Genomic DNA, 251,240 nt, shown 5'->3' on the forward strand with positions numbered 1-251,240 from the left:
AACTTATTCACAAAATGTTATTGGTCATGTTTAAATGTATTTAACACAATACAAGTGTCAAACACAATTGGATATAGTCTCAAGCATTTATGCTCTTCGTTCTTTCAACAAAAGTTCCTATATTATGGTCATCCATGTCTTCGTAAGAGTTTAACAATTGATTTTCGGCTTCAGAAACAGTTGTCTTTCCCATAAGTAGTCTGAAACATAAATACCTTAATTTTTAAAGTTATATTTATAAAAAGTATAAAATATCTAAGATTAAACTCAAAAATTTATGCATGAATTATCTGTTATGCATTTAATGCTATATATCAAGTTATATGATATGTACTTAGATATTGTCGAAGACGTTGATGCTCTTATCATAATTGATGGTTCTATATCATCCAATCCTCTATGTAAGGAAATTGTATCAAGTTCAGTTTGAGATCTTGACAAATATTCTGGGGTAGTTAAAGTGGCTGAAGTTGGTTTTTTATAGCTATAAATAATTAAAATTATTATAATATATAATTTTACAAAAATTCTATAGCAAAAATAGTAAATACAGACATCTTAAGTAAAAGCGAAGATCCAACAACAGATACTGAACTTAATGCCATTGCAGCTGCTGCCATCCATGGCTGAAATGGTAACACAGATTTAGTTATACATAACGTATGTTTTTTAAGTTCATAATTATGTAATTAAATTACTTGTAATGTGATGCCTAAAGGACTAAACACACCCGCAGCAATTGGAATACCAATTAAATTATACATACTAGCAAATAAAAAGTTAAGTCGAATTCGTCGGACTGTTTTATTGGACAAGTCAAAACAACTGACAACGTCAAGAAGATCATTCTGCCGAAGGTTAATGATGTTAACATAAAATATAATTGTATAAATTATAAAATTATAATATAATATTTATGACCAACTTACTCTCATTAGGACTACATCTGCTGCTTCAACAGCCACGTCTGTACCTGAAGAAATAGCAATACCAACATTTGCTTGTGCTAGGGCTGGAGAGTCATTAACTCCATCACCAACCATCGCAACTCGTATACCCTTTTCTTGTAGAGCTCTGATTTTGGCTACTTTATGTGATGGTAATACTTCAGCAAACACCTTTTGTATTCCTACTTGTTTTGCTACTGCACTGGCTGTTTTCCTATTGTCTCCAGTCAATAACATTACTTGATAGCCACGCTTCATCAATGTATAAACAGCTAGATGAGCTTCAGGTTTAACCATATCTGATACACTGATTGCTGCTACCAATAAACCTGATGAAATTAATTCAATTAGTATCAAGTTCTTATTTATATATTTAATAACGGTTATAATAATTGATACCATTAATGGCACACAAGATTGCTGTATGGCCTAGGGTTTCTTCACTGATCATTTTAAAATTAACTTCTTTTGATAAATTAACACCATTTCTAAACATCCATTCACGATTACCAATTAATACCTAAAATTTAAAATGTGTTAGTTTATTTGTAGGTATATATTCCTTGAATAATTAATATATTTTTATAAATTTTACTTCATATTTGGTTTCATTTGGTTTTTTTTCTTCATTAATATCTAACAATTTATGTAATTGTATTGATTGAACTTGAGTAGTTGATTTTCCTATAACCAGTTCAACAATTACGTTGTTAAATTCAAATGATGATTCATTCACTCCACTTCTATAAATGGTGATATAAAAAGGATTAATAAAAAAGTACTTGAGTTAACACTGTGTAATTACAACCTTATATGGTTTTGGTAATTCATAATGAAATCTGATTTAGTTCCATTTTTAAATAAATCATCAATATGGGACACAACACATTTAATACCACATCCAGCAACAGATTGAAAACGTTCACATTTTCCAGATATCTCAGATTTAAACATTTCTTTTATGAATTTCACCAGTGCTAAAGAGTTTAATGAAAATTTTTAGTACAAAAATAATAAATATGTTAAAATAATTACCAGAAGCTAAAGGATGTTCACTACTAACTTCGGCGTTAGCAACTATGGATAATAATAGACTAAGTGAACAAATCATGTCGTCTACAAACAGACAAATCCTCGATACGGTGGGTTTTCCATATGTTATAGTACCAGTTTTATCAAATACTACGTACTTGACCTAAAACCGTTATTATTCATAGTATGGAAAAACAATTTTATATCTAAGTTCAAAGCTTTGAATGTTACCTTATGAGCATTTTCTAAAGCGTCAGCACCTTTAATCAGTATACCATTAAGAGCACCAATACCAGTTCCAACCATAACAGCAGTTGGAGTCGCTAAGCCAAGAGCACACGGACAAGCAATGGCAAGAACACTCAATGCACATCTAAATGAGTATTGAATAGCATTTTCCCATCCATCTGGACCATATTTTTCATCATCCTTAATAAAAATAAAAATTAATATGGGCTAAAATAAAATCCACAACAAAATATTTCATTTTACCGAAATAGGTAGATATTTAGTATAATAACGACCAATGAAAAGCCACGACACAAGTGTGATAGTGGATATTGCTACTACAGCAGGAACAAAATAACCAGCAATACGATCAGCAAATTGCTGTATTGGAGCTTTAGATGTTTGAGCTTGCTCAACTAGTCGTACAATTTGAGCTAACATGGTTGCTTCTCCTGTGTGTGTAGCAACCATCAGTAGAGGAGCTGTCTGATTTAATGAACCTCCTATTATTAAGCTACCTATGAAATATAAATTGTATTTAGTATGTTTTAATATCATTCTTTATTTTTATTTACTTGGCTTTTTGTTCACTGGCATAGACTCTCCAGTAATCAAAGATTCATCACAAGCTGATCGCCCATGAATAACTTTTCCATCAACTGGAACTTTTGTACTGGGTAATACCTAATTGAATAATAATTAAATATAAACTATAAATATAATACAGAGTGATTCAAAATTTATGTTGCAACAATTTTATCATATAAATATTCATAAGACACATGTCACATGTTTAATACAAAAGTTTTTTTATTTAGTAATATCTAAAATGATTAGTAATTTTTATATTTTTTAGAATATTTTATGTGGGGTTTTTGGGGTCAACTTTAAAAATTGAAAAGAGAACCTATACAAAAAAATCATAATGGTGAAGAATTTTTTTTCAGAATTTTTTATTACAAAAAAATTGAAATTCAGATAAGTAGTTCAAAGTGAGTTATAACTTAAGTATTTAAAGTTTAAAAGAGCAGAATGGAATAGTATGGAGATCTACCGTCTCCCTGCAAAATGGTACTCTATTATTTTACTCACTTAAGGTATAAATACTTTTAACTCATATACTACTACTCTAAATTTTGATTTTTATGTATCAAAATACTTCGAGAAAAATTCTTCACATTATGTTTGCAAAAAAAAAGTAGAAGTTTCCATTTGAAAGACTAAATTTTACTCTCAAGACTTCCCTTAAATTATTGTAAAATTTTTTTAAAAATTATTCATTTTAGATATAAGTAAAAAAACTTTTGTATTCAATATTTTTCTCTAGTATGAATATTTTATATTTATAAGAAAAATGCTTATGACATAAATTTTGAATCATCTTCTATGAATGATTAAACCATTTTAATTTTTAAATATATAATACCTTAAGAATATCTCCTCGTTTAACTAGATCAACATTAATTTCTTTTTCACTTAATATTTTAAAGTCATCAGTAATGGTCACCAACAGAGCATCGGTAGCTTTTAAGGATAACAATTTGGAAAGAGCCTCAGATGTTTTTCCCTAAAAATATTTAGGATTATAACTTCTATTTTTATATTCAATTATAAAGTATTACCTTTGCAATATGTTCCATCCATCGACCAAGTGATATAAACACAAATAACATGGGCGGTGTATCAAAGAAAGTCATTGGACTAGTGTGTTTAGCTGGTGTTTCAGTGATCGCAATAAGTACAACAATGACTGAGTATACATAAGAAATGGTGGTGGCTACTGATACAAGAACATCCATATTGGTAGTATAATGGCGTATAGCTTTCCAAGCTTGTACATGAAAATGCCAACCTCCAATAAACTGTATTATATTTTACAATAATTTTAATATATTTTCATCATCATTATGCGCATATCTGTTCTAACAAATACCTGAACTGGAGTAGATAACAGAAACATTATCAAATTTTCAAGAGAAAGCCCAGGAATTATACAGCACATAGAAGAATGATCAATAAAGTTAAATGTCATACCCATCATGAAATAAGTCATAGCAATCATGCATGGACCACCAAACAATAAAGATACAAAAAATGAATTTCGCCATTTTTTTATTTCTTCGCTAAAAAAAAAAAAAAATCATAATATTACAATATTACATATCATAAATATAATATTAGTCTAAATTAGTCATATAAAAAGTATACCTATGATTCAAATAACTGCGATCCCCCCTATCTTTATTGTTAACTAGGTCAGCAGTAAATCCTAGGCTAACAATATGGTCAGCAATATCTCGTGGACTAATTAGATCACAATCGTAAGTAATTACCCCTTTTTGAGTTGTGAGTGCAACTATAGCTTTTTGTACTCCTTTCAGTTTCATTAAATTTGATTCAATTTTATTGACGCAAGATGAACATGTCATACCACCAATCTAATAAAATAAGTTTATTAACTTTATAAAATACAAATTAATTAATTCAAGGATGAACGAGATAAATTAAAATTTTATCTTAAACTATCAACAAATTGTGCATTCAACTTAAAAAATATTTTATAATGAAATAATGTTTTTTTTTTTAATAAAATAGTAGGTATGTAATAATTTATCAGTCAAAATAAATAAATAATTACTCTAAATTCAGTCTGAGTAATACGTGAGTTTGTGTCAGCTAAAACATTACAAGGAAAGCCTAAATCAGTAATAGAATTAGCCACATCTTCAGGTTGTACTAAAGTAGAATCATACTGTACTTCGGCTTTTGCAGCCATTAGTGCAACTAACACACTTTTAACACCTATAAAAAGAAAATCAAATGTCAAAACAAAAAATTATAAATTTCACTATAAAATAATACCTTTAATTTTAAGACAGTGTTTTTCAATAGCAATCACACAAGATGCACATGTCATGCCTTTGATGTTTAGATATGTTTTACTGTACTCATCTTCAGGAACAAACATACTAAACACATTACTAGGTGCTTCAACTTTTTGATCGTTTAAAGAAACCTTAAATTTTGTAGACAAATTTGATATAGCTGATGCTAATTGTGAAGCATTTATGTCCCCAGGCCGATGGACAATAGTTGCTTCTTTTTGTTCCAAGCTAACAGATACTGATACAACTCCATTCAACGCACCAATTTTACCTAATGAATTATTCATTCAATTAAGCGGACAATTTTTAAAATATAATTCTAAGATAGTGAATTACTTTCAATATTTCGCACACAATTCTTGCAAGACATTCCATCAATTTTTATTACAGTAGTAGTTTGGTGAATTGGTACAGTGAAACCCAATTCTGCTATTAATGATTGGAGTTCAAAAACTGATATTGCATTTGAATCGTATACGATGTTAGCACATTTTTGTTCAAGATTCACCTATACATGGAAATAAATTCACAGTAATTAAGAATTTACAATGGGAACACAAATTGATAAATATTACTTGAACGTTAAATATGCCATTTTTTTCTTTAAGATTGCCTTCAATTTTTTTTACACATGAATTACATTTCATGCCTTCCACTTGTATGGTGACTTCAGTTTGTGTTTCTGGCTCAAAAGATACAAGAAAGCCCATTTTTTTTAATACTTCAACAAATATTGAGAAATTTGTTTGGTTTATATCATATATAACACGTATATAGTTTTGGCCAATTGTTACAACCTAAAAGTCATTTAATTAATTTATAATAATGTATAGGGAGTTAAAATATCCTTAAATTAATTTTAATATAATATTTTAAATTTTCAGATACATTTATGTCCAAGGTTTGAAATCTGATATTTTAAAATCAATTGAAAGATTTATATCAATTTTTAACTCCACATACTTAGAAGTGTCAAAAAAAAACAACACTAATATAAAGTTATGATATTGAGCATCAATTATTTTAGAAATTATTTTTATTCACCTGGATTATACCAGTTTGGTCAAGTATCACACTGGCTGCTTCAGCGGCTCGTGAAACCACAGTTAATATTATAGTTTTGTGTCTTTCAAATGTCTCTGAGTCAATTAATTCATCTGATATGTTACTAGCTGGTAAACTATAATAAAATATGTATACAATTTAATATATTAAGTATAAATTTATCAATATTTGTACTTTTTTAATTAATTTTTGACATAATTATAGACATATATTCTAAAACTATCTTACCAGCCATAATCATCATTAATCAATAAAGAATATGCCATTTTTTTTTTTTGTGAACACTATGAATTAAATAAGTACACTAAATCGAAAGTTGGATTACGCATCAGTATTACTGTTCAGATTGATAGAAAATGTATCAATGAGGTGAAGCTTGGACTATGGAATAATAATAAAAGATAACCTAAGTGGCCCAAAAGAAGATAAAAACTTATTTTAAAACATTAACATAATTAATATATTAAATACATATATGTTTCACGTATACCAATAATTGTTTGGTATTTAATAAACAAAATGTCATACTATAATAATCAATTATTATTGGAGATATGTAGGTAATTAATATTAAAGGGCCCTATCATAAACTAGTCTTGGAGAAAGAATAAATAAAATTAGAACAACTGTATTCTATAATTACTAGTTTTATAAAAATTATATATAAAATATAATATGATGTATAAAGTGTGATAATATGATAAATATTTACAACATACAAAAAAGTAAACAATAATTGATTAAGATTAAGTTCAAGCTTTATGTAAATGTAATAATGATGATGATATATGATTTGGTATATTTATTACAATCATAAACAAGGTAAGATGATTTTATGTAATATAGGTGTTATGATTATTTTTAGATTACAAAAAATGTGTACCTATTACATAAAAACATATTTGTAATAAAACACAATTTTTATGAAATCAGAAGTTTATTAAACTGTTTATTTAAACTTTCTAATTTATATGAAATATATGAGTTTAATTTGATTGAGAAATTTAATACAAAGTATCTACATTATACATGATACATGTTAAATAAATACAATTTTTTAAATTTTTGTTTTGTATTAATTACAATATAAAACATAGGTATTTTATGAGATTTGTATAACGAACCTTGTGAATAAAATATAATTATATTTATTTTATATATATATGATAAGATTATGATGATCATTTTAGTTTAGAAATAAAAATACTTACGAAGCGAGTTAGTTTTATACAGAGTATTACTCTATAAGTATATAAGTGATACCTGTAGATCAATCAAAGTTAAAAAGCAATAAAGCCATTTTTCTTAATACAACAATTAAAATTGTTATAAAATTGGTAGAAAAATTATGAATTTAATAAATAAAATGTTAAAATTAATATTATATCAATATAATAAATAATTGTTAATTAGTTTTAATGAATTTGATATAAATTTTCAATGACAATACAACATTTTTTTTTTATATTTATTTGCTCAGAAAGTCAGAAATATGTGTAAATTAATAAAGATAAGAAGAAATTGTATACATACACATGAATTGTTACATTTTACTTCAATGTATAATACAGACCTTGGGAAGTGGCAAGAGCAAAAACTAGAATAAACCACTTTCACCAGTAGGTACTAAAATTCTTACACGTTTTAAATCCCCTCTCTATTAAATTTACAATAGGTTAATTATGATTTTATTTTTGATGATAAAAATATTATATTGGTAGACATAATTATCTATTTTAAGTAATTAGTAGTAGTTATATAGGTAGAATAGGCAATTTTCATAACTTAATAACCTGTCAATTTAATATAATGTCTAATGAATATTTAGTAATTGACTTAACAGTATGAAATACTTGAATGATACAGCTTTGCACTGTTTAAGCTAAAGATTATAACTAGGTATATATTTTAAAAATAGGTACTCAAAATATTAAGATTAATTGAATTGATTTTACAGTACCTAGTTTAAAAGTTTATCAAATGTCATCATATACAAGAATAAGTACCAATTTCTTACTATCTAGTAAGTACTCAATTTATTATTTGTACATAATATAACATATGTAATTTATGAAACAGTTTTATAATGTAAGTATATATTATATTAAATATATGTAATATAATACAATTTTATATTAATCTTATTTAGGATACATACGAATGTTACACATACAAGAATGGCAATATATTATATACAAATTATTTTTAATAACATTTTTTGAGGAATTTATTAATAATATGTATTCTAAAGAAATGTGTCAAAATACTAATTTTATTTAGTTTTTGAATATATTTTAAATTTAAAATATTGGTTTTGCTTCATTTGCTATGTTTACAAACATGTTATGATAAAAGAAATATTGTAACACACTAACACTTTAATTATTAAATTGTTTTTTTTCTTCTTTTATTTTTACTACATACAAATTGTATTCTGTATATTTTGAAAGAGTACATAGGTGTTTCAATAAATAAAATAAATAAATAAACACATAATATAACAATATAATAATATTATGATTTAATAATAAGTATGGGTATATTTGCGGCAAAGTAATGTTAATACTGTTCTTTGTCATGTGGCAGTTCAAAAAGTAAGATAAAAAAAGAATAAAGTTATATAATATAATTATTGAAATAGATATTTAATTTTAATTGCCAAAATCAAATAGGTACATTTTTAAATATTCTTTATCAATAGGTAAAATTAGAAACAATTTTTGCAATTATACTTTTAAATTTATACATTTGCTATTCTTACATTTGACAATTATTATGTAATGTATAATGGTTTTATAAATTAATTATTTATTTAAAGCTAGTTTTTTATTTAAGTCAAAGGCCAGATAAAAATTAAGAGGCAATCAGGAGTTAATTATAGGGTCTGTTGAACTGTGATTAACAATTTATCCCCATACCCCTCAAAAATTATTGTCAAGTGGTATCTATGAGAAATGTATTGTTATTCTATTTATATAATTTGGTTTAAAATGTATATACTAAATTAGAATTAACTACAAATGATTATTGATTACCATTACATAATAGTTAATAATATTAATGATTATTATGTAATATACATAATAATACAGTAATACATAATATAAGCATTCCTAAATAGATAGTATAAACTAGTAATCACCTAAGAATCCAATAGATGAGCAATAATCTTGCTTTGAAGCTCAGCTAAGGGGTTATATTTTAAATTATTCGTAACATTTTCAAATGTCTATGTTTATACATATAATACCTAATCATTTATACATCATGTCATCATGAAATTAGTTAATTAGTTCCCTCAATCAATAGTTAAAGAGGAATTGAATTTAGAATAGAGAATTAACAAATAAATATTTGTTTGGGAAAATATTTTTACCATAAACATTAAACATGTTAGGTATGATGAATGAAGGTTATAAATTTATTTATGATTTCTAAAATGAATTACTTTTTCTTAAAATTAGTATACATAAGAAACATTGAATTTGTTAATGGAAAAAAAATAAATCACGAGATTGAAAAGGTAAGGCTACATATAATTTTTTGCATTATTTTTATAAGTATATTGAATTATCATAAAAACAGAATACAAATTGTTTTGTAAAAATTAAATTTTGTGGTTTTTCTAAAATAAATATACCATTTAATACAATCATATTTAACACCATTCAATCAAAAATCATTTATAGGTAACTTTTAAATTTAATACTCTATTGAATAACAATAATAATAAATTACCTCATTCTACTACTATTTTATTTATAAGGCTAGAATTCATTAAATCTCAGTCTGTGATTGTATCATATTGTTTTACTTAGAATGGTAATTCATAATATCTCTACTGAAATTGCAATACTATAAGTATTATATTAAGATTAACAACTAAATTGATTTCCATTTTTAGTATGTACTCAACCCACGAGATACTTGATTCTATTTAAATTTAATCTTATCTCAAGTGTATTTGATAATTTATCAATAGTTTGTTATTTTATAAGTTGTATTTTTCTCAATAAATGCATAGTCCGAATAACAATTTTCTAAGATAAAATTATGATGGACAATGGTAGTTTTTAACCATAATAATATAAATCAATAAACATATTCAAAATATTAAAATGAAACAAAATCTTATACCAATCCCATATTAAAAAAAAATATTTTAACAATTATTAGTTATTACAAGGCTATAATGTTATAATATATAATAAATAATTAAAATGATAAGCCTCTAACTAGGTTAGGTGGTATAATTTTTATATCTAAGTCATCTGAAAGCCAGATTCATAAGTTATAATTTATTGCAGAAGAAAATTTAATAATTATGTTAATTTGTTTGGTTCTATTAAAATAATGAAATATTCTGAACTTTTTTACACTCTCAAGGAAATTAATCAAAATTAATAAATAAAAGTTAAATGAATTAGTTAATATTTTAAATGTTTATGTTAATTATTATGTTGGTTGATTAACACAATTAAAAAATAAAAATATATACATATTGTTGGAAAAATATCTGTTGATAAATTAAATTTTTTTTAAAAATATTATGTGAATAATTATTAAAAAATACCATTTAATTATTTAAATAATTTATGGTTTTTACTGTTACCTATAATAGTTAACTTATTTTAAATTTGTTATAATATAAACATTATAATATTCTATAAAACAAATGATTACGTACAAAATAATTATTTTGTCATATCACTTACGGTTGTTTCTCATTGGCTTGTTTTAGTGGACTGTAGAGTTCAAAAATGTCTTCGGACGGCATAGTTACAGGTTGAGTGTCAATACTAAAAGTACAATTTGCAAAGTGAAAATAAAAATGGTTTTACCCAATGACCAAGTATTGTTGTTGTAATATATCAGATGATTTAATGGAAAGCTAAATCTATCTGTAAATCATTAATAAATTGTAGAAACATGATCAGCATCAGTGTTGTTGTCAACATCCGATTATTGCAGGGGTCAGTCTAGAGTAGAAGGCAGGCGGATTAAAAAATATCGAAGAATCTAATAATATTGGTACCTACTCAGTGCCAAAAAAAAAACCGTTTATATTCACGCGTCTGAATAGTGTTCGATTTAGATAAAAACACAAAACATGTACATGGTTCAACGATCTGAAAAGGTCGTTGGTCGTCTGGTCAAAATTTGTATACGAAATACCAAATACTTAATACACAATGTCGTTTACGCCGCACTCACAGATGATAACGGAGACAAGGACCGCGGTACGACTTGCTGAGATTCAATATTATTTAATCTGCGTTGACCGACCACATAAATTTATAGTTGCAGAATAGATGATTTCATCTGTTCCGCGATAGTTATTGATTAATGATTATCGATATTGTCTATTATTTTTTAATTGTACGCGACGAAGGTATGATGCCTCAATAATAATATTATGATATACGGGGTTACCTATATAGGTATACTACACATCTTACAGGCGAGCAATATTACTATTATCACCTCCTGTTGTTATTGTTATGTTTATGCAAGACTATAGATAAGATATTATCTACAATTTTGTATTTATAATTTATATCACGAAATATAAACGGATCGCAAAATCCGCATTACTTACCTATATATTTTTTGATTTTTTTTTTTTTTGTTTTCACAAACTGAAATTTTCTGATGTTTAATTATTTTACTTATAATAATATTTTTTATTGTTTAAATTAATGCAGTCCAGTGGCAGACTGCTGGTGGTGGGGTACGGGATTCGGGACAACTTTTCCCGTGGTCCACAGCTGGTAGTGACCAGCGCCCAGTGGGCTATTCATCCAAATAATTATAGACATTTCCACTTAATGCTATAGAGAAAAATATATTAAATAATATCGGTAGAAAAAATTATTGACATTGTTAAAAATAAAGTTAGTTATTTAGTTTAAAAAAAATGATAAAAATTAGGTACATTCATTTATTTTGTATATTATTTTCTGTTTTATCAGCTATAATAAAGTATGCTATTTTGTTTGGCAAATATTAATTTTAAAACATTTCATATTCTATAAAACTTAATAGGTATACATTTATAGCTTTAAAAAAAAATAAAAAAATCATTGAAACAAGGATGAAACAAAATCGAGGGCTGGGAAAAATAGTTTTACCTTGCTCGATTTTTTCATAGTCTACCACTAAGGGGGGTTAAGTGTAGGTAAGCAGAACTAATTATAGTTTGGTAAGTTTGGTTTACAAATAAAATGTCTCATGTTAATTTAAGTTATTTATTTTATAATTGAATTACAAGTTATTTTATTTTCCAATTGAAATTGCTTTCTTGTTATATAGAAATACAATTATTAGGTACTTATTGTTACAACTGTTAATATTGTAATAAAATTTTTATTAGTAGTATTACTAGTATTTAATATGTCATTTACGGACTTATGTCTTATGGTATAATAACGAATAATTATTAACTGTTATGAAATAATTTAAATAATTAAAAAAAGAATGTATGAACAGATCGACGCAAAATTGTTCGAACGATAATGGTTGTCTTTTTGTCGCCTTGTCGGTTGATGAATTAAAATAATTAAAATTTAAAACTTGTGTGTTTATAGGTACACCTTATTAAACCGTGGTGTTTACACACAGACATCTGTGTGTTTACAAAACGTTATCACTTATCACGTCAAGTTATCAATTACGGGCGGCGCGTCAGTACTGGGATGAAGTTGTTGGCGCGGTCGGTGCGCAACCTAGGCGTAAGATCCGCCGCGGCCAGTGCAATACCTTAACGGGGCAAAGTTCATCCAAAGCGGGGCGGGGACGCGTTGCCAGCTTCATCATCAATTCATCACCACGAGCACGATTGAGCCGAGTCTGGGCGCACACCAGTGGGCACTGGGCAGCGCGGGACGTCGAGCGGTCGACCGTAGGCGATTCAACGAGCCATCCGAGTCCGCATCGGCCTAACGCCTAAGCGACTTGCCGTGACGCCGTAACGGCACATCAGACCCGCGACTCGACTCCCCCATCTGTCCCGGGTCCCGACGATTCTATAGCTTTTACCCGGTGGTGGTAGTGGTGCGGCGGCGGCGGTGTGCGCGCGTTTCGCTGGTCGACTCCCGAAAGCCGTTTCCGCGTCGTTGTCTCGACGTGGTGCCGTCTCGGCTGTCAGTGGACAACGGTCACAGACGTTAGAGACGTGTCCGCGCGCGCATGTGGTGTGTCCCCCAGTCGGGCAGTGGCGTCCTATTACTCATCGTTGACAATATTATAATGTTATTGTTGCGGTGAATTATTATTGTATCGTCGTTGCGCCACGTCCTACTCCCCTCGACCGTACCGCACTCGACTCGTTGGCATTCCGCATAGCGTTTCTCTGTATGTTCGCTTCGTCGTCGTAATGACCGGTGTCGAGTAGAGACGGAAGTTTTCTGTGTCGTGTACACTTTTCCGTAGTGCCCGTCTGGCGATCGTAACCATGGCTGACGAGGAAGTGCTTTTCGACGATGTCTACGAACTGCTCGAGACCATCGGAAAGTGAGTGTCCTTATACCTAAATAATATGCTATGCATATATTATTGCGATTGAATTGGGTCATGTACTCATGTCACATGTACCTCAAGCCAGTTGCCCTCAAAATAACCATTTTTTTTTTATGTTCTCCCCAAATTACCCAGAACAAAACGCAAGATTTGCACTTAACATTTTATTATATACATATATGGTAGGTACCAGATTACAACACTATACAGGGTTTGGAATAGAGGAGGTGACTGAGTAAATAAATAAAAATATAATAAAAGATTAAGTACGATATTTATAATAATAAGTGGAATATAATGGTATTATAAAAATTATAAAACAATTTAGAGTATTGGTACTATTTTTAAGATACAATTTGTTTTATATTCTAATTATTATTTAACACTTGATATATACATTTTTTTAATTCTCAATTTAAAACAGTCCATTTCACTTTTCATTTTGTACTCGATATTGTGTTGTATATTGTTTGTATTCCTTATAGATTTTCTGTATATCTATAAAGAATCAATCTTAATAAATTAATTTTAGTCATTCAGTGATTTAATAAATAACATACATAATGGATAATTATTACTAATTTGTATAGTACTGTATTGAAATTTATGATTTAAAGAACTTAACATTATATTCAATAATAGCTCATCCATTGTTTATAGATCATTAAGTTAAACATTTAATATGTTTAAGGGATGAGCTATAGGTATTATATTAATGAACTTAAATCATAAAAATTCAATACAACATGTTTAGCAACTTCTGGTAGTTCTTTTGCTTGGAATTTATATACAGTATTATACAAATTATCCATTATACAATTTTGAAATAAATCAACGACTGTAGGGATTATTTGTTGAGTTTGATTATTTACAAATATTGATTTGACAATTTTTGGAATATTAATATCGCCTATCTGATTTTTGCTGTCCATGTATAATTTAAAATTTTTTAATAAAAACCATGTCATAATATCTTGGTCAAAAATGAATTCTTCATAAGATAAATCTGGAGATATTTCAGATGGATAAATTATTTCATTATCGACTGTATTCAAATATTCTATATCATTTTCTGATTCTTCGTATTTGTAAACTGATTGTTTTGTATGCTGAGTTTTCAAATCAAATGGATTCCAGCCAAAAATTAAGCTAAATGATTTCCCTAAACCAATCCATGGTTTTTCATCTTTGCAAAATGCTAAAAGCATAGTGCTATAATTAAGTCCATCTTGGACTTCATACATATCATATAATAACCATTTAGCATCATTGTATTGATTTGATTCATTTTCAAACCATAATCTTGTGGCTTCATAACTTTCTATTGTAATTGTCTCATTGCCTATGTCATAATCTTGGAATAATTTTCGATAAAACAATAGTTGTTCAATAGTAGGATAAGGAAGTTGCATACATTGTACTACAAAGTCTCTCCAATCTATAGTTGTTACATTACTACCAAATAGTTCTTTATAAAACTGGTTGTAAAATTTATCATCTTTTGGCCATTGTTTTGGATATAATATATGTTTTATTTTACAAAGTTTATTCAATATATCAATAAAATTGACAATTTCCATTTTGAACGTAGGAGCTTGATCTAAAAGTTTATTTACAATAGATCTTAACTGTTTCATTTTAAATGTATTCTTTGAATGGAATGCTTGTTGGCTAATTATTACAAAAACACTCAACTTATTTATAAAAAATTGTCCAGAAATGTATTCAATACAAACTTCAGTATTTTTTCCTACACATTCTAATAATTCACATAATTTATTTATATCATTTATTTTAAATTGATATATAGTATGTAATTTTTCTAAATGATGATCTATGCTTGTTAAATCTTTAAGATATGTTGTATCTTGAAGTGAACTAGCTTTAATTCTATGTACTTGATTTATAAGTCTGTTTGCTTCTGTTTGTACACTTATAGTCCAGGTCTCTTGATCTATTCTTTCTACTACTTCATAATTATCATACACATATGTTTCAAAGTTGCTTATTGTGTCTAAGCAATGTATTTGAAAAGTATCAATGTCTTTATTGTTATCAATGATGGCAGTATGAAATTCAAATTCTTTTATTTTAGTTTCATTAATATCAACATAATACCTATTTAAGAAGTTTAAGGTAATAATTGCACGATTCATTTCAGTTTCCAATAATTTGTTATAGGTACTAATTAATGTATTATTCTTAAGCATCCATTGTTCATAGATGGTATTTTTAAGAAATGTTGTTACTTGTTCTAACTCACTATCCACTTCATCCCATAAATTGGTTTGTAGTTCAAAAATGTAGTGTTTTAAGTTATTATAGTTGTCTCTTAATAGATTTTTAGTTTTATTTTCATATTTATTTATTAAGTTCATTATGCAAGAATTTTGAAGTTGTATTGTCTGATATATTGTCTTTATACTTAAATCTTTGCTTGTTCTTACTTCTTTGAAAAAGTTATCTTTATTATTTAATAATTTCCTTATTTTGAGTGTATAATTGTGTTCCATAGTTTTCCAAATATCACATAAATATAATACTGTAAATGTATAATTGGTTAAATTACCTTCATTCCTTCCCAAATCTGTACTCAGTATTTGAAATTTATTTGTTATTTCATAATTTGTTATTTCAGTTTTATCAGCAGATGTTGTGGAAGGTAATGTACTAATTTGTTTTTCATAATTTTCAGATTTTATGCTATCATCATCCTCGTTATTATCAATATTATCGATATTTATAGGCTTAAAAAATATACTCGGGGACTTAACTTTTTCTTCGTTTAAAATCAGTCCAACTATGTTATCCGCAGCTTTTTTAGGTTCTTTTATTATATTATCTATATCGCTTATGTGTATTTGAATACTATTTTGTTGTTTATAAAATTGTAAAAAATCATATAATCTTTCACTGTAAATTTCATCTGTATATTGTATAATTTTAATACAATTTGTGAAATAAGTATTTGTAACAGTGTACATATTTTCACTATCTTGATACTCAGGAACTATACTAGAATTTTTCTTAGACTTCTCACATATTTCTTTTCCAAAATATGGCATTTTACCACTTAACATAAATTCAAGTAAAGCCATTTCTAAAGGCTGAACAGGAAATTGTAAAAGTATCCAACCATTTATATCCTGATTTAATTTTATGTATTCTCCTATGCAATTTATTTCATCTCCAATTTGTAAATCATGATTTTTTTTTTGTTTTTCATCAATTATTTTTCCTAAATTGGCCATTGAACTTAAAATAGGATTATTGTAATCAGGTTCTGGAATATTTTCTGGCGTTTGAATAAGTTTATTTATAGGTTGTTTGTTTGTTGTATAAATTGATTCTTCACTAACGTTTGATCCACTTGTAATTATAACTGACATACTGTTTATTGAACCATTCTTTGTTCTTTTTTTAACTTCTATAAACATTTTAAGGTAAATATTTATATTAATTGTTTACAAATTACTTATTTATTACTTATAGACTCTTTCTGTATACGCATCATTTTTAACGTGTAATGTAGACTATAAAGCGAGTATAAAGGCTATTCTTACTACATTGCATATGGGTATGACTTGTTTTTGTACGAGTAGATAATAAATTCGGTAGTATATTATCATCAGTGTACTATTCAATGATAACCCATATCAGATGATATGTACACGGAATTTGAGTAATAAATTCAAATATTCAAAACAGATTTATGAACTTAAAATAGTTTTACCCCTGACAAAAAATTAAGTTATTCTAGTAAATACAATAGTTAGTAGTAAGTACAATAGTTTTATTTTATAAAATGCATTTAAAATTATATCAATATAATATATAGAGCAAACAGTATTTAGTAGAAAATATTAATTTTGAGTTGTATGAAAAATCACTAAACATTTAATGAATCAATAGTTCCTTAAACATCGCTTAAACATGATTATGATTTAGTTGCTCATGATTGGTCAATTAAATTAATTAATTTTCATGTAACCCGCATGAACCCGTATTCTATATAAGAATACTTTTTATGATTTCTCCCATTTTTTTTGAAATAGGAACGTATGTACCTAAACATAAATAGTTTGTAATTTTAAAATATTTACCATTTTTACTATAATCTGAATCTTTTTGTAGTTTTTTATTTTCACTGTTTTCTAATGTAATATTTGAATTTTCTAAATGATCTTCATACTCTTCCACAACTTGGTATAGTTTACTTTTATTTTCTGAAATCTTCATTTCCTCATTATATGCATTAAGACACGCAGATAATGCATCTTCAGCAGTAAAACCTAATATTCCTTTATTTCGTAAGTTGTCTTTTATTAATTTTACCACTTTTGTGTTTTGTATTACATCAATCACTCCAGCTACATTTGCATTTTTTATTTTAATGAATTTGATTTCACTTATACCATATTCAAAATTTAAAACTTCTTTTATTATGGTTGATAGAATGTTTTGTTTGAATTTAAACGAATCTACTTTCAAATATTCAGAAGACCAAGGTCCAGTATGTTGTAAATATGCATCAAGAATATCATGTTTCACAGAATGTGTGCTTTTAAATTCATCTAATTCTTGAGTAATTATTATAGATTCTTCTATTTTCAAATTATTAAATGTTGAGCTTTTGTCTTTTAAGTCTTCTTGTGATTCTAAGTCAATATTTTGAATGGTATTCTCATAATATTGTTTTGTGACCGTAAAGTTTTTATTATCATTTGTTATGTTATTATTTTCTTTTATATTAAGAATATTAAGAAGCATACTTCTACATAAGATTTCATTAGATTTTTCTATCAAATCGTTTTGGAAGAATTTACTGCTATTTAAATTCATCATAAACAATATATAAAAGCTGTTCATATTATGTTCTAATATCTTTAAAGCATTGCCTTTACACATATTGATACAATTCATCGATTTTAAAACATCAATACCAGTATATGAATTACCGTTTGAATTAAAAAATAACTTTGAAATGTAACAAAATTTTTCATGGTTTTCATTTGGTCTTTTTTTTTCTTTTTTTTCTTTCTGATGTAACAAAAGACTACTATCATTTTTACATAAATTGACTAAGATATTTTTATTAAATTTTTGATTTTCCTCAACATTGATATTATTCATTATTTGGTATTCTTTTGACATTTCAAATTTAAAGTATAGTTTGTATAAAAGTTTTGTAACTGCAAGTGATTGACCATGAGCAATTTCATGAATAGTACTATCTTCAATAATAATTTCCATAAATTGTAGCCATAAGTTTATACTTTTCATATTGCTTAAACATGCATCATAATGATTAGTTTTTTTAAATGTATGCACATACTTTTCAGGCATCACTTGGTATTTTTGAAATAAAACAGCAAACAGAAAACCATCTCTGAACCTTTCACCTACATTATTAAAGTTTAAATTCAAAAAATAATGTGTTCCTAGTTTAGATGTTAACCATTCTTGTAATATGTTAAACATTTTGTTCAAAAATAACTTTAATATAATTTAGAAAATAATTATCCAAGTAACTTAGTTATTATTTGTGTATATTAAAAATAAAAACTAATTATCACTATAGTAATCATTATTTTTTATTATATTTTAGAGGACCATTTAGTTTGGTTAAAAGATGTGTTCATCGTCAAACTGGACAGCAATTTGCTGTTAAAATCGTTGATGTAGCAAGTTTTACATCAAGTCCTGGTTTAAGCACTTCAGGTATTTAATCTTAAATTTACATTAAGTCAAATAAATTATATTAAAAATTATATTTTGATCATAGACTTAAAACGAGAAGCAACAATATGCCATATGTTAAAACATCCTCATATTGTGGAACTACTGGAAACATATAGTTCTGAAGGAATGCTGTATATGGTTTTCGAATAGTAAGTTTTAATATAAATTATTTTTAGTTTAGGCAGTGGGACCAGTATTTCTTATTTATTTTTTTCATTTGAGAGTGTTTAAATTACAATTGTACTTAATTGGAAGAGGTGTTTATTTTTTGTAAATTCTTGTATCTAGTAGGGTTATTTAAATATACGATTATATAGGGTCCAGCAACGAAACGGGATAATTTAAATATTCTTCAAAACATGAATTTATTTTCTATAAATTATACTTAAAAATATGACTTTCATTGAAATGTATACATCACTGTAGCTGTAACTGGAAGTTATATTTTTTTGCAGCACATTAATGGGTATTGCTTCAATCTTGTTCCAAATGCATTGTTTGAGGGCTTGGATAGTTCTTAGTGGATTGTTCTCAAACATTTTTGATTTAAGGTATCCTTAAAAAAAAAAATCACAAACCAAATTAGAAGAGCGAGGTGGTTATGGAATAACCAAATTTAACCATTTTGATAATACACGTGAACTTCTAAGCTGTGTTGGGCACCTGTATAAAAATCTATTCTTACCCAAAATGTAGGTTGTGATGATAATGGCCATTGTCTCTACTATCACCTTATTAAGAGCTGCCAATCCCACCACTAATCATCCGGTTTCATTATCTATATATTAAATAATTTAAAAACTGTTGGACCCTGTGTACTACATTTTAAGCTTAAACATTTTCTAGAAATAGACATTTACAAACTTACATTGTAAAATAAGTATGTTATTTAATTTAGAGAATTTTAAACTTTAATTTTATTCACTTTCAGTATGGATGGATCAGACATATGTTTTGAAATTGTCCGTAGAGCTACAGCTGGTTTTGTTTACAGTGAAGCAGTAGCAAGGTAATATTATGTTTGATTGAGTAGATTAAATGTTTATAATCTTAATCAACAATTGTATTTAAATTAATTATTTTGTAGCCATTATATGAGACAAATACTTGAAGCAATCAGATATTGTCATGGAAATGACATTATTCATAGAGATATTAAACCACATTGTGTCCTATTAGCCACTAAAGAGAATTCAGCTCCAGTTAAACTTGGAGGATTTGGTGTAGCAATACAGTTGCATGATGGAAGCTCTATTAATGGAGGTATTCATAATCTCAAAATACGTTAAACATTAATTGTTTTTGTTTTTATTTCTGTTTTTTTTTATTTTTATTTTTTTTTGTTTTTATTTTTTTTTTTAAGCAAAAAGTTTTGATGATTTGTCCCGACCTAATTTGAGTGCTAACGGCCAAGTTTATTTACAATCAGACAGACAGGGTAAGAGCACTTAAATGGGTTATAAATTGTTATGATATTGGTGTTGGTACACTATTTTTTTTTTATACTTGATATTAAAAAATAAAAATTATAAAATTATTATTTTTTTCTGTTATGGAATAAAAAATATTTTGTTAAAATAATAATAATAATTAGTAAATAACTATTTGAGGACTTGGTTGTTTCAAAAATACATCTCTGTTCACTTAAAAATAATGTATAATATTATGTTTTACTTCATTAATGATAGTTTATGTACCAAGAATATTCAAATCAGAAAATATCTAATATACATTAACATTGCATTTTTATAATTATTCCAATTTAAAAATTATAATGCATATTTAATTTCCAGATTATATTGAACAATCAAAGAATATTAAAATAAACTTTTAGAATGACAAGATAAAACATTTAAACCAGTTAATACCTTTTACTTTTACTGTTAAAAATATACTTTGAAAAAAACAAGATAGTTTCATTAGTTATCATTCATAATAGTTTTTCAGTTACTGATTGTATACATTTTATTTTTGTTTGCACGGCTTTGTGAATAATATTTTATATTAATTAGTTAAATTTCTTTTTAAAAAAATGTAAGATTTATTTCTGAAATTTCTTTTTACTATATGCGATTTTGCACCTTCATGTTTTTAGCACACATCCTTATGCTCTATGATAATTTACCGGATTTGGAAAAATTGGAAGTTGCTGAGTATCAAAATGGTATTAATATAAATTAATTTCAAAAATGTATTAGTTGGTTGTTGAACTAATTATTGGAATTTTGTTTGAACTTTGTAAATTAGAATTATTTTTATTTTAAACCAATTTTTTATTTATTATTTATAATTTTATTTAAATATATTAAAAATCAATTAACATCTTTATTAGGTAATTAATAATTATAATATTATTCTTTTTAATAAGATAATGCTTTAGAATGAAATATACAGTTTTAGTTATTTTATAAGGATTTAAATGATAAATAATCATAATAACATTAACAAAGAGCATGGTTTGAAATATTTTGGTGCTAAGTGTATATATTTTTAGAAATTATAAAAATATATTATCTTAAGTATTAATGCTATAATCATAATTAATTTAACCAAACATGAGATCTGTTTTTCTTATTTTAAGCTCAATATTATTGTTTTTATAACATATCATTTTTAAAATATATTATGATTTATTATTGATATAATTTAATACATAATATATTATCTAATTTCTTTATACTTTTTAAAGTATTAAAAACAATCATTAATAACATTTTAATTACCTAGATTGAATAGTTGAAGAATGTGATAATAAGATCAAAAAATAGAATCTATATTACATATAATATATTATAATTGTAAAATCAAATAAAAAGTGTTGATACGAGTTGATATAATAATTGTTAAGAGGACACCATAGATACATGTGTTGTCTCTGTCTTACTAACGTACATCATAATACATTTTCGTTCAGCAGAATACATTTTGTGATGTTAGCTTTGATATTAGAGTAAATTTACCTATTATCAAATTTAAAGGTAAGATTATTATCTAGATTCTAGACAATGACTTATGCTTTTTATGACATTATCATTTTAAAGTGAGTTATGAACATTTTAATGTTGTTATATTAAACATAGCTGTAACTCACTTTAAAATAATAACATCATTAAAAGCATATGTCATTGTCTAGATAATATTCTTACCTTTAAATTTGATAATAGATTTACTCTAATATTAAAGCTAACATCACAAAATGTATTCTGCTGAACGAAAATTTGTTATGATGTACGTTAGTAAGACAGAGGCAACACATGCAGGTATGGCGTCCTCTTAATTTTAAAATATATGTGATATATTTTTATAATTATTTAACCTGATAAATAGTAACATTTTATAATAAATCCTTTATTTATTTAATGTGTATTCAGCTTTAGTTGAAAGTTATATATTAAAATATAATATATATTTTTATTTTAAACAAATTGAGTCAACTTGTAATATTATCTGATATGAAGTAATAGGAAAAGGAAATATGTTGAGAATAAGTATCTCTAAAATTATAAAGCTAATATAGATTTATGGTTTCTCTTATTTATATCATTGATTTATTCCATTTTTCCAAAGTGTTATTAAGTTTTACAGCTTAGCATAGTTCATATTATACCTAATATTATGTTTATGAGTTACAAAATTATTTACTTCAACGTTAGGTTTCTTTTAAAATAAGTATATATATATATATATATAATAATAATAATAATATTGGTTATAGTTAGTTCTCTGATATAAATATATACAGGAAATGTATAATGTACCATTAATTAGTTTTTAATTTTATATTAGTTAATAAAATAATTTTGATTTTAGCCATATTAAATTAAAATTAGTTGTTGCAACCAATTGGTACTGCCAAATTTTGATTAAAAATCATAGTTTGTTCTTTCAATTCTCTTCTAGGTATTTTTTACTTAGGAATGGATTTATGATTGTTTTATTATTGAACTGTATTTTATATGCACTGCTAAAATATAAAAATAATAAATTCATTTATTTACTCGTGAACTTACATAAAAATCAATATAAAAGCTATATTCATGAGAAAATACAAAATTTTACTTAAGTTTAAACCTAAAAATGTACAACCAAAAGTTATTCAAACCAATTTTTAAAGTACATAGTTAATATTATAATATTATAATATTATAATTAAATCTATTATAAGAATGACTGGTTTTAGAATCTATATTATTATTTTGTACAATTAATGTACTCACTAAAATAAGTTGTTAGAAATTTAAAGTTACTTATTATACTATCTTCTAAATTATAAAAAATTGATTTTGTTTAAATGGACGTGCCTCAATTGTATATGGTTTGCATTTATTGTTAATTTAAAAAAATCTTATCTGTATTAGCTCTAAATTCACATTTTGAATACACTATATAGTATATGTTTAAAAATGCTCAGAATTTAAAATTTAGCTTAAAAGTGTTCTATAATATATTTATATTTAATATTAGTTAAATAATTATCAAAACTTAACAACAAATTAATTTTAAGGGTTGTGGTAGTATATTTTTTCCACACTATTTAATTATAAATACTTATTGAGTTTAAGGTATTTGTAATCGTCTAATGATTTCTTAATAATAATATTTTATCTAAAATAATATATCTTATAAAATGCTAAATTGTTATAAAAACCCATTATCCATTTTACAATATACCCCAAACTCAAATAGTATTAAGTTGTTATTATAGTTGTATGGAATGTGCATTCACGGTGTATTACATTAGTGAAAGATAAAAAAAAAATCAGGGCTTCTTAATGATGTTCAGTATCAGTTTAATTATTATTATTTTATCACTTAATTTTATATTTTGTGTGTGATAAATTGTAATAAAAATATTATTATTATTATGTTATAAGGACGCATAGGAACTCCTCATTTTATGGCTCCAGAAGTTGTGGAGCGACAACAATATGGTAAACCTGGAGATGTATGGTCAGCTGGAGTTATATTACATATATTATTATCTGGTCTGACTCCATTCTTAGGTACTGGTGATCGTCTTTACCATAATATATGTGATGCTAGGTTGAATGTATGTTATTTATTTATTTATTATTGGTAAATGATGACTAAAGTATGGTTAATTATAATTCTTATTTATTTTTAAAGTTTAATAGACCACAATGGGAACATATAAGTGAAGGTGCTAAAGATCTTATATGCAAGATGCTATGTTTAGATCCTAAAAAACGTCTGACAATTCAGGAAGTTTTAAATCACAGATGGCTAAGGGTATGTATTCTGAAAATATATTTAATCTCCTGTTTAAAATTTTAAATATTATAATATCTTATTTATCTTATATTAGGAAAGAGATAAGAACGCATCTAAAATTCATTTAGTAGATACAGTGGAACAACTGAAAGTATATAATAGTCGTAGACGTTTACGTGGAGCAGTTATGGCAGCAGTGTCATCACCACGCTGGACTTACCAGTCTTCTCTAGATTCTAACTCCAACGCCATTGAACAGTTTTCTGATTTTGGCGATGATGACATTAGTAATTCAGGTAAATATATTTTAACAGACAATTATTTAAATAATTGTGTAGTTAGTATAATAATATTATTGTCTACAATTTATTTTAAACTTGATATTAAGCTGTTGGCGTTATTCTGAGTTCATTGGATGATATTCAATGTATACAGGAAGCACTCCCTGATAATCCACAAACTGTTTTACCATTACTAGATGATGATCAATTGTGTAAACTATTGGAGGTGTGTATTTATATAACTTAAACAGTACTTTATAATACATTTTTATTATAATAAATTTAAACCAAATATAACTTATCCTAAAATTTTAAAATTTTTAATTGATTGAAAAATTAAAATATTAAAGTTTTAGTTAATTGTAACGAATAATGATAAGAATAAATAAAAATAAAATTGTATTCATTTTTTTGTTTTTTAGCTGTACCATTTCATAAATTCTAGCAGAACTGATTCGGAAAAGAAACCACCTTCACCTATTTCTGAAGACTTAATTAGTTTAGTTCACGATGTCTTGGATATACTAACTACCTTACCAAATCACTCTCAGACAGCTTATGATGGTGTCCAGCTTAGAGATTTATTAACTAGGCCATTTTTAAAGGTAAGGTTTTTGTAAGATTTATTTATAAATAGGCTATTTTACCTATTCAGTTGGTTACAAAGTAGAAACTATAGTATATTATTTAATACTAATATAAATTTGTAAATTGATGATTTGCCGTTTTAGTTGTGTCTTGAAAATATTTACACAATTTTCGCACTTAATAATTTTTGGATAAAATATGTGTTATAATCATAAAACAATGTATTTTAAAATATTATAACATAACAATAATAATTAAATTATTATAATATGTTACACATTTTGTTTAAATATACATTTATGTATATATTATATATGCAAAGTGCAATTTTTATGAGTCAGATATTTTATACTTTATACACTACATTGAGTGTTCGTATTTAGGGACCATAATTGAACTAGAACTTGATAAGTAAATTTAGTTAGATTTAGTGACAATTGTTTTAAGTTCATTAATTGATTTAATTCATATTGTTAAATACCTACCTATTACATTTAGTAATTAATTTAAGGTGTTAGATATAATAACCTTTTATGCATTTACTTATAGATATTATATTTATAATCTATCTGACAGGAGTTTTTATTATAGGCGATGATGTTTTTTTTCAATTTTTTCCCCTGAAATATATTGAGTAATAATTTAGTGTAATTATATACGCTTTTAAAATTAATTTTATATGGTGTTTAAAATAGATAATATATATTATACATATAATTATAATATTGAATTATATTTCACACGTGTTCATATTAAAAAATAATGTAAAATTAAATGGTCAGAAAAATTGAATTGCTCTATATTAAACTGTTTTCATTAAATAGAAAGTCTATGAGTGTCAAGCTTAATGAGTTATATAATGTGTAACATAAGCACCTAAATAAGAAATAAGGTATTATATTACATTATTATTTTATAGTTAGTAAGAAACAAAGATATAGTACGACTTATTTTATTTCTCTCTCGTGAATATCAAGATATTTGATAACCACATTTTAACAAAAATTATAGAACTGACAAATTCTTAATCGCCTGTCCATACGATGGAATAACTTTTAAAAGGCATAAATATAATAAGAAATATTTGAGTTTAAGATTTTAGGAGTTCTACAAATTAGAGCTAAAATGATTAACATTCTAAAGTTTCGGTCATATATAGATATGTAGACCTCTAGCAACAACTAAAACAAGGAGATTAAAAGGGAGAACGTTTTAACATAAGGAAGAATAGGTTTAAAATATAAAATGTTTTTGTATCTTATAAGCTCTTGTAAGATATGCACCATTAAAGGTGTTTCATGGTGTTTTATTCTTAAATTAAATGCACATTATGAGTACTATGATTATTACATATTCAAAATAGCTAGTTAACTATAGTTAGGTTTAAAATCTTTATTATGTACTATATCGTTTGTGTTTTAATTTTGAAACAAGTTATGAGTATTTTAAAATTTTAAATTAAAAAAAAAAGATGAAAACTCAAGACATGCAAATACAGCAAATATGTTAAAAATCTTAATATATGAATAAATGCAGTTTAAAACATACTAAAAAATCGTATTTTATAGTAAAATTATGATTTTTGTTTAAATTGGGTAACAAACATGAATTTGTAAGGTATTGTAAATATTAAAATAGGTATCCAACTAATAATTTATTCCTCTATTTCTGATTTACAATTATAAATTATATTTATGAGGTCTAGTACTATATTATCAATACGGCACGGTCATCGGGTCACATACCTGTCTACCAACCCTTTTTTATGTTCGAGTAGAACTTTGGTCTAATTAAAACAAATCAATTTGGTACAATTTCTAAATATTTAGACTAATTAATATTACCACAATTGTAAACATTTAAATAATAAAAACTTAAAAATATTATTATAAAAATTATAATATTTTTAATATTATAAATTATAATCAATGGATAACATCTTATTGCTTTGGAAATTGGAATATACATTATAATATTTCAGAAACTTTAATTGGACTTAAGTAGTTACCTAAAATTCTAAGCCATTTTTTGATTTTTTTAATTAGCTTATAATAATTAATAATATGTTATATGTAGGTATTTAATATTTATATACGTTACAATATAAGTAGTTATATAGTACTACAATAGAAAGTATAATAGTATATACATTGTACATCTATATGATGACAGGAACACCAGAATATACGTATACTTATTCACACATATTATAAATAGTTTAGTAAGTACAAATATATATATTTTTAACGCAGTGCGTTGTTATTGGATGGTTCAGGGTATGTGCCTTTCTGGCGGACATATTTGTATAATAATCATGCCTTTACATCCTTGGATGTTCGTTGAAATTCTAACCACAATTCAATTGGTTGCTTCGTCAATCAAATGATACACCACATATAACAGGGGCGGCCAAACCTTTTTTGGCCGCGATCTACTAAAAATATACTTCACCTTTGAGGATTGACTTCCAAATTTATCGATAATGTTGTTAACTACTACCATGATTAATTTTCGTATGCGTAGCCTAAAAATAAATTCTTACACGATCGAATTTGTAATCGTTTGCGATCGATCGTTTGGCCGCCCCTGACATATAATATCGGATTGGCGTTTTACTGCAGTTACATATACCAAAATTTATATTTATTATTTTTTTTTTTAGCTTATTATCGAACCAACGATAATGCACGGTAATGTTTTTTTATTAAAATGCCATATAATGTTACACAAAAAATCGTATTAAAACGCGTTACGCGATTATTTTACCAAGGTACCTATGTATATTATAATTTATATAAACAATAAATTCCAAAATAACGGCCGTGCAGAGGCGTATGAAATTGTCAATTCTTACAATCTTACAAGACACCTGTGAATAATATTCTTACACTTAATGTATCTTACCGTGGTGATCGCGCGCAATATTCAGGATATGGGCGGTGGGTGTCGTCGAGCCGGATGTAATTAAGACTCGTTTCGCCACTACACGACACTATTAAGTAGGCAGGTACCTATATAACGACGCGCTCTTGCGAATTGACGACGTGAAAACGTTTAGTAATTGATCGAAATTCGTGGTTGGAATTTAATCACACTGCATAATACAATACGCAAATACGCGCACTCGCGGACGTGAAAAACGAAAATAACTACGAAAATGATTCGATTGAGTATTGAACGATTTAAACAAATTCGGAAAAAACATTCATAAGACTTAAAAACTAAAAATAAAAAAAAAAACTAAAAATATTGCGGATCAATTATTGTACAATTTTTCAATGTGATTATTTCCAACTTGTCTGAACGCATAATGGATTTGCTAAAAGTAAAGCCGTTTTTTCATATAAGTTATGTTAATTATCTAGCTCATTTGTATTGGTTCATCTGACGACAAGATAACTGAAGTTCTTGTCCACAGATTCTTCCACCATCAAGACATTATCAGTTCGATTTAACTTTTTGAACTTAAAAGATTAAATTAGTAGGTACGTTTCTAGTTTCTTCTTAGGACCTTTACTTATACCAAAATTTAATATTATTCACCATGCATCTTGTTGAAGTTTTGGATAGGTAATGTTAACATTATAGCCTGCAGCTAGTGTTTTCTAAATAATCTCATAACAACTATTTTAATAAAGCCCACTGACACAATTTATTTTTATTTTTACAACGCATTTTTTTTTAGAATTAGTCTTAACGAGTAGTTTGCATAAATTACTCGTACCAAATACCAATAGATATGAACCTCGACCTCAGGGTATAAGTGTAACCAAAATAATAAATAATAACTAATAGTAATTAATAAATGTAACAATCAGAATGAAGGGTATTAATTGTTATTTAGTACACGACGAGAATAAAATAGTGACTATAGTGAGGAGCATACCGGAGCACTGTGTCCAATCCGTCATAGGTGGATTATACCCACCTACATCCGACCGACTATACTATACTGAAAGAGAATTGATAACTATACAGTATAAACGTTTAGCTTATATCTACTATTTTACTTAAGTAATGAAAAAAAAAACATAAGTCATGCAACTGATGATTTGCATCTTAAGACATTTATCCAGCACTCACAATAAGGTGCTATACCAGTGGTATATAATATTTAAAAAATCATATCCTATGTCTGTTCATCTGACTCACATATATATGATGTATCTGAGAATACATCAGCCATTATCTAACATAAAACTTATTATTTTTTTTATCGTACATTTATTTTGTACTAACGTGTGTAATTTTATGTTAGCATAAGTGGTTTAATTAGCTAGTGACTAGTTCAGTTTACACAGTGGCGTAGCCAGGATTTTTTTTGGAGAGGGCTGATCAATTTTTGTAAAGTACAATTTAAGATTTTTGTAACGATTTTCATAGACCATTAAAAATTTAAATAATTAATAAATTTTCTTGATATTTCTGGGGGGCTGCATCCCCCTCAGCCCTCTCCCTGGCTATGCCACTGAGTTTAGACATAAAAGGTAATAGAAACGTAAGCAGTTGAACATTTTAATATAACCCATGATTCACTTTGGCTAATGTTAACATTAGATGGATAATATTAAAACTAATAATCTACATTATCCTATTAGCCAAAGTGCAATGCAATCAATTTCCTCATTGAACATTTTGCTTAAGAAATGTATTATTTATTTTATTATTGCTGTTTAATTTTGGTTTAAACTTTAATTGTTAAAGGTGTTTATTGGAAGTTTCTTCGTTGTCTTTCATTTAAAGTTTACCGTAGGTAATGGCGAATCCTTGTACTAATGGTTTGTCCTAATTAATATGATAAATTTACTAGCAATAAACAAGTAAGAGGCCATCGTTATGTCGAAATTCCATTCTAGGTCACCATATCGGTAGACCCTTTTGAAAACTAATTAATAAAGCAAACATGTAACATACGATGAAGCTAATCAGGCATTCATGAGGTTTGTCGGTCATATCTGCTGACTGCCCTTGCTCCTCTGCTTGCGCGTTTTAATGAAAACTGCGATTACGTGTGTACTAACACGGGGGTGGGGGGCTATATAGTTCTAACCGTCAGTGACACATTACAAGCTACCGCTGGGGACCTGACGTCAATTATCATGGGAAATCTACCAGGACTTTATCTCTTACATCTAAAATGCATGAATCATTTTTCTCTCATTTTGTTAGTATTTTTTGAGGGGAAAACAAATGTTAGTATGATTAAAATTTTTGGGATTTACTTTGTAGCAACATTGTAAAAATATTAAATTACATATACTTAAAAACTATTATACTTAAACATTATTTATAATTTATAATTAATATAAATAATTTTCAATCCATTATTTATATTTTTTAATATGTATAAATATTCTTATAAAATATTCAACTTTTTCATTTTTACGCCATTTCGAATAAATATATTTTTTTAAAGTTTTTTTTATCTTATTAGATTATATCTATTATACAAATTATTTTAAGTAATATAAAAAATATTTATATTTACAATAATATACATAGCTATAATTTCGAATAAATACATAATATCTAATATTTTTATTTTGTACTCGCATAATATTTTTGGCTTTTAGCTTTATCTTGAGTCATTGAATTGTATAATACTTTATAAATAGTATAATATCATGTTTCAATATTTCTCTTTAAAAACATTTTTATTAAAATGTATTCAGAGTATTTTTATTATTATTATTGAAGATTATTCTATACCGATTCGAACAAACAAATTAATGTAAATTCTTCATACCTCGTTTATAAATGCATAATTTGAGTATCTATGAGGGTTTTTCTATTATTAAATATATTTGTATATTATAAACGTAGATGCGCGGATGTGCCAAAGAAAAAGTTTTTAGATAGCTGTTCCAGACACGAAAGAGTTATTGTGGCTATCCTTACTTTTAAACGATAGACGAGGAGAAAGCTTACAGCTTTCAGAATTAGGTCAACCTTAGTTTTTTTTTTTACATATTTTTATCTTTTTTGTTTGTAAGTTGATTTTGTTATTTTGTCTTTTTATTTATACTTCGCCTTATATGCACTTAAAACTATTTATGTTTTATTCATCATTTGTCAAGTGTTAATTAATAATTAGAATTATGAAATTCTTAATTTGTGGATAATCGATAAACAAGATAAAATGGTAGTACAAATTTTTCTAAAAATTATAAAAAACGTTGTTATTAAAGCTTACAGTCTAAAAACTTAGAGACTGAGATTGTTCATTAAATTCACAAATATAATATTCTAACCTAACTTCAGTAAAACTTAAGACATATGTACAACTATAACTATCATATAGGCATATAACTTTATATATTATTAATGTTTGTGTTATCTAAGACGTTTTGTCAAACGAAGTTCATCTCGTAGACTTAACTTTTCTCTGACAGATATTTAATTACCTAACGCATGGCGTGTTAAAATCAATATATACTCAAGGATATTAAATTAATATAATTGTCTTATAAGTTAATTATTGAGGTAAAATATTGTTCCAAATTATATTAAATTAAAATAATCTTAGAATAGTTTCATAGTAATATTCCTAGTGACTAGTAAGACTTATTTCTGCTATTCAGATAAATCAATAATTTAATATAAATTGTAGTAGGTATATATAATGAATATGTATTGAGTAGGTATTTATTTACAAAAGTATTGTATTAGTTATTTTAATTTATAAGACATTTATAAACCGTGTATAAAATAAATTTTTAATGTACTACATTTTTAATTTATATTCGAAAGCGTAGGTACTTAAAATATTTAATTTCATGCTTTACTTAATATTTCTGTGTACTTCTCATAGATTTTTATTTTAGATATTATTTTAATAATGCTTTTATTCTGAGATAGGTAATATGACTTGTCTCGTTAAAAATTATAAGAATAATTTATTAACTATTGGTGACGATCGCGAAAACACTGCTTCACTATGATTACTACTTATATTTGTATAAGTACATTTAACAAAAATATCAAATTAAATACATTCTGGTTTTTTTTTATGAACTAATTTATTAGGTATGTAGGTATAATTAATAAATATTATATGAAATTATTTTTATAAAACTGTAAGTTATCACCATTTAAAGTTTTTTTATTATTTTCTACAAATGGATTTTTATATTTAGAGGGGGTTGACAATTTAACGCTTGACCAAAATCGGAACACTATATATTGATTTCTACACAATGGTTGCATTGCCAAGTTTCCGTATCACCTTGAGATATCACAATTTGTACACGATGTATATATGTTAAAAAAGTTTATAACTACTGAATATAAAATGTATTACCTACTGTAGATTTTTATATATTTATCATTAGGTATTATGACAACGTTAATTAATTAAAAAAATTCAATATATATCGTTAAAAAATCAGTTAAGCCATCTGCTTCTATAATGAAATTTCTATTTTATAATATATTAATATTCATTGTTTTCATTATGATAGTCATTAAAATAAAAAAATTGAATGATTTTTACATGATAAATTTATGTTATTAAATCTTGTTCATTATTAATATTGATATATTTTTTAATTAAGCATTTATTATTTATGGATAATTATTTTTGTAAGCACTGAACTAATATAATGAAAAACAATTATATTTGAAAGATGTTAGATATTCTTATATGTACCCATTAATTTATGCACGTTTGTATTTTTGTTTACGAAGTTTAATAGATTAGTTTTAATTGTGTAACAATTAAAAATATCTTGTTTTAAAAAATAAATATGATTAAATTCTAAACTTAGTGATATCCTACTTCATGCAATAAATTGACAAATAGGAATACAAAGTAATCGTTTAATTTTATTCATAAGCATGAAATAAGAATACTATTTTCTTTATATTATAATGTAAAACAATATGCGTGTACAATCGGGAATGTAACAGATGTTGGGAATAGTGTTTTACTACCTACGGCAAACTGGCCTAAAAACCTCTCTTTTATGCAGTAAATTCGGATCGATACCCATCTGATAAATATTTTTGAGGCGGACTGAACACAACCACCGTAGCAAATAGACCCTTCTGAAAAGGTTTGGAAAAATTAAATGTGATTTATAGTCGTAAAATTTGCAGAATGTTTATTATAAATAGTATGTATATATTTTTTATCATTTTAGTCAATAATTATCACATTATTTTGGAATAATTAAATTATTTGCTGTAAATAAATGCAATTTCAGAATAAAAATAAATAATTAATCATTATTTAAAAAAGGAAATATTGTGCGTATGTTGATTAAAATATAATGGAGTTTTATTATTTCTGGTAAAATTATTAATTCTATAATAATAATAATAATCCTGTGTATATGATATTTAAATTTAATTCTGTATTTATAATTTTGAAATACTAAATATTTATTTAAATGTTTGCCTATGTAAGTAAAAAAAAAAAAAAAATGCGTACATAAAATGAAACACAATAGGGCTTGTAAAATTATTTAAGAGAGAATATAAAACGACCCACATATGTAACAGGGAAATTTATAGCGACATTGGTAGAAAAGAAATAAGGTTGACAAAAAGCCCAAATAATATGGATATATATGTTAAAGTTCTGATCCTTTTTGTGTGTGGTAAATCGATGTTTTAGTTTGTCTCTCTTGAAGGCGCCAAAATGAAATGTTTATACTTTTCCATTGTGCTCCAAAGTTCTCTAGCAAAGCAATCAATAAAAGGCTGTAACTGTTTAAACGATTCATCAACAAATACATCAATTAGATTAAAAATAATTTGACATAAACCATTTTAAATAGTTAAACCATTTAATATAACACGCCATTTGAATGCATGTACCTACATTGCATACTATAAAAGTGCAATATTATTATACAATTTGATTTTCTGAAACTTCAAATTAAAGTGTAAAAAAAATGTATGTAACAATGTAATTAAAGACATACTGAATAAGTTTTATAAATTATATTTTGTTTACTAAAATGTTTTAAACATATTAATTTAATTTATACATACCTGTAGTACATTATTTTATCTATTACTTATAATTAATGTAGATTATAATGATACTTGAAAACAGCTTGTGTATGAGATAGTCTTTACATATAGGTATCTAAAATTTGTATTTCATAGGATTATGAGTTATGGAAATTTTTAAATTGTTGTACTATAAACTCTTATAACTCGCTTTAAAATAAAAATATTGAAAAACTCCAATAAATCACTTTCTCGTGACACAGAAAATATATATACAATTAGTTGCTATGATTTGCGACCATATATTAATCATAATGTTAAACCTAAGTGTATGATCAAAGGGTTCGATATCATTGGCATTCTGCATGGAAAACATTTGTTAATAATTTATCTTTATGTTATTTATTACTTTTTTTTTTATCTTTGATTAATTTTATTATATAGAACTGTATAATATAATACATAATTTTATATGTATATATTAAAATTAATCTTTGAATCATTTCGATCAAAAATATCTTTTGTATAACGATGTTCTCAGAATAACAGTTATGATTGGTTTTTTTACATTGTACTAAGAAACGTCCATTTTATGTTTCAAATATATTATGATATTTTTCGATTAACTCTGGGATGTCAGGGGGTTGTCAATTTTAGAATAGACTAATCTGATCCTGTCAAATAGTTTGCAATCTAGATACTTTAAACGTATGTTGATCGTGATAAATAATGATAATAATAATAAAAATAATTGTGATATTTTATACTAGCATAAAATTAAAAATAAATATCTTACCATTATAGGGTTAAGTGTAAATATATATTTAGTGAATAAATTTCCTCCTACAATACATAGGTAGAAATGATATGTGATTTTTATGTTAAGAATTAAATTAATTATAAATTGTTAATTATTCCTTCATAAATATTAATATAAATATATATTATATGTATTATATTTATATTAATATTTTTTTGGCTATAAATTATATTGCATTTAAAATAGAATATAACAAATATTTAACTATTAACTATAAAATAAAATTATTGGAATTTTAAAAGTAGTTACGACTGAAATTTAATATTTTTTTAGAAAAAGAGAAAGAAATAAAGATACTAAATATTTTTGGCGATTTTTAAAGTGGTGCAAAACCTTGGTACGTGTTTAGTAAAATTTATCAGACTGGATGGCGTGACCTTTCGTCTGGGTTTTCGTTTCTGGCTTCTGCACATAATAATAATTATGAAAACACGTTTTACCTTGTCCTTAGGCGATAAGACAAATAAATTCTTGTTTGTTTATGTGCTTAGTTTTTCTTTTGCTCATATAACCATACTTGATATTGCTTTTTTCAGTTATGTATTGTAAAAACGTAACTAAGATGTTTTAGTATAACACAGAGTTTTTCATCATATTTTAATAGTTATACTATGTTAACATTTTGATTGATTAGTGATAGATACCTAGTCATCAAGTTTCGTTTAGTCAACTGTAGAATATTTTATATTTCACATTTAAATATATTATTTTAAAGTGAAATATTCGTAAGTACATTGTTGAAGTTTTTACGATGATGTAAATATAATATGCGTATTATAGTATATAAATATATTTAATATTAAAAATTTAAAATAAATGTATAACTTTTTACAAAATACTTTTATAATGAGCCTAACCTAAAAAAAAAAATCAGTATATATTTAAAGTATTTCGGCGATCTGCCAAAATGTTGTTTCAGTAACTTTTAGAATTCACTTTCTCTGGAGGGTTGATAATTAATACGTGCAATGTATCAATTGGTTTTGATAAAAAGGTGAAAAAAATATAAAGGTTTATTTGCTCGTTTATATATATATATTGATGCTTTTAACTCAATAAAGGTTTAATGATGGCCTTTGTCGTTAGAAAAGAAAAAAAGCTTCGCGATGTCTTTAGAACTCAGTAGTTGCTGATTTCAAATAATATAATAAGCGTTATGAAAATCGCATTTACTTGTTGAAGAGACTATATTTACATTAACTTGTTTTTGTTTTAATCTGTTATTTATCATCGAAATGATATTATTACCAATTAATTTAATAAATAATAATTTAGAAATTAGTTAAAATTATTTGATTTCTTACATAAAAAATAATCATAATTGGTATGTACATAAGTCTAAGTTTTTCCTTATTTAATTGTTTGCATTTATTTTATGCCACTCTTAACATTTATATTTTAGATTCTGAGCAGAGCGACGAATGTATTGATTTTGTCATAATTTGTTTTTTTTTGTATGATTACACGATAAGTTTTCCATAAAATGCTTTGATTTTCAAAAACAGGGGTTGTTTTGAATATCAAATTAGATCTAGTTTGAACTTTAGAGAGGTCAAACATTTAAAATAAAAATTAAGGATAAATGGGAATTTTTACGCAAAAACCAATTTTCGACAAAATAGATTTTGTTTTTTTGATGTAACTCGAAAATGAATAACTATAAATACTTGAAATGTTCACCAAATTTTTATACTATCGTTCTATATTTTTAATACAATAAATTTGCAATATATTTTGACTATTTTTGAGGTTTTAGGCATTTGGCATAAGAAATTTTCAAATTTTTTTTTTATAAAATTCGATTAAAATTATTTATTGGGTAGAAATGCATGAAAATATAATATAAAATTTTTTAAAAAATATTAAAAAAACAATTTTATTTTTATATCAAATTAAAATTATAATTTTAACAAAATTAGTCAAAATCACAAATTTGTGTTTAAGTTTTGAAAATTGAATACAAGATTCTTAATAAGTAGTGCATACTATAACTATGAAATCTAAATAATGTATAAAGACAATTATTTTTTTAGATATTTGAGTTCCAATTTGGGCATTTAAACAACGAATAACAACAATCTAATAATTTTTTTATTATAATTTAAAAACATTATTTATGGGAACTTAAAATTTTTATATATTTTATATTATTATGAATTTCACTATACGCAATTACATATTTGATTTATTTTATAATATTATCTATTCATAGGTACTGTTAATCTATTTGTATCGTTTAACAGTATTTACAGAAATATGTTTTGTATGTATCAACCTACTATAATTATAAAAGTAGAATAAATGACTAATAATAACTTATATCGAAAAAAAACATATCACTTAGTGATATAAGCTGATAGATCCTTTCCGCTTAGAATCGTTTTTCGTATTCAATGATATGTCATTTTAACACAGTTATAATAGTCACCCACTCGTTACTCAATGTACAGAAGAGCGGCTTCCATTTAACTACATTTTTATAAATTAAATTTCTAGTAATAATCATTTTTACTGAATCGAATGGTGTACAACTTTAATGTAAGAGTTCTAAGTTGAAGTTATTTTAATTGCATAGAAAGTAAACTGTAAATTTTTATAATTTATAAAAATATTAAACATTTTTTGATCGTTTATGTTTTCTTCATTTATTTTGTTGGTAAAGGCATCACTTATTTTTGGTAATTATGGATATTTCTGTTCTTACATTTTTGTAAAATTGTATAATATTGAAATTTATTTTCGTAAAATGTTTGGTATCAATAATTATTAATTTGTATATGTTATATTGTTGTTACTTTTCAAAATAATACTTAATATTTAAAAACTTTTTTATTACATAAAACATTTTAAAGATAAAAGTATGTAAAATATTGAAATTTAAAATGCTTACAATTTGTTTTAAATTCATAAATTGTAAAAATACAGTAAAAATGTTATCTAAGTTTTATGACAGATCAGTTCACACTTACATTAAAACTAACTAAGGTTGCAGTGTCCTCTTAATAATGCTTTTATTTTTAGGTTTTTCGCGACGAAAGATTATTATTTATAAATATATAACTTTCGGTAATAATTATTGTTTATAGCTATTAAAACATCAAACCACGGTAGATTATAGTAGATTATAATCTACCGTGCATCAAACTATTTACGCGAAAGAGGTTAATATTCTATTGAACCACCTTGATTTTTATTGAATATTGTGTAATACAATTTTAATTAGTTAAAATAATATTTTTAATATTCAAAATGAAATAAACTCCCATTCAAAACTGTTAATATCGACGTTTTCAAAACTTACAATGGTACAATTGAAGTAATGAGGTATCAATTAAATGAGTTACTGCAGTGTTGAATAATTTGACCGTAGTGATAATATTATCCATTAACTGTGCTTTTAACACTTGAGAAAATTAATTAACTGATTACCCACACGGCCGTACTAGCCAAACTATATATTTGTTTTAATCGTGTTTAATTCTCTTAGGTATTAGATGTTTTTGGGTCACTAGGTTAACGCGGTTTTTACTTAAAAGTTCTAGAAAATATATTTCTTAAGTCTCTTATTGTCGACATTTAGTTAAATAAATTGTGGTTACTCACTACTCTTTTTATTTTCAAATGAAGGAAGGTGTATAGAATTTCGTTATGATTAAATGTCACAGAAGTGGTAGGTGATTTTTTTTTCTTTTCAATTACATGCATTTCGTTTTATTTTATTTTTTTTTATAAAATTACGAAGAAAGTTTTTTGTACATTTGTTAAAAAACCGTTGACGTTTTAATGGGATTTTTACATTCTTCTGTTTTACAAACTTTGTTCCAAACGTATCTTGTCAAATATATATATATATATATATGCACGTATTCCAAAAATATGAGATATAGTTTTTATTAAATACTTAATAAATACATTTATGGACTATAGTTTGATGTTTAAATTTATAGTTAATTATGTAGGTTATTTATAATTGTTGCTAATATTATCTTGTGTACATAGTGGTTGATACTTTTATAATATTAGATTTCTTATTATTTTATTAACATAATAACGTTTTCAAAATATTTATTAAATTTTTTTTTTTAACTAAATTGTATTTATAGTAACATACCATGGAACCTACTTACACTGTCGGTCTACTATACTTCGGTATTGACTTATAAGTAATATTAAAATAATATAACATGATATTTAGTATAATTTTATAGTTACTATTATATAATATATTTAATGTATTAGTTCACCTGCCGTATTACTAATAATAATACAAATAATATATCATAAAATATCCTTAATAAATTCACGAGCTGATAGCTGAAACATCGTTTCCGCTCGGAATTTTTTTTTCGTATGGAATGATTTATCATTGAATTTAAATTCAACACATCTATTACATTGACCTACTCAATTACGAGATACACTTGAATAACTTACTTTATATAAGATGAACTCTACTACACAATAATGCGACTTCTCTTATTTTTTTTTAAACATTTATTAGTTATTTAATGTGTTGATTATATTTATTAATTAAGACATTTTTTCATATGAATATGTCTAGCTTAACTATTTATCAAGTATCATGATTATAATAGTTTAATTCATAAGATTCTCAAAAAATATTATCTATTAACAAGAAAAAATTCTTTATATTTCGTATTTGTTATTTTTTTTAAAAGCTAGTTGTGATTTTCTTTTAGGATTACGGCAACGCACGTGCGACCCATTACTTTTGAAATTCCAACCACGGGCTGACCCGTGTTAATGGTGCATTTTCGGCGTTAAGTGCCGCTATTTTCTCTTCTTTGAAAATTACATGGGAACACTTGGCACGTGTGTGTTAGGGTCGAGGGTTGCTTCAGTCAAGAATAATTTAACCGAAGAGATTTTCAAAGATATCTTCTATAGATTTTTCACTTCTTAAATGGATGGTATACTTTACTGTCTAAAAAACAATGATGAATTTCCGCAGTAGTATAAGCACTAACCATTTTAGTTGTCATTGTAGGAAAATGAACATTCTGTAAGTAATTTGTCGGAATACCTTTGTTATTTAGGTAGGTTCATTATTTTTTTTCAAATATCAACTTTTCATAATATTAATCTGAAATAATATATTGTTAGTATTTTATAGTGAATCGTAACGATTATGATTTTATTTTGGTTATTTTGTTGTGATAAGTATGAATTATCTTATATTAGTATAGTAAAAAATTTACGCTTATATTCGATTATTTATTATTAGTGATAAGCAATTCCCCTAGGAAATTATTCAAAATTTATGAGAATGTATTATAATGTACGCATCTTAAGGATAAATAATAGTTTATTTCATTTAAAAATTCTAGATTTTTGTAATTTTCATTTTAAAAAGTTCTTATAGGTACTGCTTAAGTATACAGAAATCGAAAAATTATGTAATATATTATATGGTGAAAAACAATTTTATGATTTTTTTTTTATCACGCCATATATCATAGACACGCAAATAACATTTTTGTTGATATAAATTGTTCGAAATAACTAAGGCATACGCTTTGTTTTGCGACCAAAAGACGATTGAATTGTTATTACGGTTCTTGCCTTCTTGGTATGACAAATCATTTATTTACAAATTAAACAGTGTCAACATGAAAACAAAAATTCCATCAGAAAGTATAAAAAAAAAAAAACATTTCATGTTTAAAATAATATAATTGTGTGATATTCTTAAGTGCTCGAATATAAGAGTAGGCGTAATGAATTAGTCTTATCTCTAGTCTCGTTTAATACGATTAAAAATAGTACTGTATTGTCAGTAATGTCCGGTTTTGAACGTTTTTTTATTACTACTGGAGCAGTAATTGGCAGTTATATACTGTAGAATCTAATAATCTAAATAACAATTTATTCCAACAAATCTTTTATAACTAATAATAGTAAATATTCTTAATTGAATACAAATTAAAATAAATTAGCCATATTTTTATTTCTTTAATTTTTTAAACAATTTAAAATACTCAAAATCTCACTATTAAATAATTATAAGTATGATGGGAGATACTGCAAAAAGGTATAATATAAATTATAAAATATTCAATACGAATTTATAATAATGAACTTTATTCTCGGGTATATCGAAATCCTGATAAAGATTATTGGAACTCATTCCAGTCTGTTGTACATCGTAAACCCTTGTCTATATGTTAATAAACTGGGAGCTATATGCTAGATATATAATATATCATATGAATATTTTGTTGGTGTTCCTAGCATTATTATAAAAATGAACAATCAACAAGACATTTGTGTGGTATTTTTAAATTCTAAATGGAGCGATAAATTTATTGATTTTACAAACATGTGTTTTATTTTTTATTTTTGTTATGTTTGTGTACACTATAAGTAGTCAACAAAAGATTTGGCTTTCTACTTTGAGGGTGGTTTTGGATAGTAAACTGTATCTAGTTTGTAATCTATTTATAATCGGAAAAAAAGAAACAAAAATTTAAGTTTAAACGGGAATTTTAATGCAAATCCTATATTATTATTAAAATAATTGTTTTGTAACTATGGTTACCTTTTTACGTATTTTGTACGAAACGAAATTATATAAATATAAAAAAAATCTTTTATTTCGTTCAGCTTATCCCAATTTATCTAAATAATATTTAATATTATCAATAATTCATTCCAATTGTTTTATAAAAAGACACTTTTTTCACGTACTACAGATTGAGAAACGCTGCCCTAAAAGAACAACGAGATCATTCCGGAAATTTCTGGGAGTGATAACTCTATTTATTAAAATTTAACCCACTGAGTACTTTTATTGAAGTGAAATAATTTTCCAAAAACATTAAATATTATATATCTATTGTTTTTTGTTCACTTAAATAACATTTTCAATTTTATTAATTATTTTGAAAATAAATAATAATAATAATTATACAATATACATAATTTATATTATACATGAAATTGATTACTATTTCTATCGAATAAATTGTTTACAATTTTGATTCAAAATGCATTAGCCTTAGGGTATAATATTATTCTAGTTAAATTTTAAAATGTTATTTTTATCGATATACCTAACTATTCTATTTTCATAGTTTTGTTTCGTATAGCTGAAAAAAATATGTATTATTACATATCACAATTATTATTAATATTAACGTACAATTATTAAACCATTTTTCAACGTTAAATTTCCCATAAAATATTTTTACGCTCGTTATTTCGTAGGAAAACGCCGTAGTCGATATCCAAGTATCATGATAATAATAATAATGTTTTAATCGGATGGTGGCGACGTGGTGGTAATCGTGTAGTACTGCGGCAAAACCCACCCTCGTAACGTCGTGAACGTGACGACGTGGCATGCGTGTTTCCGAGTCGCACAATGCTCACCAACTCGTATACAGGGTTATTCACTAAGCATGTTTACTCCTCATATTTTTCTTTTAATAATCAATTTATTCTTATTCTGATTTTTGGAATTTTTAAGTATACTTAATGAAAAATTTTCAAATGCGTTTATTTTTCATACCATTAAAGTAGTGTTTTGTAGCAAGCATACCAAATAAAAACCATCTTTTTTTCTTAAAAAAATTGATTGCTTATTTTCGTTGATGTTTTAAAATCAAAATTAGTATAGCTTAAGAGTTATGTTGTTTTGTATACTAAGCATGATATATTCTATGACTATGAGCTCGAAAAATGTGAAAAAAAATTGATAGTTTAATGTGTCTATATATATTTTGATAACTTAGTAATCGTTTGAATTTAAAATTAAAATACATCAAAATATTTAAAAATAATTATTTATTTAACAATAAAAGCTGTTGCATGGTTTTTATTGTAAAAAATAGATGTTTGTAGTTTGTATTGCCATGAGAAACTTCTTAAACGGTATAAAAAATTTAAATAATGGAAAATATGGTCGTTTAACTTGTGTGTTCTTTAAAATACTAAAAATCAGAGTTTGAATAAATTCATTACTTATATAATAAAGGAAAAATGGGGGGGGGGTTAGTATGCTCTATGAATCATTCTGTATGTGTAAACGCTCACCGCCGACGGGGTGTGCTATTATTATTATTATTAAACGGATTCGAGAGAGGTTTTTTTTATCTATTGTCCTCGGCGACTGCCCCACCGTGCGGTTGTCTCGAAAACAAGTGATTATTCGGTCTTCGGTGTGTATTATTATCACTATATATCACACATTTTTTTTCATAGGATTTTTTAGTTCCGTACTTACCTATTTACCACATTATTATTTACTCAGATCGAGACTTAGGAATGGCAATATTCAACTCGTCGCCGTCGAGCTATTTATTTTATTATTTTTTATAATAGTATTATACTTATATAATAACATAACAACCTTGACTTGCGCTCGTCAAATAATATGTAATTCGGTGGCGGCGGCGAACGTACGACGGGCTGTTGGAGAAAAAGAAGAAGAAGTAGATCGGTAGGTCGGCGGGTTGGGCGGAGGTGACACGTGGCGGGCGATTCGCACGGAGCGGCGGACCGGGTCGGATCGGCGGAAAAAAATACAACACTTTTCCGATGCGTTTGCGCCGCGCGCGCGTGTACGTCGGCGGCTGCGGCGGTAGCGGGCCGGTCGACGAGAGAGTGAGCGGCGGCAGCAGCAGCATCAGCATCAGCAGCCGTCGGCGGCGGCGGTAGTAGCAATCGTCGTCGTCGTCAGTCGAGCGCGCGCCGCCACCGTGGAGTTCGACGAGTACATCGACGACGAGCCGTGGCGCGCCGCCGCCGCGACCACGGCCGTCGCTGCCGCCGCCGCCGCCACCGCCACACGGCAACGCACGCCGCCCCAACACTGGCCGCGTCCACTGTGCCCTGTGCACAGCCCGTACAGCCGTGTTCCGCCGCCGCTGTCGGCGTCCGCGGTGGACGTCATGGCGACGGGCAGCGGGTCCGCGGCCGCTTCGTCTTATTACAACAGTGACGACCATCATCAGCACAGCAGCCACCACCTGCAGCACCATCACCAATACCACCTGCACCATGGCCAGCAGCAGCAACAGCAACCGCACCACCTCCATCAGCAGCGTTACCAGCACAGCTACAGTCACAACTTCGAACCGCCGCCACCGTCGGTCCGGCACCGCACGACCACGCCGCCGCCGAACGCGGTACACCGACACCCTTATTGGGACACCGTCGTGCCGCCCCTGCCGCCCTCGCTGTACCAAAGAAACGCCGGGGGATTTAACTCCGCCCCCTACCATCATCGGTCCTACCACGTCAGTATTATATTATGTTATAAAATATTGCCCATTTGATAATACGCGTGCTGGGCCCAATACTTTGGTTGCCCACAGCTACTTACCGGCAGACCTTAAGACTCTAAGTCGACCGCCCGTGTGGTCTCTGGGCATTATGGCAATTAAATCGTAACAAATTCTCTATTGGTCGACTCTGTTACTCGTCTCGCGACTGTCGTGATAGATGTGAAAATCTCACAAAAATATAATTAAAACCAAGAAATACGCTTAAAATTCATATGTACTTAAAACTCAAATATATGCATTAAAATTTCTTCTTAGCTGTTTAATTAATGAGTAAACAAATAAAATAGAAATACTTAATTGACTCGTGACTATTGCGGCTGCTGTGTATATAGTATTTCAAACAATAAAATCGTTTTTTATTTTGCCAAACGTTATTTAAATATTGCAATGTGCAAAAAAAATATATACATATATATATACTTTAAAAATTCAAAAAATAAACCTAAATATGTCTCGAAAAGCAAAAAGTACCTAAATATGCTAAAATATGCATATAAAATCACAGATTTGGCTTTGTCGTTAAATGAAAAAGAATTATTTTTATCTGCCTTTTTTACATAAAACAAATATGCAAACACTGTAGAACTAGAAGTCCTTTGCCCTAAATTAATTATTATTATATTAAAATATTATGTTCTACTATATTACGTCGTACATCCTTTACTGTGGGTACTTTTCTTTATCTCGTTTCCGTCGTCCGGCAAACGCCTACGTTTTATTTTCGTGTTAACCGACCCCGCCAGGTAAACACGGGCAGACCACGTTGCTGGTTTACACGATCCCATCATCGACGCGATTACTCCTCCCAGTCTAATGTAAATAATATTATCGTTATCGTTATCGCTATTCCCGCTATATCTCCGTATTTATATTCCAATTTCGAGGCACGTAACACAAATAAATATTTCAGGAGAGAGTAAAAGTGTGTCTAGAGGGTGTGGGTGAAGTCATGACGAGTTAGAGGAGAGGGGTTTTAAACAATATCACTATATAATATTATGTCGCGTTAGTACGCGTCTTGTACTCTGGCGTGTGTAATAAATACATTTGAAAAAAATTTTCAACGGGTGCCAAGTCCTCCCCAGCGTAATAATAATAATATATATTATATACGTGCTTGGTTTACGTCCTTCGATCTCGTGCCGAGTATAATATTATTCCCGATATTATATACTACCACCATCGATACACGATGACATTGCGCATTATTATAATACTGGTCGTCGTTTTTCGCGCTAATCAATATCAATTAAAACGGTACCCACTACCGGTCCCGTTTCGCTGAAAATATAATATATCACTACCACCCGCGGTAGGTATACTATTTCAACGAGAACATGATGTATTATAATGTCTGTATAAATAATTCTATAACTCATTAATATACCTATGCCTACTAATATTCACTTGATAACGAGGGTGATGACGTTTTTACCTTAAGTTACACAGCTGATTGTGAGTAAAATTCGGTGTAAATCGCTGTGCGTGAGTATATTATATTTTTTGCAAATTTAATATTTAATTATTAAAACTAAAATAAATAATAATAATAGTAAAACGCCTCCGTGCGTCATAATATGTATAATGCCCCGCGATAAATTACGTGTTAGTTTAAAAAAAAAATTCGTTGTATAGTCTTTTAATCATTAACCATATAATAATAATGATTTAGATTTTGCTTAAAAGGAGTTAAAAATGATAGGGATGTCATGAAAAACTTTCTTTTAACCGAGGAGGTGAACTACGGAGTGACGAAACTTTTTAAACTAAATTTGTATATTCTATGTAGGAAACTTCTTTGGTCTGCATTTCGTACAGAAGAAAATCTCTCGTTGCTGGATAACGGTTGCTTGATCAACTTTTTTTTACACGGCGAAGAAAATTGATTTCTTTTTTTTTATATCGTATTCCAACGCATGTCGTTCGTGTATTAGTTTTGCATATCTGGAGTGCCATCTTACGATAAAAACTAAAACTTTCTTGTTTATAATATATTGTATATACTGCAGTCTACAGTTCTTATACCATCGTGAAATAGCGCAATGCTATGATGAATTGGACCGTAACGGCCTAAGGGATATAAAAGAAAACGCAGTAAAAGTGAGGTGTAATTGAAAACTGATGGTCGGCGTGGAAAATATATATCGATTTCAAACTAAACAAAAGTTATATCATAATATAATAAATAAAAATGAAAAAAAACTTCTAAATTAAGTCAAAATAAATTAATTGTAGTGTATTATTTTTGTAGTATATATTTATAGTAATGTGTAATGGAATGTAGGAAACAATAAAGCAAATAAATGGAAAAAATGTATTAGTGAAATAATGTTTCGACATTGGATGAAAAATTTCAAAACTTTTTTTCTATTATTTGTCGTATTTACTTCATTTTTCAACAACTCGTATTTGTTTTCAAATACGATATGTGTTTAGAATTTTAAATATTTTACCAAAAGTTGTGTTGACAACCAGACTTAGTTAATTAATCAACGTGTTTTATGGTTTTAGTATTAATTATTTAAATTCCTCTTGACTATAATGCAGTTGTTTTTTGTTTTTACGCATTTTATTTTTATGAATCGTACTCGTGATGAATTCTTCCATGTCTGATGTTATGGTGTGTTTTTATTTATTATTTTTTTTTATTATTATTACTATTATTATTATTATTTTTTTTTATCAAATGGATAAAAGGTTTTTTAAACGTGCCAAGAAAATAAAATCTTTCTCGTTTGGACTATTTAAATGTAATTACACCGTCGACGAAAAAATAAAAATAAAATTGCCCTATTTCAGATTTACGTGATCTGAATATCATTCAAGGTTTTCGCTTATATTCAATACATAGCATTAATGCATCATTAAGTATTTTATTATTATATTTAGATTCGTAGTATTGCTCTCAAAGTTTAATATCGACCGTCTTATAATCCTCTAAACGGGCTTAAGCCTAAGTAAATATACTATATAACCTTATCAAAGTTAAATGGAAATAACTATAACTATTAGTTGTTGAAGTTTTTAAAAAAATAATTTATATTTCGCTTAGAGTACCTAACTGCAACCACAAGTAACTTAAAAATGTATTTTTTTAAATTTTAAAGAAGGCCAATTTATTTATTTATAATTATAGATAGGTACACTATACATAACAATATTATAGCTTATACATATAAAATCAATCGTCGATGGATCGGATGAAATTGCCGCAACCAGGTCACCATATATTATGAATTATTCATTTATTGAATAAGAACCACGAGATTAAACCCTTGCAGTGGGTTAGTTTTAAGAAAATCTACTTAAAATAAATACTTAATGAGTTCACTAGAAAATCGTTAATCTTCCAGATTTTAGCGATGACTTAAATTGTTGTGTAGGTACTTATATAGTTTATTATTCTGGTGCTTAATTTTTATCCATTTATCATTATGGTTTGTTTATTAGAAATAAGACATTTAATGATTGTAATATCAGTTTCAGAGAATCTATGTTCTGTACACGACATTGTCGTGAATCTCCCTGAAAATTACAGTTCGTCTGAGTTCATTGTTCTTAGTACATTCGGCATTGCTTTATCATTATTGCAGTACCTACTGTTTTGAACAGTGCACCTACCTACCGTTTACGTTTCAGGAATGAACGTAGTGCTGTTATATTAATGTCATGTTATACAATAGTTTGGAAAATCTACATTTATCTACCTACCTTAAAACACGACGCTTTCGAGTTTTGTTTAATTTAATATTGTATTTTTACTAAAACAATACAGACAATAAGTTGAAAAATCCTGAAGCATACTTGCCAATTCAATGTTCATGAATATATCTCAAAAGTGTGCTCGATTTATCTTTGTTATACAGTTAATCCTAAAAAGTTGAACATTTCCGTCAATTTTGCTATTCTTTAATCATTTTAGATTTATTATTATAACTGCTTGCTCCTGGTGGACATAAAAATCATTTGCTTATATTTGTTGTTAGCTATACTATTGTAAACATTTCTATATCGAGCGAGATTTTCAAAACAGTATGCTGATTTTAAAGTTAACACACGTTTATTACTCTTTTGTCTTAACCCTCAAATACGGTGTGCAAGAATGAATATTTTATTTTGTAGCCTTTATCTTAGACAGAAAATTAAATATAAACACAAACTGGTACACTTTATTATACTCAATTAAAACTTGGAAAATTGACTTTGGAAACTAAAATATAAAATGTTTAGATATTTTTTCAAACTTATTTTTTACATGTATTATTTTACATGTAAATTTGAATTAATAAAATCTTATAAGAAATAAGAATGTTTTTAAGTTTTTCATTGACTAGATTTGTATTTATTATTTTGACAACTAACGTAATATAAATAGTACATACGTAGATATTTTTTGGTTGATTATAAAACTTTCCATTTATTATAAACAATCATTTATAAAGTAGTAGGTATAGAGAATGTATATATTTTAATTTTAATTACCTCCATATTTACAAACACGTTTATGTTTATATGTTTACTTTTTAAAAAGCATTTAATACAATTTAAAATAGTTATTATTAATTAAATTTTTAACGATACACTCGTATGTATATGCACATGGTAATTTATTATAAGCGTGTATGGCTTTTTTATGTTAGCATAATAGAAACCCCATTTCCCCTTTTCCATAAAAAAAAAAAAAAAAAATAGTGAGCATATTTAGTGAATCGCCTTATTTTTGTACATTCATGTATGCATAAGTTTTTAATGTATATTATGTTAAACTTTTTAATATTTTTAATTTAGTTAACTACCTAGTCCAAAAATATTAAATGTGTTATACTGTTATAGTATTAGTCTGGCTTAAATAATTCAAATTTGTTTTGTAGAATATGCAGTAAGAAGTATTATTTTTTTGTTTAATGTGCAAACTATATCTTATAGTATCTTTTGTATACACAGGTACCTAAAAAAAATGAATTACAAATCCTAATTCAATTATTAGAATTTATTGCACTTTTGATTTATATCAGTACAGTTGTATTTGATTATCTTTTTTAAATTGAAATGTATTTTTGTTTGAAATTTAAATGTTTATATAATGCGTATAATATGAACGTTAATATTTATGTGAGACGTGAGTAATAGGTTTTAACTATAATAATACGTTGGTATTGATTTTCGTTCAACGTTAGTGTGTGTTATAGGTGTGCACTGTTGTGTGTAGGTTTCATAAATCATGATATTAAACGAAATTACATTATGCTTGATAAGATTTTCAACTCGATTCAAAAACAGTTATAGTATTATAATTATTTATTAAAAACAAAATAATTATAATCATTGAAAGTATTTTGGTTTAAATTTACCTACTACTTTTTGAATCACTATTATCTTTAACTTAATTTTATTGGTGAATAAACAAATTGACACGTTTCACAAAATCTGTAGTGTCTATGTATATATTACGCATAATATATATACATAAATTGTATATAATACGTTTTAGTTGCACGTAATGTTGACGACCGTATATCTAGCAACGGAATTCGACTCGACATTAAACGCAATATTATACCATAATAGTTTGTGACGTAAATAACAAAATTACATTATGAGATACCACATTAAACGCAAATATATACAACTGTTGTATTGATTTGTCTATGTGGACGGTTTGAATAAAAGAATAAGGAATACATCTCGGGTAGAAAAATGCGATTTTTTTCGCTATAAATCATAGCTTGTTCTCGCTTTTTTTCCTAATATAATATGTAATGATAGAAATAATTTAATTTGATTTCTGACACGTGTCGGTTGACGATTCTATTCTTTATCGGGCGAAAGGCTATTAAATAATTTTTTCCTTACATATTAGTATATTAAATTTCAGACGATCCGGCATCTATAGTAATTTATTTGCCCTTTAACCGGCATGATATAATCGTGTGCCATTACATTATAATATCCAATATAGTCCGAGTGTTTGTGTGGATATGCGCATACACGTGGCTGTTTGGGCGTCGAGTGCCCCCTTCCCCATAACGTATTATTTATGGGGTGGACCGAAAGAAATTTGTCATCGAAATAATTCGTAATCATCGCTCGCTGTATACGCACTACTATATTCTCGTGCAGTCGCCGGCCACATATACATGTATGGCTTTCCCCCCATAGTCGTTTTGCATAGCAAACACCACACACGCGGTCCTCGTCGTATATAACTCATTATATATATAATATGTGAAATGTGAAAACAGGGATGGTAACCGCCCCTCAAGCCTAACCCACGACTACGTTCCGCCTTGCCCTTACGCTGACGACCTATGGTTTTTGGTTGTGTATATATTTGGACAGATGAGAAATCGGTGAATTAATAACGTGCACGGAGTGCGTTTAACACAATTACCGAGAATTTTGAGCGTTTTGTGTTACCGAACTGGGTCAATTGACGTCAATTCTTGTGTATATACGTAAACGCATATAATAACACATATACAAACACTTATATAAATGTGTGTATATTATTAAATATATTATACACACAAACATAGGTACATTTATATATTATCATGGGTGTATAATGTATAATATATTATATATATAGTATGTGTAAAAGAGTGTACTGCGTGTTAGTTGTATAACGTTTTGACCCTTTGATGTATGTTTTGTATTTCGTACACGTGTTTTTGTCCTCTTTGTTTTTCGATCGATTTTTCTGTTACTATACTGGTCGTATTACTGTAAAACTGACTTCTATCGAAATTGTTTCTGTCGTCTATGCCAAATGAAAAAAAAAAAAGGTTTTTCCTCAACCGCTATTATTTCGGATGGCAGTATGGCACCGAAATCCAGCTGGGAGTTGTGATTGTGTAATCTAGAAACGACATTGTTTTGTCCTGTGTTAAACATAACTATATGAGCGTATATCTAAAATAAAATGTGGACATTACGCTTCTAAGTCTTAGACGGTGTTAACTAATAGGTAACAGTTTATTTACTCCTATATTTATTTTTTTTATTTATGTAGGTACATAATTGATTAATGAATAAAGTAGGTACTTTATTTAAATCAGCAAATGTTTAAACTGTCAAACCTGTATTTGCATTTAATATCCAATGCCTTTGTTTAAATTTATAACTTTTTTTACCTTTTTATGGTAACGATTACATTTTTGTTGTTCAGTATTATATTTTTTAAAAGTCTCATTAAAAATATTTAATAATGGTTAAATATTAGTTTTAATAATTATATAATAAATAATTCAAATAATTGATTTTTTGTTGTTGTACATTCGGTTATTTTATAGGCATAAACCCCGTTAAACCTTTTAATCAAATAAAATGTATTTATTCTAATTTCTCGTTTATTAAAGTAGTTTAAAATTTGATTATAATATTACATTTTAACTTCTAAAGAGAGATCAACAATACTCTTACTGTAAAATTACGAATTATTTACGAGAAAACACCTATATAATTAATTTTTATTATAATTATTATCTCGTAGTGGTTGGTGTCCATAGTCTCTAAATTTGTTTTTGTAATTTAAATCGAAAACATAAAATAAAGTAATTAGAATAATTTGTTTAGTGAAAAAGTTTAGTATGTATAATTAAAATTATTTAATTTTTTGTCATAAATTTTATTAATCTAATAATTCTAATATTACAAATATTTATTTTATTATTATTTTTTAATATAATATTTTTAAATTAAGATAAAGCCACACCAAATGCTGAGATTATAAATTATATGTCAAGTGAAATATTAGCAAAAACAATCTTCTAATTATGCATACAGACTTAAATGTTTGGCTTTATAGTATGTTTATTTATATTAATTCTCTTTGTTGCTGTAATTATAATACATACTAACATTTCAAAGCCACTTTATGTTCACATAAGTTTGGTTATTATATTGTAAAATATGATAAAGTATATAGATATGTCCCAATAATATGTACTAAATTAATAAATTCTGTTTATCTGAATATTATAATTAATATAATTGAACCCGACTATTTATCGGCATTTCATAATAGGTAAGTATTTATTGCCAAGCCATTATATTATAATTAAATTGGTATTATATAAATTGTGTTTTAATAATTAATGTATTTTTTTTTAAGAACAAATTTTGATCTTTCAAAATTGTTAATTTTTTCTGTCTCACTGTTAACAATGTTCTCGTTTTATTTAAAAATATATAAGATCTTTAAATGTTTCAATTGGCGTTTTATCACTAATAAATCATAGTTGATATTAACACCTAATTTATATTAAATTCATAAATACATATTTAACTATTTGATTATGCTAAACCATTTTATCGTTTTAATATTGTAGCATACGATCAAGAATATAAAATTACTGTTTTGATAATTGCGATTGACTTATCTAAACTAAATTAATTATTAGTTACGATGTGGTCTAAGTATAAGTTAAGGAAGGTTCCGTTGTATTTTCTACCAATTAAATATGAGCACTGGTATCTGCCAGGTCCCTTGGGTTTATTTTTTCCTTTACCTTCCTTATTTAGGGTTGTTCTATTGCCTTCACCATTCCATTCTAATACCCTTAGGTTGAACATTTCACAAACCTGATATAAAGGAAAGGGTACGACAATATAATACAGAGCATCAACGATTCCCAAAACGCTTCACTGTCGTGCCTTATTATATGTATACGAAGAATGACTATCACCCCCTTAAAAAAAAAAAAAATAGTACGATATATTTGACCTGAAAGATTGCGATGTCTATTACAATAATGCCATGTTTATTTTTGTATTCAATGAAATGACTATATAATATATATTATACACCAAATTTAAACTAATTTTTACCTGAAAACTACATATTGTTAAACTTATTGATTTTCCGTCGATATCTCCACGTTGACCATGTTACAAAACGTGACAGTACAATGGTAGCTACATGTTAAATGTGCTGTGTAAATGATAATGCAATACGCGTCATCAGTAAAGTTTCTTTTATCAGATTCGAATTCAAATCTAGTACAAAAAATAATATTTTAAAAGTATATATATTTATACTCATACATACATACATAATAATATATAATATCTCTTTGTATGTCTCTATAATGAATAGTGCTTTTAAACAAAATCCTTTTTTTAATTCAATTATTTAATAGATCGTTTAATTTCAAATTATTAAGAGTATACTTTTTTATAATTGAAATATTCAAAGATAAAATGTTGTTTACGCCCAATTGTAGATAATTTATCGTTAATCCATTAGTAAAAGTTCGGAATCTATAGAGTTGTGCATTTAATATCGTTCTAAAATTGTGTTCCGCTTTACCGTGTTGCATTAAATTTATTAAATATATATATTTTTATGTATATACTAGCCAATAGTTTCCATAAAGAGAGGGACGGAGAGGAACTAATTATTCGCCCTTTATTTTAATATCTATAAAGCCCTTGGTCGCATTCCAGCGATGGATGTGCTACTGCTGCATGGACATTTTGTTTTTACTATAATGTATCAAACCTCTCAATTTATGTTATGGACACAATATTGTTAAATCATTTTATATCGGTTCACGACGATAATTGTTTATAGAAATTATTGCAATGATCCGTAGTATATAAATCAGTGTTAACTAATAATAAAAAAAAAAAATTATAAGCACCATTGGTATTTTATCGAAATTGATGATGCACGAATTTGATGTGTAAACGTTTTTTTTTTTAAACACCCTATTAATTTATTATATTGTTTCTTAAGATATATCTATACAGATAATGTTGTTAATTATTTATTAAATCAAGCTTTAACTACTGTTATGATAAAAAAAAAAAATTACAAATTATTTTGTTTATTCGACATTGAGTGGTAATATTTTTATAGAGATATATTTTTCTCGTTTGGAATAAACCCTAGTAATATTTTTTCGTGCTCCAATCTCAAATTACTCTGTTTTACAACCATTCTTTCCGGGTCGTTAACTAATTGGTTATAGACTACCTACTACTATTATATAGGTGTAGTGTTCAAATGAAATAAAACATATTTTATTACAAATATTGTTGACATTTTTCAACGTCGTTCTTTTGTTTATTTTTACCATTTTACATTTGATACACCACACAGTATCTTAACTAATCCATACTAGGTTTTTGCCCATTTGAATATTATGTTGTTATGATTAAGTATAACTTAATCCTCGCATAACAAACAAAATCTACGTTCAAAGTTTCTATTGTTATATGTTAGGACTAAGGGATCGCAAAAAGATTAACTTTTGCCCAAATGAGTTAGGTGAATTCTTTTTGTTTGTACCTACCTATCTATCTTTACGTCTGTCGTTATATCTACGTTTTAAATCTGTGTTTGTTACTATGTACGCTATATTTATATAATATACATTTTATACTTTATGTATTTATTTAAAAATCATTATTTCCGTACGTGCGTAGGAACTGTTTTTAATTTTACTATTAATGTTTATTATAATTTTAAAAATAAATTTAAAAAAAGTTTTCATTCGTCATATTTAATGAAGCATGCGTAAATTAGTACCTAATTTATATTATTATTTTGTTATTACTTCCTTTATTATTTTATCTAATACGTGTGTGTAGAGGACAAAATTAATGTGAAAATATAGCTTTAAGTATAGCACAGTAAGCAGGTAGAAAGTATCTTTATATGTAACACTGGTAGACAAAAAGTGACAGGTGAAATATATAGGCTTTTGTTTTATTACAAAAGAAATTTGTTGAGAATAAAGAAAACACAAACTGAAGCAATCACAAGAGTTTGTTATGAGGATTTTTTTAAAATTATGATTGAAGAATGCAATATGTTATAATATATGTTCTATATTTTATATAGTCCGGAGAGGTTTTCTTGTTAAATTAAAAAAAAAAGTAGTAATGCAAAAAAAGTTTTGTTCAAAATGATTTACAAATAAAAAATAAATATAATTTATTTCTGTAAAAAAATTCCTCTACTGCTAGTTTTTATTTTTATTATATCGCTGCATATGTATAGTCTTTACCATTGTATTCACCTTCTTTGTATTAACTAAGTGCCAGTCGTTTATATATGTATATATTGTCGTTGGTGAGTGAATTACGGAAAAGAGCTGAAAAATGATGTCTTCCTATAAACATTCAAAGTACACTGTTAGATTAGGTACCTATATATACAATATACAGTATACACATATCAGGTATGCTGTCGGAACTAAAAGCATTTCGAGGGAAATGTCTTAGGGTTAAAAGAAACCACTCTAGATTGAAATATGATCAAGAGCCAGATTGGTAGAAAGCATATACAGCTTTCATAGATTATCCGATATGAAGGTACTTAAATGTATAAGCCTTTATTAATTAACCTTACAGAAAAATCGAACTTTTAAATATACGAAAGAGACATGTGATCAAATAAAAACTTATATAATTTTAATTCCAATTTTAATAAAATACGTGTAACTATATTCTAATAAATCAATATTTTATTTTTATATACTTAAAGTTATATTATATAGAATACGTTTAAAATAATCTCAAAATCATGTTTATGTGTTAATAAACAACGAACAATAAAATAATTCTTCGTTAACAATTTAATTTCAATTAATACATAAAATAATAATTAATACTGTAATATACATAATTTCTTGATAAATATAAATTTATATATTGAATATATTGAACTAGCAAAATTAAACCTATAGTTGCTAACTTTGTTTTACACGATTTAATAACTACGTTTTATCAAATATCAACTTATTATTATTTTCGTAATATTCGTATACTATAGATGCACAGCAAGATGTTTTAATTTATTTCTACTTTATTAAGTTGTAAATTTATTTATATTTCTTATTACAAAAGAAAAAAAACGCCGAGATCATATTTTATATATACAAATTTAGTACTTAGTAAAACCTATAAAACACTTATTATTCGCAAAAAAGAATTATCATAACTTTGTGTATTTTAGTAGTTACTCAACAAACCAATTAATTTAATTACTCATGGTATATAATTGCTGTTTCTAGATTTTATATTGAAAATATCAAAAATAATTTATTTATCTTAGTTCATTATATTATTGCGTATAGTTGATATGCTTGCGAACTCATTACGGAATAAATCATATACATGTAAAATGCATAATATATATGACGTATAGGCACGCATAAAATTACTTTAATGTTATGGTGAAAATGTATGGATTATGGAAATGTTATATTATTGCTTTCATACCATTTACTCATAATTCATTTGAAATGGGAAGGGGATATTAATTATTTTCATATAAAAGCAAATAATTTTCAAAATATTTACTACAATTTTATCACAAAATACCGTAAATTCCGTACATTTACCTAGGTTATTAGCTTAACAGACAATCACAACATTTTTTTCCTTATTAAATTTTGGGCTTTTATATGAATGTACAGCTATTATTTCACAATAATCCACATTTGTTGTGATTTAGAAAACTATATGTAATATTTTTAAAGTTTATCGAATGCTTATTGTTGTTGATATAAATCCTACGAAGTAACCTAACTATATTGACTTGTATACATATTGTTAAACTCACAGAATTATTCTTGAATATTCGTATAAATCTTTTATATAGACATAATAAATTATTCAATAAATATTATTTACTACCTGCTTACGTTTAGTAATTATTAGCATTTAGGATATTGGTTGAATCACGTCAAAGTGATAAATCACCTTGTATACAAATATAATACACCAACTCCTATAGAATCAAAGTTCATACTCTGATGACTCGAATTTCCTATGCCTGAGTAGAAAACTTTGCTATTGTATATGCGTTAGGCATCAACAAATCTCAGAAATGTTATTATCGATGACGGTTTCCATTGGGGTTTTAATTTTTAACTTGAAACAAAGTTTCGTAAAACGTTTGAGCTCATCATATTTTCATCGAAAGAACAGGCTCTTCATATTTACTGTAAAGTTTTTAAGCATTACAGACTGTGCACGAGAAAGTTATTAATAATTACCAAACAATAAGAAAATTACTACTTTGCATTTAACTAATTGAAATGAATAATATATAGTAAACATAAAATATATAAAAATTTCACAATTTGTGTGCCCTTTCTCAAAACTGTTTCTTCTTTAGGATATGAAATATTTCAGTATTAGGAAATCATTATATATATATCATTATATTCCAAAGAATAAATATTGTTAATCCTCGCTATGCCCATATTTTTCAACAATACTTATAATAATCAATATCTTACTAACGAATAGCGTTATGTATGGTAAACAGGTAATTAATCATTTTTCATGGTTGAAGTCTACATGAGGTTTTTTGTGTTCAAATTTTTTCACCTTTATTCATTCTACTGTTTCTAAGGCAATCAATTTCCAATATCTTTAATTTAGATTTTCGCAATGCAGTATTTTAATTTTATCGTCACTTTACTATCGGGTGTATTTTTAATTAAAACTACCAACGGAGTTCTACTTAAATTATACATGTATACTTTCTCGAAACATGTATAAAAACTCCTTGAAGCAAAAGTTAAGACGAAACCCTCTCTCGACTATATTTCTCGGGAAAAGGACGGTTTTGATTAAAACTATCCTAAACTACGAGGCATCTTTCGTTATACATTTTTTGTTTTCATTTTTTCGGCCTGATTAACGTTTATTATATTTTGTATTTCTCTATTTGTTTTGAAAATTTAGAATTTCTGAATCAAAAATCTTTTAAGCAAATGATTTTTTTGTACGCATTTTGATATTGTATTTATAATATACTTCTTAGTATGTTTATTCAGTAGTATTTTTTTTATATATTTCTATTGTTATTTTTAATTTTATTTTTTTTAATCATATATTAGGATAAACAATTATATCTTTATCAATATTTCTTCTTCAGCTTAATTTATTTTGTATTAATAATTTGTCATACAAATTATTATAGTTTTGTTTGGTTGAGCTAGAAAAAAAAAATACCAATAAGTTAATGCGTATGCAAATTGATTAAATATATATAAAAATTAGATTTTTAAAATTTTTACACTTCCATTTACTGAATTCCATTAATAAAAAAATATAAATTATTTTATACATATTATCATAACATAATATTTAATGGTAATGAGTTTTCAGAAGTAGGGCTACTCGTGCATTCCTTAAAAGGATTGTCGCGTTTGCTTCTGTATACAGCTATAAATATATGTATCCTAACATTCCAAACTGTCAGCGAGGATTCCAAAATAACATTTAGCTTATTTTTTTTTCAGGTTTTAAAATACGTCCCGAATTCATATAAGTATTGTATAAAAATAATAATTTTATTTAAGTTAAAATTAGAGGAATTGCTTAATAAAATCATATTTAAATAGCTCAGGGTTTAATCATTTTATAATGCATTATATAATTATATATATATATATATATATATATATTATTTTAAATATGTGTGTTTGTTGTAATTTTTTTTGTAATAACTTTATTTTAAAATCAAAAATCAATTATCTACAGTTTAATGTTGAAAATAAATGCAAAAATAATTATTATCCAAAAGAAAGCTATTGATTATTAAAACACAATTTATAATCATAATATTACTCCGACTATTCTTACTTGTCTTTTTTTTATTAATGAAATATAAATATTTTTAATGTTTGAAGTCGTAGGTACAACTGCTATTTAATGAACATTTTAGTTTAATTCCTTTTTTATTCATAAAAATAAGTTACTGTAATGTTATTCTAATAAAAAAATAATTTATTTCAATTTTTGATTTTTATTTGCTAAATTATAAAATTAGGTTAGATTAAAACAATTATTTTATTTTTTTATTTTTAAAGTAAGAAAAACAATTTTAAATACAACGTTAAACAACTAGCTAATGTATAGCATGAAACTTATAAAATGTATATCGTAACGTGTCAAAAATGCATAGATCTATCATAATCAGTTAAGCTTCAGAACACTTCATTGGTTCTTAATAGTTCAAATTCAAGTTTATAAATCATAAACTAATTTTGTAACTCCTAAACCAACTATCAATTTAATAAAAATGTTTATTGTAAACGAATATAATATAAATGTAGCAAATTCATGTTGTATTTAATATTAGAGTAATTTATCAAAACATTTCGGTTGGATTCTTATTTATTTCCTAGAAAGAACGATAAATCATCAAATACCGTAAAATAAATTCCACGTAATTGACATATTTGACTTATCAATTTCCATGTAACAAATACGAACAGTGGTAAAAACTGCGTTTAGTGCTATAGAAAAATATTAAACATAATATATTATTGATAGCTATTTAAAAAGAAAAAATAATAATTAACATACTAAATTGATCTATATCCAGTGATAATCCACTCAAAAGTATATATAATGTCTATATTATGCATATATATGTATAATAAGTTGGTATATATTTTTCCTTATACTGGGGTCAATAGTATTTTAAGGCATAAATTCTGGAGTTACATTTCAACAAAACCGGAAGACTGACTACACCATGCGTATAAATCGTATGGTTTTCGAAAAACTTTGTAGAATAAATTTTATAAGTATTCAGAATATAATATATCCAAATACTTTATGACTGTAGTATACACGAACAGGTAATTCAATCACTCAAGAAAGAACCTTCCTTTTTGTTTAATTAATTGTGAAATACTTTCTTTAGTTTCGTATATTATTGATCGTCGTTACTAATGTAACTACTGTCGTAATAGTGTACTGGTTAATTAACCAACCTAGCTCACCCCCATTTTTTTGTCTTGTAATAAATTTCCTAAAATTGTTTTGTGGTATTTTAAAACATATCTAAGGTCTGTATTTTGCAACAACATAAACTACTATTTTTCAAATGAGAAAATTTATGTCTAAATCAGAATTTGAATAAGTAATTTCTGAGTTATTATAATAAAATATTATACTCTAGACCAGCGATCTTGCAATCGGCGGTACGCTTTAAATTCTAGAACGACGAAATTTAAATATTTTAAAAAAAAATATGAAATAGATGTGGATAATTATGAACCTAGTATATTTTATTATAAATTATAATTTAACTGTTTTTACGTATTGTAAAATTTCTATGGATTAGTTAATACATTTTTATAATAACCCTAGACCTTGTATGTATTCGTCATATCATGGACGTGTTATTCCAAGTGCACTAATCTTAATAATTAAAAAACAATTCATTTGATTTTCGATTTGTAAACCATCAGCATTTTTTTTAAAAAAGTTCTGCTTAACAAATTTCTAGAAAAGACGATTTTCTGATTCTTAAGAAAATGAATTAGTAAAAACGTATTAATTTTCTAAAGGACACTCCTTAAATGGTATGATAAAACTCAGTAGGTATTTGAAAGTGTGACCCTCAGGTATATTTAAAAGTTCCAAAAATCGTAGTTTGAATAAATTAATTATTAAAGGAAAAAATGAATCACCCAGTTTTTTATGGGTATATTTAAACATATAAAAACAAAATACAGCTACTCGAGTTTTAATTTTTAATTATTTTAAAAATCACATAACCGCTTTCCCTCCGTTTTGCGTTTGTAATTATTATTAGGAGTCGTGAAACGCTACATGCGAATATCAAAGTACCTATATCTTTATACCACTCATTACCGCTCACTATTACAAAAATACTCGAGATCGGTTCACCCTTTACCGAAGTAGTGTGGGAGGTGTATAATATGCGCGTATTTACACAATATTATATGTATGCGCAATTATTTTATTTTTATAATTTGTCATAAACCGCAAGAATAACAGCTACTCTGCTCCATTATTGTAATAGCTGTCCCGTCGACTCGCTGTCGTCATCGTTGTCGTCGCCTTTTGGTTGACAAATCCATGACGCAACCGACATCGTAGTCGTCCGGCGAATTGTGTTCGTATATTAATATATTTTATTGTTATTATATAAAATACGAGTATTACGACCTCGCCGTAGACCACCCTTTTCAACATTGTATTAAGCCCGTGGAAGCGCAACACACCGAAACAGCTTTCCGGTCTTTTGTCATCATCATTATCATGAGTATATCGCGCTATAAGCGTTAGTAAATATTGAGGCCATATTATCTAAATGACCTCGGATGAATTCATCGATATCCATTTTAAACTCTGTTCCAAATGTTTATCGCTACAGCCGTTATGATAGTAGTATTATCGATACCGATCAATGATTTTCCGTACTCTTTTAGTAAGTTGTTCATGCCACACCGTAAAATATTTGAAAAATATATCGTATCACTATATCATTATTATAAACACCCAACAGGTTAAAAGTACATATAGTTAACACTTTTAAATTATTAAATTGCAGAGTTGCTAATAGCTATAGAACTGATATTGATATGAATATAAAGTTATGATACAAATATGCAATACATTAAAAATATATTATTTTATTAATAATACTTGATGTGTAATGACTGTAAAGGATCATTACAAAAATTGAAGTTTTTAACTTTGTTTTAGGAATTCAATATTGAATTATTTAATATATAATTCGGAATGTTTAAACTCTGATGGGAGGTAACAGAATTTATGGCATTAAATAACGGGACTTTCTACTTAATTTTTTCTAATATAAATAAATTACTGGATATTATTATCATTATTTACTTTATAAACAATTTACTAAATAAAAAATGTTTTAAAACAAACTTATAATACCTATAGGTGTATTATTTAATTTAAATATGTAATAATCTCCTCTTAGGTGTTCTCTGGGTGCAATTTGCTACACAGAAATACACTTATTATACGTATATCGGACATGATTTATAATCTAAGTTTGTCGAAAGGAATTTACGTTTGACCCGCTCGTGGGATATTTGCGACTTGTGAGTTTATACGCCATATCGGAATATAATGGCGAAATTGGCACGCTTATTGATTAATAAATGCCCGAGGATTCTGTTCCCAAGTCCCCCGGGGTCGTTTTGATGATATCGCCGATCGTTCGTGTGAATTTCACTTTTCTTGTGATTTAATTTAGACATAGCAAACCATCAGTGCGGATGTGAACCGTTTCCGAAACATGACGTATGGTTTTTTTTTGTGGTACCTTTTACAATAAAAAATAAATACATTCAACCCGTTTTCCCTGCGGAAAAACAACAATTATTATTACCGTACACGCATTTACAGAACGTTATAAAAATTCCCCTGGTAACAGGAACACCATTTTAACTGTGTAAGAATTCGGAAATGTAACTAGATGTGTAAAACAAAATGTAAATCGTACTTGATAAAATCCCGATGAAACAATATGCATTTACCTACGTGTCTTAGTCAAATATTCAACACGTATTGTATTACATTCAAAATATATTTCCGAGTTACCTCTACAATAATCAACTTAACCTGTTATTTTTATTATTGTAAATATATATATTGATTTTGTTTCACAATTACACTATTTTATTATCATATTATTTTACAGTTTCATGAATAACAATTAAATTCATTAAAGCGTTCGTTAAAACAATATGCTTATCGGTAATTAAATATATTTTTTGTTTATTAATATTTTTTGATTTGCATATTTTTTTTTATTTCACGTGTTATTTTTAATTCAATTTAGTATTCAAAACACTATTTGGAGGAAATTTATTTTGAAAAATCTTTTTTTTATAAACCTATTGAATATTAGATTAGTTTACCAATGCATTACTTTTGAATTTCGATTTATTCTGTATCAGCGCTCGCCTTTAGAACCACTCTAAGCTTTTTGTACTTTTTATAATATATATGTAAACTGACCTAACCATACATAGTGGTTTTAAATATGAAATTTTCATTTCGTACCGTTTTATATTAATATATACTGCATGTTGGGTCAACAATTTCAAATTAAATTTTACAATATCGCAAGGTATATACAGAATTGTATTATTATGTGTATGTCTCAAAATTAAATAATCACAAAACAGTTTTTTTTCTCTTGTTTTTCTGGCCAAAGCTCACTGCAATATTTAATAGTGAACAGTTTATGCCCATTCGTAAACTAGGATCAGTCATTTAAGGTTAAAGGTTGCGGCTACACATTGCTTGGAAACCATTTTAACGATTATTTTCCTCTCTTATTTTATTTCTTGGTAGGATAACCCACGTTTATAGTTTTTTTAAAATTGCATTTAAAAACAAATACGTTAAAAAAAAATTAACTGTAAAAAGAATTTTAATGGAAAATGCTAGTTTGATTTTATGTAAATAAATCTTATCAATTCCAATTTAATTGCTTAATTTTTTTTTAAGATTATTTATTTAAAATACAGTTGATGAACTGTTTAAGCCATTAAAAATTCATCACGAGCCGATCACTTAGTACACCGCACTAGATTAAAATATATTAAATTATATTTTAGAGTGATTTTTTAAAATGTTAATATTTCATAACAATACAATTACTTTCAAGTTCTGTATCAGAAGCCTATATGCACATGTACTTAAAAATAGATCTTTTAATCTTTATACATTCTACGTAGCTTACTTATATCGGATCGCATTATAATTATATTTTAGATTCATAAATGACTTTGGTTACCGGTTAAGTTTCACCCATTTGGTTTCTCCTCCAGTCGCTCTGAACTTTAAACATTGTACTTTTGCTCGCGATTTTCATAACAATACGTGTCGGTGACAAATATATGAAGACAGTGGAGTTGTTCCACTTGATATCGTTTAAGTCAGTATAAACAACCTAAGGGCACTGGGAGTGTGGAAAACAAATGACATCGTATTTATTTTGGCCTTTGTGACACCATCTCTTTTAGTATACCCGTTTATGTGAGGGATATGAAACCTTTGTACTTAATCGTTGCCCATTAGACGGCCTTTTCTTATCAACCTCTTCCCATGTAGGTTAAGGACTTGGGTAAACATTAAGCTTACCGTGTATGAATTATGAAAGGTGCACCTTTTGACCCGCAAACAATTTCCACCTTTCTAATGACCCAAATTATTATTTTATACACCTATTTATGTATATATATATATAAAAGTATGTGTGTTTATGTATATAAATTATACTTGTTGATAAACCTTTCATCCGAGAAAAATAGCCGCTATTGCGTGATAAACTATGATTTTGTAAACCGGCGTTTTATACAGGCAATTTCACTACATTTTTGCATGCGCATCACTAGTTCAGTATTTAGCCCCTTCATTTATTTTCGTTTAAACATTATTCTCCGAACCTTCTCCTATTCCCCTTTAAGCTTACAAAAAAAAAAAAAAAATATAGCTTTATAAAAGGGTTTTGAGTGATGGCGCATGAACAAAATAATGTCCTCATTGTTGTATTCAAATCGAATTTTTTGCCTCTAGTTTTCACGAAAAAAGCTTTTAGGCTGCATCGAAAGGTTTAAAAAAAAAAAAAAAAATCATTCCTAACTAGAAATAATCGACGTGACAAACTTATTTTGATTGCACGGATAAGATTAATCTTTCCGAACCAAATAACTCGCAACTTATGGATTGATTGATTCGTTTATTCGTTATAGATGCTAATGAGCGTCGTAATTTCGATCTCGGTGAAAAAAAGGTATTTTTATTTGTTTTATGTACCAATATCCAATATAAAGTTTTGATCGCGTATTGTTCTAAGCCACTTAAATAAATTATTAGTATTATTATATTATTTTTCGTGGAAAAAATATACTGGAAGATAATGTTTTTAAACATAAATATTGTACGACGTGGGAGGTCTTTAAATTGTTAACAATTTTAAACCTTAAAGTTAATTTAGTAATTTGTTTTGTTATGGCTTAATAAAATGTTTTCACTGTAAAACAATATTTTTTACTTATATACTTACTTAAATAATTAAAATGGACACACAGCATATTCATTCTTTCTCTTTAAATTATTTTTAGTGTTGAATTATTGTAGTCCGCAGAGTTATTAAAAATGATTTGACAAACATCCGATATAAAAATAAAATATTATTTTAGATATTTGAAATAATAGCATGACATCCTAGTAATTTCTGAATTTACCTTTAAATTATTTTTGTGATTATTATTTTTAAATTTTTAATATTTAAATCTTATAGTTTTCAAGCACTGGGGATCTTTTAGTAATTGACCAAATACGTATTTTTTAATCTTCCATAATCCATTGCTTATTATGAATATTGTTAATATAAAACATCGTATCATAATATTTGTTTAGAATTAACGTACTATACACAACTAAAACAATTTATTCTTCTGTGACTAACTTTCTACGCTGATAAATATCTCAAATATGAAAGATATACTGACAATATCATTTTATTTTATGTATAAAAAAATCTGGGTGATTTATTAATGATGATATCAATCGTAAATATTATTTAAACAATACAAATTATGTTACTATTTATATCTAGGTATAATCATAATAGTAAATAGTTTGTATATAGAGAAATAATATGCTTATATATATTAAAAGTAGATACCGAATAGTTTATAGATTTCATTCACATTTCATATTAAATTTCCGCGTAGAATTAAGTAAAATAATACATATTTAGTCAGTTATTTGTTTTTATTAAATAATTTATTTTATACACGTTATATTAATTAAAACTTCAAGAATGAGCTTCAAATCTGAATAGTATAATTAATTTAATTCCACCATTACAATATTGAAGAGAATATTTTTCAGATAGTTTCGATCGTATTTTATTATAAAATGTTAAATGTTATATTATGATCCTTTTTGTAAGCTATTGTTGTATAACAATGCATACCTAATACATTACTTATTTGCTTTGAGTATAAATTGTAAAAATTAATAATTATTATTGTTCGAGGTATTCATTCCAGTGATATTGATATTGTTATTGTTGATTCTTTGTAAAGCAATTTCTATATTATTATTTTATTGTTTGTATTCCTTATTAAAGAAGCTTCAATAGTGAAAGTTCTTTAAAAGTTTTATAAAGCTTTTTTTATCGGAATGTAGCCGCAGATGACACCTACTCTAAACATTTATTATTTTTCATACTATAATTACCTAGGTTATTAAAAATTGAAAAAAAAATTATGGTATATTTTTAATAAAATTGTATTTATATTGTGTTCGAATGCTGAGTTTGAGAACAAGTTGCACAGTTATTTGAAAATTGGAATTTAATTGTTCAAAGTCCAAATCATATGAAAGCCTAACATTTAAACGAAAATTATTAGTTAAAAACTTATTTTTATCACATTGAAATGTTATCATTTTAATTTTAGATTTTTTTTAATTAACATTTAAAAAAATGAAAATAATTGAAAATGATAATTTTAAGAACATTTTGTAAACACGGCTTATCGTAAACTTATTCATTGTATCAAAAACAACTAAAAATTGTTTCATTTGTCTACTTTTTAGAGATCGTAAATATGAAGTATAACAAAATGTATACATTAATTTCATAACGATATTGCTTTTAAATGTATTTGCTTATTTGTTATATTGAATAGCAGAATTTAAATATGTATTCAAGTTTATGCATAGGGATCACGTGCATAGAATGATCAATCATAAACTTCCAATTTTTATTTATTTTTTTTTTTTTTTTAATTATTAATACTTATTTATTAAACAATAATTGTTTGTGTACCTATAGATGAATTTTATCTCATAAATTTATAAACACAAACAAATAAAAAAATAATTCATAATATGATCATGCAATAACTAGTTATATTGTACCATTTTTAATGTTATCTGATATAATAAGAATGTGGTATAGTTGGATATTTTGAATTAATTAATTGTTTAGTATACATATATTTATAAGAACATTTATCTGCCATATATATAATATTATACCTTAATTATCAATGTGCAGACATATTTTTGTCTCTTGGCCGTATAATGAAAACGAATGTTGGAGTTAAGATGTTTTATTCAATGACGTTTACGCCGAATGAATAACGCAAATCTCTGGATAACGCTATCGGCTGGGCGCGCATATTGAGCAATGGCGAAATGACAACAAAATACTAATAGTGTGTATTTATGTATATGTATATATATATATATATATATTTATATACAGTGGCAACAAAGCGGCAGCAGATGGCATGTTTGTCGATTCACAATATGTACGCTTTCTGTCACCATGGAAATGGCACTTGAGCGATAGGGTATATCTTATACATATACTACGCGTACACACATAAATGCAACTGAAAAAAAAAGGAAATCGCCTCATTCTTGTCGCTGTGTCATAATCGGCTCGAGATCCGTCGCCACGCTACTGCTGCGTACTCGTTTCAATAAAAACGAGACGAATAAGACACAAAAGACAATATAAGTAATGACAGCGATAAAAATAAAAATAATAATAATAATACGAATTTGGGAATATGGGTGAAAAAAGAGAGAGAAAATGAATATGAATATATATAGCGCCAGCAGAAGATAGTATATATTATATAGGAGGATACGTTTCGCTCATTTTTACGGTCCGATGTCACTTGACGCTCGTAATGTGAACAAGTATTTATTGCTCCCGGGAAAACCCACAAATTGGACGAAAATTTTATCGGATCATAAATTTTTATATAATATACTCATACGTATATCAGCTCATTTTTAACCGCAAAAACTTGACGGTGACATCACGGCGACGGTACGATTATAGTTATGTGTATGCATCACATCAAAAAACCATCATGTTATTATATTATAGGTATTCACATTAATTTATACGTGTGTTGGGATAGCGTAACATATGTATTTCTTATCCGCTTTTTTCTTTCATAACATTTCACTGATTCAAAATTTGATTTTTAAATTAGAGCTTATTTTCGAATATCCGAGGTATTTGTACCATTTAAAAAATATCCTGTGACGATACAACTTCACTTTGTTTTTAAACGAGATCTACAATTGTATCACTTTAAATGATTCAACAGATGATTTTTTTTTATGTTGGTGTATTAAAATAAATGTTTTAATCAATAACTTATATTTACTAAAAATTTTAGATAAATATATTCAATAAAATATGAAGGATAGGTATGTATTGTTTGCTTATTAATTGATTCAAAAATTGTATTAGGTAAGTTAAATTAAGCTATTAGGATTTTTTTAAGTTGTTATAATTATTTAGAAAAACATAATATTAAATTATATTTGTTTTAATTCTAATTCTGTGTATAATTAGTAATTATCATAGCGCTTAAATAAAAGATTCTATTGATTAATGGTTTCCCCACTCGCGCTCATCATGCCAAAAATAATTAAAAATCTACTTTTATCCCATAAATTTATTGTGCTTTTTGTATAGATTATAAATACGTTTTTTTTTTAAATAAAAAACATCATATCCATTTGCACGAGTTGTTATCCTTATTATAAGTACGTAAAGTTTAATAATTTGATTAATATAACAGTACAAATTTTTATATAGAAATAAAAATCGTCGTTCTAATTTGAAAAATAGAAGTTTGTTCCATAAGAAAACACTGTTTAAATAATATTAAAAATCTTTAGTATTCGAATTTATTGTCTTTTAGTATATTTAAATATTCCAAAAATTAGATTTTGAGTAATTACGTTGTTAGAGAAAAAATAGAAAGTTGAGAATGCGCATAGTGAATCGCCCTGTATATTATACTTATACACTATAATGAACACAGCTCGTCATAACTCTAAATTAAAACGCATTTTTATAGTTAGTGGTATTTTTTACACACACACACACACACACACACATATATATATATAAATGTATCCATACCTATATTTCTGTGTATATGTATGCGAGACGCGAGAGAAATAAACACCAAAGCTGCTTGTATCGCGCTCGCTATGGAGTAATTTCGAAATATGTTTTTCCGTCTACGAGTCGTATAAACAAAAGGAAATAATTATTATACTTTCATATTTCCGCTGGGTTTTCATTGGGTCTATCCCGTTATTTGTCTCTTGTTGGTTATTTTTGGCAAATCCCGTGCTATAATACCGTCGACAGTCCCCTTTACATTATTGCGCTCAACTCGCCGTACAATATTATGTAGGTATAAATATAAATACCAAAAAAATAAATAAATAATAAAAAAAATTTAAAGTCTACTGTAATATAGTGCTTACAACAAGTGTATGGTATTATGTTTTTGTAGTAGGTATATCGCTGTCGACAAGTAATTGCGAGAATGACGCGAGGAATAAATTGATCGTGTTCGCCTTTTCCAAAACACGCGGAGTATTATTTCGCTGCTATATAGTTACAACGTATACAAAGATCTCAAAAACTTAATACTACGCATTATAAATAATATTATTATTCCGATAAAAAAAAATATAACGATACGCTTTGAAACCGTAAAACCCACCTTGTGTTATGTACACTTATGTATAAGAGTGCTGTTTACACGCAGCGCAGTGTGTATGTGTGTAGGTCTGCAGGCAAATGCCGGAATGACAGAAACATAGGTGAATTTATTTTTATTTATTTTTTTATTTTTTGTTATTACGATGTTATAATTTGATATATTACGTACATGTGTGTTGCACATTTTTTTCATACTTCACTTTCGGTTTAAAGTGTGCGTGTGTATGTGATGGGTTGCAGAAGAATGCGATATATTAATTTAACGGTTTCCGCCTCCGCCATATACTGTATAACATATAATATATGACATTGCAGTGTATATAAAATATATACTTATATGCATTATACATATATTAATATATTATAATATTGTTGTAGGTAGGTACCGAAGTAAAACCTACGACGAGTTTTTCTTTCCGTTTGGACTTTTTTTTAATATCCGGCAACAAAAGTTTTAGTTTAAACAATAAACAAATAAATTGCAGTATACACTATACACATGCGGTCACAAATCGGTACAGACACATACACATTTACATGCGATATAAGTATATTACGTAATACATTGTTTCACCGACTTCTTGATATAAGCTAGAAGAACGCTAAAACCATTCAGAAACTAATTTGCATTTGTAATTTTACTTGTTTCATTTTATTAGAAAAATATCCATAAATCTACAATATATAATATTTACAAACAACAGGAAAATATTTCAACTTTGCTATGTCACTTATTTTTTTTATATTATTATATACGTGGTTTATTTTTGAAACATTAAATTCATTCATCCACATAGGTCTATTTTTAAATATAATTTTGATTCAAAATATGATGTTAACAATGAAAACCTTCAAATTATAGTTCCGACATAATAAAAATAACGACTTTATTCTTTAAATTAAAATATACTTTGCGCATAAAATCCTTTTTTTTAGTTCACTTATTTTTTTTTTTCGTTTCTGACAGCTATAAATATATTGAATTAATGGTTAAAAGTTATAAAAGTTATTTTTTGACATAATATATTGTACTTTTAATTTCATTAATTTACAATTTTAGTACATTTTTTATGACTTTCATTTTATACATTACTGAGCTACAATACTATATTATATATAATACAATAATAATCTATAATTTACATAATTTTTACCATAAATTATTGCATAATTCAAATTCAATAAGTTTCGTTTATAAGGTGAAACATGTACGATTTTATTAGGTAATTTTTAAATTTTGATCGAGAGGTTTTTTTTTATCTTTCTCATTTTTTGCGTAGATTTTTGCTCTGGATTATAAACATTCAAATAACTTATTTTATTAAGTTTTGGGTATAAATAAATGAAAATACATTTTAATTTCGTAATTCTACTATTGATTGTAATAGTAAATATTATCTTTTGGAAGTAATTTAATTTTTACATGACGATTATTATAATGCAACTGATTATTTGGGTGGAATGCTGGTGTTTGAAAAATTTGACTTTTCCATCAATTTCATTTATTTTTCATGAGCTCTCTACAGGAAGATATATTGTATGTTGGCTGTCAAAAATACTAGGGTAGACAGTATGGTTGAAAAAAGTGTATATTAGCGAGGGACGTGTTGCGGCAATAGCGCGTTTGAAGATTATTGCTGTCCCGCGTCGAAATGTAGAATTTTCTCAAAAAAGACCTTGACATTATTACTTGAAAAGTTAATGGGCTGAAATATCCGCCGCCGCCACCGCTTTCATTTTTCTCTCTCCCTTACCCCACTTTTTCTCGCACACTCTCTTATCCGTATCTTTCCGGAATTTTGGCTTTTAACGATTTGCCACAGACCAGCTAAAACTTAGAGTTTAATGATAATACTTTTGAATCCCTTAATTGAATACGCTGATAGCGTTTTATTTTAAATAAGCAAAAACTGTTGTATTTTTGTTTAATTTTTTTTTTTTTTAATGCACCACACTTAGACGAGACTCTATACTACAGCGCCCTCGGTGTTCTCAGAATATTTATAAATCGCATCCATATATCCGTGAGCGTATAGGCCGTGTGTTTTTGAAGGAAATTGAACCCTAAGACATTTCCCGAAGCGTATTTTTGCCGTTGAGTTAATGCCTTAATTTTTACTGCTTTAGCTATGCCGATGCAATGAACCACGATGTCGGAAATTAGTGAGCATCCTTTCTCATTTTCTATCTTTCTGTCTTGGCTAAGTATATAACGTTTATTTCGCAGCCTATCATTATATTCTTGCTATATATACACAAACATTCATCGAGCTTAGTACGGATCACTAGATTTGTTATACCATGAAATTGGATGGTAATGTTACTTACGGATGGCAAGGTCTTCAATACGTACGCGCAGTGTAATATTCATACTATCTTATTACATGTGCGTTACCTACAACCAATGCATAATAACTACAACATTTTTTAATATCCCAAACTAAGGAGAATACTTAAAAAGATGAGTAGGTGCCCAAACAAAAATATTAAATATAATATTATTTTAAACTTTGATTGTATATTTTTAATACGTTTTAGTTTTCTCACTATCCAATATTATTTGTAATAGGTATACTATACTTGGTGTACATATACCTACTATACTGCAATTAAAAAAAAAATTGTATTCTATTAAAATGTTAATGGATTTCTCAGGGATGATAACAGAACAGTGTAACAAATACTTAATACCGTCTATCGATTATAATGCCCGTCATTTTCTCCTTTTCTGTTTATCTGTTTTTCGATTTAAACCATAATTTACAGATTGTTGGCAAAAAGTAGACAGTTATATCCTTTACCTTCTCCTACCACCGCACCACAGCTACTACCACTACCACCAACTAATGCTCCCTTTCGCCGAGTTGCATTAACCCTAAAGCACGATAAACTACAATACAAAAGTTTTACGTATCCGACGACGGTTATAAAATCGATTTTTCCCGGGGGGACAATAAAAACCTGAGTTCGATTGCTACTTTTTCCTTTTCAAATGTAAACAACGTTAAAAATTAATTCATATTGTTCAGATGATCTTGTAAGATATTCAAAGTCCTTATAATATATCTCGTTATGAAAACCTGTGCCTGTTAAATTAAAATGTGTAACATTATTGTATGATGAAAAAAAAACCTAATGATTATTATTGACATTAGCATGTATTACATTTTATCATCAGGTAAATAATCATCAATTTTTGATGAAAAAAAAATCCAAACCATCATTAAATATTCGTATTGTTACTTTTATATTTTTTTTATTATTTTGATAATTTATTTATTTATTTATTTTAAAATATTTTACTCGCATAGTTTATGATTTATTTTTTTTTTATTTGTCGTATAAGACATTAATCGAATTATATGTATAAGTATAAACGGAGAAGAATATAGTTTGTTTTTACTTTCGTATACTTTCTCTGTAACGAATATCGATTAGGAGGTATATATAACAAAAGAAAAAAAATCACATTTTGAAGGAATTTTTTAATATAATACATGTAGAATGTAAACCGTTTTATCGATATTGTAAACTTAAAAAAAAATATGCTATTAAGTGTACCGCGTTTAAACGCATTATTAAATATATATATAAAAACAACCAATATACATGGTATATTATACTTACTTCTTTTATACTTGACATTAATAAATGTTTGTTGTAATTAAATTCGTAAAACCCTTTAAAACAATTTACTTCAACAGCTCATTCGTATAGGCGTATAAGTGTGTTAACATAATACTGGATGCCGTAGAAAACACTCTTGATGGTCTTGTATAAAATTAACAACAACATTATAATATAAAACGACATCGATTCACATTAAAACCATGCCGTAATTTCTCAGTCAATTTTGGGTTTTAAAATATGAAATAGATTTAAGTGCTTATAAAATTAAAAAGTTTTTTTTTTAGTGATTTTTTAGTAATAACCCATTAATGACGATCATTATTTTTAATTTTATATTTTAAAGCAGAATGTTTTCTGAGAAATGTGCTATTCAAATAACAACCAATATTTTATTATTTATACATATCAAAACTTTAAATATTAGTTAAGTAAAGTCGCTGGGTGGGAATACTGCCCATTCATCTTTAATCTATATACTTTAAATGCTTATAAAGTTGTAAATAATAAATTACTTTTTCAACGTTTGATATTTATTCACAAAAATTATTTAGAATAATATTTCGCTTTAAAGTATGAAATAAAAAATGTGGCATGCCATTAGAAAAAATAAACGTTAGATATGATACAGTTGGGGACTAATGTTGGGGACTTGTCTGGCTTCGCTCCTCTCCGGTGTTCGGAGATCGGAGACGCTAATATTATTTACTGTGAATTAAAAAAAAAATCATTACACGCGTAAAATTATTGAGACTGAATTTTTGTTAAATATTAACATACTTTTAGTTTATTTTAAACATTTTAAGTTTATCATCATAAATAATCTAATGTCTAATGAGTTAACATTTTCGAGAGTTTTTGTTTAATATTAATACAGTAATGAATATGATATGAATTCCTTTACCAGCTTGTAATATATGCATTCAAATGTCTGGTAATTAAAATTAAAAATAAATAAAAGTACAAGAAAACCAGCTCGTGAGTGCGTACTTTAAAAATAATATATAAACATTTCATCCACATCCCTTCCAGTAACAAATTCGAAAATTCTACCAAAGAAAAAAACAGTGTCTTATTTATACAAAACAATCACTCCGTAAAATATACAAAGCAGTTTATGGTATTTTGTTATCATATCCGTTTAACGTCCACTCGCGCCGACACCTATCTGCCTATTGACACCGGAAATGTATATATGTACGGCCCTAGCCGTATTTGAGGGGACGGTATAACTATATATTATATGTATATACGTCGCTAACTACAATTTATACACGACCGGTCTGTATATAATAGTGGTGCCCTTAATACGTTTCAACGACTAATTTCCTCTCTCCGATGTATATATATATATATGACAGGGATGCTTCGCGCTTGCCACTATATATATCCATAACACCCTTCGAATTCCTCTCTCGATTCTGCATCGCCACTACACGTATCGTATACAGTTATATGGGCATTGGCCGACTGACCGGCACGACCAATTCCACGTTATTTATATGTTACGGATTAAATGTCATTGCGGGTTTTTTCTATTTTTTTTCCACACCCCCATTTCCTTCACTCGGCCCTTTCGTAGTTAAGTACAGCAATTCGTTATAGTGTGTTGAGCTACTATTACGTGTCGGCCGAAATGTGACTATTATATTATGCTTACGTCGTTACAACTACCTATATGTATTGATTATACGCTCGCGTAATATGCTGCGTAACGATCTGGATCTTTTCAATGTTATAATACATGTATAAATATAATTTAATAATACGATATATTATTGTTAGTATTATTATTACCAGTGTTATTGTTTTTTGTGGTATAAATCAAAAAAATTACTTACCTTAAAACTATAAACGTATAACTATACTATGTATTATGTAACTTCTTATAACTACCATAATATGTGAATCATCGAGCATGCTGACCCATTTTTTTCATTTAATAATACATTTTTTCATCTTCTAATTTTTGTAATTTTTAAAGACGTTTTTGGATCATATTTTTAAAGTCTTGAGATTGTTGTATGTATAACATAAAAAGTATCTAGTAGTAATACATATTTTTGTTTTTCATATAAGAACCCCTTTATTTTACTATATAAATTATTTGGTGGTTAATTTTTATGAACACATTATTAAAAAATAATTTTAAGTTTACACAATTAAAAATATTAATTAGTAGTTTTGCAGTTAATAAAATGTATATATTATGAATAAAAATCCCTAAAAATGGTCTTAGAAAAATATAAAATAAATATAATATTGAATATAGTATTTAATTATATACTTGGATCTCTTTTACAAATAATAAATGTTGATAGATTAATTTATTTCAACTAATAAAATTGGTCCAGTTATGACATAAAGGTCAGTTAAAGTCTGTACCTGGTAATTATTAAGATAATAATCAAAATTAAGATTTTTATTTTATTTGAATGCGTTAAAATATAGTGCTAGGCGTTATGCACTAAAGTTTAGTCACTAAACTTATGTTGTCAACAATTACATAGACGTATGTGAAATAATATGATTCCTCTTATATCTATAAATTAATAATTATGATTGATTCATGTTTTTTTTCACAGTGATTATGTATTGGTTGATAATTTTTAAATGGGAAAAATATGTTAAATTTAAACTCGTTTTACGTTTGACTATCATTAATTATTATACTGCATGCCCATGTGGCCATGTATCAGTCATTATTTTACTTTATGCGGATACTGCCTGTCAGTGTTGTCAATAATAAAACATTTAATATAAAGTACCGTGTACTTGAATATTTTTTTATATATTATACCAATGATGTTCAGAGAATGGAACCAATAAAATTATTTTTTCGACTCAAAAACATGGCCATAATAATGGATGATTAGAAAAACGATGCCGTTATATTTTTTTAAAATCTTATATGTATATTAATCTCTAAAAATAATTAAATGTGAGAGAGATATAAAATATACGATAAATAAGCTAAATATTAACAATTATTTTAAAATATCCTTTTATTTTTTCATAGGTAATTTATACACCTATACAGTGTATTATGTATTAGTCATTTGACTCATCCATTATATATATATTATTTTCTCCAATAGAAAAAAAATGCATTACTGATAAACATATTATTATACCAGTACACAAGTATATTAACAATTTTGTGTATGTTAGTATATTTACAGTTGTAAAAAAAAATTATGTTTATAAGTTATGTTTAACCATTAAACGTACATAATATTATAATATTTACGGGCACGTAGATATAGCACAGTTTATATTATAATGCTTATTTAGTGAGATCTACGTGCTCATCTTTCCATTGCTATTCGTAGGAAATATTTTATGTTGCATTTTATCGTTTTATAAATTTTCCATTAATGTTTTCATTAATGAGGTTTCTAAACCCCATATAGTTTTTATCAAAAATAAATACGTGGATCAAGTTATTTTCGTATTGCAATGCTTGCACTATACACAAAAAATAATGCGAAATACAATTTTTTATCCGCTTCGATTATATATATATCTCAATTATACACATTCAAAACATAGGTTATATGTAAGCTATGTTTAATTAAAAATGTATAAACGTGTAGGTACCTCCTTCAAAATAATATTAATCTTTCGATTATTAAAATTATTATTCCAATGGTATACTTAATCACAATAAAAGAAAAATTTAAATTTAAAATTTTCTTCGTTTAATTTATTTTCCTATAGTGACTAATATTATTATTTAGTGTATTTTTTACCTGCTACTTTTTTATTATTAATTTTTATGTTAAAATTAATGAGTACACCTTAAGTCCTCCATCATAAAAAAAAAAAAATATATAATACTCGTTTATAATAAGTGTATATTGCTAATGTTGTTATTTTATATAACATGAGTACATGCCGTTTGCTTTTATACATTTTTTGTTATTCGCATAGGTCATAATAATATGGTGAATTTATATAGTATTATAATGTTCTATTATTTTATAAAACAGCTCCATTTTTGAGATAAGTCTTAATGTGTCCTGAACATTTTAAATGTAAACATTTTTATTAAATTTTGCTTAATAAAAACAAAAAAAAACACTAGACCCATTTATTTAATAACTATTTACTATTTAGGGACGATTATCTATATTATTTATTTCATGTATCAGTGTCTCACAACTTAAGGGAGTGTTCACATTGCTTGGGAGGTGCAAGCTATCATCACGAAGTTATATTAGTATTTATTTAATTATTGTTATTTTACAATACAGGGGAAAAATGAAATATGAATAACGACTGGTTATCAGATATCGATAAATATTACGAGTGTTTAGCCGCTAAACACTCATAATCTTCAACAGGGTACTTAATCGTTTCATGTATTGCCAGCATTGATTAATTATTCAATTATATTATTTACTAATATTTATATTTTATAATTATCATTAATAAAAAAGTACTCATTCCTCATTGTATAGTTTATTCGTTAAGTATACTAAAAAAAGGTGTTTTTTTAATTTATAGAAGGGGGTTGTGAAACTTTTGAAAATCTTCAAATGGGGCTTAGAATAGAGTGGTTGGGAACCACTGCGATACATTATATTTTACGTAAAACATGCCCTGTTGTGCTTATATTTGAGTTTTATATTTGGTTAAGGTCGTTTGTTTGGGTATTGCTCTACTACTTTTTATTATAAATGCTCATGTTTTCTTTTCAATGTAAAATATTTATTTTTGATACACCATTTTCAAATCATATCTGTAAATTTAATGATAAAATATTTTTTAATTTATTAGGATTTTGTTTAATTTTAATCTAACTCTCAATATTAACTAAAGTCCTATTTTTATAATCATATATTTTTGTATACATAATAGTTTTATTGCTTTTAGTTAAAAAATAAAATTATGAAATTATAAACGTTTAAATGTAAGTATATTTATATATGGGGATAAAAAAAAAGTCGTTTTTATTTACAGTTCAGACAGTTAACCATAATATTTTTCGTGTGTCATTTTTATATGTTTGTTAAATAAACAGTTATTATATAGCTATATAATATTTATGAATACGGTTTTTCTTTTTTTTTAACATTTCTCTTCTAAACAACTTCCTCATAAAACCAAAAAAAAAAAAATGATATGTAAAAATAAAAATGGAAAAGCTTTTTTGAAGTATAAAATAAAAACTAAGTAAATCACACTTTACATACTTTACATACTTGTCTATGCATAACTTCCTGATTATTTTACGGTACGAATTTGATAAATATAAAATTAAATATATAAAAATAATTGTTAAAATATGTAATTTAAATAATTTTATTAATACCAATGTTACTGTTATATTAAGTAGTGTAGGCCAAAATTATAATTTATAAAATCATCAACGTCGTTACCAAAGAACGAAATTTGGGTCGGATTGACATGGCGGGCATATAAAGTATATTCTATGCGTAGGTAGTACCTATTTAAAACTTGTGGAACGTTTTTAAAAAAAAATAACAAATTTACATTGTTCGCTGCTGTATATATAGCAAAGTAAAAAAGAAAATGCATACAATTACCCTTGTTAAAATAAAGTGGTTTTTTTCATATACCTTGGGAAAAATTAATTTCACAATAAACATTTTCAAAATATGTGTGACTTGGTATGATAGGCGAAAACGACAAAATTGTACACCGGCGACTCTGAGCAGTAGTAATAAAAATTAAAATAATAACAAAATAAAATAAGGGAAAATATATGTTTGTAATTTTGTTTTTAAATATAAAGCGATGTTGTTGCTTGGTTAATTTGAAAGTTGGTGCATAGCATGTGTTATTATAATATTATAATATATAAAGTTCTATAAGTTCCATCTTGTATCATTATGTAGTTACATTAGCTGAATATATACTTATTTCCAACGTTTTTATTAATATCATTATATTTTATTACCGTTAAAACAATAATATAAGTATGATTTTCTATAAACTTTTTTGTCGAATAATAATACACTTTACGTAATAATAGGTACCTACATCTTGTATAGGCCATAGGGCCAATAGCCAATCAGTCATGTTATTATATTATACTTATAACTGAAACTATTTTACAAATATCGGTATCATCGTTATGAGAAAAATAAATATTCGATATTATTTATGATACGATGTTCTCAAACGTGTCCAGAAAAGTAGAAAAGTGTCCAATTTGATCCCCCTTCATATCACACAAAACGCAACACGTTGACATGTGTTAAAAAAAAATCATCTATATAGATACAAGATACCTACTATATTGATAAGAATAAAAAATGTCAACGATACATGATGAACAAGTACATATATGATGGGGGACATATAATATCTAAGATTACATCCCCGGACTCTTGTGTCGTGTCGTATATGGTTAGTCGTTCGCGGTTCTTACGAGAAAAAAAATCGTTTTCCGACCGGCTTTTTCCACCACGTCGAACCGAAAACGCTTTCGGGCGGTGCCACTCCACACATACTCGCGCGCTCCACACACACATACACACACACGTTATATTCACCGGCAACGAAGTGATGTGATTGATGATATTATGGTGTGTTTTGGGTCTATATATAATACATATTATAACGGCGCAAAGGAAATCTAATTGAATCGCCGTCGTCGCTGAGGCAGTGTAGAAGCAGACTTTATGATATTTTCTCGGCGCATCGGCCGCCGTCGTCATTCTTTCGACATTTCCCCTTGTCGTTATCCGAACGAAAAAGTGCGACGAAAACTAGCGAGATATCTTTCGCGTGGACCGCTATAGTAAAATAATATCATACATTTTATTATTAGATATACAGGGTGATTCAACAAGCGTGCTTCCGCCTTTTTTTACTTTAATGATGCTAATAACTCATAAATTGCTCGTTCAAATTGTAAATTATGTGTATTAGAGTTTTCAAAAAAAAATATTCACTAAAAAATTTCAATAATAAGGGGAGTTCTTGTTTGAAAAACAAAAAGTATACATTACCACAGAACACTCCTTAAGAAGGTTGTATCCGTATGTGTTAAACTTAAATATTAGAATTAAATGACCTATTATCAAAATTAAAGATAAAAACATTATTTGTATTTTCTCGTTGGTTTATTTTACGGTGTTTCATTTTTAAGCGAGTTATGAGTTTATAAAATATTAATATTTAAAAATACTTATAATTCACTTAAAAATTGAAATACTGTAATAAAAACTACGAGGGAACACGAATAATATTTTTACTTTTAATTTTAATAATAGGTCATTTAAGAATATTTAAGTTGAACACACAAATTAGAGCTGCTGAACGTATATTTTGATATATGGTATATATTAGTAAGACGTAGATGACACATATGGATATAACGTCTTCTTATAAGTAGTAATATATGTTTTAAAGTATGTTTCAAAATTTCAAAAATCAGAATTTGAATAAATTCATTATAATGAAAAAAAATGAGTGTGAACATACTCGGTGAATCATTCTGTATAATTCACGAAATCGGAGCAATTCTCTATAAATAGACAATGGCTAACCTATTTTTATTTTTCTGTAAATTATTTTATATTCCACGGTTTACAACATTATAATATTAAAATATCCCATTCTTACGATTGAACTTTCTTTTTACATATATAATAAATATAGTTTATATTCAGTTAATACCGTCTCGTTGTCGGGAAAACTTTTTTGACGTTCAGCGATCGGCGAGAAATTTGTTTGAGTGTTTTAATTTATATATTGTTTGGAAAAGTCCATGTTCGTCTATATAGGAATGGTCTGCAGAATTGTCGCTCGCAAAGTTATTGACGGTAATGGTATGAGAATATTATATATAAATATTTCTGATTATTAGTAAATGCAAACAATTATGGACATTATATTTTATAAAAACTTTATATCACAAATGGCCGAGACTTAATTCAAATTATTTTAATTAAATTTATTTATAATCCAGACGGAAGGATTAAAGTTATTATGCATTAAAAATAAAAAAACGAATTTATTATAACTGTATGACGTTAACTATAGGATCTTTTTACTTTTTTTTAATACCACATTTTATGCGTATAGTGAAATATGGTTTTTTTATGAAAACTGAAACAGGTGAAAAGTACATTTTACTAAACATGGAAAAGTATACATGAAAAATATGAGAGTTAGAAATAGGAAAATAGGTTGCTGGAAAACATGTTTGAAATAAAAAGTTGTAAACTTACACTCTAAAATTCTTTTGTATAAAATTGTTTTTGCATTCTTAAAAATGCACAGACAAGTTACAGTCACGCTTCGTTCACCACGGCACAAGTCAGTACCGCATTATATCAGCACTTGACGCAATAATAGTTCTAAAAAGACAACTGTATATTCCTATTATCTTTTAAATATGCTCTAAAAAAAATATCAAGACATGCAAAAAGAAATAAATAAAAACATAATACTCGTACAGTTGTACTTATAAAAACCGTTGAGAATAATGTTTTAACAAATATTTTAAGTTTAACTCGTTATCTCGAAATAATAAAAATTGTTCTTTTATTCATTTTAAAAATTATATCTCATAATGATCCTTCATTTTTCAAACTAAAGTGTAATCTAATTACTTTAACTGAATTAAATGTTATAAATGTCTAATACAGTAAAAATAATCATTCGATGTCATCCACAGCTGTTGTCTTGCAATCATCAGTTGACATGTGCAAAGATTTTATGTTTATATTGAAATCTGATAAATGATCACAATAATATGTTTAACGTTTTTGAAGTTGTGCATTTAGGTAATGAACATAATTTTTATTTAATTATATATATATGTTATAAAAAAATATAAACACCGGCTATGGTAATTATACATGAATAGCTAATTAAAGTAATAACATAGATGTATTTATGTAATTCAAAAATATTTTCCATTATACTGATTAAGGTTTATTTCTCTTCTCATATTTTCAAGTGGTAGTAGTGGTAATAAGCTGTGAAATTTCTAATTAAACAAGAGTGTTATGTTTCTTTATTATATACTTAGCTTATATATTACTAAACTAAAATTAAAATACCATGTATATTGTATATTGTTATATATGTATAAATATGTGCATATGTATTATGTGAATATATTTTTTTACGTAGTTATATTACTTGTATCTGCATTTATTTATCCGTGAGCTAAAAACTATCAGAACATTGTATATTAAGGAATCATGCGACTAATACAGCAATAACATATCAAAATTTTAATAACATTATAACTTAATTTTACCACATTTCCATCGTATAGTTATAATTATTAATTACCAAATAATAGTTAGATGAGAGAAAAACTTTACTTTACACAATTTTCGTAATTTAATAGAAAACTTATGTAGGTATATGTACCTATATCATTATTTATGATATTCTAACTAAATCCTTGATATATAATATCAAATAATAATGCACTAAACATTAATAATTCATACTTAGCCAAGATGTAATTTATAATGCGCAGTATAATTCAAAGAAAGTCTCAAGGGATGGGGGTTGACGGGGGTTGTTTTAAAACACTCCTCCGGGCATTGATTATATATGAGTTGTTGTGTTCTATAAATGTCCGAGCAAGACAATAATTTTAGGAATTGTTCTCAAGAATTTGTATAGTTTTAAACTCGATTACATATAAAGTTGTTAACGTGGCATAGGTCCAATTAAATGAACCTTAATTCCCTAGTAATGTGTCCTGTGCATTGTGTTGTCTTTGTGGAGTAATGTAAATGCATTGAGATTTATCGTTATTAGTTATTACATAGTTTTATTTTGTTTAAGTGTTTTATGCGGTAGGTATCCAGTTCTAGAATACACATGACTTCACAAAAATAGTACCTAAACTTAAACAAAAAATTACGTGAAACGTAATAATGTATGTTTTATTACTATTATGTTACAGTCGTTGATGCAAACACATGACGTAGCGGCTCATGAGATTTTCGGTGAAGAAGCTGTTCGCGTGACGCCGCCGTTGGTGTTGCCGTATCTGAACGGCAATGGCATCGATGACGGCGAGAATGGTCTGGATGACGACATCGAACCCGAGAACGTTACGCGAGTCAGACTAGTACAGTTTCAAAAAAACACCGACGAGCCAATGGTACGTTATTAATTTGTATTCATGTGCACAATATATTATAGCTGTGACTTTATACAAGAAGGGCCAATGTAAAGTAAGAACACTGTTAGGAAATTTAATTGTGAAATACGCCAATATATGTGTATATATATTTTTAAATTATGGATTTTACATTTGAGTTTTGGAATTTTAAATTTGTTTTGATGAAACATTTGTATTTTTCAAAACCAAAAACATCATTAATCGTATTTTGCATTGATCCAAAACTAAAATATAAAATAAACTTTTTTTTTTAATAATTAAACAACTTAACTTTTTTATTAAAACCTAATAATAATATTGAATTGTAGATAATTTTAACGACTTTTATTCATAAGCTTTATTAATTGATTTTGAAATAACCAATGTCGAGATAGGACTGTGGTACATAAAATTATATACCGTCAAAATTACCTATTTATGTATCAAGTTATAGTTATTCTGCAACAGGGATATTAGTTATTATTTTAACACAAAGAACATAATCAAATATAAGTAGCATAATTGATCAAATAATCTTAAGTTTTTCTAAATTTGACCCTTTTGTATCAATTTATTTCAAATTATTTTAATATATTACAATATTACATAATTTTGTATAATAATAACCAGTAGGTAGTTAATTATATTATAGTATTTTATAAATAAATATTTAACAATATTTATCAAAAAAAAAAATTGAAATTGAAATTTTGTGTTTAGGGTATAACGTTAAAGATGAACGAAGATGGTAAATGTGTGGTAGCCCGGATAATGCACGGCGGTATGATTCATCGTCAAGCCACTTTGCACGTTGGAGATGAAATCCGAGAAATTAACGGTATATCTGTGGCTAATCAGTCCGTGGGAGCGCTTCAAAAACTTTTGGTCAGTAAAATTCTCCGTATTTCCTTAATCTATATAAAATACCGCGCGTCACTGCGCGACTGGAAACTTAGCTTCCGAAGTATTCTCCCTCTCCTCGTGAAAAAATTTCACTCAACGCGATAATGATGTATAGGTACCTAAATATATTATTTTCGAGTATTATTATTCACTGAGACCCAAACCGCATTGTTTCGCGAGGGTATAGTGCGTAACAGGACAATTTAATGCGACTTGCGTGCACCCATATATAGGAAAAAATTAACCGAATTTCGGTTAGCGTACATACAACAGGGGTAGTATCGTAATATTTAATTAATTATAAAAGTGTACCTATGGATCGTGAAAAGTGACTCATTGTAAGTATTAAGGCCGTTGTTTGTATACTCTAATAGAGGGAGAGGTGACCTTTCATCGCGATGCAGCGTACTTAAGCAACAACGCGTATATAAAACGCTGAATAACCTTCCCGCCGACGACATATTATATCCGCTACGCAGGTATCAGCTAAAAGCCTAATTGTTTTTTTTTTATTTTCTCGTAAAGTTTTCATTGAATTAAAAAACAAAAAAAAAAATCACAATGTAGCCCCCAGACCCCACGCGCATTCCGTATCCCTTCTATACTGATAATATTAATATTGTACTAGCAACATTGTAATATATTATATTGTATTCAAGCGTTGTTATTTCGTTTCGTTTATTTAGAGAGAAGCTAGAGGATCTGTCACTTTTAAGATAGTGCCGTCCTACAGAAGTGCACCACCACCGTGCGAGGTACAAGTAAGCCCAAGTGTACTCTATCCGGTGTTGGCCAAATTAAAAAATCATCCATCCATCGATTAATGTCATCTATGTACAGAAGACATTCAATCGATTTATATTTATATACATATATATGATATACATTTTACTACATTTTATACCTTATTATTATTATTATTTATTAACTACTTATTATATGTCTTATAAATTAAAAAACTTCTAATATTATTTATAATATATTCATTAATATGTTATTTCTTTTAAAATTTGGCCTACGTCAGAAATAGAAATACTAAACGTACTGTGTTTACAGTTTGTGTAGTTTATTAAAATTAACCTTTTTCCGTGTATTTTGATATTATTATGTGTGTTTTTTTAACCATTTCTCATACGTAGTTGTTCAGGATAAAGCCATTACCTGTCATTGTAAGTACTTAAGAATTTGATAATTTTATTAACATTTATGAGAATGCGATGTAGTTGAGTATTGCTTATACTTTCTATTAGTTTCGTTGCGTTATAGTATTCAATATATTATGTAGTTTTATTTATTTGAAAACTAAACTTTATTTTATGAAAATCGTACGTATTGATATCCGATTTTCTTATATTCGATCACTTAATTTTTGATATTGTTTTTCTTTTTATTTCTCCCAGTACATATTTCATCAATTAATGCTCTTGATACAGAAATTTACAGAAGCTGAATTAGGTACTTCCTAGAGGGTTTTAATTTAAATCACGCATATTATACGTGTATTAAGACTTTAAGTAATTGCTTTCATTAATTGTAGTATATGTATGTACACAACTATATAATCACAGATTCAGCTTACAGTGCAGTATGAGTATAATACAAATATTTAAAAAAAAAAAAAAAAAACCATCTGTTTATTTAATATAAAGCAAATTAAAGTTATCGTTGTACTCTAAAATAATTATAAATGTATTATGATTACTATTTAAAATATGTCTTTTTCTATTATCTATTATTATAGTTATATATTTAGAATAAAGCCTACTTTTTTTTTTATTTAATTGATAATTCATTATTATTTATTCATTTATCCAATTACCCTTTCCATATCGATGTGTGTTCCGTAGATATTCGTCCGTGCTCAGTTCAGTTATGACCCGCTTCAAGACGACTTAATACCATGCGCACAGGCTGGCATAACGTTCAATATCGGTGACATATTGCAGGTATGTTTGTCGTTAGTTTTACGCTGATCGATGAACCGAAAAAATTACATTATTTCTATTTGACATTTTTTTTTCTCTAGATAATCAGTAAAGACGACCACCATTGGTGGCAAGCCCGAAAAGACAATTCAGCCGGTTCAGCTGGCCTAATACCATCGCCAGAACTCCAAGAGTGGCGTATCACCTGTAAAGCTCTAGAAAATTCCAAACACGAACAAGGTAAATGATTACAATACAAGTTGTTATTCATGGATTTTATGGTTTTTCGTATGACTTGGTTTTTTTTTGTGCGTTCCTAAAATATGTGTTGCTTGTGTGTTTCTATTTTATAACTTTGCCGTATCAAAAGAATCCAGTTGCTCGTCGCACGAAGGGTGTGACGGTACCACCGGTAAGGTTTTTGCTTATGTAATTGCTTTTTAGATAATATGCCATAATGTCTGGCATATTTTAAAGCTGATTTTTATTTATTATAATAGTTATTATTGTTAACGCATATAATTAAAATTATAATTATAATTGTTATAATAGATATTATTAAAGGTACCTATCTATTTATTTTTCGTGTACCTATTATTGATTATTTAACCTCTGAAGAAGAGGGTTAGACGTAACCTGGAAATCTTTTAAAAATTATTTGATTTTTGTTATAGTTAATTGCTCAATATTCGGTCGTAAGAAAAAATTAAAAGAAAAATATCTCGCCAAACACAACGCGGTGTTTGATCACATCGACTTGGCTACCTACGAAGAAGTAGTCAAATTACCATGTGAGTGTATTATTCAAGTTTCATACTTGGGCAACGCAATAGCACTTAAGCATAATTTATTTTTGTATTTCAGCATTCCAACGCAAAACGTTAGTTCTTCTGGGCGCGCATGGTGTCGGACGAAGACATATAAAAAACACAATTATTCAAAAACATCCAGACAAATATGCTTATCCAATGGCTCGTAAGTCAACGAGATAAATCATAGGAGGGGAGGGGAGGGTACAAATAGCAAAAACATGGATTGCTCATATTATAAAATCACGCTATTTAATATGTTTAATAATTCATTATGATTTAGATACGACAAGACCGCTGAAACCCGGCGAAGAAAACGGTTTAGCCTACTATTTCGTTACATATGACGAAATGATGACAGACATAAATGCGCACGAGTACTTGGAATATGGTAAGCCAGACATATATATATACTTATTATTAGGGCCCGAATTTCAAAGTGCTTTATTTTTTAGTTGTTAGAAAAATAAAATAAATTCTAAGTACATAATTCGTTTTATGTAAAAGATACTTACAATTTGGAATTTTTACTTTGCATTATTTTTAAAATTGATTTTATTATTTTTAGTACATATTATATTAATCCATTAAACAAGCTTTTAGTGTAAACTAGGAAATTTAAAATTGTGTATTAAGAAATATTATTTTCATAATATTTGCTTTTATAGTTTTACAAATTTTTCATCCGTACCAAATGTCAGTTCTAAACATAAATATATCTCAATAGAGATTTTTTAATGATTATCAAATATGATGTTTTACCGAGACTCAAACAAATTAGTAAATGGTCAGTTGGAGATACATCGCAATCGCATTTATCTCCGGTTAACTGTTAATTTATTGTGGGTGTCTGTCAACGTTTGATGTTTTGTTTTGGTATTTTTGTTAGCTTAAAACATAAAGAAGTGTTAAAAATACCGAAAGTTAAACCGTCGTTTTCTTATCGCTTGCATTGTAGCTTACAAAAACAATTTTAGACATCTTTTAATAGGTATTTTTATTATTTTTTGATAGTTTTTAGTGCATTTAAATTCGGGCCCTTCTTATGATATTATACGTATATTATGTATGCACGTATTAGCTCCTGGACAATGTGTAAAAGTATACGATATGAATACGCGCGGTAGTGATGTATTTGAAGATTTTGAAATTTGATAACTTAGACTAGTATTATTGTATTATACAATCCTTGAAACATACCCTGGAACATGACGTATTTTACCTAAAATATTATTTACGCCGTAGTATATACTCGTATAATGTAATCGTACATTATTTACGCGTTCTCGCGCAAACTATTGTCCAGAGTTATTTTGTTCATCGATAATATTTTGCTTTTCCTACGAGTGGATAACATGAACTGTTAAGTAGGCACCCACGACGATGCCATGTACGGCACGAAGCTAGACACAATAAGGAAGATCCATCATGAAGGAAAAATCGCCATACTGGACGTCGAGCCGCAGGCGCTGAAAATATTACGGACTGCCGAATTCGCGCCGCTGGTCGTGTTCATCGCAGCTCCCCCGCACCGATCGCTTACCGACGTAAGTGTTGAAAGAAATTATTATTATGAGCCATTTACTACTCGTGGAGCCACGACGAGTCATTTAGTGTGGCGTCCTAGTAAAATTATTGTCCACGCGCGCTCCGCCCAACGATTATATTGTCTGTTGGGTTAGGTTTACCTACCTACTGACAATAATAAGAATAGGTTGTGAAATAGTTGGTTCGAAATGACATAAATTACTGATAAAAGTGTTCATCTATAAATAAGGAAACGCCCTCATAATTTTACCAAACTAGCCTTTCTCGGTCCTCTTACCTCCTCGACACGTGGTACTGAGAATTTATTATAGTCAGAAACATAATAATAATATTACTATCGACGTTCCATTGAATCAATATGGCTTTTGTAGGTATATTGTTTTGGGATGGGTTGCACTTCAATTTTCTACAAAGTCAAACTTTTTTCGAACATTTTAAACTTTTGAACTTTAAATTTAATATTTAATTTAGTAATTCATTTTAAATTTAAACCGATAAGGCCCATCCATACGGCAAATTAAGGAATGAATAATAGTATTCTAGGGTAAAGTTATTTTATATTTTGTAATAATATGTTATAATATATTGACCTTGATTTTATTAAACTATTCGAAATATTTGAGTTTTAATTATTCGAGTATTAATCTCCAACTAACTTCAAACTGTTTTAATTCCTTGAAATTTGAGAGTACGGGAACTTCGAGAACTCGTGTCTATTATGTTCGCATGTCACATATTACAATGTATAAAATAATACGTATAAAAATTACATAAATACTTGTTTCAGTTCGACGGAAGTTTGGAAAAACTCGCCAACGAATCTGAACTGCTACAGCGGGCGTATGAACATTTGTTCGACATCACTATCGTTAACGAAGACATCGAAGAAACCATTGACGAGTTGGAAAGGGTAATGGAACGAGTGCACACAACTCCGCAATGGGTCCCCGTAGCGTGGGTATATTAGAATTTAAGTGTGAGTATGCACATCGACCGATCATTTGATTATTTTTTTTAAAAAACCACTCAAAAATCAAAAAATATGTATACTTTATACGATTTTTTAAAGCGTCGAGTGATATAAAGAAAATATCTTAAAACTATCTTGGTGGTTTCTTTATTACTCTCCCTATCGATGAAAGAATATATGCATGCCTTATATAGTTATATCGTATTTCTCATACGAGTCAAACGTATGTAAGATGTAACATTACCGAAAACTCCGCCTATTCGTTAAAACCGTATAAAGTACTACAGTATAGTGTAATATATAGACAGACATTAAAATACCAGTGACAAAACAATTTAGTGTGCCCGGCGCAAAAAGTTATTGTCCCATTTGTATGGCGGTATGTTAAGTTATTGTACTACTCCTTCGCCCGAACAAAATATTATAGTGCGCAGACACCAAAAACGATTTAATCTCCGCTGTGACATCGCACATTTCTCCAGGATCGGTAGCTCTTCCGACTATAATATCAAAAATTATGCGCCGTTCAGGTAATATCAATGGCATAAAACAGTTGTGTAGGATAGTCATTTAAATGTTTATCAATATATGTGTACTGATTTAAAAATATAATAAACCAATCGATATATATGTAAAGTATGTTTTCAAGTTTTAATTGTTAAAATGTAATTTTTGTTGAATATTTTTTCTAAACTAAACTTACAAAAAATAATTAATTATAATAAGAATTTACAAATAAGAAAATAATACACAAATTATATTTGTATTCGTATAATATTTTTATTTTATCCTCACTATATCAAATTGTTGTCCTTTACATAACAATTAATATTTTTGATTTATTTTTTTCTTTAATTGATTAAAAAAAACAAACTATTGTTACTCATTAATACAAACAAATATATGTACAGTTTAGTGTGTACATTGTGCATTCCAAATATCTTAGGAAAAAGTTTTACTGTTTAGTTTCATGATAGCATATCGTTTAAATAACTTGAATCGGCCAATATTTCGTTATTTAACTAAGTATTAAATTTATGATTTTTATATTTTATATTTATTATGACTACAACACTTATAACAAACTTTTAGGATGTTTAGGACACGGTGTATACCCCGTCCCATTTATCCTAACTCTCCTCACCACTTTCCGACTTGGTTTACGCCCCCTTATTAAAAAAAAAAAATGTATGTGGCGTTTTTAGTAAAACTGGGCATGGAGTAGTAATTCGATTATACTCTTGTTATACGTTTAAATTATTCAAATTTTTTTTAATTTTAACCAAAAAAACATACAATAATTAATTGATTTTACAGATATTCTATATTTTGCATATTTTGCAAACGAATTCAAAAAAAAATAATGTAATTGAGTTTCTTGGAATGTGGATATACTGAATACATATATTTGAGGCTTATCTATAATATACTGCAACCCATTTTATACACAAAACTGAAATTTGCTATAAATATAAATGTATAACCTTTTAAAAATCATTAACGACAATAAAATGCAAACTTCAAAAATGTATATTTTAACGCTTTCGGTATATTTTTATTTTTATGATCCCTAGTTGTGTTATTGTTCCGGTCCCAAGTGATATTATGCCATTGTTACGTCACTGGTAAAGTAAGGTTTAATGTTTTAAAAAATAAACAAACTAAGTCTTATTAATTTTTTTTTCAGGCTACCAATAATAATAAACTAACATATGATCTTGAGTGCCACCAACATGAAATCGGTTCAACATTTTGTACATTGAAAAAAATCTGACTCACACTTAACACATAGATCTGCAAATTTCTGTACCTAATTTGGTTTATTAAATTTATTTGTTTTTCTTTTGTAATATTAGCGTTAAGTGGTAACTAATCACAGATCTCATTAATTTATATTAATATTGTTTTTATTAGAAACTAAAGGCGAGTGTTTATTACGTTAATTTATTTTCTCCAAATTGTTAGGTCTATGTTTTGGGTCCAATAATATTATTATGTTAACGCAACTAATACACACGCCTAACACCAACATTCCCTAATAATCATTTGTTATTACTATAGCAATATTTTGACAACTCATTAACATTTATTATTTTAAACCTTACTATAAACTACAAAATTAATTTATTTTGGTACCTATTAAGTTGATCCCAAAAAAATCAAAATATTATTAATAATATTATACTTGTTGACTTATTTAGTCGCTATTTTGTTGTTATAATTGTATTGCTCGTAAGAGTATTTTCTTTATAATTAAATATGGATTATACATAGTTACTCATTTTGTTAGTGACTCGTTGTAGCTTCTATTGAAGCTTTTTTTGACTTAAATAACAATGTACAGGATACCTTGGCTAATTTTATTTTTGTCTTAATTATTCCTATTCTATTTCCGATTATTTTACAGTTGCTCAAACATTCGGAGTCGACACTACCCATTATATCGACTTACTGTTTTCCATTGCCATTTAAACACAGCAATGATGTATGTACATTGTATAGTCTCAACTGCCAAGGCACTATTTCTGTAAGAGTGTACAAATGTGCAGCACCAATTCGTATGTACATGAAACTGGTGTAATAATAATATACACATAACTGTATTTAAACTGTAAATTGTAATAAAATAATTATATTATTTATGTTTCTTGAAAAAATAGAGCTCCGTGATCTATTATACAAATGTGTTCAACCATAAAATAATTTAGAATTTATAAGTACCTAGTGGTTAGTTGATTAAATATGACAAGTAAGTAATGTCAAATAAGTTTATATTGATTTAATAAATGCATCAAACATTCAGAAACCAACGTTTTATATAAATGTATCTACGAGTATCTCGTGTTTTATAGATCGATCATGGAAATTAAATAGATATAAGTAGATGTAAACTCATTATATACACATTAAATAGATGAACACTATTGGTTATAGTAATAATTAGAAACAAAATTGAAAATAATAACTCAGTTCTACCACCTTTATATATAATGTAATCTACTTAATGTAAATTACATTTCATTTTAACTTATTTTGAAAAAATGTATTTGTATTGACATTTTTAAAAACAAAACTCATAATATTATTAAAAACAACATAGTTTGACTCTTTATTTTCATACGGTATATTAAAAATATGTATGTACCTACAGGGAACAAAATAATCATTTCTGCGTCGGTAAAAGTTATTCAACATGTCAAAATGTATGATATTTGGAATGTTATTTTTTTGTTTTATAAAAATATTATACCTGCCAGTACATACGATTATTAATATATTTGTTGGTACAGCATATTATACTAATAACTAATATACCATAGGTAATGACAGTAATGACATTCGTTAGGCAAAGCTATGGATAATACCATTCAAAAATATGTTTTTGCTTGATGAGGTAGACGAGGTTAGTCTATGTAAAATATAATAATATTAAAATATGTGATCGTGACAGTTAGATAAATTCACACAGTGATACCATCGTAAAACTGTAGTACGGCCAATGATGGCCATTCCAAAGGTGAATCGAAAATGTAATTCAATTTGGAAATTAGTATAACTAACTAATGACTATAGGGTTTGAATTTGTATGCATTTGCATATTTCAATTGTACTATATGCTGAGTAACCAAAGATATTTTAATGCATATTTCAACATTTTAAAATAGCTTTAAAGTCACGTTTGGTATTTGTATGCAGTAGATATAAGCAGCTTAAATAAAAACCATGGATTCAATTTCGAAAAAATAAAATAAAGAGATTTTTAGTAAAATAATTAAAGTTATTATAGTAAAATTAAAATCTATATAAGCAATTATAAACTAATAAAATAAGTATTGTTTAAACTTGTTTTATGTTAATTATAATTTTATCGCATAGATACTTCGTCATTTTGGTAGGTACATATACGTTTATTTTCAAGAATGTATTTTTTTGCATATACCTACCTAAAACTAAATCTCGCAATTATAACATTATTTCTAATATGCAATTAAAAAATAATAATTATAAAGAATTTATTCTTGCTATATTTTACTAGCATATCTACGTGATATATGTAGTAGAAAAATGATGAAGACTAAGAAAAAAAATACTAGTTACAAATTGTATTCACACTATTCACAGTTACATTTTTATGTTGTTAAAAAAACTTCGATTTACAAACTTTTTATTTTTATTTTTAATATAATAGTTAGGTACTTTTTAAATAATGATCAATAAATGAGTGATAGGTATCTGTGATAACCACCAACTTTTGAAGTTTATACCGGTAAAGTACTAAAGTGCCACTTAGATATCAATGTATCATATTTTATCTTGCTGCTGCTTCCCCATAATAAAATAATTAGTCGCCAATCACAACCGCAAAAGGACACTCGGTTTCCTCTTTCAAACGTCAAAGTCAACAGTGAATGAAGCCACCGGACTCCTATTATTTATTTTTACTTACTATAATAATTATAGTTTATTCAGAAGTTCAATGAGTTTAGACTTAGAATATATCAGGGATAGGTCTCAGTGGTGGGAAACTTGAAACTTAATAGAAACACTGCAGCCTGTCTCACTATCACGAAGTTAACGTGAACATTAAAGTAAAGTACCTTTTTTCGATCACCACGACCTATACTTATTCAGTTATACATATTATATTACATACAGCTTGTAGGATACTGGTTGGACTGCTAGAGGTTTTAATGATTAGCCGAAAACCTGTTGTACACCAAACCTATCTGACCACTCACTTGGAGATGAATTTTTCGCCAAAACGATGACTCCGGTTGTGCGTTGTACCTTTACTGATGATGTGACGAAAAATGAACCTATTAGTCGATGTATCAAACTCTCCATAATGTAATTTTGTTTTGGTTATTAAATTTATATCCACTTCCATTTTTCTTTTTCCGATCGATGGAGGGTATTTCGGTGAAATTCTTATATAGATTGGTCGGTGACAAATATAAGCCGTGTAATTGTGAGTGGAGTGTGTGTGTGTGACAGAAACAACGACTGCACTCCGCGGGCTTCAACACGCTCCTTCTGTAACAGTTCTATTTAAAAATATGTAAGACACCAATTGATGTAAAAATAGCATCCAACGAACAATTTTAGTGAATGGTGGAATAGTTTGTTTAAAAAATTTGATGAACAAACAGTCCAATTTTTAGGAAAATTTTGCGGGCGATACAATTGGACGAATGAGGCAAAAAACTATAAGAAATAATAGTCTAAGGCCGATGATAAACCAATTATGAAAAAAACAATTTTCAAAGCGCTGTCCAATTTGTGGCGGTACGAATCGGAAATGCGCGTATTTGCAAAGATCGCCGTATTGACGACGTCAAATTGTCCACTGTCCGACTGGTAAGTGGTTTATATAACGTCTCGGCCGTCTCGCCTGGAACAGCGTCTTCGTCGTCGTCACTGCGTCCACTGCTGTGCTATGACGTCGCTTGTTGGCGGCTGTCACATATACACACATATATATAATACACCAACCGTTTTTCTTGATTTTAAACCAGCCCTATGTATTCGGCGTCACCGTCGTTTGGTTATACTGATGATGCTCGAGGGCGCCCATCTATCAAAACCTAGGGAGGTGCCAATCATAATCATTAGTACATTTTCGTAATATTATCATTAGAAAAATTAATTGATTATTCATAACAATCATAACTAATTCTCGAAATCGTGATATACTTTGTCGCATGCAATACAATTTTTATCGTGTGAAAATAAATATTTTGTATTCTTGAATTATGAATTATGATATGAATTAAGAATTTAGTCAAACAAAAACCATTCGACTATATTAGTCGAGTGGATTATGAACCAGTGACAAAATTATATCGAAGACTATAGGAAATAATTATGATAAAAGATAACGATACCTTAATAACCTTACCCTTTAACAGTACCTACCTTGTACGTATTTTGTAGTATTACCACAAATTAAAATATACTTTTATTTTGTTATTTATGAGTACCTATTACCTTAATAAATAATTGATTAACTATATATTTTCTCATTAATAAACATATTATTTACTCTTTAATTTCATTGTTTTAGTTTAAATTCGTTAATATGGGAAACTTCGACGAAACGGCAAATTTGTTTGCAATTCAAAATATAGAAGTGCAAGAAAACGTAGGGTTATATGGAAGACTATTAACAAAAGAAAATCGTGTGGATCCTTTTGGCTTTTGCATTATCCGGTCGATTGTTTGTAAAAAAAATTTAGATTAACTTAAGGATCTTACTCAAGTTTCAAAAGGAGTAAAGATTGTTGAAAACAAATACTGTTTAATTTTTTGGAAATGCAATATAATAAGACATGTCAACATAAAAGAAATAAGCTTACCTATGTCCTATTGGTAATTGGTTTGAAAATAGTCGTTTGTCTTTTTTAACAATACTTCGTTTTATATATTGCTGGAGTGCAGAAATTACCTCCATTAAATTTTGCAGCATTTGAATATGAAATCATGGACCATGGCATTATATTAATTATATAAATGACAAATTCATGTTGGTCGAGATAATGGAATTGAGAAAATTATAAAACGTTTATATACTATATAATATATACATATATATTAATATATTATAAATTATCAATTTGAACAAAACATGTAAATTTCATTAATGGTGATAAAAATCAAAAGATATAAATATTTTCCCAAACTCTATAGATGCTTGGATGTAATATAATTTACTAATGTAGTTAGTGCCGCAACTACCGGTGTGCGGAGGTGCTAGGGGTGCAAAAAACCCCCGGTCCCCAAATTAATTCATAACAATAAGCCTGTGGCCGAACTATTTGGAATATTTTCTAAATATTTTTTTTTCATATTATATATCATTATAATCTATAATGTTTTGAAGCTCTGGCTTAAACTTAACTAACGATTCACATTATGGCAAAATGTTAAAGAGTGTAAAGCACTGAGGACTGAGCCACTGACGAGTAAGGACTGATAAGTATAATATTATAGAACGATAAAATTATTAAAAAAGGTGAGCGACACGTGACACGTCACGTGTCAACAAACAAGACTATCGTTAGTCTATTCACCAATATAAATAACCACACTTTAACCCTATATATACCATCAACACCACTGCAGTTGATTTAATTGTATTGAAAAATGTAATGCATGAGATATCACTAAATTAAATGATTCCAGTTCCAGACGTTCCGGCCATTCATCAATCCGTTTATTGCGAACGCGAAGACGTTTCCAAATTAATTAAAGCAATAGTGGCTCAATGACTGAACCCGCCGTTAAAATCTAAAAGCCTTTATAATCCGTACAACCCGAAGAATGGTCTCGGCTGTGACGTCTACTCAGATAAAATATCAGTTAAGACTTAATAGGATCTTACACACCTAACCTAGGTAAACAGTAGACATAAATTGGGAATGCTTATAGCCTACAAAAACTCCTCAAACCCTGTCTAAAAGAATAACGAAAAATAATGAATAATTATTAATTACACATATAGCGTATTATTAAGTAATAAAATATATTATTCAATAATAATGCATCGATATTTAATAATAAGCAGTAAATCAGTTAAGTATAATAAAAAATAATAGCATAAAAAAATAACCGGCAAGGCGAGTATTATACGTAGCGTATCATATAAGTTTATTCACAAATGAAATTTATATTTGTGTATTTTTATACAGATTTTAGGCAACAACTTTTTAATATATAAATGTCGAATGATACTGCGCGTTCTTTGTTTGTGTGTACCCATATAGTTACCGTTTTTCTACATTTTATTATTATTATTATCTAAATTATATTATACCTACTGATGGGCTTTGTTCTAATTATTGTTGATCAATAAGCCCTAAGGTTCATGTATGTTGAATATTAAACTTATTATATTTAATTTGTGAATAATATTAATTGTTAGTCTATTATACCATTATAATGTTGTACGGAAACATTGCAACAAATTCCTATTTTTAATTTCATCACATTATGAGGCAACGTCCTATATTTATATAATGTGACTATAATATATATTATAGACATGCACGATGCACACAATTATTCATGACGCTTTATTATTGATCAGGTCGATTCGAATACTACTGTTGATTGAGTTCAGGACTACTCACACTCACTGTAATTACATTGCAAATAATGTATTTAATGCAGTGCTGTCGGTATGTTTACGCACACAGCACAAGCATGCAGATTTTCGGTCAATGAATATTCACAAAGTAATAAATCTACAAACTATATGCATACAATGTAAGTGATGCAAATGCAGTTATGTAATTGTTATAATTATTTTATTATATTTTTTAGTAAGCTTCCTGCCAATAAACTTGCGGATGTCCGCTTCCCGATGTAAATGTCTGCGGAGCAAAGCCCCCCACATCACCTTCAGCCACCCATAATCCCCAAAAATCATTACATTTATTATATAAAAAATTTTTAAAATAAAGAAACATTTTTTTATTTTTTACACATCATCCAATGACATTATAATTTAAATTACGATTTATAAAGATAAATAACATGTTATTATAATAACTCCATCAATACACCTACAAAAAACTTATCATGTAATATTACCTACATATATACACCAATACACCCATGTATACAGTCTATACAGACATACAGTATTGTGCGACACAAACGTCGTCGAGAAACGATTTTATGGTATACAGCACAACCCGTGGTTGAAGTCGTTGAAGATATAAATATGACGTAAAAATTTAGCTACCGAAAACAACACAAATAATATAAATATATAATGCAATTTATTGAATAAAAAAAAAAAACAGTATTGTACATCGACAAATGGGCTTTGAACCAAACGTACCTATATTATATACGTGTACATTAAAGCAATAACAATAGAATAAATATCACGTACATCGATCGGCGTCCGCGATCCTATGAGCGAAAATAAAAAGAATGAAGAAAAACGTCCGGGGGACTTGTCGGCGGTCGTACGGCGAAAAAATCGTATATACGCACGGCTTTCAAAAGACGCAAACTAGGTACGCGAATACGAAAAGAACGTGTTGGAAAAAACTCTGGAAAAGTCTTAAGATCCCGTGAAAAGTTTGTACATAATAAATAATTGTTTAATATTTTAACTTTTAATTTTTTGTCTGAGAGGGGGGATTTTTCTGTAAGGTGTGGGGGAGATGCACGGATAAGGTATTAAATTCTTCTTTCCCTTTTTATTATTATTATTTTTATTATTCTTATTCCTAATCTTATTATTATTATTAATATTACTATTTTTATTATTATTATAATTATTTTATTCTCATAATAATTTTTATTTAAATTGTGCGTTTATCGGCGATTGCACTATTGGGGTTTCTACGGTTTCTTGTTATCTGTCACAGAACACCGGACCGGTCCTGTGTTATCGCTAATGAACCAAGTATAAAAGGCCCTGTGAAACGACCAGCATTGACATTCACTGTCTTTCCTCCGTCGTAGCAAGACCCACCCGGGCAGACTTGCGCGATTGAGGAAGGCCAGATGCCTTCTTTTTTTTTTCTTTTTTTATCCTATAAAAGCTGAGCAATTAACTCAACCGTGGCCAATCGCTGTTACAAAGTGAATTGTACTGGACCGGTCCTGTGTTATCGCTAATGAACTAGGTATAAAAGGCCCTGTGAATCGACCAGCATTGACATTCACTGTCTTTCCTCCGTCGTAGCAAGACCCACCCGGGCAGACTTGCGCGATTAAGGAAGGCATCTGATGTCTATATTTTTTGTCAGAAACTTTTTGATTTTTTGCATATATTATGTTGCCTGCGCATTATATCGCTTTTACTCAAATTATTAAATAGTGATTTTATTCATAACTAATTCGTAGCTCTAACATTTCCTTAGCTCAACCTCTGGCATGCACAAACAAAATTCGACCTTGGCTTTGTTCCGTGGCTTATATAAGTCTGGCACATTTCGGGCGCAAGACTGCCAGTGCTTGATGAGTTGCGGTTGCGGGAACACTGATCGTCACGTCTGTCTTAAATATTTGTGTATTTTATTTTTTTTTTATATTCCCGTATCACGCGATAAACAGTCATTTGTAGGAATACATTATTCGTGAGTGTTCAAGTAAGTTTCCCAAACAGAACGTATATTCGTAAAAACCCCCGTTTCCCTGTGCGTTATCGACATTGTCGACACGCGCAGAGCTACGGCAGGTTACGTTCCGCAGAAATGACGATTCGCGCGTACGTCGGATCTAGTGAGCAGATGGCACAGTTCCAGTGACTCGTCAGAGTTCCGCGTTACGGGTGTATCGCTTTCGTTTGAGCTGCCCGTCTCGTGTGCCACTGTAATGATCTGACAACGCGTGCGATTCGATTCTGATCCGATTATTCGGTGGCTGCGACGTCGTTGAATGACATACGAATCTGTTCGAAACATTGTACACATTACGAAAACGTTAATTTATTTTTTTGGTGTTTGTGAAATTTTAACCTTTATTAAATATTCATTATACACATTTTTTTTTTTTTAGATTTCCTATAAAAAAGTAGCAATTATAAGAGCATGTCATAAATACTAAGATGAACGACCATAAAACAATAGTTGTATTAAATTGGAACGTTAACGGATTAAGAAATAAAACAGATGAATTAAACAAAATTCTAAGAGAGCACAACGTAGATGTTGCATCAATAACTGAAACTCATTTAAAGAATACCCACAATATTGATATACCCGATTACAAAATATATCGCGTAAATCGAGAGACAACATATTCCGTAGACGGTTTTGTCGACGAAATACATCGTGGTGTGGGTGGCGTAGCCTTACTAGTTCGCGAGAATATTATTTCGCAGACGCAAATACCTTTAGACGATCTTTGTTTAGAGTGTCTGGATGTCGTAGCGGTTTCGATTATCATTAATAATAAACCAACATTGATGGTAAGCGCTTATCGACCGCCCAAAAAAATGAATATCGATGACTTCGTTAAACTAATGGGTCGAAACGAATCAGTTATCATTGCCGGAGACCTAAACTCTAAACACCATAATTGGGGCTGTCGTGTCGACAACCCAAGTGGACGCAAACTTAATACTTGGATTGCCGAAAACCGTTACACAATACTTGGACCAACAGATCCTACTCATATTCCTACGGATAGAAATAGACGACCAGATATCTTAGACGTTGTAGTGACAAAATCGTTTCCGTTTAGTAGAACCAAGCAAGAAACACTTGCAGGGCACAGTTCTGACCACAAGCCAGTAAAAATAACATTTTATTGGTAATTACAATTTACAATCACATGGGCATTTTACCTCAACATATATTATGTTCCTTAATTCAAAACAAACACGATGCTAGACGCATTTGACAAAACCAAAGAAAATCGGAAAAAAAAAAAATTAGTTAAATTCATTAAAGACGTAAAAACGACATAACAAAACTTCTGGAAATAAATTGAATGACAAGATCTTGAATATAAAATATTATGTCAATATCTTGAACATTATTATTTTTTTTTTTTTTTTGTGTATGTACTTGTGCATACACGATATATTAAGTAGTCAATAATATGGTTTTCAATTTTTTTTAGTTTTTTTTTTCTTTTTATAAATGTCAATAAAAATTATTTTTGTTAATAACTATAATTAAGAGGACTGTGATGAATTAAAAATAAGCCCGTACGTTGCTTATTGATAAAACTTCACCTTATAATAATATATTAACTGAGCTGGTATAGTTAGCTATTTTAATGAATAATAATTAAAGGGATTCTGAACGTCGACTTTCTTTATCCTATCTCTTATTATAGATTAAAGCATATAATTATTACGATTGATTGGGATCGTGAGTACATATTTATAAACTAAGGATATAATGATTGGTGATGCACCTGAGTCTGCATGTCTCAATTGACTTGTCGTTGATGAGGATTTTACCTTTGTAATTTGTGTAAATATATATTAATATAATTTCTTACCTTGTTGATGTTTTTGAACAGTTGTAGAATTTGTGAAGAGAATATTAATAATGTTAATTTTCTTGAAATAATTGCAAATATAATCTTAAGTTTTGAATAGAAAACTCTTTAATAATTCACAACAAGATATTATAAGATTTGAAATAGAACAGAGTTAATTTAATAAGCGGTTATTTATGAGTGTGGTGAATTGAGACGGTGCGTATGAAAATGGCTAAAGTAAGCAGACTGGCTTGAATATTAAAAAGGGGGCTCTACTTATAGTATTGATCTTTGATACCTTGTTGTTCCAAATTAAATTGTTGTTGTTTATTTTGTATAAATACATCAAAATATGTTTTTGTAATATAATGGCATTTTTACATGTATATATATGTATAGTTATTATTTATTAATGGTTTTGTACATTTTGAATAATATCAGGGTACATGGGTTCAGATATTTGTTAAGTGGTTTTTTTAGTAATAACATATTTAATAGTATTATGATGATATCAAAACATGAAGCTGTGTGGCGCAATGATGTAGATATCATTACAGGACGTTCTACCCGTACGTGTTGTCTCTGTCATCACATTTTTTGATGTTAGCTTTGATACTAAAGTACATTTGTCTATTAGAAAATAGACAAATAAGAGATATATTTATATATACATGTAAAATTCACCACACTCATAAATAACCGCTTATTAAATTAACTCTGTTCTATTTCAAATCTTATAATATCTTGTTGTGAATTATTAAAGAGTTTTCTATTCAAAACTTAAGATTATATTTGCAATTATTTCAAGAAAATTAACATTATTAATATTCTCTTCACAAATTCTACAACTGTTCAAAAACATCAACAAGGTAAGAAATTATATTAATATATATTTACACAAATTACAAAGGTAAAATCCTCATCAACGACAAGTCAATTGAGACATGCAGACTCAGGTGCATCACCAATCATTATATCCTTAGTTTATAAATATGTACTCACGATCCCAATCAATCGTAATAATTATATGCTTTAATCTATAATAAGAGATAGGATAAAGAAAGTCGACGTTCAGAATCCCTTTAATTATTATTCATTAAAATAGCTAACTATACCAGCTCAGTTAATATATTATTATAAGGTGAAGTTTTATCAATAAGCAACGTACGGGCTTATTTTTAATTCATCACAGTCCTCTTAATTATAGTTATTAACAAAAATAATTTTTATTGACATTTATAAAAAGAAAAAAAAAACTAAAAAAAATTGAAAACCATATTATTGACTACTTAATATATCGTGTATGCACAAGTACATACACAAAAAAAAAAAAAAAATAATAATGTTCAAGATATTGACATAATATTTTATATTCAAGATCTTGTCATTCAATTTATTTCCAGAAGTTTTGTTATGTCGTTTTTACGTCTTTAATGAATTTAACTAATTTTTTTTTTTTTCCGATTTTCTTTGGTTTTGTCAAATGCGTCTAGCATCGTGTTTGTTTTGAATTAAGGAACATAATATATGTTGAGGTAAAATGCCCATGTGATTGTAAATTGTAATTACCAATAAAATGTTATTTTTTACTGGCTTGTGGTCAGAACTGTGCCCTGCAAGTGTTTCTTGCTTGGTTCTACTAAACGGAAACGATTTTGTCACTACAACGTCTAAGATATCTGGTCGTCTATTTCTATCCGTAGGAATATGAGTAGGATCTGTTGGTCCAAGTATTGTGTAACGGTTTTCGGCAATCCAAGTATTAAGTTTGCGTCCACTTGGGTTGTCGACACGACAGCCCCAATTATGGTGTTTAGAGTTTAGGTCTCCGGCAATGATAACTGATTCGTTTCGACCCATTAGTTTAACGAAGTCATCGATATTCATTTTTTTTGGGCGGTCGATAAGCGCTTACCATCAATGTTGGTTTATTATTAATGATAATCGAAACCGCTACGACATCCAGACACTCTAAACAAAGATCGTCTAAAGGTATTTGCGTCTGCGAAATAATATTCTCGCGAACTAGTAAGGCTACGCCACCCACACCACGATGTATTTCGTCGACAAAACCGTCTACGGAATATGTTGTCTCTCGATTTACGCGATATATTTTGTAATCGGGTATATCAATATTGTGGGTATTCTTTAAATGAGTTTCAGTTATTGATGCAACATCTACGTTGTGCTCTCTTAGAATTTTGTTTAATTCATCTGTTTTATTTCTTAATCCGTTAACGTTCCAATTTAATACAACTATTGTTTTATGGTCGTTCATCTTAGTATTTATGACATGCTCTTATAATTGCTACTTTTTTTATAGGAAATCTAAAAAAAAAAAAATGTGTATAATGAATATTTAATAAAGGTTAAAATTTCACAAACACCAAAAAAATAAATTAACGTTTTCGTAATGTGTACAATGTTTCGAACAGATTCGTATGTCATTCAACGACGTCGCAGCCACCGAATAATCGGATCAGAATCGAATCGCACGCGTTGTCAGATCATTACAGTGGCACACGAGACGGGCAGCTCAAACGAAAGCGATACACCCGTAACGCGGAACTCTGACGAGTCACTGGAACTGTGCCATCTGCTCACTAGATCCGACGTACGCGCGAATCGTCATTTCTGCGGAACGTAACCTGCCGTAGCTCTGCGCGTGTCGACAATGTCGATAACGCACAGGGAAACGGGGTTTTTACGAATATACGTTCTGTTTGGGAAACTTACTTGAACACTCACGAATAATGTATTCCTACAAATGACTGTTTATCGCGTGATACGGGAATATAAAAAAAAAATAAAATACACAAATATTTAAGACAGACGTGACGATCAGTGTTCCCGCAACCGCAACTCATCAAGCACTGGCAGTCTTGCGCCCGAAATGTGCCAGACTTATATAAGCCACGGAACAAAGCCAAGGTCGAATTTTGTTTGTGCATGCCAGAGGTTGAGCTAAGGAAATGTTAGAGCTACGAATTAGTTATGAATAAAATCACTATTTAATAATTTGAGTAAAAGCGATATAATGCGCAGGCAACATAATATATGCAAAAAATCAAAAAGTTTCTGACAAAAAATATAGACATCAGATGCCTTCCTTAATCGCGCAAGTCTGCCCGGGTGGGTCTTGCTACGACGGAGGAAAGACAGTGAATGTCAATGCTGGTCGATTCACAGGGCCTTTTATACCTAGTTCATTAGCGATAACACAGGACCGGTCCAGTACAATTCACTTTGTAACAGCGATTGGCCACGGTTGAGTTAATTGCTCAGCTTTTATAGGATAAAAAAAGAAAAAAAAAAGAAGGCATCTGGCCTTCCTCAATCGCGCAAGTCTGCCCGGGTGGGTCTTGCTACGACGGAGGAAAGACAGTGAATGTCAATGCTGGTCGTTTCACAGGGCCTTTTATACTTGGTTCATTAGCGATAACACAGGACCGGTCCGGTGTTCTGTGACAGATAACAAGAAACCGTAGAAACCCCAATAGTGCAATCGCCGATAAACGCACAATTTAAATAAAAATTATTATGAGAATAAAATAATTATAATAATAATAAAAATAGTAATATTAATAATAATAATAAGATTAGGAATAAGAATAATAAAAATAATAATAATAAAAAGGGAAAGAAGAATTTAATACCTTATCCGTGCATCTCCCCCACACCTTACAGAAAAATCCCCCCTCTCAGACAAAAAATTAAAAGTTAAAATATTAAACAATTATTTATTATGTACAAACTTTTCACGGGATCTTAAGACTTTTCCAGAGTTTTTTCCAACACGTTCTTTTCGTATTCGCGTACCTAGTTTGCGTCTTTTGAAAGCCGTGCGTATATACGATTTTTTCGCCGTACGACCGCCGACAAGTCCCCCGGACGTTTTTCTTCATTCTTTTTATTTTCGCTCATAGGATCGCGGACGCCGATCGATGTACGTGATATTTATTCTATTGTTATTGCTTTAATGTACACGTATATAATATAGGTACGTTTGGTTCAAAGCCCATTTGTCGATGTACAATACTGTTTTTTTTTTTTATTCAATAAATTGCATTATATATTTATATTATTTGTGTTGTTTTCGGTAGCTAAATTTTTACGTCATATTTATATCTTCAACGACTTCAACCACGGGTTGTGCTGTATACCATAAAATCGTTTCTCGACGACGTTTGTGTCGCACAATACTGTATGTCTGTATAGACTGTATACATGGGTGTATTGGTGTATATATGTAGGTAATATTACATGATAAGTTTTTTGTAGGTGTATTGATGGAGTTATTATAATAACATGTTATTTATCTTTATAAATCGTAATTTAAATTATAATGTCATTGGATGATGTGTAAAAAATAAAAAAATGTTTCTTTATTTTAAAAATTTTTTATATAATAAATGTAATGATTTTTGGGGATTATGGGTGGCTGAAGGTGATGTGGGGGGCTTTGCTCCGCAGACATTTACATCGGGAAGCGGACATCCGCAAGTTTATTGGCAGGAAGCTTACTAAAAAATATAATAAAATAATTATAACAATTACATAACTGCATTTGCATCACTTACATTGTATGCATATAGTTTGTAGATTTATTACTTTGTGAATATTCATTGACCGAAAATCTGCATGCTTGTGCTGTGTGCGTAAACATACCGACAGCACTGCATTAAATACATTATTTGCAATGTAATTACAGTGAGTGTGAGTAGTCCTGAACTCAATCAACAGTAGTATTCGAATCGACCTGATCAATAATAAAGCGTCATGAATAATTGTGTGCATCGTGCATGTCTATAATATATATTATAGTCACATTATATAAATATAGGACGTTGCCTCATAATGTGATGAAATTAAAAATAGGAATTTGTTGCAATGTTTCCGTACAACATTATAATGGTATAATAGACTAACAATTAATATTATTCACAAATTAAATATAATAAGTTTAATATTCAACATACATGAACCTTAGGGCTTATTGATCAACAATAATTAGAACAAAGCCCATCAGTAGGTATAATATAATTTAGATAATAATAATAATAAAATGTAGAAAAACGGTAACTATATGGGTACACACAAACAAAGAACGCGCAGTATCATTCGACATTTATATATTAAAAAGTTGTTGCCTAAAATCTGTATAAAAATACACAAATATAAATTTCATTTGTGAATAAACTTATATGATACGCTACGTATAATACTCGCCTTGCCGGTTATTTTTTTATGCTATTATTTTTTATTATACTTAACTGATTTACTGCTTATTATTAAATATCGATGCATTATTATTGAATAATATATTTTATTACTTAATAATACGCTATATGTGTAATTAATAATTATTCATTATTTTTCGTTATTCTTTTAGACAGGGTTTGAGGAGTTTTTGTAGGCTATAAGCATTCCCAATTTATGTCTACTGTTTACCTAGGTTAGGTGTGTAAGATCCTATTAAGTCTTAACTGATATTTTATCTGAGTAGACGTCACAGCCGAGACCATTCTTCGGGTTGTACGGATTATAAAGGCTTTTAGATTTTAACGGCGGGTTCAGTCATTGAGCCACTATTGCTTTAATTAATTTGGAAACGTCTTCGCGTTCGCAATAAACGGATTGATGAATGGCCGGAACGTCTGGAACTGGAATCATTTAATTTAGTGATATCTCATGCATTACATTTTTCAATACAATTAAATCAACTGCAGTGGTGTTGATGGTATATATAGGGTTAAAGTGTGGTTATTTATATTGGTGAATAGACTAACGATAGTCTTGTTTGTTGACACGTGACGTGTCACGTGTCGCTCACCTTTTTTAATAATTTTATCGTTCTATAATATTATACTTATCAGTCCTTACTCGTCAGTGGCTCAGTCCTCAGTGCTTTACACTCTTTAACATTTTGCCATAATGTGAATCGTTAGTTAAGTTTAAGCCAGAGCTTCAAAACATTATAGATTATAATGATATATAATATGAAAAAAAAATATTTAGAAAATATTCCAAATAGTTCGGCCACAGGCTTATTGTTATGAATTAATTTGGGGACCGGGGGTTTTTTGCACCCCTAGCACCTCCGCACACCGGTAGTTGCGGCACTAACTACATTAGTAAATTATATTACATCCAAGCATCTATAGAGTTTGGGAAAATATTTATATCTTTTGATTTTTATCACCATTAATGAAATTTACATGTTTTGTTCAAATTGATAATTTATAATATATTAATATATATGTATATATTATATAGTATATAAACGTTTTATAATTTTCTCAATTCCATTATCTCGACCAACATGAATTTGTCATTTATATAATTAATATAATGCCATGGTCCATGATTTCATATTCAAATGCTGCAAAATTTAATGGAGGTAATTTCTGCACTCCAGCAATATATAAAACGAAGTATTGTTAAAAAAGACAAACGACTATTTTCAAACCAATTACCAATAGGACATAGGTAAGCTTATTTCTTTTATGTTGACATGTCTTATTATATTGCATTTCCAAAAAATTTCATTTTTCCTGATGCATAATTTTTTTTTATGACCTTATTTATATTGACTGTGTCTCGGAAGTAAACACTTCTCTTGAAATAATTCAACGGCATCTTTTTCACTATTCGGTAAATTCCAAATATTCATAAATACTAAATTATAACTAAAACAATAAATTTGAACGTCAAATACGTTTTTATACGATTAATATTATCGTTTAACAGTGGTGATGACGGAGATTGTCTGAAGATGGCGGTTGTCAACAATCAACATGTATATAGTCTAGAATCTAGAGGATTTCGGAGTGTTTTATTGATATTTTAAACATAAAGTAAGTTATGTTAATTTAAAAATCAATAAAAAGATTATAAATTTAAAATACTAACTTTCTTTAAAATTTAAATATCAATAAATCTTTCCAATATGCCCGGATAATAATTTTATCTTTAAATTTTACAATATATAAATTTACTCTAGTTTTACAATAACATAATTAAATAGATTATTCTAATTATTGAATTATTCTGAATGCAACACTTTCTATGTTACTTGTGTGTGAGATAGTTGACAGATATAATACTTGCAGATTTTTGTTTTAGATTTTAAAATCTAGTCGGAAAATTCATATATTTATAGCCTCCCCCTCTATCAAAATTTGCTAGCGCCGGCCCTGGTGTGACCATTTTATATATATTCCAACATTATATTTCATTGCATGTTAGTGTGTATAAACAAAGAAATATATTTATACATCCTGAGGATCAGTGTAGGTACTCATCATTACATAAGATTCCTTTAGGTATTTACTAAAATATATATAAAGTATAGCAACGACAAGAACTTAATAACATATCTTATGTTTTCATTAATATTTTAAATTCAAATACTTTTTTTAGAATTTACTGATATTGTTTGATTAAATTCAAAAAAATGTGTTACAAAATTGAAACTAAAATTAATAAATATTAATTAATTATATGTTTATTTCATATAAATATAATTTTAAAAAAATTCTACAAACAAATTACAGTAATAGGTTTCATAGGCTAAAATCTTAATTTTAACAACAGTCTAAATGGATTCAACAAGTTTAAATCGATTGTGTTGTGGCTTTGGTATAATATTAAAGAATTTTTTGTAAATTGTCTGTCCTTTGCGGTGGCTGTAAAATCTTTGAACCCAAGTATGATTCCAATTTGGATCCATCTTTTCACATGAAACAACTACTTTACCTTGTTCCAAAGCAAACAATGTGCCGTTGCGCCCAAAACCAACCTTTACGTATAAAAAATTATTAATACAATATTTCAAAAATTAAATAAGCTAGTAGCAACTTACATGAAGGCCTGGATGAAATCTTAGTTCCCTCTGCAATACTAACATGGTGCCAGCTTGGACTTCAAGGCCATCGTTGTACCTGATACCTCTATGTTTAGGACGAACTCGGCCACCGACATTAGCTGTACTTGTACCAGATTTTTTGGATGCATATCGAACACTGTTACGAACTAAATAAATAATTTAAGCACACAGTTAATTGTAATCTATTGATAAGTTTAGATCATTTTAAATTTAACCTATTAAAATGTTAACAATAATTCCTTTTACTTACATAATAATGTCCCTACTGTTGAAACGAGATTAGGAAATGACAAATTACTTAGCATCATGTAAACCAATAAAGAAATATTATAGCACCTTTGAATTTATTTTCAAAAATCTATTTTACAAAATAATAAATAATCTGAAACGAAATTTTGAATCTAACAAAGTATGAAAGTAATAAACTAAAACTTTATTCAATAATAATTAATAGGTATTAGCTACAATCACGCTTGTAGATAATAATATCAATCCGGCTCATAGTATTATCAAATATTTTGAAAAATCTGGTAATATTGTTTATTCTTCCATGGAAGACCTACAGAAATAAGTGATAGGTATAGAATGATTAAATTAAATCGCTTACAAAAAAATTTCAATAGAGTATAGAGATAGGGTCTAGGGAACTTTTCTCCAGTTTCCCCTTTCGGTCTTTTGGTATCATAGTAATTTTCATATTAAAAATGGTTTCAGTTTTGAATTTAGTGAAAAGAAATAACTTGGGCCACCTATCGAAGTATTTGGCCGCAAATGACCGAATCTATCAGTAAGTAAACATTAAATAATGTATACTACATAATGCTCACAACTATTAATTACTTACAGACACGTTAGGAGTGCATCAAAATGGTACCCGGGCGTCGAAGAAATGAAAAAATTCGAACGACCTGTAATGTTTGTACCCGAAGAAGCAGGTGATTGGAAGGTGGAAGCATGGAATTCTAATCCGCAGCCTGTTGAACGAGAAGTGAAAAACATGACCATCAATTTTGGACCACAACATCCAGCTGCCCACGGTGTACTTAGATTAGTACTTGAACTGGCAGGAGAGGTAAAACTCATGAATAACAAATAAATCATAATTTTATTACATGGTTATTAAATTGTAGGTTGTTATACGAGCTGATCCTCATATTGGACTTTTACACCGTGGTACAGAAAAATTAATTGAATACAAGACATATACTCAAGCATTGCCATATTTTGATCGTCTTGATTATGTATCTATGATGTGTAATGAACAGTGTTATTCGTTGGCTGTGGAAAAGTTGTTGAACATTGATATACCATTGAGGGCAAAGTATATCAGAAGTAAGAATTTTAATTACCTTTTTAAAATTCTTTATTGATATTAATAATGAGGTTTTTTTTAAGCTTTGTTTGCGGAAATTACTCGTTTGTTAAATCATATTATGGCTATTGGTACACATGCGTTAGATATTGGTGCTATGACACCATTCTTTTGGTTATTTGAAGAACGAGAAAAAATGATGGAATTCTATGAAAGAGTATCTGGAGCTAGGATGCATGCTGCATACATTCGTCCCGGAGGTGTATCTCAGGTATGTAAATATGATACATAACACTATGAATATATTATATTTACATCAAAATGTATTTATTTAGGATATACCACTTGGATTAATGGATGATATTTATCAGTTTATATCAAAGTTTGGAGAACGTATTGATGAAACTGAAGATATGCTTACAAATAATGGTATTTGGATTGCTAGGACACGTGATATAGGTGTTGTGAGCGCCGAAGACGCTCTAAATTTAGGTTTTAGGTTAGTTTCGTGCTGATTTATTTAAACTTTAATGAATATAAAATAATGTTGTTTTTTTAGTGGTGTTATGTTACGTGGTTCTGGTATCAAATGGGATTTACGTCAAACACAGCCTTATGATGCATACCATCTTGTTGATTTTGACATACCTATTGGTGCTCGTGGTGACTGTTATGACAGGTTAGTTATGAGTAGAGTTAAACACTTAAGATTGATATGCTCTAAAAATCTATGAAATATGCTCTTAAAATTTAAAAATATCATAATGTGCTCCAAAATGTTACATTATGCATCTATACTATAAAATACTGTACTGAAAATATACAATTATATTTAAAAAAAAAAAGCTTTTAAAGAATTATGTTAAGAACTTCATATTAATAATTTTCTTTGTTTACTGAAAAAAACTAATTTAATTTATCAATTAAATGTTTTTGTCTACCACAGACCACAAGTGTATAAAATATGACTGCAATAGTTGATAATACGCATATGTACTTAACATTAAATGTTTGTTTAATGATAACTTCAGTGAACTTTATTAATTTTTAAAATTTCTAATTACATAATATTTATTTGTATATATATTTGTCAGTATATTATTTAAAATTGCCTATTAAAATATATATACAACTGAGAATAACAATTTAATTTATATAAATTGACAACTTTGGGACCAAAATAGGTACTATCAGATTAATAAAAATGTTATGATATTGAAAAAAAATGTAATAATTCGCTCAAAAGTTATGTTTAATATAAAATAAAAATGTTCCAAAATAACCTTATTTTATTATAAATGCAATGTAATGTGTTTTCGCGGAAGTATCAATTTATAGTTAGTTTTAAATTTGTTGAAGTCATCTAATCATTCGCTTGTTTTGAATTTTCATAACTATCATGGATATAACTTTTTCTAAATTGATTGTAAAAGAATTCCATGGTATATGAATTATCTATTGCATCTATTATAATAAAGAACTATTTCATGATTATATACATTTATTGTTATTATATGTATATATTCATATATGTTTATTGGCTATTGTATTTTATGTGATGTTATGTGTTTTGTATATTTTAATGTATTTGTTTGTATTTGCAGATACTTATGTAGAGTTGCAGAAATGAGACAATCACTCAGAATTATTGAACAGTGTTTGAATCAAATGCCAGCTGGAGAAATTAAAACTGATGACATGAAAGTATCAACACCATCTAGATCAGAAATGAAAGTAATAAATCAATATTCAATATATTTAGCACTAAAAATGTTTATTGTATAACTTATTTATACTTTTAGAACTCCATGGAAGCCTTAATTCATCATTTCAAATTGTTTACACAAGGTTATCAAGTACCTCCAGGTGCTACATATACTGCAATTGAAGCACCCAAGGGTAACTAAAACACATTTCTATTTTTTTTTTATAGTTCTTGATAATTATTAATTATTTTTTATAGGTGAATTTGGTGTTTATTTAGTTTCTGATGGTACTTCTAAACCATATAGATGTAAAATCAAAGCACCTGGATTTGCACATCTTGCTGCATTAGAGAAGATAGGAAAAAAACACTTCCTTGCTGATATTGTTGCTATTATTGGTAATTACTAACTTATTTCAATAACTTTTAATTATTACTTAGCATTAAATAGTGACTCATTTATATTCAACATTTTTTTTTTTTTAGGAACTCTTGACGTTGTCTTTGGTGAAATTGATCGTTAAGTTTTTGTGTTTATTGGTAAGTATTTGTTCTTGTTTCAAAGCTAAGTAACTTAATATAATGTCATTTGTTATTCAATGATTTAAAATAAATTATTTTTTAGCTTACACGCATTTTATTGATTCTAAAGTTATTGTATTTACCAGATTATCTAGTGTATTATAATTAATAATGTGTTATATGGCATTCGTATATAACTAAATTTATCTGTTATGAAATATTATTTGCAAAGATAAAATATTTTCTGTGTACGTTAGTTTTTATTTAACCATAAAATGTTTAAAAACATTTGATATGTTAGTATTTTTAGCCTAGAAATATAGATTATTTTAAAATATAATTGAATTATATAAATACTAAATAGCATTCTTTACTCATTATGTACATATAATATTTGATAGAATGTAATAAAATTATTTCTTGTAACTATTTAATAAATTATAGTTATATATTATATTCCAATAAATGTATTTGTTATTCTAACAAATATTCTCAGTAGGTGACAAAAACTTTTATAAATAAATATTCTTTTTAATATAATAAGTAATATAATTTGATTTTTTAAAACCCTCAGATGCATATTGATAATTAAATCTAAAAGTATATAAATTATATATTTTTTTTTCAGACACAAGTGCAGTATTGTTCCTGTGCATTATATAATATATTAAATCATGAAGTAAAGTGTTTTTATAGAGATAAAGCTGTATAAATATTGAAATTATATTAATTTTATCTAAGTATACTACAGTAGTGCAAAACTACTGGTTGATTAACTGTATATATTTATTTTTAATTAATAAGCCCTAGTTGTTTTAGATTCAATCTTGTTTATGACACTTTCTTCAAGTCATATTAATACAAACAACTATAATAATATACGTTATGTAAAATTATGTTGTGTGTTATCTTAAGTACCGGATCTAGGGGAAGGGGGGAATCCGGGGCCCATGTCACGGGCGCTAAACATTATAAGAGAGCAAATTTCAAATTTTAAACTCATACTTTTTTTATTACATTTTAATTTTTTTAATACAATTGGAATCGTTTATAGTCAGATTATTATTACATTAGTATTTACAAATTAAATAGTTTTAATTCGATAATTCAACATAGTTATGTTAGCAATGATCACGGAACGAGAGTACATAAGTATAACTGTGGTATAATAGAGGAAGCTGGATTATGGGAGGGGGAGCTAATTTTAAACTTTGTCCCAGGTAAAAAAATATACTAGATCCGGCACTGGTTATCTTACAAACATAAAACATTATATTAATTTTTATTTTTTAAAGACAACATGAAGTTATTATTCAAGATTAAAAATAACAGTACCAAAAATAAATTCATTATGAGAGTACCTAATTTATTTATTAAAAATTGTTGATGCTAATTTGCTTTATAAGGCTTCCAAAGACACTTTTTACACACATGTTTTTGTTAGACTATTACTAATCAGCTACAAAATCATAAGTGATGCTGGAGTTACTATCAAGTGCACAACTGCTATAGCAGTGATGTCCGCACAGACTTCTATACTTGTATAGAAGTCTGTGGATGTCCGTCAACATGTTAAGATATAATAACATAAATTTAATAACTATTATTTTTATATAAAAAAAAAGTTATGCATGATGAAAATAAACAGAAACTTAAAATAAATATAGGTAAATGTGGTTAACATACTATTAAGAAGTATTGTTGTCTTACGTTATTTTTGTAAAAGATATACTTTTTTTTGAAAAGTTGGTTTGTCCTGGTTAGGTAAAAAATAAAATTGTAACCTGATGTTATTTGGCACCCGGATTTTGAATCATTTTAAAAGATAGATGTGTGCATCTATATGACCAATTTATTGCTTGTACCATAAAGTGTGTATTTAGAATATGTCTTTCCTTTAAAAAACCTTTTCTTTGAACTTGTAAATCAGGTAATCAGGTTTATAATCATAAGGATGGTATTTATATAATATATTTTAGTAGAAGTACAAAATAGCAATATAAAATTGCTATGACAAACCTATAACAGTTTTTTATTACTCCATTTTATAATAAATTATATCGTAAGATAACCGACAGCCGACAGGTAAGTACACTACCACAGTACTACGTAGTACGTAATATTCTTATATTAGTATTTAGTAAATTACGTTTTAAGAATTTATTCTTTATATGTATATCTATAATTAGTTGAAAAAATAAATCCATTATCAATACTGTTATCATCGAATTCCTATTAGCTGGTGTATCATACTATCTGACTATCATTTTATTCAGTGACCTGTGGAGTGTGGTACTGGTGGTAGACTGGTAGTACCTACTACCTACTAACTGTGTAACTAAGGAAACGACATTTCAGCAAACTCCATGCATTTTATAACGTTTAAAAACTGATTGATCGATGGATGATGACCAATATCCTTTATTTATTGATCAAACACTATAGCGAGCACTGAACAGTGTGAAATTTTAGTTATAATTAATAGTCAATATTAATATTTTCAGTGTGTGCTTAAAGTAGAATCTCAATACCTACGTTACTTAATGTGAGTATCTATAATTTGTATTATTTTTTTTTATTTGTTATAAATTATTATGCACAATCTGTATTCTGTACCAGTAAGTATAATGAATGAGCTATATGAAAAAAAATAAAAAAAATATGAACGATTTGAATGAAGAAGCCATCCATTGATGACAATTCTATAATATAAAAATTATTTTAATTTGACATAAAATTTACAAAAACAAGCAAACCAGAAATTAAATAATATTGAATAATCAAGTATTGATATAACTGAGTAACATAAATTATATTATTAAGGATTTTGTTCATTTTTTATATTTTGGCATTTTTTACACTAGTATAAATGCTAAATTCTATTCGTTTAGAATGTTTTTAATACACACAAATTAAGCAGTAGATAGTAAGTCTAGTAAGTAGTAATTTAGAATTTACCACAATTTCTAATCAACTCATTTAAAAAATATATTAAATTAACTGTGTACTTCCTTCTTTTCAGAACTTAATTTTCCAATGTCAAGTTTGATGCATTGAAAATATTTTATTCTACTTTTTTATATACCTACTTAATTATGTTTCAGTTTTAAAAATGGGTCGCTTAGCTACTGTAGCCGTAAGCTGCTTGAATCAGTGGTCATTAGATTTTGACGGTAATAAACGTCGTATATTGGAAAGCATTGAAATTGCAAAGCAATTCAATGCAACATATCGTAGTGGGCCTGAACTTGAAATATGTGGCTACAGTTGTGAAGATCACTTCCTTGAGAGTGATACACTTTTACACTCTTGGCAAGTTCTGATTGAAATAATGGTTCATCAATCTTCATCAGATATTTTGGTTTGTTACAGAAATTATTTTATCATACTATATCATTATTTGTTTTTTAAATACATTAATAATATTTAAAAAAAAACACATATTTAGATTGATGTCGGCATGCCAGTGATGCACAAGAATTCCACCTACAATTGCCGAGTTGTATTTCTTAACAAGCGTATATTATTGATTAGACCTAAGTTACAAATGTGTGATTCTGGTAATTATAGAGAATCTCGTTGGTTTACTCCTTGGAGGAAATTACGCACAGTTGAAGATTTTTATCTACCTCGAATTGTGCAAAAGCATACAGGCCAAACTATTGTACCTTTTGGAGATGCTGTTATTGCCACCTCTGATACATGCATTGGATATGAAATATGTGAAGAATTGTGGACTCCAAACAGTACACATATCCCATTATGTACGGACGGCGTTGAAATAATTGTTAATAGTTCTGGCTCATATATGGAATTGCGTAAATCTTTAATTGTTTTAGATCTGATTAAATCTGCCACTTTTAAAAATGGTGGATGTTATTTGTATAGTAATCTCAGAGGATGTGATGGCCAACGTGTATACTTCAACGGTTGTTCAAATATTGTGATGAATGGTTCTTTAATAAAAGTTGGTACTCAATTTAATCTAAAAGAAGTAGAAGTTACATGTGCTACTATTGACTTAGAAGATATTCGCAGTTACAGAAATGCTATAAGGTCTAGATCTAGCTCTAATTCAGAGTCGTACTACAGAGTTAATGTACACGACTTTAGTTTATCAAGAAAAACACGAAAAATACCAGATCCCATTTTGACAGACTTTAAATGTTTATCCCCTGAAGAAGAGATTGCCTTAGGACCAGCATGTTGGCTTTGGGATTATTTGAGACGTTCTAAGCAAGGTGGATACTTTTTACCATTGAGTGGTGGTATTGATTCATCAAGTACAGCATGCATAGTATTTTCGATGTGCAATTTAATATATCAAGCGTGTAAAGACGGCGACACACAAGTTTTGAATGAAGTACGTACAATAGTTGGTCAACAAAATTATTTCCCTCCAAATGCAAAAGAGTTATGCAATCAATTGTTTACAACTTGTTATATGGCCACTGAGAATTCGTCTACTCAAACAAGAAAACGAGCAGAAGAATTATCTTCTCAGATATCTAGTTATCATTTGAGTGTTGTAATTGATAAGGTTGTTTCTTCTGTGATTTCTGTTTTTGTTGGTCTAACTGGTAAAACACCACAATTTGCAGTGTATGGTGGATCTCCACGTGAATCTCTTGCTCTACAAAATGTACAGGCTCGATTGAGAATGGTACTGACATATTTATTTGCTCAATTAATGCTTTGGGTCCGTGGTAGACAAGGAGGACTATTGGTCTTAGGTTCGGCTAATGTTGATGAAGCTCTTAGAGGATATATGACAAAATATGACTGTTCTAGTGCTGATATAAATCCAATTGGTGGCATATCAAAATGTGATCTCAGATTGTTTCTTAGATATTTTAAATCTAAGTATTCATTGTCATCAATTGATGATATAATAAATGCCACTCCTACAGCAGAATTAGAGCCCTTGATAGCAGGACGCATTGCACAGTCAGATGAAGTGGATATGGGCATGACTTATGACGAGCTATGTGTTTATGGAAAGTTAAGAAAGCAAAATTATTGTGGCCCATACAGTATGTTTTGTAAATTGTTGTTATTGTGGGGTGATAAGTATACGGCTGAACAAATTGCAGAAAAAGTAAAACATTTTTTTAGATGTTATGCTATAAACAGACATAAAATGACAATCTTGACTCCTAGTTATCATGCTGAAGCATATAGTCCTGATGACAACCGGTTTGACCATCGTCCATTTCTATACAATGTTATGTGGCCATGGCAGTTCAGGTGCATCGATCATAAAGTTGAAGAATTTAATAATAAAAAAAATGAAATTTCTAGGTACCCCTTATCCTTAGAATCAAACAGAAGTGAAAAATATGCAGTAAATGTTTAATAGAATTATTGTTTGATTGTTATTTTTCTAGTTATATTTTAAATACTATCAGAAGACTAATTATATTTTTATTACCTAGATAAATCAAAAGTAGCTTATATTCATGTTATTTTAATCACGTGCTAATTATTGTAAAAAGAGTAATAAATTAATAACATTTATTTTTAGTATAGATTTATTCCATTACAATTTTTAATGGTTAAAATATTGAAAATACTTAAATACTTACATTTAATTTGTCATTTTTTTTTTATTTATTCAAACTCAAAGAGTGACAAAATAAAAATGTTCATACATTGTTATGTAGCCAAGTTTTAATATACCAGTCTATGAGTTGATGAATTTAAGCCAATTCATATGCTTTAAAAATGTATGATATAGAAAATTTATATTAAGCTGTACCAATTTTTTGAAATAAAATTTAATTCATTAATAACAGAGTGAATTTTAAGAATATAATCTGCACTTTAACATAAGTTTTTTTACAAGATTTAAATTTTTTACAATAATATTATAAATTATAATACATTTAGAGATTTGGGTTTTAATGAAGTTACAAGTTATCAGTTGACAGTTTATCACCTGCTGTATTAGTATCATCATTAATATTATATACAAATTGTATTACTAATTAAGTATGTTGCCACTTTACGGGACACTCTTCTATTATTTTTATTTTACAATGTGTTTTAATTTTCTTTTGTTTATAGACTTTTATTGAAGAAAACATGGGATTTTCAACTTAATATCTTTTCTTGTAAAGTTGTAAAATAGATAGATAGTTAGTAGTTGTTACTTTGGTAGTAAAAAATTTCCAGTACTTTTCTTAATAATTGAGAGAAATGGAAATTTTTATGTAAAATTAGTTTTCGACAATTATTTTGTCGTAATTCAAAAACTTACTAATTTTCCATAAATGTTTAAGTAGGTACATTAACATTTTTTATTAATGTGTATAAACAGTTTTTCTATCAGTCGAAAAACTTAAAAAGAATATGTAATATAACTAATACAAAATTCTTCATAAATTGTTATTATAGCTATTTAAAAATTTTAAAGTTACATAGGAATTAGGAATGATTCTTGTTATAAGCATTATTTGCTTCAAATTGCAAAATTTATCAAAAGCATTAATTGCAAATTTTATTTTGTAGTTAAAAATGTATTTAATATTTACGTATACCGGTATACCTGTAATATAATTAATTAATTAATTTTCTATGGAAAAATATATTTTCACATGATTTAGATTAGATTATACTATTGCCTACTTATACCATGAAATTAAGCATGCCATTCTACAGTACCTAAATCGGTATTGACTCAAAAGTTAATAAATATAATACATAGGTATTATTATAATTTATAATTAAATATTAATAATATAATAAATGAAATGTTTTCTGGTAAAATTTATTCAGCTTACTATTTTATAAACAGTAAAATAAATTATTATTGTAGCAATTTAGATATATATATATATATATCATAAAATATACTGTTCATTAAAAATGTATAAACTACAATTGGTTTTTATTTAAAAATAATACTTACCTATGTATAAATAAAAAAACATTTTTGCTTATTATTTGTAATTTCCTATAGTAGGTAACTGGACCCATTCTCATTAGTAAAATATCATCTAATATTGCTGGTCAATATACAGCATATTAAATTTATATTTATTTATAATTAGCAATAATTTAAGGTACAAATATCGCACAAATTATTTTAATCCTAAAAAATATATTAGAAAGTAAAAAACTGATTATTTTTTGTAAAGTAAATTGGGTGTTCGATTAGTAAAATATATTTAGATTTTATTGAATTATTTTAAAATATAAATACAATCAAGGGCGTATTTAGGGGGGGTGATATGGGCGTTAGAACACCCCCATCGGCCGTATTTTGTTTTATTTGATCAAACTCCAAACTTGCTCACAAAGTGCAAGAAATAATCATTCATAATTGTAGTTCTATTATTTTTCCCGGGGTCTATATTCTAATGGTTTTCGTAAAAATTTTGAATGCATTAAATTTCCTCTACCTACTGAGGTAACTGAGTTCACAAATCACAATTATAACTCTTATCTAAATGTGAAAATATTTATTAGATAATATAGATATTTTATATTAATTTTATTCCCAATAACTTTTTTTTGATATTATGAAAATAAATTAATTTTTACACATCATCTACCTAAACTACTTAAATACTTAAAACTAATTACATAATAATGTTTAAATATAATTTTAAAATAAATAATATTATTACTTTTCAACAGATTCTGAGATAATATAATATAATTATATACATAATAATGTATTTCCAACAGCACAACAATTTTCTCAGCATCGCAAACAATGCTCAACAGCGCCTTGCGGCTTACATTATACCCCGATTTTTCCCACAATTCACTGGCTGTTGGTCATGTTGACAACGATCCTTGTCACTGCATCTAAGAGTGGATAACACTCCTTTTCAATTCTCTGCAGAGGCGTAGACATAAAAGTTATTTAAGAAATACCGTTGAAGAAAACAGGCTGAATGGCTAAGAATTAATGAATATCCATAGAGATATACCTATATCTACAGCAGAGGTTTTTGACGAATTTGCTCTCCAATGCCGTCGCTTATAATTCGAATAGGCAAGTAATCATAATATTTGTATCATTATATTCATTCTATTCAATTTCATGTTTTTTTTTAATACTATAGGTTATAGTTGTTGGTTTAGTGTTATATTTATTTTATGTGATTTATAATATAACAGTTAATATTTTAGTTATAGTACCTATAAATACTATAAAAGTTTTATACAATTTGTAGATCTTACACATACTGTCTATATATAATAATTTATATTAATACATGGTATTTATTACCTAATGTAAATAAGGGGTGTGGGGGTGGAGCACCTGCCTACCATAAGTCTATTAAATTTTAAAACCCCCCCGTAAAATAAATCCGGGATACGCCACTGAATACAATTACAAAAATAAAGTGATTTTAAGATTTAATTATAGCTATTATATAAAGACGATAGTGGCGTCATTTGGGGGAGGGGGCAACTTGGGCATTTTCCCTAGTCTAACATTTACACCAACCTTAAGTCGGCACATTTAAAAATTATAAGAAGTCTTATTTTTAACTACTAAAGGCCATTGTTATAAATCATAATATTGAATATTGATAATTTATAAGTAAAGATTTATCGTTAATTTTTTTCTTGTATTTTTTAAAGAAGTATTTTATATTTTTATATTATTAATCAAGATGTTTAGTATTTACATTATGTGACTGTAAATACTGCTAACTATTTGTAAATCTGCAGTATTAAAAGGTACCTATTACCTATTTATTATTTACACATTGCTCAATTATTCTATATTTGACTTTCTAATTCTAATAAATATTTGAAAAAATTGTTTGTATTTAATACTTCAAAATATTGTGTGTGACGTTCATATACTTGAAAATTTACCCCTCCCCCTCACCAACAATAGGTACGATATGAATAACTCTTCCAGAGGAACATTAGTACATTAGGTGGTAGGTACCATTTAGTTAAACTAAATAGGTACTAAATAAATTCCTCATCACTATTTCACTAAGAACTTAAAGAATTATGTATATTATGTATTTGAAACATTTTATTTAAGTAGGATCATTCGAAGATCGTAGGACACTCGTTTCCTAGTTGCTCATCTCATTTCGATACAGAATATTGGTGCATTTCAATATATACCTACTGTATTTTTAAAGCAACGATAAATCGAATGTTTATGCATGATAATGATTCTAAAGATGAATTTAGTTGAAAAATGCATTAGCTGGCATTTCTTCAAAAATGTCCGTTTGTTGGTATTGTAGGATATATCTAATAGTTTTTCTGTATCTGTACGCAATGGTATTACAGTGAAACCATAATAAGTTTTCTAAAATGCGGTTCACACGCATGATCAAAGTTTTGATGGGCCATTTCCAGTAAATTTAAATTTAAATTTACGATTTTTTAAGACACGTTCAAACAAGCAACCGCGGCCTGTCCGATGGCAGCTTGGAGCATTTTTCTTTCGCTCCCGAATAAAATAGTTGTAATAATACGCATTTGACTCGTCGTCTTATTTTTTAAACAGTTTAAACGTTTGCGTTGATATGGCGCGTGCGCCGAGTTAAGTAAAAAAAAAAAAAAAAAAATGCATACAGAATGAATCGTCAGACGCGTGCAGTTATTTATAGACATGTGCTCTGCACCGGAGTTAAGTGATGTTTGTACGTTTTACTCTTGTTACACACGACGCGCGTACAGCGGTATTGCCACAACTTAACATACAGTGTGATCACAATAAGCATAACTTAATGGTAAATATGGTTGTTGCGACCGAAACCCTCTTATAGCACCTTTGCCGTTTTTTATTATTATTTTGATTGTTTTTCGTCCAAAATTAATTTCTTATAATATATCATGACAAATTAACAAAATCGTTGAATGATTTTTAATCGACATACAATTTATGTAAATTTTGAGCAACTTCGGTTGGCTTTGTACCGCAGTCACTCTGTATTTACTTCGCTGAAGGAGTATATATATATATCAACACACACACACACACAGTTATATATATATATTAATGTATATATAAACATACATATATTTAATTGTACATAATACATAATATAATAGGTAGGTATACACTATGTACTGGCATATATTAATATTATTATACGACTACGATGATGTCGACGACTAGCTAGTTGTGCTAGCTCGCAGTCACTCGGCGCTCGGCTTTTCGCGGTCCGCCCTCGTCGTCCGGCGACTACTTTGTATAAACCGTACGTAATTAAAATAAACTATATTATTTTACAATAGTTCATGCGATATTTTATAATATTTAACGGATGCGAATTGCCTGCGTGTTTAGGCGATTTTAACATTTTTCAAGTTTTTCTTGTAATATTAAAATTATTGTCGTTTTCTACACGACGACTGCCGGCCCTTACTCATATGTGATAAATATCAAATACCGGTGAAAACGTTTTCGATACTAATCGCGCGCGACGATAACCGAACATTAATTATCAAACAATTTTTTTAGTTTCTAAACCTTATGCTATTCAGGTACGAGAAGTAGTAAACCATTACACAAAAGTAGTTGTCGGGCGAAGGCGGCGCGAAGGATAAGAATTATGAATACCAATAACAGTCAGGGTAACAACAACAGCAGCGGTGGCGGAAATAATAATAGTTTCCGGAAGTACAAACGAGTTACAGCAAGTAATCCGTCGAATCCAAAAACCAAAAAACAACTGGAAAATGAGTTGAATCGTCAGAGGAGCTTTTTCGTCGCCTGCAGCCCGCAAAATCCGTCTGCTACACGTCATAGTAACACGCAAGAGGTAACTGTGCGTATATAATAATATACTTAATATATACTTGACTTACGTATCATATTGTAATAATATTATGTTCCGAGCGAACGATACCGAAAACGTTTGATAAAACTGTACTTAACTCGAGGACATAATAATATAACTATAACGATCTCTGTGTATTATTATTAATATTTATATAATTTGTATGCGCATATATCATTAATAAAATACTACCTATTCATTTAATCGTTTATATACTATATAATTATGTATTTATAATATATTAATATTTATGTATAAGGATCAAACACAGCACAGAGTACCTATGTTGCAATGTTAATAATCAATCGTATAATATTTTTAATGTTTATGCGAACAATTTATTATTATTATCTTAATACTTGTCTTCTGTGTTGGTCAGGGAGGCTATCTGAATAGGAGTAATAGCAGTGTTTTAGGACAAAAGAAACATCCCACGCTTGCAATCTATCGTCCACCGAGTATGTATAGACGTACAGTTTATAATATTATAGTACAATAATATATAGATGTCTAATAAATTGTGTTTGTCGTACTAATAAGCGTACTGCAGCATTGCAGAATAAAATATGTAGTGAACAGTTTGAACGAATTAATAAATGAGTTTAGAAGTTTTAATTTATGCCGTGTGACATTAAATTTGTATTTTGTTCTACCATATAATAATTATGACGTGCGTATTGTTATGACTAACAAATTGATCCATTTAATTGGAATGGTTTCTATTGTCGTGTTTGTTTCAATATAACGTGCTGGCCGTGCTCCGTTAAGACCATATTATAAAACTTTTGTTCTCTTTAAATCACACTCACCAAATCTACTTTTTATTTTACACGCGTAATCAATATAGTAGGTAGGTATTAATTATTTTATACACCCACTCCCGTATAAACGATGTAACAATGAAACCGGAGTAATTATTTTAAAATTTAACGCTCAGTTTATCACTAATTAATTTCTTTATATATTATATTTAAATAATTTAAAATTATTAAAGAAATATTGATAGAAATAACTACTACATTTATAACATTTCACAAATTATTCAGTCAGGATTCATGTATTTTTTTTTCAATTGAAATAGGAGAAACTAATTATTTTAATATTAATATACTATTCTGTTAAATGTATTCTTTAGATTATAATCAAATCTGTACAGTTGCATGTATAATTTGTTAACGAGTTGTATATGTTTTTATCATAACGTTTTAAGCTATTTTATCTTAAAGATAGGTACTTTTAGTGATTTACGATTATCAAAAATATCTCTGTAAGTGTGTAATTTATAGCAACACTACCAGTTTTTAATAAAAAATACAATTTCTATTTCACATGAATTTATGCATGGTAATTATTATCAAAACAAATTAATGAGATAGGTATAATGGTATTCATTAAAATTTCAAACCGGTTTTAAATTTTACTTATGGTTTATAGAAATTCATTAGTCACACGCGCTTCATCACAGATTTTAAACTTCTGTGTTCACACGAATATCAAATTAAAAAAGTCATGTTTATTACAAAAAAATATTAACCAAAAACGAATAAATAACATAAAAAAAGTATATTTTTGATGTAGCTGCACACTTGAAAAATTACTATTCAATTTTGTTTGATCAATTAGGTAAATATAGGAAATTAAAAAAAAAAATTACTTTCAAGCATTTAGACAAGTAGCCTATCATCTGCTTTAACATAATAATATATTTAATGTTTACTCATACATTATATACTATTTTTTATAAAATTGGTTTTTAGGACCTTAATATTAACTGCTTATCTACCTAATGTGTTTGGGTGTTTAGCATGAAGTTCATTTTATTAAAGGCGTGAATTTGGCATGACGTAGGTGTTCGAGGTGACATAAATAATAACAGTGATAATGTATATGTAGCCAACGGATCGCAGAAATCGAAAAACATTCAAGATGCATCAGACATATTTGAAGATTGCAGTAAGCTGAACGTGCACGCTAAAGAGTTTTCCTTAGAACGTTCCAATACAGCTCCTCAGTCCATTGCGAACGGTGTGAAACAAGAGTGAGTTTTGTTCTTTTATTTATGTAATAAATTTAATCATCAGAATATAAGATACATATACATTTATATATATATACCTATGTATATAAGTATAATATATAGATAACGATAATTAAGTAGAAATGTATTCAAATTACTAATAATTATAAGAATATTGTATATTATATATTATTTAATAATTATAATTCATAATCTATTTATCTATTTACTCAACATCATTTTATTTTCGTTCCAGCATATTTGGAAAGAGGTGATAAATTAATTGATAAATGATAATTTCTGGCATTTTTACACACTCTTATTTTAAGATATTTATATTTTTTCAAATTAAATAAACGAATATAATATTGCCTGAAATATTGATTATAAATATAAATATATATATATATATATCCACCCATCATATACACAATAAGTGTATTAGGTACATTATAAAAACACTTATAAATGTATTAAAATTATTACATCTTATAAGAGGTATAAACATTCTTATTCAGTACCTATTAGAAATAATTTAATATTCGAGGAGCATTTTAATATTATTTTGATCACAATAATAATATTGTGATAATCTTTTCAGGGGAACTCGACACAATGCAAATGCGGTATTATCAAGATCGAGGACATTTTATACAAACGATATTAAGCCAAATAGTCAAAAGAAAAGTTACGATTATAAAAATAATTTTGCATACAAGAATAACTGTCAACAAATGAAATACAATGCACAACAAAAAGACACTCAGGTAATTATTAACAAGTTGAATGGCTATATGGCTACTGCTGTGGATATTTTGATTAGTGATTGTGAGAACATGTGTAATTTAAGAACGATTTTAGGGTCCAAAAGTACAATTCAAAGAGTCTAAGCAAAAATCAAAACCTATATTGAACGACCAACTAAATAAATGTGCGATGGATCCAAAAAATGACTTCAGTCTCAGAAGATCAAAAACATATAACGGTCCAGACAGTAAATACTACCAAAATACTTCCGAAGAAACACGTGCTTCATGGAAATGTCAACCTAACGAATTTTATGTCAAAGACTTAAATTGTTTTCCTGAAGATATAAATGATATGGCCAAACGTATAGTTAAAGGTATGGTCGTATGGAGTTAACAATTTTTAACCTGTACCATTTCTTTTCAATAATGTAAAATGCACCATCTTGATCTTAAGATTTTATTTATATTTTGAAATAGTTTTACAAAATAATTATTTCTATTCCGTATAATATTATGAGAATCTTTTTAGCCTACAATATTCAAGCTTCGACATAGATCATACACGAATATCATTAATTGTATTTCTTATTATATTTTCTATTGTAGATACGAAAAATTCACCAACAAAAGATTTAATGCTTTTGGCATTGAAAATAATTGAACACGTGGTTAACAATCAAGATACCATGAAGCCTTCGGTTAATTTATCCCTTTACATAATTGAGGTGATTTTTTTTATAACGTCGTCCTGAAAAATATTAACAATTTTTATTAATTTTAAGAATTTAACATTGTAATAGAGAGATACAAGAGACACTTACGTGAATATGATCATCAACACCATACAATTGTGGTTCGTAAAACGAGAGAAACTCTTACAACCACCCAGATTTTTTTCGTACGCGACATTCGTACTTCAAATGTATAAAGGAGTGAGTAAAATTTAAAAATTTAAAAATACTCGTATTATTATTGATTGATAAAAAAATTAACATTTCTTTGTCGCGTTTGCATATTATTTGTTTATCATGAAAATAGCGAAATGTTAAAATTTATATGTTACGGGCAAAGTATACAATTTGGGCGTTTTCTACAATGCCCGGGCATTATATAAAATGGCCTTCGTATATTGTAAAATATAGATAATATAATATTTAATAGTTAAGTATTGCCAAAATGTAATGAATAATATTTTTTTATTATTAGAAAATATAATATTTGTATGTTATTTTTTTATAATTTATTTTTCCATGTACTGCTTCTGTGGCATTTTGATGTGCATATAGTCGCTCAGCTTCTTTGCACATGCACTTCCGTGTTTGGAACCTAACCGTCAATCACATGTAACTCTTTAAGTTTTTCATTGTACATTTTTATACAGTAAATAGACGAACAGTAAGACGACAGATCACAGATATTAAGCAAGCACGAATATAAGGTTGTCGTTAAACTGATTAAACATATTTTTTGACAGTCGACACAATATCGTCAATATCAAACAGTAATTTCCCAACGTCCATAATTATTCATCATATTTTGACAATACTTTACTATTAAATATTATAATATTCTCTATATTTCTCAATATACAAAGGCCATTTTATATAATGCCCGGGCACTGTAGAAACGTCCAAATTGCATACTTTGGCTGTAGTCCGTAACATATATAGGTATATATTATATAGTATGTACATTGTACATGCACTATGTGATGTGCCTACTATGTTTAACTTAGTCTAAGTGATCGTAATGATTATTATTTATGTGATAAATATAATTTGTTAATATTTGTATAGCGTGATATAGGTATATGGAACTATAGTTAAATTAATATTATTGTTTTTGTTTGTTTGTTTCAACAAAACAACGTTTGTCTAAAAAACAAATAGCTTCTATGACAATCATAATTTCATAATTACTATTATTTTTTCACCGTATTCATTTATAAAGGAAAATAACCGTTATTTGAGTGTAAATATTATCAAATAAATATAAATCAATATAATATAATAATATACTCATTATAATACTCGTATATATAAAAATATAAATATGTATGCTGTACTTTGACTTATTGACTGTAACTATTAAAACAATAACTAATTTTCTTGTGTTTTAATGTGTTTGCAGATGAAACAAAATAAAGTGTTGTTAAACAGGATGGAGAAAGAGGCATACTCTCGTAAACAAGCTCTGCTTATGTTACTGTTTAAAATTTGCGAACACTGCTTAACGCCCAGCAAGGAGAAAAACACGATTGAAGAAGTAATAAAAAACTACATGATAAGAGTTTCGAAAACGTAATTAACCAAATAATTGTTAACACCATGTTAAACAAATAATACATAATAGGTATTCACTATTTAATGAAAACAAATTTGTACTATACTTACCTGAAAATTGAGGCAAAATAAAAATGCTGCTTTTATTGTAAAAAATGTAATATTATAATAGTTTTAGTACTACTTAACAATATTATAACATATTAGAAAGAAATTAATTAAAATGTAGGTATTTAAAAATAATTGAATACTTGTGGATATTGATAATATTCTGAATTATTAACAAATATTAACTACCTAGATAGTTAGTCCAGGGACCAGGATATCGAGTAATAAATTTTGTTGTTCGTTTCAGATCGAATGCCTATTTAACATCGTGAACGGCATTGGACGAGATCTGGAACAAGAGGTTCCGGACACATTGAAACAACTGTACGTGTCCATTCGGGACGTGATGCTGATAGGTGACTGTTCGGCATCGGTGAAAAAGACCCTACTGCATTTGATCGAATTGAGAGCGTCTCAATGGGTCCTTCCGCCTTCCACGGTACATTACTACAACTCGAAAACCAACATTTAGCGTCTTTTTTTTTTATCATCTAGACCATGCGGTCGATATTATTATTATTATTATAATATATAATACATACAATTGTGATAGTTCTGGAAAAAACATTTTGTACATTATTTAGTGTGTCATTTATACTACATTTGTGATGTTATCTATATTTTTAAAAAAATGGATTATTTATTCAAATTAATATCATTCTTACGAAATACAATTACTTTTTTTCATGACTAAGTATACCTATAATATGGCATTAAAATTAAGTATACTACAGTAATATTCAATTAAATATTTTGATAAATAAAAATAAATATACAATATAATTTGTTGTATACTATACCATAGTCATGAAAATTATTCAGCTTAATTAAAATGAGAATATCTGAACGATTTATGAACTACAATATCTGTGCTTAACTTACATATTATTTTATATAATTGGTAGTAAAACAAATTTACGCATTTGTTAATATGTACGTATTATTTGAAAACTTTTTAATAATTTTACACAAAACGGTGTTTTAAACTTTCTTTAGGAGAAAGATTTTTTTAGTTAATAGAACTGTACGTAAGTCGTATGCATCTATTATTGTTACTTCATTCCTAGTCATATTATATAAATAAGATCGTGGTTTTTTTTTATTTTTTTTTTGTACCATTTTTCTAACAGAATTTTTTTTTATGAAACCTGCCTGTTTACATTTTAATAAAATGGGTATTCTTAACAACTGCCTATCAAATTAAATATTATACAGGATAAAAAATATTTTTATACAACGTGGTATTATATATAGATATATTATATTCATTTATATTTTATAATGTAAAAATATAAAATATATATTGTTATGTAACATAAAAGCTAATGAGCAAATTTAACGCTTGTAAAACTGAATAAGTTGTAATAATAATATATTACCCATGATATATATAGATTACCATACGTATAGTGTATTGTATTAAAATTATTGAAACAAATAGATAATTCAAAATTATTGTTTGAAAAAGTTTTTTTTTTTTTAGTACAAATATTTTGATTAAATGATAATATATTTATAAATTATAAGTATAAAATAAATCAATAACATGCGTCCTATAATATTATATTGGGAATTACTAAGAAGGTTAGCTAATGGTTTTCTTAATTATTGAACCAGTTGAATTAAAAACGCCACACTTTAAGTAAGTTAGGCAACACACTTTTTTTAAGTTAAGATATCCAAAACTCACACATAATGGATTTTTAGGGTTTAACGCCTTTTTTTAATGGAAATATTGAGGAATTTTAAGGATTTTTAAGTTTTTAGAACATAATTTTCAAGGATTTTTGACTCTTACACTCTAATTTATTAAATAGTTATTAAAACATTATTAAAACGGTATTTACACATTATTAAAATGTTATTATTTGGGTTTGTGCCAAGTACTTGGAGTTATTGGAGTTTTTGGCTATTTATTGAATTATGGAGGAATTTTAAGTATTTTTTATGTGGTTTATGGATTTTTAGGATTATAACGGCTCTTTTTAAGGAAATATATGGAAAATTAAGGATTATTAAAGAGTTTTATGGATTTTTAATGAGCCTTCGAGGTGGTTGAGTAAAAATCGGTTCACCGGATATTCGATAGGGTATGGTAGTCGAGTGTCTAGAAAATTGTTATGACGCTTGCCCGGTGCTAGTTTGAATTCATAAAGAATAAATCTGATCTAATATCACGTCCCGCCGCCTGCCCGGTTCTTTTTTGAATGTTAAAAAATAAATAACTAACCGAAAATGGAAAATAAGTGTCTAGCTATCAGTCCTCGACCAATGCAAATTGATACCTGGCTGGGCAATCATCCATCAACGGTTAGGTTATAGTCATACTATTTTTCACTGATTTTAAAATTAATCGATAGATTCTAATTTATATGCTCAGATAGTTTGCGATACTAATATATGTAATACATGCATTTATATATGCTATTATGCTGTGTATATTATATCCTATAGGTGTATTGTTAAAATATTTTGAAAATTATAATGTATTGTGTACTAAATGCAAACATTAATAATTGGTCAAGTTTTCAAATAACTACAGTGATTTGTTTTTGAATTATTACAAAAAACAAAAATCGGTTGAAGAGAATAAATTAATAGTTATTATAGAAATGTAAAATGAATATCCAACGTCATAAAAATTCAAAATTCAAACAATTATAGAACATTAAAGTGACTTTTCAGAATACTTTATTTTTGTTAAGGATAAGGGTATTGTCAATCAGTAGCCGATATAATATTAATATAATGTGTCTCGTCTTGGTTATCGCGATAGAGGCCATCGACATTCGACAGTTTTGTTTTCGGCGGTTGCTACCCACGACCTTTAATTCGTTTTTATGCTACCGAACGCGGGCGGATGCGGTCGTTATAATAAGCCGTATGTTCGCGATGCATGAGAGAGATGAGTGAGCCTTGTGCCGACAATGGTTTATATAAAATCACCACGGATGTAGTCCGATATTAGTCCATATTTCCGCTTGTATGTTGTCGGAACCCATTCGTATGGGAGTGAAATAAGTGCGCCGTTACCCGGATATCGTCGTAATTGCAAAACCGCGTGTGTATAAACATGCAATTTAACGGTCACTCCGTGTAAGCTGCAGTTGTTGATACGCATTTGATCCCGATATTCACTATCTTTAGTGGTATTCTAACGGGGAAGGCGGTAAGCTTACATTCACGTGTTAAATAACATATTTGTATGTTGCTTCACCACAATATTATTTACTTCTCGGACCCTATTTATGTTAATCATTTACCAACTAAAATATTAAAATATTGTATTCCTTCGCTAAATATATATACATATTAAATTATAAAGTTTATATCCGTTTATACTATTTTTTTTTATACGCTTAATATTTTAAAAGTTTAAGACAGTATTTTTTTCATAGTAAATAATTTAAGAATATACAATTTTTATTTTTGTGTAGCCTGCGAATTCTTTTTAATTTGTGAATGTGACCAGAGGGCAGAGAGTCCAAAAATATTACTGATCACTGGTATATAGTTATAGTATACGGCTTTAATATTATTTGCACGTTGTACGTATATTTATATATAATTTATTTTTCTATATATAGATAGATAGATAGTCTATATATATATATATATAATATATACTATATAGTCATTCTCCATGATTCGATGGCGATTGGGCTTTATCTTAACGATGTAACTTCTATAATAATTATATAATAACCTAGGTCTAACGCATGAAATAACTAGTTGGAGTTTAGTTTTCTAATCTTAAAATATTATGTGCTATTATATTTGGTAATTATTATTATGTATAAAATATTTACTAAACTTCTATATATTAGGTACAATTTTATACAGTATTCGAATACATAAATACACATTTTCAATAATTTTTCTAAGTATTAACTACTTTATAATATATGTCCATAAAATAGATTTTTCATATATTTTTCTAAATAGAATACATTTTTATTCAAAACTATAAATTATAATAATTGATACGTTTTAAGATAACATATTTTTTAATAAAATGAGAACAAAATAGTAATTTATATAAAATTAAAAAAAAAATATATTGACAATTAAATTTTATAATAATATTAATTGTTCATATAAATATGTTGTATACCTATATTAATAAATTATAATCTGTGTTTAAATTAAAAAAAAAATTAACCATATGAATCTTATTATATGTTATGCTGTATATTATTATTTATAAGTAACATAGGTGATAGGTAAACATTTATTTGCAAAAAAAAAAATGTTAAATTAATAATACATATATCATTTGTAAAAGTAAGTTCTACTATTATATAAATTTCATACTCCTCTACATTTTTGTGTATTTATATATAGATACACTATATATGAATTGAATAAGTTATAGCAATAAATAAATACATTTTTTTAAATTGAATATCATAAATATATTTAATTTTAGAAATTATTTAGAAAATGAAGCCATTTTTAACAATATCCTTAATGGAAATTGAAAAACCACTAAAAAATTGGATGGCACAATCATCTAATTGCATAAAAAAATCCATAAAAAAATTATTGATATTAATACAAATTACTTTTAAAATTATATATATTTTTAATTTGTATTTTTACTATTTAAACTTTTTACTTATATAATTTTTGTTAAATATTTTTCAAAAGAATTTATTTTTTATTTTTACTCAGCAGGCACAGTTAGTACCTACATCAATAAATATTAAATTCACTTTTATATTATTCAAAATACGAGGAGTAATATTTTTTTATTAATTTATCCAAATACATTTTAAAACGTTAATAATAAAATATTATGAGTTAGAGGTTTCTTAAAATGTGTTTGAAATATGCATGGTATAATATATTGTAGCAAACGCATATTAACAATATGATGACCACATTTATGATCAATTATTATCATAAAGAATACATTAAAATGTATTTAAAACATATTTGTTATAATATTGTGGCAAAAAAATACTGACAATATAATAACCATACTAAAAATAACAAACATTCTCACAAACAATATCATATAAAATATGTTGAAAATAAATACTATGATACCTAATAATTAATATTGTTATTATGTGAAAATGTTGACAATATTCAAAAATATTCTGGACACAATCTTAACATATTATATTATATTATATTAATATTTAAATTTTTCTCGCAACATGTAAATATTGCTGTGTGGGTAAGAATTAATATCTTTAACAAACATAATTGCTCAGTTATAAAACGTTTACTAATCTATAAATATTATTAAATTATAAATTATTCAATATTAAAAATATAATCATCTACGTGTAATCCGTTAGGTATTAATATTCTGTGATAACCTATTGATGGCGTGTTTTAGTCGTAATACTATTTTGAAAACGACGATGGTCTATCTTTGTCTAACAAACGTGCAACGTAGGAACTTATATAGGTATTATGTTATATTTCCAACTTAACAAATGATCTGGACTAGCAATTATAAGAACTCTGAACAAGGTTATTAAGCAAATTATATAGAAATGAAATATTTAAGAAAAACTCATGTAAATCGAATAATTTCAATCAGTAGACTACCATAGGTGCATTTCTGAATCGGTGTCATTTAGAGAAAATTTTCAGGGGGGATTGAGGGGAATGATGTTGTAAAACAAAAATCTAGTAGGAAAAAAGAAACTATTGCCCCCCTCCCCCCATTAAAATAAAAGAGGAGAGTGCATTTCCACTCTTAATAGTTGTTTCCTTCAAATTATGCCTATTCCCTTCATTGTGACAGACACACATAGAATCCTTGTTCCTGATCCACTTAACATTAGTTTTAGTACTTTCCACCAGTTATTTTTTTCTTCTAATGTTCGTCGGTGAGATCCATTATAGTCATAATTACAAATACAATTGCCAAATATTGAAATATATTATCCAAACATTGAAGCGATTATTGTTGTTGATAACTGTATGGACATCATTGCGCTACTTAGCATAGATTTAACAGATATTCGTATTCTATTGTAGGTATAATTTTTAACTCCATAAAGTATCCACATTGTTACCACATAACCAAATCAAAATCATGTAATTGCTATTATTGGCTATGCATTTGAAAAAAACATATTCTTAAATAAAGTTTAAATTGTTTTAAATGTAAAATGTATTATCTATTATAATATTATATTACAATCAGTGAAAGATATAATTTGTATTCGTCGTTTTCAATAACATTTTATATTACAAAAATAAAATTATAATAAAAACAAATACGTGTTTGTATTTGTTAAACAATAATTAATAACGATTCAGTATAAATACATTCACAGTAACACAATTATGAGTACACATAGGAACGCATTTTCCATTAAAAAAAAATATATATATAATAAATAAGGTCAATATAACCCATTTACACATGGTACCTATAAGGTAATCAAATTTGAAATATTTACTTTTGAATATTTGTAAAGATTTATCAAAAAACGATTATTGTTGGTGAGCAAGACGATTGTTTCAACTCTAAAAGAATTAAAGTAAATATTATTTAAGTACAATATACACAACTCTGTATCAGAATGTAGACCATTCGTTTTACCTTTAAAGTTGTACTATTTGAAGCTTAACATTGTTGAATTGATTCAATGTCATCTGGTTCACAGCAATTTCTATCAAAACACTCGATATTATTGCATTGAACCAAACACTGTCCCATACCATACTCTGGAACCATTTGTATATTCTGATCGTCTTTGAAAAACTCTGGTTGAATAGTCACTTCTAAAATGCCATTCTCGTGGAAAAAGTTAACGACCGCTTTATTTATTCGCAAATAATCCTTGAAATAAAATAAAAGTTACAATTCAAATGTATTTGATGAATCCGAAAGAAATAATCTATACAATCATAAATTAATGCTAAACGTATAGGCACTATATAAAATACCATTATATTTCCATCTTACTTGAGGATTAAGAAACATTATATGTGCAGTGGATATTATTTTATCTTCAGTCAATTGCCATATATGCAGTTCATGTACGTTTACTATGTCTGGAAATGTTTTCATCAAGTTTTTGCAAATTACATCAATATTCATATGGTCGGGCATAGTTTGTAGAAGAATCAGACACGATTCTTTCACTAAAATATTAAAGCGCATAAATGAAACATTGCGTCATGTTAAACTTTAGAACAACTGATGTAAATAATTGGGAACAGAAAATCACTTTTTAAACTTATCAAATGTCACTTACTATTTGGATATTTAAGATAGAGCAATATTGCCGCCGATATGATTGAAATTCCAGGATCAACAAACTTTGCTATACTAGGGTCTGTGAATAATACGACGATAGAACATATCATCACCATTGCACAACCTATAGAAATATTTTATTTATTTTATTGTAAATTTACTGCTTTCCTTTATCTTTTACAAAATTATTCTACCAACTACATCTCGACATATTTCTCTTGAACAGCAGTTTTTAATTTGTATTTTTTTTTTCAGTAATTGACCGGAATTTAAAAGAGCATTGGCGCTTTCTTCATCGGGAACTCTTGCGTTTTGTACTACTGGGCCTGTATTGAAAATGTTAACCATTTAGTAAAACATAAATATGATATTAAATATAATAATAAGATATTTTTTATTTTTAGAACTATGCTTATAATATTATTTTAAGCAAATTAAAATTAAGTGTTATACACCTAAATGTATTACATTCTTAAAAGATATAAAAAATGAAAAAATCAGTTATATTTCTCGAAATAATAAATTTTACCCTGCATATTTTTTTTTTTAGTATAGAGTAGATACCATTGGCGCACTAAGTCTAAAATATTGGTGTATAGGTTTATTACAAGGCTACAAAAAAATATAACTTAAAAATATGAAAAATATTTTGGGGCTAAAATACATTTTGAGGAGGCTAAGTTCCGCTTAGTTGCACCAACGGTATAGCAATAATACGACTATACACGTGCAATTTATTAGTTTATATATATAGACATATAGTTACTACTAACCTCCTAGTAATAAACAACATAGCCCGTGGATAAGTATACCAACAAGACCGATAATGAACACTGATATCGGTTGATGCATTGGATCTTGATGGTCGATGTGTATGAGGGTTTGAATGGCTTCGACCACCAGGGAGAAACTAAGTGACGCCAAAAACACGCAACCGCCGAGCATTAAGACTACTTCGATCCTTGCCCATCCGAATGTGTTCTTTAACTTCTTCTCGGGATGACGATGTACGCACTGTAGAAGTTGAAAAAATAATGGCGATAAAAATTTTACGAATCCCCGATGAATAATGGGCAATATTCACACTGGAAGACGATAATTGGCCGGATTTGGATACTGTCAAGTTCGTCTCTGGTGAATTTTCCTCCACCTTGATGATTTTTTCCGTGCAACCTTCGTTTGAACACTCCTCTTCATAATCGTTTTTCTACAATACCACGTACAAAATAATTTGTTAATTGTAATTTATTATTTAATATATCCATTTTATAATATTATTAATCATTAACAGCAAAACCATCAGTAAAATGTATACGTATATAATTACCTTAATACACAGCACAGATCCAAAAAAGTATATAAGTTTGCATAGCACGTGGTACGAATCAACGAGCAAAGTGAGTGAATGCGATATATGACTGAAAACTAGTTGCACTAAGAAATAACCTAATGTCAGTAAAATGACCGTGTGGACTGCGTGAGGATTAAAAATTCGGAGCACTTTTTTGACTGACATTTTAAAGCCGCTGAAACAAAAAATTTCAAATTTTAAACATCAGATGATTGTATTATATACGAATGTAATATAACAAAATATAGGAATACATTATAATTTTAAGTATCGATTTTAAAAAATGTGTATTTTAAGTGATAAACAATAAATATTTTTCTCCATTAAAACAGTATGAACATTTTTAAATATGTATGTTTGCCCGGAATAGATTAAATTGATAAAATATGTATTAAGAAAACATTAAAAAAAAATAAACTACCAAAATACTATGTTTGGATAGAATACAATCAACATTAAACAACACAGATAAGTACGACATTTTATGGATATCGAAAATTACCGAAGGAAGTATATAAAAAATTGTTGATAATTGTAATTGAAAGTTCAATTTTATGTGAAGTTCTGTTAACCTAAACAATACATTAAAATGAGTGCATGCTTCAACATCTTAATTTTTATTATTTTTATTATTTCATTAACTTATTGTTTATAAGTAAATAGTAACATATTTACGTATTTGCCGTTTTTATATTAAGCTACTAGAAAATTTTTAAAATTATTATTAAATTTATAATTTAGTATTTAATATAGAGGTGGTACTGCATAATGAAACAACAATAAATCTTATTACTGCTACAAAATATGTTTCCAAGAAACCCCATTAAAAAATTCCAGATCATTATGTACAATAAACTCGGTTGCTCTGCTCAAAATCTAAAAATGATTATTATAACTAAGGATTTAGTTATAAGAGTAGTTAAAATTAATATACATTTTTGTTCAATAAAAGAGTTTAACAATAATAACAAATGCATAAATCTGTCAAAAATAATACAATTTGGGCATTTCAAATTAGATAAATTTTGCAGGCGAGGTTTGATACACATTATATTTACAGTCGTAATTCTAGCTGACCATCAACACTAATAATAGCTTTAAGGACACTAAATATAATACTCTACACAAAGCGACAAGATTATCGTAGGCTTTTAGGAAAACATCTATTGAAAGTACTTCTTGCTAAAAAATATTCGATGTGTTGAAAAACTTGACTATTATAGCAAAACTGGTGGTAAATTGGAAATATATAACGTACCTTAACATATCTAATATTAATAAATAATACACGACAATGTATTTTAATTGGATATATATTACAGACAGTTCTTATGAGTTGAGCAGTTGAATATTATCAATAGGTATTCGAAGTGTTTGATGTGCAAATATGATGAGTGTAGTAAATTATCATTTATTTAGTGCTTGTATGACAATCGCTAAATAATAATGCTTAGGTACACTCCTGCACGTTGCACACACGTTTAAATCATAACATTTCGACGATTGGGTGTTATAATTTATCGCCAAAATTATGTAATTGTGTATATTATACCATACTATAAAGTACATAGACTTTTCCATTATTTTCCGATATCGTATAAAATTCCCCACTAAAATTTTAATTTTTTAAGAACCAAGTGAATATTAATATTTGTATAAACGCATAAGTCTGTTGACCGAAGTAACCCCATGATAAAAATTAAAATTTATTTACAGAAGTTTAATCGCATAATTTGCAGACAATAAATGGATATGCTTTAGTAAAAATTCAAATAGTCAGTATAGTATAGGTTGATAGTATAATTTCAGAGTCAGAAATCGCGACACATGCATCTTATGATTGATTAGAAAACTATAATATTATAACCATTCACTGTTGCACCAGTATACACATTTAAAAATACATAAATATTGAATAGGTGTAGCTGAAACATTTATTAAGTGAATTAATTTATCAATCTAACGATAACACTCCGACTTCTGACCTATATATACGTTAATACTATTCAATACAGATTTTGTATACTACCTATATAATAATCCTCTAATTATATTTTAGTCTTAACTTGTTTAAAATATCGTATAACATACTCCAAAATCATTCATAAACTAATCATTATAAAATGTTCTCATAATAAGAAGTTTGTTTAGTTTTAAAATTCTATATAATAGTTATTAATTATAAGCTTTTTAATTGTGAGCGTTGATAGTTGATTCTTTAACTTAAAAAAAAAAATAGGTAACAGACATAATACGGAGACTTAATTCAACCCATATTATTATTTTGCATTTGCACGAAAGTGGTGATAAATCATTGTATTCATATAGCTATTTCGAGTAGAGCCCTAAATTGCTTACAATATAAAACCGGTTAAGATTTTGTTATCACAAACTGCATATGTGTCATACACTCATACGCCCGTGAAAGTTATTAAAATTCGTATTTCAAACCAATGGAAAAATGAAAAATATATAGGTATATATAATATTTATTAGTATAGTAGTATTTTTAAACCAGCTATAGACAACCACTGAATAATAATTATTATAAAAATCGAAAAATCATCCGTTGTACTCAACTAGCATTTTTCAACGGATATAAGCAATTATTTTACAACCCCACAAATCGTTTTTCCCAAAACCAAACAGCAAATGCATGTCATAAAATAACTTCTTAACTCCGATCAAAAAATAACAGGTTCGAGTATTTGCTTACATGTATTAATTTAAAATGTAAGTAAAATGAGAAAATTCACACATTCAAGTGTAAAATAAGAATACAAGTGTATGTTTTAGTACTGATAATAATATTTATTATAAACGATTGTATATTAATGTATTATTTGTTCAGTTTAATTTTATATTTTAAAAAGATACTTTTTAGTACCTATACATTTTTAAACCAAACACATTATTTAATTACTCAAAAGTACCTTTAATACCTACTGTAGTGATTTGTTTTTTTAAACAATATTATTGATGTAGGTTTATATTATTATTATATACACTCATACGTGATAGATTATGTCATATTTTAAACGAGATAAAATAAATTAATATACAGTTATATTTTACCTACGTATTTTTTACTCGTATTAAATAGTATAAATATTATTTCATTAAAAATAGTAACAATAAAAAAAAACGATTAGGCGTAGGTAGGTATAACGAAATAGTGAAATATTAAAAATATTAATAATATTCAATCATATTCTAGGCAAATGATGACCTTCAAAGTTTAAATATGTTGAATTAGTTGATGACAAGAATACTACGATAATATAACTTATTATTACAATCGGATTTTTAACATATTGATTTTAAAGAGGTACTCAATACTCATGTATATCATAATATATATGAATTTCGACGACTAATGGGTAATTTATAAGCACATATCATTTGCTTATCTAACGAAAATTATCTTTTTGTTGTTATATTATAATATATGTGATGAAGCCATGAAAGTAAAGTAATTATTAGTTAGTATTTAGTATATTAAAATATAATAATGTACAACTAAAACAATTCGTTTAGTTAATTTCCATCGGTTTTCATAAAAACCCGTACAAGCGACATAATTAGTACCTATCATCTATAGTATAGATTAAATACTACATTGTACTTAAATGGTTCAATACATTGTTTTATATATTTTAATGTTCATAATAATTGTTATCATAAATTTTACTGTATAAAATAATGACTAGTCGATATTTATCACGAACAATATGCATATTAACTTGTGTTATAATAAAATATAAATACATACTATATTATTGTAACTTATAAATATACATTTTTTTCAAGCAAGCTTAATTTGTGTCACAGTATTTGGTGAAATCAGGTTTTAGTTTAATAATTTTAATTCTTACTTAATTTATTGTACCAACAATTATATTAATCAAATGTGCACAGGATGTTGAAAGCGTTCGATCGATTAACTCTTAACTGAACACTGCATTAATATTAATTGGCCATAATTAAAATTTCATTTAATAACTATAGAAATTAAAAAATTGACTACAAAAATTACCAATTTGCTGATTTACGTGACAAAATACTTTATTTCGCTTTCAGCATTTATTTTTTTATCATTGATTTTTTCCCTCTTCAAAGAAATAACAATTGTACCTAATCATTTTTTATCGACACACATTAACGATTAGTTATTATAATATATATATATATATATATATATATATGCATATACTCTAGTCTATATTCCCCTTCCTAATCATTATTATACATTTATGTTTTAAAATTAATAATGTTCGTTTGTTTTTTTTTATTATTATTTGAACAAATTAATTTTTATGAGTGGGTATATCATTTTAACGAATGCCTACTCGACAACTTGTTCATATAATATATATTATGTATATTTTTAAGTTAGTTTTTATTTTGTACACATACGACATACCGAATATTTTCGAACAAATAAAAGGAATACCCACCAATGTAGTGAGCCCCTGTGCTATGTAAAATGTAAATCTATACTTGCACCTGCCGTGTGAATTGTCTAAGACGATTCAGTTGATGTATGAAATTAAAGTAATATAGCTAATGGGTAATGGTACAATCAAGAATAATTTGTTTGAATACATTTACATATTATAATACCTATATATTTTATTAAATTTCTTCTAACGAGAATAACGAGAAATACAAAGAAATATAACCATGTATTATACGAGTACCTTATACTATTAAGTATGTGATGGTTCACTTAAACTTAATGTGATAGAAATGTAAGGAATTTTAAGCGTTATACATTTGCCTTATACGATACCGGATAACCAATAACCGGCCAATACCTATAGGGCATATTTTAGAAGTCATCTATAATATCCAGATCCTTACTTCTCAATACTATACATAATACAGCACACCTCCTATATAATACATTGAGCCTTAATAATTAAAGTAATATTTTTCAAATACAGTAAAAACAATATCTAAAACATTTAATAAAAAAAAACTACCCAAGAAGATACGAGACGTATTATAGTATATGTCTAATTTATAATATTCTAGACAATTATATTTTTAACTCTAATGATAAATTATACTTATCTATCTTATGTGATAACTTGTATAATTTTTATATTCTGTATATTATTAATTATATTTTTAAATATATTATTATTATCATCTTGGTTAGGTAGGTGAAATTGTTTTTATGGTATCATATTATATAAATAATATAAATAATTGTATTATACTACTTATCAATTAAAAGTAATAAAATATTTTTTCTAAAACAATAATTTTACAACAATTACGACAATTAAATTAATGCGAAACTATGTGAAAAACACCTATAAAGTTATTTTATACTTATCGTTATTTTTAGGTGTAAATAATAAATGTAAAATATAGTCGCGTATTATTTATTATTTTAAAATAATACATTAGGTACCTACTACCAGTAAATCTCTAAACAAGTAAAATGTATTTTGATTTTAATTTAATGTCATTTTCGTTTGGATGTTTTTAAAATCACAATAATTTAAATTATGATGAATACCACTATATTTATTGTGCTGACATATTAATGTATTATTGATGTTTGGTAGGTAGTAGGTAATAGATATAATAGGTATATAACTCATCCATTATATATATAAAAAAAAACATTTTTACATAAACTACAGCCTATTTTTAATTGTTTGTCAAGTGTCTAGATTTTAGACTTAGTTGTCTAGTACAATACGAGTAATATATAAGAGACATTTATTGAACGTTTTTCCTGAACAAATAAATCATTAATTGAGATGAGGTTTGTAAGTAAGACAGGTAAGAACTATAAGGACATAAAGTAGTACGTAAATTACCGTTCAAGTGTATCTCTTATACATATAATATACAGTGTATAAATATAAAATGCAAATATGGTTTCCAAAATATATAGTATGTTATTATTATTATTATTATTATGTGTAGAATGACATATTATTATAATATTGTGGACAAAAATAAAATGATTAAAGTGCGACGAACAAACGCTTGCCGTACTTACTCGAATAAAAACATCAAATTTGTTTCAATAATATCTCATTGTAACTTAAATCGTGTACGAATATAACTACAATTCGCGATGAAATGGATAGTATGACCAAAAAATATAACACTTGTATACCACAAGTACTTATAATTTGATGAAATTAGTCGAGATTACATTCTACATGTATATTATGCATTAATACTATAATAATGAGCTTAGTCAATACTTATTATATTATTTAGGTATAAAATATCAATGAAGAATTGATAATACCTAATATACGATAGTACGATACTGCTTTATGTCTTATTTTATTTTTGTACAACAGACAGGGTAGGTACCTCTACGCTTTGTGCATAGACTATAGAGTGCCTTATATTTTCAGGCTACAGGTTAAATGTACATATTTTTTGAAATGCTTAAATTTAAATAAATAAGAACTGTTAATAATTATGTGATTATTTTCATTGTTATCATACGGCTGCCTCCGCCTTGTATTCGAAGGCCATAACGGGTTTTTAATTTATTTTCCTTTATTAAACATTCCAAAACTATAATATTATCTAGACAATCCCTACAAAATATATTCAGTGTATAGTTTGTTTATAACACTTCAGTCCAAACAACGTGGTTTTTAGAAATGTATATTATGAAATATACAAATATAATATATCGTATACGATATGTACAAAAACAAAACTAAAATGCAAAATAAGGTAAATCTATTCATATATATGACAAGTATAAAAAATAGATATAAACAATTTAAAAAACAAGCCAACCATCTCATTATATTATATTATTAAAAATATTATAATATAGTGATGACGCTTCAACTAGATCATGCGGCACGTGGAAACGTATAAGGTATATTAAATAGGTAACTTGCATAGGTATTATTATATTATATTATACAAAAATAATGTAAAATATTATGAAACATAAGCAGTATACTATCGGCAGATAATTATACATGTTGTTGTGCCTAATTTTGTGAAATCGCGCTGAAGATATAGAATATTTATCCTTATTAATTAAAAACGATAGAGTAATTCAAATAAAGCTATAATATACATAATATAATATATATTATTTAGTAATTTAGATGAAGGTATAATTTATACTAGGAAATTATATTAATAATTGTATACCAAAAGTTACAATTTAAATAATTTTACAGTTTTTAAAGAGCCACAGAAAAATTGTGTTTCAATATTTTAGTATTTGCTTATATATAAATATATACTTAGTTAATTTTTGATTTAAAATAAACGAATTTATACACGAAATAATATTTATGTAAAAACATACAAATATTTTTTAGCACAAAACATATTAAAGTATTTTATCAATAATAATAAATAGTACAGTTATTGAATAATAGATAGTTATAATATAGTTACATCAATGGGAGCATTAGCTTTGCATATATTTGGAAAGTTTTTAATTGGAACACACTTTTAATTTTAGTTGATTGTGATGGTCTGTGTAGGTATTTCATATTATTAAAAGCAACAAAAATATAATGTAGAACAATATATATATTTTTTTATGTAATAAAATATTTTTTTTTAAATACCTAATAAAATAATTATTTTTGTATATGGAACTAAAGAGCTGGAACTTAAGATCGAAAGAACCACAGGTTGCCGACCTCTGCCTTATGATAATACATTTTTACGGTGGTTAAAACATTTAATTATAATAGCTTATAATAGGTAATAGGTAAAGATACCCTCGAACGGTTATTTTTTTCAATACAAGAATATTATATACTCTTCGGTCATATTGTGCTTACTTATATGTATAATATGACGATTATCATATCTGATTAGGTATCACTACAATACATACATTTTATAAATACTACTAACTAACTACTAAATTTCCAAACACCAGTGTTCACTCGTAAAAAAAAAAAAATCAAAAAAAAAATCTTGTAATTATTAAAACGTCTATCAAATAATAGGTACATTGAAATACATGTGTGTCTATCTTAATGTGATGATGCTATATAATCTAGCGGGGGAATTATTTAAATGCTTCGGTATAACCGTAACATTAAAATGCAATGTGTGTCCATCCATCCACCCCACTAGTCATAAACAAATAGAAAAAACACCAGGGACATCCGGAAGGGTATTTACAAAAACTTCAAGTTAAAAAGTTCAATAGTGTCGTCAGAAATATAAAAAAAAAATCCTGTTATTTTATATAGATGATAATATGAATATATGTATAATTTACAAAACTAATATATATATATGTATATAGTATATCTGTATTAAGTATTATTTTATATATTTATGCGTTGGTGCTATACACACATAATTATTTTATAAAAATATATGAACTATGAAGGTACATCACCAAAGTAGCTTTGTATATATATAATAATAATGTTATATCGTCATATGATATAATATTAAAAAGACGCGCAAAGTGAAAGTTTCTAAAATGCATATATTATTTATTAATTATTATGGTACAATGTACCTAAAAACTACTTTTATATTACTCTGAATAATTCTGAAATACTTTTATTGTATATGTATTTATGACATCCTATATAATATTGTAGTTACTTATTATTTATTTATTTATTCTAAGTAGTTCAAAATGACTATATTCTGTACTTCTGTGACAATCGTTGTATTAACGTTAATATTTAGTTAATATCATTAGTATACATTACAGGTAGGTACACGTTATTTAATAAAATAATAATAATCAAGAATTTTAGAGAATTATAGGTGATTTGTCCATACAGTTATTTTAACATTAATTAATGATTTTTTATTGTAATCCAACCTTAATTGACAGGCTATGAGTACTAATTAATTACAGTATTAATATAAACATAACATAAATATAGTAATTATATACATATTCGTTTATATATATATACTTATTACCTACTCTTGTATTTTGAATATTAATTTACTATCAGTATAATTGTAAAATGTAGTGATTCCCTTCGTTTAAACCTATATTATAATAATTGTTATAATGATAATACATATTTTGTTTATAATTAAAAATTAGACAAATCTAATCGTTCGATTACTCCTTACACAATATAATAGGACATTGATACAATGATACACATAACTAAATAAATTACATATATAATATACAATAATAATAAATCAAAATTCATGGGCATTGCAATAAAGATAAAAAAAGGAAGCACTGTAAATTTAAATATATTATGGTGCCCATCATAAATAACGATGTTTTAATTGCAATAGTTATGAAAAGTTTTAATGTTTAAAAAATATTTTCAATTACTTTATTTGTCTTTCATACTAAACAAAAAAAAAATAATAATAAAAACTGCAAGTAAAAACGTTAAAAACATTTGAAACATTTTTCACTTATCTATTTGTTAATTGATAAATAACTATTTTATATGTTTTACATTTTAATTAAAATGCGTAATAATTTAAAAAAATATATCTAATTGAATTATAAAAAAATTTCGAATATACAATTAAAAATTACTTTAAACGTAATTACAATAATATTATCTATTATATATAAATTGAAAAATGTAAAACTACATAGGTAGATACACACAAAATAAAAAATGTAGATTATTTTGGTTATCGTATTATAGCTATTAACTACTGTAATTAAATTTAACAAAATGCCACGAATAATTTTATTTTGTATTTTAAATTAAAAATATTATATCCATGATTAATACTAATCTCTTTTAAGTATTAGATAAAACATAATAATATAATCCATAAAGCAACAATTCACTAATTTTAAAGTGCATAATATAAGATAATATAAACATTTTACCTATATTTACATTTGCTTAATATTAGGTACCTGTCTACGTATTACATACATTTTTCGTTGGGTATTTAACAATAAAATTAAAATCAAAGTCCTTTATATTCAAGATACAATCATTTCTACAAAATTACTTAGAAATATTGTAATACTCTGGGTGTTGAATAACTAAAATATTGTAGGTATATTATTACTGTAAGCTGTAAGTCTTCATAAATTTGTATTATTCATGTAGATCACCTTATAAAATGTAATATAATATCTAACTGTAATTGAATTTATACCTCCGAATATTTTTTAATGGTTGGTTGCATCACTATTATGTTTATATTAAATAGGAAATTATTAAGAATTGCCTTTTAATAATAATGTAAAACACGATTTACCATAAAAATTAAATTAACATATTGCAGAATATTCTATATATTGTAAACTTCTATATTTACTTATTTCCACGAATTTTGGTCATACATAATATTTTATGCAGACTATCAATTATAAAGGAATAATAGGAGAGTGATATTTACATTAATTATTCAGAGTAGTAGTATGGCGAAGATGCCCATCCATCATCTATTAGTGGATTTTCGAGATTAATATATTTAATTAAATTAGAATCAAATATATGATGAATATACTTTTTATATTTTAGTGAAATATAATTTTTAGTTCCACGTATTATTCACTAAGTTATCATGAACCCAGAACCATAATTTAGTATGGATAATAATTTTAATTGTGATATTTACATTTTGTCTATAGATTATATAAGTACCTATATATTATAAAATTCAATCTACATTAACTTTGTTGTTTTGTTCCATTGTACCTATAAGTTATTGAGATATAAAAACTATGTTGTTAAATAATATCCAAATATATTATTACTAATATTTACATATGTATACGTTAATAAAATTATATACAATTACGTAATAATTTATACAATCAATATAAATCATAAATAATAATCAATCATAAGTCCAATATTTTATTAAAAATGTATTAATACAATAGAGTAAAGGCATCATGTTAAAATAAAAATAATATTCGTATTGTTCAATATCTAATATGTATACATTATAAATTATAAGGTGCTTAGTTTCTTTCTTGTGTATTTTAAGATAATACGTGTTATAATATATTATACGTATTTATAGTATTTACAGACCTTAGTTCCAAAATATGCAAAACTATATTATTATAATAATATTTTCAAATGATTGTGGACAAAAATAGATCAGACTATTTATTATAATCCTCCAAAAGCTAGAACTGTGGGAGTTACAGTGTCCGACCAATTAAGTTTCGTTTATTTCTACGAATCTGTTAACCCACTATACATACAAAACTTTAATACGCGTTAGGTATAAAATTTTATTAATATGTCCTTCAGTATAAGTCGTCAAAAAATGGTAGGTACCTAATAATGTAATAATGTCTATTATAAAAGCAAAGTTTAACACAAGAAAGATTAAATATATAATCTCGATATAAAATATTCTTATTACTAAAAGTACTTTTAAGTTGAATAAAAAAATCATTTATAAATACAATAAATAGATACATAAAATGGGCGATATAAACCCATAGTAGAAATTTTAACCAACAAAATATATGATAGGTTAAATAATTAAATAATATTTTTTAAACGATTATAACTTTAAAATTACATTTGAAAATATTTAGAAAACACTAATTGGAAAAATTTTTGTGAATTTGTGGATGGATCTTATTGGTTAATATTACTTAGTTTTTAATTTATAAAGTTGTTTATTCCAATAAGCTTAATATAATACACATTATATACAAATTAAGTTATAAGTATGATTATATTTAAAAAATAAATAATTTAATTTTAATTATTTATTTATGTACCTTTCTAATTGTGTATAATATATGAACATTATGAACTATATAATAATCTTTTGAATTTACATTCATACAATTCTGATTCGTTATCTTATTTTGCTGATACAAAATTCACTACCTAACTATATTTATATAAGTGATTATAAAAATACATGGTTCATTACGAAATATGAAGTAATAGTTAATTGATAGACTAAACAAATAAAAAACGAAAGAATAGTTGGGTATATTATATTATTATTTTCATACTGGTAAAATAGGTATTAAATATTATCCAACTCGCAAACATAATATTAGCAATTTCAATTTTAAACATAAAAAAAGAAAGAATAGGTGGCACATTTTTTTTATAGTATCTAATAAAAAAAAAGTAATCATCTACTCGTATGTGCGGGTGGGTGCAATATGTATATATAACATTAAGCAATTATTCTTGTCGTAACTACAAATTTATAACTTAACGTCTTAATCATTAATCAATATGGTACAGGCGTACATTGTATACATAGTACATATTATTTTTTGATAAAATCTATACGAATTCCCACATAACACAAAACAAATAAACGGTCGCTCTAAATATTATTCTTAAATAAAATAAAATCTAAAAAAACTTATTGTCGTTTTAAGATATTGGTGATGAACATTTAAGTACAATAGACAACAAATGTGTACATCATGATATAACCGATAACCAAATGTTTAATTTTATGTAATGTATTCGATTAATATTAAAATACAGTCCACGCTACGTGCATGTTATTTGAATATTACGATATACTATATAGGATATAGGCACATATTATAACACGATTGTCAGCCGATCACATTATATTTGACCATTTCATAATTATACACAGATAGACGACATACGAATTATATTATATATTTACACATCGTTTGCGTATAGTAGTTATTATATAATACGCGAGCATAATAAAAATGCTTAAATAATAATAATAATATAAATCATAAGTAATAACAATGTGCGTAGTAGCTCCAAATTCAAACCAAAACTCACGTAACTGTATTATAATAAAGCTATTTAGTCGTAATATTATTAGTTATGTTCGAATCGTTCGGGACCGATGAATACGGACGAATCGCTGTGAATATATTATAACACGGGTAATAATGGCCATTGCCCATTTGGTATATAAGTATTATACGGCACACATTGTAAATACAAAACGGTATTAATGTATTATATTAATATAGTTATAATATATAAAGTAATACATGATAATATGGTCGAAAACTCACTTCTTGTATAACAATAATGTATTAATGAATTACTGCAGCATTAGACGATGGATTTCACTTGTACAACGGACATCGAACATTACACAGGCACATGCTAACGAGGTGATGGCAATCCGAGTGTACGCACGTGTGTGGCCGAAAGTATTTACTAAAGTAGTGATACTGAATACTGAATACTGAATAGTGATTTCGTGTTACAACTCACAACTCGTACACGCGTGTATGCATTTGCCACTCCTCCTTTTACTAACGTGTACCACAACCTGTTCTCCCCACCCGACGAACGAGAAATTCAAAAACATTCGGAGATAAACAACAATTATTTACACCGAGCTGAAATGCAACGGCCGCGGCGCCGGTGGTTTTTTTTTTATAACAAATTCGAAAACGGAACCGGATCGTTGTTTTTATAGTTTAAATTATAGAACATTTTTTATGCACTACTATTATATTATAATATTATAATTCATATACTATAATGATAATATTAAAATAGCAATGTCCATCCGCGACGACGACAATGAGAGTAAAAGAAAGAAATAAAAAGTCGCACAGGTGATCGAAAAACGAATTGAATATGTTTTATTATTTATGTTTTTATTGCGCAAGATGATATCGTACGCGTGTACCGTGGGTTTTCTACTGCGTAAATCTACACATCTGTTCAAAAATACAATTGGTGCTCCGAAGGGATTTTTCTTATGTCGGTCGGGCGGAGGCTGCAGTCGGGGACAAACGAATACTGGCAACGTTCGGAGCGATCGTACATTTTTAAATAGACACCAGAGGCGAGTCGAATAAAAGAAAACAATATTATGCTCGACAACACTGCTATACGGTGGTGCGTGGACACTATAGTTGCTGTTATGTAGCCGTAACCTCGTCTCAAGTTCGTTTACATAAAACATAAATATAATGAAGTCATAATGTTAATAAATCATAAGAAGTATATATATATAAGTACCTACTACACACGCGCGCGTTCAAAATAGTCGTAGGTAGGTACGCGTTGTTATTGTTTTCAATAGGTACCTATTTGATATTCGATACCTCTTTGTTTGTCTTATTTTTTTTCCTCTTAAATTTCTTAGAACATATCGAGAGATTCGACTCCGTATCAATAAATATTGATTTAAATTTTAAACAAAACAATAAAATTGCGATTGATTGCAGTAGGAAAGTATACCACCGATTCAGAGGTCGGCAGCAGTGTATATTATTATAATGTTTATATGTACCTATAGGCATAAGATATAATATTATTGTTATACCACATTGTTCTCACCGCTATACCTTATGTCGGTATAATAAAAAGATTTTAGCAGCTCGGCGATTTCAAAATTTCAAATACAATATTATGCAAATGTATTGCGTCCGAAATGTTTTAACGAAACCAAATGTTATTTATGTATTCCACATAAAAACGCATTAAGTCAACCGCACTAAACATATTTGTTTGATTGCTGTAATTTGTATAGGTATACATATCGATACTTACTTCTATTTCTATAGGTATAGTTCATGAAGTCTTGACATAACGTGACTGAATGTTAGATAAGTATGTAGGTATAAAGGTGTAGGTACATGCATTTTTGTTGATCATTGTTCTCGAGTACAATTATTAACTAAATATAATATTAATCAATATCCACATATCATACATAATATAGGCATAGACATAAATTTAGTTTCTACGATTTTAAAATAGAAAATATGTATTACCTAATTGAATAAATATAGTAGGTACGTATTGATGGTATGTATAATGTATTGTGTAGGATTAATCTATTTTACTGTTCATTAGGTACCTACCCAAAAGCGGCAAAAGCTATATCATTATTATCTACAAATAACGCAGTATATAATATACATATTATGTACCGCGGTATGCCAATTAATTGTCGGTATATCGTTTATACAAGCACCGCCGTTATTCAAAGTGTTCATTGGAATTTTGAAAAGAATTTAAATTTTTAATCTTCAATATTTTTTAATATTAATTCAAAATGCTTTAAAAATGGTCTCGAGATTATGGTGCCCACGGGCAACTATACATTTTGGCGTCCCTGACTGTGCTCGTAATTAATTTTATAACAACTTGGTTAGTATCTAATACTAACCATAGTTAGGGATTTGTGGTATCCAATTTAATATTTAGATTTAAAAACAAATAAAAAACGGTACTTGTTTGTTATCGCCTCGCCAATACGCTGTATAAAATGTATCACCGCGCTATATAGTTGTATACAATTTATCGCACCCCATAAATAAAATAAACAATATAAAAACTAAATAAATAATTTATTATTTATTAGAAAATGTATTATAATTATAAATTTTAAAAATATATATAAATGCATATTGCATAGGTAGGTATTAAGGTATATATACCTAGGTATACCTAGGTATATTATACCTTTATATTATTATCATTAAAATTCATTTTATCACATTAAATTTAATTTTTCATTTTTGTATTGGTTTGAACGAAGTAGGTAATAAAATAACGGAAACCTACAACAATAGGCAACAACGTAGTAATATATTATAAAACAAAATGTAGTTTTCTCATTTCCTAAAATAGCTCATCTATCACAAGCTTAACAGTTTAACACGATAATTGTAGCAACAATAATGGCACAGTAATACAACTATATGGCGGAGCGATAACAAATAAGTACCTAAAAAACAAGTAAATCCCGTGTATGGTACTAGGGTGAATAACAGGGCTTATTCTAAGAATTTTTATCAACTCTAGTTTAAATAAGCCTATCAAAATAGAACTATTATGATCTCGAAATATAATATCAAATTATAGTTAAAACTTATAACATTTTTAGCTTTTAGGTGTAATAATTTAAAATTAACCTAGCTATTTTAAGAAGAAATAAAATAATAAACATTTATGTTTAAAATATTTAATTTAATTAAGGGGCCGCTACACCAGCATTTGTTTTCTGTCTATCTCTCACATAGTCACATAATATAGGAACAAAGATACTCCGTATTTCCACGATTACGACTCTCTGGTTCAGTTTAGGGCAAAAGCACCTATTATATATATTTTATAAAGAAGAGTATTTCCTGTGCATTGACTGGATAGATTTTTAATATTTACATTTTTTATAAATATAAGTATGTTTTAATTTAAAATAATTTCGATTATTTTTAACCATTAATAATTTATTCAAAATTGTAAAATGTTAAAAATGTATCCGGTCAATGCACAGGAAATACTCTTCTTTATAAAATATATATAATAGGTACTTTTGCCCTAAACTGAACCAGAGTCGTAATCGTGGAAATACGGAGTATCTTTGTTTCTATATTATATGGGAAATAGACAGAGAAACCAAATGTTGGTTTAGCGGCCGCTTATTGTCCATTTTATTTTTTTTTTTGTGTTTTTTATGTACATAATACATCACAAATCACAATATACTAAAGCTTTTTTACAGTCACAGTAAAAATTATACCATCCCCTAACATAATATGCCGGGGAGCTCCCACCTCCTAACCACCCCTTAAATGCGGTCCTGCCCTTGTCAATATCAACAATAGTAGCTTGGTAATAATGATATTATATGGAAAAACAGTTCCACGCGGGACAAATTTACGAGTAGGTAGGTAGAGGTATATTATTTACAGTAGATTCACCCAGTGTTCACACTACATAGAAGAGAACTTTATCTGCGTCGTATAGCACTTTTATTTATATTTTTAATATAAATACATAATGAGTTTTAATAAACCAACTAAAAAAATGAAAAAAATGATTTTTATGAGTGAACAATTTGATTTGTCTCTAAGTTATTAAAAAAAAAACATTTTACGATATTTCTAACGATACATTTCTTCTATATACATTATACATAGTACAGCAATTTGGTAAAGCTACTGTGGTCTGTGAATACTGTCTCCAAAAGTTTCCAAAAACCGTTTTCATACAGGATCAATTACGGGTGATGTGGAGTACCTACTCTTAAATAATAATGTTATTATCTATGTTTTATTACAGATGTAAATCGTAAGTCAAAATAATAAATTGATAAAAAACTTTTTAGTTTATTTACACTCGATTAGGTAGATAGATGGTAATTAATAGGTCCCTATAAGGCTATACAAATAATTATTACTATCTATTATATTTTATATAGGTACACTGTACAGTGTACACCTGATTATCAGAGAACATAGTCCATATTAAAATCGAGTTAATTATATTATTATCTTGTTCTTGTACACTGTACTGTCGTACTTATCTATCTATCTATGTCTATAGCATAAAATGTACTAATGTACATGCAGTAGTTACATTAAAACTCATCAGATACACTGTTATTTTTATAAAAGTTAAATAATGAATTTACTTGACCACCTACTTACGCCGAAACGCCTTAATGCTGACAGAGAAGCACGGGCAGCATATTAAATTAAAGAAAGGAAAAGTGTGGGTAGGTTTCTAAAAAAAGTTGAGCAATATTAAATGGCATGTTTCCAATATTTTGGTGTTAAAAAAGAACCGTTACGATTTATGTGTAGTATAATAAAATATTCACTAACTAACAAAAATATAAATATTTGTTGTTTGTAGTTATTTTATTGTAAATTAAAATAGAATTTCAAATTTTATCAAGCTCAATATGATATTGAATATACAATGGTATTAATATTTCATGGAGGTATTTTAAATAAAATTATAATAATTATCAAAAAAAAAACCATAAATTATAATAAAAGAAATCGAAAAAAAAATTATTTTAATAAAATAATTATACCACGCGACATCTTACAAAGTTAAATCTAAAACTAATAGATATCCATATCAATTCAAATCTTAAAAAATTGATACATATAATGATTATTCAAATTTTCAAAAATGAAAATAACATTGTAAAAAAAAATTGTTCATCAAATTTTTTTGGATATTTTAGATATTATTTCATGTATATGAAACACGTCATCTATTAAAATAAAAAAAAATATTACAGTGCAGGATGAAGGTTCATATATTTTAATAAACCAGATACCTACTGCACGCCTGCACAATGCAGTCAATTATTACGTTAATAGAAAGCATAACATACAAATCAAAGCTATTGAATACTGTTATAAAATAGATATGCATCTTCTTTTAAAATCCTTAATACAAGTATCGTACAAGTCATAAATTATTTTTTTTCATATAAAAATTCCGGTACCTATTATTTTGAATTTCACGAAATAAAAAATAATAATATTTTAACAGTTGTATATACTAACATCAAAAAAATCAAATTATTTCTAATCTTTTTGTATGAATACATTAAGTTATATAAATTCATTCAATTTTCGTGATTTTGATATAATTCGTAAACATTTGAACTTTAAATGTTTATAAACAAAATTTGTGACTAACGATTTTTGATTTTTTTTTTACTACAATAAATACATCTTATAATAAATTAAATTTTAAAGATTTTTTGGATAACCAAATTTTTTTTATCGGCATTTTAAGAAAAAAAACTTAAAATAGTCGAAAATGTTAATTGTCTATAAGTAGCTTAAAAAAGGTCAAAATATTTTTAAAATTTAATCGTAAATAGATAACCATAATATAAACATTTGGTGAAAATTTCAAGTATTTAAAATGATTCTTTTTTGTTACAGCAAAATCAAAAAATTGATTTTGTCGAAAAGTGGTTATGCGTAAAAATTCCCGTTTTTCTGTTATTTTTCAGGGTTTTTCCCGACGTTTTTGAAAACTACTGGAAATTTTTTACTTTTGACCCCCTCAAAGTACTAACTAGATGAATTTTCCTATTCAAAGAGGGGCTGAAGTCAAAAATAGAAGAGCATTATTACTACTCCAAAACGTGATGACAGACACAAAAATTAAAAAAAAAACACACATTATTGTAAAATCAATACATTCATCATTCCGTTCAGAATCTAAAATAAAAACGATATTTCACAGCCAAAGTTCTTTTTAAGTGATGAAAATTTTGTTTCTTAGTTATTAATGTAGCTTTCTAGGTTCTTTCCCACGCAATACAGTTTTAGCTGTGTTACATTTGTAAGAAGGAGACAACACATGTGAGTGTAGCGTCCTCTTAATATTATTTTTTTATAAGTTTCAAACATTTAAATCACAGAATCTTTTTCATAATAATTATTAACACAGGTCTCATAAATGTCTGTTACGAAATTTTTAAGGTATGCACATTTTACTAATTGTAATTTATTTTTTATTTATTACAATATATTTTTAAAATAAATAATAATATACACATGTATACAATTTGGATAGGAATACTATTAAGATGAAAAAATAAAATAAAATATACTAAATAAATTTCTTTTAAATCATAGTTATATTGATGTTAGAAAAGTATGAACACATTTAAAACATATTTAATTATTTCAGTTGTGTAATGATAACATCATTTTCTTGTAATATTTTGATTTTGTTTATTTCCAGGTTGAAAATACGAGCAATTTTAGGTTTTAACTTGTTTAAATCATTTTTATCATCACCTTCGTGAAGCAACAGTGTTCCAGTTTCAGATCCAAATTTGACATTTATAAACCTAAATAAATATAAATTTTAAAGAATTGATTACACTAATTAAATTACATTTTGAATAATGTATTTAAATATTTAAAATGTTCAAAAGAAAAACATTTAAAAAACAACTTACTGATTGAATGGTGATTGTTTTTTATGAATTTCAACAGTTTCAAAAGAATTATACTTTTGAACTAGAATTGTTTCATTATTAATATTTTTAAGTAAATCATTATCTAATGTTTTTCCATCTGCAGTTTTGATTACAAAATCAATACCAAATAAACCAAAAACATTTTGTACCTGTAACATTTGTTTAAACAAAGACATCATAAATTTACTCAGAATTATATTATTTATATTTAGACATGTATTACACACTATTATTGCAGTGTAATTAGGTGAAATATTTTTTAATTTTACTCTAATATTTATTTTTATTAAAAATATATTACAATCTGTTTTTTATAGCATCCATTGTTTATATATTTTATGTTATTAATTTTTATAATAATAGAAGTAATGGCAAACATGTGTTTAACTATTTCATTATTTTTAAATGTGTACAGTGGAGGTTTATCATAAACATAAATTATAGTTAAATTATAGTTTTAAAGGTGTAGTTGACTACATAGATATGAAGAATGTGTGTTACTCAAGCAAGATTAGGATAGACAATCATTTTTATATTAAGGTGCAAAAATACCTATCATTTTTTTTTTTCTTAGGTAACTAGTTATTAGTACTTTATTTTTGATTGGCAAACATGTTAAACAAATGTAGTATACAGTGAAATTTCACATTAAATATCACTATAGGAAGAAGATATGAGAAAAATGTTTTAAGAAATGCTTGTTTCATACAAACTAAGGTTACGAGCTAACCCTTGTTCAAGACAATGCATATTATCAGTAGTTTATAGAGTATAAATAATATTGTGAAAGTAAAATTGATAAATTTTTAATTATCTAAGGGCATTTAAGCAAAATCATTTATAACCATTAAAAAATATTAAAACTACGCTAATAACATTTGGATCCTTTTAAGTTGATTTTATATGTTATTTACCTCTTTGGTCAAACTATTAATATCTAGTAAATTTTTTCCAGCAGGATTTTCAAGAAGAACTGTAGCTGAATTTGAAGCACCATATCTAGAAGTTATTCCATGGAGTTCTATGTTAACAAACCTAAAAGAAATAAATAATTTAAATATTTTTTTTTCTATAAAAATGTTAATCAATTAATGTAAAATATTTACTTGCAAATTGGCAATAGACTTTGATCATTGTTTTCTTTTGTTAAAGAAATTTTTAAATTGGATCCTTTGAGCTAGAAAAAAAAAATAATAAACATAAACATTTAATGCATTTTTTGTAGAATTTTATTTCATATTATTTTGTTATTGATTAAATCAATTTAAAACATGCTCTGCTTATTTTAATTTGTATATATATAAAGTATTACCGTTTGAGTTTCTTCAATTATCACATTTCCTACAGCTGACCCATCAATAAAAGGAACTTTTAAAACGTTAATTATAAAATCATTAAATTCCTTAGCAACTCTGGATAAATCTCCTTCAGGACTTATATTATAATAAACTGTTATTAAATCTGTAGGCACTAAATGAGCTTTTTTTCGAAGCTTTTGAATTCTATTGATTATTTCACGAGCAGTCCCTTCATCCAACATATTTTGATCTGGTGTTACATTTAATAAAACCAATATCTGTAATCAATAAAAAGAGATTATTAATTATTAGTTATTAATTATTATAATTTTATTTATTTACATCATTATCTAATTGCGCTTCATATTTTTTAGCCATTTCTTCTGCTTCTGGTCCAGTAAAGTCATATAATATTCTAAATTCAGAAGCATCTAATTCATGCTCTAAAACTTTAAGAAGTGGTTTTTTATCATCATCATTTCCTTCAGCTACAGCAGATACTTCATTTTGCCATGCTTGAAGTTGTTCATTTGTTAATTCCTAAATAAATATTGTGTTTAAAAATATTTATAGGGTATACAAGTTCAAGGTTAAATTAGACTATACTATCATACTCGAATAGCTGCTGTAACTCTTTTGAAATCAGACTTCAATCTAGAACCTAATGTTTTATGATCTGGTTCTGCTCGAAGTTTTACGTATCTACTTTTGTTTTTTGTGAAAGTAATAGTTTTCACATTTAATTCTTTTTCAATGTAATTACGAAACTCTTTTACATTTTCAATTATTTTAGGATCATCAGCAATGATCTTTAAATCCGGAAGAGGATACTAATAGAAATAAAAATTAGAATTATATAAAAAAATAATAATAACAGAAATCCTGATTAGTAATTACTTTGACTGGTATTGTCTTTCGATCTCTCATTACTCTGCCCATTTCAATAATATTTTGCATATTAGAAACACTTTGTTCAATATTTTTATCAATCAAATGTTCTCTATATAAATTATACATATTTTTTTTAATAAGAATTAAAATATTTGGTTTTAATAAAACAAAATAACTTACTGAACTGTAGGTACCATATGGAAATGAACACTACGCTCTTTAAGGTTTTCGATTTTCTTTAAATTTTGATACATCAATTCACATATAAATGGTGTATACGGGGCCATTAAGCAAACCATTGTCATTAAGACATGATACAATGTATCTAAAGATTGTTGCCAATCTGCATGACCACATTCGCCCTTAAGTCTTTGACGATTTAATCGAACATACCAGTTAGTCAATACATCTATGAATTTAACAAGTCTTGGAGCAACTGTATAAAGACGATATGCTGCCATTTCCCGACGTATGAATGCAATCAATGATTGTGTCCAAGATGTTATCCACCGATCCATTTTATTTTCACTAGGTGCTGAATAATAGTTTTTATTTGGCTTATACATATTTCCCTATTGATTAAAAATAGCACATAAATTAGTAAATAAAATATTTACTATTTGATATAAATCACTTACAGATGAATCTCGAATGTTTTGTATGAAAAATCGATAAGCATTGTACCAAGGTAGAAACAAATCTTTCAATATTTCTTTAACTCCTTCTTCTTTGAACCTCAAATTCTCTGCTCTTACCACAGGAGAATTAATAAGATATAAACGCAAAGCATCAGCTCCAAATTTGTTGACAACCTAAAAAATTAATATAAAATATAACTGGTTTTTTTTTTTAATCATGTAATAATTGTTTAACAATTTACAATTCTAACCATTTATCAACAAATTAATTCACACAATTAAAAGTATTTAAGTCTACTACATATGTAACATTAATACAATATATTATAAATAATATAAGTTAAAGAATCCTGATAATAAGAAACACTAATCTATATACAACTATGAAAAAAAAAAATCTTATAACATTTCTTAGTACATAAATATACGAGTATACATTACAATATATATACAGCAAAACCTCTCTTGACGGACACCTCTAAATACCGGACACTTTTATGGCTTTTTAACTTTTGATTTTAATCATTTCTATCGTAAATTTAAAAATATAATTATGGAATGTTTAGATAAAAGTTTACACTCGTAAATTGTATTTTATTGATATTACGCATTATACATTATTAAACTGTTATACCTTATCTTATCCGATATACGTAAATACATTTTTTCTATCAAAATACAGAATTGTACTTCAATTTTTATTTTTTTAACTTTGCTTTTTTAAAAATACATTAAAATAAATTAAATTTATTATGTACCTATGTATAAATAACTTTAAATTAATTAATTAATTTTTTAATTATAATTTCAATTTTTTTATTTCTCTCATTAAATACCGGATATCTCCAAATAGCGGACAAAATTTCAGCGACTGAGGGTGTCTGGTATTTAGAGGTTTCACTGTATAATATAAATTTAAAAGTTTAAAAATATTTATTGTGAATTGAATAAATAATTTTAAAATTGATTACAAATTATATTATTATATAATCAATTTTGTATTCTATGTGCATCAAATACAGTGTACTAGTACTGGTATTTTATTCATTTTTAAAAGTTTGTATTATTTCTATAGAATTTATGTATGGATTTGTTCAAATTTTTGAGGAATCAAGAAAAAGTTTAAATAAATCAAATTGATTATTTCAGGTAAACTTCAAATTTGTTTTTAGAATACTAGAACTATCATTAGATATTATATTAGTATGTATAGAAAGATTTGAAAAATATGCTGTTCATTTTGTTACGACATATTATACCATTAAACGTACACATCATTATACAACATAAAAAACTATAGGTTAAAAAAAGTAACTAAAAGTCTTCATTACAATTATAAATTAAAATACAAAATAAATATAATGATAACCTAACCTCCATCGGATCTGGGTAATTCTTTTTACGTTTGGACATTTTCTGTCCATCAGAAGCAAGAACTAAACCATTTGCTATGAGGTTCTTGAATGGTGCCTTATTAAATAATGCTGTTGATATTACTAATAATGTATAAAACCTAAAAAATTTAATTAATTTAAAATTTTGTTTGTATGTATTTACTGAATTTTAAATAAAATTGTTGACTAGTCTCACCATCCTCTGGTTTGATCTATTCCTTCAGCAATAAAATCTGCAGGGAAGTTTTCAGAAAATTCTTTTCTGTTTTCAAATGGATAATGTTGTTGTGCATAAGGCATAGAACCTGATTCAAACCAACAATCAAATACTTCAGTAATTCGACGTAATGGTGGGAAACCTGGTCTAGCAGATGGTATTGTCAATTTATCAACTCTAAAATAAATAATAGTAATTAAAGTTATTAGTTAATAGAAAAATTAATTCTTTAAATAAGCTAAGAATATTTAGATATTCATTGTGAATATTACACAAAATTGATTAATTTAATGATTTGCTAAAATGTAATGGACCAATCATGGTGCACTAAGACATATTAAGAAACCATTAATTCGTTATTAATTAATTATATGTTAGGTAGTTAATTTAACCCAGCATAATAAATATTAATGTTAATATAAAAATGTCTATAGAATGTATTGAAGAAGCTGTAATATTTAAATTCAAGAATCAAAATAAATACAAATATTACGTTTCACGATGAAGATCAGTTACAAGAACTCCTGTCAACTTATGTAACTGTTCAATACTACTAATGCAAACAATTTCTTTCCCGTCCTCAGATACCCAAAGTGGTATAGGAGTACCCCAGTAACGATTACGACTGATTGCCCAATCTCGGGCATCTTTTAACCAGTTTCCAAAGCGTTTATCCTTAACAAAACTTGGAACCCTAAAAAGTAAAAAATAAATTATAAAATCATAATATTATAATTTAATACATTTTGTATTACCAATATGTGGCACTATTACAAGCTAAGAGATCTTGACTCATATGTTGTACTCGTACAAACCATGATGGTACAGCTTTATAAATAAGCGGAGTTTCAGATCGCCAACAAAATGGATAACTATGTTTAATTGAAGAAGAACTTACAAGCTTTCCTGCCTCTTTTAGGTATTTTATAATATTTTTATCAGCATCCTATAAACACAAATCATTATAGTTATACACTCATACCAATAAAAGATTATGTTAAATTGAATAATTACTTTGACATATTGGCCTTCAAAATCGGTGACGGGAAGAACAAATTTTCCACTTTCATCAACAGGACAAATAATATCCTGATCCCTAGTAATTACTCCGGCAGCTAAGCATACTCTATAATCATCTTCTCCAAAATATGGAGCTTGATGAACTATACCAGTACCAGATTCAGCAGATACATACCCATCAGTTAATACAACAAAAGCAGTATTTTGACACTGTGAATAATATTAAATTAATTAGTAATAATGTGATTAAAAAGTAACAACTAATAATCAATAGTGTTGATAGTGTTTACTAAAATTTACTTGTTTAAAATAGGGGAAAAGTGGTGTGTATTTCAATCCTTTTAATTTTTCTCCTGGAAATTTGTCTAAGATAGTATAATTTTCTTTTTTCTTAAATATAGTTTCTAACCGAGCCTCCATAAGAATAAATATTTTGTCATTTAAATCTTTTACTTTCACGTATATCAATGTAGGATTTACACATAATGCTAGATTACTCGGTAATGTCCATGGTGTAGTTGTCCATGCAACCAGAGAAACTGAAGGATCATTTTCAAGAGTAAAACTAACTATGACTATAATACAAAATACACATAAAATATTAATATATTTAAATACATTGGTACTTATTATATTTATTTATTATTAACCTGCAGGATCTACTACTTCCTTATAATTTTGACCAGATTCAAAGTTGGATAACGGTGTACTACAAGCAGTTGAAAATGGCATCACTTTAACGCCACGATATACCATACCTTTATTCCAAAGCTCACTGAATACCCACCATACACTTTCCATAAACCATGGATATAATGTTTTATAATCATTTTTAAAATCTATAAAAAATAAGAAATTTAAAAAAAATACATTTTTAAGTATATACGATCATAATACCAATCCATCGTCCTAATCTAGTGACAATTGTTTCCCAATCACCAGCATAACGCATAACAATTTTTCTACATTCTGCATTATATTTATCAATTCCCATTTTAGCAACATCTTCTGGTCCTTTTATTCCTAAAAGCTTATCAATTTCAAATTCCTGAAAAAGAATTACAATTATAGACCAACTGAAATACTTGTTTGATTTGATAATTTTAGTAATGAGTTAATTATTATACAATACAAACAATTAGAAATTAATTAAAATATAATTTCTTAAATTTCAATCTTTATTTTTTTTATTTATTTTTATTAAATATATAATATGTAAAAGTTTATTTACAATAAGCATAATATGTGCTTTAATATCTAATGACATGAATTACAAAAAGTAAGAAGTAGTCTAGTAGCTACACTTTATAATAGATTTTTCAATTACTATATTTTATTTTGTTATTATAAATATTATAATTTTTTTAATTATAAGGAGAGAAACCCCTTTTATTGATATTCAATAAATAAAGCAAGCTGCTCACAATGTGAGTTGCCAGTAAACACAGTATACTTAATCAATACATTAATACATGTGGATAAAGTAAAATGCATGGTATTTACTATTTACATGTACCCTAGCGTCAAGCCACGACACCGCCTTATTTTAAGTCTCCTTGGAGATTTGTAGGTATTAAGTAAAAGTGATAAAAAAATGCAGAAAATTGAGGACACATTAGAAACAGTTTTCAAATTTCGATTTTTATGACGTGTATGATTTGAAACATAAAGGGGGCTTTAGTTATCGTGTTTAAAGTGATCAATTGGAACCTTTGTATTTTATTTGATAATTTAACCACTCTCCATAACTGGATGCTATAAGTCCATATAGGCATAATAAGTGGTTTGAATATGCGTATAGATTGTTATTAAGACTGAGTATAGAATGATAACCTACCAAATAATGTATTGATTTCTTCTTAACCATGATTTTATGATTTAACTTATTTGAAAATAATTTTAGTATCCTACTAAATTAAAAAGTTTTATAAAATAAGTAAAAGAATTATTTAATTTTTACAAATCGTTTTTAAAGTAGGTATATTTATTAAGCAGTATAATTTTTTTTTTTATTGATAGACTATGCATATTTTATAAGTCTAGGTAAGGTTGTTATAATTATTATCTAAAAAAGCATTATACTATATATTACCACTGGCAAACCATGTGTATCCCATCCAAATCGACGTTCAACGTGATGACCAGTTTGATGCGCATACCGCGTAACCACATCTTTGATTGCTCCAGCTAATATGTGACCATAATGAGGAAGTCCAGTAGCAAATGGTGGTCCATCATAAAAAGAAAACCTATGCAAATATAAATATTATTTTTATTATTTTATTTAGATAGGCAATCTTAAAGTTAAGTTTTTAAGAAGGATTCATAATATGTATGATATCTCTCTCAAATAGTAGTAACCGTATAATATATTATTTAAATATAAATTAAAAATTTCAATTATATACTTATTTATAATATATAAATTGATAAATCATATGCAGATTACATGGGATTTAGTACCAAGGTGGTCGGTGGAGTATAAGCTAAATAATAGGAACATACATTGTATTTGTATTATATATAATACAACATTATGAAGGCGATTAAAACAAATTATTTGATCATAGTCTACTATCTTTGCTTTTTACTCACTAAATATTTTAGTTTTAATTATAAAACAGCAATTATGGTCACAGTCATGTTTACCAAAAATTCTTAATTAATTACCTGGGTTTTCCTTTGGATTGTCTTAGACATTCATGAAATACATCAGTTTCTTTCCAAAACTGAAGTATTTTTTCTTCTTCCTTCGGAAAATTCAAGTACTCTACGGCTTGTTCCACCATTATATTCCAAGAATTCGGTGAAATAAATTACTTAAGTAACTATTCAACGTGTTTTCTTATTGAGAAATTGCTCGGCTTTACGGTGAACAACACCGAACTGTTAACAAGCTAACACGGAGACCATAATTTTCTATGATAATATTAATGATAAGCATTATCAGTACTAATATTTTTTCATAGATATAGTAGATAATAATAAATAATTTCAAATTAATAATTATCATAGACAATAGAAATTCTTCTTATTCTTACTCTGTAATTTGACCACGGTCTTAGAAGATATCTTCTAAGACCGTGAATTTGACCATTGACGTTTTAATCGTACGATTTCAAATTATATTGTTATTTGATAATCACTACAACAAAGTAATATAGTCCGCTAGGAACGCCACGGTCAACCGTCAATTTTCGTATCGCTGATTTCAATTTTCAGTATTATAGTCATAGAACAACTATTTATACCTAGTATATTATAATACTTGCTAGTTGCTAGTACTATAATATAATATAGTTATAGTGAGTTTCGAGTATTTTAAAGTTTTAATATTTCACCTAACTATATAGACTATAGTCTATAACTTACTTAAACATGAAAATATCAATAAAAGCCTATAAGATGCCCTAGATAATATTGTTACGTTCGTAAGACGGAAATAAAGCACGCTGTTAAGACGTCAAGTGACTACGACTCAGCTTATGGTGTACTGTATAATATATTTATTTACTTACTACATTGATTAAAATATATACAATGTATATTTAATCAATGCTTACTATTTTAATTTTTAATCATTTAAATCCCATTTAAACCTTGCATACGGACATACGGTGCTATATCGTATTTGATTGTGTTAGTTTATGAACACAGCCACGCAGGTCATAAGTTTAAAATAAAACTTAAAAAACTTTATTTGTGTCGATTCAACAACTTGAAGACCGGTTCATGTAGGTGTAGTGGAAATAGCTAACTAACTAGGTAGAAATTATCGATAGCTACTTGGTTAAAAAGACCGAATTAGGTCTATTACAACCTTGATTATATATCTAATAATACTATTAAAATTCAAAACCTATAAAAAAGTATAAATAATTTTTGAATTAAGTGTAACATTTTTAATTAAAATAATAGAATAAATTGTTAACATACATATTATATAAGGATAAAATATAAGTAAGAATTCAAATTAAATTATTTTTTCAAACTTCTTTAAAAAACGTATTTTATAGCTTGAAGGTTCAAAATTAAAAATTATTCAGCTAATTCCTATAAATAGCTAATGTCTTGCTTAATGGAATGGGTATTGTCAATACAATAAATTATTTTCTTGCATTGTATTATTTTTTAGAAATTCACAGTAAACATGGATTTTCCACCGTAGAAAATTATTTTTATTTCCAAGTTAAAATTATCAAATGAAATGATAAACAAATAAATAACAAAATATAATAATAATAATAAATAATAAATAAAAATAATAAATTACTATTTAATATTAAATACAATTATGTACCTAATAATTTAAAATATTGTCATTTTTACAAAACTTCGTTCTCGGCTTTTCGTCCAGTAATTACATATATCATCTACCTATAGGTGACAAACTTTTGTTGTTTCCCAGTACAAATAAACAAGTTAACAAAATATTCACAAACAAATAAGTTGTGTTCAAAGGTAAAGTAGTACCTACCTTATATTTAAAAAAACAAAAGTGATAGTTATTTATAAAATAAAACAATATTTTTGAATTCATTATTAATAAATATGATAATACTATTCCAATTGATTTTGTTTGGAGGAATCATAAAATGCTTTTTATACCAGTTACGCCATATAATATAGCTATATAGTTATATAAATACCTTGTAATAAATATATATTAGTAATATTATGATTTATTCAGATTTCGATTTAGTATTTGTATTTCTGGAATAATTTAAAAAGTATTTAGCAATAGATTTAAATATTTTGCGGATAACAACAAATACAACAAAAATAAAAACTAATATTAAAGCAATAAGATCCAAGAGATAGTATTGATACCATGGTAGGTTAAATGCGTAAGATTTTAAATGGGGAGCTCCTTTATGACGTAGAACATACTCTGTCCAGTATACAACTAAACTTGTTGGTGACATATATCGATCTTTGAATATTTTCGAAGCAGTTTTAGCATTTGCCATGTACCTGGAAAAATAAACAGTAAAATGTTTTCAGCAATTCAACATTTTAAATATTTAAAAACAAGATGCTTTTACTTTTCATTGTGGAGTAGCTTTAAAACATTTTTTAAGAACGTATCTTTTGTTACTGAAAAAATATCCATAGAAATAGCCATTTCTGCATTGGCTAAATTGTCAATATTTCTTGCTTGATCACCAAACAAAGGAAATCCAAGAACGGGGACACCACCGTCTATAGCTTCGTATAATCCAGAAATACCTCCATGACTGATGAAGAGTTTCACTTTCGGGTGCACTAATCAATAAGAGTTGAGTATTACAATACGATTTATATCCCGGCAATGTTAATCAATAGAATATTACAAAGAATTTCACGCTGAGGTAGCCACTTTTTAGTCATCACATTTGTTGGCATTGGTTCTAATTCATCTTCATATTTCAATAATACTCTATGAGGGATTTGTGCGAGAGATTCAATAAATGCTTTTTTAATCTGTTCTGGTAATGAACTCATTTTAACAGTTGAACCAAAAGTGAAATAAACTACACCATGAGGTGATTGTTCGATAAATTCTAGTATATCCTGTAAATAGAAAATATAGCATATTATATGATTTATTCGGATAAAAATAGATGGATTTATTTGATATTATTAATACCTATATTATAATATAAAAATATATAAAAAAAATTTTAATCGATTTTGATATCTTGTATAGGTAATTTTCAAATAATATTTTTATAAACCTGAATATTTATATTATTTTTTCACACTTAAAACTTAACTATAGTCCTTACTTTTGGTAATTTCTTGGGTGCTTTCAAATGTATTCCACCAATTTCAATGACATTTGACGCAATTGGACTTGCCGGTTCGATTGTGAAATGTCTGTTTACAAATGTCAAAGAAGGCGGGATTGGTGCATGCAAATCGTACTCTTGCGGTTCGGTGAATTTTAAAATAAGTTCATTGAATGTGTATGCGACTGTGCAGTAAACCAAATAAGCAATATTGATTGATTTTTGGGTGAATGTTTTTGGAGTACCAAAATTTATTATATTAAGGGAAACTACAGCGGGATTGGACATGTGTCCCGTTAATTTACGTTCCATTATACCCATTGTTGGTACTGGCACGATGTATATGAGTGGTAAGTTCAACTTAACGGCGAGGTACGACACGCACTCCGAGAGTAATGGTTCAATTAGAACTATGTCGAAGTCAGAACGCGTACTAGCCAATATCTCTTTCATTTTACTATTTTCATAAACTACATTGCACAGCATTCTACTCATACCTGACATCTCACTAATAATTGTAATTGGATTTCCGTATTTATCTATCATTTCTTTTAGTTGCATGTCCATTATTCTCACAGATCCCATAGAAGTGTCCACTTCTGTGTAGTTTTCACGGTTTTCGCTGGCGAATGGCGTGAACACGGTGATATTGTGTCCATTGTCCACCAACGTCTGGAGAATTGCACTCATAAAGTTCCAGTGACTTTTACCACCAACTGTCTCCACGGCTAATATTCTTGCACCCTCAGCGGGCGTATGTATCCACGAACCAGCAAACGTATGAATTAATAATACAAATAAAGGTAAGTACATTGTATTTGATTTTAAAGCCATCATTTGAAGTTTAAATAACGTTTATTGCGCGCGTTTGAGCTCGAATTGCTACACTGGACGGTTAGCGGTTCAATGTCGTTGGTTTTACTGTGTTAAATGTGCGATGTAACCATTTTTAATCTTGTTATACCTATGTTGAATGTTATCATTATAGTGATAAATTTTAAAGTAGGTGTGATCACTGCAGTGATTACACACACACTTGTACGCAACTATAATAGGCATGACTAGAGAGACGGAGTGGGCTTGCAGAATATAGAAACAGTGCCAGCACGCAAACCTTTTCACTCTAATTATAATTATAGGTTCCAAGACCAGTATTTTATACTTTATACTAGAGTATACTTTATAATTTATAGACGATTTTTCATAAGTTTTTCTTACAGTTCTTATAAAATATCGAAAATTTGTAAATTATTTGCAATGAAATATTAGATTTATATTTATGTATATATTATATAATATTTATTTGGTATACACTATCTAATATATACTATACTATACACAATTTAGATTCTTTGATTAACAGTTATGAAAAACAACTTTTTATAATGGTAGAATCATATATAATTGTAGCTAGAGTTAGAGTGTAAGAACCCGTTCACTTTTTTAAAATTTAGTTTAATATGAAAGTTGAAGTAAACTATAGTTTCTTTATTACAAATCAAAATTATCTTAATATGTACAACATTTTACTTAATATAGTTTATAATGTATTTTAGTTTTTGTCATAAAAAAAAAAACAAAAAACAAAATAAAATAAAATCTTCAATTGATCATTTATGATTATTTATTAGTAAATATGTAATGATAATTATGTACATAATATTTCATATCATTAAATTGTTTAATGAATCGATTTTCTTACTAATCATTTATTGTTTCTTAAAATATATTTTTCAATATTATTCAGTAGCTAATGAAAACAGGGAATAACTTTTCTGAAACTGTTTAGTTGATTTCGATTAAACTTTGTCATTGGATAGGTCACTGCGATGAATGTGTTGAAATAAATCCGATGATAAATCACTGCATATGAAAAATGATTCTGAACAGTGAATGTATATCAACTTAAATATAGATATCTCTACAATACAGAAGGTTATTCTAATTTAAAGTAAGTACCTATAGTAATAAAATATAATAATAGTATAATAATGATTTTATAAATTTACACTGTAGTTCAAAAATTAAAATTAATTGGCGATCCACTGAAGTTTGCTCAATCATCGATTCAGAACTGCTAAAAATCAAGACATGTGTCTGTAGATAAACTTGGTAAAAACTATTTTTTTTTTAAATTAGCTTTTTAAGTTTTGAATTTGATCGCACTACAATATTATTATTGTTTTTTTATCTAACATAAGTTTTATTTTATTTGTTTATTTTAATTTAGCATTGACTTCAATAAATTTGATCCCCTTCTACTTTTGCAATGATTATTAGATTCAAGTTATTTACTTTATAACTAACTTAATCATAATAGATAAACTAAGTAGTTTTTATGTTAAAAAATAAATTTTAACGGATTATATCAATAGTAGAATTTATCTATTATAATTATTTCAATTTTAGAAATGACAATATTACTTTAGAATCTAAAGTTTAGATACTTGAACAACAATAACGAGAGGTTGTTGAGAACAATTAATAGGTGTTGATTAATTTTTCGCAATATTAGTATAGTACTCACTATAACTATTAACTATAATATTGTACGATTTAAAACAAAATTTAAGTACTTATTATACTAGTTAATACATTATTATAGTACTATATGAAAAACATTTAGTAGCAATATAGTAAGTTATTTTCAATTTGTAATAAAAAAGAAGTATAGAAATATTTATTTTATGATATTGTTTTTTATAATTATTAAAAATATATTAATACATTTTTAAAATTTTGAAAGCAAACCAAAATATTACAATAGTTATAAATTATAAAAAAAGCAATTATATCCTAGAGATAATATTGATACTAGAATTAATCAAGTGAGTATATTTTTAAATGTGTTGTTCCTTTGTTAATGATAATCTCCAGGGTGAACATATTTAAAAAAAAAAAATCAGGACAAAAATAATAACCATAATATTTTTAAATTAATATTTATCATATTTTTTTTAATTGATTTTTAACTGTGAAAAAATATAATGTTTAAACTATTATAGATTAAAATCAAACAAATAAAAACATTATTTTGAAAAACATAAAATAACATAAATAAAATAAATTTTATACTTTTTAAAATCTTCTCAAATCCTTTATTTCTGTACTTTATTATTTTTTTTTTTTAAATTTGTTAATTCATATTGTTGATGATTGTTTTAACATGTCTTTCACTATTTGATGTTTCATATTATTCCAGTATTTATTAAATTATCAATATTTTTTGTCTGATTGACAAATCAATGAAATCCAAGAATTGGGAAACAAGCGTCTATACTTCATATACTTCCTTGGCTGATGAGTAGTACTACTTTTGAGTGTATTATAAACATCGGAAATTATTATTATAATTTAATTAGCGTATAGACGTTTTAAATCGATATCGATATATATTACACAGTATATCGCGCGGTGGAAGTCACTTTTCAATAATTACATTGCAAGGCATGGGGTTTAGGTCGTTTTCATATTTTCATAACATCTAACCATGCATGGGCTTCTATAAACATTTTTTTTTATGTTTTCTGGCGCCTATTGAAGGAATTTTGAAAGTTGAACCAAAAATGAAATATACAACTTAATGAAACAATTATTCGATATCCATATTCTAAATTAAAAAAAAAACATTGGTAACATTGATAAAAATATAAATTCGATTAACAAAATATTTGTCACTATTCAGCTTACAAATGGATTTGTTCAACTAACAAAATTAAATTTATTAACTTAAAAATGTATTTAACAACACGGCTTTATTCAAGTGAATTTTATTGATAGAATGACAAAATAAATATTGATTTAAAAAATGTACATTATTGAAAATAATAAATATATATTGTTGAGTGAATATAGTAAGATTTATCAAATTGTCAATTTATTGTCAGTTTGAAAAAATAAACTACTGCGGTATATTATTACAATATTTTTATTAATCTAACAATATTTGTATCATCTTTAAAAAATATTGTCAACGTAATAAATGTTAGATTTGTTGTTGTCAATGTTACTAGTAAAATTTTTTTTAGCGTAAAAAAACCAATATTGAATTACTATTGTTAATATTTTATATTCTTTTATTGTTCTATGTTTCACGACAAACACTGAGATACTGTATGTATATTACGAAGTTATGTACTTAATTTAGTAATCTGTCATCATATTATAATTTATTTACTTTTAGTGATTTCTCAGCAGTTATATTTAATATGGATTTCAGTATTTACAATTTCAAATTTAAATAAGATAGTTTTTTGATATCGAATGTTATGAAAACAATAACTGCTTATAAAAATTGCTATAGTTATATGAATTATCTCGTTCAATATAATTTTTATTGTGTGGTGGGGGGCATACAAATCAAGAATTGAATTGTTATTCAAAACATACTATTTTATGAGTGGGAAATATCGCGGGACTGCATGAACAAAAAGCTGTCACGTTTAAATCGATAAATATTTAAACAACTGCATTGCTATAACTTATAATACTATATAATACTTAGTATAGGTACTATCCAAAATATTAAAAACAATGATAAATAGATAACCCAAATGATTTTTGTTTATATCTCATAATTTATATTGAAATTCGTTATTTCTGCTATTTATGCTACTTACAGCATTACAATAATTTCACTGAAAATGTATAAAAAAAATTAAATGCGCCAAATAATGTATAATATATATTGTTAAAAAATGATATAATAGAATTTTATTTCTACAACAAAGAAATCGGTTAAAATGATATCGTCTTAAAACATTGTATTCATACTGTGAATTATATAAATTTAATCATTTTTATATTGTAAATAGGTATACAACATTAATCGCTAAGAAAAAAATTAACAGTTTATTATAATCTATTGTAATAGATATACGATGATTGTATATTATCATTTTTATTCATTGGTCTATGAAAAAATGTCTTTCAACAATAGTTTCTTTTTTATTTGTTTGATTATATGAAATGTTATTGTGATATGCACCAGTTTAGTTTACTTCTCTTTTAAACTTCCAAATAGTCATTTCGTTTGGAATTTGTTCGAAAGAGGTTGTATAGAGCTAAATATGTTGAATAGACGCTTAGATTTAGGTTCATTGGGTTGTTTTTGTTGTGAATCTATGATGAACGAGAGCTATTTTTCTTCGTTATAATATTATATGTAAATCTTCGAATTTTTATTTAAAATAATACTCACATTACTTTTTTTCTTTAAATTGAGGGTGTCCATTAGGTACTCGGTAGAAAAAATTTTTTTTATAATAATATGATGATGTATTTGTGGATTTTTTCGTTTTTAATCATACAAAATGTTTAATACTATTTTGTTATAAATGACACCCGTGTTTAGTATATATACGTATGTACTGTACAGACTTACAGTTAATAAACGTATAGGTTAGGCATACGTTTACAGTTTGCTCTTGTATATTTTGTGCAACGTTGTTTACGCGTCAGTGCTGTATGAAAATATTTTTTTTACGTGTAAGAATATTATTTAAAATTTGAGTCTGGATTAATGATGAAATTATCATGAAATTTTTGAATAATATTATTGTGATTCCATTAATTTTTAATTTAGTTCATAACGTTTTTTCTATAGACCAGGACTATAATACAGGTTTTTATATTTTTATTATTTTATAATATTACACGATCTACAGATACGATTATTGTAAATTGCTTATGCTAATATAAAATTATAATAATTTTAATTTTATTAAAAATTAATTAACTAAGCAATCGTCATTAACTTGAAATGTTATATTTTTCTATTTAAATTTAAAAAAAAACCATATTTTATTTATTTGAATGGTATATTTGAGTGTTTTTAGGTTATGATATTAATGTACTTTTTTAAAGAAGTATTTTCACGGTTTTTAGTACATCAACATCTCGGTTCTATAATACTTACTATAAAGATCTGTATATATCTATAGATGTAGACAGCCTAAGTTAGGAGCATCTTATGAAAACTTAAAAAAAAAACTAAAAAGGTATACTCACTGATTTTTAAAAATATATACGAGGAACAGTGTAGAACTTTTTTTAACAATATTATACAGCACAGTGTTTTTGTTTTATTGTATACAAACAATAAAGCATTAAGAATATAGCAATAAATAATCAAACAAGTTTCACGTTTTATACGTGTATTTGTTGTACACTATATATTTTATATTTCTAGACAAAATTCCAAAATCTGTGTATAGAAGACAGGACTGCATCCCGATAGTGTATGTAACTGGTTCTCACTATGAAGTTGGATATATGATCGTGAGTACATTGGTTGTTTTCATACCATTTTGCTTATATTTATAGTGAGGTGACCTCAACTTCCATTTAAACAATTGGAAAGTATATTAAAAAAATTTAATATTCAAAATATCACTTCCCCTTGTTTTCATATACTTCGAAAGGGGACTTTTGGACTTGTTTTTAGAAAATAATTACGTTTTAATCCCGGTTTTGATGCATGAAAGAAAAATGATGTTCACTAAACAAATTAAAACAATATTTTCACAGATTTATACTGCATTATTGAAACACAATTTAATTGTTAAAATCAACAGTTTTTGGATGATGATGAGCGTCCAGTGATTAACAAATGTTAGTAATAACCATTAGTCTATGAAACATGTCATATTGATACAGTATAATAAAATTAAGAGCTCGTCCTTTTTAACTATTTATCTCATTGAAAATGCAAACATTATATCAAATTTATCTTTAAAAAATAAATATAATAATTATTACATATTTTTGGAGGTAATTTATTTTTGGTTAAGCCAAAAGTCACGTTTTTCTTTTTTGGTCACTTATTAATCTATACGGTTCTATGTGGTTACATAGCGTACTATAATGATGATGATGAAATTACAATAATATTATATTGTGGCATATAAGATTTTTTTTTGTGCACACGTATAGGGACAGACGTTCGGAAAAGTTATACGAGATTTTTTGGACGCATACGAACCGCTGAAAGAATATTTGGAGATTTATGAAACGTCTGAGTATGGCAGACGAGTGTATAATGATTGTTTAGAAGCAACCAACAAGTATTTTCCTCAATACTTGATCGAGCTCAAAGGAATGGCCACCGGCGCTGACGTTCCGTTTCATAAGGTAAATGAAAAAAATATATGCTTGAATATTATAACGATTAATTGTATAATGATTGATATATTTATAGCTTTTCCTCATTCATTTGGATGACATACTAATTTCGAATATTCGGGATACTAGTGTCGATACGAGTACCGGGTGTTCTACCTTAATGGTAAACATACCATGTAAGGGACAGGTAAGTATGGGCAATTATTGCATGCAATTATGACAGTATAATTTGTATGACAGACCTTGGTAATAATATACTAGGGAGTTCAACTAGCTACCTTGCAAAATTTGATTAACAGTTTTTGTGATTAAGAAATTAGTTTTGTATATTATGTTATTTAAAGAACATAATATGTACAACAATCTAAATGTTCACTAGTTTTTATTACGTTTTTATTTTTTTAGAGTTTTTCTTATTTTCAAATGTCAATCCATAATATTTGAATTTAATATTTTGCAGTAGAATATTAAAAAAAAATAACTATATGTGAATAAAAAAAAGTGAACGTTTGATATTTTATGTGTTGTACGTTGAAAACATTTTAATGATATCGTATTTTTGACTGTAATCATCGTTGCAGTTTATCGGGCACAATGAAGACGCCCTGAGCGCGACGATAAATCGTTTTTATATTGTTAGCGCTCACATCAAGCCGAAAGGCGAAGAAGGCGGTGGGGTATTTCCAGTAAGAGAAGAGAAATGGGAAGCAATGACTTACGCCGGTTCGCTGTCTGGATATGCGAGTGGTTATAATTTCGATGGATTGGTGTTTACAATCAATACGATATTCGCGAAAAAACTCAACAAAAAAAAAATACGTGAGTTACTACTTTAACCCTAGAGCACACGTTTCACGGCCAAAGAGACCGGGCTTTTAGAATTTTGTTTATTGCTTCAAAAATACGAAATATTAATCTAACCCAACCTAGGTACCTTTTAATCAGGTGATAAACTAAAATTAGATACAACTCCTAATTGTATACAATTTGATGTCTGTACTATAGAATAAGGGTTCAAAGTTCGTTATATATTAAAAAAAAACCTGTCTAAAAGACTGTGTGCGTGGTATACTGATTACTGTGATATAACCTTACATGTAATAACATTTATATGAAAGTTTCATTTGTTTATATTAATATTAAGTATCAATAAAACCATTTGACAACATTTGACTATTTTTGTTTATTTAAGACCAATAAAATAATGATTATTACAATTTATCGAGTTTTAATTGATATATTTCAATACACGGTCAAAAAAACTGTGTGCGTAGAATCACGTGAATATTTTTAATGCGTGTAATCTAGGGTTATCAGTGATCCAAATGTGACGCACAATATACCAATAGCTAAGAAACTAAAAATTGTATATATGTCACAAATCATGAGCAATACATTTTTTGAGTCTAGGTTTGCTTCATCTATATGTCTCATACATACATACATAATAATTATAAATGCAGTGTTAACTTAAGTAAAATAAAAAATGTAATACAATAATAATAATAACGCATCCTGATATATATTATTTAATATTATATAATTGTGAAAATGTGATAATAAAAATGATGGGGTCAAAAATTATTGTGAGTTATGTTTGTGTTTTTGGGGTAAATATTTTAAAATACGTATCAACTATTTTTTCGGATATATTATACTCGTGTTATAATATTATATTATGTGCACTTGAATAATTGACCTGAATTGAATAGAAAAAAAATTGTATTTAAAAATATTAAAATATGATAGTTTATAACATATAATATTAGAGAAAACAATAAATATATCCTTAATAATTTATCTTATATATTCAAAAAACTGTTTTGTTATAAAAAATCGTACAATTTTTGGCTTCTTAGTTATTAATATGTATTATTAATGTGTACTCATATTAGCTGCTAAGGCCATATAACTTTAAAACTGCATGCTTAAAAGTTATGCAGAATAATTACTTCAATATGCTTTAGTAATGTAATATAAGTGTTTGCAAATGATGATCCTGCTAAAAATAATGTGTGTCACGGCGTAACATATAGGCAATATAGGTTCATATCTGTGTTCAAGAACAAAAATATTACGTTTAACTCGTTTAAGTGTTTAAATCAAGGTTTGCAAACATTATAATATTTGACAAAAAACAATTGAAATTTGTAAACGTAATTATAACGGAAAACGATAAAAATAAATAATTAAATAACACAAAATAAAACATAACGATTAACAAAATATATGATATTATATCATTAAACAAAACGTTATATTATATAGTATAATTAAACGAAATAATTTCCAATTATTAAATAGTTTTAAATTAAAATACTGTTTTCATGGAAATATTTATTCTACTCGATTTATTTTTACTCAATCCAAGAATTAATTTTATTCCGTATCCGGCCCATTTCCGCATTAGATATTATTTAAAATTTAATATGTATTAATAGGATAATTTTATTGCCAATAACTAATAGTAATAATTCAACTATTGTATTAAGTTTACTTACAATATTGTTCAGATGTCGGACGTTTGTAAAATTGTTGCCTGTGTATTTTTGAAACAAATACCTACGTAAAGCCGTTTTAAATTTTTAATTCTAAATAACGATTAATGAAAAAGCTGTATAACATTTTAATTCTAAATAAAAATAACGCAAAATTTGTACAACGTATTTTTAATAATGTATAACGAAATTTTTTGTCCAAATGCAAGTCCTGGTTTAAATGAAATTTTTTATGCACAATAATATTGTATTTTTGTTTTAAACACAAGTGTGGATGTTTTGGTTTTATACTGTTTAGAGTTTAGGTAAACAATCAAATAAATAAATAATTATAATATTTAAGTCATAAATTATCATAATTTATTTTCGTAACTCATAAATATTCAACACAGAAGTCAAGTGCTGAAGAATTGTTTATTAATGTATTTTTTTTATACTTTATTTCACACCAATAGTTTTATAAAAATAATTACATATAGTTATCATATAATATTTGATTTAAGAGATTTTCGGTGTTTCCTTATAGTTCATTTTAAATTAAATTTGCATTTATAATTTTTTTTAACGTTCATACATTTATGTTTTTATCTAAGTGTTGTTACACTCAAACATACGTTTCAGCTCGAGGGTTTCTGACGCGAGCTCTGTTAGCTTCTAAGGCCAACATAAATGAAATTCAAGAAATCCTGACCAATTATGGAGCTGGTACAGCGGACGCATTTCATGTTAATGCCGGTTTCCTCGGCGGAAGTAGGAGTAGCCGAATTTTTTATTCAATCGAAGTGACTCCGTTGGAAACCGAACCGATGTCTGAAGTTATCGTTGTGCCGATAAAAACCGAATCTACGTCCTTTTACACAAACAAGTGACCAATTATAATATAATATTATAATATACGTAATACATGATAATATAAACATTTTAAACTGATGAAAATATATTTTAACAAAATGGTTTTTCATTTCAAATCAATCTGAAATTTCGTACTGATTGATAAGATTTTAGATTCCGAGATAATTTATGAATTTAAGTATTAGATTTATTACGAGTCATTATTATGTTATGTTGTGTTTTTTGTGTGAATGGCGTCATTTTTAAGTATTAGAAGCTGTAAAAAGTTTCATTTAAAATTTTCGAGGTGGTTTTGAGTAACAAACTGTATATAGTTTGAATTTTGGGCATACATTTCTCATTATTTATCAAAATAATTGGGGAAAACTAGAAAAATATAATTGAAAAACTTTAATATATACGTAACATTTATTTCAGAAAATTTTTTTTATTTAAATTCAAAATATGAACTAAAGAAATCTTGAAATTTGACACCATTATGAAAACTATAATTTTCTATACATACTGAAATTTTAAATTTCAAAATATATATACTAATTTTAAGGTATTACTAATAGAAAAAATAAATTACTAAAAAATCATATAAATAAATACATTATAAAATATTTTGAGAAATGGAGTTATACTCCATCACTGCTTAGATTCTTTTTGGTATATAATGATTTATTATTGAATTACAATATAACACATACCTTAAAGTTATTACTAAATTAAAGTATGTACACTCAAATCCTAAATATTACATAGTAGAGCATGTTCTTCTTTTTTTTATTACCTTTTCCCACGCAACACTTATTTATAGAATAAAATTTCGTATTTTGTTGATAGATTACAATATTCAGATTGCGAGGAATTAAAAGAATCTGGTTGGCAAAGCAGCGTAGCCAGAGAAAAAACTTTGGAGGAATTAATGCTACAGAAACCAATCACAAGCTTGTCAGACATTTTGAGAATATTAGGATCTACTCGAGGCGGAGAATGGCAAATTTTTAGGGACAGACCTAACGATTTTGTTAACACTATTAATCTCGGTAAAATTTAAAAAATATATATATATATTTATATTAAAAATTGACTAAAATATGATCGTTGTTGACCATAATCACATTGAAGAATTGCAGTTTTCTTCTATTGATAAGAAATCATTATTTAACATTTTATATTTTGAACGATTCTACAATGATGTGTATATTTTTTTTAGTCTGAACATGTTTTTCATGCCAGAAAAATAATTCGAATATTTTATGTTTTGTGATAACAAAATAATTACAATTTTCACTTTAGAGAGTCAACAGCAAACATTCTCAATACTTATATTATAAAATCTATTTATAGATTATTTGAAGTTTTTGATTGTTTTTAAACATTTTGTAGTGATAAATTTTAGTTTTTAAGTTAAAAATCTTAAAAACTCATGTTCATTGTATCGTACCTACTTTGATGAAGTACTTTTAAAATTTAAAAAAATATTTTTTGTAGTGAACTTGGGACTTGAATCCTTTCGTTATAACATTAATTATTATTATCTACTCTGTACGATAACATTTTCAAATTTGTTTCGATTAATTTAATACTACTTATAATTAGTTCTACGGAACATCGGTATTGACTAATTACTTGTAACTTAATAACAACTAGATATATTATAATATTCGCGATTTATTTTCAGATTTTAATTAGTCCAACCTTTATGTATATGTATACTCTATTACTAATAGAAAAATAAATTAATAGTTGCGATATAAATATACTATATTTACTGCACTTAATTGTAATCTATACATTAATAAAATTGTTTTTTTTTTATTGAAAGGAATTATTATCAGTGCATTAAAATGTATAGTATAGTTATAGTACACAGTACACCCTAATATAATATGTTACTACAGTAAAAAAAATACAGTGTCTATTATAAACTCATTATCTTATCCAGCACGTATTTTTATAGACCACCTGTTTTACGTATTTTTTGTACAGAATGTACAGACCATATTTTATCTTGCTAGATACAATATATTTATTATTTAGAATTATTATAATTCATTCGCAACTCAAACAAAGTTATTTTTTTTAGCAGTGACATTGATTTTTCTAAATGTATTCAGAATTTTCCTATAAGAATCATGAAATATTTTTTTAATATTTTAATTTACCTATATTACTTACATCATTAAATTTATTTTATATCAATTAATACATTTCAGTATAGTAATTAATATGTTTTCTTTTTACCAGGCGTTTTCGATTTTACGGAAAAAACGTGGACGATATGGACAAATAATCCATTGACTAATCCTCCTATTTTACGATTATCATTAAAATTCACGACTTTCATCAGCCCTACTACGGATTTGGGATATGAGAACCAATCCTGTGTTCGAAGAATTCTATCAGATGTTTCTGATATTTATAAAAATAGTTTAGAGAAGTTTAAAAATATGTTTGACATAACATTAAATTAATATAAATTTAAAATTTGAGTATTACAAAGACAATATATTTTTAATATTTAATAATTATTGAACTATAATATTATATGGCTAATTATAATCTATTGACTAATTGTTTTTAATTTCGGATATTTATATTTTGCTTCTAAATAAAAATTTCTGCATGATATAAATTATTTTTTTTATTGTTAACGGACTTAGGTCCAATTACAAAGTAAAATTCAGTATTAGATTCAAAACAAAACTAATAACTAAGTTACAAGTTGTACTAAATAAAAAGATTAGGATATAACATAGTATAATAAATTAGTCATAACAATACTATTTTATTTTAATAATTAATTAGAGAGTTAAGTATGTAACTGAGGGATGAAGAGTTATATAAAATAAACGGAAGTCTCTAATATTATGAGCATTAATTTTAAAGCTTATAAGACTTAATATATAAGAATCATCAATTTTATTATTAATTATTTAATACGTTTTTAAAAAAAATAATTTAAAATCTTTAGTTTAATTAAAAATATATATATATTATATATACACGTGGGTTATTTCATATTCATATACAAGTCTCAATAAAGACTTTAATTAATGTAAATTAATTAATTATAATTTTATAATTATTTATAACTTAATAAGTAAGTATGCATGCTACAATATCATGGTTTATAACTTTGTATTATGTTAATGCAATCAAATACAAAAAATCTCGAGCTTAATGTTGGGCAACAACGTCTTGTTAAAACATTTCTATATTTTATATTTAAATGTATTTAATTTCCATAGTAATTAAAAATAATTTTACGTATCATTGGGCTGGCAGGAACTTCCATAGTTACATCAATTTGCGCTTAAGACTGCGGGACCTGAGATTGGAAATAAATATTATATACAATTGAAAAAAACCTATTGCTCGTGAAAGGCTGTGGTAGTAAGAAGAAGAACTGTCTGTATTTCTATGTTATACGTTTTGGAATTATATAAAAAGTGAAGTAGCGTTAAATATGTGTTAGTTGCTCTAGAGTAATAGCTAATAGTCGTAATATAATTCTAGTTAACGAATATTTTACTTTATCGATTCTTATCGCGTACATTTACCACGGCGTTTTGGGTAGGCAATTTAAAGTTAAGATAATAATCATATTAATCATTATTCATTTGTATAATAGAAAATATTTTCTATAATTTATGTGTGAACCAAATTTTAGTAATTTAAAAATTCTTATAGTATTAAAGGAAAACATGACGAGTTTGTGCAATGATAATTATGAGTAATTTCGTATGTTGCTCATGTTTGTCTTTTATTGTTTTTTTGATGCAGCATAGGAGCGAGATTAAAATATGTGATATGACATATTATTATATTATACAATGAAACTTATTGCGATTGATGCGATAAATCTTCTAGTTTTTTAAGTTTTCATTTTTACAGGCTATTCCATGTAATTTTGCCAAAAATAAAACGTATTATTATTTATTATTATGTTAATTTCACATAATAATTATTTTTGCTTTTTAACCATCCGTGTACGAAATTTGTCGTATTTTTCTATCTATTTTTGTTGAAGTGCTTTTGGCGCGGTGAAAAAATATAATTAGTGTGAGTATGTTTTAAGTCTATATCATTTAATAAAAATTATAATATAGTTATTTATATATATCGTAATTATTACAATTATAATAAAACAGAACGAAGATCCGCAAAGATCATGTAAGGATAATATCATCTTAAAGGAAGATTCTAATAAAATATTTTGGAAGTTCCATATTCTTTATAAACTTTTGGATAAGAAGTTGTGAAGGTCAATCAAAAAATACAACAATAACAAATAATTCTAAGATATCATATAAATTACCTAATATTTTAATAACAAAGCTAATTATAATAAAAAAACTAAATAAAAATATGTCTTGAATCAATAGAAAAATTAAACCAAAATTCGGTTTTAAACAATACAAAAACAAACCACAAAAATTAATCCAATTTATGTATTTCATGCTAGTAAAGGCCTCGATTATAGAATATTAAAATCACATTTAACAAAACGCAAGTTAATTGTATTTGTAATTAACTCGATTGTTTGGTAAATTGTCTTAATCTTTTACTACAATATTATGGCTATTAAACTAAAATGTCTTGTACAGAAAAAATATTGTATTTTTCATTTCTAAGTCATTTTAATAAATTACTTCATATTGCGCAATAAAAATATATCAACCATAAAACATTTTAACTAAAATAGCTTTAGTAGTTTTTTTTTTTTGTAATTCGTATACAATATACATACTAAATATTCTAAACAATTACAAAGACGATATAATAATAAAATTTATAATTAGTTGAAATATTCTGATTTCATATGCATTGAGAAATCACATTAAGTACACATAACTTAAAAATCTTTTTTTTCCCTAAAAGTGTCATGAACAAATCGGGTTTTTTTAAAAGATATTTTTAATAACGTATTCTTAGCTTTTTCCTTAAATGAATACAATATATTATTCTATTTATGTCTTATTGATACATAAATTTAAATATATATATAAATTGATCCTAATAAAAACAAAAACCTTATCGTTATTACAAATTTGTAGTCCCTAAAAACAATGCAAATCAAGTTTAGAATATTTATTTTAAATTACACCCGTTATCTAATGGTTTTAATTTGGTACATTTATATTTAAATTGTTGGGCTATCCATTGTTCTTATTTAAACTACTGTCACAAGCATTTATAATTTTGACTATTATCAAAACGATTTCACAACAAATGTTTGAAAACAAAATGAGATAATTTAGTTATTTTGTAAATTGTTTTAAATGAATTATTGTGCTTATTGTAGCGTTGAAATTATTAACAGCCTACCTCTTGTTGGTATTTATTATTATTTTTTAGCTCACCGTGGACAAAATTTCACTAATCAAACTATGCTTTGTTCAAATTATATACAGGCATGTCTAAATTTCAGTTAGTTTATAATGGTTTGTGACCGAAATAAGTAGTAAATACATTTTCTATACCTACTAATTTAGATAATAGTGTATTATAATTTTTAAATATTCAAATTTATTTATTTTATTCCAACCTATATAATACTATATTATTGGTAAATGAAAACTTATTTTCTCGCATTTGAAAAAATACCAATTTCAATACTTTGTCAAAGACAAGTGGATAAATTAAATTTTTATAGTTGATAATATTGCTTATGTATAGATACATTTAATCGTTTAGTTAGCAACAATACTTTTAAAACTGCGTTTAAGTCTCCATCCGCCTAATAATTCGCCGAAAATACGTCATACGTAGTTTTACATTTAGTCGGTTGCAAGCGTATAAAGATAATAATATATAGTTATTATACTAATTATATACATTTCCATATAATAATTATCTGAGTAGAACTATGACGTAAAATGGTATATACATTAATTTTCGTGAACTTCGTACGGGTATTCTGGTACTAAAAATCCTAAATTTAAAAAGAGAAAATGTGATAGAATACAAACGGAAATATCCAGAAATAACGAGGAAAAAATTTAACATAGTTACCTAGGAAATTCGTGTAAATAAATTTTATCGGAGACGATTTGTCATCTGCATGCGTATGTATGTGTAGTGCGTATGCCTTGTGCTTTTTATATTACTCCTGTTGATGAGCTGTTATAAAAAAAAAATCGCTTTTTTCACATAAGGTCAGGCACTCAGACATACGTTTAATTAGGAACAAACCGGATTTATAATATTACAGTGTTAACACTGTTTATAGTGGTTTTGTAGTAGAGTTGAACCTTGATCATAAACTTTATTGCGTGACGTACGTAGTCCTTGAATGTACAAATTTCTTTACGTTGATTAAACTATACTCCGCGTTTGTACTATAAATAGAAATCCAGAGAATATTAAAATCACGTTAAACTATGATAATAACATAAACAAAATCATCTTCACTTTTATTTTATGATCAAATAGCAATATCGTACGTTGACCGATATTTTATTGAATCCGCGACTATATATTCTAAGACACCGATTAACACAAGAGTTGATGTTAAATCAAAATGTCAATAAATTTGTACATATTTTATTGTAAAAATTTATAACGTTAAATCAGACTATTAATTATAATATGTTTAGTTCAATACTTCATTTGTCAACCTCTCTTTGTACAGGTAGAAAAAATTATTTTGTTATTTAAAAAATAAAAATAAATACGAAAATTATATTTGTTTACCAGAACATCATTGTTTTGAACAGATAAACTCATTAAACATTCATTTAAAAATAAAGTCACAATATAGAATACGAAATGCGCCATTTTATTTTTTGCTAAAATTTTAAATGATGTTACATGCGCCATTAATGGCGTTTAAAAATAAAATATGTTTATATACGACATTATAGAATCGTAATTTTCTGATTCCCGATAAAAATCTAATGTTATTTATTACGTTGCATTATTTTTACGTACAAATAATGAATTCATCATTCATCGTAGCTTAAGTTAATCAGTTAAAATTGTATTTTTTTAAAACGAGTTTTATATATTTTAATAACAGATTTTTGTTCGTAAGTAGTATGAATTGCCAATAGGAAATTGCGAAAAGATGAGATATTATCTGCGTTATACACATAGTGCTAAACAATTTTTCAACAATAATTATATTAGATATATGTTCTAATTTACAAAATTCTATAGTATAAAAATGCATTGATGAAAATGTAAACATTGTATTTAGGAGCGTTAAAAAGTTTTGAAATTGCTTGTGTTATCTTTAAAGTTAAGGCCTCTAGTCTTCTTATAGTAGTTTTAAAAGTACCCATAACATTAGAATTGTTAAATTATATATATTTGAATTTGAATAATATATATTATGTGATATTTTAATTTTTTTAAATACGTTGGTACTTCTTCTACTAGAAAAAAAACCGTCTCAGAATAATACTCATTGAAATTCATCCATGACGTGGGCAATATGCATGTTTACATTTAAATATCTAAATATTTTTATGATTTTTTTTGGTACTATATACGTATATAATATTTAATTAGCATAAATTATAAGTATAAATTTATGGAGTTTCAGAAATTCAAAATTACTACGTACAGTTGTTGAGTAAACACGTATGTTGAATGTGCCTAATGTAATTTTGTAACAACGACGAAAAAAAAATTAATTCAAATAAAATTACTTTAAGGTATTTTAATAATTATAATTTTTGAAATATTGAAATTCAAAATTAATTGATTTATATGGTTTTACCTTGAACTTGTATTTATATTAATCCTAATAAATTAATAAAGTTATGGACTTTCCACGCGTTAAAAAAAAATGCACGTAACAAATATTATTGTGTGGACATTTGCACGCCGGTACTACTTCGTTAACAATGTAAAATTACACCACATTGTGTCGTTAAGAGCAAGGTGTTTAACTGTATTTTGTATCGTATACCAGTCTACCGACTAAAATTTAACACATTAAAAGTTTCTTTTCGAATATATTATAATGAAATTTAATGACATTTAACTCCAAAAACTTTGAAATAAAATAAAATAAATAATATGCCATTTTTTGTAATATCTTAATAGGTTGGTAAATCTAAAAATTATGATTAGCAATAATTAATATTATAATACCGCGCGTAGTCTAACGTAGAAAAAATGTTTTAAATAATTTTTGAACAATACTAACAACTCAAAAAAGGTTATTAATAGGGACAAACATGATGGAAAACCGTATGCATCTTGAGTTCAACTATGTTTTGAAGGAAGCACTCAGATGAATATACTATAATATTATAATATCGTTTATGGACGCGAGAATAACGATACTGTTAAACTCAAAATACACTAAATTAACAGGTTTGAGTATTAGTTAAATAAAAGTATTAGTAAATATCGTAAAAATCTGCAAAATAATGTAATCTGCAAGATAAAGATGTGATGTAATCCATAAAATTATCATAGTACTCGGTTATATTGAAGTATGAAAAATATGTAATCTGTTATCTGACTCTAAAATTGATAGAAATTAAAATACAAATAAACACGTAGTATTGCAATAATGGTACTTGGGAATCTTATGTAAATATATAGTATTCAACCAAGTGATTGGAAAAAAGTTTTTAAATCAACTTAATTGTAGTACGTATCATTTAGATCTTCTCGTCGCCTCCGTCTAACAACGTTATATAGTTTGATTCCGGTGTCTAGATAATACATTTTAGACATAACTCATACCTAACCTATTCCAATGTGAGGTTCTAAATTTTTTTCGTTCCGGTTGTAAACAACTTACACATTATACACTCTCCGTCACCTTCGGTGGAAATCGGCGAACGCCGGTATACGTTTAATCTCCCCCACCAAGTCACGCAACAGTGCAGATTTTTAACAACAACAACAATAATAATAATTATTAAACCTGTGGCTTGCGAAGTACCCTTAAAAGACGTGTTCCATCGTCTCAACCGACTCTGTCGATCATTCGCCGACACGAGCTGTCTATCTCCTCCCGTGGCACATATAATTATATTTTATTACATTTACTACATCATACAATAAACAGTATCGTTATCATTTTTCTAATATTGTTACATTTTGTAGACGATATCATAATATTATACACTTGTGTTCTGGCGGTTCTGACAAACGTAGGTACAACTGCTTCTGTACTCAAGTGACATACATAAGACAAATAAACAATAAAATATAATAATATTGTATATTATAGTGAATTTGTACGGCACCACCAACACCGACGAAGACGACGGCGACAAACGAGCGGAAATAAATTTATAATAACAATAACAATATTATAATATTTTAAACCTGGAGAAGTAATCAATATCGCAGAAATGTTTGCCGCTACAAAAACGGTTACCGTCTTGACGTGCCTGACGATGGCTAATTGCGGAATCTTCCACGCCCAGCCAGTAGCCGAAGAACCAGGTAAGCAAATACACTCAAAAAAAAATGATTGATAATAATGATAATGTTTATAAAACTCAATCTTTAACGCGTAAATAAAGCTACTCATCAAATAATATCGTATGGGTTTATTTCCCGAAAAATGTGTTTGACATAATATGAAACATGTTATAATTATTTTACAATACTGTTTACGAATGAGAAAAATTAATTGTTATGTAAATGACCTATTATTTGACAAATTTATCTAGAAAATATATATCGTACACGCACCTTGTTTTCAAAATGGTGATTGCTGATATAACTTGCCCTATTGACATTGGTTTTGCTAACGAAACGTACTTATTGTGTTTTTATATTCAAAATCTACAAAATAGAATCGTTTTTATGAAAATGTTAACGCCTCAAGTATATTGTAGCAATTGCTGTTTTTTATAAGTATTTAAATTTCAGATAAAAAAAGTGATATAATTGTGAATCGATAAATTTTTGGAGCTTTACTTCGTTTATCTTTAAATATCATAACTTATTACTAATTTAAAAGCAGTTACATTTGATTACAATTTTTAGAAATTATGTATTCTGCCTTAAATTATGAAATAATAAATACTTTTCAATAAGGCAACTTGATATTCAAAGATATCTCTCCACAAAATATTAAATAGTCTCAAAAATTTCTTAAAAAACGAATTTGGATTTTTGAAAAAAAAATTGTACATTCCCTGATAAGTGATGAAAACTATACGAAAGAGCATAAACAAAATGTATTTTACCATTAAGAATTCTTTGAAATTAAAATGTACTAATATGATAATATTATTATTATACGAGTATGTTCATTGTTCTTATAATAATTGTCAAGATATCATTATATTCTTGTTAAAATCGTATTATATTATAAAAAAAAAAAAAAATATTATATTGTAGTTTCTTATATTATAACTACTATATATCTAAGCACAATAATATATAATACGGTCACACGGTGTATAATTAATTCTTCTTTAAATTTTAAAAGATTCTTCACCCTATTCTAATATGATAGCACAGTCGACAGGCTGATGTTTGGTGTAAATCATTTTATACTGGTTTTCTTTTTTCTTTAGCATGTATACATATGACGTAAAACAACGTACGTTTCATAACATATTATTATTTCATATTAGTTAAATTTTGTGCGTGCGATAACCACTGAAATACACATTATTATTATTATGCATCTTAGTAGGTATTATATATATTTTATTGTAGTAGTGACGTAGGTTTGATATGTTTGCGACTTTTGCGTAAATAAAATAAAAATACTAAGTATATATATTTCGTTTTAAAAATTTTATATAAAATAATTATAAAATATAATGTTAAGAAAATTTACATTGTTTAATTAAAATTTATATTTAAAACTTCAGTGAATATTTTTCGAAATTCAGTATGTTAATACAAATTGCTTATAAGTTATAGAGTTATCCCATTTGTTCTATAATCTTCTTCTATTTTCGTTCACAAGCAATCCTCTTTCAGGACTTTACCTGACCTAATCTACGGATTGTGAATTGAGTTTTTCATGGTTCTAGGTATGGATGGAAATATTTGAATCAAATAAAATGTATTGATGTAAAAACGAACGAATCTATATTAACCGTGTTGTTTGACGCGTTATCGATATTTTGAGACATTTTAGATTTGACAGTCAATTTCTTAAACGTATAGGTTACCTAATTAATGAAAACAATATACCGTTTAGTAATTTTTCGTATTGATACCATTCAATACCGTGTAAACATACAGTAGCGTGTAGTTATATGAGTGAAAAGTTCCTGTAATATGTTCCTAAATAGTAAAACCAAAATTAATTAATGTATTAAGTGTGTGAAAGCAATATAATATATGTATAATGTATATATATATAAATATGATATACGTTCACATTTTTGTTGTCGATTTCCACGGTGTTAATAAGAATGTACTTGTTTTGAAAACACACAATAATCGTAACAAGGCTAAACAATTAAATAACTTTTTTTTTTAAATTTAAATAATTACTATATTGTATATTAATACAAACAATATATTTTTTTTTCAATGATAAACCACTAATAAGTTTCTTACCATATAATCATTTTTATTACGAATTTAACGTATTTAACTCGACTGATTCGTCCGTGCAGTATTACACTGCATTTGTTTAAATTAACTATCAACTATTAACTATAAGGACATTACCGATTACCGTGATTAGTATAATGACTATAAAGTATATTTATTCAACGTCTTGTTTTCTGAAAATTCAACTGCTTCAGAGGTGAAATTATTTTCGTATTTGTTATATGTATTGTATTCTTTAAAACCATAAAAAACATTATAGCGCATTTATTTTCATTCACTGTGGTTGACAAACACATTTTGGATACGAGTTACATGCGAATTATACGAGTAGTTGTGATACGTCGGTACTATTGTCATTATTCTATGAGTACTTATTATTATAGGTACATACAATGTATTATATATTATTATGTAAATGTGCACAATAATTATTAACCTTTTATTGAATAAGGCACAGGTGTCGGAAGTCGTTTAGTTATTATATTATTTAACCTATTCGTATAGGTACCTGACTCATATGTCATAATGAGATAAATAAAATAGAGAATATAATATAATTATATAGATTAGGTATGGTATATATGATATTTTATACCTATTAACAATAATACATACCGCATGTTCATGTTGTTGCGGTAATCATTTAAAATATCTTAATTTGCTTTAAACGGTTATAATATAAATAAATAAACGTTTTAGGAATAAAAGATTTGACTTCAATACAAGACACAAGTAATCAAAAATTATACTTATAAAATGTTTGGTCTGTCGTTTGATTAATTTTGATTTGAAAATTATTGTTTTAGTACGGTTTAAATAGAATACGCTAATGATAAAACGAACGGTTTGTATAATTTGTGTTTTTAATATATCATTATTTATTTATAAGGTATATGTGTGTATTATTATCAATAAACGAATATTTAAATTATCCGGTTATAACTCATAGGTTTATAACTTGCTTTTTAATAATTTTAATAACTTATACTTTACGACGTGATTGTTATCACTTATATTCTTTCTTATTACTTATAGGTATATTGATTTCGTAACGTTCACTCTACTTACATAATATACACACACACACATATATATATATATATAGGTATATGGGTACGCATATATTATCAATTATGGTTTTGGTTCGTTGTTTTTTATCGATTTAATGGTAATCCAATGAAACCTTATTATTTTAATACCGCGTTTCGACCGAGTGTCGTTTCGATGATTATCGGTCATTTGACACCGGACTGCGCGCACCGCACACTTCGCGTACACACACACACACACACACACACACACACACACACACACACACACACACACACACACATACACAAGCGGCACGCTCGGATCGTACATCATAAAATAAATATATATGAACGGCTGCTAATATTATATTATTGTGTTGTGTAGGTATATACGCAACTCTACGGGAAAAGATTTTGGAGGGAAAAAAATCAACGGAAAGCATAAAAACCGACATCGGCGCAATACTACATCGCACATTGCTAAACGCGGCGGACTAGGTTTAAAGTAACAATACTTAGTACATACATATACATATTATAAAATAATAATAAATCCGCATAATTGGCTTTCCGATTCGTATAGATACGGTTTCAGTCCTGTAGCACACTCGCGATACGCGTAAAATTTATTTTTATTGACTATACAGACCGTTTAACCGCAATATAAACACAGTGTTATACACCGCCGCCGGTGGCCTAGTGAAATAGGCTTTTCGTCCAGTCTAAAAATATATATTATACTAAAACGAAAACTCTGTAATGTCAGTTCCAGGATCATGTTGTCCGGCTGTGTCCCGAAGGCAAAATTCCATACCAGTACACTACGTGACAGGCACACACTACGAAGTCGGATACAGCGTTGTAAGTATATTAAGACTAGGTATACGTAAATACTATTCACACATAAGTTAGAAAAAAAATATTGCATTTCATAATGATTATTGTGATGTGACAATATTCAAGACCGTGCGTGTTAAAGTGCATAATACGTGTAGAATTTAGATAGTGATTACGAGGACTACACCTATGTAATGTGTCGTCAGACGCCTCTTGACATGACGTTTTCGTCATCAATTCGAATATTTAGTATAATAGATGTAATTTTATTTTTTAATAACCAACATTAAGTTCATATAATATTGATAACGTATTCGTATATTAAAGCAAGCGAAAAATCATAAAACGGAAGTCACAATTTTAGACTTAAGTTACACTATTCCGTAAAATTTAAATGCATTTTTACGTTACGAAGGTTACGTTATAATTACGATGACAATGTTTTAGTACATTTTTCAGTGCAGTTATATGTAGGTATTATAGACTATATAGTTATCTTGGAAGTAATTTTTGATTTGTTTATACGGTATGTTGGTAACGATAATGGAAAAAAAATACTTAAATACACAAAATAATTAAAGTTCTATTGTATTTAATTAGGTATATTCATTAAATATATACAAATAATTATTATATAATATTATATATTAGGCTAAATACGCGAGTAAGGAATTTTCAGGAACTTTTATCTGATTCATAATAAAATATTAATTGTTTGATAGTCGGTACCTACTATATCTAGTAATTATATTGAAGTATTGGAATTATCGCAGAATTTAACTTTTGTATTAGCATTTTTTTTTTTAAATATGTTAGCGGTATATCATTGTTCTAATATTTTTATGATTTATTTTTATTAAAAATTTTATTAGGTCAGTCCTGAGGTAATGTTAGATTAGATACGGTGAATCTAAGTTCATAATAATAATAATATAATGTATATATTTTGTTGTTAGCGTGTGGGTTTAATTTTTTTTAATTGTATTTAGCCATAATTTTATTATATTTTATATAATAATAAATTATTCTCTTTTCTTGTGATTTATAATGAATTCGTTTATTGACTTGGTATCAATGCTCACCGAATTTTCTATATAAAAAAAAATGCATTATCTTTTGATACGTACGTATATTCTGGCATGTTCACTTCCTCGTTATTTCCTTGGAAGCTCGTATCTAGTAAAATTTTGTTTTATTGATATTAAACGGATCGGAACCTTTTATTATTTAGTAATATCATGATATTTGATTCACTAAACATGACAATAATTTATAAGAGTTGAGTTGCGTCAGTTTGAACATGATAATGCAGCGCATTGGATTCGATTCGTCAACAAATAATAAAGATATACGATGTAAATGTGTAGGTAATAAAATATATAATAACTACTGGTTATGACGTTTTTTTTTTAATTTTAGACTCATAATATAAATAGTATCTACATATTATATAGAATTAGGAAGTTGATGAATAAATGCATGGTCGAAGAGACGAGTGTTTTTCCTGTCTATTTGTCCTGATATAACTGCGTGTATGTGACAATTTTATTACACACAGATACATACCGCAAGCGTACGGATAATATATTATGTGATGCCTTATATATCAAACACGATGTAGGCATCCGACAAGCTATTGACGTTCGATATCTTAATGTTAATAATAAATAGGTTTTATTATAATATTTGGCTATAAATTAAATTGTAACTGTATAACTACACTCATAGATCTGTTTCGCGGTGTTATTTTTATAGATTATTGTATATACGTTTTACTTTATCAAGATTGCATTTGATAAATTGCCCGCAATTTTTTACTGCGTATATATTTACTATAATATATGGAATATATTAACTGCGTGTTTCATAATATCATTTTATTCAATAGTGTTTACCTTCTTCTATACTAATGTAAATTTAAACATAACGTCAAATCTGATTGCATGGTCAGGTAAAATGTAAGCGATTTTTGCCGGTTGAATTGCATTTTAAGACTTAAATTTGAATCATAATAATAAAGAGTTTGCATGCATGTTCGCGTGTAATTAATACTAATAATATATAGAGTGCGCTTGCCCCTGTATCTATACACTATACACTTAGGTTTTATCTTCTTGACCTTATACATTAGATATTAGTCACTGAAGTTGGCTATTAAAGATTAGCGTCTAGTGATGATTAGGGTAATAATATTAATGGAAATAATAGTTTCAAAAAAATAAAAACAGTAATTTATCCTCAACAAAATGTTCTTAGTCGTTATTGTATTGCTATGTATATAGTTTTAACTTTTTAAGCCGTAAGGTACGTATTATTCCAATAAACTAACTGAAAGTTACTTCAGTATTCCGTGATTTATTATGACGCGTATGCAATGAAGATACAAAAAAACGAAAATAAAAAACTACTTATCCAAAATATTATTATGGTATAAATGGGGTTTTTATTTATTTAGTATCTTTTTTAGTCTTTTGTCAAATATTGTTTATACGAAGATAAATTTCTCCACACTCTTTGAGTTACCAAATCTGAATGATTTTTAAATAAAAAAAAAAAAATAATTAATTCAGTATTTACGATAATCAAATGTAAACGAGGGTAATAACTTTACACATCAATGATACATCAATTCTTTTATGGTTTGTTTGGATGCATCTAATTAAGAAATATACAAACATATTAATTTCATTATAATTTATAAAGCCGAAATTATAAAAGATGTTTACTAAATAATTTTGCAATTAAAATATCATTAATAATTTAAAAATTACATATTACAATTATAATTATCATTGTAATTATACTTTAGATAATTTTATGATATAATATAATATTATTTAAAATCGATTAACTACATAATATTCGATAATTAATTGACACTGTATCTATAGAAATTACACGTAATGTCGTTTATAAAATCATTATAAAATAATATAATATTATCGTGTTATTGTTTAAAAATGAGTTTTTATTAACGTTTATGAATAGTTCAATATGAACATTTATTTTAAATAGATAATATATTAAAGTGTGTTATTTATTTATTTATTTTTTTGATTTCTTAATCGATAAAGATTACTGCATTGATGTAGACGATAAATCAGATTAAATTTCAACGTATGCTTACTATATCAAATATCAATAAGTTGTATTAATTAATTTATTTATTAGGTATATTAGGTATATTTATGCAGCTCATACCTATCTAAAAAAATCCAAAAAACCATAAATAATATATTCATGTTAATATGGAGAAGTACACTTTATTATTAATTATTTTAATAGTACGGTATAATATACGGTAGATAATATTATTATAATTTTAAATTTTAAAATTTTAGAAATAATTAATTCTTGTACAAAAATACAACTACAACCTATTCGTTATCAAAATATTTGCATTTAAAATTACTTTTATGTGTTATTTATGATTGTGGTGCTATAAACAAACAAGTTGTTCATTAAGCGCTAGGTACTTAATATACTAATCGGATTTAAACAGTGTAGTGTGTATCTATATAATACACACTACACAGGTATAGTAACTGCTTTACCAACTATTGTAAAATATATCGAGATTATATTATATATTATGTTCTTTATATAATCCTGACGAATAGAATTCTCTAATATAATTAACATAATTAAGCACATATTTTTATAGAAAAATACGGCAATAACGTTTTAAGACTACACAGAAAATAAGAACACCAAAAAATTCTAGTAATTCGATACAGAATCTGTTTGTTTTAACCATGAACGGCTGATGCCTCGTTTCCGGTACCTACCTAAATAATCTTATATAATAATATGTGAATAAATAATATATATATATAACTTTCATATATATAAGAATTACATAATATTTGTATAAAATATTTATTCCAATACACGAACACAGCTTAGGGATTTTATAGATACCTACGTATTATACTCACGGTCAATCGTATATTTTTTCTATTTTTTTACAAATATATATATTATGCTTTTATTAAATCACACGATTGGCGTCATTAGGGCTTCCGTGATTTCTGAACACGAATAATAATTAGTCGGTACATAATAATTTAACGCGTAGGTAGACAGTTATTTTAATCAGATATCTCGAATAGCCGTCAATGGCGGTTGTCAAACGATTATACGTGTTATATTATGTTCTCAAAATGATAATTTTTTATTTATTTCCATCATCAACGACAACGCAAAATTAATGAATGGTTTCGAATCAAATAATAAAATAATTGTCCAACGCACGACGATATTTTATTGCGATTCTTTTGGATTATATTATGCGGGGCGAACGGCATCGAAAAAATTGTAACAAATATAGTACGCGCAACTTGTAGTAATTACCAATTATTAATTGAAACCACCACGTGGGTAAATGAACACTTTTACTATCACCTCGGTAATTTATGATGATTAGCGATTTGAAAACCATTTCGACGTGTAACGATTAAAAATGTTTTGCGGCGAGTGCATTGCAGTGGCGATTCTCCTTCGGCGGAACTGGACGACACTGACTACCGTTGCCGGAGCAGTCAACCGGGAGTACACAAGTCTCGTAGTATTAACATTTTTTCCCGAAGGTGCTCAGGAAGTGTTCCGGCCGATTTACAATATTCGCATGCATTAAATATGTTAATTTCTTTATTACAATCACCTTCCGTTTCCCCGTATCTACACTGCAGTGCGCTATTATATAGTAATTACTAATTTAGATATAACATTGCACAATATTATGTCGATTAATTTAAAAATATTATATTATTTGAAACGCGGTTTTTCAAACGAGTATGGCACGAGGCTGCAAATTGCAATAGCTTATTTTTATTTCTAATAGGACTTCCGCCAGGTGTTATAATTATTCTAAGGGACGGTGGAGAGGAGGTTATAATATTTTTAATTGTATGCAAATATAAAAAAAAGTAGGTAAATATTACATTTAATATTAGTGTTGTGAACTTGACGTATTACCGACAATTTTCGGTAATTTAACACGTTGTCATCATGGGTTGGCTCTAACTCCTTATTTAGTGTAATTATTAGACAAACAATATATTATAATATTAAGAAAATGATATAGATAACATCATTTTAGAAGGTGTTTTCTGTGTTGTATAATATAATTTCAACAAAAAGTTACAATTGTTAAACAAAATAAAATATATAAATCTAGAGAATAAATATCTCAGAAAATCGAAAAATCAAATTGAGATTTCCTCAAAAATTCTTAAAATGTTATCACGTTTTGATATTAAATGTTGTACCTCTAAAATTGTGTTAGAACTCTAAAAAAAGAAATATCCGATCTGCAGCCACACGTTTTAATTAATTTTCTATACAATTTCAAATCTACTCACCAATCGATCTGTAGTAAGTTATACCAAATTGGTATTTCATAATGAATTATATTAATTTTATTTTATTTTAAATGACAATAAAATTGCCTATAGTAACCCCTTAAAAATACATTTGAACCACGGTAGATTAATGATTACGTTTGTTAGTTTATAAAATACGAAAATCTTTACGTTAAAATTAAGCTAATCGAGGATTTGTTAATATATTTATTTACATTATATTATGAGTGAAGATAAAAATGTTTGTCGTTGTTTGGAGGCCGTTTTACGGTTTTTTTTAATATTGGCGTAAGCTAATGGTTTCTATTTAATGAACTTTCTGAAATATATTATTTGAAAACAATAATTCAGCCCACAAGAATATTAAAGGAAGAAAAAAATTATTTAACAATGTGTAAAAAATATAAATTAATTTTATGCACAAAAATAAACCATAAACAATTACAGTTTAGATCAAACATTTAACAAATTCCGTTTATAATTTATTCATTATCATATTACAGGGACGGACTTTTGGATCAGTAATTAAGGAATATGTACGCTTGTACGAGCCACTCCAGAGTGAGTTCTTACCAATGTACGCTCAACCGGAAGGAAGGCAAATTTATGAAGAAAGTTTGAAGTCCACACAAAAATACTTCCCTCAGTATGTGATCGAGCTACAAGGCATGGCTGATGGATCGGGAGTTCCGTTTCACGAGGTTTTTACATATTTTGATATTATTATAATCAATAATAATATAATTTAATATGTATAATACCTATATGAAAGAAATTCAAATATATTTCAGTTATTTCTAATGGCATTAGACGATACACTGCCAAAGAATTTAAACGCTTCGAGTAAAGACAAAGGGCCGATAGGATGTACTTCATTGATAATTAATCAGCCAAATGCACAGGTAAAATATATTATAATATATAATATATATATATTTACTTATCCTTTGCTAAGTTGAAAATTCATTTTAATATATAATATTAAAATATTTTATCAATACATTTTATATGTGCACAAATGTATTTCGACAAAAGTACAAAACTTATTAAAATACCCAATTTTTTCTTTAGAATAATAGCGTTGATAGTTTTAATACCTACTTTATAAGTTAAAAGTAATTTAAATCGTGAAAAAATAATAAGCAATTAATATAATTAATTATAATTTGTAATTCCTAAATATATACCCACATAAGTGCACGATGTTCACTAGCGAGTAGCGATGTATATGATGTACTTAACCACCATATTTCCGCCTTAATGTTTATTTAATATGATTTTGTTTCATAATACTGGAAACAATCATTTATACTTAATAAACTTTAGTGATAATCATGTTATAATAATATATGAGTGTCAGTCTTATTGAATTTTATTTTAAATGAATTAATAAATATAAACACAAATAAAATCGACATGAAGAATGGTTATTTACGATACATTTTGTTGTTACATTGGGGTCATGTAAGTCATTTGTTCAAGACATAATCCGTGAATAATTAGTTTCGTAATTACTTTTTCTGAAATAAAAAAAAATATATCAAAACATAGTTAAATAGTTTAGTGGTGACTAATAGGTTAGAAAATATTAAAAAAATGTGTTTTTATAAAAGTATTTATTTATCAAGTATTATACATACATTGTATATATTATATATATAATATTGTTATATAGTTGTTAGGGCATACAGAAGATGCGATGTCAGAGACCGTAAATAACTATTACATTGTGGCTGCTCATGTGATGCCCGGTGAATCGGAGCTGGGTGGCATGTTCTCGGCCAGAGAAGAGAAGTTCGAAGCACTCGCGTACGCTGGACACTTACCAGGTTACGCTAGCGGTCATAACCACTACGGGTTGGTGTTTTCGATTAACACAATATTCGTCAGTAAACCACTGAAGGGCAAAATCCGTAAGTAAATTAATATATGTAAATAGATCTAATGCTCCCGGAAATAGATACGTGTACAACTGGGTAGACATCAATAATTGTGTACAAACGTAAAGTGACTTATGACGTTCATGGTCGGCAGGTATATTTTCATATTATACGATTTCGTACATTAAATTAATTTTACTTGAACACAATGTTATCAAATTTCACCAATTCCGTATTTATACATAAAAACAAAACAAAATCAATCTATAGAACAACAGATATGATTCACAAAATTAGCAAAAGCCATCAAGCAATTTTATAGTTCTCAACTTTACATCCCTCCATTACCATAATATGTAATAAATAGTTTTGATTAATAATAGCGGGGATTTAATTCTAACCAAAGGTGAAAATGTGTCAATATCAATAGAAATTCACATAAAATTAATCAATTTGATTCAAGAGTACTTAAATTTCAATTAAAATACATCAAATATAAAATTATCTTATTTATTAATAAATTATAAAATTCACAAAAATATTTTGATGTGTTTAATGTTTATCTTTAACTGTCTAAATAATATATAAAGTTATAAGAATTTTTAAATTGTAATAATTTATTGATTTACATACTCTGATATTCATCACACATTTGAAAATAAGAATAACGTTCAAAGATAGATAACGTTTTTACCTTTAAGTAGAGGTCAGACCCAGACGTGCGTTGTATCTGTCTTATAAACGTACCAAATAAGTAGCAAATTTATGGTTAGAAGTTCAAATTTTATGTAGTAAGGTTAAATTACTATTATTGAACGAAACTATTATCAAAATACAGACTAAATACAGACTTGTATATAACATATGATCTTATAGTATTTTTTGTTATTAAATTAATATTGTGTTCACATAAAGGTGAATTGTACACAACCGAGTTTTACCCATAGAGATACTGAAGATTAACTATATACATAACAAAGAATTAAGAACTAATAAGAATAATTAAGTCAAAAATACATGCACTTATATGTAAAAAACGCATAAGAAAAATTTTAACATTCTATACATGGAGCCTTGGCAAATAATAAAATAAATAAATGTTGAGTATATTTTATTTTCATATGCTTGTAAATGATTATTTGTTATCAAAAAGTTCTGAAGTACTTCATAGAATTATTATACATAACTTTTTTAATAAATTGGTAATTTAATTTTGTGATAAATTAAAAAAAAAAATAGGCACCAAATTATAAATTTTCACTTTTAAAATACGTTTCCTGAACAATTTCGAAACCAACCCATGTATATCACCTTTTCATATTGAACTCATGGTTTTTACTTTTTGATATTTTATAGCCCGAGAGTTCATCACAAGAGCACTGCTGTCCTCGCGGGCCGACATAAATGAGATCTTAGAAATCTTGACCAACGAAGGCGTAGGTACGGCCGATGGTTTCAACGTGAACTTTGGTTTCCTGAACGTACCCAAGGAATCGCGTGTTTTTCACACAGTCGAAGTCACCCCCAAAACCGATTCTGACAAATCGGAAGTCCACCTCACAGACTTTGGTGTGGGAAACAACTCATTACATACCAACAGGTACACGCGCGTTCTTCATCACCATATAGTTACTATAAATAATAAATACAGGGGAAATACCCCAATGGTCTTAGGCAGTACTAATGTGATTTAATTTATGTAAATCGTATTCGCCAGTTGTGGTTAAATCTAAATAATTATCTCAGCACAGTCAACGACCGGCGTTAAGGTAAATTGTACAACAGACAATTTGGGTAAGTCGTATAATAATGCGTTTATCGATTTCTGACATTGATATTATGTCGATTCTGCAGTAGGCCTGTTGAAAATCTTCAACCGATATAAAACATTATAAATATTTAGTTTATATTTTTACTTTTAATCTCAGATTACTCCATCTAAAGTACCCGGAACTGGATGAAGCTGCTTACGGGAGCAGTGTGTCCAGGGAGAGTCGGTACAAGCAAATGATAGCCAACAAGACCGCTGCGAGTATGCAGGACATGTTGGAAGTGCTTGGCAACAAGGAAGACGATCCGTGGCCGATATTTAGTGACAAGTCTGATGCCAGAGTCAGCACGATTAATTTGGGTGAGCGCGTCGTTTTATACGTATAATATTTATCGGTAGTGAACGTGTTTATTTTTAATTTTTGTTCTTTATTTTCGGGTATATTCGGCATGATTTGGCAAGGATAACAGGGCTCGAATATTAAACGGGACTACTAAATAGACGCCATTAAAGAACTAATATAATAATAAATAGCGGTTTTGAACAAATAATAAAGTAAATTATGTTATGTGATTTAGTTTTGCGTTTAAAAATATATAAAATTAATTATGCGTAAGAGAATGTGTCACATGGATGTACTTATGTTACATTTCTGCACACGCAAAGTTTATGGATAAAACACGCCATATATCATAAATAATTTAATAGCAAATTGTTTTTACACCATCAATTATACGAAATAGTTATGACAAAAGAAATTTCAATTCAATACTTCTGACAAAATAATAAAATCTCCGAATATAATACTTACCACATGATACATGCACAAGTATTTTAATTTTAAATTGTTTTATTGAAACTTAAATATAAAACATTAAACCTCTGTCCTCCGCGATATATTTTAAGGCCAATAAAAATATACGATACGTATTTGAAAATATTATTATTTTGTTTGATTTTTACATCAGCCGTTTGTACAGTTTTAAAATATTTTTTTGTATATGATTTGCTTGTAAGATCTGATGTTAATAAATTAAATTTAAATTAATTCCTATAAATTGGCTTTCGTTGTATCATATGGGTGAGAAGTAGAAGTGCTGGCGGAGAAGGAAATGATGTGTCATGCAACGATGCAACGTAGTCTTGATAAATTGCAGTAGAATTTTTTTTGTTAGTTACGATAATTATAAATTTCTACTAAAAAAGGTTAATTGTTTTGACTTATGACTTATCGAAATAAATCGTTTTTACACATTATCAAACTATCTGAATTAAGAATTTAGTTTAAAGGTGCTAATGAGAGTTTTAATTTATGTTTAACTAACTTTTGAACTTACTTATATCTAATAAAAATAATTATTAATAATCATTTTAATTTCAGAATTTAATGTTTATTAATATTTTTATATAAAATATGCATCATTTTAAGTTTTAGTAGATAATAATTTTGTTAATAAACAAGAGAAACTATTTTTAATAAATAATAATAATAATATGTTAGTTATATAATAATTTCTAGAATGCTTACAATGTTTTAAATTTTAATACTTATTGTTTTGATTCATACAGGCGTGTTTGACTTCAATAAGAAAATTTGGGTCATGTGGGCTAATGATCCAATCAACAACCCACCTATATTGCAGTTGCCACTAACATTTGCGGACTTGATCAGCCCAATAAGAAATGATATTAACAAAGTCGAAGAATTTGAAACATTTTATCCTGACAAATAGTTAGATATACTGATCAAAAATGTATCATCATATAGTCATATTACCATTATATAGTACCTATAAATACTACCATTATACATTATATTAATTGGTAGTTAATATTAATTATCATATACTATGGACATATTATTTTACACAATGTCATAGAATAGTAGGAAATTATATCCTACGCTGAGTTATTATATTTATATTAATTATTGTTAAACTATTATTAAATTATATGTATAGATTATATTTATAAAATTCAATATAACACTAATTGTTTTTCATGTGTATATTCAACCGTGCCTACTAATAAAATATTTGCTTAGCCAAATAGTATGTTTAGTACAATTTCAATATATTTTTAAGTAAAATACATCTTGCAGTTGTTTTTATTTGATAAAAATATGTTTACACTAGTCCAGGATACGAATAAACCTAAAAATAAAAATATATCGCAGTACAGGTAAATTTAATATTTACTATAGCGTACACATATATTTTTAAATTATAGTTAATTTCGATAATAGCCGATAAGGTTTCCCGACAATTGAGCACGTGAAAAGTAAAGCGGGATGATTGAAATTCGTGAAAATTGTGTAAAGCGACAATCGGGCGAAAGGAAAAAAATGTCAGAAATAATGATATTTCGATTATTTTTTATATATTATATTTTTCTTTTAAAATTCCAAACATTTTTAATAAATGAAAAAATTAAATAAATATTTTATTACTATTTTTCATTTGATGTAGTTTGATGGACGAAATTTAGATACTTATTTTATCAAAAGAATAACTAGGTATATTGAATGCAACTTACAGTTACTCAAATATAATTAGATCTTATGCAAATTTAGTAAATTTTCAGTCATATATAAATAAAATAATAGTATTGATGAAAGTGAAAAAAGTTTCTTATCTTTGAAAATATTCACTTCCATCAATACACTTCATTCACATACAAAGTACTCCGAAGATAATATGATAGCAAAATTGTTTATTATGATAGAAGATCATCAGTTATTCTATATAGGTTAGGACCTATTCATTCCATTCCATATGGGACGTCTATATTGAATTAAAAGTTAATAATTGTACATATCTATAATATAATATTATAATATTATGTGTGATGTTTTAGACTAAAATTAATTCGATCTACAGTTTTATTAATAGAAATAAATTTAATTTATATTTATATTTATAGATTAGACATATTGACCCAATATCTTGTTTTTGAACTTTGGATAATATTTCATTCGTATTTACTACACTGGCGCATATGGTTAAAATAAAATTCAGGTAAGTACTACATAATATTTTATATCGTTATAAAATAAAAAATTATTCATTTCCAACAAATAAGATGTAATCGTGCATGATGTCGTTTAAATTGATTTTTGGAATAAATATGTTTGGATAATTATTGTATTGAGTATTGAACGTTTTTAATTAAAATAAAGTGCCTACTTGAATACAATAATTGTTATAACCGATGTATTAATGAAATAAAATGAACCTATAAATGTATTTAGTAAATAGGTACCTATATTAAATGTGAAAGATGTTTGTTTTAACTTATTTTTAGCATGTGAAAAATGTTTTAAACGTGATGATTTACGCCTTTATTATTACAGTCTAAAACAAACACACACGAAACCAAAATATGAACAACAAAATTAAAATATTAAAATGGATAGTTTAATTTACATCAATCTATTATGTAATTTGGGGTTTTTTATGGTCTGTAACATATATAAATCATTAGAGCTTTTAAATAAACTTAAGATTAGTTTATTGATTTAGTGTATTAAGCTACAATTTCGTATAATGAACTAACGATTTTTTCACTATTAAATTTAGTTTTTTGATTAGTGATTACATATCTGTAACTTAGTCTACTTTACGTTGCATGTACCTAGTTTGGTAATAGATATTTTATTATTTTTTTTTTTTAGCCTAAACAATGTTTTATTTTAGAATATTTCGGATAAATAATAAGTGCATTTACTAATATATTTATTTCTACTTGGTTAGGTATAGTCATGCTATTAGCTAACTTATCGTGTACTTAAATTTATTTTTTATAGTTAAGTTTAAGTAAATAAACAGTTTAAATTTAGTCTATTTCTATTTTAATGGTGATAGATTAATATAATTAAAATATGTTTTTTGTCTTCATAAGAAATCTATATAAAAATATAAAATAATTAAAACTCAATACAGATAACAGATATTACGATAAAAATAATCGGAGAATACGCTCAGGTGTATTTGTATAGCATATTATAGCATTAAAAAATATATTTTAAAATAGTCGTCAATGAATATTATATTATTTTGTTTTGTATATTTTCTGAAGATTGGGAAGTTTATTGAGTAAAATTAAATCAAGTTTACGATCTCGTTCATTTTTTCTAAATTACTTTAAATATGTGTCTGTTTTTATAATATTAAAACAACTGTAGCTTTTCCTTACCTTTTGATTCTACTATATACGAGTATAATGTTTTAATTACTCTGTTAAGGTGTATACACTTTACTTGTAATTAATATGTATAAATAACTTCAGTAAAAAGGACACAGTGTTAAAAATATAAAAATCGTGTGTTAAAATTTTAATTTAATTAATATTAAAATTACATATTTATATTTCTCACTTTTAATCTTTATTGACTCTTTGCGGATTTGCATTCCACATTATAAGCTTGAAAAAAAATCTGTTTTCTTACAACTATTATACTGATTAGGTTCATATTAATATGAATACATTTGGACATCAATATTAGAACACATGACATTTTTAATTTTAATTTTACTAGATATAATAAAACTTAATTTAATATCAACATAAAATGTCAATGTTTGTAATGAATATTTTTATAATAATCCAGACAAAAAAATACTATTACATATTTATTTATTACAAAGACATTTTTATAAATTAACTTCCAAAATATAGATCATCTTCATCAAAAATATGAACAAAATTCAAAATATTTAAGTTCATTAATTAAAATAAATTATAAAAATTAAAATTTTATTTTTATTTATTATTGAAAGATTTAATTTGAACTTGTTCTTTCGTGGTTCAATTATTTTTATTTAAACACATGCTTAAAGATAAATTTCCTATTGAGACAATTTATATACTTGATCATAGGATGAGCAGTTTTGGCGTTACAATTAAAAATAATAATCTTGGTATTAATCACGTAATAGACCATTTAGATAGATTAGGTACCTATTTTTTCTTATTCATTCAATTATCCTTAAAAAATTCAACTTAACCTCTTAATCTATTTATTTTTTTTTGAAGTCAATTACTGGTGAGTTAATTACAATTGTAATCAATACAATTTAGATTCTAGACTGATTCGTGTGTATATTATTTTTATAACACATCTGTCTACTTGGATTTTACTTTAATGTTGATAAATAGTGATATATAGTACTACTCTTTATAGGTAAATCTAATTTAATGATATCTTCTGGTGAAATATTATAGTTTTTATTATAAATAGCTTAAGACTGGGAATTTTAAATTATCTTTTCAATCAATAAATGCTTTCATAAATTCTAAAAATATATCTACGTCTTCATGGGCAAGTCAGACTTGTGTGTCAATCCTCCTAGGCATATTGGTCACGGTGCTCCGGTGTTTTTTTTTTTTTTTGTAAGACAAAAAATCGTTTGTTTAGAAACTTTATGTTTGAGATAGTTATCAGTCATTTATAGTCGACTTGGTTTAAGTGGAAATCATTTTGTGGACAAATCTGCTTGTTGTAAAATATGGTAATCTAATATATATATATACATATATATTATTATATAAGTAGTGATTATAAATACCGAACAAAGTTCGTTTATAAAATGATTTTTTTTTAAATTTATTTTGTTGTCTACTTTTGATCGTCGTACGTATATATATATATATATTTGTAGGTATATTCATATTTATGGTCCAGCATGATTGTAGATGCTGTGAAGTATAATGTTTTTTCCAATCTGGTTCGGACCGTGAACTTATATCTTAACCGTGGTACTCGATTAGACGGAATTTGACTTTGAACCGTTCAGCAGGAATACATCATATCCCAGCGGATTCCCGGTCACATCGAAATCGTCGACGTCTGCCCACGCGGCGATGACAAAATCTTCGATCTCACACTCGTCGACACCCTTTTGTATACGGAAGTATCCATTTTCACCCCACCATCTTCCCCATGAGTTTGACACAATCTACGAACACACAAAATATATTATTATTATTAGTATCATAATTTGAAAGAGTGGAGTGAGGGGTAACCTATTCTCTGAAATAATATAATATTTATAATTATATATATATATATATAATAAGCTTAACTAATTTTTCAATTTAAAAGATCAAAACAAAAAATATATATTTAATTAATTTTAATTATTTGTGATTTTACCAACGCGTCGGCCTGACTTACCCAATATTTGACAATTCTACCGCTCTGGTATTCTTCGCCCCAACCAACGATCCTCACTGAGTGGTATCCTGTTCTAGATCCGGATGCCAAATTTGAACATTTGTACACGCCCGATTTGTACATGAAAAAATCTCTGGACACTTTCATAACGGCTGCAAAAATAACGTCAACGATGTAAGATTAAATTCACATTACAATTATTCATACATTACAATGATAAAAAAAAATATACCTACCTATCTTTTGGCTATTATATATACGACATTATCACTATATCAGTACTATTAATTACTAATTAGTGTATATAAATACACGTTATCAATGAAATTATTAATTTGGTAAAGAAAGTTTCTTTTTTTTATCTACTTGTTATTATTTTTTACATTTAAGTCAATAACGCACGAGTCGTACCTATATGTAGCAATGAAATAATATGACGTTCGAGCGAAATATCGTAATGATTATCCTGAATTTGCGTCAAAGTTAGAGAACTTGTATGATATTATACATTTGTGAGTCCTATACTGAAAACAAAATATGCAGTTTATATCATTATACTATTTTCAAAACTATTCAAACATTATGAGAATAGGGATTAAATGCAAAGTAAACGAATGTTGATAGTAAATGAGTAATGACAAAAATATATACAGAATGATCTTTTTGCAGTAAATCGCTATTTGAAATTAAAACTGGTGTTTATTTCGACCAAAGCACTTGTAAAGTCATCACACCATACGACATATTACAGTATGAAATGTATTATTATTTATAATCGTTTGTAGGATAGATAAGATATTATGTGAAGTGATAGTATATACCTATGCTCTTGAAATGTTTTGCACGCTACACTGCTCATCTAATCTTTAAATACATATGCATAATTTATTATAAGTTCAATGTTTATAGACCCCAGTAAATTATTATGCGGAAACGAACATTAATTGCGTATAATATAAGTACGGGGTGAGTTTATTTTGTTATAGATTTCCATTGGTATTTTAATTTTACATTGAAAATCATTAATATAGTTACGAGTGTAGTAGCTATATAGTGGGACTCTGAACGTCGATGCAAATGCGATAAAAATATGTTTTTTAAATTAGAAAACTACCGATACCATTGTACACATTTGTCATTGTACCGTATTGAAATACGGGTTTATTGTCAAACAGTAATTGTCTTAAAATTCGTATTGCCCAAGAACTTTATTGTTGTAAAACTCGTATTGTCACTGCAACAAACACGAGTTGGAACTGTATTGTCTTATACCTACCTACGTGTTCACCTTTACTGCACAAATTATTCAAACCAGAACAATATTTGCAAAGATTGCCTTGAGTTCACTCTCTCACGATGCTCGATCAATATGTATAATATTATGTTATGTGTGCTGATGCACGTTTTTGTTCATAAAAGCTGGTGCGTTTAAGCCACACCGTTTAGCTAGCTGGTATGAAGTAACATCGAAATTTACTTTAATATTCTACAAGAAACGAAAATTATTAATAATATCGTGTTTTTTAATTATATATTATAATAGATTATGTTTATAATTATAACGTGTAATTCATTGAATTATATCGAACGACTGCCGGTCATCGATATAAGTAAGTAATAAACAGGCGTTAGCCCGAGGTACGATCTCAGGACAACTACGTTTACTTACGAATACTAAAATAACACGGAGAAAGAACGGTAAAATTAAAATCTGGCCTAGGCGTGTTTCGAATCGCGAAGGTCATTAGCGCACACGTGTGTGTATGTGTATTTAGGTACTATAGTAATTACAGGCCGCTATACATCTCATACGAACCTTGACAGAGTTTGCATACAAACGGATTACGGGTACTTATAATAAATGTATATATGTATGTATGCGCATAATATGTGTGTAGGGTAATCTATATAATATACTGTATAATTCTGCGTAACTCGTTATTGTGACTATGTAGCATTCAAGGACGTATCTAAGATTTTCTGGCCCTGTACAATCGAATTTTACCATCCCTTTATATTAATTGTTTGTTCGACTGTCTCTACAACGTCTTCATACATTTTTTTTATAATTTTATGAGTTCTAATTTATATTTTAATTTTTGACAAGTGACAGTATAATATTATAATAGTAAATCTAGTAATAGTAGGTACTCATTATATTCACATTTCCTATATTACTTTAATAATATTATACTCATGGTAAATTTTATTTAAACAAATGGGTATAAAAACGTAGATATTTTATAAGAAAAGAATATATGTGTATGATATCTACATTTGAATCGCCATAGTACAATGTATTGTTTTCTACGATATAAATTGAATTTTTACTTATATATATATATAACACTTATTCAACTGAAATCATTAATGGATTTGTTCATTCTTTTACATTTATTTATGTTTTGTTATATTCGTGGTTTAGTGATTATTACTTCTATAGTAATTATTTTTTTAAACAAAATATATTCAACCTGAAATATTAACAAGTACCTAAAACAAATATCTAAAAGCTTTTAGAACTTCTAAAAAATACTATACTCGTATACACTGTATACAGTCATTTTTACGAACAGGAAATAGCAATAATTAATCTGTAGTATCTGTAGTTATTAGTAAAATCAAATCAAATAACAACGTTTCATTTAATAAAAATCCAAATGTGTGAGAGATTTGATCAAATAATGTTAACGTTTATAATTATCTAATAGATCTAGTAATTAAATATATATAAAAACGTATGTTACATATGTGAATTGTCAAGTATACAATATTATTATATTTATGATTTTAATGCGATTATTATATTTAAAAAAAAAAAATTGTAATATAATAATATGATTTGATTTTTCCCTATCAGCGTTTAAACATGTTGACAACATTGTTTTTGAACAATTATACTAATTCCCTCTGATTCCCTCCCTTCTAAAAAAATTATCTCAGCTTATAACTATTATCGTAAATAATTATGAACACTATATGCGCATATACCATTAAATTATAATAATGTAAGTCATACGACGTGTCGAATCACACATACCTTGGACTGGTCCTGAGGTCAAAATCTCGTGCATGATACCCTCCTCTGTGGCCACCCGATAAACAGGACCGACCCGATGAAGTCGAGTTTTGGTCAAACGATCGTTAAAGGATCTTACGCGACGTGGACACTGCGCCATAGATTCTTTCTTCTTTTTTGGCACCGCGCACGTGGACGTTTGGCCTTCCCAAGGATAACATTCTTCCGTGATCAGTCTGCGGAACACATGACACATTGGTAGCGTATTACGATCGTAGGTTTATTTAAATACAATTTAATTCATATTTATTTTATGATACATATTACGCGCAAGCCCGAATAATTCCATTAGAAATCTAGAGATACACGTTTGTAAGCCCCCCCATCAGTGGAAAATAAAAATTATACAAATTAGTTCTGTTTTTATCAAATATTTCAAAATCACGAGATATTGGTGTGATTTACATGCATAGTTTTATATATAAGATTATATTGCGTGGGCATGTTTAATCTAATGTAAAATATTAGAATATTACACAAAATCTAAATACAAATACATGAATATTAAAAGTATGTAAAAATTTAAATTAAAAATAAGAAAAAACCAAAATGTATTTGTCTATACATTGGTTTCAGTAGGTAATTAGTAAATAATTTAAAAATATTATGTAATTATGAAAAAAATATTAATGTTTTTCATTCTATGATGAGTATCGACGACTAACGACAGAACGTTACAAAAACCCCTACTGGGCCACTTATTTCATTCATGCTTTCTTGATTGTGCATTGAGTGTTTCAAACTCACCCAAATTTCCTAATCCAATTCCACGCTCTGGTCAAATGACCACCCTGACATCCCTGTTGATTTAGATTGTTGCACGACAACAGGTGTTGTGGGGACAATACGTCGTTGATCGCGTGTTTGCTCATGATTCCGAAACGGTCGGTGGTCACTTGAACAGTGGATATGGCCCAGGATGCACCACACCAGCCTTGGTCGATTGGCTGCGAGATGTATTTGCCCCAGACTTCGCGGGCATCGTAAGACCGCCGCAAATTACCCCGTTGGAACGCGGCTTTTAACGGTTTCATTTGCAAAATCTGAACAACACGTCACAATTCAAAATATTTATTAATACTACGGCAATTTATAAACACTTTCTAAGTGCGACTCGATGTGTTACACACACCTTTCTCTTGGAATGCAGTGTACCTAGCCGCAATTGTAGGCCCTCGTCATATCTTCTACCCCAAAATTGGCTATAATTGCTGGCCGACCATCCAAACCGTAGTGCTTGGTGTCTGAGCGTATCCAAAATGTACGTGTCGACGAGACACTCGTTGGAGCTGCACATCAACTGCATTTTTCCATTTGATTCTTGACATCGGCTACGGTAATTGTTCAAAAAAAAAAAAATGATTATAACTACCGAAAACAAACTCAGCTCGGACTGCTTGTTAATTTATAATTTCGTGTCTATTATAGTTTTCATGGTTTAAATTTTTTTTTTGTGACATAAATATAGATCATTATTATTACGATAAATTTTACTAACCATTCGTTGCAATTGACGTTGACTGTTTCTCCATACTTATATGTCTGGCCATTTGAGTAGCATTCTGTACAAACATTTATAAAATGTTAATTACTTAAAAAGTTGGTTATTTTTATTTAAATATTACCATATTATTTACTATTTATATATTATATAGTACCCATTAAATTTATATAATTATATATAATCTTAATTAAAAATAATATGGTTTATAATTACATAATTTTGTATACATAGTATAAAATCAAATATTATCAGAACGTTGCTTAAAGTATTAATTATTATTTTATGTACGACCACTTATATAAATTCTGCATAATATATTTATATCAAGTATAATAATTATAGTACGAATGTAGATATATTTTAATAGTATAAGCAGGTAAAATTATAAATATATTATAAGTTTATTTCGTATGGTAAATTATTTGCATTCGGTTTCATTACATATTGTGTGTATATACATATACAGGCTGATTCTTTTATCATTAAACACTCTTTATTTCAAAAAGTATTGACTTCAATTTTTTTAGTTTTATGCTTTTCTAAAACTATAATTTTTATAACAATTTTATTTTTTTCACCCTTATATTTAATAGTGAAATCACTATCAACTTTTGATTTTAAAATGGCAATCTATATTTAAAATATCATAAAATAGTAGGGCTAATTTTTTAAATACATTTTATCGTTAAAATTATTATTTTTCATTTAATCGTTAGTAAGTTATAGCTGCTTAAATTTGGGTGGTTTGAAGATTTTAGGTGTTCGTCCTACAGGTTATTACGGCTGTAAGGCATTAGTAACTACAGGTACAAAAGCTTATCACTGCATCGATAATCGATAACGAGTTTATTAGGTACATATGAAACAAAAAGTATTATATAAGTTAAAAATCGCCCAATTTTTGAAAAGCTATATATCTCGCTAAAAAATTAATGAAAAATAATAATTTGAACGTTAAAATTCATAAAAAGATTAGCCCTATTAATTTAGTACATTTCAAATATAAGTTGCCATTTGAAAATCAAAATTTGATATTAGTTTCACTTTTAAATAAAAGGGTGAAAAAAATAAAAATTTCATACAGTTTTAAAAAAGCATAAACAAAATATTTTGAAAAAAAAAATGAAAAAAATTTAAATACTTGACGGAATAATGAGTGTTTAATTATAAAAGAATCACTCTGTATAAATAAATAAATAAAGACACCTCTTTTATATGGTTTCATTGGTATGATGAGTAACTTTTATAGATTGAGAATCAATTATTTTTATTCCGGGAAACCAATTTAATTTTAAAAAAAAACACACACACACACACACATATATATATATATGGCCCAGTTAGGTTAGTTAGTTGTTGAAAGTAAAAAATAATAATTGAAAATTACATTAACATAAAAAAGGAAGTCTATCGATTTCCTTAGTAGTGAAGACTACCAGATTTCAGTGAGCCCCAAACACGTAAATACAATGACACGGATAATTTTAAGCATATGTGATAATCTTGATTTTAATTCATAATACCTACAACGGTTATTATCATAAATTCATATTATTATTTTGAGTATTTATCAGTGTTACGTGTGCATGATTTTCTTATGAATTTTTACAATTTTACATTACACTCTGTATTCTTTGCAATGGCGTAGCGAAATTTATCAATACCGAACAGTACGGTGCCAGTTGATAAAACTACACACATTTTTATATTTCAATCAAAATAATCGTACATCGTGAGTGTAATAATGATATTAAATATAATATAAGTGCCATATTTTAATATAGTGAATTATCATATTTTTAAATGAAACGTAAAAACTAGTTTTTGATATTTGTTGAGCTGAAAACGGCAAGTAATTTAGTTGTAAATATTTTTTTTTTATCAAATTATGTATTATACAATTCCTATATTATATTATGTAATATGATTGAAAAATAAGGAGTGGAAGAGGAATGGCATGAATTTGTTAACCCGAGGTATCAAAATCTTTACCTAACACGATCCCGAAATAGCGTTCAATAACTTCGGGCAACATAATAATATTATTTATGATATATATACCTATGTGGTAAATGCTATTTGTACGCGTATTTTGTTTTAACCTTCCGAATTAATTACACCACATTATTACAGGATTTCGCACGTGAATGGACGTGGAACAGCTGGAGGAAATCGACAATATAGCACTGTAGGATGCGAAAAGTACCGAAACAATGGCTGTGGCGCACGGGATGAAGAAGCGAGTACAATATTATATACGTACGTACGCATGTATATTGTATACCTACACGGCTACACAGTACACGGCAACTCGCACGACACACGTCGACGTTCAATACAATAATAATAAGTAATAATAATAATAACAACAACGGTAATATGGTTATAGCCGAGTGTGAATTATTATAGTTTAGGTTGCGCACTGGCGAACAATAATACATAAAAACGATAATAATCAAACACGAATAATGCATAATATTATAATTTTTATTAAATAATAGGTAGGTCACACATCACAGTAATAATTGGACATTGAACAATTAAAAAGTTCTCATGGTCTTTCGTACCTTCCAAAACTGTTATCTGTCAATTATATCTGATTATTTAGTTTCCCGGAATAATTTACCTAACCTATACTGGCTATACTTATTATTATTTAAAATTACTCCTTCCCTCGCCGCTGGTTCAGAATATGTATCTATTCGTCCGAGTGGATCCCTATCTTTTGGTAGTTCTATAAGTAAAATTGGCATAGTTAGGTTTCTTAAATTGATATAACCAAATTTAATTTCGGTACAGCTTTTATAAACTTACAACATTGGTAATACGATTTATTTTGAGGTAAATAACATGTTATATTAAAATATGGACAAATGGGTATTGGGTACCTATCTGCTGTATGATAGGTGCTATTTAATACACCCATCACTGACTGTAGTGAATGTACACTAAATAACTCAAAAAGATTCAAAACAAATGAAAATAGTATTTGGGATTATGTTTATCAAAATTTTTATTAATCACTTTATAATGTATTAGTCATTGGTAATCACTTTTGATTTTAATATTCAATTACTCAATTTTTTATTAATAAGATTCAATTTTTAAACGGGAATGGTTGAATAATCAAGTTTAAGTGTTGTATGCAATTTCAAATTTGCATATTATATTCCAACAAAAGAATTTCGACCGTATAAAATGTGTATAATACATTGTATCTATAATAATAACGGTACAATGCAAAAATGTATTAAACAATACTTCAATACTTATAACATTATACACAATTATACACACGTATTATATAAAGGATAATACCTATGATACAACAAAATGGTTAAAAGGAAGAATAGGTCATCGCCTACATACATTACCGTATTTATACATAGTGTTTTAAAGCTGTGTATATTATGTCGTTATCCCCATGTCGTTATCGTACAATTTATAGGTATAATATGTAAGTAAATTTGGCGCAAAAGGAATGTCGATAAAAAGCTACCTTTTTCGTTGAGGTTATACTCAAATATCCTATAGACTATAGTAGTGCTCGAACTATATAGTATACTGATTAATTTTCTTGGCGAAAATAGGTAATACCCTCTTCAATAGTTGTAAAACTTGTTACTTTGGCTTCGAGAGCTATATGAGGTGCTTTTATTCAGTGTCAATGTAATGCATTACTGTTTTTTGTCTAGCATTATACATGGGAAAATGTAATGTGTGCCTATGTAACTTAAAAGATAATATGTATTATATTATGCGATATCGTTATGACATAAAATATTTTTTGAAGACTTATGGTGAAATGACAGGAAGAGATATATTTTCTCAACTCAGTCTATTGCATGCTATTGTAAACATGTTCACTATATTATAAATGTATAAATATATATTTATATTAATATGGTTAAGTTATGTTGGAATAGGTTTGCTTACGTTTGATTACTGTTGGCGCTGGCTTCGGAACATCTATGTGTTTACAAAACGACAAGAAGTCAGGACAACAGTCTTCGGACCGGGTGTGGTTGCAAAAGTCATCGCAGTAGCACAACGTGTCCAATATCGGCACGGTACAGTCGTCCTGTCGGCCTTTGCAACAACCTCTAGGCCTGGTAGAGCAGTACCGGCCTGCCAGGTCAGGACCGTATTCGAACGCCGCCGCACAACCCAACGCCACCACCATTACGGCGACCACGGCGGGCGACGTCGTCATCTGTAAAATAATAACCATAACGTGTCAGACGAATTATTAATATATTGGCTATGGTCCTGTGGATATTATTAAATTCTAAATATATATCACTGCAATATATATATTATATTACCAATTAATTTAGTTACATAAAACACGAATATCATAATATGTCATAATATTTTTTATCTTTACGTAGAATAATGACGTGACTTGATTTAAGCATGTAATATCAGTCATAATTTAAACGAATTACTCAAGTTTAAAAATATTTTGTAACTTTTAGTTAATGACATCATGATTATAATAGTAAGTTATTGACTTAATTACTAAACTATATTATAATCGTTTTTATGCAATGTAATTATTATTTTTAATCGAATGATTTTTTATCAGATTTACAAAAGATAAATATTATATTTTTAAAATACTGCAACCAATCTCCTTAGTTTTTTGGATATTTTACAGGTACATCATACATAATATGTGCATGTATATTTTATTTGGCAGTCAATGGCGTATTAATAACTAATATAGCATAGCATATATTTAACTGTGAAGACAAATCTAATCTGATGAAGTTTACTGTTCCTAAAATAGTTAGCCGGTATAGCGATTTATAAAAATTATTATTTATGATAATTGTTTTACTTTTATAGGCGTACATTTTTGTTCGTCATTTTACAATACACGATTTTACATTTAACACTTCAAGTAATCTTATTTTTTCTACCCGATGATTCATGTGTTTTAAACGCACCCACCCGAATGGCCAACTTTTCGAAAACACAGACTACAGAGTATACAAATTACTTTTTATTTATTTTTAAATAACTTATAAATAGGTATAAGAGTTAAAATATGTAATATCATTTTTTTTGTTTTATAATATTTATAGGTTTAAAGTTTGAACGATATATTCATATAATAAATTATAAAAAATATTATCGCACCTTAACGATAATGACCAAGTTATGTTGAGTATAAAAATAAATGTATGTTATTATGTATGGCCAATTAGTTTTCGAGCAAATGAATGAGAAATAAGAAAAATTTAAAAAAAACAACTGTCAAAAGACCTTCTGGATTCAGAAATAAATATACACTCGATACCGTAAATTCCATAATATTATCTTATGTTGTAGTTAATTTATTGTTATAATATATTGTCGTAGAGTAAACGATTTTTTGGCAAATTTACTATACATTTTACTTAAACAATGAAACAGTGAACATTCATAATCTATACATTTATTATTTTTCACAAAATTACATGCAGGTATCAACTTCATTAATTTAGTACTTTTAAATAAGTCTTTTATTTATTTATATTCTATGAATATAATAAATGAGTTTAATAACTATACGTTTATACCTATGTTTTTACTCTAGATTATCTATTAACTATTGATTTTTAATATATAATACTACTTCATGGAAATGTTTTGATTGTTCTCCTACTTTAATTATTAAACGTAGTCTAAAGGTACCTACTATAAATACATAATTTAAGTGATATTTTTTTTATATTTAATTTTTGTATAACATTATGAAATCGTTGTGTATTGTATAGCTAAATCATAACCATTTGTAAAACACTATAAAAACGAAAACAAAAATATTTCACTATTTCTCGAGTATAATACTAAACACGAGTTTATCTTTTTATGAACAGCCATAAACATAATATAACGAGGAATATAATAAATAGTACTTAAATACAAGCTATATTACTTATTATGTATATATATTTATATATATATAATTACGTATATAAATGTATTGTATACGTATACCTATTACTCGTCTTCAGAAATCACGGACTACCTCTACACATAAAATATGACGATTGGAATATTATTACTGTAGCCCGCAGGGTTGTTAATAATTGTTATATTTTTATTATGTTACATACAGTCATCTCTGACGCAAATACACGTTGTTTTTATGCTCGTATTGTGTAAAATAACAAGTATATATACTTTATTTAGCTGCGTGTGAGTTGTACGGCGTAAATATACATGTGATACTTAATGTTAAACTTGAAACGGCTGGTGGCTCTTGAGATGAAGTTTGTTTTTTTTCTACTTAACGATACATTACGTTTTAAATACCAACGTGTATCGTTCTCATTAATCATTATACTATAGCGTGTCCAAACATACATTTAACACAAGTTATGAAAATGTCAATTTGCTCGCATTTAGGAAATATCGAAGTAACAAATTCTTAATGAGTCAAAATTAATGGAATTATTTAGGTTTGTCTTAATATGTAGTCAAAAAATTGCTTCCACTTTAGTAAATGTGATATAAATTTGAATTTTTCTCAAATTGTGTGGTTTAACATGTACCTTGACTGAAAGAAAAATCCAGATTCGAATTGAAAGTATTTTAGTAAAATATATAATGTTTCTTTTAACTTAATACTTAGACACATTATAGAATAACTGCTTACTATCGATAATAAATTGTATGATTTATGTCTATTTTAAAGATTTGAGCTTTATATGTCTAACAATAATCCAATTGTATCATTTTGAATATAAATGAATAATAAATATTGTTAATCCATATTTAGTATTTTACATCGATAGATGTTAGTAGGAAAAAAAATCAGATTCACGATTTTTAATGTTTTAACGCGTTTTATTTCTAAACGTTGAAACATAATTAAAATCCATCCACCATAATAACAATCTATTATAAACAATCTTTCTGTCGTAATTGTTATTAGACAATCGCTTACCTATTGTGTACACATTAATATGAATAAATAAGCGAACTGATTATGCATTGTTTATAATTTGCGTTAAGTTTTATTATTATTATTTGATTGGCCTAGAATTTAACACGCACTACATGTATATAATATATTTTAAAATGTTTCAATGTTTTTATTTGTTTGTTCTTAAGAACAATCTATGTTATAAAATATATTGAAACAATTCATATCAAGTTCTATTTAAAGTTGAACAAATCCATTTTAGAAATACGCGTTTGCATCTTTTTTAATTTCTTATTCTAAAAGTAGAAATATAAAATAATAATTATGTATACCTAGGTTATGTATTATATACGTACTAAATTTAGATTTTTCGTACAAATGAATTTTGAATGTAATAAACATTTTAAACAAGAATTTGTATGTATTGATTTTGGATTGAAATTCAGACGAAGGATTATCGTTCATTAATATATAGTATCTGTATAAGAAAATAATTGCAATAATAACAGCAAAGAATCATATATTATAATATATATTAATAAATAATTAAATATATACACCTCAATTAAGTAATAATAAGCGATTGAAATACACAGATAAAACCTTCCAAATTCCCTACAAATACAAGTCAATTCAAAAGTGCTTCTATTCGTATTACAATAGGAACATTGTTCAGCTTCTTGATACCATACTCATTCCGAGTGAGCAAAACTTGCGAAATGCAACTATTCACAACGCTTATAGCGATATTCAGATTTCTACTGTAGTTTTGTCGAATATCGCACAACAATTATTATTTTTATTTCTTCTGATATATTAATTAGTGTTTTCTATAAAATTGCGTTGTTATATTATACTGTGCCATTCTAATAATAATTCGATTAAATTAAGTGTTACTATAATAAACGAGTATTATTGTTTCAAAATTTCAACTAATTTCATTTCTGTTAAATGATGTACACTTATAATGAGGTAGGTACTAATCGTTAATCATAATAATATGTTATAGTATATTATATCAGAAAGGTTGCTATTATTCACGTTACTCACCGAAATTATGTCGAATCAATAACAGCTTTGAGACGATCAATTATTAAAAAATCTCTGCTACACGTGCAAACGCGCGCACGCTGCACACGGACACGGACACACGCGATACATTACATAATAGTAATTATTATGGTACAATGCTACACTTGCGATCGATTTCGTCTCCAATTTTCAGCCATAACGATAAAAACTGTGATAATATTATAATATGATTCGTGGCGGAAACGACGACTTGCTGCGGTGGATTTATATCGAAATAGTAACAATTTTATAATAGTGTGGGTAATTATGTAACAGCAACGTCGCTTAAAATGTAAAACATAAAAAATGAAAATATATTTCACGCGGTCGTTTAGGCGGATAGTCTCGGAATAGACCGTGTGGAAAGTGCAGCAATCGTCAGATTATGTCCGTCTGCGAATGACACACATACCTCTATTGTACTACAGACGATATAAAATTATACTATTTAATAACACGACGATGAGCGCTATTGTTTGCTGACTACCTCTTAAACGCATTTTACAGACGCAACGTGGTCGGCGCCACGGCGACAACAATATAATTATTGGCAAGTCAGTATTTCGAGCAAGACTACTACGTGTCGTTTGACTAGTGCTTGTAAGTGTATGTGTGTGTGTGTGAACACTTGTTTACATGTTATTCTGATTAGTGAAAATCGGAGGGGTGAGATTATATAATATTATTCTGCGTATTTGATATTTGAAGCTAGAATGTATAACTTTGATATAATAGCCATTTTTTTTTTAAATCTTTGAAATATTAAAAAGTGCAACATACGCGAGTTATAGTGTTGTTAGGTTAGGTTAGGTATAAAATATCCCGTTTTTAAATTATATTTTATCTGCACCAAGAGAACGCAACACACGCATTTTGTTGAGCATAATATATTATATTCTTATTTAAATTATATTACGAAACTATACGTAAACTCCAAAACATAAATTTATATTAATACGCACTTTTAAGACGAGGTAAATTTTGAGATTATATTTTTATTTTTTATTTTTTTTTCATTTATTAGCCAGTTTATTAGAGCAGTGAGCTCATCTTAGCCGTTATACTTACGTCTAATAATATTATGAGTCATATTCACGGTGGCTGTGGTTGCTCAGTGGTATAATATTATCTATACATTTCTACTTCAGTGGTAATTGGTCATAAATTATGACTCATAATATTAAAATCAATAATACTGTCCGATACCAAAATATTATACTCAGTACCTAATTTAGTTATATATCTTAAAAATGTATAATAATTAAACTTAAAAAAAAATCTATTGCATCTAAAAACAGTACAATTTTGATTTCGATTTTAAGACACGGTCGATAGACAAAAAGATAAATTCGTGTATACGTATATTCGTAAGGTATTTCTATAAATCATGTAGACGTTATGATATATATATATATATGTTACGGCTAAAGTCCGAAACATGGCTAAAGTGAACATTATCCGGATAATGCGCACATAATCCATATTAGATGGATGAAGTAAACACTTAACATTTAGAATCATAGTTTCGTATATTAACCGGATATTTTGTACATTAGCCATTGATTGATGGATGAAGTAACTGGATAGAAAAAATGTACAAAAAAATATATTATTATATAATTATATTTTCAACAGCACTAAATGTAATACTAAAAATAAATACAAATAAATACTATAAACTAGGTAATAACGAAGGAACGATAGAAAATCATTACACTAGGTCTCAATTTGATGTTTGTCCTTAGCCATTCATTACAGTAGACGAGGTGTCAAATACAAAAAAATTGTTAAGAGAAATCGCAAAAAATATATCATTATTGTTAGGTGATCAGGGTTATCAACGTTGTGCATATAAATCAAATTGCAAAACAAATAAATGCAAATGCAAAGCATCTGGCATTTTATGCAGTGGCGTTGTTTGGACCGCACATGCAGGGTATACATATGCGTATTTAAGATCCAATATTGTAGTAATTTGGCCCATGATTATAAATTAATTGGCCTGTACAGTTGATAGTGGCTTGCACTTAAATGGCCTGCTATATATATATGCCATGCGTAATATTAAAAAAAAATTGAAATGACGCCACTCACTGATTTTATGCAATTCTAAATGTCATCAAAGTTTACCATGTTTAAATAAATAATAAAAATAATGTTATCTAATAAATAGAAATAAAGTTCATATTGCATCAAATGTAGTTTAATATTTAATTGTTAACTTATATTAATTAATTTTATTGAAATAAAATATTATATATTATGAATTTATTAATAATATTTTACATTAGCTATAACACGACGGCTAAAGTTACTTTAGCCGGGTAATGTATACATATCCATTTCCTAATAGTTTTTATTCACGGCTAAAATCCGAAATTGGATAATGTGCACATTAGCTTAATTCGGACTTTAGCCGTAACAAACACATATATATTATAAAGTGCTTAATACGTATAACACGTTATTCTTGATTTTTACAGTAATATTTTCATATATTTTATTAAAAATGAAGTCAGATATAATCAGTTAATAAAACTGTCGAAAATATATATTCTATTTTATTTATTTGAATAAATATATATTTTAAATTTTAAGTTTCCTCGATGTTAACAAATAGGTAATAAATTAATTATTTCCAACAAATGTTCAAAACATATATTTTTTTAAAATATCTCTGTCAGTTAAATAAATATCATGACCATTATTCGAAACTTGTACAGTCATATTGTAATTAATAAAAAAAATACTTATTTTCGTTCAATAAAATAACGTTTGTTCTCTTATTAATGTATAATAATATTAAAATGTATGCTCGAACATTATTATTATTAAAAAATACGTGAATGTTTTCAATTAAAAATTAATTGTATTTATTTATAATTAAACACATACCGCGTATCGTAAACGATAATTATTGTACTGCAGCAAAACGCTGCAATAACCCAATAAAATCTTATTATACGTCGTAATGACAAACGACTGCGTTATCACAGTGATCTTATAAAAGTCTCCGTATTTCACTTGTCATGGAAAACTTTCACGATCGCGCAACTACTATTATACATCAGGTAGGTAAGTAGCAGGCACTATGTAAATTTGTAAGCAGCGCATTGAGATATTTTTCGTTTAGCGGTGCTGTGGTTTTTCTTATTTGTTTATATTGTTCTATCACTGATTCATAACGACGGTCGTGGCGACAGGATTAAAGACGGGTAATAAACGTTTGCCTCTCGCGCGTGTGTCATCCACTCAAAACGACTGGCGAGGTTTCTCACCTCACCCGCATGTACATTTTGCCATTCCACTAATGTATAATTAAAACACAAATGATATTCAAACGGACGCGGTACATTATATAATAATATAGTTAATGTATTGTGCAGAGTTTTAAATACGTGTTTGACAAACTCGCCGAAGTTTGTACCTATTAACGACAGACATTCCTAAAAAGTTATAAGTACCAAATAATGTTATTTAAATAAATAAATTATGTTATAATATTACGTATACGTATTTAATTTATGCATGAATTCATACTTTGCATCATTATATTATATCGTACATTACAGGACATCGATTACTTTGAATCGCGTATTACATTTTTATTAAATCATATGCCCACGTACAAATTAAAACATTGAACATTTTTAAAATCCAATGACATACAAGCGATTACCTTTTAGACTTACTTACTGTTTGGCGTTTGTATGAATATGCGTTTTCAATTTTTCGTTGTGTTTTTTCGATATAAACGTCACAATAATCGCAGCGTACGTTAATTACAGTGTTTTTAATATAATTATTATGTGTATTAAACTAATTGACGTACGCACTTTTCAATTCCAGAGGGTTGTAGTTGTTTTTGTCTGTCACAATACGTTTGTAATTTATCTGGTAACCAGTACTTAAATTATTTTAATGATCCTGAATTGTACTCAGTAAATACAAATAGATACCTAGCTATTGATTCTACCACGTATTATATTAAATTTTAGCTTTCCAAAATGTTAACCACGTGGTATAATTTTTTCAAATTTCATTTTGATTCTATATTACTATATTATTATTAAATGAGTTTTACAATTTATACATCCAGGACGCAATAAGTAAATGTGATGTAGGAATATCTATACATAAATTATTAAACCAAATTAAATTGTTCGTAATAAATCATATGCAAAAAAAATGAAAAGTTTGAGAAAAACAGCCATCCGTTAGTGTCACTTTCGTTGATTATTCATTTTTTTAATTTGTTGACAAGTAGGTCACGATACCATTTTCGTTTTAACCACCTCGGTGGAAATTTTGGAAGTTGCCAGATTTCTATAAGATCCCAAAGATGGTAACGTTTATATTATGATTTTGCTTCTTCGTTTACTGACGGAATTTAGAGATAAGAATGCATAGTATGGTTAAAGACGTAGAGAAGGGCATTTCAGTAAATTAGTAAATTCGATAAAATTATAATAAAAATTCAAAAATTGCGAAAAATTATAATTAAAACTTTTAGATTTTAGTTCGTACTCACATGTCACGCATTTAAAATGTACTTAGACATAAATTGAAAAAGTTGTAAATGTAACAACATCCGTGCCCCATTATTATTATTGATGAGGTTTTTTAGAGGAAGCATACAGACGTAAATTAAAATTTAATTTTTTGGATTTAATATGCCGGGCCCCTTTATTGATTAAACTGATTTTTAAAATAAAATTGGTATTACGAATGTAGTTAAATATTGAAAAATACATTTGAAATTAGTGTTATTTTTGTCTAGAATTGTATTATTTTTCATCGTTTTTTGAGAAACTAAGGTGCCACAAAACTATAAATGCCATAAATTATTTGTTATAACACCCACATATTTTTCATATTAGCATTCTCATACAACACATGTCTGTGAAAATGTAATAGCTGTAATAACAATTATGCATGATTTATGGCATAAACTAAATCAATTAAATCACGGAATTGGTCTTTTTCCGATATTTGTAGATATACGATTTCAATTACATTTTGTCATACACAATCGAAGAATAATTGACGTGACCCATCTCAGAGTCTTAACACAATTACGATAGTGCAGCGCACGCACATTATTAACAATAATATTATACGTTCATGCATAACTTCCCGTTTTGCGTATATATAGTGTTTCCGCCGTACGCAGTTCCTAGTTGTGAAATACCACTCGCAGTCGGAATTCCAAAACATAAATGGTTTAATTAAACAATAATTCGTCTGGCGCCAGAGATACCACGCTAAAAATACTATTACTATTAGTAATAGTAATAATACATCTACGAAAAGAGTGTTTCAGAAAATCAACGAAATAAATAAAAAACAATCAATAATAATGATTTGTGTGCCATGGCTGCAGCAGTGGGTTCAGCGGACGATATGTCGATATATCATTATTACCTATTACTATGATGTATATTCAGACACGCGCCCATAAGCGGTTTAACCGACAAAAATCAAATAGGAATGACGACCGACTGGCACCCGCCTGTTTAATAATAATAATAATAATAGTATAAATAAATATGTATGTGTAAGTAAGTTTTGTATATTATTATATATGTAGTGGCGATGTATCATATTATAATAGTCGTGAGGCGGCGGCGGAGGTACGTCAAGGTCGCTATCAGACGCATATGTAGGTAACATTATTTTAATGCGAAATGCAATGTGTACCTATTTCCTTTAATGTATTCACCATGGTGTGCAGTTTAGTGTTATTGTTATTGATGCATGAAAAAAATATATGCAATGAATGATGAGTTCGAGCAAAAATGTGTTGATTTTTATATTATCGGTACCTATGGCTTATATTATTACAATAGCCTCGATTTTTATAATATTATCCATACACTGGTTGGTTAGGTTTAGTTTGATTTTCGACTTTTTGAATTGACACACAGTTATTTTTCATTTTATTAATTTACCACCACTTGACTTTACATCCATGTAAACTTAAAATAAATATATTTTTTTTAAATTGGAACTTTTCACAGTTAAATTGTGAACTTGAGAATACTAGCGGTGGCGTGCAAATCATTTTTTTTTTACTTCTATTCTAATTCGGTATATCACCCATACTTCAGATTTTTATATATCTCGATTCAACATTCATAAACATTAACTATTTACTAAAATTACAACTAAATTAATAATTGTTCAATTGAACTATATGGGTATAGGCAGTGTCTAGACCAATATATGATGTGTCAATATATTGTTAAGTACATACCTTCTCAAGTCTAATAAGTCATATAATAAAAGTTCAGGTTTTAGTATACTTTTTACTTTATATAGTATAATAAAAACAATGATACGACATGACGATATCTTTTTAACAATGTCAAACTGTTATTACTGTACAATTTGCATATCATATAATATATCTATGACAATTTAACATAAAGTGTATTATAATAATTATGAATATTACAGTGAAAGTAAATACATATAGACATATTGGTATTGACAATAGCATATTTTAGACTGTCGTGAATTATTATCTACAGACTACGAACAAAATTTAAAAATAAACGAAATTTAGTAGATTAAAATTATTACAGTTAGTGTCTATCGCCATTTTAACTATTCACAAACATTACAAACAGAAAAGAGAAATAAAGATTTTCATTATACATTATAATATACCCACGATATGATATTATACTCGTATACCCACCATGACATTAAACTGTATACTATAATTCACATTTCAGTATAAACAGTGGTTAACGTAATTTAAAATTTAAATGTGAAAACATTAAATACATTAATTAGAATCAAACAACGTTTATAAAACGTACACAATAATATCAATCACGTCCTAACGAAAACATAAAGTACTACACCAACTATTACACCGCAGTAACTATGTCACTCTGTTGCATCAGCGGAGAAATATATATTTATGACCATTTACAATACTATGATATTATGTAAAGTACACAGTTTTATGAAATCTAAGACCCAATCATCCGGATATATTTCCCTACGAAATCGTGGATAAGAAAAAAAGTATCTCTTTTAATGATATAATCATAAAAATATATAATATAACGAATAAGTTAAATATTATTGAAAGTTAAATTTCCGTCAACCATAAGAGCATAAAAATACATAATATTCAATTTAATCTGATTTAGATGTTTTCTGGTTAAAATTGACCCACGCCTATTTAAAACGAAAACTAGTACTGGGCAATAATTTCTAGGTCTTAGGTATATGGGAAAATAAATTCGTTTATAGCTTACATGACGTGTTCAGTAACAGTGAATCGACAGACAATATACTTTTTACTTTTTTTATATTTCGTTCTACCCGTATTGCATACACGGGGAAAATTCCGTAGAGATTTTGGTCAACGTGGCCAAGGGGTTTTCATCGATTGACTGTTTTGAAACTATATATTTTTTCATATTGCTAGTGAAATCAAATTAATGACACCCGGCTTATTAAATCCGGGGTCGCACACCGTCCCTCATGCATAATATTAACACGTCACTTGCATCGATTTTTGAGCCATCTTTATCGTGACAATTTAAGAACGTTTAAAATAAATTTAGACGTGAAAATAGTTAAAAATTAAGTTAATAGTTTTAAATTTCTCGCGAGTCTTATAACGACAAATATATTGAACACTTAACGGACTATACGGACTGTTTTATTAATGGGTCGCATTATAGAAGGTATGTATTATGTCACTTATTGTACGCCTATATTATACAGATGGCTGCGCTTCAACCGCAATGCGCACAATAGAAATTATATGGTTTATTACTTTATTAGTACCTATATTACAATATTGGTGTCAATGTAACACGGACCGCCCTTGAACTTGCGTGTTATCTTGTGATCGACGTACGTTACAATATAATATCATCACCGCCGTAGCGGTTCTCATTCGAACATCACTCTAATAATCTAACTTTTAAGAAAAGGGTCAAAATTAATAGAAATTTAAACGCATCCGTTTACAATTTTTTAACATCGCGCCAGACATTATGCTCAACTACACGATCAAGACATTTTGTCAAGCCGAATTGAGCTCGCGAATAAGAGATTATCTGTAACAAAACGCGAAGAAGATTAATAATAACGACGTCGCGCATACATATTATACAATATAAACATCACCATAGTACGTAGAGCTTATATTATATAGTATCGACTGGTTTGTATTCGAACGGATCGTATGAAATAAAAAATATCCGCACACGTTACACGCGATAATCTTCTATTACTATATAAATATATAATAATGTCACTCGCATAGGTTTCAAGTCGAGTTGAGTTGACATCAACGAGACGACGGCGATAAACTCTCTTTTACGAATGCGGTAGATGATATATCGTATTATACACTATTGTAAATTGCGCGTTGTAGTCGTTTTGCATAATATATAGGTAGGTTCGTTTCGGTACACGACACGAACAAACGAAAACATTCAAATATTTATAATAAATAACCCGTATGTATAATAACAACGTTCATATAATACCTACGTATTTCTGTTTACAATATTATTATAGGATATTGACTTAGTGTGTGCGTCCATTAAAACATTTTAGTATTATATACGCGCGTATTAGATGACAAGACGAAAATGGTAAAATATAAATAGCCGTACTGTTAGGTAGGCACTCACATAAAAAAATAAAAACTATCATTATTTGCATTATTCAAATCGAAGTGTCCTTATGACGTGATATGGGCAAATAATTATTAAAACTTACCGTTATATACATATAGAAACATCGTGATTTACATAATATGATTTTTACGGCTGCGATTTATAAGTTATGATATTATAAGTATTTCTACAGAAAAATCTCTGAAGGCAATGACAGAATTTTGTAAAACACAGAACCTAAAAATGATTATGAGATGAGCTAAAGCCGAATAGTACTCGCATATATATGAACAAATTTACTTATTTCTTTTTTTGTTACTATTATCTATAACTTTGCAGAACTATATGTTTTTAATTTTATAATACGTTTAAAATATCTTATGTTATATAAAAAAGGGAGTAATATTCAAGGAGATCCAATGATTGCAACTATCATTATTTCGAAAATGACTTTTTTGAAAATATTTCATTGTGAGTATTTAAAAAGATGATGTGAGCAGAGTATCAGTGTACGAGTATAGTGTATATACTTATCAGAAAATCTATTAAAAATTTAGTAGTAAGTTAGTTGTCAAAAATATAATAATGACGCTTAGATATATTTTTAGGCTTTGTTGTTCATTACGAAAAATGTTTTATTACAATCAATTTGATTGACTAAATAAATAAATAGCTTAAAACAGTTAAAACATAATCAAATAAGAATCTATGACTATAAATACATTTCAGATATATACAATAACAAAGCCCCATTCCATTATTTAAAATACGATTAACATTTTTTTCTAAAGTAAAAGATTTGTTTTTAATTTAACGGCTTAATCAAAATCTCATCTCAAGCCCTTAGGAAGGTATCAAATAAGATAAAAAACATATTTATGATAAAAATATTTACTTCTCTATACATATATATTTTCGTCTACTGAATAAAAAGTGAAAGTTGAAATTAGGCCTTTTTCTTATGAGCGTATTACTTATTTATGAAAAAATTGTATAAACAATAATTTTTGTAGTAATGTAGTCGGCCAAAGTGATATTTTTTATCAAGGAAACATATAATTAAATTTTTTTTTTTGATCGCATGTAAAACGTATGTATAAGAAATTTTGGTCAAATTGAAAAAATGTTAGGACATGTATTTGTTGTGTGATCATAATCATAAATAAAACAATTACAATGAACTAAACATCATGTGTTTTTTATTCCATTGGAATATAATTACATTATACTTTCTATACAAGACCGAACAAGTCTTAAATCAATTGGCCGTGTGCCGAATCGAAAAAAGTTTCCTATTTTTTTGTACTCCCGACTGCAGATGCGCGGGAGGTCTTAGAATACACAGCGTGATATAATTAAAAACAAATTTTAAACAACAAAAAATATTGGTAGCCGATCGCATTCCATGGCCCACACGTCCGTCTCGTCATCATAATAAAATATTTTATCAAACGATGTAGGTAACTCTTTTATTGGCACCTACACAATGACGTCGAGAGAGATTAATAATAACGAGGGGGAGAAAAAATGCACTGTTTTTTTTTTTTTTTAATAAACCGGCGGGATATTAATATGTTAGATTATAATATTTATAATATATTGTTTATTTTGCCCCGAAGGTGGTTTGAAGACACGCGCGCATACAATTTTCTTCGTCCTTGAGACATATATAACCATTTCATATTATACGTATACCTTAATAGGTATACATAACAATAAGTATGCATAAGGTACTATAAGGTAATATATGTAACCTGCCTATCTAAATAGGTATGTGCTTATAAGATCACCCGAATCGACCCGATCTCTACAGCTTATTCATTACATGAACTATTACGGTAGGTATATCATTGGCGTCATACCATCATAATTTAACATATACAAATCATTGATTATGTGCACTATACAGGCGCAAACGTATATCATCTGTATTTGTATTTGTATTGTTGTAAAATATAAATCGCACAGTGGCGTTCATTAAATGTAAAGAAGCGTCGCATAGTGATTTTTTACATTAACTGTGTCAACTACAAATCGTTGTTAAATATTAAACGCGGTGGAATTCAACCGGTGGAATTTACCATCACCGGTTTATTAGAGCTTGTTACTAATAATAGAACATTTTAACTCATATCAAGCGAAATAATTAATATATTTTAACGAGACCCAAATAAATAGGATTTAACCACAAGAATATTTGATTTCGATTAACCAGCAATTCAAATTAATTTGTTAAATAAAATCTAGTACAACATACTATACAATATACATCGTTCTATATGTGAATAAACTGCATAAAGAGAAAACACATTATTCAATAAATCGCTATTTTATTTGAAATGACCTAATTAGTTTTTAGAAAAAATTTAAAAAAAAAACTGACCACTAACGAATTTATATTGAAATAATAATGTTCATGATATTTATAGAAACGTAAATCTGTAAATTAATTATTGGTCCCTTATCTTATTGAAACGTGTCAAAGTATGGTTAAAATAAACGTACCACGTCCAAATGTGTGATACTTTGTTAGTTTAAAATTTTCCTTGATATAATTTACATAATCACATAGGTCTTACTTGAAGAATTTGCTTAGAGATTATGGATAATTTGTACAGTCGTCGAATCGTAAAACGAAAAAAACATCTGGTTGTTATGAAAATAAGATCCGTTTAGGGAAAAGTTTCCATAAAAAATGTACCTACACCGCAGCTTTAAGCGGGAGATTAATGATTTAGATTTTTTTTAATTATAAAACTATTATATAAAAGGAAAACAATTCACCGACCGAGCATGTTTATAGTATAGGCATAATGTGTATTCAATGTGTAAGTATACATAACAATATGCGCTACCGCCACATTTTGACTAGTCACGATGGAAATTCATCACTGCCTCATTATTACACTGTGTCACTATGAATAAAACTACCTACACCGGCACTACAATGAAAACATTATGCCTAATAATATATTAATATACCTGCCTGTGCAACACGCGTCCGGATCAATCGCGTTTGTCATCGCGGCAATATTACACACATAATAATATTGCATTGTGTCGAGTTTGCCCTAGTTGCACCTGTCCGTGATGTATACGCGTGTATATATTTTATCATAATATACTACCGGCTATACAATATTATATTATTATTATCGTGCACGACATCCGGTCAACAGAATATTGTTATTATATGTTTATATTTTGTCTCTCCGCCGGTTAGGTGCGTCTGTAAGTCGTATACGGTACACACGCCGCGGAGTCGATTGTTTAAGTGTATAAGACAGCACTTATTCTCAAAGTCCACTTTGTTGCGTTTTTCTAAATGGCAATAATTTAGCGCGTAGTCGGTAAACGCGCCGTAACGATCGACTTGGACCAGACGTAAATGATTTAATGGATCACTCCGTACGCGAATCGGGCCGGGAGTACCTGCGGCCGCGGATCGTTCTATATTTATAAAAATATATTATAATAATATATATATATTGTACGCGCAGTATGTGATTATATAACGCGGAATCGATCAACGGAAAATAGTTATTTGGACGATTACCAATCGATCGCGCGAGATCGCGGCTGTCCGATGAGAGTGCGCTGCTGCAGCGGTGTATGTACATTATAACAGCGATTTTCGACGCCACCGCGATTTTGGCAACCGACGAAATTGGGTCTACGTAAAAATATACGCGTGCAATGATAACGACCGCGCGATTCGCGTACAAGTGATAAGCGGTTACGTTCCGGTGCGTCGAGAGACACACTCGTGAAATACTACGATGACACCACGAGTCGAGCTTGACCGCCCAGCGCAGAACCTCTACACACAACACCGAAGGGATCCAAAACTATATTATGATAATATTGTCATAATATAATATACTTGCTGATCGAGCGTCGCCCATGAGTTATGACGGGTTAAATATCCGCGGATTTACCGATTCTTTAATTCCGTTAAAATATGTAAAATTCACAGATGTTTAGCACATTTATTTCGGTGGTTTTGAGTGTTTTGACCAATCATAAAACGCAGGTCTAAAATTATACCAAACGATAACAATAATTTTATCTTCTGTAACCAATGGATTGTACAAGAAAAATATTATTCGTTTTTCGTGAGCCAACATACCCTTGTGCAGGTGCAGAGCTCCTCTTTAAAATGCAAAATTAAAAAAAAATGGCTTTATGGTGCAGTCCCCCTAATCGGGTATAATTTATTGTATACAATATTACCTATGTACCAAATTTCAGAACCACGAGTGACTTGGGTGTGGATGGCTATCACACACACACATTAAATCAAAACTCTAGGACTTTAGGTATTGTCGGTATTGAAATACATTGTTATAGTAAATTAAAATAACAATATACACTGATCGATTAAAATTTACGAAAATTTAAAATGTGCCTAATAATATTTACATATTGTATTAAAATATCCAAGTACTGAAACCAAAAATCGGGAATATTTTTCGAATTTACCGAGACCGCTCCAATATAGATCTTTATAAAAATAAAATATTCAAATCAAAAATATAAACAAGAAAAGAAAATATATTGATATATCGATATAATTTATATTATTATTTTGTTTTGATATTTTATCGACCAAATACTTCGTGCTTGTTTATGGATATTTTTATTCTTGAATTTACGCTATTAATATTACTATTACATCATACGTAACTATACCAATTACCAGCTATTCTACACAATATCATTATATTTATAATAACTGATGAGGACTCCGTTTAAATTAACGTCCGTGTACAAGTCAACCGATAAAATAAATATGCGTCGCGATAGCAAGTTGTTCGTCAAGCGCGTAACACAGATGTCGGTTACGCCCGCCATCGGCTATTCGATAAAATGTATGTATATCACGGGACTGAAGAGTGAAAGCTCGACGAATATTATCAAATGCACCCCGCCAATGTGGAGGGATACCGCCGGAGTGCAGGTAGGTACTCTTATTTATACCGTTATAATACGAGTATTTTACCATACGTATATTTATAAGCATATTGTAATATATTGTCGGCATATCATAATATATATATATATATATATTATTGTACGAAACACTCGGATCCGTTGACCCGATTGCGAAACAACAAAACGCGATATTCCGCGTCCGCGCGACAGTTAGATCGACATAGATATGTGGCCGGAGACAGTCGTCGAGATGTTCGACACGAGATTAGAATAATATATCATGTCCGCTTTCAACCCTCGACTAGCGGCGTATATACATGTTTGAAAGCGACTTACGCGAATCGATCTTCAATAGAATGGAACAACGACAACCACGTCCGTGAACCGGAGATTACCGCGTGATGTAGGTACGTAATAATTATTATGTACAAACGTGCATATTATTATACAGGTAATGTATTTTATTCTTTCTAATAATATTGTTGTGTTTTTCTATTACTAATACTACTACACGATTAATGCATACATTATTTTACGTATTGAAACAGCTAATCGGAAACGCACGATGACATAAAACGATAATTTAAGTATCTGCACGTGTAGTGGCATATAATACGTACCTACTTACTATTGTAATAATAGTATAATATAGGTCAATCTAGCCACTGAGTTGTTTTTAATCACGATTTAACTAAATAGGTAAATATACAATAATGAGGACTGTAGTTGCAATATATTACAATTTATAATACATGAACAAATCAATTCGTTAACGGTCATTAACATTTTATTATAAACTACGTGTATACATAAATAATATATATATATATTATAAAGGATAATTCATCAAGGATGCCCACCCCTTTTTTCTTTATAATTGATTTATACAAAAGTTGATATCTGAGAAGTTTCAAATACACTTAAAGACCATATTTTCGAATACTTGAGATATTTTGTATGTACCACTTAAGAATGGTCTTGTGGTGATACGAATTTCTGTTTTTCAAATAGAAGAACTTCTTTCCACTTCTGTAAATTGTTGGTCAGATATTTTTTTTTTTAAATATTTATTTATTTAAAATAACATTAAAAAATGTATATATTTGTGTATAAGTACTCAGGAAAAAAATATTATCCATCTATATATATAGTAACACGTGATCGTTTACGAATATATGACGTTTATGTATTTTCAACTATTTTTCCAAGTAAAATGTCAACAACCTGTTAATACAATTTCATATAAATTGTATAATTTATGAATCGTTTACTTTATTCATTATCATTATATTGTTTTACCAACCAAATCCACCCCATATTGCCAATTGCCATATTATAAAGTTTAATTGGATAAACTTTAAATACAATTATTTATATTATTTATGCATCCCCTAGGACAATAAGTGTTATTCCTAGTCCACTTCGACAGGACATCCTCCCCAGAACCATAACTTTAGAATATTTAAAAATATTGTACACACATATTTAATATGTAATTAGAATAAATGTGTACAATAATTTTTTTTAACTTCTACGACCTTGGTTTTCCTGTTTTCACAGAAGAATTATGGGTAGGTTGATGTGATTTCAGCACCACTCATGGTCAAAAATTATATATTCATCGATTTAACTAGGTACTCTATATTTTAGAATGTAATTTGTATGAACTTGTACAACTTTCAGCATCTCCCCGAATCAATTTTTTTTTCTGGTTCCAAAATATTATAGTAGATACATCGTAATTCATATATTATGAATTTGTGCATTCTATAAAATATTTTCTAAATCACTTTAAAAATGTATATTTATACTAATCATTCTTTCTAAAAATTGCTAATATTGCAGCCAATTATAATATGATTCCTGTTTTAATAAAATATTAGAGCTAATATGTGCCACATATCAATTGTGTAATAGTTCTAATATATATCATAATTTTTATCGTATTACGATTAGTGCTAGCGTGTTCAGAAAATGTTGATGAAACTAGTGCTACCTTATAAAATTATTTTTTAGTGAGTTATTATCGTTAAGCCGAATTATATTTCATTTTGACATTAGACTGTTAGAGCTAACTTGTCCAAAATAAACTAATAATATTATTTTTAATTTTAGACAAATAAGCACTAATTTTCAACCAAAATATTGTAAATATTAGTGATTAAATAATTCTATGACATGTTCTATAAATTTCAAAAATCATAATATGATGATTGGATAAGTTATTCCAATGCTCTTTCATTAAAAAATACGAGTTGAAATTTTTAGCATATTATTAGCTCCCTCGGTTTAAAATGTTTAGGGCTAATGTGGCTAGTCATAAAAGACTATTTAATTAAAATATTATATAAATATACATGATTATACAAAATGTGAGGAGGAATCATGTAAAAATTATAATTTGTGGTATGGTCAATACAATGAATAACATTAATTCTAAAGTAACTAAAAATAAAAAGTGGGCAAGAAAGTAACCACTTTAGTGTAAAATAAGTGTCAAGTGCATCTCATCATTAAGTAGGTCACTGTAATATATTCTATGTTAAATTTTAATTCAATGATAAATCATTTTACACGAACAACGGTTCTTAGTGAAGAAGGTCTGTCAGACTATAATATGTACTAAGTATATTTATTATTTATCATATAATTATATTACTATTTAAATTATAATAATTTAAATTATTAATAGTTATACAATATAAATAAGTAATAGCATAAAATTAATCTAAATAAATTTTAATCTATTAAGTAAACTGTAAAAGTTTGCAGCGAGAATGTCAAATATCACGAATAGAGAACGGATTTTAATTTAGTACAAAAGTTAAAATATTTAAATATATATTTGTTTATTACTTCATAAATATTCATTTATAATATTGAAATATTTAAATTGAAAATTAGATACAATTCAATATAATTTATAATTAATAAATAAAACAAATTACAATTTTTTATTCTGAATCATTTAAATAGTCTTGAGGGGGGGGCTTATAATTTGAGATTTTCAAATTTACAATTACGGCGATTCGATCTTAGTATTTCATTTTAACGGCTAAATGACCTCAATACATCAACAGGTGCATATTTCATACGCGTTAATTCTTTTGGATTGTATTCTATTTCTAAATTGTTTTTTTGAGTTTTCTTTAATAGTATATCCCTTATCGACATTACGGCGTTAAATCCTGGATTTTTTTCTTCAATAAGTTTTGTAATTTAGAATTGGTTAAAACTCCAATTTCTTCAGGAAATTCTACAATAATACAGGTTACGTATATTTATTTGTAAAATATTTAATTATTATATTACATAGTATTATACTCGACAAAAGCACTATACCTAATTTAGCAATTATTCAGATGAGAATAATGAATGGTGTTCTTCAATCTTCACAACAAACTACGTTATATTAATATGTACCTATATAATAACAATAATATGGTGTGTATATAATCTTCGAGCACATAATACGAGCGTTAGATAACGTAACATAACATATTATGCATTAATCTATTGTGTGTATATCCCAAATATCTATATTATCACGACATCGTGTAGTCATGTACATACATCGGTAATATTATATTATATTAATTTATTTGAAAAGTTGTTTGTTATCGATCATTTAAAATCTATCGCGATCACTATGTAAACGTGTACACTGCAGCACACCGAACATGCATTGTATAATTTATGTAATAATACGTATCTACTATAATAATTATTACGTCCACCTTGAACGCTTAAATATAACATAAATCGTAATAGATACCTATACATGTAGGTAATAATATATACACGAAAGGTACATGATATTATATGTGTTAAAATTGTGTATATTCGCTTAAGAAACTTCACAGTACATTTAATTAATTTTCCCTATAATATTGAATCACCGAGTATAATATATTTTATGAAGTCTATTGTTATATACGTGTAGAGCGTATATCGTTTGGGTCAATATGTTGCAACAGCTTATTTCGTTGGAATCGCAATAATAACACGGCGGCAGAGCAGTAAAACGATGTTCCTTATTTTTGCGAGAGGAGAGGGATCTGTTATCGTGTTCTAAAGATTTGTACGCGTTGATGTTATAATTTATTATTGTAATAATGCATGTATGCGAACATTCTTCGTGTAAAATAATAAAAAAATATAAAGAAAAATAGATTTTGCCTGCTTGAATATGCATTTTTGAATAATTACGTTCACATTGTTTCTTTCGACTTTCGCGCGTAACGCCGGGCGAATCTCATTAACCGGTTTTAACATGCTGCTGCAGGTGTGGGTGCGCACAAAAAGGGTCGTTTGGTTGGTGATGTTTTATTTATTTATTTTATATTTTTTATATATTTTTTTATATTCTTGGCGTATGTGAACGTGGCTTATTCACAGCCACGGTCGGTTTGGCAAACGCAAGTTGCTCGTTAATGCTAAACGACCGTCAGATTTTGGCATAAACATTTTTTTTTTTTTAAAGGCGTTTATAATACTGCCGCGGCAGAATCTGAAACGTTTAAAATTAAATAATATACAATAGAACACAATAAAATGGTTCGTCGGCAAATGCTTTTCGTCTTGCGTGTGTACCGTAGGTATTTTTTGTAGATTTTAAAGACGAAACAACTGACATCGTAGCAGTATATAAGATAATAATAATATAATATTGTGTATAGGACTTGAGTAAACCGAATATATCACATACGGCTCTTGTCACAGCCGCAGCACTCATAGATAAAGAGCTTCTTCACTCGCATTTTTGCGCTATCTGTTTGACGTACATAGTAGGTGTAGTATAATAATAATATAATAATATGCTTTTGTTTAAAACATTAGCGTATAACGTCGTATAATGTACAATAATATAATATATTATTGACGAGAGTTCGAATAAAAAATGTATTTAATATTATTTAAGATTACTATTAAGTTCGCTGTATAGATATGTTTCTCTATTTTCGTGATATTTTGCATAAAAACTTGCAATTTAATAATTTTACTTCTTACAGTGTACTATAATATAATATAGCTATTAGCTCAATTGGCTTTATGTAACATCAAGACAAAATCGACAACGTTACCACCACAATGTTATATTGTAATATTATCATAATATTAAGATCTGTTATGCGATATTATATTTCTTCCAAATTGTAAATTTCAATATGAATTATTTAAATTAAGAAAATAATACTCATATGAATTATATTTAGAACCATCGACCATATTATCTAAATTAATTTTATACTAATCGTTTTTTTTTATTAATTAATAAGGGTAGTATGAGTAGTGAAGTACCTATAAGATTTAAATGAGAACCTTTTGAAATATGATTCATACATGGTTCAATCTTCCATACATTTTTACGAGTAACCTTTGAATTTGGTTTTTAAATTTGTAAAAATTTGATGAATATTTTGCATTATAATTTATAATAATCTGTGTGCTATAAAGTTGTTTGTCAATTTATTACAGTAGGTAATAGAACGGATGTTTGGTAACTTACTTATAACAATAATGACTTAATATTATTTTATTTTTACATAATATATTATCACTGATGCAATTATTTAATATAAATAACAATCATGGAATAAGATGGAAATTAAATTAGGACATTATTAAAAAAATTGATAAAATATACAATCTGTGATAATATCAAACACTAAATTGGTTAATCGTTTAATTACTGTAATAAATATTATTGATAATTAAATACCTAATATATATATATATATAGATTATTAAAAGTAAAATGTACAACGGTGAAGCATATATGTAAATTATTATTTATTGCGTATATTTATTATTCAGTCGATATTTTACAAATTAAAAAAAAAACAAAATTCAAAGGTCTTTTATTCTTTTTATTATTAGTGTATTCAATAGCTCATTAAAATTAATTGAACAATTTAAATTTAATATTTATTCCAATTAGAACTTTTTATAAATTTAACCCAAAAATTTCCACTTATTAATTGATAAAAACTTTAATAAATATAAAATTTTTCTATAATATCTGACGTAGGTATGCTTAATATTTTGGAAAAATGCCCTTGAGTAGGCGGACGCCCATCCATAACTACGTGATCGGTCGTGGTTTATGATATTTTTTATGTTTATTTGACGGATGGACGTTAACATCTTGTTGAGAAAAAAATGAATCGTTGCCGAATCATTGTGATAACCATGCGTTGGTTTTTCGTGTTCACTTGGCAATAAAGTTAGCAACTCACGTTTGACTCCGATTTTATTGAATCAAACAATTTTATTCATTATTACTAGAACTAGAATTTATTATATATTATGCAATATAAAATGGTAGAATATGCATTTAATTTTGTCAAACCATGTTAAAATAATATGCAATAAAAATATGGTAAAATAAACACTGAAATTACCAATAATTACCAAACTATAATTAGGAAAGTAAAACTTCTAATTTTAAAACAGATTAAGTAAGAAAACAAAAGTTATTTTTAGGTAAGTAAATAATTGTCGATAATCCTACTAGGAAATAAATTTATAGCAATTTTAATAAATTTAAACTTATTTTTTGTTTAGATGAAACGACTGATTTAACGAAAATAAAATTATCAGTATAATATGACACAGTATCCTATTAAGTCTCATCTTGAATAATATGCACTTATAAGCACGGCTGCGCCTATGGTCGAGCTAAGAAGTAAGAGTAATATTATTGAAAATAGTTAAGTAGAAAAAAATCACATAATAAGACAATGATAAATATTTTTTTTTTGTAATATTTAATTGCATTAACTTTGTTTGTAAAACTATAACACAATACATGTATTTTATAGTTGATAATTTGCGATAATAATAAAGGAAAATAGGGAAAATAAAAAATAGATCATATTTTATCATTTTTATCAATATTTAATAAACGAGGTAATTTGTGGACATTAAACTATACAACTTTGTAATATGACACAATTTAAAAAAAATACACACAAATGCATATTAACCCCTAATTATTATTTTTTTTATCGATTTTTGGATTCAATTCATCAATCAAAATAATTACGGTATATGACTAACTGTATTTATATATTACAAAAAAAAAATATATCTACGATGTTGACTTATTTGAGTATTTTAAACATATTTTATTTGTTATAGTATATGTGCTTGACAAGGTAAAATTAATTTTCTCCGCTGTGGAAAAAACAACCATCCTTAGACCCCCGTAAGTACAACAATATTTGTCTTGAGCTATAATCTATATCCAGGTAAGTTAAGCGGTGAACGGCATTAGAGGTATTTTGCTGATATCGTTGTTATAAAAAAAAAAAAATTTTTTATTATTTAATCAAATTTATTAAATTGCAGTCTAGAATATTCTAAAGCTGTATTGTGTGATACTCGACATTCTACAATACACGTTTATTGTAGTATTAAAATTTCTTCGATATCGTGTTTCTCGTGAAACTATAATATATTATGTAAAATATAAATAATTATTACGCGATGATAATAATATCATAATTAAATTATTATTAACGGGTACGTTATTTATAAACAGTCACGTGACTAATTTGTGTTGTGACGACAAACCAAATATTATGATTTACGCTTAATCCTCTGTAGATAAATTTGCGGATTTATGTCTTTAATTTAACGATCACACATTATTTAGAAAAAATAACGTATCGTTTAATTTATTATAACGATATTATATTATAGTATACTTGCATCAAAATGTGCAACGGCAGGCCACGTATTTTCACGCGTGTCTAATATAACTTTTAATTTTTTACTTGTTATAATGTTAGATTGTATCAAGTTGTTGAAATATTATATTTATTTACATTTTAAAATTTTAAATTATGAATGAGTGAATAAAAATAAATAAACAATTAATGTTCAACACAACACTGATCGTATTATACAATTCGTTACCTAATATTCTAGTTAGAGATTAATGCGAAATACCGCGAAAATATGCAAAATGATGGAGTCTATTGTTTATTATATATAGTTGAATGTGCAATAACTCGCTTATTATAATATCTAATATGATAAAAAATATTTACTGTTTACGGTTGAAAATGTTTTAAACACAATTAAAAATATCTATCTTTTACACTGTTCGGTATCGCCAGTGTCAGTATAATATTATAACGATTAATAATATTGTAGAAGAGGTGTAAATAATTTACAAAACGAATGTCCGTGTACGAAGACTTCATAATACTCGTAAGACGCTGTTGTGCCTATGTTTTTATAGTATTGTTTTATTTGCATGTCGAACCCGTCACTGCGGTGGGAATGTTAAGACAATTATTCGCTCGTAACTTAAATAAAACTGTAATTAAGTTGTTGACCGAGGACAACAGTTATTCATTAAGTACTATCGAAAAAAAATGTAAAAAATGTTATGATAAACTCAATATACGTTTGCGGATACGAAAATTAACTACCTGTGGACTGGAGTAATATATATTTAAGTAGGTGCACAAGAATTTCGTACAGAATTAATTGATATAATGCAATATTATATGGATTAAAAAACTAACGTTTTATTATATTATATTTTATAGTGTATATTGCAATGACCACTTTATCAAATCTTAAACTGATAAATTAAAAAGCAAATTTTTCGCAAGATAACTTGGTGCATATAATTTACCTACACATTATACAATGCGTTTATTCAAATAATTACGTGAGCCGATAGCTTATTTTTTAATATATGTATAATGATATTTAAATGCAATTCCCTAATATATATATATATATATTATATGTTTATAATTACAACAACAATAACGATTTACCTTGTGTATTACTGCGTTCCGCGTTTGAAAAGTCCAAAAGCACTGTGTTGTATTCTTGACTTGAAAAAATTATTGTTTTGTTATTTTTAGAGAATTTTTTTTTTTAGAAAAAAAATCAAAAACCAAACAAAATAAATAAACAGAACGAGTGGTACTTACGACGTTTAAGTGACGAAAGTTAATGTGTCTGATGCACGCGCGGCGGTGACGAGGCTTGTGTCACAGCACCGCTGAACCTATTACACTGCACATAGCACACACATTGTGAGTAGCGATCGGTGTCTCGGGCCTCGGCGCCGTTGGCTGGCGCGCGCGGGATCTATGATCTCACCTATAGAATCATTCGGCCCGCGAGTCGAATATTATAAATATATATGTGTACGTATATTTTTTTTTTACGATCAACGCGCACAATGCACATATAATACACGCGATGACTGAGACGAAAAAACGCGTACGTTAAAAATAATAATAATAATAATAATAATACAACGTCTCGGCGTATATATTATATTATATATATATATATATATATTGTACTATACGTTATACACACACATATTGAAAATATGATTTACTATTGATTTACACGCTCGTCGCACATAATATTATTATTTATTATTTGATGTAAACGCTGACAGTGTACGAGAAGAATTTTAGAATTTCCGAAAAAAAATTAACACAAAAAAAAAAAAACACCACCGTCGCCGACGCCGCTGCCGCCGCACTCTAATCAATGAACGTACAATGTGTACAAAATATTTTCATTTTATTTGTTTCACCGAATTCCAAGAATATCTTGTCAATGAATAAATATTATTATTAAACATTGCATTCGTTTACAGACAGAAATGTCAGAAATTCCATATTATTATTGTTATCTCACAAGTTGTGTTTAGCTTTCAAATCGGAATAGAATTCGAACTAGTCATTTCGATTACGTCTTGCAAATGAGCAAAAACAAAATATTTTGACTTCATATTATAACATATCTGTAAGCGCCCTTGAAATTGAAATATGTAAAAAGTATTAGCGTCATTTAACGGTGTAATAAGTACGGCGATATAATATTATAATATTGTGCTTAAGTAAAATATTTTTTAAACTTTTATATTTACCTGTCGTATTGTGTGTGCAGTTTCGTTTTATTATTAACATACTCAGTATTTTCCAATTAAGTGGATTTGTGCCGAAGAACGAATATTGAAAATATTATAACAACTGTCTATGTTTATGTTCGATATCACAATTAATACGCCACGTTTTGAAATGATTACCTCAGGACAAGTAAAATAAAATAGGCCAAGATTGATTTCTATTTACCTGCACGTTCCCCTATGGTACTTAAACATATTATAAAATAATATTTATCAATACAATGATCGTAGAAATTCTTTATTTATTGTTTTCATTTTGCAAGACATTATGAAACGATTTCTTTTTGATATTCCGTATAATATCAATAGTATAATATTTTTATGGATAAACGAGAACGCTATACATATATATTTATAATAGCTTACACTTATGAAACTATCTGTTAAAATTAAAACTCAAAATATAATTTTAAGGGTTGATATTATAGTATAATTTTAACGTTCCAAGGATTCGTGGAACACGACAATTTTGCACGTTACATTTATTATTGTTTCTCATAAAATAAAATTCAATATTCAGTAACATTGTGAAGTGGGTTGGTAACCCGAATGAGTGACAAAAAACTGATTTACAATATCAAATTGAAATGTGTATGTACATAAGGATAAGATGTAGGTAATGATGATTCTAAAATAAATAAAGACGTTACAACTATTGTTACAATAATATATTTTTGCAAACAATAAGTTACTATCGAACTTATTATTATAATATCTCCCGTTTAAAAGTAATAATCCGATAATTATCTCATAGATAAACAAGCCTATAAGTGTATAATATTATAAAGGTACATAATATACGTTAACACATTATTTTTTATTAATTCGTATTTCATACCATATCGATGGATCTCATTAAGGAAGGCTTGTTCGCTGGCTGCATGATGTGTAATATAAATTAAGTCGTTTGGTATTTACAATGTTGCGGGCTAAAATAAACGCACTCGAACATCAGTATATCACATCAATATTATATTACGCAATGGAATTCCTAAAATATGCATAATTAGTACATTAAAAATACCTAAGTGCACATTAAAATAATATTAAAAAAGAAAAAAAATATGGAAATACCTTTATCTATTTAACGCTATAAATACCAGTTTCAGATCTAAATAGACACCGTTGAAAGAGTGAGAGAGAGAGAGAGAGAGTGGGCGAGATAGAGATGTAGAATGACTCTTTAACACAGACAGTATTTATGACATCACGCCCACGATATAGAGCTGATAACCCGCAGGCGACAAAATAAACATCGCCAGTTGTCCGCGGATGATTAACCTAATACCTTAAAATAAAATTTTTTTCACGTGATTGGTAAGTGGAAGTCGAGTCCAGTAACTTAATACAAATCGCGATGTAGTTTAGTTTACGATTACTCATCTGTTTTTTTTAATCCAACAATAACCGTGTAGGTCATATAATGTATATACTATATTTATATACGTATTATAATTGTATAGCAATACTATACTAAATACGATATTAGTTAAGATTTGCTGAGGAATTTAAACAAGCCTAACATAACATAAAGGTAATAAATTATTCAGCGAAACATTTTGTTTACTGAGACAGTTGTATTGCGCTTTATAATACCAATCATTTGATTTACAAAAAATACCTTTACTAATACTATATAATTGATACAATCGAAAATAGTCTGCAGGAACGTTAAAGAGACCGCATCATTAATAATAACATAAAATACTATTTATTATTATTTGGCTATAAAAAATTGTTAAACATTTATGAAAGCTTTTAATGACATCACTACATATAATCTATATAGGTGTTATACTATAAAAGTATGGTCTTAAATTTATAAAAAAATTCCGTGAAATATATTTACTAACTAACTAACCATAATATAATATTATTCCTTAAACTATTGCCAAGCTATATATAATAGAGATTTATGTAGGTATATTCAAATTATTTCTAGTATAATATACATAATATAATTTTAAGCTACCTATTGTTTAGATACTTTATTATGTATTATTGTTTTACCGAAAAAAATAAATTCAACACTACCTACTGTAAAAAAATGTGTAAATAAATTTTTCTTACTAACGATATTGACTGAAAAATAAATAAAAATAATGATATTTCAAACAAGTATTTCAAAAGTGATGTTTATACGTAAACGAAAAAAAGCTACAACGGAATATTTTGTGCAAAAACGTATAATATATATAGCAATATGGTATACTATATAATATATATATATATTATCTACCTGCAAGCTTCTCAATAAATAGCAACTATATAATACACACATTAAACAAAAAACAATTCGTATTTAATTACAGATAATTTAAATACGATATTTAATTTTGCAACTTTTGAGAATTTGTTTTGTTTAGTGACAGGGATCACCAATTGTTATTTTTGAAAGGCCACGTTAGAAATCGAAAATTTTTCGCGGATCATCAAATTTGTAAGTACATATTTACATTATTTAAAAACCAATAATATTTAACAAAAATAATAATTTAAAACAATGACATAAATAATATTATCTTAATATGTGTTATTTATTCTTTGTTTAAAGACCGGATAAAATTTGTTCGCGGTCCGCCATTTGGCGATCAATGCCTTAAAGTATTTAGTATTTGACATTTACTTTTGATATAAACGGACAATATAAATAATATTTATTTTTTTTAAATAAATTGAGACCTTAAACATATTTTTATGTTTAATTTGACATAAAAAAAAAGAATACTTTCAAAACTGTTTACATTAATTTTTGATTTTATGCTTTTTTTATAACATTATTATGTGACAAAGTGGCAACCAATTACTATAAGAAAAATAAAACTTTACCTTTTTATATGCGGTATCCAAATGAAAACTATTTTTTTTTAAATTTTAGTAGGCCGCTATACATTATATAAACTATTGAATATTATGCACCTACATTATATTTTATTGGTATTCTTTTGAAACACTTTGAAATAAATTACAAAATTATTTATTTAAAAGAAATGATTGAGTCCATTTATCTGCATTTTTTCTTTGTATAGTTTGTATGTTGTGGATACACATATAATATGTAATTATACAAATATTATCTTATTGTTGATATTTACACATAAGAACATATTTTAACGTTTTTTAGTGTCGTAAGTCCGAAACCAAGACAACAATTATAATATGCTCGTACAATGCCACCGATAGTTGAAGAATATAAGCGTTAAATGTTTACAAAATTATTCAATATTACGCTCAATTATGGAAATATTGGTGATAGATGTGCTATTATCATAAGTCATATTTATGAATGATTTTTCGTTTCATTAAGTACGCTTGTATACACGTGTAATGTATACGATTATTATGTAATCAGCAATCGATTTTTCATCGAAACAGCATTTTTACACATAAATTCTGTAAAAGTATTAGGACGGAGAAATGGTTAAAATCTGTGGAAAAAAATATCGAACCTTTTGCCTTATCCCCTATGATTAAAAAACAGTATACAAGCATCCTCTCGTCCAGAGTATTGCATTTTCCTCGCGTAAACAAAATAAATAATATATTAACTTATTTTCTATAATAATAGTATACAAGTGTTAGGTATTGATACACGTTATGTTTTATCATAATAGGTATTTTATCGTATTATTATAAAATTTAAACAATAAGCAAGACATTTTTATTATACAGGATTTTTAAACTCATTTTACAGGGCATAAAAATTATAAATTTTTTTTAAATATTTCTTTGAAATGATGTCATTGATAGTCCAGGGGCGGATAGGCCTATCGAGAAATCGGGATTTTCCCGGTGGGCCCCTGTCTGTACCAAATTATGGGACCCCCAATCACAACACGGTATTTTATGTTTTTAAATGTTATTAATAATATATCGAACTATATACAATTTGGAAACAGTTTAAGTTTATTTTATTGGTAGGTATTTGGTTTATAATTAAAAATGAAATAAATACTTTTGCGTTTACGTTAATAATACACAACATAAATATAAATATATTATAGTACGTTTTCTAAGCAGTTTACCAATTTCGCTCAAAACATTTTACAATACCTAAGGAAAATGTATAAGTTAGTTATAAATTATAACTTATAATTATTATATAATAAATGAAAACATTAACCGATTGTTTTATGTGTATTAATACATAATTTCACCTTGGGCCTTGTGCCCTTTATATAATAATAAGTACAATAAATAAATAAATAAGTTTTCGCATTGTAAAAATTATTTGGTGATCGTTAATTTTTCAAAATTAAATTTAAAAAGAATTGTATAAGTATTGAAAAAGACTAAGTAAAATTAACCCTAATGATATTATTGATAAGGTGGCTGCATAAAGTGATGTATATATAAAAAAAAAATTATTAATAATTATGTTTGAATAGTTTTATATTAAAATAATAAAATAATATTATAGTGAGAATCTTATAAACCTGTTTTGTAAATGTATTGCGAGCGAAGCGATCAAAAAATGTTTGGGCTCTTTCGTTCTGGGCCCTCGAATCCGATTCCCCGGTAATATAAAACTGCCCTATCCGCGCCTGATTGGTACTATTATTAAATTTAAACCAGTTATTTACCGTTGTACCGGGTGCTTTCATATTTATGCGACACGGTTCGGGAAAATGTGATTACGTAGATCATATTATTGTGTACCTATACTTATATTATCCACAGACGGAACCCGTGGTCACGCAACGAATGTATGAAATGAATTAAGCTTGTTATGATAACACCACAGGGACAGTGTTTAGAATGCATTTTGTGGGGACGCATTATATACCGGGGGAAAAGCAGAGATTGTGAACCTCGCCGACGACGGTTAAGCATAATGGATGAACCACCACCGGGTGCAAAGATTAAAATTGCAGTTGGCCGTCGGTAACAAAAAAGTTAAATAAAATAATAATAATATTATAATGAATGTCATTTATTTTTTTAATGTTATAAAGAAATTTTGATAAAACAAAATATATATATATATATATATATATACATTATGCTCGTTCACCAGGTGTCTCATATAACGGCGGTGTATTATATTATAATCTGTATGGCATATTTAGATGCTCCGACGAGGAAGGGAAATTGTGATTATTTTGCTTGGACGACAATACGATAATATTATTTTGTATACATATAGTAGCGACTAACAGCTTAGTGAAAGTGAATAATATACGGTTAATGTAAGGTTCATTAGTATCTACAACCGTCTGGTCCATACGATTATTGTATAGTATACGGGGAAAATATACTAACGCACAAATAAACAGTTTGTGAATATAAAATACGAAAATATCTAATAATAAATTATTGTGTACAAGAATAAGAATGCTGCTGTTGGTATGATAAAAAAAATATAATATTATACACAAACATTTACATAACGAAGAGATTCAGATTATTTGGCAATAGTTTGAAAAACATAATATATCGTGTTCGAAGAATAAAACATAAAAAAAAAAAAACAATAACATGACAGTGATTCGATTATGTTAAAACACATTCGATGACAAATTTACATGTATTGAGATTAAATTGACAATTATTCATCCAAAAAACACGGAAATGTTAACCTGTCAAATCTGATTCACTAAAACATTATTACTTAACAATGAATAGTAAAAACTATTAAATTTAAATTTGTCAAAAGAAATCTTGTTTTTATTTTTGTCATTTGAGTAACCACAAATACCTGCAATCGTAGTTAAAAAAACACGATATGAAAAATATACATTTCTCAAACCATATCTTCAACAATGTATTAAAACATTTTTGTAACACAATATCTTAGGGTTTCTTAATACAAAAAAAAATGTATGGACAGATACCTACGGTCAGTGTTTTTGATTCTAAGTGAATCGATGATTGTAGGTATTGATTTTACAATGTTCTGGTTTTTTAATTTTTGTACACAAAATAAAACACGATAAAAAGTTGAAAAATTGCTTCGATTTTTAACTTTGAGGGTGGTTACGAAAAGCAAATTGGATCAGTCTGCAGTACTTAAGAAAAGTTGAAACCCGGTTTTCGACAAAATCGATTTTGTATTTTTAGTGTAACTCAAAAATTCATAATCGTATATTTATCATATTTTTATGTGATAATTTTCTATAAATCATCAAATTTTCAAAATATTTTGATTATTTACGAGATATTTATAAACATTGTATTTATAAATTTTTTTTCTAAAAATGTCTATAAAAAAATGTTTGTTTTGTAAAAACAAGCTTGAAAATGTAATATAAAATCTCACATAAACTGTTTTTATAGATATGTTAAAATATTTAAAATACATATGCACAATTATTTTTATAATCATTTGAAATTCAAATTTTTACAACATTCCTCAAAATCACGAACATTTTTCTAATTGTTTTGCAGTTGAAAATGTATAAAATATACAATATTTATGATTTAGGCTTGAATTTTATTACAAAGTTCTTCATAAATATTTTATACTAAACAAATCTAAAAAATATATAAACATAATTTTTTTTTATAGACATTTTAGTTTTAAATTTTGATGAAACTGCATATCTAATAAACCATCATATTCATATAATCATTATTTTGTTATATTCAAAAACATTATTCGTATGATCATGGAACACGTATATTATTATATACCTCATAGTATAATCAGTATACACACAATGATGTTTTCACATTAAATTTTTTTGGCAAAAATCGAATGTCTAAAAATGTTATGAATTCATTTAACTGAGTGTTTTCAAACCTTGAATTTAAACTTATATTATTTAACTTGTTTATTTCAAATTATATTGACTTACATTTATTTTTATTGTTGGAGAATTGATCATGAAGATAAATAATTTATTAAAGTCATAAACTTCATATTAGTGAAAAAAGTTCAATTTGTAATATGTCGAATGTCACTAATATCAGTAATAGTGAAATGTTTGTACAGTGATTGTTCGATTGAATTAAAATCGTACAAATTCCAAATGTGACTTCATTAAAACAGAATAATAATGTAATAATTATTCGCAAACAATTTATTTATCAATTATTTAAAATTTCGGGCAGAATAATGAATATTTATAGATGAGTTATAAAAAACTTCCATGTAAATTATTTTATAATTTTTTTTACAATAATAATAGAAATTAAGTTTTATCATGAAAATTATTACGCTTCATATTTTTAAATTTTAAATTTTAAAAATTTAAAGTATATTGATATAATTATATACGATTGACGTCTACAAAATGCTTTTAATGTACAACTTTAATTGTGTTAAAAATAGATACTTATATGTATAGGTAGTAAGTACTTATAAATATATGAGTTTATGCGTTGAATTTTGATTTATTGTAATTTTTTTGATTGTATAAATTACAATTTGAGATATTAGAATATAATATGATAAAACAACATAAAATAATATGAATAATATAAAACAATTGATGATATCTCATAATCTTACGTATGGACTTCTGGTCATTTTTTTGAACTAGTCGTAGT

At 27.2% G+C, this 251,240-nt stretch overlaps 12 protein-coding genes and 1 long non-coding RNA gene across 42 annotated transcripts in view; 6 read left to right on the plus strand and 7 right to left on the minus strand.

Moving 5' to 3' along the window:
• Positions 1 to 11,605, minus strand: part of LOC132920214 (copper-transporting ATPase 1) — a 12,125-nt gene extending 520 nt beyond the window's left edge. Inside the window, exons 1-23 of one of the 8 annotated variants that reach the window (XM_060982416.1) lie at positions 11,372 to 11,605; positions 10,873 to 10,956; positions 6,137 to 6,272; positions 5,668 to 5,889; positions 5,429 to 5,600; positions 5,070 to 5,363; positions 4,846 to 5,009; positions 4,416 to 4,645; positions 4,141 to 4,330; positions 3,830 to 4,069; positions 3,634 to 3,774; positions 2,783 to 2,891; positions 2,472 to 2,725; positions 2,211 to 2,408; positions 1,983 to 2,142; positions 1,756 to 1,924; positions 1,543 to 1,690; positions 1,347 to 1,467; positions 930 to 1,276; positions 699 to 848; positions 556 to 626; positions 335 to 484; positions 1 to 215 (exon numbers count right to left, since the gene is read on the minus strand). The exon at positions 1 to 215 is cut by the window's left edge and continues 520 nt beyond it. In XM_060982416.1, the coding sequence (XP_060838399.1) occupies positions 80 to 215; positions 335 to 484; positions 556 to 626; positions 699 to 848; positions 930 to 1,276; positions 1,347 to 1,467; positions 1,543 to 1,690; positions 1,756 to 1,924; positions 1,983 to 2,142; positions 2,211 to 2,408; positions 2,472 to 2,725; positions 2,783 to 2,891; positions 3,634 to 3,774; positions 3,830 to 4,069; positions 4,141 to 4,330; positions 4,416 to 4,645; positions 4,846 to 5,009; positions 5,070 to 5,363; positions 5,429 to 5,600; positions 5,668 to 5,889; positions 6,137 to 6,272; positions 10,873 to 10,934 (3,864 nt within the window). In that variant the 5' untranslated portion in view covers positions 10,935 to 10,956; positions 11,372 to 11,605 and the 3' untranslated portion in view covers positions 1 to 79. Of the gene's footprint in view, positions 216 to 334; positions 485 to 555; positions 627 to 698; positions 849 to 929; positions 1,277 to 1,346; positions 1,468 to 1,542; positions 1,691 to 1,755; positions 1,925 to 1,982; positions 2,143 to 2,210; positions 2,409 to 2,471; positions 2,726 to 2,782; positions 2,892 to 3,633; positions 3,775 to 3,829; positions 4,070 to 4,140; positions 4,331 to 4,415; positions 4,646 to 4,845; positions 5,010 to 5,069; positions 5,364 to 5,428; positions 5,601 to 5,667; positions 5,890 to 6,136; positions 6,273 to 6,385; positions 6,514 to 7,368; positions 7,421 to 7,690; positions 7,780 to 10,872 lie in introns of those variants that run through there. The other 7 variants (XM_060982415.1, XM_060982413.1, XM_060982412.1 and 4 more) reach the window with 7 other exon arrangements.
• LOC132920215 (peripheral plasma membrane protein CASK) lies at positions 8,098 to 92,194 on the plus strand. Of its 12 annotated transcripts, none has more exons than XM_060982421.1 (25): positions 8,099 to 8,180; positions 12,745 to 13,669; positions 19,284 to 19,396; positions 19,461 to 19,566; positions 20,349 to 20,426; positions 20,505 to 20,680; positions 20,781 to 20,855; positions 24,292 to 24,467; positions 24,545 to 24,667; positions 24,744 to 24,945; positions 25,038 to 25,156; positions 25,353 to 25,535; positions 83,481 to 83,681; positions 84,402 to 84,566; positions 85,271 to 85,345; positions 85,724 to 85,753; positions 86,432 to 86,530; positions 86,611 to 86,749; positions 86,880 to 86,921; positions 87,184 to 87,300; positions 87,374 to 87,484; positions 87,602 to 87,709; positions 88,687 to 88,865; positions 89,654 to 89,842; positions 91,524 to 92,194. In XM_060982421.1, exons 2-24 carry the CDS (start codon positions 13,611 to 13,613, stop codon positions 89,831 to 89,833), a joined length of 2,856 nt encoding a protein of 951 aa, XP_060838404.1. In that variant the 5' UTR covers positions 8,099 to 8,180; positions 12,745 to 13,610; the 3' UTR covers positions 89,834 to 89,842; positions 91,524 to 92,194. The 12 variants fall into 12 exon arrangements, with proteins under 12 accessions (XP_060838412.1, XP_060838404.1, XP_060838406.1 ...); XM_060982423.1 differs by having other exon boundaries at positions 85,271 to 85,339; XM_060982422.1 differs by having other exon boundaries at positions 8,101 to 8,180; positions 88,690 to 88,865.
• A 17,078-nt stretch (positions 92,195 to 109,272) lies between these two features.
• LOC132920902 (large ribosomal subunit protein bL27m) lies at positions 109,273 to 110,155 on the minus strand. The gene is made up of 3 exons (XM_060983629.1): positions 109,930 to 110,155; positions 109,656 to 109,825; positions 109,273 to 109,592 (listed from the first exon to the last, which is right to left on the minus strand). Exons 1-3 carry the CDS (start codon positions 109,985 to 109,987, stop codon positions 109,389 to 109,391), a joined length of 432 nt encoding a protein of 143 aa, XP_060839612.1. The 5' UTR covers positions 109,988 to 110,155; the 3' UTR covers positions 109,273 to 109,388.
• A 120-nt stretch (positions 110,156 to 110,275) lies between these two features.
• Positions 110,276 to 113,999, plus strand: LOC132920900 (NADH-ubiquinone oxidoreductase 49 kDa subunit). The gene is made up of 11 exons (XM_060983628.1): positions 110,276 to 110,466; positions 110,526 to 110,751; positions 110,810 to 111,011; positions 111,075 to 111,262; positions 111,327 to 111,490; positions 111,551 to 111,670; positions 112,596 to 112,725; positions 112,794 to 112,890; positions 112,955 to 113,095; positions 113,183 to 113,236; positions 113,847 to 113,999. Exons 1-10 carry the CDS (start codon positions 110,384 to 110,386, stop codon positions 113,218 to 113,220), a joined length of 1,389 nt encoding a protein of 462 aa, XP_060839611.1. The 5' UTR covers positions 110,276 to 110,383; the 3' UTR covers positions 113,221 to 113,236; positions 113,847 to 113,999.
• A 1,482-nt stretch (positions 114,000 to 115,481) lies between these two features.
• On the plus strand, positions 115,482 to 119,010 carry LOC132921320 (glutamine-dependent NAD(+) synthetase). The gene is made up of 3 exons (XM_060984279.1): positions 115,482 to 115,763; positions 116,323 to 116,579; positions 116,667 to 119,010. Exons 2-3 carry the CDS (start codon positions 116,331 to 116,333, stop codon positions 118,572 to 118,574), a joined length of 2,157 nt encoding a protein of 718 aa, XP_060840262.1. The 5' UTR covers positions 115,482 to 115,763; positions 116,323 to 116,330; the 3' UTR covers positions 118,575 to 119,010.
• Positions 119,011 to 123,313: 4,303 nt separating this feature from the next.
• Positions 123,314 to 130,249, plus strand: LOC132921628 (uncharacterized protein DDB_G0283357). 5 transcript variants are annotated; one of them, XM_060984758.1, is made up of 10 exons: positions 123,317 to 123,411; positions 123,698 to 123,981; positions 124,373 to 124,451; positions 125,842 to 126,031; positions 126,612 to 126,777; positions 126,872 to 127,133; positions 127,366 to 127,484; positions 127,560 to 127,691; positions 128,890 to 129,024; positions 129,397 to 130,249. In XM_060984758.1, exons 2-10 carry the CDS (start codon positions 123,766 to 123,768, stop codon positions 129,619 to 129,621), a joined length of 1,524 nt encoding a protein of 507 aa, XP_060840741.1. In that variant the 5' UTR covers positions 123,317 to 123,411; positions 123,698 to 123,765; the 3' UTR covers positions 129,622 to 130,249. The 5 variants fall into 5 exon arrangements, with proteins under 5 accessions (XP_060840745.1, XP_060840743.1, XP_060840742.1 ...); XM_060984762.1 differs by having other exon boundaries at positions 123,314 to 123,981; positions 128,890 to 129,059; positions 129,397 to 129,568; XM_060984760.1 differs by having other exon boundaries at positions 123,315 to 123,981; positions 125,887 to 126,031.
• Positions 130,250 to 135,248: 4,999 nt separating this feature from the next.
• On the minus strand, positions 135,249 to 151,407 carry LOC132921400 (proton-coupled zinc antiporter SLC30A1). Its single transcript, XM_060984407.1, has 9 exons — positions 150,678 to 151,407; positions 137,708 to 137,906; positions 137,465 to 137,587; positions 137,154 to 137,394; positions 136,575 to 136,706; positions 136,379 to 136,504; positions 136,087 to 136,265; positions 135,721 to 135,960; positions 135,249 to 135,644 (listed from the first exon to the last, which is right to left on the minus strand). Exons 2-8 carry the CDS (start codon positions 137,894 to 137,896, stop codon positions 135,745 to 135,747), a joined length of 1,206 nt encoding a protein of 401 aa, XP_060840390.1. The 5' UTR covers positions 137,897 to 137,906; positions 150,678 to 151,407; the 3' UTR covers positions 135,249 to 135,644; positions 135,721 to 135,744.
• A 5,604-nt stretch (positions 151,408 to 157,011) lies between these two features.
• Positions 157,012 to 165,735, minus strand: LOC132919198 (isoleucine--tRNA ligase, cytoplasmic). Its single transcript, XM_060980581.1, has 20 exons — positions 165,507 to 165,735; positions 164,929 to 165,085; positions 163,734 to 163,884; positions 163,487 to 163,675; positions 163,137 to 163,411; positions 162,831 to 163,046; positions 162,572 to 162,762; positions 162,310 to 162,510; positions 161,796 to 161,993; positions 161,580 to 161,718; positions 160,206 to 160,379; positions 159,748 to 160,139; positions 159,574 to 159,676; positions 159,291 to 159,506; positions 159,019 to 159,216; positions 158,691 to 158,954; positions 158,485 to 158,555; positions 158,293 to 158,413; positions 157,358 to 157,527; positions 157,012 to 157,246 (listed from the first exon to the last, which is right to left on the minus strand). Exons 1-20 carry the CDS (start codon positions 165,623 to 165,625, stop codon positions 157,075 to 157,077), a joined length of 3,717 nt encoding a protein of 1,238 aa, XP_060836564.1. The 5' UTR covers positions 165,626 to 165,735; the 3' UTR covers positions 157,012 to 157,074.
• Positions 165,736 to 167,092: 1,357 nt separating this feature from the next.
• On the minus strand, positions 167,093 to 169,572 carry LOC132919199 (UDP-glucosyltransferase 2-like). The gene is made up of 4 exons (XM_060980582.1): positions 168,605 to 169,572; positions 168,170 to 168,389; positions 167,882 to 168,101; positions 167,093 to 167,810 (listed from the first exon to the last, which is right to left on the minus strand). Exons 1-4 carry the CDS (start codon positions 169,442 to 169,444, stop codon positions 167,519 to 167,521), a joined length of 1,572 nt encoding a protein of 523 aa, XP_060836565.1. The 5' UTR covers positions 169,445 to 169,572; the 3' UTR covers positions 167,093 to 167,518.
• A 683-nt stretch (positions 169,573 to 170,255) lies between these two features.
• On the plus strand, positions 170,256 to 181,988 carry LOC132919200 (beta-alanyl-dopamine/carcinine hydrolase-like). 4 transcript variants are annotated; one of them, XM_060980584.1, is made up of 9 exons: positions 170,256 to 170,558; positions 170,624 to 170,719; positions 174,798 to 174,886; positions 175,541 to 175,738; positions 175,806 to 175,916; positions 176,311 to 176,548; positions 178,849 to 179,092; positions 179,908 to 180,110; positions 181,315 to 181,988. In XM_060980584.1, the coding sequence occupies exons 3-9, from the start codon at positions 174,881 to 174,883 to the stop codon at positions 181,539 to 181,541; spliced, it is 1,227 nt and encodes a 408-aa protein (XP_060836567.1). In that variant the 5' UTR covers positions 170,256 to 170,558; positions 170,624 to 170,719; positions 174,798 to 174,880; the 3' UTR covers positions 181,542 to 181,988. The 4 variants fall into 4 exon arrangements, with proteins under 4 accessions (XP_060836567.1, XP_060836569.1, XP_060836568.1 ...); XM_060980586.1 differs by lacking the exon at positions 174,798 to 174,886; XM_060980585.1 differs by lacking the exons at positions 170,256 to 170,558; positions 170,624 to 170,719 and adding an exon at positions 171,416 to 171,435.
• A 1,963-nt stretch (positions 181,989 to 183,951) lies between these two features.
• Positions 183,952 to 187,857, minus strand: LOC132923238 (uncharacterized). The gene is made up of 3 exons (XR_009661137.1): positions 185,266 to 187,857; positions 185,086 to 185,193; positions 183,952 to 185,005 (listed from the first exon to the last, which is right to left on the minus strand). It is a non-coding gene; the product is annotated as an uncharacterized LOC132923238 (long non-coding RNA).
• A 176-nt stretch (positions 187,858 to 188,033) lies between these two features.
• Positions 188,034 to 203,547, plus strand: LOC132923237 (beta-alanyl-dopamine/carcinine hydrolase). Of its 3 annotated transcripts, none has more exons than XM_060987093.1 (9): positions 188,034 to 188,193; positions 188,270 to 188,487; positions 192,370 to 192,464; positions 198,307 to 198,504; positions 198,595 to 198,705; positions 199,479 to 199,716; positions 201,040 to 201,283; positions 201,612 to 201,814; positions 203,024 to 203,547. In XM_060987093.1, exons 2-9 carry the CDS (start codon positions 188,394 to 188,396, stop codon positions 203,185 to 203,187), a joined length of 1,347 nt encoding a protein of 448 aa, XP_060843076.1. In that variant the 5' UTR covers positions 188,034 to 188,193; positions 188,270 to 188,393; the 3' UTR covers positions 203,188 to 203,547. The 3 variants fall into 3 exon arrangements, with proteins under 3 accessions (XP_060843076.1, XP_060843075.1, XP_060843077.1); XM_060987092.1 differs by having other exon boundaries at positions 188,034 to 188,189; XM_060987094.1 differs by lacking the exons at positions 188,034 to 188,193; positions 188,270 to 188,487 and adding an exon at positions 191,895 to 192,108.
• Positions 203,548 to 207,034: 3,487 nt separating this feature from the next.
• Positions 207,035 to 242,909, minus strand: LOC132923236 (tubulointerstitial nephritis antigen-like). 3 transcript variants are annotated; one of them, XM_060987089.1, is made up of 9 exons: positions 242,752 to 242,909; positions 242,593 to 242,651; positions 216,149 to 216,425; positions 212,207 to 212,270; positions 211,841 to 212,039; positions 211,456 to 211,751; positions 210,670 to 210,884; positions 207,630 to 207,781; positions 207,035 to 207,411 (listed from the first exon to the last, which is right to left on the minus strand). In XM_060987089.1, the coding sequence occupies exons 3-9, from the start codon at positions 216,423 to 216,425 to the stop codon at positions 207,220 to 207,222; spliced, it is 1,395 nt and encodes a 464-aa protein (XP_060843072.1). In that variant the 5' UTR covers positions 242,593 to 242,651; positions 242,752 to 242,909; the 3' UTR covers positions 207,035 to 207,219. The 3 variants fall into 3 exon arrangements, with proteins under 3 accessions (XP_060843072.1, XP_060843073.1, XP_060843074.1); XM_060987090.1 differs by having other exon boundaries at positions 242,593 to 242,646; positions 242,752 to 242,906; XM_060987091.1 differs by lacking the exons at positions 242,593 to 242,651; positions 242,752 to 242,909 and adding an exon at positions 220,182 to 220,630.
• Positions 242,910 to 251,240: the final 8,331 nt, after the last annotated feature.

Source organism: Rhopalosiphum padi, chromosome 2, assembly GCF_020882245.1.
Source record: "Rhopalosiphum padi isolate XX-2018 chromosome 2, ASM2088224v1, whole genome shotgun sequence".
NCBI classification, from domain to species: Eukaryota; Metazoa; Arthropoda; class Insecta; order Hemiptera; family Aphididae; genus Rhopalosiphum; species Rhopalosiphum padi.

Excerpts from the sequence above, each read along its gene's own strand:
- LOC132920900 (XM_060983628.1), top strand. The coding sequence starts at position 110,384 with ATGGTTTCAGTTTTGAATTTAGTGAAAAGAAATAACTTGGGCCACCTA. Across the intron at positions 110,467-110,525 it reads GCAAATGACCGAATCTATCA|ACACGTTAGGAGTGCATCAA; the intron begins GTAAGTAAACAT and ends AATTACTTACAG. Across the intron at positions 112,891-112,954 it reads TGCAATTGAAGCACCCAAGG|GTGAATTTGGTGTTTATTTA; the intron begins GTAACTAAAACA and ends TATTTTTTATAG.
- LOC132921320 (XM_060984279.1), top strand. The coding sequence starts at position 116,331 with ATGGGTCGCTTAGCTACTGTAGCCGTAAGCTGCTTGAATCAGTGGTCA. Across the intron at positions 116,580-116,666 it reads AATCTTCATCAGATATTTTG|ATTGATGTCGGCATGCCAGT; the intron begins GTTTGTTACAGA and ends ACACATATTTAG.
- LOC132919200 (XM_060980583.1), top strand. The coding sequence starts at position 174,143 with ATGAAATTTTTGAATAATATTATTGTGATTCCATTAATTTTTAATTTA. Across the intron at positions 174,231-174,797 it reads AGACCAGGACTATAATACAG|ACAAAATTCCAAAATCTGTG; the intron begins GTTTTTATATTT and ends TTATATTTCTAG. Across the intron at positions 175,739-175,805 it reads CTGACGTTCCGTTTCATAAG|CTTTTCCTCATTCATTTGGA; the intron begins GTAAATGAAAAA and ends ATATATTTATAG.
- LOC132919198 (XM_060980581.1), bottom strand. The coding sequence starts at position 165,625 with ATGGTGGAACAAGCCGTAGAGTACTTGAATTTTCCGAAGGAAGAAGAA. Across the intron at positions 161,994-162,309 it reads ACTGATCTTCATCGTGAAAC|AGTTGATAAATTGACAATAC; the intron begins GTAATATTTGTA and ends TATTTATTTTAG. Across the intron at positions 159,677-159,747 it reads CATATGGTACCTACAGTTCA|AGAACATTTGATTGATAAAA; the intron begins GTAAGTTATTTT and ends TAATTTATATAG.
- LOC132920215 (XM_060982421.1), top strand. The coding sequence starts at position 13,611 with ATGGCTGACGAGGAAGTGCTTTTCGACGATGTCTACGAACTGCTCGAG. Across the intron at positions 25,157-25,352 it reads AATTGTGTAAACTATTGGAG|CTGTACCATTTCATAAATTC; the intron begins GTGTGTATTTAT and ends TTTGTTTTTTAG. Across the intron at positions 86,922-87,183 it reads AGGGTGTGACGGTACCACCG|TTAATTGCTCAATATTCGGT; the intron begins GTAAGGTTTTTG and ends TTTTTGTTATAG.
- LOC132923237 (XM_060987093.1), top strand. The coding sequence starts at position 188,394 with ATGTTTGCCGCTACAAAAACGGTTACCGTCTTGACGTGCCTGACGATG. Across the intron at positions 192,465-198,306 it reads ACGAAGTCGGATACAGCGTT|GGACGGACTTTTGGATCAGT; the intron begins GTAAGTATATTA and ends ATCATATTACAG. Across the intron at positions 198,505-198,594 it reads CGGGAGTTCCGTTTCACGAG|TTATTTCTAATGGCATTAGA; the intron begins GTTTTTACATAT and ends AATATATTTCAG.
- LOC132921400 (XM_060984407.1), bottom strand. The coding sequence starts at position 137,896 with ATGTCAGTCAAAAAAGTGCTCCGAATTTTTAATCCTCACGCAGTCCAC. Across the intron at positions 136,707-137,153 it reads ATGTTGTTTATTACTAGGAG|GCCCAGTAGTACAAAACGCA; the intron begins GTTAGTAGTAAC and ends TTTTCAATACAG. Across the intron at positions 135,961-136,086 it reads TAATGTTTCTTAATCCTCAA|GATTATTTGCGAATAAATAA; the intron begins GTAAGATGGAAA and ends TTTTATTTCAAG.
- LOC132923236 (XM_060987089.1), bottom strand. The coding sequence starts at position 216,425 with ATGACGACGTCGCCCGCCGTGGTCGCCGTAATGGTGGTGGCGTTGGGT. Across the intron at positions 212,040-212,206 it reads AACGTCAATTGCAACGAATG|CCGATGTCAAGAATCAAATG; the intron begins GTTAGTAAAATT and ends CAATTACCGTAG. Across the intron at positions 207,782-210,669 it reads GACCTCAGGACCAGTCCAAG|CCGTTATGAAAGTGTCCAGA; the intron begins GTATGTGTGATT and ends TTATTTTTGCAG.
- LOC132921628 (XM_060984758.1), top strand. The coding sequence starts at position 123,766 with ATGAATACCAATAACAGTCAGGGTAACAACAACAGCAGCGGTGGCGGA. Across the intron at positions 124,452-125,841 it reads TGCAATCTATCGTCCACCGA|GTGTTCGAGGTGACATAAAT; the intron begins GTATGTATAGAC and ends GGCATGACGTAG. Across the intron at positions 126,778-126,871 it reads CACAACAAAAAGACACTCAG|GGTCCAAAAGTACAATTCAA; the intron begins GTAATTATTAAC and ends GAACGATTTTAG.
- LOC132920902 (XM_060983629.1), bottom strand. The coding sequence starts at position 109,987 with ATGATGCTAAGTAATTTGTCATTTCCTAATCTCGTTTCAACAGTAGGG. Across the intron at positions 109,826-109,929 it reads AACAGTAGGGACATTATTAT|TTCGTAACAGTGTTCGATAT; the intron begins GTAAGTAAAAGG and ends TTATTTATTTAG. Across the intron at positions 109,593-109,655 it reads GATTTCATCCAGGCCTTCAT|GTTGGTTTTGGGCGCAACGG; the intron begins GTAAGTTGCTAC and ends TTATACGTAAAG.
- LOC132919199 (XM_060980582.1), bottom strand. The coding sequence starts at position 169,444 with ATGATGGCTTTAAAATCAAATACAATGTACTTACCTTTATTTGTATTA. Across the intron at positions 168,102-168,169 it reads ACCTCAGCGTGAAATTCTTT|TGCACCCGAAAGTGAAACTC; the intron begins GTAATATTCTAT and ends CTTATTGATTAG. Across the intron at positions 167,811-167,881 it reads AAGCTACTCCACAATGAAAA|GTACATGGCAAATGCTAAAA; the intron begins GTAAAAGCATCT and ends TTATTTTTCCAG.